The sequence below is a fragment of the Megalops cyprinoides genome, chromosome 20 (genome assembly GCF_013368585.1).
Source record: "Megalops cyprinoides isolate fMegCyp1 chromosome 20, fMegCyp1.pri, whole genome shotgun sequence".
In the NCBI taxonomy this organism is placed as follows: Eukaryota; Metazoa; Chordata; class Actinopteri; order Elopiformes; family Megalopidae; genus Megalops; species Megalops cyprinoides.
In genome coordinates, this window is record NC_050602.1 from 16,450,266 (window position 1) to 16,709,242 (window position 258,977).

General features: G+C 43.4%; 8 protein-coding genes and 1 non-coding gene across 29 annotated transcripts; 4 read left to right on the forward strand and 5 right to left on the reverse strand.

The window, feature by feature from the left end:
* Positions 1-284: 284 nt before the first annotated feature.
* tm4sf4 (transmembrane 4 L six family member 4) lies at positions 285-8,582 on the reverse strand. 2 transcript variants are annotated; one of them, XM_036554531.1, is made up of 5 exons: positions 8,350-8,582; positions 7,638-7,727; positions 6,894-7,030; positions 6,111-6,294; positions 285-835 (listed from the first exon to the last, which is right to left on the reverse strand). In XM_036554531.1, the coding sequence occupies exons 1-5, from the start codon at positions 8,521-8,523 to the stop codon at positions 773-775; spliced, it is 648 nt and encodes a 215-aa protein (XP_036410424.1). In that variant the 5' UTR covers positions 8,524-8,582; the 3' UTR covers positions 285-772. The 2 variants fall into 2 exon arrangements, with proteins under 2 accessions (XP_036410424.1, XP_036410425.1); XM_036554532.1 differs by lacking the exon at positions 285-835 and adding an exon at positions 5,378-5,696.
* A 7,119-nt stretch (positions 8,583-15,701) lies between these two features.
* On the forward strand, positions 15,702-18,659 carry LOC118795750 (transmembrane 4 L6 family member 1-like). The gene is made up of 4 exons (XM_036554459.1): positions 15,702-15,924; positions 16,988-17,071; positions 17,610-17,752; positions 17,914-18,659. The coding sequence occupies exons 1-4, from the start codon at positions 15,748-15,750 to the stop codon at positions 18,110-18,112; spliced, it is 603 nt and encodes a 200-aa protein (XP_036410352.1). The 5' UTR covers positions 15,702-15,747; the 3' UTR covers positions 18,113-18,659.
* Positions 18,660-20,546: 1,887 nt separating this feature from the next.
* LOC118795914 (fetuin-B-like) lies at positions 20,547-24,126 on the reverse strand. The gene is made up of 7 exons (XM_036554702.1): positions 23,867-24,126; positions 22,679-22,792; positions 22,250-22,337; positions 21,961-22,127; positions 21,730-21,843; positions 21,393-21,476; positions 20,547-21,027 (listed from the first exon to the last, which is right to left on the reverse strand). The coding sequence occupies exons 1-7, from the start codon at positions 24,062-24,064 to the stop codon at positions 20,686-20,688; spliced, it is 1,107 nt and encodes a 368-aa protein (XP_036410595.1). The 5' UTR covers positions 24,065-24,126; the 3' UTR covers positions 20,547-20,685.
* A 2,376-nt stretch (positions 24,127-26,502) lies between these two features.
* Positions 26,503-30,629, reverse strand: LOC118795770 (alpha-2-HS-glycoprotein-like). Its single transcript, XM_036554489.1, has 7 exons — positions 30,373-30,629; positions 29,529-29,639; positions 28,781-28,865; positions 28,458-28,618; positions 27,867-27,971; positions 27,492-27,563; positions 26,503-27,230 (listed from the first exon to the last, which is right to left on the reverse strand). Exons 1-7 carry the CDS (start codon positions 30,565-30,567, stop codon positions 26,955-26,957), a joined length of 1,005 nt encoding a protein of 334 aa, XP_036410382.1. The 5' UTR covers positions 30,568-30,629; the 3' UTR covers positions 26,503-26,954.
* A 4,088-nt stretch (positions 30,630-34,717) lies between these two features.
* On the forward strand, positions 34,718-58,783 carry LOC118795945 (anosmin-1-like). 4 transcript variants are annotated; one of them, XM_036554757.1, is made up of 15 exons: positions 34,718-35,003; positions 40,679-40,726; positions 47,517-47,579; positions 48,049-48,256; positions 48,656-48,840; positions 49,683-49,812; positions 51,651-51,853; positions 53,011-53,146; positions 53,732-53,797; positions 54,129-54,284; positions 54,521-54,615; positions 55,598-55,766; positions 57,185-57,408; positions 57,787-57,928; positions 58,622-58,783. In XM_036554757.1, the coding sequence occupies exons 1-14, from the start codon at positions 34,824-34,826 to the stop codon at positions 57,925-57,927; spliced, it is 2,004 nt and encodes a 667-aa protein (XP_036410650.1). In that variant the 5' UTR covers positions 34,718-34,823; the 3' UTR covers position 57,928; positions 58,622-58,783. The 4 variants fall into 4 exon arrangements, with proteins under 4 accessions (XP_036410650.1, XP_036410651.1, XP_036410652.1 ...); XM_036554758.1 differs by lacking the exon at positions 58,622-58,783 and having other exon boundaries at positions 54,132-54,284; positions 57,787-58,613; XM_036554759.1 differs by lacking the exons at positions 53,732-53,797; positions 58,622-58,783 and having other exon boundaries at positions 57,787-58,613.
* On the forward strand, positions 56,417-56,510 carry trnai-uau. The gene is made up of 2 exons: positions 56,417-56,454; positions 56,475-56,510. It is a non-coding gene; the product is annotated as a tRNA-Ile (tRNA).
* Positions 58,784-62,023: 3,240 nt separating the features above from the next.
* On the forward strand, positions 62,024-67,059 carry LOC118795781. Of its 2 annotated transcripts, XR_005005827.1 has the most exons (11): positions 62,024-62,147; positions 62,540-63,779; positions 63,898-64,003; positions 64,181-64,328; positions 64,514-64,561; positions 64,899-64,976; positions 65,240-65,377; positions 65,615-65,698; positions 65,842-65,892; positions 66,156-66,319; positions 66,423-67,059. XR_005005827.1 is itself a non-coding variant. In XM_036554508.1 (10 exons), exons 2-10 carry the CDS (start codon positions 62,555-62,557, stop codon positions 66,264-66,266), a joined length of 1,989 nt encoding a protein of 662 aa, XP_036410401.1. In that variant the 5' UTR covers positions 62,024-62,147; positions 62,540-62,554; the 3' UTR covers positions 66,267-67,059. The 2 variants fall into 2 exon arrangements, 1 of the variants encoding a protein (XP_036410401.1); XM_036554508.1 differs by having other exon boundaries at positions 66,156-67,059.
* A 1,400-nt stretch (positions 67,060-68,459) lies between these two features.
* On the reverse strand, positions 68,460-70,385 carry ncbp2 (nuclear cap binding protein subunit 2). Its single transcript, XM_036554660.1, has 4 exons — positions 70,211-70,385; positions 69,804-69,985; positions 69,314-69,452; positions 68,460-68,875 (listed from the first exon to the last, which is right to left on the reverse strand). Exons 1-4 carry the CDS (start codon positions 70,283-70,285, stop codon positions 68,777-68,779), a joined length of 495 nt encoding a protein of 164 aa, XP_036410553.1. The 5' UTR covers positions 70,286-70,385; the 3' UTR covers positions 68,460-68,776.
* Positions 70,386-74,442: 4,057 nt separating this feature from the next.
* On the reverse strand, positions 74,443-223,810 carry LOC118795688 (discs large homolog 1-like protein). 16 transcript variants are annotated; one of them, XM_036554352.1, is made up of 26 exons: positions 223,059-223,810; positions 222,480-222,611; positions 206,348-206,514; positions 159,727-159,891; positions 154,590-154,697; positions 126,480-126,575; positions 125,919-125,972; positions 117,113-117,163; positions 114,493-114,617; positions 113,897-114,066; positions 112,379-112,515; positions 112,065-112,209; positions 107,076-107,199; positions 102,469-102,625; positions 101,847-101,949; positions 93,636-93,750; positions 86,940-87,116; positions 84,364-84,430; positions 81,918-82,014; positions 79,836-79,877; positions 78,300-78,350; positions 77,931-78,032; positions 77,023-77,195; positions 76,587-76,696; positions 75,806-75,897; positions 74,443-74,888 (listed from the first exon to the last, which is right to left on the reverse strand). In XM_036554352.1, exons 1-26 carry the CDS (start codon positions 223,075-223,077, stop codon positions 74,782-74,784), a joined length of 2,886 nt encoding a protein of 961 aa, XP_036410245.1. In that variant the 5' UTR covers positions 223,078-223,810; the 3' UTR covers positions 74,443-74,781. The 16 variants fall into 16 exon arrangements, with proteins under 16 accessions (XP_036410245.1, XP_036410246.1, XP_036410244.1 ...); XM_036554353.1 differs by lacking the exon at positions 81,918-82,014 and adding an exon at positions 81,509-81,542 and having other exon boundaries at positions 126,480-126,578; XM_036554351.1 differs by having other exon boundaries at positions 126,480-126,578.
* Between the last annotated feature and the right edge of the window lie 35,167 nt (positions 223,811-258,977).

The following is a 258,977-nucleotide window of genomic DNA, read 5'->3' on the forward strand; positions in this document are numbered from 1 at the left end:
GGGACAGTTATGTACTGCCATTGCTTTGGTCAGGGATTCCTGTGAAAATGTCCTGCCCCATCGTGCCTGCTACTCACAGTCCTCCCTCTGTCACCTGCCACCCTTTCTCTATGGTTGCAAAGATTGAGGAAACAGTGGCTAAACCCAAGGACCTCCAAGTGAAGCGTAAGTGCCGTGGTTTGGTTCTATGGGAATGTGCAGTTGTGTAGTTGTCAGAAAATCCAGGCTTTCCTTTCAATGTTATGAGTGTAGGAAGGCGCGTGGGCTTCTTGGGTCTTCTGTTTTAATTTGGAAAACCTTATTTGGCTCTTAAAAAACATTAAAATGGTGCCGAAATGGCATGTAAGCAAGTAAAATGCAACCAGCAGTATAGAGCCACACAAGACAATGTGGAATCACCTAAGTCAATAAGTGTATGAACTGCAATGCAAACACATTACTAGATGAGTTAAGACGATGTGCATACTTCAGTCCTACCAGCAGTTAAGGGCTAGCCATAATCTGTTAAAAGTATAGTTGAGGTTGTAGCCTGATAACTTTGGACTGTAAGGCATGCCATTTCAGTAGAGTAAATTACAGTACGGTTCTATACAACTGCAACAATGCACAGTAAGCCACAAAGCTTTGCCAACTTGGTCTTTATGTAGATGGTAAGGAAAGAGTTCTGATATCTCTAATTATGCAGAATGTACAATTATCACCTTGCTGTTGATGTGCTCATTGTGTGTCTCTCAGTCAAGGGTGAGTGGTATCCATTGCTGTCGGTATCTGCTCAGTGTGGGTACAGCATACTGACCCATCCTGGTGGACTCATCATCACGGCTCCATATGACCCCTGTAGGGAAATCAAGGTATAAACATTTTGCTCTGCCAGTTTATGGTTCTGTGAAATTGCATGATACTATGTATTTATTTTAAATGGACTACATTATGGCATGATGAGAATTGAGCTGTCATTTGGAAAATTTTACTGTATGAATCTTTTATGCAAGTGTCCAATGTCAGGGTATGTCAGAATGTGCAAGTATAAGTTGGATGTCACTGATTGTCTGAGGGAATATTTCATGGTTAAATTATAAAATGTCTTTCAGAATGGGATGCACACCCTCCACCTCATTTCACAAGAGAGGGAAATGGAGCTGTCCTGTCCGCCAGTATCCATTGCTCCAAAACCTGCTGACCCCATTCCTTCAACATACCACACATATACTCCACCTCCTCACCCTTCATATCCAGGTCCTATTCCTCAAACCACTCCCCCTAAAACTCACCCAGAGATACAAGATGACATTTTGCCCCAAAAGCACCCTAAACCTGTTCCCACTCTACCTCCACAGCCTTCTCATCATTTTGTTACACCTCCTGCCCATCATTTCTACCATGTACCGATGTACCCAGAACACCCTGAGCCTGTTACTCTCCCTCCTAAACATATTGCCTATCCTCCACCTCCTCCCCCTGCTACTCCCCCTCCACCTCCAGCTCCTACTCCTCAATCTGTTACACCTCCTGCCTATCATTTCTACCATGTACCGATGTACCCAGAACACCCTGAGCCTGTTACTCTCCCTCCTAAACATATTGCCTATCCTCCACCTCCTCCCCCTGCTACTCCCCCTCCACCTCCAGCTCCTACTCCTCAATCTGTTACACCTCCTGCCTATCATTTCTACCATGTACCGATGTACCCAGAACACCCTGAGCCTGTTACTCTCCCTCCTAAACATATTGCCTATCCTCCACCTCCTCCCCCTGCTACTCCCCCTCCACCTCCAGCTCCTACTCCTCAATCTGTTACACCTCCTACCTACCAGCAGTTCTATTATGTGCCCATCTACCCTCAACACCCTCATCCTGCTCCTGCTACTCACCCTCCAACTTATGCTCCTACTACTCAACCTCCCCCCGCTCCTTACCCACAACACCCTGGTTATGTGTTCTGCCCTCCCTCTCCTGCAAACTGTACCCCTTGCCCACCTGCCAGCTCGCAGTTCTACCCTGCACCACACTACCCACCAGACGCTGCTACTCCGAAGCCTCACCCGGAGACCTACCCTGACCCACAGTATCCTACTGCTGTCACTCGGCCAGCAGCTCCTCCCACTGACCCTCCGGTTCACCCTTACTTCTACCATGTACCCATCTACCCAAACCACCCTGAACCTGTTACTCGCCCTCCTCCCCCTGCTACTCGCCCTCCAACTCCTGCTCCTACTCATTCCGTTACACCTCCTGTCCACCAGGAGTTTTACTATGAGCCTATCTACCCAAAACAGCCTGAACCTGTTACCCATCCCCCTGCTACTCATCCAACTATTCAAACCTTGCCCCCTCCTGCCTACCCATACCACCCTGGTTATGATACCTGTCCTCCCACTGCTGCCAACTGTACCCTTTGCCCATACAACTGCCCTCAGTGCTGCATAATGCATATTTCTTACCACTACCACCACCCCCACAACACCACCACTCATGCTGTTGCCTTGGCTCCAGCTCCATTACCTGTGGCAGGAAGTGACATTTACCTTCCTGGTCTACCTCAAAACCAGCCTTTTACCCACCATGCATCTGTTGCTCCTGCCACCCAAGCACCTCCTCTGCCTGTCTCTCATTATTGGGTTCCAGTTAATTTCCCAAATTCACAAAAACAACCTTCTGACTCTAATCTTCAACCTTCAAACTTCAACCTTCTGCAACCGCCCTCTGAGCCCATCACCAGTGAACATCCCACCTTAAAACCCCCCGACTCTGCAATTAGGTTACATCGACCTCATCAACCACACTCTAACCCTGTTATCCATTACTATAAACCTCCAGAACATCCCTCTGAATCCGCTAGTTACCATCAACCTGCAAATCTACCTTCGCACTCTACCAGCTACCATCAGTCCCTCAAACCACCCTCTCACCCTGTTACTAATGAACTTCCCACTGCAAAGCCCTCTGATTCTAGAGCTAATGTATATCAAACCCACAAACCCCACACTAACCCTGTTATCCATTATCATAAACTTCAAGTACAACCCTCTGAATCTGCTAGCTATCAACCTGCAAATCTACCCTCACACTCTACCAGCTTTTATCAACCCTCAGATTTGCCCTTTGACCCAGATACTAGTGAACATCAAAACCCAAAACCCTCTGACCCTGAGGCCAGTTTACATCACTCCCATAATCCTACTTCCAGCCATCATAAATACCATCAATTCCTAAAATATCCATATAACCCAGGTGCTGGTTTCCCTGAACCTGAACAAACCAGCTTCAATTACCCCCCAAAATTTCTCTCCAGCCCTGTTATAAAGTACCATAAACCCCCAACACAACCTTCTGACCCCATTACTAGCTACTACAAGCCTGCCCAACTGCCCTCTGATACTTCTATTATCAATGAACCTGCACAACAAGCCTCCAATCCTGTGTCTGATCATGGTGAGCATTCCCTTTATGCGGTGTTCCCAACACACAACCAAGATGCCAGCCACAATTACTCTGAACACCCTTACACACCGAACCATCCACACCAAAACCTACCTTCTGATCTTGCAATCAATCAGCATAAATCCTCTGGGCAACCCGTCAATCAACCACTAAAAAAGCCATCAAACTCTAATCAATTACTAAAACGGCTATTTGCCCACCATCCCAAATTTCCCTCTCATAAATTTCCAAAATATCAGAATACGATCGATACCAGCTACCCTCACTCCGAACAGCCCTCTGACCCTGCCACCAGCCAACCCAGAATTTATCCTTCGCCTGAACCCTCAAAGCATTTCACCAAACTGACCAGCCACCCTCGCCATTCAAAGGAACCAGATAACCCAGCTACAAGTCACCATCGATTTCCTCATGGTGAGTTCTGTAGGCTTTGATTCAATGTCTTCAAAAAGTTTAATCAAATGCCTTGTGCATACTAAGTGAATGTCATTTGATGTAATTTTGAGTAGTTGACTTAGTCAATGCTATTTTCTCCACAGGATTTTCCTTGGGTGAGTTCCGTGTTGGCGGTACAGGGGAGATTAAGCGTATCCGGCAGCTGTTGGAGTCTAATGACTTTCTAATAAAAACTTGAAATTTCCTCTGACAACCAGGTGTGGTTTGAGTTATAAAATTGTTCAGCTGAAGTGAATGAAGTTGATCAGAGTTGATCTGGGATGAGGCAAACATCTGATTCTCATTGTTACATTAAGTAAAATGGATTGCTTTGAATGACTGTACAATATGCAAATTGAAATTTACTGAATATAGTTATATGAATAATTGTATGCTAATATTAAATGGTTAGGTTAAATTGATGTTTGTCAATGCTGCTGTTGGGGGCACACTACTAGTTTTCTCTTGTGGGGGCTTTCTTCATAAAAGCCCCCAAATCAGCAATACTTTACATCATGACTATGAGCTTCAGAAACAGAGAATTTGTTCTTAGTATGTGAATCTTGCATTCAGCTTTAGGAAAAAGTTTGGAAAAAATGTTTGCAAGAAGTGGACAAAAATATTGTAATATAATTTTGTGAATTTGGGAAGCAATGCCTAATCACCAGAAATCTTAACTGGAAACCTTTAAAAGAATGGGTTTATTGAAGCACAATTGGTCTTGTCATTTATAATATTATTCAAAGAGGAAAGTTAATGTTGTGCTTGGTAGCCTGTTTGCATTTGATAAAGGGTTTTTTGATTTCTCTTTCTGACAAGTTATGAAGAACTCTTTTCTGCAGTTCTATGCAAATCTTTAATGAACATTAACAGCCCTGTTAGATTCTGCCTTGGACTAAGGGGTAATCAACCATTTTGTCAATGTCTTTTTCTGATTTAAAATTGCAACCAGTTTAGGGGAAAAAAGGTATTGGTCTCGTAATCTGGCCAGATGGTCTGGAATGCAGGACCAATTTTGAGTTTGGTGTACTTTCACAACATTGAGTATTCCTCTAGCCCACTGATTCTCAGTCCCTGCTCTACCTACCTGATTGAACTCAGTGGCACTTTTGATTAGCTGAGCACACCTGATTTAATCAAGAGCATGTTAGTCATTTCAATCAGGTGTGTTTGGAGCAAAGATAGATATGCAGGACAGGGGGGCTCCAGGGGTAGGATTGAGAAACACTGCTCTAGCCTTTTCCCATTTAGTTTTTTACACACCTGTCCCCTGGTTGGCTTGGATCCAAGCTGTCAAAACAAAATTAACATGCCAGCTTCCCAATGAATGACTTTAAAAGACTTGAAAAGGAGACCTGGTAGAATCTTTTAAAACTTAATTTTGTCAAATGTGATAGTGACTACAGATGAACATAATACTGCATTGCACACATGGTAATAGACATTCTTTATTTTTATCCAACAATCCATTTTCTACCAAAGCATGTGCTAACATTGTTTCCAAAGGTGGAATAAAATATTGCAGCTTTCATGCTAAAATACAACAAAAAATTGGCAACATAAAACTTGGGTCACTATAGGAAGTTGCCTCTTGTATGTTAATGTCTTCTACATTTGTTGCAGTGATGCTTTAAAAAAAAGAATAAATACCATAGTGAATATATGAATTTGCAATCCTTTTTCCATCATAAGACAAGAGTCCTTCAGTAAAAAGGTGAAATGTTTAGTTTCTCAAAATTCATACATGTAATGGAAATATGGATAGTGTTGTAGGAGTCGCATCTCTTCTGTCAAGTTTCCAGTTATGCTGAACCATCATCCTAGGGGAAAAGTGTTTTTTCAAAATGGCAGTGTTACAGAAACATGATTTTATGAAAAGCATTTGATCTGGAAAAATGTTTGGTTGAAATAGGGGTGCCATATTCACAAATTGATCCTGTATACAGTGAAGTAGCCTGAACTGAAAATACTTTTAATAAGCTGTACAGGGTAAATACTGTACTGTTTCATGTTTATCAGTTTTAAAAAAAGCCTGAACTTTTTCCAGGTGCACAGCATATGCGCTCTTAGGCTTAATGCAGAAATTTTGGAATTAAAGCATTGGCCAGAAATTGGCTCCCAAAAAATATTTAGTAGCATCCAATAACCTGCAGTTATCACATATTGCCATCGGTCTGTGGTTTATTATGCAATACTCTTCTGTAATGCCCACTCTGCCATTTGAAGGCCCTTACCTTGCAGCAGCCACAGCAGTCCCCACAGATGGCGCCAAAAAGCCCGTTAATGATCTGCAGGGCACAGAGGGTCACCTGAACGAGGCCCATCACCAGGAGCAGGGAGAAGAGGGTGAGGTGCCAGGGGATGATGCCGTCTGGGGACTTGCATTGCTCCCACAGCGTGTGGTTGGACAGATAGTCCCTGCAGGGAAGCACAACCGCGTTAGACCACAATCAGACCAGAACTTTAGTAAAGTAAGAGAGAAACTGCAGTACAATAACAGGACTTGGTCAACATTCATACCAGGCTGTTGACTCAGCTATGACCTCCAGTCATGTTGCTCTTTATGGGGTCTTAATCTGAGTAATTTAAAAGCAGTCTAAATATAGTATGGGCACATACTCTTCATTGTTAAGTAATGGTCAGTGATGGAAGAGTCAGTGACCCTTTTGAGTTCTAAACCAAGATGGTAATCATACAACTGTCCAAAAACTAAAAGTGCATAGAAAGTTTTTCCCCATGTATTGATCTGCATATCCTTGTTGATATGTCTACAGTCCATGTGCAATAGTTAGTGAGAGGTGAAATATTACAAAAGTATTTCATAGCACACAATCTGAAAATATGTGCTGCAATACATATCTACATACCTTTCATACTTCTGGTATGTTTCATACTTTCATTACTTGACTGCTCACAAGTACTTTTTTGATGAGGGCCCTTCGTAAAAATTATATGAGTTAACGATTATATTGAAATATTAAGTCAACTGTCGAGGATGAAAGTGCAGTTGCTCTCACCCATCAGTAAAGGGGTATGTCCAGTTCCCTTGCTCAACAAAGCATATGGGCCCACGGTTGATTGCCACCGCCGACACAATGAAGGAGTAGCCAGCTCCCAGCACTCCCACGCCAGCAAAGATGATAGAGGTGAACATCTGGAAAGAGGAGACACATTTCAGTCACTGTGGAGGATGTCTGATGGAACTACTGCAAGGCAACCTTCACCAACATAGGATGCATGTTAGCTGTTGTGTGCCAAGAAGACAGAAGTCAAAAACTCCTTTCTCCTTGAGATGACTTCTCTGTTTTCAACAATCTTATCAGCCTGTAACTCTGACCCATTTATCAGTTTCATAAGTGTCATATGTGGGGGGCCAGGTATGGCTATATGAAATATGTAAATATGGAACCAGAAAACATAACTCAGGGTTGGGTTATTGTTTTGATGTGGCATCCAGTAATGAATTTCACCATGTTGTCAAAATAGAGTAATTCCACCGTTTCATTTTTTGATTTCTCAGCATCTCAAGGAACGATGTGTTTGATGAGCTACAATATGCACACATTTTTCAGTATTTAAATACATCATATGATTGCATGCATATTGATGCTTGCATGCTGCTGACATCTGTGCATTCTGGTAGTGGTGCAGTCATGTTCTGTAACAACTGTATTATATGTACTTGTCTTGAGGGCTGATCTACTGTTTGTGTGTGTGTGTGTGTGTGTGTGTTTGTGTGTGTGTATGTGTGTGCCTCTCACCGCAAAGCGTCTTCCACAGCTCTCGTTGCCACAGCAACCACAACAGTCATTATTCTTCAGGCCCAGGAACACAAGGGCAGGGAAGATCATCTGGCAAATGGACAGATTTATTCATTTTTAACTAGCAAATAGTTTTCAATAATGTTTTTTGTTTGGTTCTGTCAGGCAGCCTTTTACAATCTTGATTTTCCTTGAAAATATTCAGTATCTAATTTAAACATTTACCAATTAAATAGTGTACCATCAGTTCAGGACTTAATTATGGGGTTCCTTTCAAACCAGAGAGCAGCTATTGACTCAAAAGAATACTTGCAAGAAAGATCTAATTTTCCTTTGATTTTTTCTAGATTTCTTTACTATTGTTCTAAAATGTGGAAAATAGTAAAAATAAAGAGAAACCTACTATGAGTAGGTGTGTTCAAACTTTTGATTGGTACTGTATATGAATGGACATGTCATGTCCTCATCGTTTCTGGTCCTCTTAGTGTCCCAGGTGTAAATCAGTTGCTAAATGAAAGGGAACTCTACAACCAACAGTGCTGTGACCTTCCAGGGGTGCCAGCTACTCTTTAGAAATAAGTACTGCCTCAGTAAAAATAGACAGCTGTTCGATAACATCCTCCGTTTTGTTAAAAGCAAAGCACTCTTGAGGTGGAAGTAGGCAGCATCTGCGTGTTAAAGATGTTTTCATAGCATGGAAAAATCCACTCACCAAAAGCCCCGATCCAAGGATACCCCCGAAGTACCACACCTCATCGGTGATGTGGTCGTTGCTGTCCGCTGGCAGCCCTCCGGGGAAGAAGAGCAGGATGTTGCAAAGGACGCAGACAATAGCCAGGGGGATGAGGGTGATCCCAATGCATTTCGCGAAACCGCCTGAGCACATGGTTCAGACAACGCAGGGCCAGCGAACCAGTCCACAGAATGGCAGGGGCAGTGCTTCCAAATCAGCCTCACGCTATTGATCAGGAACATGTTGTATTTGTAGACCCTGAGCCCAGCATCGTTAATGTTCTACTACATCTGCCAGGCTTCTGATGAGTAATTTTCAGAGATAACCTGAAAGGCGCGAGTTAAAGAAACACTACTGTCTCTGGCCCATATTTCAATAAAGGGGTACATGGACACATAGTATAAGATGAGAATACACAGAGATGATGCACATGTAGTTGGCTCTTGAGGTTAGTTTGTAATGTCAGGCTAATGTTGTACAATGGTGATTGTTTATAGCTTCATGACACAATTAAGAAAAGCAGTCACTTAAAACGTTATCATTTTGCCTTACTTTGGATTAAAAGCCCATTTCTAAATTGAAAGCCCATGACTCATACAGAGTGCTCAACTGATCCAATTTTATTTGCTTTTGCAAAATAAATCCATATACGGAAATGTCGGAGAACTACCCTTCTCCTCTGCACCATCGCGTGTTTGGTTAAATGGCTTGTGTACTTCTTGCATTTGTATTACTGTATTTATATTGCACTTTATCCATCACTGTCAATCCAATGGTACATTGCAGACTTCTAAATAGAACCTGTTTGGTGATCCAAAATACAAAATAATTTACACAATAGTTTCTTCCAGCTTCATTTATTTATCATTTCTTTACAGCATACTTCCTGAAAAACAATGAAATTATTAGGATGTGTGTAATTCATGTTTATATCAGTGAATGAGAAATAGCTTTGAAATCACAATGAAAACAAGGTGGAAGTAGACACAATTTCTATCGCATTACTTTGCGTAAATGTTTGAATAAGTAAATGCATATCTAGCTGTTGGCCAGGATTGAAATGAGCAAACACAGAATCACTCACTGTGTCCTTACTAATGTTGCTGTAATGTATTTTCAGTCATTGTTTTTCAGTAATGGTTTTTAGATTGGGTGCTTTCACATGTATCTATTCTAATGTTAGGTCAAGTGCTGGAAATAAGAGTGTGCACAACACATTGTAATTAATCATTTACTCATGACTGTACATTTACTCATGCCCACAAAAAAAAATGTTGAATGTGATGCATCTGAAGGCATTCGTGTCATGCATTGGGTGTAATGTTTACTTCTGACCTGCCTCGGTGCACTCATTTGTGATGTCATCACACTTGATTGGGACAGCCATTTCTCTCTGTCTCTCTCTCTCTCTCTCTCTCTCTCTCTCTCGCCCTGCCAGGCCTTGACCCCGGGAGTTTCGGACGGATTAAGCCTCTCCCACCTTACTACCACCTCACAGACGAGGCATCACGCTAGCTTCCCTCCGCCTCATCGATTCTGCACCAGCAGCAGCTCCCACACAGCAGTGGACACACTGCTAAGCTGGTTAGGAATTAATAACTGACTGAACAGTTATGAAGCCTCCCCTTGTATGGCATCTGAAACTCCCAAACCCAATTTATGGAAAGAATGCATACCCTTACAGTTTTTTTCTTTTAATTTGAATGGGAGTAAACTAAGAACAGGTGTATGTTTGTGTGTGTGTGTGTGTGTTTATGTGTGTATATGTGTGTTTATGTGTGCGTATGTGTGAACACTGTGAGTACATATTTTGATTGTGTAACTGACATTGAACTTAAATTCACAAAGGCCTAACCCCTATCTTTGTGCCGAAGATAAGTGCTTACAATGTTGGCACACAAATACCTATGGAAAGCCTGCATTTTAAACTTAGTTCTCCATGATACTGTTTTATTTACTGAAGCTGTGGCGGATGAATTGGGTGAAAATTTTCCCTTCATTGGTTTGAGACTAATTGAATTAACAATTATCGTTTACAGATTTGACTGGTTTCAAGATTAGTTTTCTGAATGGGAATGCAAAACAGACAGTTACACATAATAAATATCAAATTGTTTCTTAGATTGTTTTATAGATTCATTCTGATGTTATGTGCAAATTTTGGAAAACCTTTAGCCTTCTGCAAAATCAAAATGCACACTCACAGTTTCATTACTCCCCGTCATGAAGCATGTTACTGTCTACACTGAAGTCGCAGAGGCAAGGTTAGGTTAAGGGTGTGACTGCAGCACCACCAGGAACCTGCAACCACAGTGACACAGAGGTGACGCAGTCGGAGGCTTTTTACTGCAAGCACAAAATTAACATGTACTTCTCTGTCTCCCCACAGGCATGATGCTAAACATGATCATGATCATGGTCATTCAAGATCCAGCCATGGATTACATTACATGACATTACATCTTCTTATCTGTGGTAATGTCATATAGACCTTGTATTTCTTGTTTAGTTGCTTTTATTAGTTATTCTTGATGAATGAATATATGTAAAACCAGTGAGGTGGTGGGAATTGTAATTTGTTATACACAGAGTCTGTCAGCCACCATAGATCTGAAAGGGGTTGAATGATCATTCATTTTTCCCAATTTTTGAGATAATTTCTCAGAACAAAATAAAAAAGTATTTTGACACCTTGTGATTTTGAGAAATCCACATAATGATTTCAAAAGCCTGAAAGGCATGATGCCAATGTAAATATACACACATATTATTTTATATATTTATATTTATATTATATAGTGTGTATTGTATTAGTTGCCCTATAGGCTGTAGTTGTACAAATCTGATAGTACTGTGTCCTCAAACAGACCTTGCCCTCAGTTGAGAACTGTCTCATTGTGGAACTGTACACATCCTGTCCCCGTACTGTCGCTATACCTACTGTATGCACTTTTGTAAGTCGCTTTGGATAAAAGCGTCTGCTAAATAAATAAATGTAAATGTAAATATAGTATATAATTCATATTCATTTTTTTAGGACACAGCCATGCAATGTTGCATGGTGACGTGTGCAGGATTTCCTGAACAATCACATCCCAGGAGTTGAGGAGCCAGCAAATGACTCTGTATACAAAGGCAGGGTTTCCAGCAATGTGGAATCACTGTACTGTACACAGGCACACCTGTCTACAGTATGTAATGACATTAACAGCGTTATCACTGTCCTAATGGGCCTTAAAATAACACTTCAAATAATCTTTTCTTGTGAATGGGTAAGGGATTTCTCAAGATTCCAGATAACTTGGCTTTTGTCCAGATGACTCACCCCAACATCCAAACACTGGTGGAATGCCCCCTCCATTTTCAGATGTTTGGTCCTCCATCTTCTGTTGGAGTTCAAGGTCCTTTTTGAAGCCGCTCACTTGAGCAATACACAGGAGGGGTTCAGGAATGAGAGGCTCATCTCTTATCTAGCGCCTGGGAGGTCTGTGTTTTATCCATGTGGGACTGCAGAAGCAGTATTGCTATGCCAATCGGGGGGATGGGAGACAAGGGACAGGGGACGGGGGAGGGGAGGGGAGGGGCTTACAAGGTTCAAGAGCTCACTGCCAGAGGACCATCTTGCCCATTTCATTGTGCTCCTGTGGATACAGAAACCAGTGAGGAAGTGTCCCTGGAGGAGTGACAGGAACCTGGCAGGACTGGCTGGAGGGTTGTGGTAAAACACATCCCAGCTGGAACGTGTGTCACCGTCCCACCCCTTTCCTCGTCCACTGCATCAAAGCGGAGCAGACCTGTGCTCGGGTTAGATAACAGTGTTTGCCCTCTCTCTCCTGTGTAATCTATCTAGCCACACTACCTGAAAGCCTGCCTTTATAACGGCATCGACAGCAGGACAGATTGCTATGAGAGTCATGAGCAGTAGACTTTGGACTTTTGGGCTGCCGGTTACAGACATAAGCTGGCTGGTGTTGCCTTTTGAGTTTGAACGCAAACGAAAAACCTAGTCCGCCCAATAAACAGACATCTCTGTTCATAATATCCTGAAATAGTGCAATATCAAGACTACTACAGCATTCCAATAACAAGCCTATCTATGAGCACCCGCAGCATTGTATTGTGTGTTGTAATATATTTATCTTTTATGCATATAATTCAATACAACGTTCAATACGTTGTATTGAATTAGCATTTAATACCTTGCTCACTCTTGTTTTCACACTCTAGCCTCACTACAAATCTCAGCAAACAATTCATGACAGCATTTTCATAAATGTTGTCTCATTCAGCAAAAATGGCTGTGGCATGGGAACTGCCTGTCCATGACTCGTTTGTTAGTTTAGACAGTCATTTTTTTTTACAGTTAAAAGAGCTGAATTCTTCATACACAGAAATGCCTGACTTTGACAGGAAAGAGCCGTTATTGATGATCAGAAGGTCAGCTTGCAGTTTTGTGCAATACTTCATAAAGTGTCACTCTTTCACAAAGACACAACCCCTGGGAGAATAGGTTGTCCCATTGTCCCATTGTATACATTGCATGTGGTGCACTGAGCAGTGATTGTCAGAGGTTGCATAGTCTGTACCACATTTGAAGGTTCACAGAAAGGGTACGGCATTGTAAATCTGGTGAGTTATTCTGGTGATATTTTGAAAAAATTGGGAAAAAAATTATTTTATTAATAACCAAATCACTGGCATTCAAACAAACAACTGGAACAAGAGTTGTGATAGTATTTTAAGACAACAGGTGTGTGTTGGTGTTTCTGTAGGGTTAATCCTCTAGAGGGTTTTTTTTTTACCTAAAGTAATAATATAATCCCCTGAACATTATCACCACTATGATATATCTACAGCTGACGGTATCATGATGATAATGTCAGATTTTGCATACTTATGAAGAACTTCTCAGTAATGATTACAAAATAGAATTTGATGATGGGAATCCAGCTGTGCTGAGAACTTATGGATTTAGGCCAGGAAAAAAGATTACTGTTTACAAAATTGCTGGATCATTTCCCCCTTAAATGAAAATCCAAGTACGTGTTCAGCTCCTTTTTCCTGAACATTGATTGTTCTTTTGCCCAGCAAATATACAAGCCAGCCTCACACAGCACAGTAGCCATGGCAACAGCATAGGCACAACCACCACAACATGTTGACAGGGTCACCAGTGTGTCACTTCATTGTACTCTGCCCAAACTGATGTCACAGGGTGGGGCTCAGGGTGAACATTTTGCTATGAAACACAGAAGTACCAGGAGGGCACTTATCTTACCAACAGTGATGAGTAATTTCCTGCACCTAACAGAGAAATGGATTTACATGCCTTGTATTTCATGCTGTAGGTGCTCATGTCCAAAATTCAATGTGTGCAATGTTTTGTATCGAAACAGTGACCAGTTTAATTTCTGTACCTCCCTTTAGAGAAGTAGAATTTTGAACTCCGGTTAAATGTTAAATAAATGTTACATAAGTTCTTGTTTTTTTGTTGACATTTAGGGAAGCAGGAACAATGGGTGTAGTTTAATGTACAGTGTGGTGTAACCTAAGTTTTAACTGGAATCTCCATACTTTCATAAAATAACTGCATGTGCTTTTCTCCTAGAGAAACTTTGGGCTATAATTTGTGCTCTTGTTTAAAATGGCTTAAATCAAAGGGCTCTACCCTGACTCTCTGATAAGGTTTACAGTCACAACTGAGGAATTCTGGTAAACATTTTCAAACAGCGATGGGGAGGGGGAGGGAGGCATTCCCTGCTGTAGGCTTGCGTGCTTGTGTTTCTCTGTTTGGTATCCTCTGTGGTCCTTGCTGAGCATTCTGGGAAAGTCCAGCCCAAGCTTGGTTAACAATAACAAATGCCTTAAAAGTAATCCTTTTTGGAAATGGCTCTGTTTTATGTTCATCTCATCAAGCAGGCCAAACTTCAGCAAGATCCACAGAAAGGGTTTTTGAAGGCTGTGAGAACAGTCACAGCAGGTGCTACAAAGGAAAACTAGGCTCCATAAAACACCAATCAGATGATCAGATGCAGCAACGATTCACTGATCTGAACCGTACAATATATTTTGCAGATGAGAATCTCCCCACTTTTTTACTAGTTCAAGGCTCCAACCATTAAATGAGTCACAAAGCCATTCTTACCCATTACTACTATTAAAATCGTGTATTACCACAAGTGAATGTGAGTATAGTATGCTATTAAAAGAAATGGGATAATTGTTGATCATTGAGTCATTTCCCTTCACCTTAAAGCACCTTAAAAGAGATAAAAGGCACTATATAAATGCAATTATTATTATATCTAATATTAATAAACTAATATACTGCCACTATACTTACATTTCATGACATGAGAATTAAGAACTTTTTTATTCTTCTTGATTGTATTAATATCATTATGAACAACAATAGAAAAAACATTCTTGGCTCTAATCCCAAAATAAGAGGAGCAGTTTGTTTTGCATCAGGGCTTAGTCCGACATGTCTCAATCTGCCCCCGGATCAGCCCCCTTACACACCCAAACTGCCACAGAGGTTGGGGTGACACCGCATACCTTTACACCTCACCACAGGTTATGTCCCAAAGAGATATGTTAAAGCTTTGCAACTGAATCCTTATCTGTCAATACCCATAGCAAATATCATATATGTCATCCTCTGCAAATTGCACTGTAATAATTGTTGGTGGTACTTTGCCTGATAGGCCAGCTATCCCTCGGTTTATAGCTGTTAGGCTTTAGAATATCATTGTTGCATAGGAATTGTGATATGGATGGCACAACACAGACAATGAGATCAAACCATTTTCGTAGCACAAAGATCACTGGTTCTGCCAAGTTGCTATCAATTATTCTGGTGCCCAAGAACACACCCTGTATAGCAACACAGAAACAAAACTATTTGGAATGACACCTACATTTAAAGTTAGTTACATAAAGTGAGGTATTGCGGCTGTACACACAGAGGAGAAGGAGGTTTCCGGTACAGCTGCTTGACAGAAAGGTCAGAGGAATGGATGTCAAACTGTTCCTACAGACAGAATGTACTCTCAGTGTTTACATCTCCAGAAGGCCGCTGACACAGTACAAAAGAGGGACCGAGACTCAGAGATTGCGGGCTCTGTTTGGCTGCCCCGCCCCTGGGACTTGTCATATTTTCTGCTTAATGGCATCCCCTCCCAGAGGGATCGGTCACACTCAAAACTTTTGTCACTTTTTCCAGATGGGGGGGCGCAGGGGGGGAGTGTTCATATTTGCCATACGTCACAAGCCCTTCCTGGAGCTGGGAAGGAGGGGTGGGGGCTGAGTTAAAAAGGAGCAGCCTTCAGTGCCCTCCCTCACTTCTCCTTCCCTGAACTGACTCGGAACCCCATCATGTGCTCCAGGAGCTGCGCCAGGTGTCTTGGAGTCACCCTAATCCCTCTCGCCATCTGCTGCATCGTGGCCAACATCCTGCTCTACTTTCCTGACGGCAAGACCCAGTACGCCCAAGACGACGAACTCACCCAGTATGTGTGGTACTTCACCGGAATCGTAGGAGGGGGAATACTGGTGAGTGACAACCATCCCCTCCGTCTTTTAGCTGGACTCCGTTACTTAAGACACTGGCTGCTATCATGAGACCTTTTTAGCGCCAGTATGTGTTCAGATTTAGTCTGTTTAGGGGTAACACAGTTTTTGGGGCATCTAGCCCTTTTGAGGGAATGCCTCATCTGTTTCCCTTAATTCACACTTTCTTTGAGGCTTTGAGGAACTCTGGGATCTGACATAAATGGTCTTGTCTGACAAGTTTCTTGTTGTACCTTAGTGACACTTATTGTAATGTTAATGTGATTCACTGGCTGAACTTACTCAGATGTGGCAAATTATCAAAACATGTTAAAATAGTACTCCAATTTTTCCAAGAACATGTGAATATAAAATTAACTCTATATTCTTGTCATAGTAACATTGGCCTTAAAAACAGTCTTCTTTTTCAGAAAGATGATTCAAATATTAATCTAATATTTCTTCTAAAAGCCGTGAGAAAGGTAAATTATACACATCTTGAGTCCTGTGGTTTAGTTCATGGGTTAATTCCAAGTATTTGGATGGAGAATTTTGTGGGACTTGTGTTTGACTTGATTTTAGGTATTGAAGTAAATTCAAGAACTCAAGTAAATTGGAATGACAGTTGAAAGTGTGTCTCAATCAGATATTCATATGGATGCATACAGTACCACCTAGTGTTAAAGAGGACAAATAGCAAGACGGACAGAACAGAACAACATTAAGCAGTCTCAAATCGCAATATGGTCTTGTAATTCACATTTGCTAAAACAATTAATTTCACAATTGCTTACCCGAGATACCCTTACAGAGTGAAATTGTTTGTGTCACTTTTTTTCATGCTGAAGAGTCATAGTGATCGCAGTCAGGAGACTCTCTATCAGGACTGGAGAGCACCTATCACAGCTCTCTCTTTTCTCCCCAGTGAAATGTAACATGAGGTCAGGAGTTCAGAAGAAGCTGATTGGATCCTCCAATGTCCTTCTAGCATGCTGACAAAAAGTGGGTCCTCATCGGATACCACGTGACAACCACTGAAGTGCCCACTCTCTTTCTGTTTTTGCAGATATTCCTGCCGGCACTTGTGTTCATGAACATCGGGGACTGCGGCGGGTGCTGTGGCAATGAGGGCTGTGGAAAGAGCTGTGCGGTGAGGCCTGTTGCCGTGGAGTCCGGTCTGGGAATGGGGGGTGGAGAGAGTGGCGACCGGTGGGGGGGGGGGGGGGTTGGGGGAGATTTGTTGGGTAGTAGGCCTAAGAGAAGAAGGAGCGACCTTGGTTACCTATGTTAAATCCTATTTTCTAGAGTTTGTTATTGCTACATACTGTCCAAGGGCCCCAAAATTATAATAGGCTTAGTTTATGAGCATTAGAGCTGATAGACAATATTAGAATATCCTTAAGCTTTCTAACCCATTACATGTGTTAACTTAACACAGATCTTTGCTGAGCTTAAATTTTACCATTTTCTTTTCAATATAGTTGGATATTTCACTGAAGAAATTCAGGTCCAAGCCAAGCAGTGTAGCCAGCGCTCTACACTCACGATCCTTATAGGATAACATAGCTGCTCTAGACATACTATTGCAGATGTTTCAATTTACCCTTGCAAAAGCAACACTATACGTACAGTAATGTTCTTGCTCTGTGGTGGATATCCCCTAACTTTGCTGTTGTCTGTGCTTTTAGATGTTGGGCTCGGTCCTGGCTGCTCTTATTGGCCTGGCCGGTTCTGGATACTGCTTTATTATCTCAGCACTGGCACTGTCACAGGGGCCTCGCTGTTTGACCGTCCTGGGATGGGGTTACCCTTTCGCGGATAGAAATGGAAAGTAAGTTCCCTTTTTGAACAAACTGTAATGAACCCATTCCACAGCCATATGATCAAGACCATCTTTACAGTAGAAGCAGGCCAATGGGCAGCAGTGATATAAAGTGATCTTTTGATGCGCTGTGACAGATCTGGGGGGCTGGGCTGTGTGTGTGTGTGCAGGTACCTTACAGACCGTGACTCCTGGTCCGTGTGCCTGGAGCCGGCCCACGTGGTGGAGTGGAACATTACCCTCTGGTCCATCCTGCTGGCCCTCAGCGGCCTAGAGGTCATCATCTGCGCAATCCAGGTCATCAACGGACTGCTCGGCTGCCTGTGTGGATCGTGCTGCAATTCAGAAGATTACAGCATGAATGCCTGATGTGGCTTGCTCACCATGCTACACTTCCCACAATGCACTGCTCCCAGCTCAGCTCCCTCAAGTGGTGATGGAAGAGTGAGTGTTCATTAACCCCATAGATGGTGAACTGTCAATCACCAACTTCTCTGGACAAAAAGACTTTCTCCACAGCGAAACAGTGATTGTAACAGTAACAGTGTACTTGGTTCAGATCAGAGTCACTGGAGATAAATGATAGCTTCACTCATTCTGGGGTCCTTGAAGCCTCGCTCTTTGGTTACTGCCTTCGAGTCCTGGTTAAAGCAATAATGATATTAGGCACCAGCCTGTGTTGTCCAGAATGTGAAAATCCAAAGCATTTCACATCTGCAAAGGAGATTAGAGAATATTGCTCTGGTAAACTTTCAAGGATTAGGAGTTTCTTTAAACTATTTTTTGTTCTGACACATTTATTATTTTATGTTATAAGTTGTGTCCTTTTGGACAGGAGGTACTGCTACTGATGTGACAGACATCTACACGGCTTATGTCTGTTTTTAGCTTTAAGGAAAACTTTTATGAATTTGAAAATGACACTTTATTTTTTATAATGATTATATAAAATAATTTATAATCATTTTGCATAATGATTATAATAACTGCTTTTAATAAAGAACTCTTTTTTGTTTCTAAACATCTGAGATTAACTCAGCTGCATTGGTTTCCTTTGAGAAATGAGCCTGTTGTGAATGTCAATGACATCCACTGGTGTCAGTTCCTAAGATCTAGCTGAATCTCTCATCAGGATCACATGTCTTAGGAGGCTTACCACAGGGCCACATTTAAAAAATAAAACACAGAAATTGTTATTCCTTCCCTGAAATTATATCAGCATTTTAAAAACATGACTACATTATTTTAACTTTCAACTTTTGTTAAAGTTCAAATTTAAATTTTTATTCTGACATTTTATTCTGTTACAAATATAAAAAAATAATACTGTATTCTTTTGACAGGTCATAACAAAAACATGTATTTTCAAAAAAGTCATGGAAAGCAGATCCTTGGAAATGTGGTTGTTCAGGCAGATCTAACAGTAAGGCGACGTGAAAAAAGGGCTTTACATCCTTGAATTCCTGACACAGGAGGTCAGCATCATGTGCTGTCAAAATGAAGAGGGCGGAGGATATGGGCCTGCTGCTATTGCTGATGGTCCCACTTCAATGAGAAACAGAAGCTTTTATCAGACTGGGATCATCAAAACTTTCTGATGGTCAGGACCTGTTTCCATGACTACCCAGTCAAGCTCTTGAAAAGAAGCCAAATATATAAATTAGCTTTCATACAAAAACACATGCACTATGTGCCAAGGCTGGATATACAGCTGTGGGATGTATCAAAGACTGCAGGCAGTAAATTACTGGGGGTTGGACTGGCTGATCAAAACTCAAGGCAAAAACTTCACAGTGTAGCATTCTAATCAGGAAATATCATATACACACTACACACACATCTCGAGGCTAACCAGCCACTGCATCCACACACACACTCGCACACAGACATGCAGGCACACATGCACAGTCTCTAGTCTAAGCAGCCACTATACAATGCCACAAACTAAGAAAATAACACATGTCAGACTTGGATACCGCACACACTGAACTTCGACCAGCACTATGAGAACACATGCAAATAAAGCCTTTATTTTTTATGCATCCATTTAGCATTCACTACTCCATTCCAAACTGTGTAAGTGGTGATCTAGTATCATTTAGTACTTGTGCCTGCTCTCACTCGCAACAAATGCCTCTGTCTGTCTCCCCTATTCTATGAAATTAGACCTATTTGTCTGTGCACACTATGAAATCAATACACATCAGATGTCATAGTTTTTTCACACCTTTGTCTGTCCCTGGTAACCATCAGTACTGATTATGTTAAAAGAGGAGAGAACAGATAAGGTGATACCACTAGGTGTTCAAGCCAAGGCATTGTGCTGCACAGGTGGCACTTTCCACATGTTGTTTTAGGGTGGTGTGAGATAGTGTGCGCATGTGTTAGCCTTACATCATTGGAAAAATTTGCATAAAGGTGCAAAGGTCCAAGGAAGCCTTCTGTAGACCTTTGTATTCTATATTCTATATCTGTATTCTATGCACACTGTGTCATTATGGACATGAAATGCTGGATATGGTTATGCTGAGCAGCACAACGCATCGTCAATGATGTGGTTTAAGGATATGTCATCAGAACTTCCAAATTTAAAGCCATGCCTTTGTTCAGTGGCATGTGATACAGAAAGTCAGCTTACCATCCAACTAAATTACACTGCTTAGCTCTCTTCCTTCATGCCATCTGGCAGGAAGATGTGTTCTGGGGTGTTTCTGAAACTTAACAAATGCATGATATGTATAGACACAAATTCAGCTCTATTGATGCATGGCTGATTGATTAAACAGATTGAAATGCACACATGTTAGTATGTTAAAGTATTTTTTATTAAACAGAAACAAGCAAGCCCTCACAGACCTTCCAGTCTCCTTCAGCATGTCATTTTTACTCTGTGCAGATGTTTCTGTAGAGGTCAATTAATGCCCCTTCTTTTGCAGTCGTCTTCACCCAACAATATCGATGGTGTGGTGAAAGAGGGGGTCCTCTGAGAAGAGGGCCTTGATGAAGGGGTGCTCACTTTTGGGCTGGGATGGACACTGTGGGGAGATGTCAGTGGGGAATGGCAGGATGACTGGCCCCACCCCCTCGGGGCCCTCTGTGTCGGGGAAGATGGGCAGGGTGACGGGGTGGCCCGGGTTGGGTGCGGCGGACTCGTCCGGGAAAGAGGGGATGGTCATGGGCTCGTCGGGATGGGAGGTCGGGGTTACTGGGCGGGCCACCGCAGGGAGGTACCTAACATCTCCGCGAGGGCGTTTGGAGGGGGGGTTCAGGTCAGGGGCGCAATCCTTGGGAACATTTCCAAGAAATAGTCACAATACAAAGTTTTATTCATGTAGTGAGGTTATTTCTAGAAGAACAGTTTCAGGTTCCGTAACCTAATTCTTGACCATTGTTTAGCTGATAGATTTGTCAGCCCTTGGAATCTTTCCCATAGTATGATATCTTTGGTACAAAATATTTTCAAACATACATACTGTAGCTCACAGAGTACATAGCACTGATTTTCAGAACCAAACATGTCCCGCACCAAGAGTTTCACACCTTAGAGGAGAATAGGTGGCAACACTTTTTGTAACTTTGTAGCCATTGTAACTTTGGTCTTTTTCTCAAAAATATCCCAACATCTGAAGACGTTACACAGGACTCTTACCTCAGGTTCAAAGATTTCACAGTTGGCACTGATATACTCTTTCATTTGGGCCAGAGTGTGGGAGCCCTTGCAGAGGCCTTTGTGCTGAGGATGGAGAGAGTTGAAATAGCAGGATGAACAGGTCTTATGGTGGAGCCTTGGACAAGCAAAGCCTTTAATTGCTGAAAGCCTACAGCCTTAAGACCTAAGCAGCCAGTCTGTTCTTCTCATACAGCCTCCAAAGACACCAGTCACAAGGGCAAGCACTCACATATTGAAGCGTTATCAATTCCGTCACGTTAACATGTGATAGCAACTTCTAGTCTCCATATGCAAATGTCTCATTATCATGACCTACGGCAAACTTGCAGTCCATCAATGCACACTTAGACGCCTCTGCAATGTCTGTGGTGTTGGCACAGACTGTCTCCTGGATGGTGAACTCTGCAAAGTAGAACATGCCAAAGCCACCCTGTGACACATAGAAGAAATTCAATTAAATACAATTCTTTTAAAAAAATCTATCAAATCCAATAAAAAAAAAATGGACCTACTGGCTCCTCTTCTGACAAAATGCTGTCTCATTTACCTGAAAAGATGCTCTCGTAATGTTCAAGAGGGCAAAGTAGTTTGCCTGTCCGCTCTCTGAGTTGTATTTTTCCAGAGACATCTGGACCGCCTGTCGAACTTTCTCGCCATCTACAGGGATCTTGGAGGGGCAGTCAGGGCATAGCCTCACGATTTTGTAGCCTGGAGCTGTTGATAACACGAGGGCAGTTTGAGACATTTGTAAATTACTATTTCAGAAGGCTCTGAGTTTGGGTTCACTATTTTAAACTGCACTATCACAAATCACCCATAGGTGGCAGGGTTAATACCTGGTCTGACACTGCAGCTGTAGGTATACAGACGGACCACTTTCCGGACCTTGTCAACGTAGATGGTGGCCTTGCATTGACCATAGACCTAGACAGAAGGACAACAGAAAAAACACTGCCGAGGAAGAGCAAAGATTGTACCTGCCTTTCCCTTCCTGTTGCAGAACTTCATCATGGATTTATGAATAAATTAACAAAAACTTACCTAATGCATCACTCTGAAAGAAGAAATTGTTACCGAGTGCCTAACAGAGAGCATTACAAAAAAGCCAATACTAAATTATGAATTGGAATGAAAAAGGAGAGGTAATGTCGTCATAAAAATGGTTAGGAACGACGTGCTAGGGATAATAAATACAGAATAAAGACTTTGACAAGTGTACACTGACCGGTTTTCTCTGCGTTACCCTAGAGGCGCATGTCCCATACCGGAGTTTCATGTGTTTGTCTGACTTCACAGCTGCTCCAATTCCTCTTGCTGAGAACATGGCATTTGGTCTCCAGCACATCCAGGGTCAGGTAGTACACCATTTCCGAGGGTCCCTGAAAGAGCAGCAGACACAGTAGTGTGAAGGATGTGTTTGGTCGCTTGCCCTCACCCCCTCCTTCTACTGTCTTCCAGGAATAAGCAGCTCATGCATTGAGTTTCATTTTTTAGCGATTTAGTTCTTTGTGTCGTATGTATTTTGTTCAAGATTTTCTGCATGCCTGTGTGATTACCATTATTATTTATGCAATTACGTATTATGTATTAATTATGTAATCTTTTCTGTTTGTCTGGTGTGGTTTCTCATCTTAATTTATGTCTTATTTTATATTCATTGGCATTATTTTAACATGTCTGTTTTTCGGGTTCTGATAAGCTAAGCAAAATTAAACTTCTAATCACTTTCCATGCCTTTGTGGAGAATGCATGTCTGCATTGTTTGCCATTGGGTGTTCTTGAATGTAATGTTTATAACCAAGTTACCTCAGGTGTTTGAAGCACCTGCTGTTCAGCTGACATCAAGAAGACCCAGACACTAAAATCCAGTGTCCATTTTCATGGGTGTAAAAGTCTGTCAAAGACAGAAGTTACTCTATTGCAGTTATTCAGGAGTTATTCTGTTCTGTTCTACGCTAATGCAAATCTGTTATTGGTGTTCTGTATATGTAGGTAGGTTATATGTTGTCAGCCACATTACACTATTTTTCTGCAGCCATATTTTGATTTTGGCTGAATTGGCTTTTGAAAATATTTATATATCATAGCTTTATGTGTTTTAACAGTATCCATCGATGAGCAGTACACTGAACCTGTCTGGCTGTAAAATGGCATGTACATGGTGATCAGAAGGGTTCTGTCCACTCGTGACCACATCCATGACCTGAGAGCATCAGGTTAATCATCACACAAAAAGTTAATCATTTCAATAAATTAAACAATCCGAGACTCGACTTTGACATATTGCTTTGGACTCTATTTAGCATGTTTTCAGATTATATTTCTGTAAAAATAGAGAGGGGGGGGACAGAAAACATCATTCTCGTGGTTTCGTACAGTTGTCTCAGTGACTTCACACATTGAACCTAAGACAAACAAGGGTCAGATAGCCAACGGCCAACCCAGTGACTCACGTGCTTCATCTGGTTGACGTTGCTGAGGCGGTGGAGACTGAAGATGTAGCCCTCCTCGCGGTTCTGGTTGATTTTGGTCAGAGCCTTCTCAGCGGCCCCCAGGGCGTCAGGGTCTTCACAAGAGCCAGGTTTCACCAAATCGGTGGGCGCCCCGTGGGCACACACAAATACCAATAGCAACAACCAGCACTGCTTCATGGCCAAGCTCCAGTAACTGCTGCCGAGCTTCAGGGCAGCTCACTCTTATATAGCTAAGTTTGCCAAATGCTTCTAGCTTGATACACTGCTGTAGCCTTGATCCCTGTTGCCTGCAGCCAGAGATCGATAAACAAGGTCTCTTTTCCAGCACATTCCCACAATCATAACTCCAGCTCTGTCTCCTTCTGTCTGCAGCCTAGAACCCTCTGATAGCTGCTAAGCAAAACTAGACAACAGGAAACAGGTTGCATGAATATCAGCACAATACCCCACAGTTTTGCTGCTCTGTGCTGTCTTCACACAGATCCACTGCACATTGTCCTCACAGTTGAGTCTGTTTGTTGGGGACATGCGGTAATCAATTGATTTGTTGGTGTTTTGCAGGTGTATTAACTGACAAAGCCACTCCACAGTGCACCACAATTGGCTGTGTGCAGAAAGATATATATGTGTAGAATAATGATATCATACCAGTGTCTCTCTCTGTCAAGTTATTGTTGCAGAGATGTTAGATGTTAGTTGCCCTATACCCTGTAGTTGTATACATTAGCTAGTACTGCATTCTCAAACAGACTTTGCTTTCATCTGAGAACTACTGTCTCATTGTGGAACTGTACACATCCTGTCCCCATACTGTCACCTACTGTATGCACTTTTGTATGGCGCTTTGGATGAAAATAAATAAATGTAAATGTAAATGTTGTGCGAGTATTACATTACATTATTCTCATTTAGCAGATGCTCTTATCCAGAGCGACTTACATAGGTTGCGGTTTTACATCTTATCCATTTATACAGATGGATATTTACTGAGGCAGTTGTGGGTTAAGTCCCTTGTCCAAGGATACAGCAGCAGAGCAGGGAATCGAACCAGCAACTTTTCAGTGACAAGCCCTGCCCCTTTCCACTATGCTACATTATTGCTCTTGTTGCATATTAGCTGGGAAAAAGATCATGAGTGTTCACCCTCTAGCTAAACTGGTGGTAGCCATAGTGACTGTGGCTGTTGAGACGGAGCAGTGCCTCCCTGCCTCTGGTGTCCGGCTCCTGGTGGCCATCACAGGTGAGGAAGAACGGGGAGCAGAACCAGTGTCCGCCTAGTATGCATTCCTGTGCAGGACACCACATGGCCCTGGAGTAAAGTTCACTGTCCTTTCTGGAATATCCATGGAATTATCTCTGATGTGGAGAGCCAGACAGAAAAGCAAACAAAATTCAGCTAGAGAGACTGTAAGCTGCTGCCAACGTAAATAAAAATGCAATGAAACAAAGAGAAGACAGTATCTGAACAACTGTTTTGGTGGGCTTTTATTTTCATTTTTCAGCCTCTTCATTCATCTAATTTTGAAAAAAAACTCATGATGTCCTGCATACATAACCAGCAAAACAATCTCCTTGACATTAAATAAAAAAATGTGCTTGGAATTATTAATGTATGAGTATGTGTTCAGTGAAGATTTTACTGTATGTCTGCCCACTTTGACTTATGTGGGCGGCTGGCTCGGATGGACATTGTCAACAACCTCCAAGAACAAAACAGCCTGTTCATGACTGAAAGCAAAGTAGATAGCAATAATTAAAAACTGGGTCCACATCTGTGTATTTTTAGGTAAATATTGACAGTTTGCGTGAGTGGAAATGATTCTGCAAGCATGAATGATTAACTTGTCCTGGAGGAGGTGCATGGGGTCAACACCTACTTGTTATAAGAAAAATCAGTGTCCTAGTATCAAATTCATACTGTCCTGTACAAAAATATATAGAGTGTATTTTAGAGAATATATGTTTCAGCTAAATAAATATATTTCAAATATGTAAAGGGGCACATTGCACTACATATCTGATTTGTATTGATACATTTTTATAATATTTCCAATCCATTCATGGTCTGAACAATGTATACCTCTTCTAGATCCTAGAAATAACAAAAGCACTACAGAAGGTTGCTTTTGACTTGGGAGAGCAGGCTTTTGTTTTTCTGCATTATAACAACAAGTTGTGTCAAGATGACTCACATCAGTAATCAGTAATGGTAATTAGTTCTGCTATTCTTTGTTTATATGTTATTTTGTATTGTGTCATAATCTCATGGTGTACTTGATTAAGATGCCAAGACTCTACAGCAACATTATGTATAACTAATAAATCTAATTACACTGTCATATATTCAGTGCATACAACCATTGAGTCATGACAAGTGGTGCATTCTTCTCTGAAAGGAGCTACAAGACAGGAGAGGTACAGAAAGTGTAATTCTTTATTGTCTCAAAGTAATTGTCACTATCAGGTGTAAAAGGTGCTCACATCCATACAAACACCCTGCCTGAGTTGGGTTAAAGTCCTTGATAGCACCATAAATCTCATAAGGCAATACTGAGCATGTGTTTGAGTCCCATTCAGTTTTATTTACTTTCCATTTTGTTCTTTACATTCATTTACCTTTGTTCCCCCCCCCCCCCCCCCCCCCAAGAGATCTAATTAACCAATTACAACTTGGGTATTCCTACTAATGACACCCTAAGACATATTTAATTGCCACGTCACTCAAATGGGTTTGAGTACCTTTTTCGTCTAAAATAATAGTGCCAAGGTCACATTCAGCAATTTCAGACTGACTGGTCAGCACTCATCAATCATCTCATGTCTCCTGGTCAGTTTAATCTTACATCCATAGGAGTGATGTGGATTGTCATGTATTCATGTCTGTCTCAAGCGTCTCAGCAGAATAGAATGAAAGTAGCCTTATGAAGGATACAATGCATCTGATGAAAGGAACTTGACATTGTGAGGCTTTTTTCCAGGATAGTGCTCCATCACAAGCACAAATTATCACGCAGGAAATGACCATAACCGGATGGTAAAAAGAAGTCATGGTCAGTGCGGATGTGGCTTAGAAGTGCTTGACCTTTCCTGGGCAGACTGGCAAAGGGGGGAGCTGAGCCGCGACCGGTGGATCTATCTGTGTCTCCGCCGGGACCTGCCTCTTCACTATCGGCGCCGCCATCTCCTGTGACTCGGCAGACTCAGACAACAAGCTGGCAAGCGCCGGGTCATGGATGGCACTCTTTCTGTGGTGGTGCTTGAGGCCATGGATGGTCTGGAATGGCGGGACAACAGGGGGCACCACTGCGTCTGTAGCATTCACCAGGGGGGGCAGCGGGGGAACCTACAACACAACAGACGCGTCTGCAACAACGATCTCCAACTCTTTCTGCTGTTTTCACACAACGTAATCTCAGAGTTAATGTATTGAAAATGTAACCCTGAATAATGAACTAATATTCCATTGGAATTTATACCCGGAATGACCCTTTAGTTTTCTGTTTTTTTATAATGCAATTGTTTCGTCTGTTGTTTTTTTTTTTTTGTTTTGTGTGGCATCTGCAGCCTTTTCACACTCCATGTTTACAAAGAAAAACAGACATACCGCAATATCAAACACAGTGCAGTCCACTGTAGCAGCAGCAGGGACACCTTTCGCAATGCAGAAGCCAGTTCTCTGGAAGGGACGACATTGAACACATCCTTCACATGTGACACTGACAGGTCTCAACTGGGTCGATTGAGTGGATTGATTTTTGAAAGTGCTTGCCGCCCTTCATTCAGATACTACATGCAGAATATGTCACAGGTAAAAACTTAACGACAGCTGGTTAAGGGTTAAGGGATGGTTGAGAGTTAAGGCTGATCTCTTTTGCGTTCACTTCGTTAAGGCTGAAAGCCCCCAGAATGGACTCTCGGCATGTTAATCCTTGCTAGCTTGTATGGACTGGTTCCTTGCATAGGTCTCTGAGATACTCACAGCCAGAGGGTCGGGTAAAGGAATGCAGATGCCATCGTCATCAACCGTGCAGTTAGTCTCTACAATGGCGTATTCCGTTAAAAACTGGGGGCCACCGGATACAATCTGCAAATGTTAAATGAGCCTTTGGAAATGAAAGGACATCTAGCCACAAATCACTTCACACTTGACTTTGAACTCAACTTTGGCTTTTTTTTTGGTACTAACGCAAATAAATCAGCTTTACGGTCACTGAATTCAACAAAAACACTGCGTAGCTATAAAAATAACACATTCTTAAGACCATCATTCGTGTTGAAGGTCAAAGCACATTGGGGTTAGATTGAATCTGAGCCTGTATGATAGTTGACAAATGCATTTCCTTAGGATCTTTCACCACATACACCATACAGTTAGACACTCCTGCTCCTCTTTTTGATTACAAAGAACTTTTGGCCTTCACCTTATTGCAATAAAATAATTTATGCTAGAACATTGCTGTTTCAGGTGTTTTCTGTTTTGTTAATTGTTTGCAGTAAGGTTCAGCCAAAGTGAAAGAGGTTACAGAAAACAGATAAATAAAAGACAAAAAAAAACACATAAATGACCAACCTGTGATGACAGCCTTCCAACGTCCCTCAGTGCAAACTTAGCAGTATTGTTATCAGGTCTGAGGTTGAATTGGGCCAAAGAAGAAGCAACGACCTGCAGAGCATCGGTGTGGTTCAGAGGTTCGAGTAAGGGGCAGCCCACGCACATGTCCTCTGCTGATTCTGAACATAGCCCAGGGAAAAAGGGGACAGCTCTTTAAAAAGCAGGCAAATGATATATTAATTATCTCATCCTCTCCCCGGCTGTTCTCCTGATTATTCGGGATGCGTGCAAAGCTATGAAATCTTCTGATGCTTAGCGTTTGAAACAAGCAAAGCACACACCTGGTTCGGATTTGCACTTGTAGGACAACACGGACAGGACTCCTCCCGCCTTTGATAAAATCACATCACAATCTGCCTCAACTTTCTAAAAGAAAAAAAAAAAAACAGCAAGAAATAAAGCATGACTTATAGCACTGTATCCACTATTTATTTGCTATGCAGATTCCCAATATCTTATCTTTAAATACCTCTTATTTTTAAATGGCTGAACTCTTGCTTTAGTGAATAGGTGCAGTGTCTCATCCAGGATTCAATCCTGCATCCCCATAGTATAGGTCCAGTTTCCTGACCTATATTCCATCCTACTGTCCTAACGTACGACTATATTCCTACCTGCATTTATCCCCCAGATACCAATCAGGCCCCTGTGTTTCCACTCCAATTTTTGTTAACCCATCATGTAAGTCCATTTATACCCTTTCAAACACTGAGATTGTCAAAGAGTGCTCTTCATTAAAACTTCAACATATGTTTTAAAGGTCTGCTCTAAGCCATGGCGTTCAGTTTACCAAACACATGATCCAATCACCACAGCTGCTTTGTTTAGGGAAGGATGATACTGTGCTTAAAATGATGGTAATTTATTAAATTCAAGAATTCCACAACAGCACAACAGACATGATAGCTTAGGAATATAACTTTCTATGTGTATTTTCATAGAAAGCCGGTTGCTGGAATTAGTCTCACCAACTAATTCCAGCAACAGGCCTATGAAAAAGTAGCAGACGCAAATGAAATGTAGCGTCACCGTTTCATGTCTGGGTCTGACTGTGCAGTTGGCTACAGGAGTTGGGTCGAGGATGTGGCACTTGGTCTCGAGCAGTTCCAGGTCCAAAACCATGGTCTCCCCACCATCAGCCTACAGGGTAATAAGGGGTATGAGATTTTAGGAGATGTGATGACAGAACCCGAAACATCTGTTACTCAATTAATTAATTTATTAATTAGTTAATTTGTGATTAGGTTGAATTTTGTTTTTTTTCTTTTTTTTGATGGAATGGCTCCAAAATGTTTATCCCCTGAGTTAAAACACAATATATTCTTCTACCTGTTTTCTGGGTTGAAGAACATCAAAATGTGTCTGTCCTAAATTACCTAGATATCAGGGCTAATCAGAGAAATATATTAAATCTCTTACCAGAAGAGGCTGAAAGGTTATTTTACATAAAAGGAACCATTTTAAAAAATACAAACTGCCACAAGCTATAACACGCTTGCTATTATAATATATAAATTACACCATCGAAATTATAATACTTGCTTCAAACCCTGTATTTAACAATAACATTAAAGGCAAATTATAACATGAAAGGGTTTTTTTGCCCAGCCACCCAGCCCTCAATGAGGAATTACTGAAATTATTAGATATTGATGTAATCATTAGATGTTTATTAGTGACTGTTGTCACTTTCACATACCCATAACCAGATGTATCAACCCTATACAATTACATAGATTATTAAATAACAGACTATGTATTCTTTTCTATATGAAAGAAGATGATACTATCACCAGATGTACATTTATATATAAACAGCAACACTGCAGACACAGCAGACAGCAACACTTGGTCCATCGTGCAGCTAGCTCACCTTCGGATAGATTTTGACATCTTCAATCTGGTTGAGGGCATACTTGTAACCATGGGAGAATTGAGAATTGATGTAGTCCTGGGACACTAAACCAGCCTCTTCCACCTCCAGCGAGTCACAAGGTGGCCTAAGGGGTACCTGCCCCCAGGCCCCCACCAGTAGCCCCAAAACTACCAGAGCACCTATAGGTCTCATATTAATAACAGGAGCTTCCCGGAGGCAGACAGAAGCAATGGAGCACAGAGAGACAGAACACAGACAAGTGGCATTAAGTTGGTCTCCCCCCTGTTATTTATACCATGGGTGTCATTCCCTGCCACACAGCCTCAGTAAACACTTTTGCCTTTGGTAGATTGTGCAAGAGCTCTGGATTATTGCCAAAGTAAATGTCCACAAACAGCCTGAGATGATACTGCTAAACCAGGCTGAGAAGGGGAGGATGTTAGTGTTAGGCTCTGGGACAAAGTAAAAGTGAACCTTGACTCCAAACTGACACTGACAGCCACAAATTAATTTTACATACTTATGGGGACAGGGAATAAGACTTAACAACATGAATAATGTGAATAAATGTGACCATGGTTCATTGTAATAGCTGCAGATGTCTACAATGGTCGACTTCAAGTCATAACATCCAGCTGGGACTCTTCTTACTATGTTGTTCCAACTATTAGCCATACACGACACATTATCTATTCTTTGGGTGGACACCCCTATCCAGTGTGAATTACAAGGTTGCCCTGGGAAGATGCAGATCACAGATATCGCGGGAGCCACAAGAATAAGGCTTGAGTACAGGATTGCGAGATTCGGTTAGGGGTATCTACTGCCAATTCAGGGGGTGAATTCTCAACAACATGTGGAGACCATAACTGAGTCTGAGTGGACACAGCTATTGTAGAACGATATAGTGTCATCAGGTTCGTTCATAGGCCTAAATAGATAACACTATTGAGTCTGGCAAGACTAGTATTTGATGATCTGATGCTGTACTTGGTCCAAATGCAGACACAGGACAGGGTGCTTTGTTGTTTTGTTGCTTCGTGCAAGTTTTTGATTCCTGGTGTCTTTTGAAAACCTGCTTCACAAAGAGAGGGATATTTGCATTACCTGTAGGTGGGATCTTTGTCTTTGCTAGTTCTTGCAATTCAGACTTCACATTAACTGCTTGTTTGGAAAATATTGATTAGAGGTTTCATTTAATGAGCAGCAGCAGGAAGTAATTGAATGGCTGTTTCAGTTCATTTCATGGACAGGACAGCAAAATTTGGATCTGAATGGAGATGGGCGTCCCATGTATTCAAAAGCCCTTATTCCAGTATTTGAAATGACAGGTTACACAAATCGAACACAGGGTAGGACAACGCATGCACCTTAAGTTATATATTGGCCTGTGATAATGCCCCTTGGCTGCTCCAGCTCTTTCCTGGTCTGCTAGCTCAAGAAGTCCAGGATCGGAGTGCTTCTTGGATCATTCCTTCTCATGTATCATCTTTCAGCAAAGCCTCTGAAAACCCTCTCCCAAAGTTGGGAGAATGTGCAGTCTTTGAGGACGGCATATTCTATATGTTGTACCGGTGCAAGGAGAACAGGGCTGCATACTAGGTCTTGGTACTCTCCATAGACAGCATTAGGGAGCATTTTGAGAAGGAGCTCATACCAAGGATGGTGGCAGAAGGACAATGTGGGGTAAAGCACTTCCAACCCCACCAATGGCAACTCTGGTGCTTTCTCAAAAGCAGGTCACCCCATGATTTCTAGCACTCTTATTCTTTATAAAAATATTTTCCTTGACCTTCTCCATGCCTTGTGTGATTTTGAATCATTTTTAAATTATCCGTCTGTTCAAAGAAACTGTTCTTTTTTTTTCTTTCTTTCTCGGACATTTGGACTGTAAACATTTACTCTGGTGGTGCAACTGCCCTCCCCTCTTCCAGAGATGGAAATTCTCATTACAGCTCACACTGTAGTCACTCTGACCTGTTGGAGGGGTCACATGGATGTTTGCCCCATAAACATTTCCTATATCTCTATGCTTTAAAATATGGTTTGTCAAACAGTTGACATATGTGTGACACACTGGGGTCATAACCCCCATGCAGCTTGCATCAGTCCACTGCCAGGAGTTTGTGATGGCTGCTGTATTTGTCTACAGATATTGTCTTTGGGGATTGTTTTTGGGTTTAATCACTCCTGTGCAGTGGGATTTCAGACAGACCTAAGAAAAGATCATTTATAAATATGAGTGTTTATAACTTTTTACAGGGGTTATAAGCAATGCATTAGTTGTGCACTGCAAAAAAATGATCATCTGTCTGACAACTGAACGGTAAAATACCTTCTGAAATTCTGCAATATCCTTGCCTAATTATAGTGACACTCTAAAGGAGAAATATATACTTTAAACCTTGACAAAGTCTTACCTAAACAAATAGTATAGTACAATTAATTTCTCAGTACTTTGCTAAATGAAGAACAGCAGGTTTTGAGAACATGCTTTGACACATGTTACTACTGTAAAAGGAGAACATTGATTTGTGAGTACAGTTTCATAGTTTAATTAATTTTTAATATTTTATTTATTTATCATCCCAGGCAAATTTTCAGTCTGGAGCCCTACATCCACTCTGCATATGGAGGACATTCGGAGTAACAAAGCCTACTGGGTCAGGAATCTGACTAAAACAAAACTTTGACCAACCTGCGGGTTACAAATTAAAATATAACTGGATAGAACCTTTTTCCAGTCGTGTTTTTTTTTACCCTCTGGCATTTGGATTTCTCATTTCTGAGAGGTGAAGGGTTTGGTTTAAACAAGCTTGTATGTGGTAGCTTTTGGAATCGCAGGGAATTAATGTCCCACTCATACGTGGTGTCATACAAACAAACATCAATAGATGTCGCTATTACTTACAATGTTGCTGCAATAATTGGTATTACATTATTACTTTATGTATTGCTATCGATATGCGACAATATTTCTAGTTTTGGACTATTTACATTTAATTATGATTACAAAGCATGTGCAGCTACTATACTGTAAATGGTTCAAGTTAGGCTACATATTTAAATAATAATTTGTCTCCTAACTGCGTCCACACCTACAATACCTACAATATTGCCTAGAGTAAAATAACAGAAATTAAATAAGTAAAATATTTTATAATGTCATTAAAGCCTGATGTACCACTTCTTTCGACAGCCATTGAGGACAGGGCATTGCATTTATTAATTCCTACCATTTTACAAACTTCCAGTTCAGCTGTGAACATTTTATATATTTCTGGTTTAAGTTTTGTCAGGTAATTTTATTTTGCGAAACATTATATTATATTCAGCAAATCCAGAATGTGGTTTGGAATATCATATGCCCTATTTATGAAATAATCGGCGTTACACACGTTACTGAGATAAAAGATGTTTATGATACACGTTGTGTGTGTGTGTGTGTGTGTGTGTGTGTGTGTGTGTGTGTGTACACTGCTTAGGCATTTTTACACTCTCAGTCATAAGGAAACTAAAATATTGTGCGTATGTTGTACCTTTTAGTCTTGTTTCTTAACAGAGGTGTTCTTACATCTACTTCTTTTAATTCTTGATTTCGGGAGATACTATGGACTGGAGGGATGGACTCCTAAACCAAAAGAATGCCAGTTGTTTCAGTGTTTTCTTTATTTTTCCTCCTTCCTTTTTTGTTCTTCTTCCTTTTTATGTTTTTCTTTCTCCCCCGTATTCTTTCCTCGCGGAATATTTCGCATCATTTTCAATTATTGCTTTGTTGTAGTATGTATTTCTTATACAATCCAGGTTTCCAGGGACTAGTTTTGTCGATTACAGGTGATGTGTATCTGTAATGGCTGTGCAACAGATACCACAACTTGAAAGTGTGCTGCAAACTAGTCCATGAGTGAATAAACGACAGCTACTAAATAAGAGAGCATCAAAACATATGTACGTTATTTATGAAAACATAATACCATTCAATCACGACAAAGAACAAGCCCTTTCAAATGTACGCTTTTCTGTAGTAGTTTAACTTTTGCGACATTTTATAAATTAATTCCATGACCAAAACAATGCACTGCCGGCCACTGAAGTGAACGTAAATGTTGCCAACGTAGACTTAAGTACAAACTTCACAAATATAAACCATTTATAATGTGTGCAACTGTGTATAAGATTGAGAGAATTAAGATGTTTAACCGTTAAAGACATCGACCCTATTGCCTCCAGTAATATTTAAAATAGTTGTCTATAAACGTGCGCTTTTTTAGCATTTAATGAAGCATCGCGTATGCAAACAAGAGGGGGAGTGTCCGGGCTCCTTCTGTTGTACACATTGCTACAGCCGCAGAGCGTAGAAACGTGATTTCCAAGTAACGCAGAGGCATTCACAACGAGCAAGCTGAATCAACAGGAACAAAGCACCATTTCAAAGGAACACCGCAAAAATGACCGGCCGCCGTGTGGCCCTTGTGTTTCTGTGGCATTTATTGGGGTGCACCGTCGCGGGGAGAGCTGACGCAGAAGACGCAGCCGAACTTTTGGAAAAAATCAGCAGCGCAAGATGCACTTCGCGCTGCCTGGCGCTTCACATGACGCAGCTCACCGCTTCTTTCAGGCATCTCCAGGTGAAGTAGCGCGGTGTCGTGTCTCATTCATGTTTTTCTTAATGTGTGCACCAACTCTAGAATGGATTTACGGTACAAAAGCTGAAACAAACAAATAAAAAAAACTACATGTGTTTTATATTTAATGCTGTGTGTAGCTAGTTTAAGCGTTTAAAGAATTAACTGGCCTACGTTTGCTTTTTAAAAATGCAAACAAATGCAGATGTCAGCAATGAAATGAGATGTAATGATATTGCAGTCATTTGTCATTTATGCATTCTGAAAGTGATTAGTGTCAACTCTTTTTAGTAAATGGTATATGCTTTTGTCGTGATTTTGCTTTAGTCCTCTGATTAACAGGTTAATGTTATGTGTTCCAGTCGGGTTATAGACACTGACAAAGGTGGTTGTGGTCAAGAATTAGATCAACTTATGTGTGACATGGCTGCAGGTGGTCCTGGTGCTAAACTGAAGCGTGAAACATTTGTCAGTGGATGCAGACAACCAATGGCTATTAACTATACCTGCCACAGGTATTCTTAATTCTAAGTGCTGTGTATGTAATAACTACATCTGAACAACAAACCACCACAACCTCAGCTTTGACCTTTCCCTATCATGAAATTCCAGTCATTTGTATAAGACAAGTAGCATAGATTTCATTACTTTGGATGTTGCAATGTGATTCTTTTCCTTACTGTGGAATGCTGTACCATATTTGTATTCTTCTTATTTATTAATTTATTTGGTATACACCTTTGTTCATAGCAACGTATAAAGAAGTCCATAAAGTAGTGAATAATGACAGACTCAAATGCCACTTGCTCCAGATTAGTGAAATGTGTAGAATGCCAACAACTGCATTCTGTCGAGTTCATTGCTTGTTTTCAGTTCCCATCTCTGGGTGCTGGAGGTCAGTGTGTCGTGCTTGCTGAGTGTGTGGTCGTGCATCCATTCAGAGACAGGGGCCGACAGCAGCCCTTATTCTGAGTGTGTGTGGGCAGCACATTTCTCCTTGATCTAATTTTCTTCCCCGCTTCCTGTTCGTTTCATGGCTGTGATTTACTTCTACGGGTGAAAGCGCTGACCCGCTCGTACGGGAGGGGTCACCGGCTCTCTGATGGCTACAGCTGGAAAATGACCTTTTCCAGGAGCCCACAGTAATGATGCTGTAATGCACAGACTTTGTAAGGTGTGAATACAAAAAAAGAGATCAGTGAAGTGTGCATGAAGTGCATGTTTTTATTTACATGTTCTACAAAAGGAAAATGGACCCTGGAGAAAGTGTCTAGTTGGATGAACACAACATATGCCAGGGAGCCTAAATGGCACATACAAGGTACATTAATAAAGAATTGATCTCCACCTGAACGCTTCCCTGGCATATGAAAGTCATAGAATAAAGGTGGGTACTTCTTGATCTGATGAAGACACACCTTGGATTGAAACATTGTCCTGTGTGCACTGCTAAAATAAATTGCTTTCAGAACCACAGTGTGCATATTAAAGTCTTTCTGGCTTTTGAGATGAATTCACTGGACCTAGAGAACGCAAACCAGACAGCAAGCCAGTCAGCATGTGTGCATTTGCGGAGCAGATACATGTGCACAGATGTATTGCTTTCTTTCAGTTCTTCAAACAAAGGAAAGATTATGTTGTTATTGCATATTCTCATTTGTCTCACAATAACAGCTTGTTTGTCAAAGCAAAGCTCATTGTTTTGGTCGATTGCATTCTAAGCCATCAGTGGATAACTGTCAAATATATGACATCTTTCCTTGGTTAATAGGCATATAAAGCTGTCATTACATTGCTGTCATCAGGAATGAATGTGCTTTGGATTAACTTTGGAAATGTTTTTCTGCTTTGTTTAAGATGCCCTGTAATTCATCAAAACAGCTGTAGTTGTCTGTGTCTGTGCAAAGAAAGGGCTTTTTGCTAAGCCGCAATGCAGTCATTTATGCCCACAATCTGTCATCCCATCTCTGGGAGAGTAATATCCTCACTGACAACTGCTTTGGTTGTATATGTCTGCTACTCTGCTTAAAGTCCCTTTTAAGAGGTCTCAATGGAAAAACATTGCATAGTCCTTCATCCTGAAAAGAATTCTGGGATATGCACATTTCTAGGCTATTAATGAATGTGTGAGGATTAATAACCTGATGGCATATGCAGTGAAGAGCATGAGTCTTGGGGCTATGATAATGTGTGTGTGTGTGTGTGTGTCTGTCTGTGTGTGTCTGTATGTGTGTGTGTGTGTGTGTGTGTGTCTGTGTGTATTTGTGCGTGCAGTGCTTCCCCTAAGTAACGGGCCACCATGCTGGGAAAACCGGCGATCATGCCTAAAGAACTTGAGTTATGTGTGGTCTGGTTCAGGCTTAAATGATGGTCACCGTCAAACTGAAATGTGATTGGATAAAATATGCTAGAGCAGAATGCAACTGGTTATATGGAATGGCTTTTCAGTAGACATGTGAAAAAAAATACAAATAAATTCTAAAACACTTTAACATAAATAAATGTTTACCAATAGCTCAGGCTAGCTTGCATGAAATGATTTCAAACCAAGCTCTGGTATAACAAAAAATGGTAAGAAGTGTATCATTTTGAAAAAAAAAATATATATATAATTGTGTGATTACTGTGCATAGTTTGCCAGTATAGGCCTATACAATATTGTCTGTTTTCAGAGAATAGATTATAGAATCAGCCATTTGCAATGCTCTACAGTCTCGGTTTTCTGTAGTCTTATCACACAGGACGAAAGTTGCTGCCAATTACCTAGGTAACTATATGACCTCAGTATATTTAATTTGATTATATCATCTGCTCTCACACTATCAACATAGCAGTGAACTTGCATCATCTACATGCTTGAGAGCGACACACATTCATGCGTTTCACCAGCCTGGACATGTCATGCCTTTCTTACGTCAGGGAAAACCAAACTCCCCAGAAGAGATTATTCTCCATGTACTGATAATATGGAAGGCTGTGGAAGCACACTGGGTCTACTAGGTAGCTGTAGCACGGTGGTTGCAAAGCTGAGCTTTCATACTGAAGGTTATAGATTTGATTTGTGTCCCGGTCATGAAGGGGATGTAGTATACTGAAATTGTGGAAGTAATTTGGCTGAATAAATGTTGTTGGAGACAAGTACCACCTTTTGCCTTTTTAACAGTCATGAAGTTCCAACAGCACAATGAATCTGGCTCTGTGTTCAAAATCTGTATTTAATTGCCCTGTAATAGTCATGACTACGATCACAACCCTTGATGACTTTAAAGGCTGTTTTCCTGCCACGATAAATGTTGGAGCTGCAGATACAGAGGCAATAAAAGTCCAAATGGGACCACTTTGTTGAAATGCATGTTTACAGGATGCGAATGACCACAAATGACACCAAATGTCCCCGTTATGCACAACCTCAAGCTTTGCCCTAATAACACGCTGTAACGGGAATGACATGGGAAGGCAGTAAAAACCTTAGCATGGCTTTCCAGGGAAGTGACACGTTAAGGTCCTCTCACGCAAGCAGAAAGTAGCTGGGAGGAAATGTCCCCGCGAAGTGTGGCTGAAAAGAGGGACTGCCTGTGTGTGCGCGTTGATGCGACTACACACGGTCCCCTGGTGGGATAGAGAATGAGGTTTGTAAGGTGCCACCATTAAATCTGCAGGTGGTGATGGGCAGGGTCTCGGACTAGAAATAACATTTAAATATGTAAGAATTTTTTAATTTAGTAGAAGAGAGGGACTTTCCCCTGGACTTAGAGGGCCACTTCATCCACAGGTTTCTGTTTGATTTATTGTGGGGAAGACTGTTAGAGGCCAAAACAAACTGCTGCAATCAACTTGTGTTAACTGAACCCTTAAAATGTGGCGGCGCAGTACAGAAATTAAGGATCTGGGGTTATAATCTGGTTATATCTTTGATTTCCAGGTGGGGCACTTTCATCGTACTTTTGAGGTAATTATCTTAATTGCTCCAGTAATGAGTATGTGTCTGTAATTCATATAGATTGAAGTGTAAGTTTCTTTTGTGTTTAAAACAGCACTCTACCTCACTTTAGCTGTGCTTACAGTGAAGGGGAAGGGAGGACTATGTTACGGACTACAAGTCTAGAAACGGCACATGATGAACTGCTCCAATTTCCCCACACCCTTTTCACAGCCTTTAATGTAGCCTCTCCTCTCGCTTCCCCTCACGTCTTTTCAGATGGTATCTCCAGTCAGAATTTCCTGTGTGCACGGTCGGAATAGCCCAAGAGAAGTTCCCATGAAGCAGTCTCAATGCACACACTACTAATGGAAGAAACAAAATACTCCTACCAAAACAAACACCAAAACAAACAATGAGGAGTTTGTGGTGCTGGCTGCAAGGTGTGGCTAAACCGGCACAACAGTACAAGTCAGCAGAACCTGTCTGTGAGGTCAAGGGAGCGTCATCTGTTATTTCAAACCCTGTGCCACGACTACAGTAATTGTTGGTGATCTTTTATCTAAGTCTGTTTGGAGCAACAAAGAAGAGGAGATGTACGTTTCCACTCTTCCTGCAGTAGTGACCAAGTTGATTCAATTGAAAGCCTGCAATAACAGCAAAAAAAAATCCTCTTTGAGAGGATAAAAGTGTGGTCTTTGGTTGCATGTGTCCAACGTTTATTAATCAGCATTTAATGGGCCGTAGAGTGGGTGTGATCCTAGTGTGAGGGGGAACCTCCCTGGGGGTTTATTTTCAAATATGTATTGACTTTTCCAGGAAATTTAAAGTTGAGTTCAAGCTGCAATGGACAAAAAAAAGAGTTAAATGATCATTTCAAGCTAACCCAAGATATTTTTCAGAGAACAGTACGGGGTAGCCATTAAATCCTTTGTGAAAGATTAGGCGTGGTGCACTAAAAGTATAGTACTTCTCCCTATGCAATCTAAGAGTGTACACCAGCTTTAATCAGCCTCGGAATCTAAAGGAAAAGTATTTTCCCCCACGCCATGGATTTAGTTTATTTTTTCCACAAATTACACCAAAGTCTAAGTGCCAGACTTTTTTTCACTAGTGACACTTAAACCTAAGAGCATGCAATGTCGTTTGTCACCCCCTTTTCAGTGACTCACTTGTTTTTTCTTTTCTGATCTATCTTTGATACCTCTGGGAAGTGTGACAGAGCCCATTGTAATGTGCGGAGACGGACTTACTCTCACGAGTTTCATTTTGCTCTGCAGGACCCCAACCAGTAATTAGCGTCGTTAAATTTAATTGAAATAAGCGTGAAGCCGTCAGCAGCAGTGGCATTAGATGAGTGTGTTTGGCTTTTCTTCTGAAAGAAAGGTTTGTTTAGTTTGGAATGCTTAGAGCGGCTTATGGATTTAACACTGATTTTCTTAATTGCTGTTCTCAATTTTATGGAAGCCACGTCTTACTTGTGTGATAGTCCATTTTTATATTGTTTTTATGTTTCATCAGCAGTTTCTTTTAATGTGTCATATGCTTTAAAAAATCACAACAAAATTACATCAAAATGATTTTCCCTTGTGTGCATTCTGCTGATATCATAAGTGTGTTTTAGCTTATTCTATATACTGTTTACTAATCATGTGTGGAATTTCTGTAGTACCACACTACTGGCATAATAAAAATATTTGTACACATAAACTATGTGCTCCACATAGACTCACACTTGTCACCTTGTGCTTTGCTATAGAACGATGGTGTCCTGAGCTGGTGTGAGAATCACAGGCGATGTTCACAGGTAAGTCCCTTCTGCCCCTCCCCCTTCCCCAGGTTTCAACAGAGTGGGCTGTGATCCAGCCCCTACTTTCCTCCTTCTCACCTCACTCTAAAATCAAGACCCTCACAACAGTCAGCGTTAAGAGGTGATGCTTTAAGGCTTAAGCAAAAATCATTTTGATCACAGTTGTTGTACTTAGATCAAGGTTTTAGTTCAGTTTTCCCTCAGTTTTGTCCAAATTGTTACCGTATGCATACAGTTGAAGAAGGTAGGTCATTTTTCTTTATTGAGTGTCAAAGTGAAAAAAACCTCACAATATATAGACCATGTTCTTTTCAAGTGGTAAGATGGAAAAACACAAGGCCAAGTTGCACAATAGACTTTGGGTGGCATGGCTTTAGAATCATGTTTGATCTGTTTGTGTAAGGCAGTGCAGCCCAAATCACGTTACTTGGCTTCATTTTGTTATCAAACATTTTAATGGAGGATGGCAGACATACAGTATTGGCGAAAGTGTTTTTACTGGCTTACAAATAATATCTGCTTTGTACAGGAGTCATTTAGAGTGTGTTTTGTGTACTGAAGGCATTTATGGTGGAGATATGATCTGCGATTTTTTTGTACTGTACATAATGGGTTACAATGATATGCATATAAATTGATTTAGTGTAAAAAGACATTGATGGCAGTATTGTTTCTCAGTGAGGGTGTGAAGTTAGGAAGGCTTTATAGTCTCTGTAAGTGGTGAAACTTTGTGTATCAGGGCAGGCATGCAGTACATTTTTTATAATAAATAAAATGAACTGGCTACCTATTGGTAAATAGATAACTGCTTCATTAAGATATTGTCAGTAAATGCAAAGAGATACTGTGTTGAGATTAAAAAGGTAGAAAATGCAGTCAGAAATATATCATTTAGCATTTAAATAGGTTAATTGAGCACCAACAAACCAGTAACACTTAAATCCCTAGCATGAGGGCAGCTGGATGCTCTGTTGCTCCCCACTCCTCTCTCAAACTCTGACCCTACCCATAATCCTGCCTGTCTGCACTGTGACCCCTTAGCAGGTGAGCTTCAGGACTGGCTGTTGAGCTGAAGGGCTGGGAGCCACAGTGTAAGGTCACTCCTTGTGTGGTCATCTTATTAACCTCACTCTCCAGGCTATCAGGACCCCAAAGCCCTTTTGCTCAAACAGTGTGTCTCTCTGCTGGGATGTGTGAGCTTGCAGAGGCCCTTGCTGATCTAACATTTGTGTCATTTTTTCTATTTTTTCAAGGATTCCAAGAAATACACCAACACCATTCATTTTCATTAATGGGTTATAGTCTTTGCGCGCCTTCGGTGCCAAGTTACGCCAGCCCGACAAATGATGACATAAATAATTTGTATGCCATGAACCAGAGTTGAAGACATCCACATTAACAAGCTGGAACCATGGCAAGGGTGAAAGTCTTAAACAGAGAATGGAAAAAACATGGAAACCCTTTCAATTTCTTCACGGGACAGAATTCCAGAGAACTCATCAGAGCAAAGTTAACATTTTTGAGGGATGTTTATGCTGAAATGGAAACTAAGGCACATTACTTTTAATTGACTATTTTATAAGCAACTTTGTCATAATTTCTATATCCAAGCCTATTCATAGTGGTCCTCTTGCAAAGAAAAAAATTATTATATGAAAAAGATAATTTTTTGCCATTCTGTTGCCTTGTGTCCAACCATGAACATCATCTTTAGAAAGTCTTTTCCATTTTAAGCCTCTTTACACATACATTATCTTTTGTCCAGCTGTGTATTTAAATTAGCACATCCTGTATGTTGACTACACTGCTTTGCAAAGATTTACATGTGGTCTCCCAAGGTCATATTGAAATACTCCTAGAATAAATCACTCTAAACTACCATACATATTTAGAGCATGGCCGGTTGCCTTTAACAGCTTGTTAAATTGTTTGTGGTAAGAGATTCATTTGAACCATATGAAAAGGCAGTAGCTTTGAGCCATGCAGTATAATCCCCATGGAGTAAGGTCTAGGTCAACCTCTTTTTCTGTGCCATACAATGGATTCATATTTATAGCCTTGCTGTAGACCGCATCTTTTTTCCGTTCTTTGATTCTATAAGACAAGTATTTTCCTTTATGTCTCCTTTTTACAAACCGAAAGAGAGATGTATTAAATTTGCGTCGCGTGGAGGCTTTTTAGAAGTCCAGAAATATAGGAATGTGACTTTTCAGACCATCAGCTGAAGCTGTTGACCACCTGTGTCTTAACCACCCGGGTGACTCCTGGACATGTCTGGCGTAGGTGGTGTCACCAACTCCAGCCACAGAAGTTGCCATCTCATCCTGTCTTGAGCCTATGCAACACAGAACATTCCTGCCCCTCAGGACACACTACCTTTTGATAACTTGTGGTGAACTGATTGGATGTACTGAAATAATTACTGTGTGCTTTTTTCTAACCTGTGACATGGGAATGATATACTACATGGAGTTGTATACAGAGAGTTGCTTTCTCACCATGGCGGTTGTATGTTAATGGAATTTCCTAGCTTTATGCACCTCATGAATGAAAGCTGCTGGTTTACATATGGTTTCTTTTATGGGGACGTGGAGAGGTGGGGGAGCTGGTTGAACCCGTGACAATTTCCGTGACAGTTCAGTAAATCGGTCTCCAGCCTGGACTGTCTTTACTTACTTTAGTCTGTGCTAAATAAAATGTTTAAAGCTGTGAAAACCTAGCCATGGACTGGGACAGGTTTTAATCTAAACCAATGGGTAATTTATGTCCTCTGAAATCTAATTTGCCGACATGTGTTCATGTCCAATGTATTGCAAAACCAAAGTTTGTTACTTATTAAAACAAAGTGCACACATCCTGACACTTCCATTCCCAAGCAGAAACAAGCTTGCTTCTGTTGTGCTAATTTGCTGCAGGTGTTGGTGGTGGGCATGGCCAGGTGTTATTTGCCAGAGTTGTAGCACAGTTACCAGGGCTGCTGTCAGCCCTCCCCAGCCAGACACTGGAGCCTGAAGTACTGGGATTGTCTTAGTTTGGATAGCAACTTGGCCCTTAAGACTAGAAAACATAGTACCGAAGGTTAAGAAGAGAGTTCACGTTTTTGTTGGGCCAAATTGCACAGAAGTTTTCACAGCTCCTTGAAAATCGGTTGAGTTGAAACTAAGATATTACAGGATATTATGGATATTACAGCACAGAACGTTGTTTGCACTGAAGGTCATCGCAGACTCTGAGAGCTGCGGAAAACATTAAGCCAATCCTTCAGCAGACACGCAGGTCTTGGGGCTCTTTTTACAGGGGGTCTTGTAACCTCCCACCCTCCAAGCTTATCATATGGGAATAATCTACTTGTACATGGCACTGATTGTTCCTTAGTAAAAGTAGAGGGTAAAAAGGTATGCACTTGCTGTACATTTGCATGGTTAAATTTTGAACCTTCTATTCATTTGCTCCTTAGTATGGATTAAATCCAACTTTTGTGGGATTGATTTATTATTATGCCTATTGTGTGTTACACTGGATGATAAAATATCACCTTAAAGTATATTGTGTTGAAGATACTTGCGTGTAACCTGCTCCGCAGCACTGTGGATGTACAGAACTACAATGAGTGGCTTAGAGTTTCTGTGAGACAAAGATAGAAAAAAACATAATTCATCACAAAAAAATATTTTCCTGACAAGAAAAGCATGACATCAATTTCTCATCAAAAAAGGCATTTGTATAGCTTGCATTTTTATCAGAAACAATATTATTAGATTTTAAATTTGTGTTCATAGAAAAATGTAAGCCAGGTAGGCATATTTTTCTTACAATATCACACATTTCAAAAAAAAAAAAAATCTTCCATGTTCCTTTTTTAATAAAAAGCAATCTTAAAATGAGAAATTAAGAAAGGTTTTCTCTTTTACAGTGCACTGGCTGAGCAGCTCTAGAAAAGACATAAAGAGTCACAGTAAAGTGTGATTGGAGAGCTCCTGCTGGGAGATGACATTAACCGTGACTTCAGAGTGACTAACAGTCTGTGTCAATGCAGATGTGCTCCATGTCCACTTTCTATGCGCTCAGCTTAGAGAAGAACATCTGAACGGAATTAGCCACTGGGAAATCTGTGTGTGGAACAATTTACGGTCCTTTGTAAACGCGATTTGGAGAGCGCATTGCGAAAAGTGTGGTGACCTGAGGGCACGGTCTGCAGCGTTAACATTCATTCTCTCTGACTCGGTGGAGAAGCCAGTCTGTCACCTGCTCACCCTGGTGCGCTGCTGTTAAGCTCTCTCTCATAGGGAAAGCAGAAAGATGGACTGTAACATCTGATGGAAATGGACCTATTTCTCTATTCTTTGCTTATTGGGAGGGAAGTGTTTTTTTTAGTGTTTTCCTTATTTACTTTTCTGTTTCCCTTACTGCCCCCCTTTTTTGATGTTAAGACCAGACTTTATCCCCACCCCTACCCCCCATTGCACCAGGACAATCCGTGAAGCAGTGGGAGTCCTGAGAATGACAGATTTCATGCCTGCCAAAAGATAAAGCTGCAAATCCTAGAATGAGTCCTCTTAAGCCACACTTACCACTGCCCAGGCCATATGTAATCAGTGGTGTAATCCTTACCCATGGCAACCCACAGCAGAATATATGTCTTCAGCCTTTTAGGGCCCATGCTGTGTTTGTGCCGGTTATGGGGCAAGTATGTTAGCTATTTGAAGTCTTTAGTGACAATCTGAGGTCGCTTTATAGCAACCAGGCCATTTTTTGCCTGATAATTCTCATTTTTCAGAGGCAAACAAGGGCCATTGAATTTAATGTGTCAAGTCAGCTTGTTGGAGGAGTGTTGTTAAGCATGTGTAGCCAGTAGCACATCAAACAGGATTGGGTGGGGGGATGTTTTTGAGGAGGTCAAAGGAGGAGTTTACCCACCTCTGCTCACCACTTTACCAAACAGCTGTCCTCAGTTGCAACGGCTAGCATCTCTGGTTGGTCTGAGAAAGATACAGATTCTAGAACAGTCATGACCCAGCCTGACTGGAGTATGAATGAGTGGAAGACAAGAGGAAATTATAATGAAGTTACTTTCATTGTAAACTTCTGTTGAAGTTCAGAAACAGAGCCAGGAATATTCTAGAATCCATATGGTCTCCAGGAAAGTTGTCCTGTGTGTTTGCTGCTGCTCTCCCTAAATGATTACATTTCACTTGCGGTAAGACCGCAAGGCACCTAATAAAGTGCCTGTTATTAGCATGCAAAGCAGTTTTAAGCAAATAGCAATGAAAAGCTGGATGTCATGATATGACAAATATCTGCTGGAAAACTCGCATCGGATCACGTGATTGCGGGAATCTTTCATCTGCAGGGGAAACCTGATGGAGAACATGAGGGAAAGCAGACCTTTAACCTTGATCTAATGTACCTTAAAATACAGGCCTGTATGACATATGTGATAATGGCATCTGCAAACATTTTTATAAGTATGTAATGATCACATGTTGTCATAGTGCACTACAAGGTCCTTGTTCTGGAGATGAAAACGAGCATATGCCTGTTGATAAATGTTTTTCTCGTCCGCTTGCCAGCGATTCGGGATGTATTTTTAGCACTGTGGACCTGGCATTGGGAGGTTCAGCCATGTGAAGGCTGCGTTGGGAATAGATGAGGGTAGATGTCGGAATTTTTGCTCAGATAACGCGCAACAGATGTGTTCTGCAGCCCATTTGAAAGAAATTTAAACCCACAGTTGCGGAGTAAATAAAGTCACACTGGGGGGTGCAGGGGGTTAGGCATGTTCGATAAATTAGGCTGGAGTCTCGTGAGGGGAAGGCAGTGCCACACAGAGAGCAGTGACAGCTCCCCCCCCCCAGATCCCTGGCTGGAAAGTGCCTCAACAAGGATTCCACTGGACCATTCTTCACACCCAGAAACGAAGCCAAGCCATGCTACATTGGCTACCTCCCCTCTCACACTGGTATTCATATAAAAACTTCACACATTATTTTATAATTGTTGAAAGAATATTTCTGAGTTTGGCAATTTGATGACATTTTTGTATACGGTAAATGCAAACCACTGATGAAGAACAACCACCCTGACTGTTTGTGAAGTGTGAACAGTTACTGACTGCATATTGTGCATGACATTTTGGAAATATTAGAGTGGCCCTTGCTATGCCTGCTGCTCTGGCCCAGGCCAAAGTAAATGAGCATCTCTGTGGTTGAAAGAAGGATTCTGTAATGTTGAATTAAGGATCTCAGGAGGCTTCAGCTATAATGCCCATCTGATTAAGTCCAAACAGAAATGGAGAAGCACAGTAACAGCTGAGCAGGCTTTCATCATACTGCTATGATAGATCGCCCTCTTCAAGAGCCTTACTGAATCAAGGTTTCTGAACTCAGCACACACTGAACTCTGAAATGCATTCTCACACTGTGTTTTATGCACCACTGCCACCTGAAAGGCTTACACTAGTTACCCATGTTCCAGGCACTAGCCACACACTCCTAATATTCCCCCATTCCCAAGCCAATTCAGTATAAAATTGAATAAATAGTGTCCAAGTCATAACTCCAGAAAGACCATGACACAGCCACAATCAAAAGAATGTAGAGGCAATATTCTAGTTGCAATAACCACATTATTACAGCAGTCCTTGGTTAGAGACAGAAATGTTTATGCATACTGCTAAGCACATGCTATGCATTATTTTTAACTATGACTTTTTGCCTGCGGTTTTTAGACATTACATGGCCACCTTACATTTTTCCTTGTTTTTTGCTGGTTTTTGTTTTGTTTTCAGTGCCTACAACCTTGCAGGGAATTATGGGAAGCAAAAAGAACCCTGTCTCAAAAGTCCTGTGAGGTCAGTGCCAATGGCATGCTGGATTTGAGTTAACTATGTGTGAATAAAGGTCATAAGTTCCAAAAAAGAGATTGGACAAGGCAGCTGCCCAACGGTAAATGAATATGCTGTGAAAGCAAGGAGAACATGTCTACAAGTGTTTGCCTTTAAGAGAAGCTTAATTTTTAATAAATTTAAATCACCTAAAGAGAATACCCTCAAGACCAGACTTGAGCAATACCCTCAGACTTTGTTATACAACCACAAAGTATTTTTACAGGGCTTCCATCAGGCTGTTACAGTTTAATTTTTTATATATTTTCATAAATTTTTATATATTTTTACAGTCTCATCATGTCATTACATTGCTAGACACCCTGAGGGTTATAACAAAAAAATAGAACAGGTGGAGGATGTTATGTTCCCCCTTTATGCCAGAGGAGGAGGGCTAAGGACTACCTGACCACCCTGTCCTGTCCTCCCCTGACAGAAGCACTATGAGTGCATGACCAGTTTGGAGTTCCTGACTTCAGTGCAGGCCCACAGGCAGGGCGACTGCCCTCCGCCACAGAGGGCCTCAGGCTTCGCTGCCGCCTGTGTAGAAAGCTGTGGCATGGACCGAGACTGCTCTGCCCCCAGGAAATGCTGCTCCAATGACTGTGGACACACCTGCCAGGCCCCCAACAACCTATACAAGGGTGAGTGACCCACTGGCCCTGTGTTCCACATGGCCTCTTACAGTGTTACTGTACAGTTTGTATTATATTTTACACACTTTATTATGGTTTTTATTATATTAATTCCCAGATAATGTGTGAACATAACCCCAGCTATAATGTTAAGACTGCATTGATACACTACATTACTTATTAGCTTAGTAGTTCCTCTGGAGTGTGTTACTGTAGATAGCTAAAAATTTGTTAATTAGTCTTCTGGTCTTCTGATTAGAAGACCAATCTCTTAAGACCCAAGATGCACTGTTGCACCTGTGGTGTTATACATTCAGAATGTATGCACAATGCTGCAAGGTACATATACTGCAGCAGCAGGATCTTGTGAGGTCTTTGTAAAGAAGCTTGTTGTCTCGTGCCCATTAGGTGTCCCTCTGAGACCCCGGAGAGACATGTCCTTTGTGGAGGACACACTGGGTCAGCTGGAGGTGATGTGGACGTCCCGTTTCAATGTGTCCATCGAGCCAGTGCTGTATATCCTACAGAGACGGTGGAACCTTGGTGTTCACCCCAATGAGGAGGAAGCCACACCCTGGGAGACTGTTCTCATGGTAACAGCATGGCCACACTATCCAACATATATTTTTCCAACTGCACTGCAAATCTAATGTAGCAGCTCTTTAAGCATGCTCAGCTAAGGAAAAAACACTGACAAAGACGAGTCATCGTTTGTTGTGTTACTTGTTGCATCTTAGCACTGAGGGATAGCTTCACAGAAGTTATTTGCTTGTTTTTTTTACTATGGGCGTTTTCTGTTATCTCTGCTAATAAAGATGTGGATACAACTTGAAAGACTGGATGAGCCCTACTGCAATGAGGAGATTTGGACTCCCTTAAGAAGACAGTAAATGGGAGGATGTTGTTAAGGAACGGAAAGGAAAGCTTCACATCCGAGGCTGTGTCCCATGGAACGTGTTCGTTCCAGATCACTGCCTTTGCCCTCACAGCCCCAGATCTGGATATAATCATACCCCCCTCCCCTGCGGCTGTAATTACGGCAGTCTGGGACATCATAACGATTATATCTGTTAGGTTGTCATAGCAACTCTGATACTGTTTGGGGGTTCCGTCTCAAATCACAAGGCTCCCATTAAGAGACAAGAGGTCTCACCTTTTTCATATTTTGTGCTATTTGTGATTACTTACAGCAGGAAGATCTACTGCAATCTTATATGGTTCACTTTAAACAGTATATGTTAAGTAACTGTTGAGAAAGTGAATCTGGTTATAAAGGCATGTGAATTATAGCCTGTATTTTGGGGAGATGGAACAGTTTCTCTTCTTGTGTTGTAATTTATCCCTTCTCACTGTGAGGCCTCTCCTCAGTCTGGCCTAGGTGAAGGAGTGTCTCGAAGAGTATTAGACTCAATCCTGCCTCTCTCTGACCCGGCAGACCATGGCCAACCGGGCAGTGCTAAGGGACGTGCGCCCCCACAGATGGTACCAGTTCAGGGTGAGTGCGGTCAACAGCCAGGGCACACGCGGGTTCACCACCCCCAGCAAGCACTTCCTCTCCTCAAGGGGTAAGAGCACTCCCTCACTTCAGCCAATCCCATAATGTCACTGCATCTCTCCTTAGTGCTCAGCTGTTAGTCAGGAGTGAGTGAAATAACCTGGGCCAGCCAACAAGCCAAACATCTTACATTTGTTTTTTATCCATTTGTGACCAAAAATTCACTTGTTCCTCACTTGCTCTTGGGCCATTTTAATGTAACGCTCAGATTTTTAAAATGTTTTTAGAGCTGACACCATTAACATAAAGGAGTTATGTCGTTCATGTATTGTCATTAGTTTATTTTGTCGATGTGTTTGAAGCTCTGCTCAAAAATGCTTGCATGAGTTAATCAAAAAAAAAAAATAGCTACATAATTATAGATTCAGTGTATGTTAATCTATATCTATGTAGCTACCTTCTCATTCAGTTATTCATCAGTTTAGCTCTTTCTTCAATCCATTTAAAAAAAAACCAAATCTGGCGAAGACTCTGCTAGCACACAGTACACACCCTGGTACATATTAAACCCTTATAAATCTGCCTCTATGTCATATTTTTGGCTTTCAATAAACAAAAGTAGATGAGAGACATTTTTTCTGATCTAGAAGCAGTTTTTGTTTTTTCTCCCATCATTCAATCAGTACATTTGTCCACTTCTGAATTTCATTTGTTTTCATTCAAACTGTGCTATTAGAGGATATGGTTCACTTCGGGACCACAAGGAGGCTGGGACTGGGACTGCTGTATCCAAGTACCCAGCATCCACCCATAAAGAAACACAAAACATAATTGCCTACAGACTGCATTAATTTTGAAACTGTGGTTGAGACTTGGCAACGAACATCATATTCAAAAGGACAGTTCCATTTCAGCACAAATTTTCAACAAAATGTTTAACTCAGGTGAAGGTCAAAAGTATAAAAATGTGAGCCGCTTATGGAACACACCATATTGAACCAATACATGTTTCACTTCCTGAGAGGCTGTCATTACACTCCCTCTGTGTTACCCATGACAGAATATCAAAGCTCTGCCCGCTCATGTCTTTTGGAGAAGCTGAATTTACATCACTGCTCCAGCTTGAGCAATGACATATGCTTTCCCAGAAAAAAAGCAGGTGGGGGTTTCCACAGATTAATATCAACTTCCAAAGTCTGAATTCATGAACAACGCTCCTTTGTAAAAGAATAGAGGTCAAGGTAAAAGAGGGAATCCCGTGTGACTATGCCATCTGGTGCTTCGTTCATTATGTGGAGACAGCTGCACCCAGCTGAGATGGATGAGCCCAATATCCGTCACCTTAGCATCCTGCATCTTCCAGCCCGGCATCACTCAGTGCTTTCAGCAGGCAGTGGTGAAACCTCGCCAGAGGAAAGGGGATTACAGGGCAATGAGGAAGCAAAAATAGGCTGCTCCTAGGATATAAGCTCACCCATTCACCAGTCATCTGGCGCTTAAGCCTTCTATTTTGAGGTTAAGAATGTTTCCCTCTATTGTAAAGTACACTCTTTTTTTATAAAATTTAACAAAGAGGATGTGGTGTCCATGTGGAAGTTTATCAAATTCATGAAATGCTTTTATCTCCAAAGTTGAAATAGCTTTTTTTTGCCAGTCCAAGACATCACTGTCAATATCAGAACTGAACACACCATCAGAGCCTTACATTTCCACGAAGAGTCATCCTGTGCTCATCCTCTCTGCTCATCTGTCGTACTTTTACCATGCTTTTTCTCACCTCAAATATCTTAAACACCAGGTGTTTATTTTTAATGTGTGCCTTTTAAGTGAGTATAGCATGAATACAGTAGTATAAACAGGGTAATGGCTAATGCATATGGCAAACTTACCCTCACAAACATTTTCCAGACCCTCTACCTCCAGCGATGCCTTGGAACCTGAGACAGGGGAAGGCGTCTGTACAGGTGGACGGCAGTGTGAACATGCATCTCCTCTGGGACCCCCCTAGAGAGGGAGAGCTGACTGTGCACCACCACAGAGTAACCTGGAGTTCCCACACGCCCCACAGGGTGGGCCTAGACAGGAAGGGTAGTCCCATTGTCACAGGACCGGTACGTACTCTCTGTCCCATTGAACATAAGAACAGTCAATGAAGCGAAATGTGGCATCAGTGTGCTACTTCCAGATGTATTTTTTGAATATTTTATCACAAGAATCTATTTCAATATCAGTTTTAGGAGGCATGTGTAAATACAAAGAAGCTCCTTTTTCTTGACAAAAAAATATCTTCTATTTAGCTACTCATTTAGAGACATTGACAAGAATTACAATTATTTTACTTTTGATTCTGAATGATAATCAGATTCTGAATTAAAATAGTTCTAGACATAGAAAAGCCCTCTGGTATTTCCTAAAGAAAGATAACATTTAGAGACTAGAGGTAAGTGGTGCAAATTTATCTAATGTTGTACCAATTGTACTAGATACTAGATGGAAAATAGCGTTTACACAATCTATTACGGTGAGCTGTGAGGTGTGAGGTGTCAGTGAGGTGAGCTGGCAGGGCTGATTTTCAAGTTGCTGGCACCCCATGGGCAGCAGAGCGTTAAGTGAAAAATCTTAATTTTTTGTGTTTTCTCTGATGGAGATGACAGGTCTCCCACCCTGAGACTGTCAAGAAGTTTTCTATAATAGTCCCATGTGGACTTCAGTTCACCGCAGCACACAGGCTCACATGATGGCAAAGCCACAGCTCACATCGCTTTCCTTTTTTCTGAAGCGAAAGCTGGTTTGTCGTGAGCTTTAAACGAAAGTGTCTGGTAGCTGGAAATAATTACATGTACTCCACAGTTACACCACAAAGTCTTAACACAGTGAGAATTCATCTCGGAACAAATCCATGAAGTGTGTGCTTAGGCTGTCGTGAGGAGTTTGGAAAGACATATTCATTTATGATTGGCATCTTAAAGACATTGGTTTATGTCACTCTGATAATCATGTCAGTCAACTTGTAATATTTATGAGCAAAATTTGTTAACCAATACAATAAAAGAGTGTAAATTTAAGTAGAGGTGTAGTGTAGGGGAGACACTATCTACATTAGCAAGCCATCAGTTAAAATTATGAGATTGGTCATACCATTCAGGACATCATTTCATGCACTGCAGAGAGCCTTTGCGGATATACTTTCTCGCAGTAAATAGAATGTCTTCATCTTGCAAATGTGTATAACAGCTGTGACGTTCGGATCTGTGTTAATGTCCACCAGGCTGTGTGTGAAACAACCCTTGAGCACCTCCAGGCAAACACATCCTACCTGGTCCAGGTCCAGGCCATAGCCTACTGGGGCCAGAAGCGTTTACGAAGTAAAAAAGCCCACCTGTCCATAATCACACCACCCACAGGTATAATTTCCCCTCTCTCATGACCATGACACTTTATATTACCTTACATTAGATTACATTACATTCATTTAGCAGACGTTCTTACCCAGAGTGACTTCCAGTACAATAGAACATAAGTGTATTCATTCAAGTTTTATGAGCAACTGAACAACACTTCAAAATTGACAGCGGACTAGACAGAAATCATACGAAGCTAAGTAATTGTGCGGCAGGGAAGAGAGTGCGAGAGGACACCATTTAATAATTAATAGTTATTGATAATTAATAATAATTAATTGAGGCTTATTGCTTAATGACATTTGTCACTCACTGCATGACATTATAAAAGAAAGCAGTGGTTGATGATTTCAGAATCTGGTAATAATACTTTAGGTAGCAAGACATACTTGTGTTGTATGGTATAAATGCCCTTTATCATAAATTATCTGGGTCAGAGATTAACATGTGTCACCATAGGAGACCCCTTTTCTTTATCCTTTTACCCTTTTAACCATTAGTTTGTAATTTGCCTTCCAGGCTAATGGTTAATGGCTAATGGGGATCTATTTTGTTGCTGTTTCTGTTTTTTGACTGAACATTTTCTAGACGCAGCTAATAGGATCAGGCCAGTAAGGCTGTTCAGCAGTTTACTACCCTCAATGCTACATAGAGGTCAGTTGTAACCAGTTGTGTTTTTCAGTAAACTAACTTGCATATTACTTCCCACAAACTCAACATTTTTCCTTGTGGGCTAGGAAATTGCTTTAATTAACACTTAGTGGTTTTCTCTAGTGGTCTGTAAATATGTGGTCTGACGTACTCCCCACTACAATTTTTAATTAGTGGATCAGACTGAATGACTGAACTGACTCACTGACACATTCCTTATTACAGACAGCCTATGTGGTTTTACCATTAAATGCTGTGATAAAATAAGAAGAGGGACAAATATTCTGTTAAAGTTTTTATACAGTTGGTGACAGGTCTGTGCACTTGCCTCCAGCAGCAGTCATGGCCAGAGTGGGTGGGACCAGAAGAGAGGTATCCAATGAGCTTTCCTCTTCTCACTCCACTCCCATCATTCTCAGGCTGCAGGCCGCTGCCCCTCATATCCACAGACACCAGCTCCAGGTCAAAGTGTTCTGGAAAACACCCCAAGGCAAGTCAGCCCTCTTTCAACAGGTGGTGGGAAAACACACATATTTCTGCCTGGAAGAAAGAACCTCTGTTCTTTCAGAAAGCGTAGTGTGCACAGGATGTCTTCTGAAAGACATGCAAATAAGAAGCACAGTTTAGATCTGTCAGAGGTTACATTTTTATGGATTACCTTTGGCAGAAGCCATAGGTAGCCACATAGCCACAGAGTCCTGTACCATTTTATCTTTATTGTAACAGGAAGTCTTCAAGATTCCACTGCATACCTCCTCAGATGGTATCCAGAGGTATGCACTCACAATCTCACAAAGACTGAGAAAACAGCCACAGTACAGGTGGGTCACTTCCCTTTGGCTGCTAAGGCCTATGCTGTTCCAATGTTAAAAGGTCAGGAACACACAAGCTAATTTATTTTGCTGAATTATAACACATTTGTATGCTAAATGTAAGGTGGTGCAGTATGGTTAGACAGTCAGCGCTGGCATTGTAAAGAAGGCCCCTGTGTTTCCTGACAAATAAAAGGATGGAGTCCACAAGGATAGTTCAATGTTAGTGAGCCTGTGTAGCAGGGTGGGCACCAATTGGAAGCAATGCTGTGATGAACAGTAGGGATGAACGGTTCCTGTTGCTACTTGCTCTCATTACAGACGTTCACTGAAAGTGTTCCAGAGGTTGGATCAAATGGGTTCAGAGCCATCAGGATGCACATGTCACAGCACCTTTCAAAGGCCTCCTCACTTGTAGGGAGGGCATATTTTTAGATTCCGCACTCTTTAAGGTGCATATTAGTGGGAAATGTAACAGGCTCTTAGTTCTGGAACCTAAATGGAGAGATTGGCAGTGATGTGCATTCTAACCACCTATCAGACTTGTGATATCATTCCTCTCCAGTGAGCTGAGCCAGCAGACAAAAGTGCCTTTGTTCCCCTCGGTTTTCATAAAACCCTGAAATGTAGAATTATGACGGGAAGCGGTAGAGCAGCCAAGTGAACCGAGCTTCCAACAACAGTTTATCATAAGCCCGAGCACAGCTGATGATGTGCGAAATATACAACCTGTCAGGCGTGATCTGTGTAATGAAAGCCCACACGTGACACACCGTCTTGAAGAGATGTTTTTCTTTGTATACCTCTGAGGTTTCCCAGCCTGGTTTGGGACTACTTTGAGCTCAGGTTTTCCATTCTCTCTTTGTTTTCGTTTTTGTTTTAATCGACAATGATTCTTTCTCATGTTTTCTCATATGCCTTCCATGTGTCATTGTTCTGTATCCTGAGCTCCAGGACCTTGCTCCTTAACATCTGTCCAAATTCCTGCCAGGGAACCCACTATGTCATCACCGGCCTGCTGTTTGGCTGTAAGTACAGGGTGTCAGTGATGCCCACGTCTGGGCATGGAAAGAGGTCAAAGGCCACAACCTACCTGATTACCCCACAGTGCAGAGCACTGGAAGGCAGGGAAGCGAAGTCCTTGTCCTGCCTCAGGAGTGGTAAGCCAAGCCCCTCTGAAATTAAATGCACCACTAGTAAGCACACCAGTGGACAAAGGGAAGCAGGCTCTCATTGCTGTCAGCTACATTCAAAGCGATAGTGCTTGTGCTCTCGTGCAGTGCATAATGTGTACTCTTTAGAGGCCAATATAAGGTCCAGCTCTAATGAGACAATCTCAGCCAGACAGATGTTTTTTTTTTTGTGCCAGAGTCTACGCTTATGGGAAATCAGAAAAAATGGGAGAGCAGTAGGTGTTGGTAACTATTGTCAAATGGTTTTAGGTGCTCTACTTCAGAAGGTCCATCATAAATAAAAGTGCCTTTCAGCTTTTATTTGTTTTAGGTAATCACATTAAAGAAACCATAATGACAGAATGCAGTAGAGCAACTGTGCACACTAAGAAGTAATTCACTAAATCTGCTTTTGTATGTCATTATATGTTCATTAAATTGTCTGCTGTAAGAGAAGGAATTTTAAGTGCTCTTAGCTACAGATACTGCAGATCCATTTTGTATGTTCTCACACCTGGTTCTGTTTTTTCCAAACTGAGTATGGATTTTCCAGTCAATGTGAATGTTCCAAAACTCAATCCCCCATCAGAATCGGTTAATCAAACTGGTCTGAGAACTCCTCCTTAAGCCTCACAAGGGCTCCAGTGGCGCAATCGGTTAGTGTGCGGTACTTATAAGACAGTACGTAGCAGGGCAATGCTGAGGTTGTGAGTTCAAGCCTCACCTGGAGCATGTGTTTTAGAAGTTGTAGAGGTTTAACACAAATGCTCCAAGTAACAAGCAGGAAAATAACAACATAGATCAAAACGTAAACCTATGTTGTGTTCCAGTTGTGGTGAGGAGCAGATGGCAATGTTAACTAATGTGCCTGAGTGGTGGGGTGACAGTGTAGCATAGTGGTAAGGAGGAGGGCTTGTAAGTGAGAGGTTGCTGGTGTGATTCCTGGCTGAGGTACTGCTGCTGTATGCTTGGGTAAGGTAGTTAACCCTCAATTGACTCAGTAAATATCAATATGAAGTGTAAATATCATAAGAACTCAAACTTTAGTTTCTTTCACAAAAAGTAGTGGGAACAGAAAACAGAGTGAAGTCACAACTATGTTAAAGTAAACCAGAGCTAAGCCCCATTAAGTTTACTGTGATTTAGTGTGTACTATACTGTAGTTCAGGGGGTTGACAACACTGACCCTGGAGTGTCAGAGAGGTTCCATTTGAGTTCTTAAGAGAATTTGATCAATTATTTAAGCTAAAGCTATGAATTGCATGAAATGTGGAGAATCAGGATTATTATATTGCTACATTATATTATATTGTTTATATTATGGGATCACTTCAAGAGGGTTGTGTGCAACAACACCTTTTGACTCCTGAGATCTCATGTCTTGACATCTGTCCTCCCTCTCCTAGAGCGCCACCACATGGCCAAGAAGGAGAACCTGCGGCCAGAGAAGCTGACGGTTGCCTTCCAGATGGTTAACGGCTCCCTGCAGGGGAAGTTTGGTTGGCAGGTGTCCCAGAGGGCCATTGGGCTGGGCTCCATCACTGGGTTCCAGTTCTCTTGGGCTCTGGTCTCCAGTAGCAGCATGGCATCCTCTGACACACTCATCTCCCAGACCCAGATTCTGGCTCCTGTGAGTCCAGCCTCCACCAGCCCCTCCACCGCCCCAAGCCTGGCTTCAAAAACTGCCCTGGCATCCTATGACTGATCTTGGCTTCTGATGCTGTGAAATACCAGCTAAATAAATTAGGTCCTCTTTGAGCCAATTTAATCTTATTTCCTTGTTTATTCACAGAGGATAGTCAACTTGTTACCTTTTATAGAGTGTTGATCAGGCTAGACAAAAATGTGAGCTTTTTGACTGATTTAATTGAAGAAATAAGAAAAGCTGATGGAAGCAGATTTCAAAGTAAAATTGTATTCATTCATATTCATTTCATATTTGAAACTGGGTGCTATTTCCTCATGGCAGGGTGGGTAAGGGAGTACAATGTGTTTGTCTCTGTTTCAGGACCAGTTTTCCATGACAGTGGAACATCTGCAGCCAGACAGTACATACAAGGTGCAGGTCCAGGTGCTGTCTGCAGGTGGCGGCGGTGCTGCTGTGGTGAAGACAGTGCACACACCCCAGCCCAACCACACGCTACTATGAGGTAGAGTGGTGCACACACATACACGCATACTTCGAACCTGAACCCAACAAGCTCAATTGAATGGATGAGGACAATCGAATAGGCCCACTCTCACCATGCAGTTACATCAACATGGTGATGCCAAGTACTCTGTGGTTACTGTGACATAACAGAGTGTTTGTACTGTATGATACAATAAAATGTATATAAAAATGAATGAGTGTATTGAAATGGACCTACTGCACAAAACACACACCACGTCAATTACCCTTACAGTTCTGATTGATAAATCCCTGGAAAATGCAGCCACTGGTCTTATTTTCTCACAGAACAGCCCAAAGTGCCTTTTAACCCGTATCTTCAAAATGGTAGAACATTTGTTAAACACATGGTCTTCACCTTTTATCCTCAATTAAGGCCACATGCAACCAGAGTACTGAACTGGTCATTTTATACTCAACAGCGCCGTGCCTCAGAGAATGAATTTATTCTGAAATAAATGATTGAAATAGCTACATCATGGGAATTCTCTCTCCACCCCACGTTCCTGTTTGAATTAATTGAGTTTGAAGTTTTGGGGCTCTTGGATTGCTTTTCTGAGGAAGTAGTTCACTTCAGCTTCACATTACTGATGATGTGAGATGAAGCCTTAGCCAGTGAAATAAGGCTGATGTATCACTGTGATTTGTAACGCTGTATTTCTATATGTTCCAGCATCTTCCTCCAATGTTTCATCTTGGAACTGAAATTCCCTCAATGAACAGTGGGATCTGTTTACAGAGTAGAGTTACCTTGGTAATTAAGCAATCCTGTTAACATTACCACTAACATCAGCATCAGATTTTTTGGAAAGGAAGCTGGCTCATTGAATCTATGTAAATTCAGTGCGTTTAATATATTTGTTGATTTTTAAAAAATGTATTATGGATTTCTTATGTGAAGAAATCAATTATGTATTTTGTCCTGTTTTTCATGATGTTCTTGTTTATCTTTCAGCTTTGTGGATTGTGTGGATTGTTATTATTTCTTTGTGTTTCAATACATTCAGTATGTTGTCTTCACTGACATTGATATGACTACATAATGCTTTTGATTTTTTAAAATTTTGGTCAGTTACGAGAGATATGCTCAGAAATCAGTTTAACTCAGTCACTTGTTTACCATCGGTATGTTTTATCAGAGTCATAGAATCTTATATTTTGCAAGAATTGCAATGCATGCATTTGTATATCATTTTCAAATTCAAATCCCACATGGAAAATGGAAAACAAATGGGAAAACAGCTTAGGCATGTGATAAGGGCACACAATGCATATGGCAAAATTGTAGGAAAAATCAGCTTATTTTTATTATTGGATGAGCAGCATCAGTATCACGTTGGATGTGAAATAACTGACTTTTATTGGTCTGTTTTAGCTTGATGTGTGTCTTTTTAGGTTTTTTTTTTTTTTTTCGCCTGTTGCTTTCATTCTGAAAATTCATGATGGGGAGCTGAAGATGATTTATTTGTTTCTTCCTTGTTGTATTTGCCATGTCTCACTTTCCCTGTGAGTAAATGCTATTCTGATACATGTTGTTCTCTGTGTCCTGTCATTCCTAAATTGTCACTCAGTGCAGGTTACAATACTAAATACCTAAACTATGGCTTGGCTAGGAAAGCATAAAAATGAAGCTTCTTCATTATGAAGTAATTATGTAAAAATGCCATGTAGGTTTCATAAAAATCTACAGAAATTGTGGGAAGCAGATCAAAATTATGCAAATGAATTTGCTTTTTAACAGAACAGGAATGATATCAGTTTACATTCTCAAAAGGCAATCAACAAGATGTTTGAGAGTTTATTTGAAATACACCTTGTAAATACACTGCACCCAACCCATCTCACTACTGCTTATCAGTTCTCATGAATGGTAGTGATTAAGCAACTACAACCTCCAAGTGGCCACCTAATGTAATTGAATGTGACTGGCCATCCTGAGCGAAAGGTGAAACATAAATCTGTGTCAATTAAATTAAGATCAAAGAAGTGTATTAATGTGGAGGGAGTTCAATATCCCCATCAGACCTTACACTAGAGGGAATTAACCTGTTGTTCCTTCACAGGAAGGGTTTATTCATGGGTTTTATGTCCTATTATACCACACTGGGAAAAATGTCCCCTTTGCACATGAAACATACTAGCTATCATAATTAATCTACCCCATATAAACTTGTAAATGAAAACCTAGGATGTCCTGCACTTCAATAATTATGGAAGAAAGCAGGCAACCACACACTGTTAATTTTGCTGTAATTATTAATGTGATGGTGGCGTAGGGGAACAAAGCGGAGCTGTCCCAGGTTCTGAATTAAGTAGTTTTGTAGTGTGGAATGCATCATCATTTGTAGTTAAAAGAACCATGACATAGAAAATCATACCATGAGCATATGTTTAAAAAACAACCTGCCTGTTACAGTATCAATATGTAATTGTATTATTATCGTATACATAACAGAATTCTATCAAATGTATATACGATCAGAAGGATACAGAAAAGTTCTCTATATGCTACTCATATTCTCTACCTAAAGCTAATGCATTTCTTCCAGTGCTAAGAGCTAATGCATTTCTTCCAGTGCACTTCTTGCCAGAGCCAGTGAGGCGCAAAGGTCAGGTTTTCCCCAGTAAATTATCTAATGGTAATTGCAGTGGGGAGCATGCAGTGGTAAGGAGCAGGTCTTGTAACCAAAAGGTCACTGGTTCCATTCCCAGCTGGGGCACTGATGTTGTACCCTTGAGCAAAGTAGTTAACTGACCACTGTTGCAACAAATATCTAGCTGTATAAATGGAGGAAATTGTAAGCTGCTCTGGATAAGAGTATTTGCTAAATGACAATGGTGTAATTAAACGTATATTTCTTGCCTCTCAGGAGCTCTAAATGGTCTAGCCAATCAAGCTAATCAGACTTTACAGTGCTATGGGAGTGTTACAGCCCAAGTCACTCTTTGTGTTGTTCTTCAGATGGTAGATATGCCAGCTACTGCCACTTAATTCAATACTTTCCACAATTACTGAGTAATCATACAAGTGTATCTCATTGAAAATATTTCTGGTCAGATTTTAATACCCAAACTACTTTATTGAAAAAATGCACACTTTCAGCACAACATTTGGGTAGCTTGAGTGTTTCAAAGCAAAAGGTTCAACAGTGGTTCTCATCCATAACCAGATGGCACATATGCATCCATGCATTATTTTGAACCTGCACCTGTACTTCCTCTACCACAGAAACATTATGCAGTACACTGACCACAGTGTCCACCGCCACAACCCTCAAGCACCTGCTGGACATTGAAACATTGCTCTAGTCCTGCTGGTCACATGTTATGGCTTGGAGAAGGCCAGCAATCATGTCTGAAGGACACTAGATGTGACTAAATGTCAGTAATAGCAAAATAGCAAAATAAAAAAAAAGGGGGGGGGGATATATGGTGGCCACCCATGACACTTCTCCATAAATATTTGAATCTCTAGAGATGTGCCATACTTGCACCTGTAGATCTTGCGGTTTTTCCTGTCCTACACATTACTGAGCTCTGTGTATTACTTTTTGTCTGATCTAAAGGGTTTGTGAGTTTCTGTTGTTTTGGATTCACTATACTCTCCTCAGAGAACTCTCTCTCTGGCTTCATAAAGTATACTGTTTCTAAATGTATTCACAGATACCATGTTTTAACATAATTCAAAAATAAAAAATAACATTTAAAATTGAGTAAATTGAACCCTTTCTCATTAATGCATAATCCATGTTCTCATGTGGAAGAGGTTTTCAAGCATCTGTGAGATAAACCCCTACACATGTAGGAGAACGAGGAGGAAATTCATTTTAAACGTCATGCTGCGTAGATGTGTAATTTTAAAAAAAACTTTCCAATTCCATTTCCCTCGCTGGGTTCTATATCTCCCTCTCTTCTCATCCTCATCTTCTCATTTCACAGAGGAACAATTGTGGAGACGCAAGGATTCAGATCCAACGTAATGGAACGTACCCTGGCTCTTTTTTCAGGATAGGGGCGCTCTACGCTTACGCACGCACTCTCTTTTCTCTCTTTTGGACTAGTAGCCGGTGAATGACGTCTTAAATGCACGACCGGCTGCATGAGGAAATCGAAGGAGATACGTGCGTACAGTCCTGTAGTTGGGAGCAAGATAGCGGCATTATGAAATTACTTTTCTGGCAAATCATGGCGGGATTTTGGTAACGTTTATTGTGTATAACTACATATTCTGTATGGCTGTAGACAGGAGAGGGACATGGCTACGTTAGCATATTTTTTCATACTAGGCTCACTTGTTAGCTAGCTAGACTAGCTAAGTTAGCTACATAATTACAAACTCCGAAAAGTTGTTTTGCTTTCCTTGTAGCGTGGCAGCTAGCTAGTTAGTGGTTTTATTAGATGGCTAGCTCGCTAATGCCCGAGCTGCCGGCCCACCTTGTCTGTCTTCTTATGAGGAATGCTTGCTTCTGTTACATTAGTCACCTTTGTGTCATTTCGAAATTTACAATTTATAGCTAGCTAGGTTGTCATACTTCCACTATTCTGTCAAAAACCAAGTGTGCATAGTGTTGCCTTTATCATTCGCTTTTAGCTCGCTTCCCGGATCATGATGTGGCACAGGAATGTGAAACGTCTAAAACAAACTGCGACTGCGAAGGGAAGTTTTGCCACCCTTCACCGCACCCGGCTCCGGGTGCAGGTGCGTGGGGTGTTGTTCTGGAAACGCCGGTTTCGTCTGCAGATTGCACTCCAAGGCAGCAAGTCCCGAGGCCTACAGACTCGCAGGCACAAGAGGAAATGGACCAAATGTGTGCCGAGAACGTCCGAAGTCAATATAAAGAAAGAGACCAGGCATTCAGCTAGATTCCAGCGTCAGAGGTCTGCTCATGTTACTGTTGAGTTGTATTCTAGGGAGGTAAGACATGACGTAGAGTTGGCTGAGGAAATGTTCCCTGGCTACACACTAAAGACATATAAGCCAGAAGGTAATCCTTCACCAGACACATGTCCGTCCTCTGAGTGTCCACTTCTCTTATCTGAGCGGTCCACAATAGATGCACACATCCTGGAACCACGAAGCACCCACTTTACATTGAATGCCACCAGACAGCTAATGGATGGTGGTCACCTCAGTGGTACTTTACCAGAGGAGGTGGAGCAGAAGACCAAGCAGGTAGCCGAGGGCAGCAGAGTCAAACAGCCGAAGGGGTCAGGGTCAACCGGCATACATAAAAAGAGAGCTCCGCCTGTGCTGATGCGGCACAAGAGGTTGTCGAGGTTCGACTCCCAGTTCTGGTGCAGGGTTAGGCCCTCTTGTTTGGGCAGCTGCAGGAAGGGGAGGAGAGCGAAGAACCTGCCCAGGGTCTCCACTCTCAGGCACAAGCGACGAAAGGCGGAGGCGCTTCACTACCTGTCCAGCCTAAGCACGGAGTCCAGAGACTTACCCAGGGAGCTTAATGGCCACGACCTGCCTAAGGGTAGCACATCGGAAGGGGATGGGGTAGAGCCAACCACCTGCCAAGCGGTGTTGCAAGGTTGGAGTCAGGAAGTTCAGAAGAAGGGGCATGAGCAGGTCAAAGATGCTGAACAGGTGTCACTAACTGCTAATGGCGACCCAGTAGGGGACGCCGATGACATGGAGGTGGAGTCACCTGTTCCCTGCCCCGCCCACTGCACCAGCCCGCTCCGAGACCACCGCTACTGCAAGACTGCCGCCGGAGCCGCTGATGTTGTCACAGAGGGGAGCTCAGAGACTAAGGAGGAGATGTCCGCTGACAGCAAGTCACTGACCAAAGAGGTCACCAACGAGACACTAAAGGAGCTTATTCATGGTACAGTATCAATACATGTTTTCAGTGAGGTGCTCGCCCTTTGGATTATGTTTGAAAATAGTTTCTGAAATGCATTTGTAATGTTTCTGTCTGCCTCACCTCTCCTTCCTCTACACAGAGTATCTGGAGCACTTTTATGGGAGGTATGGCAGCTTTATACCCTTAAGTAAGAGTGACGTACTGAAGCACCTTAACAAGAGGTTGAACACTGACCTCAAAGACAGGCAAGTGGATCACAAGACCAGGTCTTGGAGGCAGGGGAATTTGTATTGGTTACCTGTTAGTCAAAGCAGGCCAGGTTAACTATATAAAGATTTAATGTATCAGCTTCCAGTATATGGCAGTCTTCTATTCACATCGTGTGCTTATGCTTGTTTTTTGTTTTTCCCTTCCTGTTCCAGAAAATCATTCATTTACACAGAAGTGACAAAGTACCAGGCTGGTTTGGCCAGCACTCCAATGCACTATTTTAAAGTGGCCTACAATAAACACACACTGACCCTGGAGGACCTCTCCACACTGGACAATCAGAACTGGCTCAACGACCAGGTGGTCCTTCATGTACCTCTCTGAGAGAACATGTTTTGATCTCAATTTCTTGTTTTTCATGCTGCTTTTAAAACTTGAAGTCCATTTTCACTTGGAGAGAAGACTGTAGAAACAGCGTCAACATACAAAAGATATTAAAAAATATTTCATGATGTCTAATTTACTTCTGTTTTGGAACTTTTTAGGTGATTAATATGTATGGTGAATTAATCATGGAGGCTGCGAACCACAAGGTATGCTTGGCAAATGCAGTCTTGATTTTGATTTTCATTGCATTTCTTGCACGAGTAACAGTCATTGTGAATGCTTAATTTAACATTGTGATGTGTTAGTGTCAGACCTTTCAGGAAATGATATTTTCATCCCCCTTGTGGAGGGGGATGTATGCTAATTTTTGGGAATATGTGGTGATAAAACAGTGCATTATTCTGTGTTCTACCCATTGGTGGTAGCTACCTTGCTGTTTTGTTTATGACACATCCTGGGGTGGACTCCAGAGTTCCCATATACCACAGAAATGCGTACATGTTTGAGAATTGGCAGCTGAGTGTGCCTCTGTTTTTTCTTCAGGTCCATTTCTTCAATAGCTTCTTTCACAGACAGCTGGTAACCAAGGGGTACGAAGGAGTGAAGCGTTGGACTAAAAAGGTAAGGTCATAGTAGGTCGTTTTTCATGTGGAACAGATGGAGACTGTTCTGAATGATGGTGGTCAGGGCTGGTTCATGATATACTACCCAGAAAGGAACTACAGTATTTGCGGAAAGTTGCAAGAATTCACAGGTCATATACAGAGGAGTGAAGTGCTGAAGTGCTGTCAGTCAGACTAAACAAGTGGCAAAATGATGCTAGAGGCAGGCCGGGAAGATTTTAGAGACAGTAGTTGATTTGGTGAAATGATTTTGTTTGGCAGGTGGATCTCTTCTCTAAGAGGCTGCTGCTAATTCCTGTCCACCTTGAGGTCCACTGGTCCCTGATCAGTGTGGACATCTCCAGCAAGACCATCCGCTTCTATGATTCCCAAGGCATGGTGTTCAAGCACGCCATGGAGGTAAACATTAAGGCTGAAGCCCTGCCTCTCCCAAACCACAGGAGCTTGCTACAGCTTTATACAAGTCCGCTAGGAAGGGGACACCACAGTTCATTTCATGATGTAAACCCTATTGCTCTATAATGCAGAAACATTTTCACTTCTATATTAGCCACTGGGTACATGTAAAGGTAGCTGAGTATGTTCACAGCAGCAGGCCCATTGACATAAACAGGTCCTCTCAACCCTCTTCCACAGAACGTGTTCAAGTACATGACGACTGAAGCTAAAGAAAAGAAATGCACTGCATTTCAGAAAGGCTGGAAGACAACAGTAAACAAGGTATAGTAAGATCCCTTCTGATGGGGCGGTTGCCGATCTATGTGAAGTTGCCCCGGATGCCAGGTAACTTACAGGTGAAGAATGTGGGTGCATACAGTTTCTCAGGTATACCTGCCATTTCTCATCCTGTTCCTTTTCCACAGCGGATACCACAGCAGAAAAACGACAATGACTGTGGGGTCTTTGTTTTAGAGGTAGGGTGAAGCTTTGTACCTTTGGGTTGACTTTGCTGAGAATCAGCAGCTACCATTGCGTTGTCAGTTTTATCTATTTGAACCGTCAAAACACTTTGCAATCCACAGTAAATCTCTGATTTGTTTAAGTCATTGAACCACAGATAGCGTGTGGTAGCTGCACCCATTTTCGGGTTTTTTCTTTACTACTAGACATTCTTGCATACATACACGTACATATATCCTCTCGTTTACGTTTGCCCTGTTTCCTCTCCTTGTCTCAGTATTGTAAGTGCCTGGCATCTGGGAAACCATTGCAGTTCTCACAAGCGGATATGCCCAGGATCCGTAAACGGATTTACAAGGAGCTGTGCGATTGTAAGCTGACAGACTGATGCTGATGCTGGATGTTGCCCCTCTCTTCCCACGGCCGCTCTGAGTTGCCTGTGTAAGTGGTTGCTGTAGTTTCTTTTTACCACCTTCTCATTTTAAGAGCAATTGGTTGAAAGGAAGGAATAAGCTGATCCCTGATTGGACGGTGTGTCATCCAGGGTGACCACAGCATCTACACTGAAGAGGGCTGCTTCCGGGACCCTGCATGTTTAGGCCCAGGCATTGCACAGAGAATGCTGTTGATGTCAGAGTGTGTCCTTTACACAAAAGGCAATGGTATTTGGAAGGTTGCTTCTTAATATGTACATTTAGAACTCTTTCTGTTGCTGACTCACTTGCAGTTGATTTGCCAGAGATTTGAATTTGTCACATGATCGATCGCTTTGAAAAGACAGGGTTGGAAGCTGCTTGTGATAATTGTGTACTGTGAACATTGAACATTCTGAGTTATACGCTGCTTGGCTAACCATAGGAAGTAGTAGGCAGACCTTCACAGGAAGAAGGCTCATCACTACTTTATACTGCTTAAAACATTACAGTTCTCCTTTTTATATTATGTGAAGTTTACCTTTAGCATAATGACCGGATAGAGGCAAATACGGCAAGTAGCATCTCACTGAATGTACTTAAGGCTAAGTGATGTGAGCCATTAACGGCAAATCTGTAGGCTTGGCATTTTAGTCAGCAGGAGAAGACTTGCGGACCATATTAGACTGTTATCCTGAGTTAATCGATTTTATGCTTTAGCATTGTTTATCAGTCCATAAAGTGATACATGGCAATTGTTACTAGCTGCACGGCTTGATTTAGCATTCAAGAACGTTTATGGTTTTATGTTCATTGTGTGTTGAATACCATCTTAGAACTCTGGAGCTTTCTCTAGTTGTGTGTTTGCACAAATCTTACTGCAATCTGCTGATCAAATATTTTTTTAAAAATACAATGTAATGGTTTATGTGGTTTGTCAACATGCATTCCATCTGAAAGCATGCACTAATGATTTTTCCTTTTGTCATGTTAATTCAGTTTCAGAATATGCTAGAGTAACAAGAAAGAAAAGACATACTTGATTCTGTCTTAACAAGCATGCCTCCTGTAAAATAAAGAACAGTTGTCTTGTTTGGAGAGGGAGAGAAATGTATTGACTCCACATACATGTTTAATGAAACAATACTATGAGTTTTGAGGAAAAAAGCCTTATGTTGTTCTTTGAACAAATATATATGTATAAACGCAAAATGGAACAAGGTACAGTGAAATCTTTCCAGCATAAAGCTGGAAAGCTGTATTTATTTGTATGTAAGCTGCTAGAACTGTGTAGTGTTGCGTGTGAATACGTGTGGCCAGGTCAAGGGAATGGTATTGGTTGCAGAATGACTGTAACAATAAAATATTTTCTCCTGATTAATGGTGTCATGTCCTTTCATGATCTGATGCATCATCCTCCTATTACAAGTGAGGATGCCATGGAATTAGCTTTAAAGTCATCAGAAAAGTTTGCATTACTGAGAAAACTATGCAGGTACAAGGTTTGGGTATAGGTGCCCAGAATCACTTGAGTAGTCTCATGGTAGTCTCTCCAGAAGACGTGCCCTGTTAGATGTACTTACAATCATGTGTCACCCACCATTGTGGTGTTCTATATTTAAAAAAATCTAACATCCTATTATTCAATTGTTTGGTCTTATATATTATTTTATTTAGAAAGGGCACTGGCTGAGACATATTGCTGTTAGTCTCTGCAGCTGAAAGGTGGAAATCACTAAATAGAGTTAGCCTCATTATGAGATTGTAAATGCTTTTACATGAACAGAAAATACGAGAAACCGCACACCTCCATAAAAACATCTAATCAAGTAGGTACTTCAGCAGAAGCGTAGGTTGACTGCTAGTCAACATACAATGAATGGGAAGTCATAAAATCAAGCAGTGTTCTACAGTGGACATTCCTACTGCAGGTGTGATGACAACAGATTCAGTTCCAAAACTTGAGGATTTAATTCATGGACTCCTGGTAAACATACACCATGTGTCACAAGTGAGGGTAAAACCTCAGACATGCAGCAGAGAGGAGGAAGCAAGTATAGAACCACAATGGGAATATTCTGATTCCATTCAAAATGATGGGGGACACATTTTTGCCAAGATGTAAATATTTGTAAAATAAATATTGGACAATGTTCTTAATAAAAAACTTTATTAAAAATTAAATGTTCTGGCTCCAGGAAAATGCAAAACAATATACAGTGTGGAATCAACAAAACTTCATTTTGGTGAAGGTAATGGGAAACCTAACCTTAAGGCTGAACTAAGCTAATGCGAGATGTATCTGGAAGAATTGGAAGGATGGTCGCAAAAGATGGTAGAAAAGATTTTGCAAAGATCCAATACCTCCACACTCATTACCAACAAAAGTCAAATTTAACACTTCATCAAAGTAACAACAGTGTATAGTAGCAATGCTTTATGGTAGCTCATGTTCACACCATTCTGTTTAGTGACAAATCCTCATCTAAAACTTCTGTCTGCCCTCTGGTGCTCTTTGGAGCTGAGTTAGCTTTCCATAGCCTCCTCGAGCAGGGTCATAATCTTGTCTGTACTCATCTCTGACCTGAAAAAACATAAAACAAACAATGGTCTCATGAGTGTAGTGTCAAACTCTCAAGGTCTGTGCTTGCCTCTACTCATCATTTCTTAAGAGACTCAATTATATTCAGTTTTGGTAATTCTTCATAAAAATAATTAACACCTCTAGGTTCCCTATAAATTCATATATTAATACAGCACGTTTTGAGACACCTATATTGTGTGTATACAGCTCATTAACAACACAGACCAATTAAGGTGTGATGAAAACTCTGAATTGTACAATCTGCATCACAAATTACACGCCCTAGCAAGGTTACATATGACATTGTGTTGCATGTGCACATGTACCATATCTGGTATGATTAGTATACACGTGAATACTGCCTTGATCAATTCTTGAAAAATACTCAGCATACATTAAAGACTCCCGAGGAAGTAAATATTGTTGAAATGAAATTACCTGGCCTCCGGATTTGCCCCGCCCATACTGCCGACCCTCTTTGAAACCAGCATCCCAATCCGTCCTGATAATGCGGTCATCCAGTCTTGTCCCATTGATATACCTCATAGCATTCTCTGCGTCTGCGCGGGTATAGTATCTTGGAGCAGAGTTAAGGCAATTCACGTAAAAAGTGTGACATAATGACATGTATTAAATATTTATGACAACTCCCAGCGACCACGTGAAGCTTGAAAGTCATACAACTATCAATTCATGCATTTGAAAATGAATGAATGAAGTGTTAGATTTCACCCTGAAAACACTTGGGCTAACAAACGATGTAAGTACTATATAAAATTACATTAAAAACACGTTAATGGCATATACCTACTAATACTTTTTCAAATGACCATCTAGCTAACAAAAACATCAAAATCTACTAGTTTATGTCTATGTTTGTGTAGGCAACAACAGTTTAACAGACATCCATCCACACTTTTAAGGATACTCCACAAAACAGAATCCACACGCGGTTTTCTTCACTTTGTCCAAACCTATAACGATTCTTTTCACGTCGCCGCTTTTGGAGAACAACTCGTATACTTGCTCTTCTGTTGTGTAAAAGGAAAGGTTGCCCACGTACAACGTGCTGCTCTGTTTTAACAGTTTTTCCTGCTCATATCGATTGCCCTGGTGGGAAAGGACATGAAAAATCGTTGCCCACATCAATTATATAGGCATCTAATCATTGCCTACTAGTCCATCACTCTACAAGATAGCTATTTATAAATTGCCAGAGGGTTTAGACAATTGCTCGGTTTTACTCGTACGAAATAATCCACTAAAGCTACCTATGCATATTTTCGATACAGCTCGTCTAGTCAAGATAACGAGCAAGCTTTTTAAGTTCCTTACCTTAAAATGCTGGTCTCTGTACTGACTTATATCGACATAAGAATCACTGAAAAGGGCATTCAGCTGAATAGACATATTGCTGACCAAGAATAAAGGTAACAAATAAAGCAAATCAATGTAAGCTGCTGCTGCGCAAACACAGCACAGAACAAACAACAAACGCCAAAAGTGAGGAATAAAGATTCAGCGGAAGTAATTCAGTGAGTTAACGTCACTGTTTCCGGTGTCACCTCCGTCCAGTCGATTAATATGACCGTTGGGAAACAGCAGAGCTGGCAACATTGTCGGATCTTATTTTTTTTTTTTTATCAAGGTCAAGGTATTTGCCATCGAACATCACATTATTGTGTATTGTTTGTGGGTGTTTGATTATACTTTCTTTTGTAAAGATTTGACTTTTCATGAATGAATCGTTCGACTTGAATGTCAGGATAGCGTTATGACCTAGCTAGCTATATAAATCAAGGCCACTTCCTAATAGCCTTCCTTAAGACCGACAACGGCGAGCAGGGTATGTAGTAGGGAATGGTGTTTTTCTGTTGGTGTCGGTAAATATACGTTCGTTAACGGCTAATCTGGTTATTGCTGTTTTCACAGTTTGATGAACCATGGTTTTAAAGCGTCTTCTGTTCACCTTGCTGAACAACGCGCAAGTGATCGAGAAACTTGCCGAGTCTCGCCCAATCAGACGTGCGGCACAGATCACCGCTTTCGCCATAATCAAGGCGCAAATCGCTGGCAGGGATGCGACGACCAAACTGCTTAAATCGGACACAGTTCGACAAATTCGCCAGGAAGCCACTGGAAGAATTCCGAGGGACATTGGGGAAATGGGAAGAAGGGCCGAAAGTATACGACAGACGTTTGTGAAGGAGGTGAAAGAAGGCATGAGAGACGTTTCCAGAGAGATAAAAAACAAGGACAAATAGAAAACTAGCAAGATCGCTAGGTAGCTATGTGACTCATGAAGCCACTGGGACTGAATCTGTTGGCTGTCGTAGGTTGTGTATTTGATAATAAAGGTAACTGTCTTAAGATGGCCAGCCACCATGAGACGATTGAATGCTGTATATTACGGGTGTAACGTCAATAGTAAATCAATTATGGGGCGACAGCAAAATGCTTATTTATTGATTACGCCGATGACGGATATTCTGTCATGTAAAATGAAAATATCTTGGATATATAAGCGCAAATCCCAATATGCTATCCCAATATTGTGTAACTAACAGCAGTTAAGTGAGACAGCAATCTCTATTGGAGACTAAAATACGATGAAAGCTATTTAAATGATCTTAGGTTTGATATTATGACGTTTCAGTCCTCATAGTTGGGGTTGTCTCGCTTGCCAGAACACTTGCTGCTGTGGATACAGTCTGTATATACATGTATTCATGGCATTTGCTCTTGTCCAGGTCGACTTGTAAAAAGTGTCTTGAAGCTCAAACATTAGTGCCATACGTGTAATATAGGTGATTGTGGGAAATATTGGTCAATAAATGCTGGCGTAAGCGCACAAACATATACTACTATCGACACTTTCAACCACCATGAGCTTCTGTTGCCACGAAGTGCTGCCCACCAAGCTTTTTGTCACCAGGTTTATACCTTGCTTATGTGTATACACAAGCTATACCACAAATTTTTATCGGTGTTTGGAGGGCCAAGGTGCTGTTTATTTTTTGTGCCGATAATGGATCGTAACCCCACTATCCTTAGTTGTGGAGACCTCACTCAATCACTTGGGGGCAAGAGTAGAGAGGGGGCGCAGCTTAGATCAGGAACCCTTCCAAAAAAGGACTACATGCATCACAAAATCTTGAGGTCCTTTTTAACAGTCTTTTTATGTAAACAACTGTTTTTAACTCAAAAGTGCAGATGTGTTTCCAAAGACTGGGACACATCTGCACTTGGACTGCAACGATGACCATTCATGAGATGGTGGTCAAAGTTGGACCCTTTGTGACCTTTCACCCCACCTTAATGTTATATGAGCCTACTTAGCAATGTATCATACATAATAACCCTTGATCAGCAAAGTGTTGTTGCTGAAATATGCATGTTTCCAGTGGTGGTGATAATTCAGTCAACAATGGCAGGATTGCAACCATATGGCAACAGTGATAAAAACGTACATGGCCTGATGTTATGAGGGCTTTAATATCAACACTTCCTTCCACAGTTCTTTATAGGCACTTGTTTGCACCATGTTCCATTGCATCTTTACATAGCACTAATAATGCCATAGAATGCATAGAATTCTATCTTGGCCTGGGATTTTCCCTTGTGAACTGTGTGTGATGGTAACCGGTTTTCATAACGGTAAGGCATTTTCTAAATCTCTGCCTCAAGATGAAAAGACCAGTGGAAATAGCTTGAATGAGATGCTGGATGTCACAGTGAGCTCCTAAACCCTTCCCCAAGACAAATCCACCTTCTGTTAGATGTGATGAACAACGTTTTTGTATCATGGGAGGTGTGTTAAACATGTAATATTGTGTACTTATGTTGTTTCTCACAGGACGTCTACTTTGTTGTTGTATGAATACACAGACTTCCTAAAAAAGTGCTCTGAAGTACTTTCAGCTATTAAAAAGTCAGTTTAGGATTAGGGTTAGTTTTAAAACTTCCCACATACATGTCCTTCAGTAATTGGACTATTTATAGATATTGAGCATTGACAGCAGAATTTCCACAAATCACTATTAACACAATATGTATGCACATCCAGTAATGTTTTTATAAACACCTTGACCAGTCCAGCCCAACAATATGACATAAATATGACAGAAAAGTGTTCCCACTGAAAGCTGTGACTTTCTCCATAAGGAAAGTACAGACTGCAGAGTTGTATGAGAAAGTTTTTTTATTAGCTGTTCTCCTCTTTTGACAAATGGAATGAATTAGATCGGTAATTTATTTACATATTTCAGTCCCAAAGTGAATTATAAAGCCGTGATGAGGTGGCGAAGAACAAGTCTTGCAGAAAACAATCATCTCCGAGGAACATGAGAACATTTCGGGGGGATACCGAGCACAGGGCTCCCTCTGGTGGACGGTTTAAAGGCTTGTTTTGAAGAGCGGGTCTCGAGATCTTCTGATCGAATAGAGCAGTCTTCTCCCGCGCGCTAGCAAAGCCTGTACAATCCCACGTTGGAGCTACGTTTCAAGTTATGACATTTTGCAATGCCATGTGAAAACACAAATAATTCAGTTTTCATTTTTTATATAAAGACCTAGGCTTAAAAATCATGCATGTCACATGAAAAGACTCACAGGGAATTCACACAGAAGGGGATATAGAGGAGAACTAGCTGCCATGGTTACTCAATTTGTGACTGCTTTGTACCAAATACTGTTTAACCCTTCCACCAGGCCCCACTAGTCTTCGTCAGGATGATTCATTCCCTATTTCAATTGTATGCATAAAAAGGAAAATAAATGACGAAGGAGGTGGTGGTCAAAGTAAAGGAAAAATATATTCATATTTATAGATCTATATATGTTCATATTTATATATGTTTAACAATGTAAAGAAAATAATTCCAATAGCTGTAGTGCTTAAGTAAAGTTCAATATAGACTTTTTATTATAACAAAATAGGCAGTTTACTGAGGGTTAAATATCCGTTAAAATCTCAGTGAACAATAAATTCTTTAGGTTTCTGCCTTGGCATTTCCCTCCCTCCTTACATATGGGACACCTTGTCAGAAATGACCATTCAGTTTTCATGTGTTTGCTTTTGAAAAACTCTCAGAAGCACCTAAACTTTAATCAAAACTATCAAAGATCATTGTGACAAAAGAAGTTTAATGATAAGACAAGTTATAGTTTAAGAAAAAAAAAACCAACCAAGTCACAACATCCTGACATGTACCGCACACACGCACTTCTCTTTTGTCCCTGTGCAGCTCGAAGTGATGGAACAGAACGGCCATCTACCTTGGAGACTCAATGATGAGGATACAAGTGAAAATAAACGTGAATACAATATGCTGAAAAAACAAGGCTATGATTAATGTGCTACAGGAACAAGACTATGAAAAATAAGGAACAGTAAAAATGAAAGAAAGAAAGCTGAAAAGAAAGTAATGTCCAAAACATGCTGTTAAAGCTATAACGTGCAAAGTTTTGCTTTGTTTTTTTTATGACCCAATGCATGAGACTGCATTTCTTTCCTTTTTTCATGAAAAAAAAAACTAATAATAATCATACATAATGCATCTAAAATATTTTTTTTGCAGAAAGTCACCTCCCTTAAACATTAAGGAATTGTACCGTAAAAACCCTACTTTTTGTTGCTGGTTAGGCATTACCCCTCCCCTTTCTCAGGAAGTAGTGGCAATCCAGAGAGGAGTCCCTAACATCACTCCTGAAGAGATGGCAAGTGTGAAAGATGGGGGAGAGCATGGGGGCCTGGTGGAGGTTGCTAGCCCTGTTATGACATATGGAAGAGGGACAAGTCAATTCAGATCTTCTGGGCAGGGGAGCCAAACGCAGCAGGCCAGGTTGGTTAAAAAAATCAATAAATAAAAGGAAAAAGAAAAAGCAGAACTTCAACCCTCCCCCCTTCACAATTTCTCCTTGGCAGGAACCCATACGTAGGGACCCGACTGCTCCTCGATGATTTGTTTAACCTGGTCATAGATCTCTTCCAAGGTATCACCTTGAACGATAGCTGGAAAACAGAAAAAGAAATACAGAAAAGAAATAATCTAGGTTTCTTTTACATCAGCTCTCTTTACTGGGCTTTTAGCAGCACAGTGCAACATGAGACCAGTTAAAGATACGAAAAAGAGCAGAAGGACGGAGCTACTCTAGTCAAACCATAGAAAAGCATCTGAAGTACTGAATCAGGTCCCTCTTCTGCAGGTGAATCTTTCCACTGACCCTTGCATTATTTCTTGGGTATATACACACACATATATAGGCTCCAGTAGTGAGCTGGGCATTAGTACTACAGTTTAGCCAGCACCAGAGTTCAACTGTGTATAAAACGGAGCCTCTTAGATAAACACATAGAGAATGGAAATTGGTTGAAAGTGCTGAAGGCGCATTAATGCCACTCAGACAAAATCAGTGGCAAAATGTGTGAATATAGAAAAGATGATTGTGTTTTCAGAGCCTGCTTTTAAATATCACTCACCACTTTCAGAATACAGCTCTGCAAACAAGAGCCATTTCCAAGAATGTTACCCCACTGACTGAAGAACATTTTGGTCTTTCTGGAGTGGACCACAAATACTTTCATGGGAGAAAAGCAATGTCCTGCTTTGTTTAGCCTTTTAAACAAATTGTTCCATTTTGTCCTGGCTTTTTTTAATGTCAAAATCTTTCAACTTCCTGATGCCATATTATTTTGCCACACTACTCAGACCTCTAAATGAGAGGCTAAATGATTTAGACAACATTATGAGGTTTGTGTGGACTGAAAGTGGAAATCCTTTCTACTGACAAACATTTTGTTTGTTTATTCTCATGAATGAGTTAAGTCTGTACAGCCTCATGCTGGCTGTTTGAGTCATTTCTGTGTATGTCTGCTCTGTATTGCCATATGCTGCATGGGTCTGTGTACTGAAGGTAGAAGCCACTCACCGGTGAAGTGCTCCGTGAACTCTTGCTCCAGCTTCATGGCTCGGTCAAAGGTCTTCTTACCCTGCTCCTCTGTTAACCGCTTGTTCATCTCCCTGGTGAGAGAGGAGGAGGGGACCCAGATGATGACTCGGCGCCTGTTCTGAATCCCACTCTATACTGCTAAGTAGTACCACTCCGCAATCAGTTTTAAGTAGTGCATTACTTTGTGTGTAGGGTGTTACCTATAGCATGGCCTTAATCACTTCAGCATGAGCTGCTGTTGCTGTGAGATGCTGGTGTTTGTAACATACAGCCTAGTATTCCATACAGTTGATAGATTTGGCCACATTACAAATAAATACATCCAAATTATTCAACCAAACAAATACATTCATTGGTCACTGAAATTTTTGTGGAAAACATTTTGTTCAATGTATACCTCTAAAATTCTGGTTTGCCACTTATTCCCTTGTAATTCCACAATACACTAGTGCAACCTGTTTCCTTATTTTCCTTCCTGATGAGCAAAGTGAACATCACGGCCTGACATTCTCATAGTCTGTTCAAGGGTAAGAGTTGGCTGTGGAAAAATGTTCATGAAGGACCTTTTAAATGACCAGCGAGTGTACTTAGATTTGTTGGAACCTTGGCATAGAGGAAGATGCTGGGAGATACGGTCTTCAGAATTTGACGGGTACTGACCAAATCCGCATTTACAAAAATTGAGGCCAGTGGCACTGTTTTCATGGAAAGGTCTTCCACGAGTTTGAAGTCAATTTAAGACAAAACAGGTTTTACTCACATTATATTTTCCACAGATTTTGGTTTAATGAAAATGGCAATGGGATACAGCTGTGCAATCTGGAGTCTCTTGATGGCGTTGCCGGAAACATCCAGGATGCAGTGTTTGCCCTGAGGAGAGAAGAAAGGGGTTCAGAGAAATCCCTCTGAATTATTGCTGGCATCAACACATTTATAGCCAATCGGAGCTGGCGTCCAATTACATTATTTAGATGCAGTGCCCTGAATAAGAGCCAAGGTATTCTTTAAAATCTTCCAAACTGCATACCACAGTGCATATGTGAAGCAGTCCAACAGTTCTGTGCTTTATGGTGATACACTTTACCGTGGGTACTCAATACAAAAGCAGGTGGATTATAAAGCGGGTAAATATCTTCAAGAGGTTAAAGAGGTTAACTTTTGGGAGTGGATGCTGATGGGACTCGCTAGCCCCTCACCTTCTCTGCCACCTCCCTCACTGACTGGACACTTGTCCCGTACAGGTGGTTGTTGTACTGGCCGGCCTCAATGAACTTGTGATCCTGAATGTCCTTCTCCATCTGCTCCCGTGAGACGACAAAGTGATAATCTCTGGCGTCCACTTCGTAATCCCGCTTTGGTCTGGTCGTGTCTGAAACAGCAGGAGGAACTCTCATGAACAGCGCTGGTACTTAAAGCTTGGAAGCATGAAGTTAAAAGTATGTTTGGCTTGATAGAAACATTTCATTTAAACTCCCCTGGACTAGTGCACCCATTAGTCCTGCAGACTGGTCAGACCCAACACAGTAAAACTACTGACACAAATACATTTTTACTTATCCATTTTTGCATCTGTGTATTTACTGAGGTAATCTGGGTTCACTATTTTGCCTAATGGTGTAACAGCAGTTGCCCACCTCAGGAACTGAACCAGCAACCTTTCTGGACAGTAAGCCCTGCTCTTTACCACTACAACACACTGCTGCAGCTACGTTTAAATTTTAATCCATTTTATCAGTGCATTAGTAATGCTGCTGACCACTTAATCAATAAATCAATCAAATTTTATATAGCACTCTTGAAAAACAACCACAGAAATGTTTCAGACCACATTTCAAATTAACAATTCAAGTGAAAATGGACATAACTCAACAGAATGAGAGATAATGAAGATGAAAGATCTTAATGGAGCACATTAGAGTTATATACAGTAAAGCACCATAATATGAGCCTTCAGAGCATATTTACATGGCTGTCCCTAACAATATCTTTAATGTTAGCAGTGAATTGGCCTTTGATGGCAAGCAGGAAGGCCTCAAATCCACTGCAATTTCACCTGTTCTAGGCAGCAGATCGCCAAGCCACTGAAAAACTATGCCACACTCACGGGGTACGCAGGATCCAAATTTGTCAGGGAACTCTGAGATCAGGTCATCATTTACTCTGTCCTTCATGGGTCCCAGAATGATCACTGGACGGGTGTAGCTCACTGAGGCAGACAAAATTAAATTAAAAAAAAAAAATTCAGCATCACACTTATTTCCCCTGTTCACCAATGATTGGCAAAGACATTTTAGTTCAATACTGTACTGCAAACAGTTTTGAGAAAAATTGCATTTCCATTCATTGGGGTAAAAATTCATAATTTCTGTCTGATTTAACCACAACATCCAAACAGCAAAAAGCAACTATTTGATGAGCAAAAATAATTCTGAATGTTAACAGGGCTCTACTTGAAATGGCTGGAGACACTCACCTTCCTGTTGAGTGACTGGCTCATAGGACAGCACATACTCCTCCTGGCCACCTGTTTAAACACAGAGCACAAGTATTTAGGAGACAAAAGGAAGTATTACTATTCAGGGCCAAGCAGAGGCTTAGTCTGATTGATAGTCTACAGTTTGTGTTCATCTGCCAGCATGTTAGAGCTGAAATGTAATGATAGAATGTTGCTATTATTCCTGTGATAATCTTGCATGTCAGCACTCTGGGCTACGTGTAAAATGCGTGAGTACTGCAAGACACAGTAGGGCCATAAGTTAAAGCTAAAAGAAGTATCATAGTGTAACAGAATCTTCAACCCCAGCAATTATGCATTACTGTATGTTCAATGATCATGAATCTCTGACTAGCCTGAGTGGAGATTTCCTGTGCCTATTAGAACTTAAAACACACTTTTACAGGTCCTATAGAGCTTTCAGCCCAAAAACAATGTTTTGGGGGCAAAATGGTTCACACTCAACATGTAGGCAGCAAAATGAGATACACAATTCTTACCATACCATAATGCAATATTTAAAAAAACACTCATGCACAAGCATACAGGCAGCTTTTTACAGTGCAATTCTGCAAGAGCTCAAGCTTCACATCTGAAAGCTTTTTGCATGCAGGGCGTTCAATTCCCTGCCTCTCTAAAATTGAAGATCCTTTTTTTCTGTGATAAGTGCATGCAGTAAATTATGTTATTCAACCACAATCTTCAGAACTGTGTTTTGCAAATAGCTCAATAAACTGTATAGAAGGTGAAAAAAGCAAAGAGTTACAGCCATAATGATAGCAGGCACGTATAGTGCTTTACTCTCCATTGTTTGTTATCTTCAACATCACAAGCTTTCAGTAAGATTGGTCTGGCTGTGATTTCAGTAGGATAATGGAACAATTTGAAAGCCGAATACTGCAAACATTTAGTAACCAAGGATTACAACTGACTGATAATACCAGTCATTGGTTGGGACTGGGCTTAATCACTTTACATTTCGGGAAAAATTACTTGCTTCCAAAATGCTACAAAGGACTTTTTTGAGTCTTGAGCCCTTATAAAGGTTTATTCAGTTTGATATACAGGAAAATGGGCATTGTCCACTAATGTAGAGTTTACTGCCACTTAACTAAAACACATAGAGGAAGCAGTGCCAACGGCACTTGGGTTAACATTCTTTATATTCTGATCAGTGTTTTGTAGTATTCATGGCAAATTTTCATAAGTTAGCTGGAGCAGCGTGCAGCTGTTTGGCCATGTGTCTGAGAACAAGCCGAGTGCATTAGGGAAGCTCTCACGAGGGACCGCATTCTGAACAAAGGCATAAATACTCGTTCACAGCAAGCATCGGCGAAGCGCAGAGCGACCTAGTTCCGGAAACCAGTGTCATTCCAAACTGATGCAGCCATGTGTGTGCAGGTAATTCTTCAAATGTGTTAGTGGTCGCCATACAGCACGGTAGTAAGGGGAAGCCAGAGACTGAAGCTCGTCAGGTGGAGACGGAGGGGAGGATGAAGGAGAACACAGACTTACGGTAGCTACTTTCACTATCGCTGGCATTAGAGGTTACATGCTCTGAAATCATAACAAAGGGAACATGAGCACCAACACAGACACATCGATACATCACTACACAGGTGGTCATGTCGAAGGAAAAAAAAAGAAAATGTTGTCCACAACAAAGGACTATAAAAACAATGGCCAGGAGATGGCAGTGTTGAGAACCTTTGTGAGTTCAGGGGCTGGGGTGTAGGTATCTGAATCACTTCAGGTTCATCCTGCTCACAGTATATTTACAGCAACTGAGCAAAGACCAGAGGATCACATGGCAACACGTACCAATATACAGTTACAAAAGTGATCTAATATACTCAAAACAATCTGAACACTATTTATCAAAAAGTAAGCTGTTTAAGCTGTTTACATTTATCTATTCACACCAATGTGCTAGACTTATTGTTATTGTGCTTTGTAGTCTAGTCATTGTATCTGTGCTTTGTTTCCAGCACATTCTACTTCCTCCAGCCTTTGCTCTGGCCAGCTGTTAGCATGTAAAGTACTACAGCAGTAGATACAGTTTTGCTTCAGAAGTGAAGAGTTCAGCCTGCAGTTGTCAGAAGATAATGTAACTGTGGCCCAGCAGTGTTCCTGCAGCAACTCACACAGCCATGGTGCATTAAACATTAATCCCCCAGGCTTTGCCCAGATGCTGAGTGGATCTTTCAGGGACACAGCGCACACCATCTTTCTTCCGCAGTGTCAGAGGCTGTGTATTTCCACATGAGCTGCATCATGTCAGACAGCACCGCTTACTGTGTGGACAACACACGCATGTGCACGCACATGTTCACACGCACATTCACACACACAAACACTTACTCAACACGCGCTCACTTAAACACACACACACAGACACAAACACAAACATTTACTCAACACACACACACACACACACACACACACACTTACTCAGTGCACACGCTCACACATACACAAACAACTTTTTGGTTCAGCAATTAAGCCTAAAAACCAAGCCTACGATGTCCATTAAATGTGGTGCCTCTCTCCTGTGCCCACATTCATGTTTGTGAGGCTGGAAATGAAGACATTAAACAGTTTTTGTCACGCGGAGTTGACCTCGCACGCAGGCTGTGGTCTTCCATTCATCCCCACAGCACACAAACCACAGATCTGTTGTGCATACACAAGGAAGACATAAAGCTCCATCAAAAGAAGGCAGCCACTGATTATTCCTCCACCAATTTACTCTATTCTGAGCTTCCTGGGGGAAAAACGTGTCAGAGAATGCAGTTTAGACCTCAGAGACTGTTTGAACCCACTTTCAGAGGTCACTGTTAGCGCTCCTATTGTGGCACAACTGAAGTGTGAAAGACATCAAGGCGATGTTTTCTCTGACCCCCTGGCCCCTCTAGTACTAGCTAATTCATGTGCAGGGCACAGTAAGGAAGACTGAAGTCCAGAGAGCTATGGTGCGGGTACAGTACAGTGCACGCGTGCTGTTCCCCTGTCAGAGTACAGTGAGTGCAGTATGCAGTGCAGATCTTCAGATCTCAGAGAGAAGCTGGGACAGTGACTGGATGGAATCTCGAGGCCTGGTGGAATCCGGAGATGTGAGAGAGAGGGTGGGAATGGAGAGCAGAGGGTGGGAGGTCTGGCGATGATTTGAAGAGGGCTTATCGACTTACTCAGGCCTTTCGATCCCATGTCGTCTGGGATCTCCTGTTGGGGGGAGGGCAGTCGGCAGAGAGCATGCAAGCAGGAGAAATAACCACAAAAGAACAGTCATTACTGGAACACAACGAGGGTGTCCTACCGCCGGACACAACAGCTTGGCCACAACATGTAAGAGACTCCTGAAAACGCCTGGTCCTTGGAACCAAAGAGCTCCCTGTGTTGGGAGAGGGAGACCCCAAAATGTCCTCCAATCCCCCACAGCTGTGGTCAGAACCTAGGAAAGTGACACCTGACCATGGACCAGGCTGGACCTTGCTGCGGGGTCAGCGGTTGTGCCCGGCGGTACCTAGCTGCTCCTGCGGCTGTGGGCTGCCCTGACCTACTGGCGACCGTTCCACGCGACTCTCTGGGTCTACTTACGGTCAACATCGCTCGTTTCCTGCTCGCTCTGGTCCTTGTTCTTGTAGAAAGGGAACTTTCGGGAAAAGAGGTTCTTTTTACGCTTGTCATTGAATGACTGTTGAGGAAGAGAAGGAGGGGGCAAAAGATAAAAGGGGAGGGAGAAGGGGGTCTAATGATGATGTGAACAGAGACCCGCTGATTTCCAGGGGAACTGACTCTGCTGCCATGTCTACTGGGGTGCTCCTCACACGAGGCTTTGGCAGAAGTTGACATTTTTGTATTCTAAACCGTACAGTGAAGTTCAAATTGCGCACACAGTTTAAGGTATCAAAGCAATAAATGCTTCAGAGGTCCTAGAGGAAAATGCTGATATTTTAAGCCTCACGTGTAATTTTTGGATAAACAATTCAGATTGAGGACACAGAAGCCAAATCACGTGATATGGATCTGCTGTTACAGTGAGCTCAGCAGCCTTTAGCAGTGACATACTAAAAGCAGTGGCAGCAGTATTGTGAAATTTGGATAACCCATACTGCAGTTCTTTATTCATACTTTCTAAATCACAATTAAAAGAAAATATAAATAATACTAATTTGAATCCATCGCCTCTTTTGTCAGGAATGGCAACAAAGTCAGTTGGATGGATTAAAATCATGAATAAATAATGCCTTAACAAGGCAGACATTTAATCATAGAAATGACAAAAAATGAAACCCAAAAGCTAAACTGAGGCCATGCAAAGGGGATTGTGGGAAGGGGGCAGGTCATTCAGAGGGAATCCAGGATGGAGGGGTAAAGACACTGGGCTTGTTAGAGGTCAAAGCAATGACACTACATGCCCTTTTAGAAATCACCTTTGTAGCATGCAGAAAGGGTTAAGGAAGGGAAAAAATACAGATACTGCAAACATGCTCAGTTTTATTTCATTTTTGTGGTGTAAGAGCAGCCATTGTTTACTCCTCGTTCTGATCTGAATGTTCATTAAATTGTGCAGAACTGAAATGTAGTGGTTAGCCTACTTTTCACTATGTCTGCGCTGATTTAAAACTGCATATCTGAACAAGCAGGCCAGAGTTTCCTGCCCACAGACATTGTGGCAGAGTACTTTGACTGTAATAACTGTGGACAGCAGTAAGCTGCACTACGAGCACTTAAGCCTGAATTTTCTTGCAGACTGTATTCATTTGCAGGGGGGACAATGTAAGACTACCACATATTTCTGACAAAAAACCTACTTACATATATGTATTATAAACCATTTTCAGTTTTGTATGAGCATGAATTGTGACTGTGGAAACTCCTCAAATGTAGATCTGTAGAACATCTATGAGTTAAAGATTTCACACAGAGGGTCTAAAAGTCATATTGCAATATCATTAGCTTGCTGGTCTTCAAAAACCTGGAAACTTCAAAAACCTCAGAAACTTCCAGATACATGTCCTCCATGTTGGAGGAAAATCAAGGACAGTTCTTTGGTGCAAATAAAATAAAACCTGGATTAACTTTTGGTTGAACATCTGACTCATTTACCAATTGACCCAGTAAAGGCCATTTAATATATATTTCGACTATAATAGAAACAAAATGCCCAACTGAATATTTGCCCTGAGTTTTAATAAAAAAGTATTCCTTATTTTCTTTTTCAAAAACAGCATGAATTTAATCTCTGATTAGGTGTATTAAAGATATACAAGAGTAATAAATGCAAGTTTATTCACCATTATTCATTTTAAATATTCATATTTTGTTTCAAATAAAAATTATTCCAGTGTAGTCATCATGCCAGTAATGAACTGAAAGGAGGATTTAAACTATGTCAATCCCCAGAAACCAGAAGGCTTTGTGACTAAAATGCTGGATGCTGCATGTCGAGAGAAACACTGGGACAGGCTCACAGAGGAAAGCATGCACAGCTGAAACGGGGGGTTGTATGAAAGCGCAAAAGGGGGGGGGGGGGATAGGTGAGCGGAGACAGCATTTCGACATCAATGGCAAGCGTACTGGCCCTTCGTTTTCCACTTAACAGTTCATGCATGTTTTGGTGGCGTGTTAGGACACGCGGTGGACAGCGCTGACACAGCCCAGGCTCGAACGTTACGCTCGTGTGCGGTTAATTGAATCAGGAAACGTTTTGCCGAACAGGAGCAGCTAAAGTCTTCAACACATGCTGTTAACTTGCTTCTCACAGGCAAGTCTCGGTCAGTGTATTATATTAGTACACTTAACGTAGGTTTCTCAGTGCTGCAACAATACATCAAGTATTTTAAAACAGCCCTGAATACAAAAACAACAAAAAAGCACATATTTCACAAATCATATACAGTCCCAATAATGTTTGATAATACGCAGCTCAAGAGCAACATTCACTTACATCATATTGGGCACATTCGCTATGGTTGTCAATGGACTGCAATAAGAACAGCAATGAATTGAAGAGTCAAAAACCAAATACCATGGTACTTACCCCCTTGTCTCTGGATTTGGAGTTGAATTTCACTGTCTTTAACCTGGCTCTCTCTTTCTTCTCCACCCTGCAGGAGAAAGTGGTGGGGGGGTGTTGAGAGGTCATTCGTTCAATCCTTAACATAAGCTTGTCTTAAAAGGATCAGTCTATCTGGGGTAACTTGCTGGATTTTAAAGCTAGTTTCGACTCCCAGGACAGGCAAAGCCACAGACTCTCCACGATTTTTGACAGAATGTGTGGATTAAGAGACGCTATAAAAAAGGTATTAAAAATAGGAAAAGCAGTCACTTCAGAAATGTTTTCATTCAGGATGCAGGAATGGAAAAGCATTTCGCTGCCCGCCTCACAACCGAAAGCGTCAATAATCATCTCACTGAGGAAAAAAATGAAACACTTCTTGACGTTAATTCCATTCCCTTTGAAACTGCTTATGCACAAAAAACATCTTTGAAAAGTAGTCTTCAGCCGAGATGAGTTTGAAGTGTACGCCATAAAACGTTCACGAGACTGGCAATATATGATGAGCAGTGTTGAGAAAAGGTATTATTATGATTAATTATAATAATCGATACATGAATACATCACACGAATACATACTGTTCAAATTAAACTTTTTTTTCTGGGAGGGGGGATTTCCAGCATATCCTAGTTATCCAAAGTGCATTTGAGGTGACTCCAATGGTCAATTTTGCAGGGTTCATTAATCATAATAAAAACACCAAAAACAATACTGCAAAATCATCTTGGCTTCAACTTGACAGTCAGATCCTGTGCTGCTGATGTAAATGGGTGTCACTTTAGTCCTGCTTCAGGGAGGACAGAAATTAATCCTTTCAGCCACCTTGCTGTACCAGCTTGAAAACTGCTATCTCACGACAGAAGGTTTATTTTTCACCCCAAAATATTTATTTTTCATTAGTCTGGCAAGCTATGCTAAGGACTTTTCTGATACCATGAATAGCTCAAGTTTAGTCATCAAATAAAGATAAATGCACAGTTTCTCATCACAGGCAAGAAGGAAATACAGCAGCATGTCCAACAGCAATGCTGCCATGCAACACTAGTATAAAAGACAAACAGATCTTGAATTATGTGCAAGATGCAAAACAAAAACCAGATGCATGCACTAAAGTATGGGTTTTCTTTTAAGACAGACAACTTGCATCAGCTTCCCCCTTTTTCATGCAAATTATACAGTGCAAAGACTCAGGGCTGGTTAACAGTGTAAAAAAGACATCCAGTAGTTTCTGAGGGACCGGCCATTATTGAACCTCTTCAGATGGCGGTGTAATGGAAACCTGGCACTGACAGCCCACGGGGGCTCAGATTCTGATGAACAGCACAGAACGGGGCAACATGAGATGCCCTGCTAAATATTTCAACGCCCTCAGGATGCAAGGCCTCTTCCCGGCATGAACCGAGCCAGTGGGCTTCACGGGGGAGCTGAAGCCAGGGTGACACTGAATGCGCTTCATCCTTTCAGACCCCGCTATCTGCAAAAAGCTCATTTTTTACAACCAGATTCTCCCTTCACCTCCGCTCTCTGCAATGTAAAAACGGCTAGCGTGTGGTTACTTGTAACAACGAAAGTTGTTACATCGTGCGTCACCGTACTTGAGAAAGACCAATATTGATCACACTTTCCAATAACCAGTGAGCGTTTGGTGCCCCATTAACTGTAATGTTTTTTTTTTTTTTACAGTCTTTCATGTTGACTTTCTGTGTGAAAAATAAAAAAACACATGTACAGACTGTGGTGAGCAGATCCTATTCTTACAATGCTACGATATTACTGGCTAAGGCTGCCAGCAGCAGTAATATCCTTAGGCAAATGCTTATAATCTGGAATGTAACGCTTGACACAGAGGACAGATGGGACCTCTGACACAAATGAAGAAGAGATGGAATTAAGAGACACATTCCATCAAGCCCCCAAGGCTGTATGTTTGTGTTCTAGGGGACATTTCAGCTAATATTATCACCACACTCAAAAAACAAGATAAACGTTCTGCAAAACCAGCTCTTTGATGCCACGTCCACGAATATGAATATATGAATAGTGAACAAATGAACTGCGTAAAAGAGCACTGCACCAAACCAAATGAGTAACACCGCATTTTGGAGTTGGGGTGGGGTGGGTGTTAACTGAACCATTATTTCGCTCTCAGGCCAGGCAAGTGGCGGTGTCACAACACTGCCAAGGGGACTGTGATAGCCACTTCTGAAAACCAATCAGCACTTCAAATTTCAATTACATTTTGAGTGAAGGACCTATGGATTAATCAACACACAGTCTGGTCGACTATTTACGATTCAAATGTGGGAAGGACTAACATATCTCATAGTGGTTTCGGATTTTTTTTTCTTTATTTTATCAAAAATGTGATTGGAGGGTAAACAAACAGAGATGTACACTATTTTACACCCATTCCTTCAGCTTTCGCACTGACTTGCATCTGAAAAGGTCAGGGTTCAGAATGGCTGTGGAAGGTACAGCACTGAGGAGAGGGAACCTGGGTATAAGGGTGTGAGGATCCCTCTCTGTGCTTACAGAGGCCAGACTGCCAGAAGCTTACCGCCGCTTGCTGGGAATGACGCCGATCTCCTCCACCTCCCCATCCGCCGTCACCTGCCGCGCCTGCCACCACTCGTCGTCCGAGGCGTTCACAACGTGCAGGATGTCCCCGAATTTGAAGTTGAGGCCTTGACTGGGCAGGCCCGAGTCCTTCGTCTTGTCATAGTCAAAGAGGGCTCTGGGAAAAAACAAAGAGCTCACAGTAAGAGAACCGATCATTACATTACATCTGGTCACTGTACATACATTTATGTTTGCTTCATAGCGGGGATGCTGCTATTTTGCAATATTCCGTCTGGAAATGGACAGCAGCAGTGTTGTAGGGATCACTGTCCATTTCAGTCTCTAGCTGGCAGACTGCGGTAGTTTGCACCTCTCCTCTCTATTTGAATGTAACATTCATCCTGGAATTTGTATGAGACAAGAGTTGGTAAAATATTAAATGAATTTCAAATTACTTTCATTATTGGCTAATACAAAATAAAGACTCGTGTGTGTAAACTGCCCACATAGTTAACATGTTTACACACATTTACAAAAATGCTAGAATTATACTTTAAGCGCAAATACACTTTGCCTATTTTGGAATGGAATTGAGCCAAACTGGGAGGAAATTACAGAACAGAAGATACACACAATTTATCACAGTTGTTATTAAGGAATAAGAGTGCGATGGGGAGCAGTGTTGTTCAATGCAAACACGAGGTCTTCGCCACCCCAGAAACAGAAACACTTAACTGGGGACCGTAGCTGTCTACTTAGCAAACCACCTCATCTGGAAGAATTGTGATAGTTAACAACAGAATGAGTAAAGATAAGAAGCTAAAAAACAAAAACATACACACAAAAGCAAAAAGCACAGCTTAAATATGTATGAAGGTGCTGACGTCAGGACACGCACTCTCCGCAGTCTACATAAAACATGAGATTGCATCCCTCTGAAGCGGCGGCACAACAGAGGCAGCCACAGTCAAAAGGCAAAACAATATTACCCAAACAGGCTTGGACTAAAGCATGTATTTTTTTTCTCTAATGCATAAGTGATGGAAACATTTCTGACACAGGCATGCCCACTGAGACTCTGCACAAGCCTAAATGGGGCACTGATGTGTGCTTTTCATGTGATCAACTGGAGCTGAAGTTAACAAACAACCCCTGCAGTTCTCCACTCCCTTCATAAAAAATACAGTAAAAAAGTCTGCTTGCTAACTACAAAATGCCCAGATGACTCTAAATGCTGATATGACTGTATCACAAAAACCTGCAAATCGCTGAGAAACACATACTGGCTCAAGCCGGACTGTAACAACTCAACTAGCTATATCGCCTTGCTGAAAGGCAAACCTTTCACATCACCTTTTTTCTGCATTCATACAGGAAGCAACCTCCCTTTCCAACCCACTGGCCCTAAAGTCTGAAGTTACAGGACTTGTCTGATTAGAAATGCCACAAGCTCTCTTACATATCACACTTTTGTATCAGCTTCCAATACATTAAGCACAGCTTGCTGAAATACTTTATTGCGTCATGCTGGGAAAATAAACAACTTTCCTCATTCTCACCCAGGATACAATAGTCTAAAAATATTTCACTAAATCCTTTATTTTTGGCCTAGAAACTGTTTTCCATTAAAGCCTGTTTATATGCACCACATATGTGCATGTAGCCTCATATGTGCATGCTTGACATGAAAGCATGACTTCTTTTTAAGCTGATTTTGTGGTGCTGATAAGAAATGCCCTCTTTCAATTTTAATACAGTATATCTGGGTTCAGCACCTCTATCCTCGGGGCTCACTGTATACGCATGTCTACACACACCATGCTGAGAGGGTACGGATGCTGTCAGGCAAGCCAGGGAAAACTTTGAGATGCTGCTAATGTGTGTTTAAAAAAGCCGTTTTATGTCTGAGGACATTTCTGCCGAAATGAATGCTTTGCTGTGATGAAAAAGAAAATTACAGACATCATTCCATTATTTCAAACTGGCACTCGACGTGGGGTTATTAAGGTTCGCGCTGACGTGAATTTTCAGCTTTCAAAAAATTTCAGCTTTCAATTTTTCGCAGCCAGGGGCTTTCAAGCGCCGTGTTGAAAGCATTTAATTGAGAGCCCTTTTTTACCCTCACTGTTGAATATGCAGCTGCCTCCCTAATTAGATGTAAAAATGCGCTGCGCTCGCTCAGAGGAGATGGGTGCAGAGAGCGCCCGACACCGAGCACAACATCTCCACTCCAGAACCACCTCTGGGCTATCTCAAAGCAATCGAGCCCAAAGCCACTCCTGCTGAGTCAAATAAGAGGGTCGTGAGAATCGGAATATTTTAAAGTTCATGTTTATGCAGAAAACTGACACTTGCTGTGATCGCACAGACTTATTATATTTGCACACTTGCCTTCACGTATGGGTGCCATCTGAAACCTGAAAATATACCTATGGGAGGCAGGAGGGAGTGACTTTTTTTTGCCAGCATGTTACAGTGCTCTTCATATTTTTATTAAATAGGAATAAAATTATAGAAGAACGATGCAGATACCGGGTCATTTTTTTCATCTTCAAAAAAATTAGACTGACAGATTTTGTTCTAAAAATGACAAAAGTGTCAAAAATGTGGCCCCTCGTTTTCTAGAATGAAATATATTATTTGGAAACAATATACCTCTGCTCTGTGCAATGATAATATTGAAAAACCAGAAAAAAATTCCCACTATGTACATTTTGTTTTCTATCATGCTTTCATTGCCATTTATTCAGGAGGTGAAACAAAAATGGCGGACACTGTATTTTTCCACTCTGGTTAAACTTGATTCGGTTGACATTAAACTCACTCTTTTTCACTCTTGCTTCTAGTTACAGTGTTAGGATTAGAGCCTTAAGAAGATTGCTTTTCTATACGTTTTTCAGTAAATTCTCAAGTATCCATCACTGCAAAGCCAGGATGGTTTCAGCTACCAGTTTTACTTTAAATCTCTTTAAAAAAAATATCCACCAGCTCTTCAGCTAATCCTGTTAGGCGAGAGTTTGAAATAAAGCGACTGTATGCACATCTTACTATGCTGCGGTATTTTTGGTTAAGCATTCCAGGCAGTCGGCATCAAGTACTACATAAGAGCCAGTGGCATTTACTTTCCCCACAAAATCAACCAACTTTCTTTCCTGCCAGTAGCACCATTGAGTTCCCCTTTTTCATGCCAACATTTTTTTTTTTTAATGAAATTCCCTTTTCAACTGCATCCATAAAACATTACAGTGAATGTTTGTGTATTCTCATGACAGATCAGATGAAGGTAAAACAACAGATACAACAACAAAATACAACCAAACTTTCAAAGCACCACACTGCGTTAAGACAAGAGCAAAACTCAAGTCCTGGTGGGACCAAATCTATCAGCCTTTCCAGCTGTCTTTTAACCTCAAACACTCTCAGCGATGGGAAAACTAAACTGTTTCAGTAAAGTCCATGATTCGCTGAGACAGATGGTTAAATGCCAGCCTGGCACAAAAGCGTGCAGGTAGCGTGGCCATTCGGGGGTCTGGGACTGGGCAGCTAGGCTTTAGGACAAGCCAATTAAAATAAAGCTTCTAGAAACTTAAAAAAAAATGGGGGCTCATGTGACAAACCCTCCAATGATCTCAGACAATCCAGCCCAGCAACATCAAATAAACCCAGTCCAACATGAGCTGAAGACGGCTCGGCGGCAACAACTTTTAAGATTTGTGGAGAGTTGCAGTAAAGGTGGTGAGGACTCTTTGGGCGAAGGCAGAGTGATGAGTCAGCCGGGTAATCTGTGAATGCCGACGAGGCCCACAGACAGCCCACCTTAATAAAGCACTAAGCCCTTCAAGGACATCTGTGTACACAGGAAAGGGCCCTTCGGAAGGAATGTGCCTTTAATACCTGTAAAGGTTAAGATGGCTTAATCCAAGGCCCTGGAATCAGGGTATGAATTTTTCTTTTCTAGCTACGGCTGAAGAGCTTTAGAATTCCCAGTGTGGTGGCAGTGCTTGTATCGGCACTGGCCCTATACAAAAACAGATATGGCTTTTTCCCTTCCTGAGCACCATGGTGAAAGAATAACCCTTATTTGCTGACTGTTTCCCATAACCTGTGGAGTGCTTGGCATAATGGCCACATCTTTATGCATGATACACACTTAGGCGTGTAAAGGCTAAGAAATCCATCATCTCCAACAGTATGCCTCACTCGCCATTAATCCCTTGCTGTGTGTGTGTTTCCTCTGCCATTTGAATTCACACATGGATTTCCAAGATGCTGTCACTTACCAGCAGACTGGAAATACGAGCGAATGAAATCCTGCCTTTAAAAAGAAGGCAATCACAGAAGAGGGGGAGTGGTGAGGATGTGTGCCTGTTATTCACATTCAAGAGGAGAAGATGAAGGTCAGAGCGGAGATTAATGATGACTGAAGATTGCTAAAGGTTTGTGGCTTACAGCCAGATCTCCTGAAATGGACATGAACGGAAACTTACAATTAGCACCCGAAGAGAAACAAAGCTTTACAGGTAGGAAGTCTGAATTATTTTGATGCTCTACTAGCAAACTCAAGATTATACGACTTTGACAGGGAAACGAAATTAATGTACTGTTAAGGAAAGCAGTATAACCTGGGGATCTACTGACAAAGAATATGGACATCTGAGCAAGCCTGGATTGAGGCTCTGTGTAGGGATGCGACTGGCCTCTGTAAACATAACAGTTGGACCCTGTTTCAAAACACAGCTGGAGCTAGATGAAAACAGAAAGGTTAAAGGAATGAGCTACAGATGTATTCTTCCCTCAGATGAATGGAAGAGAAAAAGGTCTGGAATGATTTGGGGAAGAGCAAAAAAATAAATAAAAAAAAATAAAAAAAGTGGACATCTGCTGGGCCCAGCAGAGCACTGCCGGAAGAAGTGATTGAAGGGCAAATGGAGAGGAAAAGAAGGAGGCAGAAAGAGAGCAGGAACAAATCCACCCAGAATAAAGCAGGGCTCATAATGAACACTCCAAGGGAAGAATAAAAGCCTGGAATTACTGAGGATGCCAGGGACATACACCATATGGCAAAACTGACAGGACACAGTTATCCACTACCTCCACACAGAACTTCCACTTAAAGGAACCTCCCACTTCTGCTCCCACTACCTGTTCCTTTCACATGCACAGCTGAAGGCTCAGTGGCCACTGGCAATCAAGTGTGCAAAAACAGCACTGCTGTGTGGCACTAGGCATTTGGCAAGTAATTATGCTGGCGAGCAAGTCGCACTGTGACACCTCATGAATGACACTCTGTGTACCCCTCAGCCACCAGCTCAAAGGCTCAAGGAGGGTGTCCCTGGTCAGGTGATGAGGACTCACTGGTGTGTCAGCGACTGTCTGGTCACTCAGCGTGGAGGAGGGGACGAGTGCGCTGCAGGGCCACTGTGACAACTCCGTTACTGCTACAGTGGCGGGATTATGGACCCTGACAGGTATAGAGAGGAAAGAGGACCCTCTATGATCCACTCCCACTGACACACCGATGCGGGGAAAGTGGGCTCAAAGCCAGAGCATGGTGAATGATGAGAGACGGGTGACTGACACCTTGTTTTTGTGAATCACAGAGAAATGACATGGAGAGAAACAAGACGCAAGGAAACTCATCAAAAGGGAGCAACTGGCAGCGGAGATCCATGAACTGCACACACATGCATCGTGATAAAATCATTTTAGACACAGAAATACCAATAAACCTCTTTGATGCTGTGAGACAAATCTGATCAGAAAAACAGCAATTTTAGCAACGCTGCAAGGCATATGAAAAGGGGATTGGACACGTCACGGAGGGACCAGCGTGTGTATCTCCCGCCCCCCTTGGGTCCAACAGTCTTCCTCCCAGAGCAGAGAATGAGTCAGGAAATCCCTGTCACAGTGTGGAGCCAATGCGATCCAGCCCCAAAGCTCTGAATCACAGTACATGTACATAAAAAGAAAAAACTTATTGCCAAGGCAATGTTTGCTTTGCATTTGTTGTCTGAAAGCAAAAATAAGAGCTGATGTATATGTTACAACAACAGACTATGCTTTAAATTACCCTTGCTTTTTTTTCAAAATCGTTGCTTTGGTTCTGCAGTGGATTAAATGCCTCTCTGTCCCTACAGTGAGCAGCTCCTGCACTTGCAAATCCAACGTCCTCACACAAAAAGACATTTAATACCTGCAGATCAATGCCTCCTTCAGATATCTGGGGAGACAGAGCCAACACAGTGCCAGAAGCTCAAACACAGCCAGCTACTATGCATGGCATTATTTAGATGCTGCACAAAGGCCATGTTTACTGTATTTGCTATGAGTGCGCTACCTTGCCCACAATGGCGGAGACATGCATTGTAAGGCTGGCTGTTTTATTTCAGGTTTAGCTGTCTTAATAACGTGCAGTTAAAGCTACCCATGTTTACAGACATAAAGAGGATCACTTTCTCAGGTTTATATGCATTTCTTTTAGGGGGTGGCCTTACTTCATAAATTTCAAAGAATATTCCTTGATGTACAGGAACATCTTAAGGGTTATGATTGCATGATATGAGGATTCCTTTTGGGGTTTAGACATCTCTGAAGATTAGGGAACAGTTTACAGCACCCGTAAGCACAGGGTTCTCTCTTTTGGATTAGATGTCACTTGACATATGAGGATCTCTGTTTTGGGAGGCAATCTCACCTGACATATAGGGACCTCTTCTGGTTCGTCCGCAGAGAGCCAGACCCAGAGCTGATGCTGCTGTTCATCATTTGCTCCCGCAGGTCATGGATTTTGGCTTCGAATCGGCTGTATTCTGAAAACACAGAGGAAAAAGCAAAACAAATTATTCACTGCTCATCTATACATCCAGAGGACAGATAAAAGGCTGAAAAATACTGCTGAAGCAGCAACCTCAGGTGATGAACAAAACCCCCTCCACCACCCCAGTGTCTTAATGCCAGTGGCTCGAGCTGAGGCACCCACGTGTTAAGATGATGCTGCATCGCTGATAGGGAATCCTGAGCCCCTCCCTGTGTGGAACTACATGCACCTCATGCACACAGTTCTGACTGTGCAGTCAGAATGGACCCCAAACGGCAATAGCAACACACTCTTCACACCGAGAGGACAAAAGAGGTAATCCCGCAACATATCTGCTTCTCTCTCTCAGTTCAAGACAAGCTCACAATACTTCAGGGGGCTTCTTCCATTCACCCCCTTGTTGGAGGCACAGTCTCATTGGAGTAGACGAAAATGGCCATTAAAAGAGATGACCATGAGGAGAAGGAAAAAATGAATAATTAAAACGCTTTGGCCTACTTTGCGGAAATGGCCCACTGTTCTCACACAGCGATGGAGTGTAGGAGCCATGGAAGACCATCATTAGTAACATTGCAACGCTATGTCCTATTGCCTCAAAGACCTCCCTCCAGCCAGTGTCACCATGGCACATTCATTAGAGGAGTCAAGAATCACCTTCCTCTCCCTCTGTTCTGGCATGAAAATGGCTCTTTGTTTTATGAGAAGTAACGTAAATGACCATGATCAAAGCCAAGCGATGCTTTAGGCATCCGCACACCTTCAAGTCCTCAAGAAACTATTATTCCTCCCTTCAGGGAAAAGGGGGATACAGTAGGGAAAGAAAAAGACCTCTCTTAAAATCTGTCTTTCTGAGCAAACTGCTTTACTGTGGCAGTAAAGCCAACTGTTAAACACATCAATAAATTAATGAAAGTATCCAGCTAAACTCTTCATCTTACAGTACCACAAAGCGAACAACTGATCAAAGCCACAACTGAATGAATGAAGACACGTCTGGGAGCTCGAGACAACAGTCAAAGCAAGGAAACACCATTGTAAAGTTACGCAAAACAAATAGTTCTGAAATACTTTGGTACATCAGACACAGTGATAAGCAACAAAGCAGCCCTGACAGAAAAAGACCCAGTGAGATGAAGTAAATTACACATTCCACTCTCTCCACACTTGCCTGATAAAGGCAGAGCGAACACACAGAGAATAAAGGAGTTACGCAGGCATTTCCTCTTGATGACACCCAGCGTACCCCCATGTTAAAAGAGGAACGAACCACACTCCCCTGTGCTACACCTGACGGTTATCGATACTCACAGCGCGTTCCTGCTTGACCGCTCCCTCAGTGATCAGCAGCTGGAAACAAAGCCTTGGCTGTGTCAGGTGTGCCTGCACGCGTGTGTGTGTGTGTGTGTGTGTGTGTGTGTGTGTGTGTGTGTGTGTGTTTGTGCGTGTCTGCGAGCGCCCTACGGTTTGCGTCCTGCCTGCCCGTCGCTCTATGCGTCAGGCTCGCAGGGGCAGTGAATGGGGAAAGGCAAGCCCGCTTATCCTCCCGCAGCGCAAGTGAAGAAGCGCAGCAGATGCGAACGCGCTCCACCACACAGCGCCCACTCTCTCTCTCTGTCTCTCTCTCTCTCTCTGTCTCTCTCTCTCTCTCTTTCCCTCCTCCCCTCCTCTCCTCTCCGCTCAAAGCAACACACTGCAGGGCCATCACAACAGTCTGTCCTTGATGGAGAGCAGGCTTTCACTCATACGCATGTGTAGTGGAATAAAACAAAATTAAAATGCCAATGCCCCCGTGGTCTTGTATCATACATTACATTGGTCTATGTCACTGTCCTTTGATGTCCTGCGATGCTCTCAAGCAACCCACTCTGATCATCAATTTCTGGGTTTGTACTATATTTAAGATACAATTCTAACCTGCTGTAAAGGGTTACCATCTACATATACAAAACAGAGAAAGATCCTAGAGATGAGGGGAGTGAACTAAGGAGATTTCAGACTGAAAGCTTTGTTACTGGAGTCACTCCACTTTTGTCTTTTTGCGCAAGTTCAGAATGGCGTTGAAAATCAGATGTTTGCAAAAGGAGCAGGTGTGGAGCCAGTGCTCTGTAATCACTGCTGTGGGCACAAACAGTCTTTAGGCACAGTGCTGGTGAGATGAAGAGATGAAAAGCCAGCCTCCCAGCACAGCACATAAGCTTTCAAGCTCATCTTTATCTCCAAGTTCCACAGCCAACACAAGCAGGGCCCTTTTTGGACCCGCTTTCTTCCACTTACAACTCATTCACCCTGAGCTCTGTAATTACCCTGAAGGGTTTTCAGGAGTAATTTTCTGTGTCTCTCAAGAGCGTGCTCAGATTAGGATAAAGCAAGATCCTTTCTCTCCTCCTAAAAGCTTGCCACAGGACCAAAGCTATGGTGGACATGGCTGTGGTGGTCTGGGACAGGGGAGACACACGCCCCAACTCTCCCCGCAAGACCCCCCTCACTCCTCCTTGTTTTTCTGTCTTTTTCAAGGCCACTGGAGCGGAGGGCCCACCTGCTGTTCAGACAGGCAACAACTGCGTGCAATTTCTTCGTCTTTGTCCGCAGACTGAAAGTCGGAACATCAGTCAGAGGTAAGGCGGTGAGCCTGTGGGATTAGATTAACGGGTTGATCGTCCTGATGACAAACATGTTTCACTTTTCCCCAACAAGGTTAAGGAGCAGCTCCACCGCAATGCGACAGCATACACCCCAAGGCGCTTTGGAGACACCAGCAATCACCCCCCATTAAAGACTAAAGTATAGCTGCCTGTGATTAACCGCACTGCCTCAGGACACAATAAAGGCGACATTTTCCACACCAAGGACACCCAACACACCCAATGTGAGACCAACAACTGTGACAATGGATATCAAAGGGGAAAATGGCGGTCCTCACCATTTGACAGAGATGCACAAACACGCTCAATAAACACGCCAATAAACAAAACCAAACAATTTTAATAATAGTTCATGAATTACGGATGGTAAACTGCTGTAAAATGCTACTCCCATGTCTGCTTTAAGCCATCAATTTACATTTCCTGAGAACCTTATGTTCAGGAGAAACAGTCACTCATTCTGAAAAATAAACGTGCCCTTTCACAATGTTAGGCGTACAAGCTGCTCAGCTACCTCCCTTTTACCGTTGAATAGAAAACACCAAACGGGTGTGAAATCCACAATCAATTCAATCACGTCATCACATCTGACACATTTCTCCTTGCATACCACGTGGAGGCTGAAATTATCAGTATGATAGCATCATTATCGTACATCTGCCAACAGCGGCCAGATGACACCGAAAACCCATCCCGGAATGGGAAAAGTGCACATCACGAACTACATTATGCCCTGTGTAATGAAACCTATGGTAAGGTCATAGCCATCGCTGGACAGCCCTGGCTTCTGGCAGCTCTGTTTGCATTCAGTCAAGAGTAGATGTGCCTGAGAAAAAGGCTAAGGTGATAATGTGCTAAAGGAGCAGGACCAAAAAAAGCTGCTTTTGAACTGAACATGTGAAAAGCACTGAGGGTGGCCTAATGTCTGACTTCAGAGGGATACACATGCACAAACGCATACCATCAAAAAAAGAAAAAAACACTGCTACCCCCAGACCCACCAATCTTTGAAGAGATGGAAGAACATTTTCAATTACAGTGTTTTCCTCAATAGCACTCAGTAGTTCAACACTTATTTCATTTTAATTGCACCGCCCTGACCCATATTTCTCGTTTCAGGAACCTGAATAATATTCACTAATACCACACGGTCACCCCCTACCAGCTTTAATGGTACCACAGCTGGAGAAATATGTCAGTCGATAAGCCTTTTTGACATTGCTTCCTTGCCAGCTGCGCCTAAGCTTGATGAGGTTAGCATGTTAGCTCGACAGCTTACAACCTTCATTAAGCTTGGCAGATCAAAGCATGCTGGGTATTTTTCTTTTTTTTTGGGTTCAGATGTGAATTTTGAATAGCCAGTCAGCATAGAATGTCATATGATAATTTGAAAAAGCCAACTGCGTTAAGGTTTACGGGTCCCCGTTTTTTTTTTTCCTTTTCATTTTAATGCACATTCATCCTAAATCTTCAACGCCACCTTAATCCCAATATCAAAGTAAGTTAAGTGCCACATAAGCAATGTATGAGTGATCACAGTCCAAATTCCGGACGTTTTCGATTCATTCCACTTTGTTTGATTTATTCCAGACTTTTACATCAACAAATAGAAGAAACACAGTGGCCTGGAGCAGTACATCAACCCTGCTGAACTTTCCCTGGGAGAGTTCCTGAGTACACTGTGTGTCTAAAGAGAACAGCACAGAGGGGGGGGAAAAAATCGGCTTCCTTTTGGTTCTCATAAGTGAGTCAAGCTGCTGTCTGTCCATTTTGGAAGAGGCCCTGAACAGAGCCTTGTGTATCACTGACAGGGAGCAGGGCATAATGAAGCTGCTTATTCCTCTGGCCACATCCCGCATACACCTGCTCCTCGCACTGGACCAGTACAGATGATCTGAGGGAACAAATCTGTCAGCATTGTTTCTCCAGCTCTCTACAAGCCCTCAGTGCGCTAAATTGTGGCTGCTGCCACCAGTGAACGGAGGGCGTGCTGGATTTGCCCCTTATCCTCAGTAAGGTCATACTCCATGCATACAGTCACACCCCATGCATAGAGTAGATATTTTACTCCTCCTCTGATGCCTGTGTCAGACTGCGAGAATGCCTCACTGAGCCTCAGCAGGCTGATTGACATAGCTTTTTTCCATGCAATATTTAATATGTTATCTACTTTTACGGTTGAATATGCACTGATGCCATAAAGGTTTTGTACGTCGATAAAAGGTACAGTCAAAGTGCCCCACCTGGGAATGAAACCCACAACCGCAGGCCCACAGCCACTGCTCCATAACTACAAGTGTCAAGTTAATCAAGAACCAGTCATAGATTAGCTCTTACTGCTCTGAATAAAATAAAATAAAATAACCACTGCCTACTTTTGCCTCAAATTGTCAGCTACTGAGAGAAACAGGGAATTGGCAGATGGAGCCTTACAGAAATAGTGCATGTACTCTAATTTACACATAACGGATGTGTCACTATATGATACAGACTGGCGATTCAAAATAGGCTCAGAATTTGAGTATTGATTGTGAGCCATACATACAGGGAATCCATACACACAAATGGAATCCAGATTGATACATCAGCATGACTACATCCTGGTCCTGACAGTGAAAGCAGGGCTTTGTAGCATCGGTGCATAGTACTACAATCATTCCCAATTTCTACATGTGGGGATTCAAGCACCACAGACCTCTCCAAACATACTGGGTGCCATTTTACTTTCTAATGCCTCTGCTCCTTTGGGGCTCTGGGAGTGCAGGGGACTGTTTACTGATAGTACCCTCCAGAATGAGGCAAAACACAGCCATTTACACAGCTGAGTTTATGCTTGGGCTGTGAATACACTGCCCTCAGAATGTTTAGGCTGTAAACATAAAAAATACATTCCCTTTGTTCTGTGAATACTCATATACTGACTCTTTTTCCCTGAACATGTCTGTCCAATCTGAAGCCAAGCCAAAGCATATGATTGCAAGCTCTGTTGCCTCATATAACAACAGGATCAAAGGAATGACACAGATGGAAGGAGTGAGCCGTGCACATTAAGCTAAGGGCATCTGTCATTGTCTTAATTATTAGTAAGTAAGGATGACCATTCATGCTTGGGTCAAGACCTTGGAGGAAGGCATTAAAGAGTCATACATACCATCCATACAACTCCCCCAAAAGTCACCCCTAATGTTCCTTCACATGATATAATTCTATGGTTTCTCACTGGTCCGAAGATCAATGGCAATAAAATAAATTAGTTGTAGTTTTAGAGCGAAAGATATACGGCTGGAACCATGATTAGTTCGGTCTCTGCAGAATGATATTGACCCATCCTTTCTCAGCTATGATTCCTCTCAGTTTAATGATTCTGGATCGTTTCAGTCAATGTCTCTCCAGAGCCAGACAGCAGAAATTAATAGGGGATTTGGTACAGGCTGCCATTGCAGACATGCACTGCTATAAAAGTCAGAACCAGAAACATATGAGGACTGAAAAGAATTAGAGAAAAGGATTACAGCCTGCAGATCATTAACTTTTTGAAGTGTCCTTTGATGACTGACATGAATAATGTACAGAACACATAAAAAAAAGATGATAAAAATGTTTCATTTGCTGTCAGCTATCAGACCAGAAAAGAGAAAAAAAATTGTGAGTTTTGTCATGCTAGGGTATGGCTAAGCATGAAACACGTAATATAGAAAAGTGTGTGATGCTATCCAGGGCAGATCATGTATCTCATCAGGACCACTGCTGCCCCGCCCTTCCTCGTCCTGCCTCGTCCTGCTCTGCTAAGCATACCCTCCCAGTCCTCTTGGGGTTGAAACACAGCAAGGTGTGGCTGTCCATTCTTGGTCAAGTGTTCCTGTGATCTGTCTCTACAATGATAGCTGGGCTCTGCTGGGCTGTCAGGAAGTACATCCCTATACAGAGACCGGGCCACCAGTGCTGACAGGAAGTACATCCCTACACAGAGACCTGGCCACCAGTGCTGACAGGAAGTACATCCCTACACAGAGACCTGGCCAGCAGTACTAGCAGGAAATACATTCCTACACATAGAGAACTGGAAACTAGAACTGGAGAGAGAGTGACTGACATTAATAATACTTTTAATGACTCTATCAGACCCCCTCTACCTCCCTCATAAAGGTGGCAGGTGTGTCAAGGCACGGCTCACCTCAGAGAGTAATGTGAAAACCAACCGTTCATTGCTGACCTGGGACCAGTCAGCACCAAACAGCAGGCTCGCTGCGTAGTGGAGGTCCAGCTCACTGGCCAAGAGCTGGGTCAAACAGAACTACAGACCAATGAGTGCAGAATGCAGTTGCCAATGTGTAATACAATAATGAAAGGTATGAAAAGTCACCAAACCTCAATTGCCTGGCAGTGCTCACCTTAAAAGCAATCAAGGTTAGCCATGCTGTCTGAGCCTAAACGTGCTTGCCACAAACTGCACATCCAGCCTTATACATCAGGTTTTACTAAATGTGATAAAATGCACTCCCCTTTTTGGCGTTCTTAAAAGCACAGCCTTTTCAATGGTAAAAATCTGAAAAAGCAGGTGTAAAAAACACTATTTCACACTCACTAAGCTTCCCATTCAATGTACTGTACTCCACAGAAATACCAGTGTAAAAGGACAAAAGCATCTCCACATATGCAATACACAGCCAGCCCTGCACAAAGAGTGGATCACCTGTGTAAGGGCCCAGAGGATTCCTCCCATTATAAAGCCTCCACATTTGAAAGAATATGACTGGATTACATCCCAAAAAACAGAGTGGCCATCCCAAATCTGTGCTGTAGCTGCACTACCCTGGCCAAGCGGGGGTCAGAAAACCAGCCATTTCCACAATGCAGAGCTCCGTTCAACCTGTTGCTATGACACCAGAGCCGATGAAGCTGCCTCTCCAGTTGCTGTCACGCAGCAAGTGACCTTCTGTACATGCAAATGCAAAATTGCGGAAGAATAAAACACCGGAATATTGACATATCAGGGGTGGAGGGTGGAGCTTTGCAGGCCACTTAAACTGACAGCTGGCCTTTAAAGAAATCAGGGAAAGCAGCCTAGGAATTGAAAACAGCAATTTTCTTTGCATTTGAAGTGTTTGCATGTTTTTCTTTACTCCATCGCCGGCAGGTGGTGAAGAAAGGAAAGCATGCAAATGGTTTCCACTCTGTCACCCTGTTAGACTGACACTCTGATTGGCTGGCTATAACTGTCACCTATCCTGGCCCATGTCTTGGCCAGGCGTGGCAGTCAAACACAAGCAGTAAATCAGTGATTCAAACCAGTCAGAGGGCTTGACTGCTGAGAGAATGAAAGTTTCATTCTCTGCACCCATAATATGGTTCATGAAGCTTCCCTTATTGGTCAGTAGCCAGTCAGGTGGCCTCAGAGGTCGTTCACCTGACTGGCTTCCCATGCCTTCCCACAATGCCTGCTCACCCTCGGGTCTGTAGTGCGCCACGATGGTGACCGTCTGGCCTGCGTTCTTCAGGGCTGCAGCCGCCTGCTCATGTGTAGCATTGCAGAGATCTACTCCATTCACCTGCAGCCGAACACACAAACACACAAAGTTACACATGCGACCATACGGAACACACACATAAACAGGGGGAACACACACGAGGGCTTGACACGTTGACACACAGGAACCTGAGTTCCTACAACAGGGGTGCAAAGCCACGCTTCCCCTCACTGTGTAAGGCAGTGCAGAACATACCCTACATTTCTTAATCAAGAATTACTCTAAAGACAATGCTGAGCTATCATCAGCCGTGAAGAGTTTCAACAATTTCATTCATGAAACGCACACTCTATGGGACTGCATTTATCCTCACTCTGTAATGGTTGCTGAATAACACTGCTTGAATGTTGACAAGCTTGTATACCCTTCTTGTCATCATATTCAACATATATCCACCTCAACACATCTACAGGCAATGATGAGTATTATCAAAAGTAACTTGTGCAGTTTTCCTGGGTTAGGTGTTGTCAATATTCAGCATAGTAATGAGGGAATGACACTGGTGTGCAGGGTGTGATTGGTGGGCTTAAAGGCTCTTACAGAGACGATGCGGTCTCCTTTCCTCAGCTCCCCGCACAGGTCGGCCGGCCCTCCCGCCAGGATGAAGGAGATAAAGATGCCCTCTCCGTCCTCTCCGCCCACGATGTTGAAGCCCAGCCCCGTGGAGCCTCGGTGCAGGACCACCTTCCTGGGCTCCCTGCAAAGACAGAGGAGTCACGCCTGTGTTACGACCCGCTTATACCACACTGCTGTTACTGGACTGCGGCAACAACGCACCAGTGCCAGACTACTGCTGCTAACGCAAAACTATGGTCCATTTGAGTATGTAAGCTAACTAGACAACACTGGCTGCATATGTGATGATTGCTTTTTGAGCTAATGTTTTTTTCCTTTAGATCAGACACAGTGAGCACTGTTACTGTTTTCTAAAGCAGTGCTCCTTGGTAGGAAAGCTGGTACTTCATCCATGGAAGATATAACCTCCCTCAGATTACCCTCAGACTGCTGGTAGGTGGGTGAATCCCCCCCCCATTTTAACTGTGGTTAACCATTGATTCCTTGTCCTTCTCTGGACTTGGGTGATATACATGTGGATTATACAGTAGAGAAATCCTGCCTGCTTTGTCAAGTATAATGCTGGACCTTAGGGAGACACCCGAGTATCTGAAAGTCATGAGCTGGACTCTCAAGGTAGATGCGTATATGAGTATTTACGAGGGACCACAAAACCCAGCACACCTCAGCCTCTGCTCTCCCCTTATTCTTGGATACATCTCTCCCCCCAGAGGGAAACATGAGAACTGCACTGAAAGACACAGGAAGACGACGGCACACATTTACTTAGGAAAAGAGCCGTTTTATGCATTTACTTTGGTGCAATGTCTTTAAACATAAACTGGCTCATAAAGAGCTTGCTTGCTCTCTGAAATCAAACCAAACGACAGGAAAATAACAGAATCACCAAGCATCCGCACAGTACTCTGACTTAGGATAACATATTTCTACCAGGTCCTGATCTACTGTAAAGAAACACTGAGAGGGTGAGACAGAATTTTAGAAGCACAGGTAGCTGAAGGCGGGCCATCCACACAGAGTAGAAGGGTACCTATACAGATGTAAAAAAGAGTGCAACAGAGAGAAAATACTCCATCAGCTCAAAGGGTGAAAGAAAAGAAGGATCTGCAGCGGCAATCACAGCAGTGGTCTCTAGAGGGCAGTACCGGCCTGATTTTATTCCAAAACGCAATGCACTGCACCTGTGTGGGAGACACAAACCTATGTACCGCGAATCTGTGTGTGGCTGCACCACACCATATAGAGATTTATAGAGATTAATTTGCCTGATATTTTTAGAGATTCCTTTAAACCAGCAGCTGACAGACACCTCGAACAACAGGTGATTCAAATTCCCATCCAGGCAATGGCTTCAGATGATTATACAGACCTTCTAAACCTGACCATACACTACTCAAATACTGCATTTGAACTAGAATCTAAATGGAGCACTATTAAAAAAATTCCACAATTTTACTGATTGTTCCCTTTGAGCCAATAATGAGCAATGCAAACCTGAGTGATGGAGAGGAGACAACAGTCCATAAAATGAATAAATACTACTGGGAAATGTGAAGTCACAGCATGCATTTTCTCATTATTTTAATTACAATAATTTATAATAGCAAAATACTTTTCCCCTCCCACTTAAGCCTTATACTGCAGCTCAATGGATCAAAATAATCTTTACATTATTATATGGATTATGATCTTATACGTAAGTCTGCTGAAATATGTAAGCTACTGAAAACGCATCATGATCAGTATTTAAGTAAAATGCGAGGACACGAATGACGTGAAACGGCTAAATTTGAAGCTTATCAGATATCTAAAAATGGACGCCCAACATTTGGCAATGCCTCTATTTCTAATAAATGAAAAATCCTTTTCATTTTTTTCCCCCCCAAAGGAGTGTGACGTCCTGGACAATTTTTGACGTTTCAATGCAAATCCTTCCATTAATGTGGATTTAAAGCGGTAAAGCACCCGCAGAGATGCGTGCCACCCAGGAGCACATCCTCTCTCCCCAGACAAAAAACGCCCCTACCAGGGCCATTGGCATCTGCCCTAATGTTTGCCACACACGACAGCCGCCTTAAAGAAATTAAAAAATAAACCCATTAAATTCTGCATGCGCTCTGCAACCTCATCCTCCCAAAAATGGGTGACTGGGACTTTGATGGCTGTGTTTTTTGTTTGTTTTTTTTTTTGGCAGAAAAATAGCCACTGGGCTGAGTTCACCTACTTATACGTAGCTTTGACCCAGAACAGATTCAAGACAAATTTAATAAAAAGACAAATAGGACTCCAGCACACGCAGAAACCATTCTCCAAGCCTGAAAAGCTTTTAAGAATGCACTGGAATTAATAATAACCTGTTTTGCATGCTTTAAAGGTCACAGAGGCAGAACTATATCGTCTGTGTACACGGGCTTAATCTCCAAACATCAATCGTGTTGCATGGCTAAAAAGCACTACTGCCCCATTACCCAGAATCAGACTGCATAAAGCATAACTCTTGAGGTCACAGGAGGTAATGTCACACTGGGTATTTTGCACTGTGAGCACGGGCACGGTTCAAAGAATTTCAGGGCAACCCAGGTGCAACGTGAAGCGCCGATCCACACCGTAACCTGCAGTGACCTACCCAAAACGCCCGGCTCATTGATCCGTGCTAAAAGCCAGTTCACAGAACACATCTGTCAGTGTGCAGCGGTGAAGCGCAGGTCAAAGCGCGCCCTCAGTCAGGTGTGAAAAGAACAAGTGAAAATGCTAGCGGGATCGTGCGCTTCAGGCCACTCCTGTGACAGCCAAGCTTGCCGGCTCCTCTGCCTACATGTTCGTAGGATACACAAAAGCTGCCCTCAAGGTCACCAGGTGGGCTGGGTTAGTACAAACTGCACCTGTTGTTCTATCCACCTGTATGAACCTGTAAAGGCACCTGAGCCATTCCATTCTCACAAGGCCTCAAGGGAAAGAAATAGCCAAAATCAGAAAGGCATTTAAGATAGTCTTTTTGCTTTTTTTTGCCTCTCACCCAGCTGTGTAAGATTGGTGTGGAAGGAAGGAAAGAAAGGAAAACGAAATGTAAGAAAGAAAAAATACAATGAAAAAACACCGCCTTTAATGTGTTACTTAAAGGTTAGGGCAAGGCGGAATGCTGTCAGATTGGACCTAGCCATATTTTCTTCCTTATACGTCACTCGTATTATCGCATTCCTAAACCGTACCACACCAAGCTCACGGTCCTGCCAAAACAAGCTGACGGACGTAGTGAGCAAGTGCAGGGAAATGTCTGGAACCCTGGAGCTGCAGCAGACAGAGTGATCTCAAAGGCCTCGGAGAGTGGGGGATGCTTCATGGACTAAAATTATAGAGCCGTTTCCACAGCAGGTTAAGCTCAATAAATCTTTAATAACTTCATCCGACATTCAGTGGCGGCGGGGATGATTCTCCGCAGGGGGGCAGGAGAGGGGCCAGGAGGCGGAGCAGTGACAGGGACTGAAAACACCGCAGCAGAGGAGGCTGAAATTCCACCACCAATGTGTGAGAGCTTCAGCTTACATGAAGTAGTATTAACCAATGAAAATCCAGGAAAGTTGACATTCTTTTACTGGGTTAGAGAGGTTAAGTTACTGTACTGAACAGACCTAGAGCTGGTGCAAAATGCAATGGCCAACGAATGCATCAAATTACAATGAATAAATATATACATCAAATACTGTATAAACATCACATTTTAATGGACCTATACTTGTGCTTCTCTAAATGGCCATCACCATAGAAAAAGTACATTATCTCCTTCATGAGCACAACAGGGCCTTGACTGTTAATGTAGAGTTTTTGTGCTATCCTTTGAAATGACTGAGTAATTACAGCTAATGAAATAAAAACATTCTATTTAAAAATGAACCCCTTTAATTTACTATGAGTGAAACAGTCTTTGGGGAAATCTGAAGATTTTTCTTACTATCAGGCAAACTCATTCTGAAAGCCCTCACAGACAATCTCAAGAGCAGAAATGACAGGTAGTCAAAAACAGGTAAATCAGATAATTAGAAATCGATTACTGCTACAGATATCTAGTATCTGTGGCTAGTTAACAAGTCAATTTTGGCAGGTGCCAAAAGAACTTCAATTTTACCTTTTGAGAACAATTGCTATCTTGTTGATCTACTGTAATGCTATTCAAACATCTCAAGCAAACTAGTTACACATTGCACACAAGAATGGATTCCAAACAATGTTCCAGTGCTCAGTGTGTACGCTCGATTGCTCTATTTTGTTTTATTTTTTTTGTCATCCATGCATCATTTCACGATTGCTATATTTTTTTTAAACTTGCAATTTGGTAAAACTGGCAGGTTTTAAAATGATGCAACATTTTGAAACTGGCAAAGTACCAGCCCTAAAAAACACACATTTTGTGTAGTCATTCAAAGCAGTATAACACAGTACTTAAGATCAAAACCTCTGAAAAAGTGTGTGGTTGGTTTGTACTGTATCTCCAAAGATTATGAACAGTTAAGTGCATAGATGTCAATACAGAGAGGTGGAAACAATCCAAAGTGAAATATGTAGGCGTGTTTTACCTGCTGATCTCCTCTTCTCCCAGCATGGCTTTGGGGGTAGGGGAGAAGCGGCCTGTGGAGGCGGGTGCGAGAGGCTGTCCCAGGTAAGGCGGACTGATATGGTTCTCCATGTGCTGGGAATAGGCTGAAAGAAAAGCAGGAAGGACAAGATTATTAGTATTAGTCCAGGTGTATGAAACACCCTCCATCTCTCATAATGATAACTACTCTCAGCATTGTGATGTACTTATCTGGAAGTTGCTCCGGGTGAAAGCATCTGCTAAATGATGTAATGTAGTGTAATGTAATGTAATGTGACATCTGGTAGTTTTCTTCCTTTAGAGGGCTGTATAAACAGTAATGTAATAAGGCGGCAGGGTAGCATTGTGGTTAAGAGCAGTAATTTGTAACCGAAAGGTTGTTGGTTCAATTCCCCGCTGGGGCACTGCTGTTGTACCCTTGGGAAAGGTATTTAACGCAGAATTGCTTCAGCAAATATTCATCTGTATAAATGGGTTACAAAAATTGTAACCTATGTAAGTCACTCTGGACAAGAACATCTGCTAAATGCCTATCATGTCATCATGTAATCTAAACCAACAAAACACGAGGACAGACAAACCCAGCCTCTTTAATATTCAGCCTGTTTTGCTTGTCTGCAAACATAATTATCATTAGTCACCTGCCATTTTTGATTGATTTCTTCTCTGTGAACTGTTGACCTGCCTCAAAAAGCAATAAACTCAATCAAGGCTACTGAGTAAAATGGATCTGACGCCCTGGGTTTAGTTTTTAAGCTCCCTGGACCTCGCCATCATAGGTTGCAAATTTAACAGAGGGAGCCAAACAGACTCGGGGTCAAATTAAATTGCAACCTGCAGTCAAGGGCGTGCACTGAGTCTCAATGACAATCACGCTATCACTGTGCCCTGTGGAAGAACAGGTATTACAGCAATTTTAATGGCCATTCACTGCGATTAAGGAGAAATCCATGACAGCCTGCTGTAATCAGTAAAACATGAGTGCACTGTGACAGCAATTAAACTGCTGTATTGAGCACAGGTGACAGGTCAAACTGAACCCAGCGTTAAAGGAGGAGTGCTTGACCTCTGAGTCCACAATGCTTTGCACAGCCAACATTACAACATTCAGGTGACTTAAAGCTGTATACTCTATGCTTTAAAAAGCACATATGTACTGGAGCAACATGTATTGAAGCAATCGAGGTCAATAACAGTGCCAAAGGGTGTGATGTTATTGCCAAACCTGAACAATACTGCCACACTGCTGCTCTACATTAGACCACACTACATTGTCAGTCAGAAGTCTGCGGGACAGTGCTTCCCGCTACTATATGTCCGATCGTGACCACCAAACTGTGACATGCCATAGGGCCACTAGATAGCTGTCATCCATTTTTCACCTAGTACAGAAATGTATCCATTGCAAGAGTGACAGTGCGCCGTGATCTGCTTTTCTAAAGCAGATCTGTCCAGCAGCACTCAGCCAGGTGGCCTGCAGATACAGCAAAATGTCCTTGGGCTAAAAATCACTGCTCCGCAACGGTCACTGAAACCTCATTTAAGCCCCATCGTTCCACTGTGAAAATGATGGCGCTCTGACAGATGTTGAAATATACGCTTTATACCATTTATAACTACAACTATAAACCACTGGCTCCCTTGAGCAAAACAATAACACTGTTAATTCATTTTGTCAATGGCGTTGATGAAATACAACTTCTAATTTGATTTATAAAGGTTAGTGACCCACAAATTCATTTAAAGAAAGATATGGCCATTGGATTGGAAAAAATCAAACATTTTAAAATGACATCAGGCACTGTACATTTATTACTATGTCTGATTCATTTCACAAGCTACAGATATCTGATCAAGAAACTAAAGGAAACTAAGGATAGCAAATATATTTTAGCTACAATACAATTTCCTTATCAATACTGAAAAGAGATCACCCCAAGATAAAAAAAAATAAATACTGCTCTTTAAATTGATATGGCTATGTCTTCAGGGATATGTTAAACATATCTATAATTCTATCAGCCATTCAATGGGCCTGGTATGATAGTTAATTGGAGGCCAAACACCATGCTTCTATTTAGAACAGGTAATACAACAGTTTTCCTGGTTCTCACCTTATTAATAACATTACATTCCTTGTCAAATGATAAAGGGCTCTGAATAATGCCTTAATACAATAAGAGACTGAGGAAATGTAAATTACAGGGACAGCAAATATGACCGTTTCAGTTTTTAACCTCTGACAGCAAGCGGTGTTGAACACTTAATGGAATTACTTTTCATTCATTAAGTTCTACCCCACCAGCTTCCAGCCAATGAGAAGCGGCCATCACGCATATTGCCCCCGCCCCCTACTCTGGCGTATTGTTGCCTGGATTAGCTGTTAGGGATTGTGATTGAATTTGCCTTTGTCCTTCACGCCTTTAAACCCAGGCGACGGCATCCTTGTCCCGGATCTGCGATAATATGGGGTATTTAGAGAGCTTTTTGAAATGCCGCCGCTGTGCTAAATCATTGATAACCATCGCTAGGGGACGAGCGATCAATCCCAGCAGAGCGCTCCCTTGGAAACAGCCCCTCCTCTATGCAAACTGCTGCACTCGGCTGCTTGGTGATAAATTAAAGCACAAGCTTTATACCCACTGCATTATATTTATAGGACTCAGAGTGGCTGTTTCATTCTCTGCACCTCCACAACTGTCAGAGGGAGCATTAAGTTTTATTCCAGAGTATGTCTACTGTGGCATGGTGTTAGGGTCAGAGAGGGTTTTATGCAGCTCCACTGCAATTACCCTTTCGTATGCAAGAAAAAAATCTCTGCTTGTGCTTATTAAAGGCAATATCTAATTATATTTTATTTGCGGCCATCATATCGTGAACAGATGAAAGCAGACCCTTACAAGTGATTTGTGAAGAGCACATGGAAGAATGAGTGGAATGCAGCCCCGGTTCTGACTTTGAAACACTGTCATCAGAGCCGGCAGGGGCAAACTGCTTTTTGAAGATTAAAACGAGCACGAGCCGTGAGCGTGAGCCGGCAGGAGTGAAAGAGAACGGGCGGAGGTGCAGGCGCGGGATGGGGAGCGCGGCTGTCATTGGGGCCTGTTGTTTAAGAGCATTAGCGCGCTCCTCCACGGCCAGGCAGCGGCGGGCTTCCCGGGCGGGGGTTAATCCGGATACCCTTGGGCACCCGCCAAAGCGGGGACATCTTACGTAACATCTGGCAGCATCCGTTCGCGCCGGAGAGATGAGCCGATGCATGCCGCGGACGTTTGGCGACCCCGTCCCCTCGCAAACGCGCCCACACCCTTCCTGTCTGGCCCCTGCGCTCTGAAGCAAGACGAGCCGCTGCTGCCATCGTGCCATTCCGGCTCTTTCTTATTTTGCTCCTCTTGTCAAACCCAGCACTGGACTGGGCCCGACATATCAAATGCTGACAGAGGACCTTGGCACATGTTGCCAGAGAGAAGCACAAGCCGTGACTACAATGCTGAAGGACAGCCTAGGACCTCAGCTCTACTTCCCACTAATTAGATGACCTGCAGTGCAGCTTTGTCACTCTGAACACTCTGGTTGGCACATGCTATAGACCTGGGCGTACTGACTATGGACTGTAGAAAGCACGGCTGAATACAGGCCTTATCTTGTGGAGAGGGATGTCACATTAATCAGGTCATTTGCCTGCTAGCGCTATTAGCCTCCTATTGCTTACAGTACCACCGCACATGAACACATGTTCTTAAATTCACCTTTGCATTCACCCCCACAATAACTCCTTTCTGTTCATGGTTCATTTAACAGTGTAAACGCATACTGAGCGTGTCTGCTTCTAATGGCATGATTTTTCTTCTACCCACTGGTGATTTTGTTAATTGGCTTGTTTCTATCTGAACTGTTGGCCAATTTATTCAACTGAATTCCGGGATTATTATTTTTTTAAAAGGTTAATGGTGGATCCACATATATCCTCATTCTAGATTTTTTAGCTACTGTGTTCTAATAACCTATTGCATTAATTTATCAGATACCCTGGGTAAGAGTGCCTGATAAATGACATCATAATGATGAAAAATGATGAATCTTAGGCCATTCTTCACATACAGGAAAGGACTACAGTGTGTATCTCTGTTGGCCAATGTGTACACAAGGAGGCTGAGTCCAGCAGTAAGCTATATACAGAGGAAGGCATCTCACTACTTTCTACAGCAGTCCTACAGCAGCAATGTTAGCCGACTCCTCATGATATAGCAGGACATGCAGTGCGTCTCTCCTGCTGCGTCTTTAATCAGAGCGTTTGCTCAACACTAATGGCTTTATGTGTGAAGGGGGCAGGGGGCAGGCATGAATAATCGATAGAGCCTGAGACCTCTGATCTGGGTGCCATTAGCACTCCTGCTGACATGCCTGCCAGCCACTGCGGCTCAATATGGCACTTCACCGCTGCGGCTTGACATTGGGCTTTCTGCTGGAGCAAGTGACATTGAGCCCACGCACCACCGGACTGACACACTTTCCTCAAAGCCCGTTTCAAATGGAATAGACAATGCCTAGGACTTTTTCCATAGAAAAATACAAGTGTCTTTTTGCCCTCTCACTTCGGGGTATATCACCACTTCCTATTCCCACAGGGTTTGTTTCACGTCAGAACAGGTCAATACAATTTTCTAAAGCTTAGATAAAAACTTGGCATGCTAACTCTTCCTTGTTGAAGTGTGAGTGGCATTCTTAAAGCATTCAGTGCCGCTGTATTCGTTTTCCTGACCAGGGCTGCAGAACAACACATAAACAGCTATATCCATGAATCACCACACTGACCCCAACTGTAATGGCTGGGTTTATTCCGTGACAAGAAGACTACCTGTCTAATTGCTGTTTTAAAATTGCAGTGCATTTTAGATGACCAGGAGAGTTTGTCTACACAGATGTTCAATGACAACGATGCCACAAAGACCACCTGGGGGCCACTCACAGTTAGTGATGTCTGGGGGAGCAAAGCTGTCATTCATGAAGACACTGGTGGGTTTCGCCACTTTCAGGTACACCACGTCGGGAGTGTTCTTCAAGGCCGTCACCGCGTCCTCGTGGCTCACCTCCTCGAGGCAAACGTTGTTCACCTGTAGGGAGTCGTATGTGCGCGATTACCCGCCAGACAGATACAGAGCCGCATTCCCACACAGATTAATACTACTAAAACACACACTATTATTCACAGTAAGATGTTACTGTCGCAAGGGCTGTTAAATTTCATGGTACATAAAAAATGACTTCCAGAACAGTCCTTACAGCCAAAAGTTTGTCTCCTATTTGCAGCTTCCCGTCTTTGTGCGCCGCCCCTCCCTCGATGATTTTGGTGACGTAGATGCTGTTGTCCCCGGGAATGTGCTGATTCCCCACTCCCCCGGCTATGCTGAAACCAAGACCTGGAGAGAGACATAGGAGAGCTCACTCTTACAGACCCCACAATAGTAACCAAGACCTAGGGAGACACACAGGGAAGTTCAGTCTTACAGACCTTACGGTAATAAGGCCACCGACTGTCAACTGCCAGCTCGATGTTGGGAAACACACTTCTCTTGAAACCGATTTCTGATTGCTTCCTCCAAAAATCCATAACTGTGATACAGTTTTATCATTGGTAGTGCACTTTTAAGAAAGCATTGTCCAGCTGTTCTTACAGGTCACAGGTACTCAGCTGCTACTACATTCATTTTAATGACTGAAAATGGAATGAAATGGTCCATTACACTGTATGCAATGCTATAATACAGCCAGTACCAACCTACCAACAGACCAATAAATGGTAATGTCAGTGGAGTAAATTAATCCGAATTAAATAAAGTGGGTGACGTCTCTGTGTTAAATAACATAGAAGGAACTTGTTGATACCTGCGTGTAACCTGGGTAACGCAGCTTTTGTGATGGTGAGATGTGCCCACATCTGTGCACCACACAGGCCTTCCCTTAATGCCTCTCACACACCAACATGACCATTACAGCGCATTGGGTGGTCAATGTTACTGGGTCTCCTGGGAGAGACTGTCATAAACAAGCACTACCTGCCCACTGTAATCTCCACCTCATAATGTATCTATGTTGCTGCTAACAAGCTAACAAGGTATCGTTACAGCGTTGCTGTAACATTGTGCGGGTGTTACAGGAATGTTACAGCATTGTGAGTTATCTGGGTCACGCTTTTAAACCTGATGTTGTGACTGTTTGACTGTGCGGTTGAGAGAGATTAGACAAGGCTCACAGGGAAATGCACTCTTAAAAACAACCAGAGAGAAAATCTCGGAAAAAAAACCTCATTTTAAATCAAACAATCAGAAAGAAAACAGGTCTAAGGCTATTCAACAGCCACACATACTGTGTCAAATGCACATGCAAAGCCCTAAAAACCCTCAGGTGAGTGACTGGGAAAATTCTATTCCCCACCGTATATTGGGGGTCAAGTCTACAGCCATTGCTTCCTTAATCCATTAAAAAGGTGGTTTATCTTAATTGCTTCCTTCTCCATACTGCATTTTGGATTACAAGAATTGACAAAAATGAACACAGCTTTACTGACGTCAAAGTGATTTTTATTTTTTTTTTTATTATTATTTTCTTCAAATATCAGTTTATTTTGCAGAAGTACAGTAGGTAATATAAATCTCTCCTCCCACCAGACCTACTTTCCTAACAAAAAGCCAACATAAACAGAAACACACCATGTACTATGACGTTTAAAATTCATCTTATTTTTGTCATGCAACGTCAAGGCCTGGCTCACAGTGTTTGCTGAGGGTGAGAGTAGCTCACCTTTAGGACCTTTCACCAGCTTGATTTCCATGATCTTTTCTGTCACTGCTTTTCTTCTTCTGACGTACAGTCTGACGATAGAGCCGGCCTCCTTCAGGGCCTCCACGGCTTTACTGTGGGTGACGTCTCTCACGTCAGCGTCATTCACCCTCAGTATACAGTCATTGACTCTGCAGGGAGGGGAGTGGAAGGGGGACGCACAGAGATAGGGGGGGTGTGGTAAGAAAAACTCAATCCCCAAAACTGCACAGACAGGATGGCAAGACATTGACCGTTTATTTTCACTGGGGCACAAAAACGGCTTTGGGAGTTTATTTACAATTGCAACCTGTGATAGGGATCCTGTTCAGTTAAATTAGAAGTAACAGCAGAGCCTCTGCTTAAATCAAAACAAAAAGAAACCCAAATCACCGCTCAGCAGACTTTGGTCTGTGTGTGTTACAGAAGAATGGAAGAGCGGTCAACATGGCCTTGGCTTCTATGCACCAATCCTGTATCGGCTTCTGCATTTTACAAAGACTGCGACGAGCTGGGCTAAAGGGCATCTAAGGTGACCCTCGTTCAGCTGTTGGGGGCGGGGGAAGGGGAGTACTCACCGGAGCCGACCGTCCTGAGCAGCTGCGCCCCCTGGGATGACCTTTGTGATGAAGATGCTGGGGTCCTCGCCGATGTGAGGGTTATCCGTGCCGCCCGCGATGCTGAAGCCCAGGCCCGAATTTCCCTGCACAGCCACAAAGCAGAACATAAGACATATGCCTGTTTCAGACCTGCATTATCACAAACATGAATATATGCCATTAAATAAAGGGACACATACAGCACAAGTCAAAAGTCTGGACACACCTTTTTAAGATAATGGGAGCCATGCATTCAAAGACATTTTGTGCTAAAATGATTGAAATTTGTTTCTTAGGAAAATATACTGAAGATAATTCCATTTATGTTATTTCATAGTTTTGATGTCTTTACTACAACTCTAAAATGTGGAAAACAGTAAAAATAAAGAATAACAGTTGTGTCCAAACCTTTGACTGGTGCTGTAAAGGCAGGAAAAGACTCTGTGATATACTCCCCTGTACAAGCTATGGAGGATTCAGTCGTTTCAATGAGGCTGCATTTAAAAAGCGCTCTAACGCAATTGACTCCGAGATCAAAGAGGGCTTGACCTTTTTGCTTATCCCAAACTCCCAGGATGAGGGGGGCGCCTCTTTAAGTCATCTGGCAGACGGCTCCGCGCCCGACGGCTGCCAGCGTTTTAATCAGAGTATCCTACCCACCGCTCCGAAAAAGCCTCAATCAAACTGCTCAGCCTTCGTTCGCCATAAGCTGCTAAATCAAAGGTTGGATTTGTGCTTGGATTAAGTAAAGTGCGCACAGTCAAGACTCTGCTAATGAACAGCTCTGGATGATCACTAAGAGTCAAGCGCATTTTAGCCGTGTAGCCCCCGCCCCTGCCAAAAACTGGACAAAGAATGGCTGCTTTCTAAACATACGTGTATCCTCAAACGCCGGGGGACACGCCCACTGAGAGAATCCGCTGTGTGGAACACGCTGGAAAAGCAAGCACACACACGGCGCGCTCACAGTTCACGTTAGGCTACGGGAACCGCATTAGAGAGCAGGGGCTCAGCTGAAGCCTGTGGAGCATTGTTTATTAATGTAGAGTCAACAGTGCGCACAGGGGGAATGTGCAGCTGAATTAAGTCACAACAAAGAAGTTGGGGAAAAAAAAAAACACCAAAGGCAATATTCATGATGCAAGATGTGCCTTTGAAACAAGACCTTACTTTCATATTGCTCCTCGATTGCAAAAGAGGAAGAAAGGGGTGATGTATATTCATGGCATTCTTGCAGAGTAACTTGGCAGCCTACCCTATGTTTTGCCCCTGATCACTGTGGAAGTAAACAGAACTAGCAGTCAAATCTGTGGTTCACTGTACACTCATGTAGCACTCATGGTATCAAAAACTGCTAGTTACTGTGGTAATTGCGGCAAACCGGGAGAACAAAAAAAAAAGGATTTGTAAAATTCTGTGCCACAGTAATGCAGTAAAACTGACAGATATTCCACTGCGGTCCCCCACTCTCTTTCAATACATTCAACATTCATCAAACACGACCCAATCCTCCAGGCCTTATTCAGCAGGTATGCTTGGCCCAAAGGAGAGTGCTGGCTGTACTCCAGCCTACATCAGTATCAAAAAAATCTTTACTGAACAGGAGATCCTGGTTTTATTAAGGATGTCATCACTCATGAAATTGTGCTGCCAAGTGTATCGTACAGAGTACTGGCCATCACAGGAGAGAAGATGCTATCAGCAGGATCCAAATGACACAGATTTTACATTGTTCTTTATATGTGTTGTATGTTGTGTGTGACATTATGATAAGCAACGTTTATATGTACCGTAGACACGTAATTTGGATGCGGAGCCAAAATTTCTGATGTTAACTAAATGAAATCGTTAGAGAGATACAAAAACATAACCACTTTCTCCAGAGCAGCTGTTTTGCCAGTGGGGGTATTTCGAGAATGTGCCAAACACACACTGTTTCTTTCCAAACCGAAGGATTACATGCAGTCACAGTTATGCATACCTCACATCTTGTAAAGGAAGATGGGCTACAACCACAACAATATACATGGACGAAGTGTCTGCGAATGTCACTACCTGAGGATGCCGGTGTTCTGCTAGCCTTTCCGAATGATACTTCTGAAGTCTTCTGAAAGGCTCTGCTACATAAGTTCTAAGTTACCTGGAGTGGCTGAACATCAACTAGCTAATCAAAAATGAGCTAAAGAGCGGCATAGCAGGTCAGTTTGGACTTGAGTCTTTTCCACAAAAATATGATTATAAGAGGCTCAGGTTCTCAAAGGTCCGCTGGCATGCTGCTTTTTATCTAAGCTTTGACAAGTTAACTTATGTTCATTTGCGTTTTAAAGAGGAGTGTAGTTCTCAGTTGGTTATACACACCTGAAATATTTCCTGTATATGCCATTAATATTCGATATGATGAACTGATATATTTGACTGGACATATACACATATGGTTCATATGTGTATATGTCCAGTCAAATATACACATATGGTTCATATATGATAAATTCTTGGAACACTATCCCAGATGATCATTTTCCTTTCAGAGAAGTGCCCTTGCCGGGACATAAGTAAAATGCAATACCTGGTGAACAATGAAATGTAATGGTGCTCTTACCCGTTCAAGCGTGATTTCCTCATATTCGTAATCAGCTTCCGTTCCGTTCACCTGAAAAGGTAAGGACATTAACAATCAGTGGACTTCGGCTATGCTCTGCACGCTGCTGTGAAGGTACTCTTAGCTGAGCTGAGGGAGACTGTGGCATCAGGACTGGAGCTGTCCACGTTGAGCTTTCTGTCACACAAGCCCATGCTTAAAGCTCACTACACTGGAGGCAAATTCATTCTGATGGTCTTAAAAGCCTGACCAAGACAACTGTCCTGCAAGTCAGGCCCCTGACAAACCACCAGGAGGCAGCAAGACAAGAGACCCAGGGGTTTAAATCATTCTCTATCACTAAGCAAGGTCAAAGAGATTTTAAGCTTAACTTTTGGTTAAAAAACATAAGGCACAGCTTCAAACTAAATACCATTTACCAATACCAAGATTGAATAACCACTTCAAGCAGGCGTTACATTTTTTCCACTACTTATAGATGTTGAGGGGTTGCTGGGGAAAAATATGCTGTATGAGGGACAGAGAAAATGACATTTGTTTAATTTTTAATTTAAAGTTAAACAAAAAAACACACTGTGGTTAGACTGAATCTGGGCCACAATCGTTTTTTCATTTCAAGATGCTACTTGTAACAGAGACTGAATGCACATTTTGAGAGACTAGAAATTTTCTTTGGTCAAAACCATGCTAACATCACTAAGTTGTCATGTCAACAAGTCCTCACTAGGGATGCCCTATGTCAAGACTGGATGTCGATCTGTGAGTCAAGGCAGTGGCTCAGTGAATTAACCATCAAATTCTACTTAAGTTGAACTGGAATGAATGACACTCATAGCTGTCTTAAATTCCTAAAATCATCGTTCAACCGGTGGCCTTTGAAAAAGATGAAACGCAACATCATTAAGGTGTGTGATGGGGAGTTGGTTCATTAAGGGGATGAAGGACAACAAAGCAGTTTCAGTTCACACAGTGTCTATCTGACATGACAGATGCTGCTCAAAATTGCCATGGAAACACCTCTTCTGAGATCTCCTCTGACAACAACTCTGCATTGACTTCAGTGATAACAGGAAGGAACTCAGCGTGCATAGCATTCAAACTCTTTTACCGGCAGACACCCTTACAGGACGACCTGTTATCCTTTTATATGGCTGGATATTTACAGAGGGTATTGAGGTTAAGCACATTGCTCCAGAGCACAATGGTAGCGCGTCACCGGGGACCTGAAAGCTCTTCCCGGTGTTTTCTGCCCATTGTGTGACAATGCCTTTTTCAGCACTGCAGGCAGGCCACGGATTGTCTGTCAATAAACACCTCTGCCTCCATTGGGCCTCTCAGCACGGTCCCCTCTGCCAAAGATCTTTGCACTCACAGGAGCGCGCGCCACTGGCAGGCCTGACCGCCCCACCCTGCCAAAATCACCTCAGCGAGCATCCCCTCCGTCACACCTTCAGCGCCAGATCAATACGCGATGGCCGGCAAGTTCCCGCCGACAATATTGACGGCTCGGAATCTGTCATTCACACGGAGCCCAGCATGAGAAGGGGGGCCTGCTTCTCAAAACGCTGACAGTCAGAGGAGATGTGTCAGGGCCACTCTGGATATGACACAGGCTGTCATTATGTCACCGCTCACTCCCGAATTCTGTGAGCCAGTTCTTTTTTCTTCACTTTTACTTCTGTCTGCCGTCCCACGATGGAATGAACAGGAAGGGGTGGGGGGAGTTTTCCCTGGAGCCTTCCAGAAGTGGCCGGAGGCAGCGTGTCTCAGATCGACAGCCATACAAACGAAAGGACATAAATCACTCCGCGAAAGGCCTTGTTTCCATTAGAACAAATACAGCTATACCTCAGCCAGGCTGTATATAATCATGTTTCTGTTGACCTTGAGTACATTTAAACATGACCGAAATCATTCCCGCCTCAGTAAAATTGCCTACCTTCGGTAATATTCACTCCAGCCAAAGGATGTTGGCTTGTGAAAGTAATGAAAAATGGAGGAGTACAGGCAAGCAAAATTCACGTTTTTCCCAGAAGGAGGGAATAGTCTTTCCATTTTACAGCGCTTTGTAATCTGTTTTTTTTTTGCTGGGTGTAATATTATAGATTGCAATACAGTAAAAATACATTTCTGAGCACTATTGTTTTGAAAATGTGTACATGACATTGCTGAATGAAACAATATTTTCAATGAAAGGGTCTTTGTGAATTTATGATGTCACTGTATGATACAAAAGGCAAACACAGATGTGTAAATGTGAGCATTTATCAATGTGCTTCTGCAAAAAAAAAAAAAAAATTCACACATCTTAACTTCAGGTACATACACCAGATATAACTTCTTTCATGTAGCAGATGCTTCTAAACAACTCTTGGACCTTGTTTATACTGTCCATCCTGTCAACTAATTAACAGCAAATCCATGTTAGGTTCTGGGTCAACAGGCTGCAGGCTCATTCAGTCTCACTTCATGTTTAATAATGCATTAAACACACTGGCTATGTTACACTGGCTATATTACAATAATAAAACACAACGCAGTTTAGGATGCGTATCGAAAAAACTAGCCATCGCTGCACTAAATCTATTCGATAATGGCCTGGCTACATGACTGCAACTCTAATCATAGCTCTGAGTGGAGCCGGCTGCTTCAGAGGGATGGAAATAAGTTACTTTCTGCCAGCAGTCGCAGACTGTACACATACATCTTTTGATGTGGCAGGTGCTCTCATCAAGACAAAAGCTTGAAAGGTTAGGCAACTTTTGTTTTTTTCTTTCATAGCAAACATAGTGTTCAGCAAAAAACATTCAAAAAACAGCTTCAGAAAACTGTGATACTGTGAGTGTTCATAATGATAATAAAGGATAACAGGAGAACGAAGCAGGCTGCACAATCTGCATTGATAATAAAGCTAATGCACCAAAAATTGAAAATGGGAATTATTCAATGCGAGGTTCCACAACAATGAAGGAGACCAGTAATAAAAACTGCTGTGGTTTAGATCACCTCTCACCAGCACCTGAGATCTTAGACATGACTGAGGTCTAAGAACTGGTACAGCCATGTTCAGACTTCTGGCAGAGAACTCACAGCAAAGGAGCAGAAGGCTTAACTGGTGACATGGCACAGCGACAGAGAGAACTGTGGAAGCAGCAGGTGCCGGAATGAATACGCAAAATCATTAAAAAACCTTGCTTTAACAATCGCTTGCTTGAAACCCGGTTTGGAGAAGAGAGACATGCTCGTCCGCCGCACAGGCTTCCCAGGAGAGGGCCATTATCTCAGTGCGCCAAGGGGATTAGATTCGGCGGTGAAGCTCAGAATGCCGGCAACAGCAGGAAGTCCTTCAAGTTCTCCACTGCCTGCCTGGGCTTCAGAGGAGACCACGGCGCTTACGACCAAAATGGCTTTCTGTTCTTCCACGCCCCAACCCCCAATGCGTCCTCAGATACTCCCTTTCCTTGCGCTGCGTAAAGCACAAGCGTCCCCTGTTCCAGCCTCCTCAGGATTTCCCCAACAGTCACCCTTCCATTCAAAGGGAGGGACTGCAAAAGCCCCCATTCCAACCAGCCTGACTTTTTATTGTTAATACTGAAAAGGCAGCTGCATTGGAAATGTGACTGCTTAAGAGACCGTTTTAGCGCAATTGGATTTAAGGACGGGAATCAATTCGGCATAATGGTATTAACGTGGGGCTAATTAATTGTAGCGATTTTCAAACAGACGTGAGAGAGGGAAAGGGGAGCCGCCGCCGGCGCTGCGGTGCAGCGGAGCCATTATCAGCCCTCCGAATCTCCCCTAATTGCCTCATATCGCCGGCCATTCCATTTGCGTCCGAGGCTCCAGAGAGGGAAATAAAAGAAGACGTCACTCCAATTGTGAGAATGTGCGGACGTGAGACACGGGAAGGGACCGCTCTGCGCCCCCCCCCCGAAAATCAATCCAGATTCATTTGTTATCACACGTCTTCACAACTGCACAAAGCCACAGAACTCCGGCCAGAGTGCATTTTCCAAATGGAATCAATAAATCGGTTAAACCAGGCCCAGTTGCTGGAAGAAAAAAAAAACTGGAAAATTACTCCCAGTCCTTGGGAGATGCTTCTGGAAAAAAGGGGAACAGTGAAAAAAAAAAGCCCCTGCGGAACAAACACAAATGCAGGCTTGTAAACGATTATCTCCGTCAGGACAGGAAGGCTGAGACACAGGGCCCCGTGCAGCTGATGGGAGCAAACTGCAGGGAAACCGAAGGCAGGTGTTCGAGTTCACTTTCCCTCCAAAAAGTAGTGCTCACGTGCACAAACAGCACTGGCCCTGCCTGAGGGAAGACTGTAAATGTGTTTCAGAAATCACCGGATCTTCCCCTTGAAGTAAAGCAGTGTTCTGTAGACTGGAGGGCACTAAGACTTGTGCCACAGTAATATGGAGCCAAGTTTTACAGGCCACAAAAAGATGTTTGTGCCGGCAAGTACATGATTACCATGTGTCTACAGCCTGCTCAGAATGACGGGAGGTACACAGGCCAGTCAGAGAGAGAATCAAATTAACATTAGTGTTGGCATTACCTTGAGCCAAGGCAAAGAAAAGCCAGGATGCTGAGGACAAACCTCTCCAGCTGATTGGTTGAAGTAGGCGCGACTGCAAGCGAACAGTATCGGACTTACAAATGATCGAAGATCTCCAAACAATTGTCATTAGATAATTAGACAGGTCAAAAGAGTATTAGAAATGAGAACTCAATTCACCTCTCAACAATTCCACTTGTTCTCCCTGGTAACAGGCCTGCACACTTGGCGGAGATGTGGTCTCCAGAAAATGGGGGGAAAAATTGAGTTCTTATCATCCTGATCCCCTCTAGTTTCTGGTCAGGCACTCTTAAGTGTGTGGCAGGCAGGCAATGTGGAGCATGACTGCAGTGTAACATGGCACGGTCTGTAGCCTAAGTACTGCACTTCCTGCCGCTCCACACCTCACAGTTAGGCAGACAGATGCTCTTCCACGATCCAAACATCGAAAAGTACAAAAAAAAAACACCTGCCTTTGGTCATTTTCTGTCTGATTCCCCTACCCCCTGCAATTTAAGCTGGATATGGGACTTCTAATGCCCTTAAATACCAAAGGTTTTTTGGTGCTATGAAAAAATAAATAAATAAAAACAAAAACAAAACACCAATCTGGCTGTGACATCAGAGACATAGGGGGGGAGAGGAAGGGGGGCAGACAGTACAGCCCCTGTCAATACCGGCCCAATACTGTTCAATAGGGAGCTTTTAGTAGGCAGTCCACCCAAACTCACAGCCCCAAAGCAAGCTCCTCTGCTGGTCAGAGGTGATGCTGGACAGCATACAGGACATACAATGCTACGAAAAATTCACAGACAAACATGCTCAAAAGGCTCAGACAAATGGCATTTTAACACTGACTGCCCGAAACTAAATGTCTTGTATGTGTTTTTGCTTTTGTCTTATTCCTCTTTAGAGAGGTCCTCAGACTGCATCACATGATTTAAGTCATCAATTCAAGAGTGACCTTTGAACTATTGATGGATGGGAGATGACATCTGAGCCTTCTGCCAGTTCCATTGTCAATTGAATGCCTGCTTCCCTTCTATTCATCCTGTTCTTTCTTATGGATATTGGTTACATGTGTTACAGGTCTTCCCGTTCTGGGTTTGTCAGATACAGACGATGCTCCCTCCTACTTGATTATGTTTAGGCCACCCACCCTGACGCAATTAATTTCACTCAGTGTTGTTGCCTTTTTCCTGCAGTAAGACAATTCTGCAGGGATATTCTTATCCACATAAGGGGATATCAATGCATTACAACCTCTGAGTATAGCTAAGATCTGTATCCACTCCTCAATATGGTCCCATACAGTCTATGCAACTGTAACATATGGTAACATGTGAGGCTGCAGTGTAGCATAGTGGTTAAGGAGCAGGACTCGTAACCGAAAGGTTGCCAGTTCGATCCCTGCTGGGACGCTGCTGCTGTACCCTTGGGCAAGGTACTTAACCCACAATTTCCTCAGTAAATATCCAGCTGTATAAATGGATAACTGTACCTATGTAAGTCGCTTTGGATAAAAGCGTCTGCCAAATGAATAAATGTAAATGTATGCTGTATAGCTCTTTAGGAAGCGTCATTTCACTTGCCTCCATGTGATTTCTCCATTTCCCTCCATTTCCACTAAATGACAACAACACTAGCAAAAGGGACAGTGCGGTGTGTTCTTGGAGCATCAGCTTTTTGAATGCATCTGTGTTCCCTTGCATGCAGTGGATTAACCGCACAGAGACAGAGACACATTACGCTGACAGCAGTTAATATTTCCCATGTTGGCTTTTCAATCCAGATTGGGCAGCCATTCCAACTGCCTCTCAGATTTAATTAAGGTCTATAAGCCACGTGCAGTTTTGGGATAAAGACAATAAAGATGACAGACAGCACCAGGGGGACTGATGCTTCCTACAGTTTCAGTGAAAAAAAACAAAAATAAACCAAATCAAAAAAAAGAGTAATAAAGGTCACGTACCCACAATTCAAAGAGGTCTGGTTTTCACTAACAGGTGACCAGCCCAATCAGAGCTTATTAAACACAACCATCCAGCATCCAGACTGACACAGCATTCAAACCTGTTCCTCTGATATCTCTGTTACACGACTGTCTAGGGTTGGCATCAGTAAAGAGATATCAGAGGAACATGCTCCTCTGATATCTCAGTTATACGACTACCTAGGGTTGGCATCAGTAAACAGAGACTCAAGACCCTTTAGCAGCTGGTCGAGCGCCTTCGTTACCAGGCTCTCTGTGTCACGTGACCAAGAAGGTCCGGACGACAGTGTCTGATGCTGCGTGCCCTTTGGATGGGGCGTGACAGCAGTGGACTCTGCGGGCCTCCTGGCTTAGAGAGGGATAAAGGATTACTAGACACTACTGCCGTGCTGGCGTAGAGAAGGGGGAGGGCATCATGTTGGTACAGTGGACATTTCTGCTTCAGCAGGACAGACAAAGACTCGACTGCAAACGATGACTTGTACATATGTAAAAGCTGGAGACGCTGGAGTTGATGGACAGGGCCCTGCCACTGGGTGGGAATCAACGGTCAGCCAGATGCTACACCTCAAGGCTGCACTGCCAACACAATGCCTGAGAGGATTTAAAAAAAAAAAAAAACACACCCATGCGGATGGCATTCGCAGCGCTGTGTTATGCTAACTCGCTTGAGTTATAGATTTTTTTTTTTTTAAAGTTCTTGAAACACTTGACTAAGAACATGCTGTGTATTGAATTAATTATGTGAAATCCTACGCTTTGATTCCAGGAAGGTTTATAAATATTTCATGACCCGTTTTCCCCATTGGCAGACAGATATCTATTTAAAGTATTAGAATAAGAAAATGCATACAGTGCTCTGCACCTCTGTAATGTAAAAACCACATCAACAACCAAGTCAGAACTGCATTGTGCACTTAGTCATTACAGATGCTCTTCAAAGCCCATGCTGGGTTTGGGCAAAGGGTCGATGAAGGAGCAGCACTGAATTTCAGGGAGAAATAATATGCCACATCTTCTGGATACAGCCCCTGGGAAAAAGGGCTTATAGCATAGTGGGAAAGAGCAGGGCTTGTAACCGAAAGATTGCCGGTTTGATTCCCTGCTGCGACACTGCTGCTGTACCCTTGGGCAAGGTACTTAACCCAGAATTGCCTCAGTAAATATCCAGTTGTATAAATGGGTAACATGTAAAAATGTACCCATTTAAAATTAAAAAAAAAATGTAACCTATGTAAGCTGCTCTGGATAAGAGCGTCTGCTAAATGCCAATTATTTTTAAAAACGTTTAAAAGACTTCGCGGCGCTAAATGAGGGATGAGAAATGACTGCGCCAGCGGAGTTTGACACTTAGGGGAGAGCGGCAGACAGCAGTGCTCTACAGCTCTGACCCTCGCTACCCCCTCTGCGCCCTGCTGCTGCTGCCTCTTTAAGGGCAACAAAATCTCTGACAGAGGGAATCCGGTACGTTGACGGGCACCGAGAGCAGGTTCCTTTCAGCACCGCGGACAGCAGCGCAGCCCCCCTTCCTTTGGTGACTTGCCCTCGCTCCGATGATTAAACGAGCTCGGCCCCCTCGGCGCTCCCTACCATTAACCCCCCGGTCCCGCTCCTGACCACCTCACGCCTTCCCTTCACTCCCTGCAGCTGACTCAGGAGAAACGCAGGGGTACAGAGCCAATAAATCACCCCCAACGTGTAGGAGAACCATCTGCTAAGAAACGCGAACACGGGGCTTGAGGCTCGAGGGTGGCCACAAAAGCAGACCGAGCTTACCGGAAAGCCACAGAGGCAATCAACGAGATACCTTCTGCTACAGACAACCACTTTTTAAAGTATTTTCAATATCGACAAGAGCATGATATAAACTCTAAACTTCTTCCATGGCTGGCTTGTATTCAGTCTCTCTTTGGGCAGGGTGTTTCTTGAAATTACGACTTTAATCTCAATCGGAAAGCCTAGTAAATGTAATGTTCAGAAAGAGATGAAAGCATACAGATTCATTTTACAGTCACTCATGTGACTAAGCTACAGTACTGTTTGTTTTCTTAAACCTCAAAAGGCTTTTTTGCAAAAATCAAAATGATCAGATTCAAAATTCATCAGACAACACAGTGCATTTTTCTTTTGTTCAGACAAGTTTACAAGGATAAAAACTGAAATAATTCATACAAAAAAAAATCACAAACACAACACAGACATGAAATGTAAAGCAATACAAAAACAAATATACAAAATGATGTACTTACATATGGGGGTGCATCCAAGCTATCTGTATTCACCACTACGGGCGGAGGATTTGCCTTAAAAAGACAGAAAAATACACTTTATTTGGTTGTAAAGGTTCCCTGTAGAAATCAGAGAGATACCAAAATGTTCAAGCCTGTTCATATTTTCTGTAGTCCAATAAACAGCCCTTAGATAAACTGACAAATAGTTTTTCATCTCAATTGGTACAAACAGAGAAATGCACTAAATGTATGTAAAATAAGACATCCACTTACACTACGCATGTTTCAAAACAAGAGCTACACTCGCATTCGCAAGAGATTAACAGGGCGGAATGCGTACATACATGGCACTTTATACTGCAGAATATGCAATGCTGAAGCATGAATGCTATTACGTGTCCAAATTAATGAAGTGAATTCCACAGGGCTTGTGCTGCCGGGCTCCCCACTTCCTCCGCCTTGCACGCAGATTTTTAGAGAAGGAAGAAGCCTAGTGTTCTGTCCGTAATCTCTAACCCCATCAAAACAGCAGTGAAATGGGAGGGATGAAAAAAAAAGACCAACAGAAAAAAAAAGGACCTGTGACGTGGGTGCGGAGATGACAGTAGTCTCGGCTGGGACTGGCGAGATAGGGATCACAGGGATTATGGGAGCGGAGGGAGGAATGGCATCTGTCTGCTAAACAATAGCATGGGGGTCAAAGGTCAGGACACACAACACAAACACACCGCAATTACAGAGGACACCCGTGGAGCGTCATCAACAGTCAGAGCACATGGGTAGGGGGTGGGGTGGGTAAGGGGTGGGGTGGGGTGGATGTGTGCAGCCTGTGGATGAGGCACAGAAAACCATGACTGATTGAGTGGAAGGGCTGGCAGATGCTGTGTGTGTGTGTGTATGTGTGTGTGTGTGTGTGTGTGTGTGTGTGTGTGCGCGCGCAAGTATGCATGAGTGTGAGTGTGCACGGTGATTAATAGGCTGAAATGCACTGATGTTGGACCTGCTGTGGACCATGGAGGGCTTGGAAGAAAAGGATCGGTCTGCTCATTCACTGCACCCAAAGCCCCACCCTCTGTCCTCCCTGATCCCAGATCAGCATCCAGCAAGTGACAGCTTTGAATGACTTGCTGCTGAGTATACGTAGAGGGAGCAGGGGATGAGGGCAGGGTTTGAGGTACAGCTGTTACAACACATCTTACATGCTGAAAAAAAGCTGCTGGATGAATTGGTTTCACTGGTGGGAGACAGTCATCCTAGGACTTATTTTTAAGCACGCTAATTCATGTATTTTTCTGTTGCAGAAAAATGTGAATATACCTATTTCTGTTGTTTTAATACTATTTTAAAAGTTCCTCAAACATGCTGATTTCACATTAGTACTTTTTCCACAGGTCTTAGGAAAACCTTGATGTTGACATGTTCTTGTGTTCAACTGCAGTCCCATTCTGTATTGTAAATAACGTTAAAAAGTAAATGTCAAAGAAATGCAGAAAATATTAAAGGGTGACATTCATATCAACATTTAAACTAACCTGAAAACAGATGCAGATTATAAGAATGATAATTTCACACAGTGATATAAAACGGAATGACAGTACTGGATATTGGCTGCTTATGTGGGGTTTAGACGCAGAACACTTCACTGTCTCCGTGCACATGCTCCGAGCTTAATTACATCACGCAGTCAGAAAACAGAAATAATAGTAACAACCAAAGCATGTGTGCATTACGTAACCGGCTAAAACCTTGCATAAATGAAAGCTTGCTCTTCATCTGCGACATTAACCTCTTGCGGCGTGGCTCGGGGCTCGGCGCTGGCAAGCCCGAGCGCTCCCGTTTGGACAGGATGCGAAGCGTGAGCCAAGCGTGACGGAGTAGCAGCGTTTTTGGCAAGAGGGGCCTTGCACAAAACCAAGACAGAACCAATCTAATACCTTTCCACTGGCTTGGTGAGCTGCACGAACATAACGAACACACCGGTAGTCTGTTGAAGGGCTCACAGCAGGGCCTGCTCTCCAAAGAGATACAGCTCCAGAGTGCCTGCTGAATCTGTAGTGAAAGGCACAGTATCTCACCCGGCCAGGCTGATCTACAGTGGGCCAGTGGGGGGAGGGGGGGGAGGGGACCTTGGACTGCGCATCTCATAAGGAGCGCTGGAGCGCGTTTGGATGGAACACGAGAAACGTGTGGCTCGAGGCTGCAGCAGAATGGGGAGAGCGTGGCAGCAAACACGCTCACGAGCAGACGTTAATGGAAGCAACTGCCCCGATCCTCGAACTGGTTTCGGTTCGTTTAGACTTTCTAATCCCGACTCATTTGAAAAGATAGCCTTTTATGCCTTACCTTACAGGATACTTAGACAAAAAACAAATCCCAAAGTAAGCACTTGATCATAACCAACTAAATTACAATCAGCCTTGCAAGGGTGTAGAAGAGATAACATCTGAAGTGCTGACCCACAATCAGTTACAGCATTTTGCACAAAGTGGCTGCGTTAAGGATTAAGACTGATTGGCTCATCTTGGATTAGTTCTTGGGCGCACTATCCACCTGGATTTTTTTTTTTTTGTTTCCTTTTTTTCTTCTTCTTTCTGCATAACTTAAAATCAATTACATGCCCCAATTAGATAACACTGCACTATAAAATACACACATACAATAACTCACAGTAAAGTAGGTAAATCTAAATTATTAATGATACTCCAGAGAACCACCTGAGGTGTCCTCAGTGGAGGTGGCTTGAGGATAGAAAAGGAAAAAAGACACTTTGAAAACAACTTCCAAGTTCTAACCCCCATTAAAATGCCATCATTGCAGCACACACACAAAATGAATGTGCCATACCTGCTAATTACAGAAAAACAGTTGCGCGTACACAAATGAGGTGCACCAGTCTAAAACCAGTATGACATTAACACAGATTGCATCGGCACAAAATGTCAATGCTTTGAAATGGAAATGCGTTTTCTTTGTGCATTCAACACACATGGGAAATTATGCCTGGCGCGAAGGACGACGGCGGGGAGGCACTCAGATGCCTCCTCTGTTCCCGTTCAAACTAAGAGGTGGAGCAGGCCCTCTGCAGGACTGCTCCTAGGTCTTTCGCCCTCACGGGGAAATGGTGGGGAGGGGAGCGTGTGGAGCAGGGTGAACTGGGATTCTCGTAAGGTTCCGGCTGAACGACGATGCTCCTGACAGGCAGGGAGGCGATTTTCCTAATGCCGTCACAGCCTCCAGTCCTTAGTCCAAATACTCCGTGCTGGAGTCCATAGATTTCACAGGGCCATCAGATGGGCTGGGGAGAGCCAACCTGGAGATCTCACTGCTGTGTAAAGCGCTCCAATCAGCCTGGTCCGTCCTCAGTGTGCGCCGCTAATAGAGCGCAGCACTGACACGCACCAACATTACCAAAGCATGGTCCTTTTGTCTCAAATATAACAGCAGTGTAGCATAATGGTTGAGGAGCAGGGCTTGTAACTGAAAGGTTGCTGGTTTGATTCCCCACTGGAGTACTGCTGCTGTACCCTTGGGCAAGGTACTTAAACAACAACTACCTCAGGAAATATCCAGCTGTATAAATGGATAACATGTAAATATCGTAAACTATGTAAGACGTTCTAGACAAGAGCATCTGTGAAATGACTGTAATGTAATATAGTTACTGTAGGATCTGGCGGCTGGAACGATAGTCTGAATGCATTGATCAGGGGCTTCTTACAAAAGACAGCGGACGTGGAGGATTCACCCAGTGACGTCTGTAGTATTGAGAGACACTTATCTAAACACAGCCATGTTGTGGGAACCCATGCGAAGAGCTGTGGACAGGGAGGGCTAAAATTAGATTAGATCAATAGCATTGATCAGAGTCCCGCTTTTGGAGATCTGTTTGAAGCCTTTAACGACAGGATTACTGCCAAACCCACGCAACTTCATTGAAAACAACAGATGTAACACATCACAAAACAAAATCCCGATATAATCTTAATTTAATCAGGGAACACCCCAAAAACATTCCTAAATGTTTAATATTCCTTATGGCTCTATGATTACTGATAAATTGTATTCATTTGCAGCGCAGCGTCTGGCAGAAATTTTCAAAATTCTACATACATAGAACTTGCTACAGAACTACTCTATACATACGCGTCAACAGTGAACACAGAACCGCCTAGCATATTGCAAACCCGAGCTCTGGGACTGTTCTTTAGCAGCGGTGCCACACATCCGCTTCCCAGCGAGCTGGCTAATATTACAAATAGTCGTGTTCATTCTAATCCTAATAAGTCTGTTCGGATGCTCCAGCTAATCATACAAATGCCCTCTTTTCTCCTGATGCTGGAGGATGAAGAGGCAAGATCCTTCCCCTTGGTACATCCAGAATGGACCCCTCCACAGCTCACAAACCTCTACACAGCAATACACAGTAAAAGTAAACCATAAGTAAATACTTAAATCTTTTCCTTTCTTAATATTCACCCAAAATCAACCTGAACTTCAATCTCCAGCACCAAATGCTCAATATTTTTAACTTGCGTCCAAGGCGAGAGAAGAGAGACTGGAAAATCCTGACTGGTAATGACTGGTTATCTTCCGTCCTGGACTTTTCGGCGACGTCTACCATCACCCTGGGGTTGGGGAACGTACCTTCTCGAAAGAGCGTGCAGCCCATGAGCCCTCCGCCCTCCAGCCGCCAGCGCCGCTGGTGGCGCCGACTTTGGCCGTGCTCTTGGTGGGGCTCTTCTTGACGCTGTCGCGGAGGTTGGTGAACTTGCCGCGGGCCTTGGCGGCGGAAGAGGGCAGGGTGCAGGAGACGTAGCAGCGGCGGGGGGCCTGGGGGCCCAGCGGTGGCGGCGCCGGCGGGTGGGGCTGCTCGGGCAGGGGAGGCTGCCGCTGGAGCGGAGGGTGCTGGAGCCTGCCGGGGTTCATCCTGGGGTGATCCCCGCCGCCCCACGCCGCACCTCCCCTGTCGCCGCCCTCCACCGCCCCGCAGCAGTACTCGTGGCCCGGGTGGTACGTGGTCATTCCGGACAGAGGGAGCAGCCAGTCCACGGCCGTTCCTGTTCACGCCCTGTTTTTCGAGGTGGTTTACTGGGTTGCTTTCCCCCGCGACGTGCCGGTTAAGTGATGGAGGAGATAAATCCAATCCTATTCTCTGGCTCCAACCCCCTCCTCCTTTATTGCTCTCTCCCTCTCTCTCTCGGTTTTGCGCGGGTTCTCTCTCTCCCTCTCTTCTCTCTCTCTCTCTCTCTCTCTCTCTCTCATCCCCCCGTGTTCTCTTGCCAATTAATGAGCTCCAATGGGCACTGTACATGACAGCGCAGTCTTTTTTCCAGGCATGAATAATCAATGTGCCGCTCTGATTCGAATATGGGTATGCATGCATTACACGGGGGGGGGGGGTGCTTATTTTTGTTTGAGGCGGATGGGGGGGGGGATTCACGCTACACCCATTCAGATTTATTACCGCGACCACCCCCTCTCGCCCCACCTTTGCCAACGCTGGTGACTAGTCAAGATGAGAGAAGGGAATCCGGATTGGAAGACGCAGGGTTGCAGGGAGCTTGCAGGGTGGGGGTGGTGTGTGTGTGTGGGGGGGGGGTGGGGTGTGTAGTGTCTCCTACAGAGCCCCCCACCTCACATCACTGCTCCCTGGCACAGCACAGATGGAGGAGCTCCTTTCTCCTCTCTACGCGCGCTGGATCATATTCAGAGACCAGTGCATGCTCACGCACAGCATCACACAGCATGGCTGCAGGAACATGACGACATGATCTTTAAGCAACTCCAAATCTTTATTACATCTGCCACTAGGAAAGTGCAGACGCTGTCCTTGTTTTTTATTACATCGTCTGACGTTTTCTGAATTGTTTTCTCCTACCCATCCATCCATAAAAAGAATATATGCAATACATATACAGCCAACTAAGGAGGAAAGCTAAATGCTCTTACTTACGTCAATCAATAAACTGTATAGGTAATGATAAAAATACATTATACTTCTGACTGATGTTTCTGAGAGGACACTGTTATAATAAATGCAAAACAAAAATATGAATATCAGTCTGACTGGCACCAAAAAGGCTGTGCGCGATCCATCTTTCCTGGGTGTATGAATGAGTGGGAGTTCACACTTCTGTCACCAGGATTTAATTACCCTGTTGAGACAAAGCCCCATTAAAAATGCATGGGCTGAGATTTGTATACATTTGCATGTGAACCATAAAGACACACTGCTGTGATAAAACACTGCGACTTGATTCACCACAAACACAAAACAATTGTCAAGAACCAGTAAGAAAACAGACTAAAAATATATGCATTTTCAATGCTGTTACATATTCATTTTTCCATACTTCGGATGATCCAAAGGATACATTTCTGCTGGAAGCGTATACATCAGACAATTCCCGTTTGTGTGTTCAGCGATTTCACGCCAATGCGACTCTTTACTTTCTGGCTTTTTTGTGTGTTTGACTGCATGTTCAAAAATACATGGAAGAAATAATTTCACCTCCAGCACTCTCTCAGAATTAAAAAAAAAATCTTATGTGGGTCTGTGGGGTGTTTAAACCACTATAAGAGATGGCTGTAGCTATGTAGCAATGTACATTACATTGGCTGTTAATTCTGTAAATCATGAATGGAAGTCCAGAGAATAAAACCGGCTAAAAATAACCCACATTGCGTCGACATGACAACTACTGTGATGATTTTCTGAGGGGATTTGTATAGAATGTACTTTTGAACAGCATAAACGGAAATACTGAGACAAACTGTTTTTAAATCTCCACTGATATTCATTTTAATTTATTGAAACAAGTGAATTAACTGAGAAAACCTTCTCTCTTCACGTAATTATAATAACCTAGCAGTGATAGTGTGATGTCAGCCTTCTTTACAGCCTGTTAGTCGTTTATCCAGGTTAACCATCTTGGCTTCCATTTTAGCGTATTATCAATTTATACAGCAGAAGATTCCAGAAACTACAGCATGACGGCAATGCCTGACCTGGGAAGTGAAACAATAACTTTTCTGACTACAAGTCCATCTGCTCCACCACTACACTACCCCTCTGTGTTGTATTTGACCTTCAGCTACATTGGTTACAGGACTAGGCTATTGTAAGGCATACAGGCTGTCACAAGCTTGTTTTTATTCATGACTCATTAAACCTTAATATCAAATGAGTTCCTTAAATGGCTTAATTGTTTCTGTAAATTATGACCATAAATGTTTAATGCTGAGGGCAGGGGGCAAATCTAAAGTAACAGTGATAAACTACATATCAAACACTCGGCACCAGTATTTCCATATTCTTTTCCAATTTACTGACTTAATCTTTCATATTCTCATGATTTCACTGTTGTATTACGAAGGCAGGTTTTACTCCAAAATGACAAATTTACCCATGGCTGGTCATGATGTCAACTCCACAGCATCATCATAGGACATCTGAGATTAATGAGATAAACGGGCATCAGAATTTGATTCTAGAATTAGGGTTTTACTAAATAAGTGAGGCATTCCGCTGCATGATTTAAGGAATTTAACTCTGTAAGGGATTAAGATGAACAGCAGGCTTAAAATTTACAGCACATATTGACACTGCCATCTACAGGCTACATATCTGAATAACCGCTTTTAAGATGAGTACACAGTACCCTGCGCATAAATTAGCTCCTGTCGTTCTTCAATAAGTAAAATATACTGGACATATTTTGTACATATATATTTGGTATCCAAACACAAGGAAGTCCACAATACAACAGGCTGTAGGCACCCTGACACAAACAGTATTTATGAGAAAGGTAATCAGGGGGCAACTGTAAGTAAGCAGCCAACAAAAATATATCAACTGCAATTTCTTAGCACACGATGCCAGTTAAAAATGGTATATTCAAAATGTCAAAAATAAAACTCACACTTACTGTTGATCAAACACAGATCTAATTCTTTAAACCACAAGTAATGTCTGCAGAATTACATCCTCAGTTGTTTAACAAATAAGAGAACTACACCAAAATAGGAGCGTACAAGGTGAAAAAGGCCACTTGCGATGGAGGGCCAATCACAGAACGGGAGGCGCACATGTACGTGCACATGCGGCCCGGGTGTAGGCATTTGCTCAGCATCTCCCGTCGCCACGGCGACGACCCCTGATAAGACTACGGGAGAGGCGCGGTCCACGGCGCGCGCGTGTGGGGAGAGAGCAGCGTGGGCCTCCGCAGTGACTCACACGCAGAAGGCTCGGGCTCCATCCCACACAGCTGACAGCCTCTCTCCAGCAGAGAGAGAGAGAGAGGGAGAGAGAGAGGGAGAGAGAGAGAGAGAGAGAGAGAGAGAGAGAGAGAGAGAGAGAGAGAGAGAGAGAGGGAGAGGGAGAGGGAGAGAGAGAGAGAGAGAGAGAGAGAGAGAGACACTACGGAGCTTTTGCCAAGGAAGGAAATTTTAATCTGCGCCGACCTTGCCAGGGCCAGGAGAGCAATAAATTACAGCACATAAACGGGCCGCTTTTGTCTTCGGCATGGCCGCGTATCAGCAGCTTTGGCAGCGCAAAACCCCACCGGACAGACGCCTGCCTTGCGCGCTCCGCTCCACTGTGGACAATGCGCAATCGAGCACCCTCTGGGCGCCCCCTCTTCCCACAAACGCTAACGCCCGCAGATAAGCGGGGTAAAAAAAAATAAATAAATAAACCAATCAAATGATGTGCCAAGAGCGCCTCGGTTGACTATCGCCACGGTAACGCCATGGTAACTGCTGAAGCTGCAGTGGGAGGTCCCCGAGCCTGAAAGCGCAAGGTTATGCACGATCTCCGGGCAATTAAGGCTTGCGGAGGATCAAGGCTGCAACCGCGGGAATTAGCGAGACAAATTCTCCCTGTTGCGGTACTTTGTCATTGATTGACAAGTCTGCTGCGTAATCCCGGGGACGACTGGCTGAAGATCGACAAATGTATCTCAGCGGCGTAGAAAACACCAGAAACTAGAGAGCAGAAAACATCCGGAGTGGCGGGTCTGTCATTTGCAAGCAGATAACATCACAGATGCTCCATTTACGGAACAGCTGGGCATGCTTGAGATTGGAAATTCCGTCTCTCACTGTTGAATCTTAAAGCGTTAAAGATTTTCTGTCTAATAATTAATATTCAGGGGGCACAACCAAATTATGAAGCCACTGCTTGCAACCCAGAGTGTGCTATTATCAGTCCTAGACAAGGAAGGAAGAAGGAAGAGAAAAAAAACTGAGCTCACGGTTTCCTGTTTAATGGTCTCTGCTAATGTCTTCTAGCTCTACCCAGGCATGCACGGTATGAGCTTTTCCTAATCCCAGCCATGGATGGAAATGAAAACAACCTTTCCAACAACAGAGCAGGGCTTTCTTTCCCCAAAGTAAAGGCCACCGTGAAGGGGGAGTTTTCTCTCCCTGGCCCTCATGACTGTGAGTGACAGAAGAGCAGTGGCATCTCTGTCACCTCAGTGACTCCAATGCCTCCTGCGAGTACACCTGCTGTTCCCAGATCAGGCCGTCCTGACTCCACGCCGCACTCTTTCTGTGCCAATCACTGTCAATCACGGTGCCTCTCCAGACTGTTGCCATAAGGACACAGGATTTGATGCCATTACAAAATGAATGGCTGCTTTTACTTGATTATATGGCCAGGCATATTCTATGTTCTCTATGTGTTTCACATGCACACAAGCTTGAATGTATTCCCATTTACGATGAATGTTCAAACAACCAAGACTTCTCTGCAGAATTGTTTCTCTTTAACAATATAAATCACCTTTTCTGCCTATTCCCTGGGTCCAATGCTTGTTTAAGGGACACAGGGGAATAAGGATGAAGTTATAATTAAGAAAGTGAAGATAAATTCCAAAGAAATCCCTTCTCTCAAAGTCTAGGGAAAAAAAGTCATAATGTGGCAATAAAAATCTGACTGGGAGAGAAAAGCTCCCGAGACAAAGCATACTGTATGAGCTGAAGCCCAGAGGGGACAGCCTTGCTTCATTGTACAAACTTGACCCATTTCCATCCTAAGTGACATTCCAAAGAGTCCCCATGAAAGGGGCTATGGTGAAGGCGCCAATGGCTGTAGCCAGAGTCCTTTTCGTCCACTGCTCAAGCATTTCCACTACAGCGAGGTGCTGAGGGTACTCCACTCCTGAAGAGGACACCTGGCACGAACACACTGCAACAATACAATCTTCAAGCAAAAACAAGAGCTTACAACAGACGAGTTCACACTGCTATGGCCTCCTCAAGAGCATCTACAGCACCACTCTGAAAATGTGCAGTATTCATTTGCTCACTGCAATACATCTGCGCATTCGTGCACGTTCATATAATCACCTAGAGCTACAAACGGTCTGTATTGTTCCCTTATCCCCTGCCTGGCTTCAGAGTGATAGTATAATATAACTGATGATGTAATAATATTGTTATATGACATGAGCTGTACTGAAACCTCATGTACTGCCCGATTGGTCTCACAGTAATAACAACATTCCTATGCATTATACATATTACAGATATTTTATATATATTCCTTTTTACCCTGTGCTTTGATCTGTGAACATGTAGCAGGAGAGCTGCAGGCAATGTATCTGCACCCCCCTAAAAAAAAAACAACGGCTTACAATTTTGCACGCAGTGTTGGCATGTACTAATGTGAAGATAGCACCGTCTAGCTTTATGCTCCTTGTTTTGGCAAACTAACTCTGCCATATGGATAGAAAGTGTACAGTCTCTAACATTACTCCACATTATCCAGACAGAACCTCCGTCCTCAGTCTCTCTAAAGCAGGAGGTATGGTCTACCTGTAATACCTTTAATCTTTCTTAGTTTGTTATTATATCAATCCATCTTCATTCCGTCTTCACTTCAGCATGCTCCTTTACTATTAAACTTTGTTGATAAGAAGCAGTTCTTAGTTTGCATTTGCAAATGAGTTTCCTTCAAAGGGCTCCCAGGCTCATAAATTATTTCAGACTCAAACTACAAGCGAGCAATACGTTCTTTTTAGCGTTGCATCCAAAGTATCTGCAAGCTGTCGATGTTAAAAGCAACAAAAATGTTGTTTGGTTTCGCTTTTTTTTTTTAGATTACACAAGGCACAGCACACACAATGTTTTTGTCATTGCCGGTTCTGCAAAATCCAAGACCTGAACACATGCGCAGAGGGTCTTCAGCTATGTGTAGGATATGGGACCTAAGTTCCATCCATGGGACAAAAGGCTTTAAATTAATCATCCACTGACATTCCCCATCATAGACCTTTTAATCTTCTGGAGACATTCTGACATGATGCTTTGCATTTGGTTACCTGTTCCCATACATGCAATGTGTTACACTGCAGCATTCAGAAATAGTGAATATCTGATGTGGACATGGCTGAGTCGGTCTGCCCATGGTTGCCTGCAGGCTGTATTCTCAATAAATCACTTACCAATCAATATATTCATATTGCCCCAGTGCCAACAAACAGTGTCATGTATCAGAACATAAACCGTATTTCACTCCCCTTCAAAAACATTCACAGAAATCTTTAGCCATTTCCCTGTGCACAGAATTTGCCTTCAGCATACCAGTGCAACACCCACTACATCCAGGTAGTACAGCCTCACCACTGCAGCATAGGATCACTGTTACATAAAGACATAGCTGAATATCAGTTTGGAAGGCAGTCGACTCTGGCTGGTCTGGTTTAATTTATCGTGACTGGATGCTTTGTGGCAGGATGCTATGTTCTTTATGGGCTTGGATTTCTCTCTAGTGTTCAGACAGAGTGGCCCATTAGCTCCTGTTACCAGCATAAACAAGTTAGCCATTTCTCAGGAATGGCCCAAGAAGCCTTCCTTTCCATTTTTCCTTAACACTGCCGTCTCTGCATTAAATAAATTACAGTATTAACCCCTCTTTGTTCATGGTTTTAGGATTTGCAGGTCTGAGTATTCGATCCCAGTTACTAGACTCCTATTGCATCCAAAAACCACGAAAGCTCCTCATGCCCTACGCTACTCTGACTACCCACAAGCAGATAATTCAGTGCTTCACGATTTCATGAGTTGTTTCATGTTACTGTGTAACAGGTAAAGGAAAAGTCAGAAGTACTCATTTCACAGTACATTTTACAGAGTTTTGTTTTTGCAGCAATTACTACAATTTATCACCTGTGAATATCGTGGGAGTAATGTATTTCAGAAATTTGATTTGTTTGACTTCTTGTGGAAACACTGAAAATTAATGCTTGAACCAGCAGATACGCCCATATGTAACAAATCCAGATCTGTAAATGAGATGAATTCACTCCAGAATTTAGGAATTGCTGCTTCTTAGACCTGCAGACCCTGATTCTTCTGTTGGTCTACACCTTTGCCTTAGCAATAACATAAACATAAATAACATAAAATGACATTGCTTTTCCTTTGTGTGAACCATGTGTGCGTGTTACACTTGTTAGAGAGACATATAACAGCTCAGCAGGTGATTTTGAGAATATGGGATGGACTGCATTCATTTAAAAAGAGTAACCTTGCGCTCTCTTCTGTGTTGATGCTGGCTGGGTGAGTGAGGGACAACACGTGACCCTGTTGCTGAAACACTGGTTGTTTCCGCCCTTTCAGGATATGACAGCAATGTGCTTACTGTCTGATGTAGACTCTGAGGGTCAAGCCCCCTGAATCCAATGGACACACCGGCTAATGCCTGGTCTGCTGAAAAGCAAGGCTGTACAATGCCCCAGAGGGCCATAATCCCTGGGCATGCCTCTAATTACTCCTCTCCACTAGATCCTCAACCGCCTTATCTATCTTGGAAAGATTGCGTGTGAAGGGCCATTTTTCATTCAGTAAGTGCTTTTCACAACACTGAGTGGGGAAAAACAACTTACAAAATCCATTATGAACACTTGCCGTAACTCAAAGCATAACAGACTTCTGAACAGTTAATGGTGCCCAGCCTTAATAAGGAACACTGAAATTCATTAAAAAAGACACATTTTTGAGTTATGCTTACATAAGATGGCGTTATGAACCAAGAGCAAATTTCAACAGATGCAGTTTAGAGTTGACTTTTATTTAGAGTTATTCAGACATGATAACATTAAATCATGCCTTCAAATATTGTCAAATTTGTATCAATTATACATAATATGCATTCCCACGGAAAGCTGTTCTTACATTCAAACATATAGATCTATTTTTGGAGTATATTCAGTGTGATCCTTGCTGTTAGGTGTCAGTTATTGGAGTTTGTAGCTACACACTGAAATTCTCCACCGTAAAAGGAAAATAATCCTAAAAAAATCTATGAAATTTAAAGGTAGCTGTAAAAGACAGCACAAAAACAGCATGTTCCTCTGCAGTGACATAACAGACAATATGCATGAAATTCTATTTTGGACATTTTATTAATCAAAAATCTGCCAATTCAGCTTGAAGGCAGAGCACAGGGTTAAGCATAAGATTATTGACTGTAATGTTCATAGTGCTTTTTTTTTTCCATCATTAGGTATAAGAAATACGCAAGCTCTTCAACTTTCACAGGCCTGAATAAGTCCACAATCATAAAATGCACATGCTGTAAATGTAAATGGATCCACAAGAGTCAAAAGGAGAGCAGGGTCAAAGAAGGGTCTTTGACAAGAAAATGCTATGATGTAGGCTGAACAGGCTTGTACCAATTTTGAAATATAGTTTTTTTTTTCTTTGCATGACAAACTTATAACTCATATTTGAACAAAAGAAGATAATGACTGTATTGGCTACGCAGATCAAGAAATCACAGTGAAAGTGAGGCATATTGTTGAGCAAATACACAAGACCGTATCAAAGCCCCTCACTGAAGATTAAAATGTAATATTCATCAGGCCTGTCCTGAGGCAATTACAAACTGATTAGAAGGAAAGATGTGGGCGGCAGCCTGGGGCACTGACCAGCTATATCATCTGCACAACTTCCTGTTCCCTCATCCATCTTCTATCAATATGTAATGATGTAAACTTGGCAGCACAAGGGAAACCTGATCCCTCCACTACTGCAGATGGTATTTGGCCAAAGCACAAGTGAATACTATGCCTGGAGGCTTACAAAAGACAGTATACCTTACAGAAACGCCTTAGCAAGTTTGTAAACTCTCAGCTATCCAAGTATATGGTCAGGAGATATGAGTGAATGATCCACTTGCTCCTGTTGGGTTTTTAAAGGAGTCAGTGAATTCCAAAGCAGGACATGGAATTTAACCTGTTAAAAACAGAGGTGTTGAGCTTGGAGATGGTATCTCAGTGGGCTGGCTTTGGCCCTTTTTTCTTAGCACACTGAACAGAGGCTGACTGTGCATCGCACAGCTTTTATTCAAAAGCAAAGTTCTACAACACCCACACTGTAACTCAGCGCTTTTCTTATGCTTCAATATTTCAGAGACAACTAACCAGGCATAGGCACGGGCACAATCTTACAGGTTAAGATTTTAATTCAAAGGGTGCAGCTTGGCTTGGTTTAGAGCAAATTAACAGAGCATTAGAACAGCAGAGTCATGTATCCAGGCCTCACTTAGATAACTACTTGCAGTGTGGCCGGATTACACAAGATTAAAAAAAACATTCAGACTATGCTAATGTATCCTCAATCAGCTTCAGTGCAGAAAATTACATACATAAATCAACCATGATCTTTAACTTGCTTTCATCATGTCATTATAATTGTGGTCAATAATCCATAAAATAAGGGCTGCAGCATAGTCTTGCACCTACTGCACAGAATGAATGGAACTGGACTTTTGCTTTTGCAGAATACTGTTTGCACTGATATTTGCTTGACTCTACTGTAATCATCTCACTGTGTAAAGCCGTTAAACCTCTAGAATGAGTCATTCCTCTCACCCTTTACCTCGCAGAAAAAAAAACTCCACGCTGCAGTTAACAGCAGTCGCTTCCAAGACTGGGTGTCAAAGTGAAAGCATGCAATCAAAACATGACAAACCCCTCCAAGAACCACCTCTGATAAATGAAAATGCTTTTTATAGAAAAAAAAAAAACCTTGAATACTTCCTAATTACTCTTAGAAATGACTTGACTGAAAAACTTACAACCACGAGTAGAAACCGGCCCTTGTATTTAAAAAAAAAAAAAAAAAACCTCCCAAAATGGAAGCTGGAACATGTCCCTCCTTGCATGGGGAGGGACTCCCACTGGTGGCTGGAGACAGGTGTTAGCAGGTGGGTGAAGGCTGTTACCTGGCTGGCCCCAGCCGTGATGCAGTCGGTGAAGGCGTTGCGGCGGGTGAAGAAGTCGAGCAGCTGCTGCCAGCGGGAGGGCGCCTCCTCCGTGGAACTGCGCTTGGCCCAGTGCTTCAGCTTCGGCCCCGCCGACGCCGAGCCCTGACCGGAGCCCGCATTGCCGCGGTTGCTCCTGGGGTACAGAGTGTTGTTGCCGAAGATGTAATTCATCCCTGGGCGGCGGGCGTGCACAAGTGCCGCCGAGTTCTCTCTTCTCGGGCTGCAGCTCGTGCTACGGCGGAGCTGCTGGGCGGCGGAGGTGATTGGGAAGCGAGAGGAAAGCGGTCTCTCTGATCAGGTTACAGCATCCTCCCGCTAATTTCGCCACTCCAGAAAACACCCCCCCTCCCCCAAGATGAATTCCTAAACTTGATGGTAAAAATCCGGCAAGCTACCAGCGCAAGTTCAGTCCCTCTTCCTCAAAGAGAGGGATATGGTATCAGAGCTCTCATGTTCAACTGCTCTTCTAAGAGCAGAATATATGACAGAGCGAGGTGTCCTCAGTACCTCTACGCAACTTTCCCCTCTCTCGCTAAGGATCTTCAAACCCCGTCGGAATCAAACGCTGCTTCTTGTGACCGCAAGTAGAAGGGATAACAACAAGAACTCCAGAGAGCTGGAGAGGCAGGAAGTGATCTTAAATTATCAGCTAGGATGCTGCAGCCATTGGACTGGCGAGATCTCCAGGGTTTGCTAATCTAATGGGCTGGGAAAACTAAGAATGCAAATTACCGGGCTTCAATCACTGCCCCTCCTCAAAAAGCGGAAGGAAGATTGCCACACACATTAAATATAAATGGTCCGTTCAAACAGGGGAGGCACTCCATAGAGACTTACGGGTGCCGTCTTGTTTTACCTCCACCACAATCCTCCTCTTGCAGTCAAAAAAAAAGTGTTACATCTTACTGCAAGTCATCTGGTCAGTGCAGACCACAAGAAAGCTTTTGCACAGCCATCGATTTTCGTCCTGCACCCATCCAGTTCAGGTGGAAAGAAAGAAAGAAAAAAAAAAACCTAGCCTGGGTTTAAATGATATTACAGACACTGCTTAGGCCCTGTATCCCTCTCAAAATGACACAACTACAGCACTTAATCCCAGTGAAAGGCCTCATAAAACAGATTTCCTGGAAGCCGGCAACAAAAGAACAGTAAAACAAGCTTCTCGCGTTCAGATGAAAAGGACAAATCCTGGCAGAGCAGTTTAATCCAGGTAAAAGACAGTCCCCATTTTGCCTGAGTATTCCTCCAGCTATGCATTAGCTTTACAGATACTGCAGCGTTCTCATCTCCCACACACAGCCAATGCAGAATGGAAAACAACAGGCTGTGCCGTTTGGGTTTTAAAAAAAAAAAAAGAAAGAGAGAGAGAGAGAGAGAGAGAAACATAAAAATATCTGCACACATGCCTGTGTAAAAAATCGTTACGTATGCCTTTTGGTTTCCATGGTGCGGCTGATCTTTTAGAGTCAACACACAGCGAAGATACACCCTCCCTGATGAATACTACCCACAGGTGTGCCACAGGTGTCAAATGAGTTAGCAGATATTGTCACAGCCTATGCCTCCATCTCCCCCGGGACCAAATCCATGGCAACTGCTCTCACATCAAATACAGCGAGCAGGAGTCCCTACGAAGCTCCTGTCCTGCCTCTCTTTCCACAGTCTAAATATACTCAGTGGGCTTGCATAAAAATAGGATTGACTGCCTCAACTACCATCCCTCTGCTTTATTCTCATCTTCTGCCACCTGCAACACAGGGAGAACCCCGAGGTCAGCTCTGATGAAATGAAAATTACAGCTGAGTTTTAGATACAGTAATCATAACCACTTTAATGGTTCTGCTAGCAATTTTATGAAGCAGAGATTTTTTTTTTTTTTTTTTTAAAGAAGGCAATTTTCTATGATCATAATATTCACAGCCATTCAATTTATAAAAAACAATCTCTCTGTGGATTTGAACTCAACATCAACATCGTTATTATGGCGCAGCTAGTTTATGCTGAACCGTTTCAGTCGAGCACCACGTTAACCCACACATGACTCTCAATTCAATTGAGCAAAACACAACCTGCACAGGGACTAGCAATCCGTCTGGGGGGAGCGATCTGAATGAACGGATGCTCTTAATGTCTCCCAATAGGTCTCCTGTCACCCTGGATTTGCCAAGGAGCAAAAGAAAATGTGCAGACCCTTGTGACCTGTTCCAGGCGCAGCTGATCTGCTCTGAGCTTTAATTGAGCTTTCTTGTCTCAAACCCAGAATAAAAAAAACAATCACCAACACCATCACTTGTAAGTCTGGACATTCCGGGTCTACAAACACACACCAATACACAAAAGACAGGCTCGGCTCAACTTCTGAATACGAATTCCGCCTTCAAATTAATATCTGACCTTAAAACATTGCAGGGAATCAATAATGCATTCCCAATTAACTAAAATCATAGTAGTATGCATGTTTAATGAGAGCACTGCAGTGGTCCTGACTGTCTCACATACTGATTTAAGGTCCCTTACCAGCGGTGGGCCACACTACCTGTCTTGCAGCTCCTTGACAATTAAAACATTATAGTAGAGTGTTGGTGCGCAAGATGCCTCTGGCAGTAAAGGGGAGGTAATTGGCTACAGAAGAAGGGCTCTTTCTCACTCATCCGCTTGCAGGTAGCTACAGCAGACGTCTTGCTTTGAATCGTATCCTAAAAGTATGGTAGCTATGGATATTTGACATTTTACGGGCTTAGTCGGTCACATTTTTTGACACACTAAAATTTGTTTCCGTGCAACACGTAAAACATGAATTTTGCATGTCTCTATGGTGCACTTACACCATAAGGAAACTGCAGGACTGGTAGCCACTGTTGCTAAATGCTTAATCCATAATACTGGAAAATAAACACATTTTAAAAACATTCAGATTACATCAGCAGAGATGCGGCTATCCTCCAATTGTTGTTTGCTTCACTGCAGTGCACTGTGGGACATCTCAAATGGAAAACAGCCATTGGCTGCATTTGAAGGAGACATGTGAGATGAGATGTGGCTTCAAACCGCATTCACAAGCACAGAGGGTGTGTGAAGAGGCCAGTATTGTAGTACAACTGAGGACTTCAAACTGGGTGGAAAAGGGGAAAAGGCACACAGACTTTACTTAAAAATACTCCCTCAGATATTTTAAGTATTTATTCACCAGCCGTGTACGGGCCTTTGATTTGGTGTGTGCTCGGGGTTCCCTGGGGTTCATCCTTAAATAAATATTTGCTTCTCCAAAAATTCTGTATACCAGTTGTAACTAATTAAGAAACACAAGTTGTTTTTTCTCTTTTTAAAACATGATATTATGAGTAATATCAAACACTGACTTGTGTTCCTACCCTGATAGTACAGCTTTCAGTCCTGTGAAATCTGTAAGGTTACAAGGGACCGGTCTTGGGCGTTGGCCTGGAGTGGTGCAATGCAAAAGCGATGGGGTTTTAGGCCAGATCCATTTAGCTGAGACACATTTCCCAGGCTCCAGTGCAGCTAATGTGTTGAGATGTCCATAAAGCGGAGGGTTTTACAGCTCCATGCTGCTTTAAAGCCACACAGGACACCACCACACCATCACCCCACATGCACTCTCCAACAGCACTGTCTCCTAAATGGAGGACATTATTCACAAGTGACAAACTCGTCCCATAATTCACTGAAGACAATTCCCCTCAGTACATACAGAAGGCAACTATCAGAGTTCAAAAGTACACGTTTAATATTGACACTCTGCATTATTCATTGGACAGAGACTGTTTAAGCGGTTCCTGTCTTCTGAATATTTGCCCTCTGACATCAGGGGGTTAACTTTAATGCCAGTAAAAATTAAGCAGCCATGTAAACTAGGACCTACAAACTGACTGAACGGTAAGTTTCAATGGTTGCAAACCTGCTGTATCCTGTAATACCACTAGTTGCATTGTTCAAAAGGACCATCGTACAGGTAATCATGTATGCATTGCCTAAAATAAAAATACTTGCTATAAACTCATTAATTTTTTATTTTTAAGTCCTTTCAAAGGCTATCACAGCTGCTGCATGTGAAATTAAAAAGGAAGAATTTCACAACTGCAACTATCAAATGTTTAGTTCTTTAAGGGACGTGACACAATTCCCATACTGACTAGATTTACATAGCTATAGGCTAAAAAGGGCTTATCTATCAATGGCAGGGTTGCACTGTACGTAGGGCCTTGTCTAACAGGTCAAGAAAACCCATTCCAACATTGCAGGCCTTGATTAATGGCAATATGATTTATTGAGGGGATTATCAATGGAGCACCAATAAACATATTTCACAATTTCATTATAAACACTGCAAAACACTACCAGATGCAGTTTTTCTGCATGAACACAAGTGGCAGTTTACAAAAGGAGGGAACACAGCTAAGGACATACAGAATCCATGTTTTTTTAAAAGCATAATGGTTTAACTGCTACAGCAATGCACAGTGCTTAATCCACTTTCTAAAGAGCAATTCCTGACATCGAACCTTGCACAGAAGATGTACAGCTTCCGATATAGGAGCCTAGCGGGCCTGATTTAATTAGCTATCTGCCGACGGACACGTAGTATTCCTCTCGACGACAGCCACACGTTATGCAAAATAATAAGGGCTTTCAAGGCTCTCCTGCTGAGAGAGGCCGGGCAAACAGGCTCCTTCAGCGCCAGACATGGAGGAATTCTGCATTCAGACGCACACTGCCTGCGTCTGTCATCAGGTAAGAAGGGAACGTACTACATAACGCCTTCCTTTTCCTGAAAGCCTGTCTTTCTGTGCATCATCACTGCTGCTCATTGCCTTCACATATTTCTTCAGTCCCGTCCGCGTCACTGTTCCCTCGTTTGGGAGGTTCCTGGGTGTGAATCGATACCTAAAAGCCAGCGCAAAGCCGTTTCCGAGCATCTCTGCCTCTATCTTAAGCTTCGGGCCCGAAGGCAAAACAGCCAGCCGGGGTGAAAACAGGAGGAGAGACGAGCCCTCGCCTTAAAGACAAAATGTCGACTGCTGCTTATTAACAGGCAGCTTTGAACGTGTCCGTTTTTTTTTTTTCCCTCCTCCTCGCTTATGCAAGAGCGGCAGGTTCTCCCATCATCGACTGCACCCATAAATCATTCATCTTATTTAGTCACAAACAACCAAACAGACCAACGGCGGGATCTGTCTATTAGGTGGCTCAAAAAGCAGTACATGTAATGAATGTGACAAGACCTACAGGTCACATGTAGAATGCGCCATTATAAAGAGTCAAGTGCTGGTGGATTCAAGGGCGAGGATTCGACAATGAATTTGCTCTGTGGCGAGTTGGTATGGAAAGTGATTGCGGTTGATTTCAGCATGACACAAGTCATTTGGCTTTAAAATTACACATAAATGAACAGAAAGCTCAGGTGAGCAGTGCTGTATTTTTCTGCTCAATGAGTAGCCTTTGATTAGTCCATAAGTACCATGTGACATGCCTGGGCCAACTGTAGACCAGTGTGCTCTGTGTAAAGTCAAAGTCTGCTCATATATGCACCTGATGAATTTCAAAAGATACTGTTTTAAGACTGACTGTCACTTGAAGTAGAAATATCTTATTTACAGTGACAGGACTGTATTACTTTGAAATTTTAGCATTTTTTCCAGTCTGATGGTCATTTACAGTTTTACAGGCTATTCTGTAGCCATGTTGCTTTTAGTTCTGTGTTATGCATTAATCTTGCTATGATAACCTTCAATGAGGTTATTAAAGTGCCAGTCAAATTAATAGTAATAAAAACTGATGTTGTTATCATCATTCAGAGTTCCAATAGACATTTCTGCAGGTTCTTTCTAAGGGGTTTTTCATTCCTGAAACATTACCCTTCAAATGCTGCTTGACATAATGACATATGAAGAGAACAATTAGCATAAACTGACAAATGACATAGGCCTATGTTGGGTAGATTACGTTTCAGAAATATTGCCAGCCCGTGTTAAATCCTACGTTAAATAAGTGGGTGGCAACAGAGAGAGCACAAGTAGAGCATTCCTGTCATGTTGGGTTTCTGCCTTCTGTTCTCCCCTCTTCCAATCAGAGCTCCAGCCAGAGGCCACACCCCTCAAAATTAGCCAACAAACAACCAGTCCTGTCTACACATGTCTATACCACATTTACATTTATTCATTTGGCAGACACTTTTATCCAAAGCGACTTACAAGTGAGGCAGAGTACACCGCAAGCAAAAAGCCATATAAGGAGTCAACAATATTAGAAGCCAACATTATAAGCCAATATAAAACCAATGGCATGATAGCATGGACAATGTATTGCTAAGCAATGGCCCAAAATTCATTTTAAGGAACGCAAAGCAAGACTTTTATCGCAACAGATGAAAGCAGGCAGCAAAGTCGACCGATGTAACTGTGCTTGAATGGTAATTGTACTGGGATGCAGGGGACCCTTGTGTAACACAGAACAAATAATACAGCACTGTAACTCTCACTGGTCCTACGCTTGATTGAGGCCACAAAGTATAAGCCTTAGTTCATTAATAGCACATTCGTATGTGGTACACACATAATATATGTCTCTGCGAACATTCATGAACATACTTCAAATGTCTAAACATCTTTACCCCCAACAAAAACACTTTCAGTCTTGGGTCTGCTCATATCAGCCTGCATGCTATGAAGCCACGTTTCTTCCATAACGGTGCATGACTGCTTATATATTACAACACGTAATCATACCCAAAAATAAAATGCACTCCCAAAAGAGAAGCATTCACTGCACTGTTGTTCTGCATACCTTTATAATTTCTCCACTTTTTGTTTCTCACCAATATCTGTGACTCCTCATTTCATCAAATAAACACTTTCATCCAAGTTGAGCTAATGTTCTCTTCAAAAACAGCATCAAATGTATCAAATTAGCCATTTTTGTGTGTTTACCAGTAATTTAACAGCATAAAAGACATTTTAGTAATAAAGATTACAGCAATGTAGCAAAGCGAGCTAACGCTGCAATTACTCATAACGAACCACGCAAGAACGCAAATTAGCACTTCACAAAACTCACAACCCGCTCTTTTTAGTACTGACAACAAACCAAACACCACACTATGGCATCCAGCCCAGAGCTACACAAATTGGTTCTAAAGGTATTGATAAAACCCTGATCGCCCAGCCGATCGGCTTGCAGCTGTTCCAGCAGGAACCCCACTGGGCCTGCAAAGAGGTAGAGCAGAGGGAGACCCTCGGCAGCTGCGTCACACACGGTGCTCCCTGAGGACCGCTGCAGTGGGGCTGGAGAGCACGCTCCAGCGGAAACAGCGCCCCCTGGCTGAGAGAAGAGCAAAGCGCACCTGCACGCCATCAGGCCGGCGCTGCTCTCGTTACGGCTTGCACCCGTGGATGCGAAGCTGGGGGTCACCCATTTGCCCGAATGTCATGCCACCCCAGCTAGTGCAGACACCCCTATTCCCGGATTTAAAAAGCTCACTTTCCTCTTTGGTTTCTGCACTGCCGTGAAGGGGTGCAACGCGAAGACAGCCTTCTCCTGGAAGAATGTTCAAGAAGGAGAACTGAACGTGGATGTGGAAAGAATGACTGTTTTAATGAAGGCTTTGGAAATCGCGGCGCTGCTTCAGCCAGTTTAGAGGGTGACCACCCCGCGCAGAGGGCGCCATTGTGAACACCAGGGCCACGTCTCTGGCTCGACAGTACAGCCGGTTCACATGCAAATATCGCTCCCGCTCGTACCCACACACACCCACACCCACACACACTCCCACACACAAACAAACACGTACACACCCACATCCACCCGTACATAAACAAACACATACACACACAGTCACCCCCACACACAGGCTCCCCTCCCCCCAAAGCCCGAACACCTACCAACAGGTGCAGATGCAGCCTCTTGGTCCTCCGGATGGTCCTCATTATGCGGCGGCCCACCTTTTTGGCGTACCACGCGGAGGCAAGCATTGTGTACCGCACGCTTCCCAGGCACCGAGATGTGGGCAACCGGGGGGCTAGCAGGTATGACGGACGCTCCTGTCGGAACGGGGGGCTTTGACGCAGGAGGAAAACTTTTACTCCCTCGCTTCTGCCGATCACAGCCCCAACGCGGAGCCGTGGGGGTGGGGGTCGAGGGGGGGGGGGGGGGCACCCAGGTAGCGCGGACGAAAAGGTAACAGCTCCTGCGGACGTGGAGCGCCTGGCTGTCTGTTTCACATACACCCGCCCGAGAACGGCAGACGCGTCTTCCTGAGAGTCTGCTTTTATTTTCCCTCCCTTTTTTCTCCCCCTCTCTCCCTCACCCTCTCTCCTTCTCTCTCCCTCTCTCCCTCACTCGCCTCCCCCCCACCCCCACCCCCTCCTCTCAGTCAGGCGAGTGCGGAGCCACAGCCCTGGCTGATGCGGCTGCAGATGTGAATCATTCCGCCGCAGCCCTCGCTGGGACGAGCAGCAGGGGCAGACGAGCGGCGGGCGTAGCAGGGGGGCTGGGCGGCCGGCGGGTTGCAGGTGCCTGCGCCTTCCTCACCGTTTAGGAAGGTGAGGGGAGGAGAAGTTCTCCGTACCGCAGGGCGAATAGGCGATGGCGGCGGCGGGGAGAGAGGGGCTGAGAGAGGGGCTGGGAGGGTTGCAGTGTGGGGCAAAGCCAGCCCAGGGCTCTTCCTCTCCATTCAGTCTTTCCTCTTTAAATACTTTAGCGCGGTTAGCATCTTTCCTTTCTGCTTTGAAATCCCATCCGTGAGCTCTGTGAGTATATGAATTTTTTTTTTAATCAGTCTTGGTATTCATCTCCTGTGCTGATGGAGGGGTGTGTGACAGAGCGAGAGAGACAGAGACAGAGAGAGAGAGAGAGAGAGAGAGAGAAGGAGAGAGAGGGAGAGAGACAGAGACAGAAAGAGATAAAAATGAACACTGCACAAGCTGCCCTCCGCTATTCCTCTTCCTCTGTTTTATTTGCATTTCATTACTTCTCCCTTTCTCCTCGTTTCAGCGGCTGCCCGAATCGGCACACGCCATGCCTTTGTGCTTCACCAGCCTATGGATGACCACAGTCTCTGCAGTGCTTTGCAGACTGTTCCGTCTACAGCGAATGTTAACAGCCAATCTTGCACACACTCGCGCTCAACTTTCAATGGAAGGGAGAAATTGACTGACACCACCGGTTTGAACCAGAACCGCCCTTCCCTCTCTTTTACCATAAAACTACATGTCTACTATTACAAGGACGAACGACAGTTTATTTTCCCTTACAACCACAATCTCACTACATTCACTGTGCACCTTAACAGACCTCAAAGACAATACTAACACAGCAGACTGATGATTTAACCAGCAGTGCAAAGGTGGTTTGGTCTGTCACAACTCAAGCGACACAGAGACACGAATGACCAGCCACGCTACACTCGATCTTCTTGTGGTATCTAGTGACAGATCTGCACTGTCATTGCTTTCGCTGAAAGAGAAGACAGCACTATCTCTGTACCAATTCTTCAAAGAGCACAGGCAAACATCTTTTCACCAGAGAATTAGCCATCTCAGTCACCTTTTGACAATGACATAATGACTAATGGCAATGGCAATAAACATACAGGTTAAGTTTTGAGTTCGCATTGAAAATCGGCTCGGAGGCAGCTGCAGTGCCCACATGTGTGTGTTGTTGTGTCAGAGCACCGACTGCAGCTTGTGCTGGAATTCCAGGGAGAGTGTTTGTTCCACGATAACACAGGCACCCCACACAACCTGCCAATCACACACACACACTCGGAGAGCTGTGTATACAGGTAAACATACTGCGCTAAAAGCACTCCCTGCCATTTACTCCATCTCATGAAAGGTGATGGAACTTTAAAGGACTGGACTGAACATGAGCAGATACACATGCTTCTACTGAGTCAAATCAAAGGTACCGGGCAGGAGGGGCAGCCATACCGCCCTGATGTAGGGGAACTTTAAATAGCTAAAGATGAGCACCTGAACTGCCTCTCTCCTTCCTCCTCTCGTCATGCCTTGTAGTAATGCAGGAGATTATCAACACCTTGCATGAGCTTTCAGGTAATGCGTGCGCTGTTTCTGCTTTGAATTATTGAAGACCTTTAAAACTATGCGCTATCGGATTGGAAGTGACATTTATTGAACATTTTACCTGCCTTTATTATACTGTGTATTATATCATACACCGCAAATCAAATGGGATTATGGGACCACCATAAATCAGTATATATTGCCATGCTACATTACAGGTGTGAATTATCATAGTTGTTAACATACTTAACATAGTTGCTAGTCATTTTTTAATTACTACATTCTTCTAATGAGAACACCTTTTGACCATTCCCACAACTGTGAACTGAATATAGTACCATATTCCCTCTCAAAATGGCAACGTAGGTGCTGAGCACTGAACCACAGGTACTCAAGGCTGGGAACAGAACCGATGTCAGAAACGAATCCTCATTACCTGGTACAGCTGGACAACAATACTGCACTTCAGCTCCGTTACCTCAAACAGGTTACAACTGGGCTTGCGGTGTAGTAACATTAGAAAATCGTGTTCGTAAACAAAAGGCTGTGAATTAGCATTCCAGGAGCTGCACTGCTGGTGTGGGCTTGAGCGCCGTGCATAAACCACACACCCTCCTTTGATGCACCCCCAGCTGATGCAAGCTACAAGGCTTTGCTTTGGTCGAGCTTGCACAGGCCTCCTGCAGGTTTGTGAAAGCAGAACCCATTTTTATAAACCAAGTCTCCAATAATGATATGCTATCCTATGAAAATTTTAAATCAAGAAACTGGCTTTTTCCAAATGTCACAGGTTGACAGCATGTCCCATAAGTATCCACCAGTTTCCTGAATTTGGGAGGATAATATGGGAATTCTTCCCCATTATACTTTGCGTGCTGCATGATTTCAAATTACTTAACTCAATCAGACTGCGTTCATTTTTATGTCCTGTAAACTACAAGCTGAATTTGTCACAGATCACACTTCGCAGGCTGTTTGTGTCATGAGGAGCATGTGACCATGAATCTCAATGAACAAGACAGAAACGCTTTCCCTCTTTCCACAAAGGTAATAGGTATATTACTTTAATAATTAACATCATCATGATGGCATCAGCAAAAGGAAGATTAACTTTAAAGAACTTTAAAGCATCATGCCATAGGCAAGGCATACAGATAGGAAACGTACCATAGGAAAGGCATACTAATTTCACCATAGAGACAAAACTGGTCATGTCCTGTTTTTCCTCCCTCAGAAAAGCTGTCGTGTTGACCGTCACAGCCAACCCGGTGGGCAAGTGGCCGCTATCCAATGCTAAAGTTATTGCTAACTCACGATTTTGATGACAATGCCACAAACACATGACAACCTTTAATTCAGCCATTGCTCCCCCACTATTTACATTCCGTTTTTTAAGACTGACTTTGAATTACAGATGTTATACACATGATCACTTTCAAGCCATTGACTGCACGTACTGACTAAGCACAGTTCTGCCAGTCGTGCATTATTATTATATTGCAGATGTGTTAGTAAGGTAAGCATTATTTGTCCACCCATTTGTACAGGAACGCACAGACTTTATTGTGGTTTGGTCGTCTACTTTCACAGTAGTTGAGCAGTTTGTTTTTCTTTTTTTTGAGGTCCCCCAAAGTGTAGTTTTCCTTTATTCAATATACCTATGTGCACTATTACGTAAATTAAGATTCTAAAAATGACGATCTTGAAAGACTGAACCACCACCATCACTTAGCATCACTTAACACATAGAAGGAATGTGATGAGAACATTCAGTCAGCTAAGAAGCTCCAAGAGCTGTGGACACATTGTTTTCAGATGCATCTCTATGTATGAAGGCTACCGCATTGCTCCCTGGGAAAGCTTAATAACCCTTCACTGCAATGATATTCAGTCTCCCATGTTTGCAGTCTGTAAGTGAAACACAGTGGTCCAGCATATTACCCCTCTCCGGAAGGGGAGTTTTCAGGTCTGAACTTCCATTACAGATTTGTTACATCACCCAATCCGCTGCACTGTCTAGAAGCATTTCCACTGAAAGGGGTCTTATCAGTATAGTGAGTTACAATAAATGAGAGAACTGATGCTATGTTCTGAACAGCACAGGAACCGAATAAAGTGTGTTTCTCATTTGAGTTTGCAGCATTCAGAACCCACTTAAACATAGTCAATATTAAATAAAAATGCGGTAACACTTTATTCATACACCACAATATGCACAATGGTTGTGAAATAGGAAGCCTAAAGCTATCCTCTACTGACCTTTGCGATTGTTAAGAGCAGGAGCCTTTGTGTTTTGTTAGGTAGCATGTCGGGGCAATTAGGCCATAGTTACGTAACCCCAATTAGCTGAGATAGGCTAGCTGTGCTTTTGATGTGACAGAATGAGAACCTGGCAGAAATCTACTGAGTGACCACAACCACATGAGAAAAATCCTAGATGTAGATGAAAATCACACCTACAAATATTTTCATGTATGCACCACACTGATCAGGGCAACAGACTGTAATAGGTACTGCTAAATTCGCAAGAGAAGCCATGTTTCTTACCATTTGACATCAAATTTGAACAGGGAGGAAAAGAAGTCAAACAATGCTAAACGCTTCAACACATTTCGGTAACACATGAGGTATGCTAAAACACTCATCTTCGGCACTCAAAACAGTTTTGTAACGTGGCTCTCAAAATACCTGTAAATACACACCATACTGTATATCTCACATGTGTGGTTTCAGGTGAAACCTTCAGTGTTTGCATTAAGCCGAGTTTCTGAATCGCAGGGCCTTTGGCAGCCCAAACAGACAATGTGTGTGACTGTAAGATTCCAGAGTACTTGGAAAGCCACGGTTCATCCATGCACCCTGAAGGCGAGGGCACTGCCGTGCATGCCCGCATGCTTATGCAGTGATGTTCAAATCGCCTCAGACAGAGAGAGGGTATGCCACATTTGAACATTCGGCACATTCGTCAAATTAAAAAAGCTGAATGAGACACATTAACTACCAGCACATTCAATAAAAGCTCGCTTCCAAGCCAAACCATAGACCAGATTCCACATAAACACAAATCTCTTAATTTCTTAACATAACAGCTAAAATATAAAAGGAGTAAAAAAAAAAAATGTATCAGCCACAAGTAGCCTGCAAGCTTTCATGCACTTTGGCAACACTGCCATCTAGTGCTTGCATGGCATACTACGATGCACAGAAATGGAAAAATCCGACAGCTTCCCCAAAAATGATAGGCGGCGCTTCATCCAAGTCAGATGACAAATCATTTTGAGAGAGTCCGAAGACCAAGGGAGCTGCGGCTGACGGGAGGTCTGTAGCACATGGAGGCAAATTCAACCACCACATGGGACAACGACAGGCATTTACCTGCAACAGCGTATCGCTTTGAGGGTACAACGTGGAGAACGCGGGGGCGGGGACCTCCTCATGTCCTAAAGGGCCCGGCCCATCGAAGATGCATTCCAGGGACTCTACCTACAGAGGGGCAATCAACTAAACCTGTCACAGCAGAACCATGGAGCTGAACGCTCAGAGTGGAGTCAGAAACACACACAGGGAGAGAGAGAGAGAGGGAGAGGGAGAGAGGGAGAGATATAGATCAAGGTGGAGAAAGAGAGAGAGAGCAAGAGACAGTAAGCAATAAAGTGTGGCAAAGAGAGAGTAAAGAGGGGGGAAGAAAGAGAAAAGGGAAGCAGACAGAAATATGAGCACAAAAATCAAAAGTGAGACCCTCTTGTTGACTGGACAGACGCAGACGAAGAAACTGAGATGCTCATAATGAACACACGTCAAACATTACTGACAGAAAGCACAAAGGAGCTGTAAGGGCCTGATAAGGGCAAATATTACTGCAGCTTGAAGAGACAGACATCCACTGTGTCCTAAAATCGGATGATAGGTGTCAGGCAGCATGATCCTTTCGAAAAGCCTGGGAATATACTGTAACATATAAGTTAGCTCCAACAAAACTAAATGTTCCTAAATGTACAACCTGGCTTTAACTGAATTTACCCTAAATGTAGAGGTTGGGTCTAAGTTGACATTAAATTTACAAACTGGCTCTAACTGAATTGACCCTAAATGTCTAAGCAGCCTCTTAATAAATTGATGGCAAATGCACATATTGGGTCTAACTGAAATGACTCTAAATGTATAAGCTGCCTCTTACAAAATCAATGCCAAATGTATTAACGGACTACCCTGACCATAAATGTAAATATGGACCCTTAAATTGGCCCTAAATGTGGAAAAACACAGTCTAAACATGCAAATTAGGATGCTTTCACAGTGCGAGACGAAGCTCTAATAAGCAAGCTGGAGTGGTTCGTGTGGTAAACCCTTGTGAGGCATTGAGGCCCAGCAGTGACATACTAAACTACTGATAACAGATCCCCATTAGACCTGGACAAGCTGGGGCCACGGCTGCGCTGCAGCGATCGTCAATCAGAATGAGATTTATTTCACCATTAATGTCCATTTTAACAGCCATACCGATCGCTCGTTGTTGCTTTTACACACAGACACTTGTATAACGCCATTTACTACCCCAATATGGCCGAGTACACGGTGGAAATTGATTGGGTGGCACTTTACAGGTTTCAAGCACAGTGGTCCACTAGGCTCCAGAGAATGGGGGGGCTTCAAGATGCCAGCTCAACCCGCAATGGCAATCAAGGCCGGCGCGGCTAACACAGTCTCAGGAGCCCTGGAGCAAAGCAAGCTGAAACCGAGTGTCATTATATCGACATCAGACCTTCAACAGGAAAAGAATTCAGAACCTGGCTTATTAAAAGTTGGATATCCTGCAGATGGCAGCACTGTGATACTCCTTGTGTGCTTCAGAAGAGGGTGCACCTGTGCAGGGTTAGAGCTCAGAGCCAGCACTCTCCAGATGTACTTGCTCAGTAAGACTCAGCAGGACATCATACTTTACTCAGTTACTCAGCTTTCGGGACACACTGAAATCTTGCTTCGAGTCATAATTTTGCACTACCCCTGAATTTTCACGAAGGAGATACATTGCAGGAAACGGGGATATAAATCACATAGCTAAGATTCAGCCTGTTAAAATATGATGCTGTAAACTTGAAATTATTAACCTGGGTCCAAGAAAATGCAGCAATGTGTGATTTTCTATTTTAAAGGTTATGCTGACGGTGCATATATTCACCCCTTCCTATTATCAGTTTGAAAATATATAAGGCCTTTAAAATCTCCACCACTTTAGTATTTTTGATTAGAAAAAAGTTAAGAGTTGGTGAAATTCTGAACACATTTCATTTTGAAGGAAAGGATTTCAGTATCAATTTGTAAAGAGACTCCATATATCATAAGGGTTGGGCACGCTGATTCAAGATCTGAGCCAACTAAATCAGACAGTAAAGCAGACAGAGAGGCTTTAAGTGGGTGACTATAGTGATGAATGTTTTAATTTTGCCAAGTACAGTACATAGAAGAAAAATGTTATGCTCTGCCAGCAGAATACACATGCAGTGACATGCTTTTGGCCACTGGATGGGGATAGAGATCTACCATCAATGGCTATCTCCCTGATCAGTTGTTGGACCTGTTCTGCTTATTTCAGAAAACACATAAAACCTTGTATTTGTTCAAGCAGTTTTGCTATTATCTGACAGTGAAGTGAATTAAAATGAGATGCTGATGGATCGATTCAATAAATAAGAACCTCCAAGAACAAGGGAACATTTGCACTGAGCCACTGCCAAGTGTCAGGCTTTCATTGGTTTCTAGCACTACAGTTTCTTGGATAAATGGAGCTTACAGTGGCGCAGATCAATGTTTATGGAGGAGCGAGAGGCTTCTAATGTTCTCTGGCTCCTTGCAATAAGGCAGCGGCGATGCCGAGATGCAACCGGCCGACCCCCTGACTGCAGGCCTTCAGCCAGAGGGGGGGGACATGAGCCCTAATGCGCATCGGCTGATTTAGGGAGACTGTGTGCAACAGCCTGCAGCACCGGCCTGGGTGAGCCCTAACTCTCCTAACTGAAGGTTATCCGTATTGACAGGTGCAATTTGTCAGGCGCTGTTCTTTCGCCAGGCGGTGAGCTCGACAGGCACTCACTGGAGGAGCGAGAAGGCGTAAATTTCGGGTGGGTCGAGGGGGGCTGAGCGGGAGCTCTGCGGGTGCTAGCAGAGCGGACCGCTGTGATCGCCTGCCTCGGCTCGGGGGGGCAGAAACACAGAGGCTGCTGTCGCCCCTCGCCTCACAACACGCACACCAAAGATTTATGTCACCGTTCACACCTGACAGACCAGAAGGCTGAACGCCTCCTGCTATCTGTCTTTCTGAGAGGGCCTTCCCTCCTGAAGAGGTGGCTTATCCTCAGGTGGACACAGGCTAATGCCCCTTCAGAACAACACAGCTCCAGGAGCCACCCCTGACCCAGTGACCTTTCTCTGCCTCTCAGGCACAACCATGCTGTCAGCAACACATCTAATCCTCCATGAAAACAAACAGAACCTTTCCACAGGCCAAGTCGGTGCGCTGAGCGCTCTCTGGGTACCTCTCCTGACTGAGACTGACATATGAAATATACAGTACCAGTCAAAAGTTTGGACACACCTACTCACAGAAGCAGATGACAACGAGCGTGATGCTTCCAAAGCCAGCCGGCTCAAGTGAGGGGCAGTCTTTCACAGGGGAGTGGAAGGAGGAGTGCAAATGAATGCAGATCACGTCGGGGATGGAGAGCTGCAGTTATTAGTCACTGTGCAGACCTGTGAAGGAGCCAACAGGCTGCAGCAGGGAAGACCAGGGACCTGCCCTTGGTTTGGGAGGGAACCAAGCAGCAGCGGGAGAATCGCCGCTCTGAGGACCGGAAGCATTTGCTGCTGCCTCAGGTCTCAAGCTCTGCGCATCAGCAATGGCAGTCTGAATGTAAAGCTGTCAAATATCAGCACTGTTCCTGGAAATCAATCTCGGGACTTATTCTGAAGGCACAGAGTGTGCGTATATGGTTTTGTCAGCTGTATCAGCTGAGCGCTGAGCTGGCAAAATAGGCACCAGGCACAATCACGCTGCCGACATCACAGAAGAGCCCGGAGAAGCCGGGTAGAGACTGTCAGAGGCAAACCCCTTCTGAAAAGACGGTCTCTCACTAGCACATACAGATGGGACTGGGCGAACACAACCTATTTGCGTGGTGAAGGTCAATGACTGTGGGTCGGGGAAGGAAGACTAGGTGGGATTTAGTGAGACAACCTAGCTCCAGGTTAGTGAAGCACACAACCTTCAGCACAGCTCTGCTGAATGCTAATGCACCCCGCACTCAAGATAAACAGCACTAATACTTTTTCACCACCTGTCAGATATCAAATCATTTTAAGCAAGCTAACTAGCTACTTAAGTTGACCACACCCCAAAGGATGTTTACAGCTAGCTACCTAACTAGAATTTTAGCAGTAGCAGCTTGTGAGCTTTAAACAAAGGAGGCAGACATGTTACCTTTAAACTATTTCTCTCAATCCATTTTCATTTGTTTTGCTTGCTTATCAATCACGGTAATTATTTGAATAATCCATACCCATCATCAGGTAATTCACATTCTCGAAACTACAGTGAGCTATCTCATGTGGTTGTGTAACAATTAGTAAAATCAGTCCTTACAAAGTCAGTACAAAGCCAACAGTTTTGATTTAGAGGCAAAAACGCACACTGTAGTTTTGCAGGTGAAGTGCAGCAAAGCCTATCAAAGGAACACTAGATTAAGACGGTCGCGCTCAGGAGAGAAGCAGCACGACAAGCAAGCCCGTTTGCACAGCCTGCGCCTCCTCCTACACAATCATGCCGTACAGGTGCTGTATGTAATATATGTAATGCACACTGGAATTAGAAGTCGCAAATTGATATCAGAGAAGTGTTCCTCGCTTGCTGGTGAGGAGAGGGGAGTGCTTGCTCTTCCTCTGTGTTAGATAATAGATCTCAGACGCAGGCGTAATCACAGCTGCCTTTTCATTTATTCCAGCACGTTTTCCATTAAAGCACTGCATGAGGTCTCTGTCGCACATGGACTGTGTGTATGCACGTGAGATTGTGTGTGTGTGTGTGTGTGTGTGTGTGTGCGTGTGAAATGCAGTTGTCTGTGTATGTGTGTGTGTGTGTGTGCATGAGTGAGAGATGCAGTGTGTGTATGTGTATGTGTATGTGTGTGTGTCTGTGTGTGATATATGTGTATATGTGTGAAATGCAGTTGTCTGTGTGTGTGTACATGCATGTGTGAGAGATGCAGTGTGTGTGTGTGTGTGTGTGTGTGTGTGTGTGTGTGTGTGTGTGTGTGTGTGTGAGAGAGAGAGAGAGAGAGAGAGAGACAGAGGCAGAGAAAGAGAGATGCAGTATGTGTGTGTTTGAATTGCTGTGTGTGTGTGTGTGTGTGTGTGTGTGTGTGTGTATGTGTGTTGGTACTGCTCAGCATCTCCTCTCTGACACACACGAGTGATGGAATGCAGTTGGGATATGGGACAGAGCGACAGCGGCAGGCCTTACCTTCATGGGGGAGATATGTGAGTGGGAGACGAAGCCGTGTACATTCTCGATCTGCGACAGGTTCTTCTCCGACACCTGCACCAGCTCCGGCCCTTGGACCTCGTTGGTGAGCTGTGGGGAGCTGTGCTCTTGGGGCGACGTGTCCTCATCTTGGTGCCTGTATTTCTGCGAAAGGAGAGGAGGGAGGGAGTTAGCGAAGAACAAACGCCAGCAACCCGCAACACTGCGAGATCTGACACCCTGCGTGAAGCCCTGACAAGAGCACAAAATCACTGCGCTGTTTGTTCTATGATTAGACACTGTGATGCACACAGCATGCAAACATGAATTACAGAATGGTATTTATAAATGGCCCCAGATGACTTACAACAGCCGTTTTTCGATCATCACAACACATAACGCTTCACTAAAACTAGGCATTAAAGGAGTCAGGACAGTGGACCAGTACCACACGTGTGGTGTTGTTCAGAAAGTGGTAAGTCATTCATATTGAGCATGCAGCTTGGAGGGGGGGGGGGGGTGTGAGTTTGATTCATGGAGGAGATTCCAGGTGACGGATGAGCCTAATTCCGCTTCTCGTTAGCTGGCCAGCCTTTTAATTACCTGCATTACCCCATGAAAATGGAAAACATCTCTCCAGACATAAGCCAACATGTAAAAGAGGTTCAATCTTCTTCTGTACAGCCGTTGCTCCTTGTTACAAAGTAATTAATCACCAGGGCTGTAAATTTACCGGCTAAGAAGAGGGCTGTTATTCATGAAGTTAGAAAAGCAAAGATAAAACCCATTCCTTTCAAAATACAATTTCCTGACACTAGACTGTCCTCATTAGAGAGGCGTAGGCCAAACAGATCAGCCGCCAACCATTGCCGCATTGCTACCTATAGTTACGGCTTTTGGTAAAGCCCAGTCTGGTACACCCCATCACTAAAATCAGTTCAGACCACGACCACCAGAGCACAACAGCACAAGTTAAATCACATAGCTTAAATCACACGTTTAAATTCCAAATACCTACCTCACTCACCACTACAGTCACAGCGCAGAGTGTTTTTGTGGAGAGGGTTGGGTGAAGACTGGATATACTGTAGGGAGTGTCGTTCTCCCTCATCATGTGGGAGCTTTGCCTGATATGTAGTAAACTTAGAGGGACTTTGGAGAAAACCTGCTGACCTCACCGCCACTCCGACAGCAAACACACGACTGGCTCCCTGTGCTGTCAGGCTGCCTGGATGAGTGACTGTCAGCTCTTCTCGCCCCAAGCCACCAAGCGCCCAGCTAAAAACCTTCAGCCAATCATGGGGAGACCTGGCAAGCAATCATATTCAGCTCGGTACTGTAAGCTACCAAATCTACCAAGTCAGCCTTCATTTGTTCAATTAGTGCTACTGATTGGTCACGTATCTAGCAGCATCTTAGCTATATGGCACCAAAGGTGACCCGAACAATAACGGTAATGATTTTGTAACTTGTGATAAATTAGCCCAAAACATGATATTCAAAATGCTTTTCTTCAAGAATCTGAAACAGAATTAGATGCACATTTGCCTTGCTGTGGAATCAGTTTTAGACAAGTAAAACATTTTTACAACAGCTGATAAGATACTTAAATTTTGGGATTTGTTTGACAAGGATTAAAGAGTGGAGTTTAGACCAAGAATTGGCAAGTGCCCATTTAATACGCCCAGCAGACCCCCCACAGCTGTCCCATAAACGAACAGCATGAGGGAGGGCTTTGATATTGGTCTCCGAGGCTGACAGCAGCCCTCCACCTGCAGCTCTGAAAGGCTACGAGGCCAGAGAAATTATCATCTACTCTCACACCTCCAAATGAATTGCCGTGCGAGCGGAGCAGAATAAAATCCCACCGCCTCGGCCCGCAGCGCCGGTGAGACTGATGACACCTCCCTCTCAGCAGCTGTACGCCGCCGCTTGCATAACGAGAGGCGAGCGTTCCCCACAGACCCGCAAGACGCAGGTTTCCACAGCAACACGTTCTTCCGCCAGCTGGGAATCTCTCTCCAGAGGTCCCAGCCACGATTCTCCTCATTATGCTTTTATGCCTTTATTCTCCAGGTTATATTTCTCTTATCTGCCGAGAACATTTTCCCTTCATTTCGGCGGCCCCTGAACTCATTACATTGTGCACCACATAGGAGGGGAAAAAAAGGTGGCGTTTCCTCAGATTTGTTACTCAAAGTTAAAGACAGAGTGCGAAGCGGTTAGGGCTCGCGGATTGGGTTTTTTTTTTGCTTCGTAGATTTCCTAATCCAGGCCCCTGAACTGAACGGCTGTATAACGTCTTGCATACACTGTAATTTATACAGCTTGCTTTTTGCAGGAGCAGCTGAGGTAAAGCACATCGCTCAGGGGTACAACAGCAGCATTCTGCCTGAGACTGGAGCCCACAGACCTGGACGTGAGACACGGCGAGGCAGTCAGAGAGAAAGCCATGTCTGCACAAAGTGTCTGACCCCCTTTTCCCAATACTCCCTCTTCTGCTATTATTAAGAATTATATCGCTCATTCAGCCTCACTTATTCTCTTCACGCAGCTCCAGAGAGCGCAGCTACTGTATCCGTGAACCAGACAGAACAAAGGCTGTAAGATGAAATACCAAATTGCTCCTAATGTTTAGAGTGCAGACATTTTGGCAGCAGTGCGGCATAGTTGTTAATGAAAATAGGTCTGTAAATAAAAGGTAGCAGGTTTCATGGCGATGCCCTCGTACCTGACACTTATGCACCGTTGCTTTGATAAACACCCAGCTGTAAAAATGGACAGTATGCAATACATGGAGGTAAAGGTTGCCCTGGATAAGGAACTAAGCTGTATAAATAAATTACAATAATTACATACATTTTTTTCCAAAACAGAAGGGTCATTACCAACTGTAACTAAGCCATCACCATTTAGTTGCCCTACAAAATGAAGTCGTTACTGTACATAATTCCCTCAGAAGTGATTTACTGGGCACTTCCTGATTACTCTGAAGGTAGCACCTGCTTCAGCACAGGCAGCCCCCATAGCAGACTAACACTCGGTTTCAACAGAGAAATCTGGCAACCTGCAGATTTCCGCACACAGAGAATTTGCCAGGGGAGCATCTCCAAGCAACCGCCAGTGCACTCTGCCAACTCAGGTAACCTGTTCACATTTCAGACAGAGATTTCTGTTACGACAGGAAGAGACTTCTTTTTGTTTTTGCTTCCACCACTCATGGGTGCCCTGTGGTCCCTTGGATGCATTTCAATAGCATTGCTACCTTTTAGTCTCTACTATGGATATTTTACCCTGTTCTAACCCACTTCTAGAATAGAGAACTGTGGATGGCACACCCAGCATTCATCTTAAATTGGATTGTTGGTAAAATCTCAGAGAGTCACTGATTTTGGTCTATCATACACAGAACGGGACCAAGACAGGAGGCGCAATGTTAATTAATGAGTCGATTAAACCACTTTCGGTCGCAACAGACCGCAGGCATCTGCTCACCCAAATACAGTGCAAGCAGACAGACGCGGGCTCCAAAATTCCTGCTTGTGCTGCACATGCTCAGTACGATCTGTGTGCAGTCTCAAAGGTTTTTTTGTTCCGTCCCCCAAAAATCGTTACAACTCCAAAAAGTACACTTCCAGGGACTGGCAAAAAAAAAGTCGGGGGGGGAGAGAGAAAAACTAAAATCATACAACATCATTAAAGTGACACAAAAGAAGCCGAATACAATGTGAAGGACACCACAGAGAGAGAGCGCGGAGCAGTGTATGGAAAAGAAAAGCCGCTTTAATTGCTAAATCGCCCAAGTGATTAATTCCCCAGTTGTGCCGTGAATTAATATGCGTAACTGATCGGCATTTACAGATCTTACCAAAACACCAGTAATGAGGAGAGAGGAGAGCTGATTGCCCTTTTGAAGATAGCATGGACTTGGGCGCATTTTCTATTATTCAGCCAAAGCCCTAAATAAACTGCCACCACCACAGATAAGAAAATAACAGCAGTGACACATTAAAGTGAGTAGCCGGTGACTAATGGAATACCAATGATGTCCGTTGCTACACAACAAAGAGGGAGATGGCATCTCCAATTTGGCCGGCAATGATTTCCTTAAAAGGCATCTAGCCTGAGCCTGACTAATGGACCATGTAGGGAGAATATAAGGAAAGACGGGGTGGAGGGAGTGGGGGGAGTGGGTGACGGTGGCATGAGAGCTCCAACCCTGGCCGTAGGGTGTTGTTGCTCTCCACCAACACACCAGCAAAACACCAGGGGAGAGGAGGGGGGTTAGGAGCACAGAGAGGGTCTGTGCTCTGTCACTTTTGTATTGTGGTCCATTTTCACAGCATGGCCTACTCTCATAGCATGGCCTATGGCGGGAGTCCACATTCCGCCTGGCCTGTAAGTTTCTGTTGAACCACCTGCCTGCGGAGTGGTTCCAGGACAACCTGGGTGGCCCTCGCACGCTCCGTCTCGCTCTCTCTCCCTCCCTCCCTCCCTCCCTGCCCCCCAACTGGACCTCACAAATCGGATAAGCCCTGGCCGCGGCGACTCATTCACAATAAGCGCAGAAGTTGATTGAACGAACCACAAAACGCTTTACATAATGCATTCAGTGTAATTAATGAACGAAGCAGGAGAGACCGGGGCTGTCGCCACCGAGGCTGAGAGAAGGGGCAGGGTTACGCAGGACATTAACACCGCTCAAATTCTAATGAATAAATCTGAGCATTGTGTAAAACCTTGTAATGCTTCTTCCCATGAACAAATCCATCTCCATGTCCTCTTACTGTTGAGTCTCTCTGTGGTGGCCGATGCATCATGCTCCAAAACCATTTCCTTGACCCCAGTAGTTTGTTATTTTCACAAAGTTGCAGATGATTTCATAGATCATACTTTGCCACTGAAAAAGCATATAAAATGTTATGAAATCATTGTCAAGCTGTAATTCAACCTCTGAATCGATAAATACGTGGAGATGCAAGAACAACAGCGAGACTCATTGCATATGCATTTGCTTCATACCCTGTCCCCTCAGGCAAGACAAAATGGCTGTAAATTCACAGGATGAGAAATTGGCTTACAATACGAACATCTTCAAGGGTCTTAAACAGAAGCCCAAGCAGCTGATGAAGCCAGAATTGTAATGGTCCGTATTTGTATCATCATTAATACTAGTCAAGTACAATGAAATATCCTGTTCTATACTAGACAACATTCATTTGCATAGAGGGATTTCAAACACAAAAATAGGAGGCCAGGAAAGGCCAGACAGCCTGAATTTAAACCGAACGCCTGCAAACACACCACTTGTTTCTGACCCAGTGAGTTGCACAGACTGGCCTGAATCATCCACTTACCCTCGACTGTATATGTAATGTTATGATAATGAAGGGTTTGAACAAGCAGAGAGAGCTGAGTATGTCCCATCATGCACCTCTCCCAACATTCCCACACCCTGCTCCAGTCATTTACACTGATTCCAGATCACCCATGGTGGGCCTTAAGGAACAACCTCAGACTCTCATCTCAGGACAGGTGGAGAGGGGTCCAACAGCACTGTATCTTGGGGCAAATTACTTGTCACCGTCTCAGTCGCTGATCAAGCTGTGACCCATTTCAAGGAGAGTTGCCTTAAACCCATCCCTTTTTCTGTTTAAATGGACTATTATGTTTTAGCAGTATTCTATAAGCCTACTAATTTCACTAATTTTAACATACTCAATTTCACAGCCACAGGTTTAAAAAAAGAGTAACCTTATTCTGACGGCCAATTTCGACTCCTCCACAGCAGCGCATATTAATGATATACACACACTAATTCCTCAATCACCTAAAAAGGCTCATTGCGTGTCATTTCTTACTTAACCTAATTAACTTAATGAGTTAACACCCAAGCCACAGTAAAAGGAGGGGCTGTTGTTTGCGGAAGTCTTTCACAGCGGGAACACGCTTCCTGCACAGCAACAAAACAACCACCACGCTTGTTAAGAAGCAGAACCAGCACCACACAAGCGGCAGTGAGGCACATTAATTCTGCCGCTTGTGTTTTCTGCGCTGCCAGTCAAAGGATGACTAGCGGGACAAACAGCGCAAGAGGAAATGAAATCCGTGCGCGGCCAATCCAAGCCGAGATTAACGCGCAATTACCAGATACACAGGGACTTGCGTCTGCAATACACTGCGCGGAGGCACCTCCTCCGATTGATAAGGTTCCTATTAGCCGTCCTGCTAATGAGGATAGGGGGATTGCACAAGGTTTCGGTTTAACGCACGCTGAAGTGAGCGAATTTAATTGCCAGTTCCTTAGTATGCCTGGGCACTTTTTTTTTTTTTTTTTGGGTTTGTGAGGCTGGAGAAGGAGTCCTTAAAAAAAAAGCCAGCAACTGTCTGCTTAACCGCTCAGCTGTCTTACAAGAATGGAGCCGTGTGCTTGACTGTAGCTCAGAAAGCCGCTGTGTTGTCAGCGCCTGTTTACATGTGCCTAACATGTTCAGCACATCATGGGGTGACGGCTCCAGCTGTGGCAATGACAGCGAATCACAGTGCAGCGTGGTTAAAAGGACAAACGGTTCCCGGGATGGGGATTAGAGGAGCTAGGCCTAATCAAGTTAGTCACACATTAAGTCTAACATAGAAATGAAGTCAGTTAATTAATATCCCCCTAAATAAAGGAGATGTCTGGGTTAAACATCTGATTTGCATACGTTGCATAGGTCTAACGTTGCTGTGCATGCTCATGGACTTCTGCTGCAAAAGCGTTTTGGTCATATCTGCTCTCTGTCTGAAGCATACAAACTGGAAAAATGGATGCAAGCTGTGAGTGTGAATTCTGGCAGGGCACATGGCCGGTGCTTTAATCTGTGAACAAGCAGCCCTGACACCCGTCATCCTCTCTGTCACGGAAGCGCAATGCGTTAACGCTCGCTCTCTTCACGCACACGGAGAGGCCCCGCGGGCTCCGGCTCTCGCTGCGGCCGCCTCCATGGCGCGCTCGGATGCACGCCTCCTTCCGCGGTCTGGATGCATGTTTGTTTTAGTTTTGGCCCATTAACTCACGCTCGTTCCCACCAACTGCGGAGATCACGTGACCCCGCCCCCCGCCCCCCGCCCCCATTCGTATTCAGCGGCAGGCGGCGAACTGCGGCATGAAATGCGAGCGGGGCGGCATGCGGCCATCGGATCCCATGCATGCGGAGGCATGCGCCGGCAGCAGCGTGAGCATTAATCCTGCAGCACTGATGGAGTCACCTCCACAGACTACGCTGCATGCAGATAGGACAAACACATAGCCTACAGTATACTACAGACAGGACAAACACATAGCTTACAGTATACTACAGACAGGACAAACACATAGACTACAGTACACTACAGACAGGAAGAACACATAGACTACAGTATACTACAGACAGGAAGAACACATAGACTACAGTATACTACAGACAAGAAAAACACACAGTATGCAGTACATTACAGACAGGACAAACAGACAGGAGAGACATAGACGCAGGCTACAAGTACACACAAACAGGACAAGGAAACCAGGGGCAGGACTGCAAGCAAGAGCAGAGATGGATTCATTCTCACTGTGAAAAGCAATACAAATGTAGAAGCCAATCATCACAGAGGAAACATAATAGTCGATAATGTGAGTCTAACGATCAACTCAATGTTGCATGCTGCATAGAACCCCACCGGGCCGTAATGTGCTCGGAAATTAGGGTTTGCCATTGCCTTTTAAGGGTGACAGCCTGGTAGGAATACTGCACTGCAGCCCTACTGAAACAAACTCTTCCAGCCCAATAGCTTGTCGATTGAGTGGGCTTCGATGGAGGGTTTCAACAATAGGTCACCAGGTCAAAACAGCTCTCCAAGTACTGGATTACATTCTTAATCCTCCCCACTGGCCTGTCTTTCCAACATTATATCGGCTTTAAAGAGACAAGAACTGATTTAACTGCATACTGCTTTTACACCATTGACATCAACGCCCTGTGAGAAAACACCTTGCTAAACGCAAAGTGCACATTTGACAACGAACCATTTGACGGTGGTTGCACCAAAGAAAAATTTATCACTCAACACACCTGTCATTGACACCTGTCAATCAGCTCGCTTTGAGCACACAATGGCTGGAGACACAAGCGGAGAGCCACCTGTTATGATGTATCATAAGCCTTGCTAACTGGCTACTTAGCATTCATTTTCAGGCAATTCGCTACTGCCGCCTACACGCCACTCTTTGTCACAGTATTCATGGAAAGTGGGGGTGCTTTTATCAAACAGAAGGGGGGAGGGGTGTTTGTACCTTCACTGGGAGTTTTTCTTGGATTTTGCCTCCTATTTTAATCATGCTTTTTACCTCTTTGCCGAAAGCGCAGAGGCGGTCGCATGGCTCTCGTGTCGGACGTTAGGGGGTGAGGGAAGGGGGGGCAGGCACAAGGGGAGGGAGAGAGAGAGAGAGAGAGCACCTCAGGCCAAACGCAGCTGTGATTGTTTACCAATATCTTATCACTGGAGCTGCATCTAGAAAAAACTGAGTGATCCCATTCGAGGCCATTTTTTTTTTACTATCTTTGTGGTGCCACCACCTTTATTACTCTGAATGAGTGATGCTGTTTCCATCAATACAGTTATTATCCCAGGTGTGAGGGGTTCCTTACAGGCGTGTCTGGCTTAGATTTTGCTCTTTGATAAAAGTCCCGTTCTGATTCACCCAAGGGGTAAAAGATTAATCCCACAATTCTAAGATGCTTTTTCCCCACTTTTCACCTCGCAATCGGTTCAGAATCAGCGAACCTCTCTGGCCAGTATGTCCCCTTGAGATCACACCTCCGCATCTTGGCAATATCCAGTCAGAGCCTGATGGGAGATCAATGATTCAGCCCATGGCACCCTTTAGCCGACAGACTGCTGGAGTTCCAAGCACATGGTGCCAGACCAATGACTCTCTCTCTTCTCTACAGAACCACCAGGGGGGCGGGGGTGTTTGGTGTCAAATGAAGACTTTCTGCAGGCGCTTGCTAGTGACACGGCTTTGACGCCCTACTGCGATTACTATGGTAAATCCACTAAGACCCGTCATTATTGGCAGGGAAGATTAACTCAGACAGATGGAGCAGTAAGGGGACAAGAATGACCGTTTCCTACTTGGCTGGGCTGTGGGGGGCTTGGGGGGGCATCTCAGACACACGGCAGACCCTACTGATGCGACATATATTATATATTATTGTCATTTCAGCAAACAATCTTATAAAGAAACAACTTACATAGGTTTTAGTTTTTACATTGTTATCCATTTACATTTACATAGCTGGATATTTACCAAGGCAATTCTGGGTTAGGTACCTTCCCCAAGGGTGCAGCAGCAGCACCCCAGTGCGGAATCGAACCAGAAAACTTTTGGTCACAAGCCCTGCTTCATGCCACTATGCCGCATTACCACCCCTGCGGAGGCTCGGGGGGCATGGGGGGTGCAGGCCTGTGGAACAGGACGCACTCTGGCTTGCAGTGTGGTGGTACTACGTGCCGTGTTGATCAACAGCTCCGGCAAAGGCTTTACTCAGTTGGATTCTGCGTTGATTGAGTGTCGCTGTCTTAACTAACTACCAAGCGGAATCCGTCTGAGAAAATGAGCTGTTAGGCAACATTTTAAACCAACAATGGCAATTTAACAAGACGTTTATTCACTGCGGAGGAAAGCTAATTAGGCCTAGCTCCCACTTTGCAACCATCTTGTCTGGTGTGAGTCAGTCGTAGGTGTTCAACAGGTTGCTTAGGTCACACACTGTCTAAAAAACACACAGGGCACCTACAGTAGGGAGATTCTCTGTATAAGCTATGAGTAGGCGGTAATGGTAGTAACCACACACTCTAATAACTTAAGATTCACTTGATGCTTCCCAGTAAAATCAATGAGAACTTGCAAATGAACGCTGGAGTAAGAGTGTAAATGCGTACCGAGCCCAGAAGGCGGATTTGAAAAATCTTACATCCAGCCAAGTGTTTTTCATGGGTTTAATTTTCTCATAGACACATCCTAAGTGCCTTCTTCGGCAAAGCGCAGGCTTTCGGAGTGCATGTAAGCTGTTTGGGAAGTGGCCCAAACAGCATGAGAAACACAGTCTCGCACAGTGATGCATAGGCTGACATGTTTCCTTGGAGACACACACCTGCCTGTGTACGAGCGGGGAAGCCGCTGAAACACAGTGTACCTTGGACTAAGCTAAATGAGTTTGCCCCAGGCGGAGCTAGCATCCGCCGCCGCTGCTACTGCCGGCCTCTTTAAACTGCAGCTGTTTACCGCATCCCTGACAACCCCCCACCAACGCCTCTCATTGGGAAATTGATTAGTTGGCAAATTCTAGGGGGGGGGTGGGGGCGATATTTCGAGTGATATATATTTCTAAGCCTCGACAAGGCCGTATTGGACGCATAAAGGAGCCTTGTGTTGTAAGGAGATTTCCCTCTCTAATGGAGGGCTTGGAAAAGAAACCTTGGGTGATGCTATGGAGAGGAGCCCTCAGAATGTGACCTCGGTTTCACATCAGACGGCCATTCTTTGGTCATGCCGTTATTAAATGAATGTATCATATTTGCTTCGTAGTGATCGTCGACTTATGCCCCGCAGCAGCTAAAAATAGAGGTCGTTGCCCTTCATTATGTCTGGGAAGATGCTGTGTTATTTACAAAAATGATAAAATAAAAAAAGAGGGATTATGAACGCCTGATTTTCACCATTTGGCAGGATGTCAGTCCGCAGTATTACTCATTACACAATACATCATCGCAGCACGGCACCAAGATGTAGCAGGCTTTGCCACAATAAGTAATTTATTATCAATTATTTTAAACTGCTTAGCTTTCAAAAAAGGTGCTCATGTCATTGTAAAAGCTATATAAATAACGACTATCGTGATGTATGTCTCTGTTTACTGTTAACCGTAATGCTTTCTTTACAATAATGATTTGACAGTCTCTGAAATTAGCAAAAAATGTTTAGTAAATGCTTTAATTTGTCACTTAAATCTGAGTAAAAAGGACAAAGTGCTTTAAAGCCTAAGTATGTCTACAAATCATTCCAGATAAGGACGATGGGTCTAACGTGAGCACCGGAGGCTAGAACCAGCCGGCTAATTAGAAACTAATAACGTCTGCTGAGCAGAAGTCCTTAATCAGCAAATTACACGGCTTCCTCTTGCTTTAACATGCTATCCATATGTAAAGGTGGATATTTGCTGAGGCAATTCAAGGTTCTGGGGCTACGCTTAAGGCTACAACAGCATTAGCCACTGAAGACCCAAACCTGAAGCCTTTGACTAAAGGGCCTACCTCCCCAATTACACCTCCCCACTGCTGCCCAATGCAGAGAGCCAGCAGAAGCCTGGCACAGCGACCAGTCTGCAGATGCCCTCTTCTCCCAGCACCCCCCCCCCCATTCACACACCCACTGTGCATTTCTCACAAGGAATAATCCAGCTATTCCTGCAAAACATCAGGCACTGATATAGAACAGAACCCCCCCATCTCTCACCTACACACACACACACACATACACACGCACATACACATGCACGCACGCGCGCACTTCCACCCAGCTACTGAAGAAATCACTGTGGAGATCTGAATAAGCCTAACAAAGCTTCCACACATGGAAGTGTTTCTCAGTAATAAAACTGGCTTTCACATCAGTAGCTGCCACACTCTCTTCCACAGAGGAGAGACACGGGGTAGCACACAACCAAGAGGTTCCATTTCTGTGGCTCTGGCCATATTATTTGGAATGACTGCAGTACTAAATATCAGAGGTCCACACCCCGGCTTCAGAAAGTAAAAGTCCTGCCACGTATTTGTTCCACCCATGCACTACACCAGCTGAATTTAATTAGCACAACTCTTCAGCCAGGTAGAGGAGCTAATTAGTGAAATCACTTTGTTTAGTGAATTGGCTAGAACAAATACATGGTAGGACTTTTACTTTCTGAAGCCGGGGTGTCCACCTCTGCTAAAAATATACTCTGGAAGTTGCGTTTTGAAAGAAAAGCTACCCTAATAAAAATCTTATCTGAAGCTAGCGTACCCCTTCACCAAGTTCTTTCCTTTTCTCTCTCTCTCCCTCTCACCCTCTCTCTCTCTCACACACACACACACACACACACACACACACACACACACACACACACACACACACACACACAGTCTGAGCTGCTATAGATGACTGAAGCAGCGCTTCATACAGATTAACACTCACTGTTCCCACATGATTAATTACTGCACCCAGAGACACAATCAGTGGTGCACTCGGTGTGGAGAAATCCTTTAAATCCTACTAAATGAAATACACAGTGGACACTGAATCTGTACCACACAAAACCGTACTGTCAAATCTGTACTTTCCTCTGCCCCTCCCATAATTTGTGTTGATATACTAGATTGACAATGCCGAACAACAGTGATACAATTATTCTCCCTGTAACCCAAGTTACAACTTTACAATCTGACACTTTATCGGTCAATACTAATTCAAACTGAATCTGTGCACATCCTATGCTGAAAGCAAGTAGGCGAGATGCTGTGAACCCTGTAACCCCACAATTAACCAGCTACAGGATTTAGAACCGGGTCCCATCAAGTTTGCATTCTGATTATCCTGGTTCTTCTCAGCTAAAGCCACCACACTCTGCTCCAGTAGCCTGAAGTGCATTCTCATCATTTTTCAAAAAACAAAAAGCAAAAAGAAAAAAAAAAAAACGTAATAACCCACCTAAAGCTGAATTTTTTTTGTTCTTGCTTGATCCTGTAAATTAAATCTGCGAAAACTGTGGGTTCACATGTTCAAGTCATCTTCTAAAGCCCTTGAAAGGGATGAAAAAAATTCATACCAGTGTAATGTAAAAAAAGGGGTTAACAATATATATGTGTTTTTCCAGAGGACATACCTCCTATCAGAGCTTATTAAACCATGGCAGGAGGCTATTTTATTCTTACGGGATTGGCTTCTGTTTACTAGGTGTGCAGATAAAAATTTCTGAGAAATATTAAATCAAAATGCCACCGGAATACAAGAACAAGGTCAGCAAATAGTTAAGACCACACACACTACCCATCTCTCTAACACATTAGATTTTTCGAGCGATTGTTTAACGATACGAAACATGACCAGGGTTTGAGCTCTTTTTCAGAGCTCTTGCTCTTCATTTATCACGCACGTTCCACATAACACAGAAACTTGCCTTTCTTTTCGGCACCGCTCACAGCGACGCGTTACGCAACGAAATTAAGGCTCCAAATTTGAATCAATCATCACATTCATGATGCTGCCAAACTTTGAGGACAAAACGCATTATCTAGAACTGCATACTTTTACTTATAAATCTTGAACCTTAACCAGCAGCTGCGGGAAACAGATATTGGGAAGTACTGGTTATATATTATAACTATTACAGTATTAGATATATTTTGAAAGCATGCTTTAATGTGGTAATAATGAAGACGGCCAGCACAGGAATGCAGTGGCAGCTGAAATGTACACTATGGATGCCTGATTCACTACAGACATTCAGACTACAGAACCCGAGGCAGAGCTGCAACAAAGCAATCAGCTGCGACTCAACTGTCAATACATCAGGAAATCAGCACTGCATCCGAGAAGAAAGGTTTCTGTTGACCGAATCAGCAGCGGTTCTCAGAGGCTCGTTAATTAGGGACCATGGTGTTTTAAACACAGCACACAAGCAAGAGGAAGCCTTCTGGGTTGATCATACACTACTTGTACTGTATGTGACAGAGGTCTTTTGTGAACAAATGCCCTCACTGGTTGAATTTCTGAGCCGATAATTTAGCTACCCTTGGCAAGGAAAAAAAAAGTTCAGAGACGTCGGTGTAGACCTCTCCAGTTCCCTGGAACAAACGATAAACACGGTTCCCTGCATCTGTGGTTTCACTTCAGCAGATTTCCGAGGCGGAAGGGGGGGGGGGAAAAAATAAAGGCATCCTCACCCACCTTGCAGCCGAACATAAGCGAGATGGTGCTGTTGGTGCATGCTACTTTGCAGTGGCACAACATTGGAGAGAAGCAATCCAGGTTCTTGATGCTGGGAGACATGGTCTCCGCGCCGGGGCACCTCAGCCGATCAGCGAGCGAGTCTCCCGGGGAGCGCTTCTGCCTGCTTCTGCTGCGTGCACGCAGCATCCACCCGCATTCCCTGGCTCAGACCGTCGCGGCGGGAGCAGCGGAGAGCGTGCTGCCTGCATCCAGCGCGCCGTTTCCCCAACACCTCCCCCCCCCACCACACCGCCCCCCTCCACCACCGCGCGCTTCGGGTCGGAGAAGAGCGCCTCAGCCTCCCCCTCTTGCTCTCCTCCTCTCCTCTCGTCTCGAGCGGCAGCGATCAGCGGCGATCAGCCCGAGACGCGTTCGCGAGGGAGCCTGTGAGCAGCCATGCCGCTGGGCGCCGGGGGGAGGCGGTCGCGTGGCTCTCGTGTCAGAGGTTAGGGGGTGAGGGAAGGGGGGGGTGAGGGAGGAGGGGGGCGGGCACGGAGGGGGAGAGAGAGAGAGAGAGAGAGAGTGAGAGAGAGCACCTCTGGCCAAAGTGGGGGAGCCCGGTGCGGTCACTGCTTCGCGGCCGTCTGCGGAGGAGGTGCTGCCATAACGTCTGCCGAGAGGGAGACTCCGGCACGGATGCTACGCACACAAGACTGCGATTGGGGGGGAGAGGGGAGGAGGAGGAGGGGGGGTGAGGGGGAGGGGCGAGCTGCAGCGTGGGGCTTATCGCACAGACCGCTGGAGACAAACTGAGCACGCTCCCTGAGAGAGAACTCTGCATCGACAGACAGCAAGATGAAAGCAGCTCTGGGCAAGCAGCCTGGGAGGAATACGGAGACACGGAAATAACGGAGTACCTTTTACATCAACTTTCCTGTGTGTTTACAGCGGGGGAGAGAGGGAGAGAGGGAGGGACGGAGGGACGGAGAGAGGGAGAGAGAGGGGAGGGGAAATGGGAGAGTGGGAGTGCACTGACTGTCCAATCAAACAGTCTGACATGCGGCTGTGACCTTTGGCGTCTTGTGCTCAAAAACACATCGTGTTGGGGATGACCAAATGGCCACAGAGAGTGAGTGGGAAAGGATTTGAGGACAGGCCATCCAGCTGTTCTTTAGCCTGCTCATGATGAGTGAGTGTGTGTGTGTGTGTGTGTGTGTGTGTGTGTGTGTGTACACAAAGCTCTTTAACTCCGTCACACCGCTGACCACAGAGGTCCAGCACACAGCGGTAACACTACAGACTGACCGCAGTGCACCGTGGGCCGGAGGGCTCCTTCCAGCCATGCAGAACAGCCAGCAGACTGGCAGAGCTCGAAGTCGGATGAAGGGTGGGAGTGTGTGTGTGTGTGTGTGTGTGTGTGTGTGTGTGTGTGTGTGGGGGGGGGGGGGTTGTTCCGCATGACTTTGCTTCAGGAAATTCCGCTTTAATTCAACACGGTTTTGCTCAACAGGAATATTTAATTGCGAACGGTTTAGCACTTAGTCGCTTATGGTGATGATAATGCTAATGCGCCCTAATCTAGGGCGTCAGTTTCTGCTCTGAAGCTGTGAAGATTTATTAGAAAAAAGCTTGCCTTCCTCTGTACTCCTCTGTGCTAACATTTATGATAATTTTAGTACAAATAACTTTGATTTGCTAACTGCGCCCATAATTGAAACCCTGAGATCCTTTTAAAGGTACAGAGGCTAAGTGCACTTTTCTGAAAATTCTACATTCTGTCCTGATGACATTTGAAGAGCTTTCAATTAATCTCCTGTGGGTTTTTTTGGGGGGGAAAAAATCCCCAAATTGCCTGATTAACCCGACTGAATAATCCTCAGGATGGGGCCAGCCAATCAGGATGGAAATACGCGTGTGAAAGTGTGCAGATTTTCCAGCTCTTCTTCTGTCTCTCCCTCTCTCTCCCTCCCTCTGTCTCTCTCAGGGTTTCTCCCGCCCTCCCTCCCTGCCACTATAAATCATCAGGGCACAGGCAGAGTGGTTACATCATCGTGCGCTCTGCTCCACTGGGGTGGGGGTGGTGGGGGTTGTGACGGGGGGGGGCACGCTTTCCCCAAGGGGACGGCAGACAGGGCAATACTACACCCTCCGGGGGGACTCTTGCCGCACAGCACAAGCGGTCCCACCGGGCCAGCGACAACGGCGGCTCGCACCCGAGACGGCTTCAGCGTGGCTCCGTCACCAACCCCCTCCCCAAAAACACAGGCCTGACCCGATGTACCCTCCGGCAGTCCCCAGCCTGCGTTTATCACTAACGTGCGCAGTCAGCACGGGGGGAACCACTGGCTCAGGGTGGAGAGCCGTGACAGAGCAAGAAAAACTGCTCTCCAGCGTGCAGTCATTAGGCCCTGTAATTAATGAGCCGTCTGAGCTGGCATTCTTTGTGTTATCACCAGTACCAGTATGCACCTGATTTGTGTGTGTTGGTGTGGTCTCAGGAGAAGCTGGCATTGAAGGGTATATACCCCTGCTTTTTTCGTGTGAAAATCTGCCCTGCTTCACTCTGTTTAGCTCATTCCTCCTTTATTCTTTTTTCAGAGAACCGCAAAGTGATTCATGTTGCTACCATTGCATTTCAAAACATATCTGGGATTTACACATATGGGATTTCAAGGCTTTAATATATTTTCATTTCTTTCATTTGCCATTGGCGACTCCACTACAATCTCTCAGTATAACACAACACATTAAGCAGACATTAGAAATTTATACTTCAGCCAGACCACAGAAATTTTATTTTACTGAGGACAACTACAAGTACATTTACCACGCGGTTCATTTCCGAAGCAGTGTTGCAGGATGAATTTTAAACACCTGGACGGTCCAGAGAGCAAAGCCTTTCCATCAGTAATGGCTGACTGCCTTGCCTCTTTAAAACCCAGACCCTTAAGCACATTTCCCAGCCGTCACCACGCGGCAACAGCGTGGCCCCGCCTCCCGCCTCTCGGAGCAGCCAGTCACGGCTCCGCTGGCCCCGGCCGAGAGCGCTGACCCCGCCGCCCGCCTCCCTCCCTCCCTCCCTCCTGTCACCGAGCGGAGAGGAGAGAAGCAGCGAAGCAAGAGACAGAGAGAGAGAGAGAGGGGCTGCTGGATGCAGCCTGGCTCGGGCATTTTAATGTGGTTACCGCTGTCGTTGTCGAGGAAACGCACTCAACGGGTGCCTCCGGGTTGCAGGATCCCAAAAGGAGGGAAAAATGACCAATAAGAGTGTGTGAAAAGACAGTCTTCTTCTTCTGACAGCAGTCTTCAGACTCTGAGTAAAAGGTAATAAGACAAGGGTAAACACCTCCCCCCATCCCCCCGACCCTACTCTAATTAATCAGACCGCTCGCTGCACAGGAAATTACCCCGCAATGGAGATGGGACAGGCCATCTGGGGCTTTTGGGAAACACCAGAGAAAGCCAAGACACAGCTGTTTAAGATGACGGCCCCGTGTGCCTGGGAGAAATGGGGCGTGTCAAAGCCTCACGTTTAACTCCATTAAAAAAGTGTGACAATCCTGGGCAGGCCACCTCCTCAGCACAGTCAGAGTCCCTCTGACAGGTTAAAACTACACAGTGCTTTGAAAGACTGCTGTAAATGACGCCCGGCTGATTCCCGTCACTGTTTCTCTTTTCTTCTCAACACTGAAGGGCATATCCAGTAAGCAATTTTGCAAATCACTGATCTGTCGATTCTGTCTGCCTACATAAAACTCCCTGACGCAGAGGGTGAATGAGTAATTCACCCAGGAAGCTCAGGCACTCCCCCCAAAATCCTCATTGCCCTCAGTGGAGAGGAAATGGGAAGAACATACTGACTTTCACTTAATTTCATTCGAGTGAATCGAACACCGGCTCAGTTCAGGGACGCACCGCGCTGTCCTGCTACTAAAATAAAGGGGGGGGGGGGGGCTTCTCTGAGTATCTAATTTCTGCAAGTGTCGGTTCTTTCATTTTTCACTATTCCCTCATTTTTCACATTGCACAAGCAATGAAAAGAACAACAGCAGTTAAAATCTGTCAATGTTACAGAAACACTGCAAAGCCAGATGACTACACAGCACTCCGAATGAGGGGAAGAAATGCCGTGTCCACCCTTCAGAAGCAACATAAAAGCAATGCACCAAAACCATACACAGTGAATCTGCTGCTATTAGCTGTTCGTAAAAGTGACAAGCCATCCCTTGAAGGCCGGTTCTGAGCATTCAGCATTTTCCACTGAAACAAAAAAGTCGGGTTCTGCCGTATAGCTGCCGATAGGAGTGTCCGATAACGCGTGTCCCGGCGCGCTTCATCTCCGGTGGGGGGGGGGGGGGCGGGGGCATCTCCACCCCAGAGTGCTGAGACACACTGATGCAGGGGGGAGATGCGTCCCGCGGGCTCCAGCTACAGCCAGTCGCTCTCCTTCATCTACGCTCGGCACCATCCCATCCGCCTCTCCGCTGCCTACAAACAGATCAAATCTGCTGCCTCTGGATTAAAGCGCCTCTTCTGAAGTCTTAACTTTTTCGGAAAAAAACAGAAAGGACGGAAGTAGGAAAGCGAGGGGGGAAAAAAAGCCTAAAAATCATCAAGGATACATAAAGCCAGGGCGCTGGGATCATCCTCCAAAACTTACACCATGTTCTGTCCTAAATGCAGCCACCCTTGTGTATCCTACACTATATGGACAAAAGTATTCAGACGCCTGACCATTACATTGTAATGACATTGTATTCAAATACATATACTTTAATATGGAGTTGGTCCCCCTTTTGCAGTTATAACAGCTTCCACTCTTCTTGGAAGGCTTTCCACAAGATTCTGGAGTGTTTCTGTGGGAATTTGTGCCCATTCATTCTGTAGAGCATTTATGAGGTCAGGCAATGATGTTGGACGAGAAGGCCTGGCTCGCAATCTCCGTTCCAGTTCATCCCAAAGGTGTTCGATGGGGTTGAGGTCAGGGCTCCCGTGCGGGCCAGTCAAGTTCTTCCACACCGAACTCATCAAACCATGTCTTTATAGTCCTTGCTTTGTGCACTGGGGCACAGTCATGTTGGAATAGAAAAGGGCCTTCCCCAAACTGTTTTGCCAAAAAGTTGGAAGCATAGCATTGTCCAAAATGTCTTGGTATGCTGAAGAATTAAGACTGCCCTTCACTGGAGATAAGGGCCTAGCCCAAACCCTAAAAAACCGATGTGGCCGAATACATTTGTCTATATAGTGTATGTTTTAATGGGTGACCCCTTCTTGAAAGCCCTGCATGCCATCCTATATGAAGATCTCATCCAAGGGTGTAAATGATCGGAAACTGCTGCCTGTGATCGATGTGCCACATTTTCAGTGGGGTATTTTTAGTACTGCCTCACGTATTGGCTTAAAATGATCATTCAAATCAATCATCTAAAACCGGCTTGTATACATGCAGCATGGCTGAGAAATAAATTGCTTCTGCAGGCCATCCACAATTAACCTCTTCTGTTCCAGCACACAAGAATGTAAATTAGTCTTGTCAGTTAAGGTGGCCTGAAAGACAAGGCAGACTTCACCACTTCCTCCTGTGAGTCTGTATGATTTATATGGTGGAAAACACCGCATGAACAAACAGTTCTCCTTCCTTAAGCAGAGTTTATTTAAATAAAACCTTCATGACAGATTACTGGAAGTGATCAATCCATCAGGAAGCCAGACAGCTTGCCAATACATTTAAAAGGGAGCTGGTGTCATTAAAGACTTCCACCGAAAATAGGGAAAATTCTTTATAACGTGGGGCTGCAGAAGATTTCCTTCCTTTTCAAAGTGAGACTTTTCTTTCATGATCCTGGTGTCTCTGCAAGGTTTTAGCTTCCTCTGCTAATGCAAGAACAACTAAACCAGCACAAGCTAAGCCTTTGGTCTGTGAGAAAGCGATGGCAACCTGCCCAAAGAGACCTATGTGACTCACTGGGGCCCTCTGGAGAGGCCTGCAGCACCAATACCAGTGCCCCACAGAGCGGAAAAAAATAAAAAAATAAATACATAAAATCCACAGTGCTTTTGAGGTGACGTCCAGAAACTGTTGAGTCACTTGATATCAGCATTACAGGCCTTACTAATGTTCCAAAGGGTCCTTCTCAGTTCATTATGAGCAATTACAGTCACGCAACACGCAGGCCCCCCCCCCCCGAATCCGCATAACGCTCCCGTGCGCAGCGAGGCGCCTGTGCCCTGTCAGGGCCGGCAGGCTTCTGAGACAGCCCGCACAAAGCTGCGTTTCCCTTACCGTCATGGGGCGACATCCAAGCCTCACCTTATCTGTGAGAAATACAATCAAAAGGCACACTTATCAGTACAGCGAGGGGGGGTCAGGTAGTCTCATTATCTGGGCCTGTGCCGCTGAGAGGCACAGCTCAGCGTGTGTCGATCCCCCCCCCGCCCCGTTGTTCAGCCTTTATTAAATTCCTCGGTGCTGTATGGTCCGGGCGGACCGTGATTGCGTGTGGGACTGCGGCGGTGGAGGTAGAAGGAATTAGCAGGTCCCGGTGACCGCTGGGATCTGCGGCTCACCGCCGCGTTCCATCAAGGTCGGGCAGCGGCAAGGGCGCGGAGCTGATCCCAGACCATCCGTTCCTGCACCACAAACCGCGGGAAATACAGCCGCGCTGACAAGCTACGCTCTGCGCCACAGGATCTTCGATTTTGGATCTTGCAATGCGCCTCTACAGCAAAGCTTCCTGCCTGATGTGCATCGCTGCTTTAGGGCGCTCTCTGGCTCCTGCACAGTGAGGACCGCCACGGCCATTTACAGGAGGCTCTGGCCAACAAATGCTTACTCATGTTGCACCGCAGACTGTCCTCCACTCCAGTGCGCGCGGCAGCAGAATGTGACAGGTCTGTGAGCAAAGCTTCGCTCCTCAAAACTCACTCCCGAAAGCAGTTCTGGAAGGCCCCAAGCTAGGTGGCCGAGTGCTGTCCAGGGGCTTTCGTGAACATAACGCTGCATTCTATTACGTTGTAGCTGTAGTACCAAAAGCTGGCAAGGCAGCTATTGTGTTAGGTTAGGTTTGTTTACATTTAGCAAAATTGAACACTGACATGTTAGTTAGTTATGTCTTTTACAAACAAATCAGATTTTCGCTGACATATTTCACCTGCTGTATAGTTTGAGGACAACCCTGCATGCTGCATATTCAAGGTGGTTAGAAGGGAATTCAAGTGAAATATATATTATATGAATGTGCAATTTTCATGCATAACTCCGGCTATCGAAACAGCCCTAAGGACCACGCCCAGCCTCTGTCCCTTGTGTGAGGGGTCCAACTGAAATGCAAGAGGTGGTCTGTGGAGAGCTGTTCCAGCGAGCCCCCTACTCTTGCCATCATTACTGCTGCCTCAGTCAGGGGCTGGTCTGAAGTTTAGATTTGGGTGGAAATGCTAAAAAGAAAATCTCACACTGATAACTGCTGGATTGGAACACCCCTTCATGACAGAGGCCTATCATTTGTGATTCACAAAAGCACTGACAGCATGAATGTTTGAGGGATAAAGGCCCTTGATTTGCTATGCCTTTCTGCATGTCCAAGTAAGCACTTACCCTGGAGTTCATTCTCAAGCAGGCTAATTATTGAATTTTTTTTCCAGTGAACTTTCTACAAACTTTCAGCAACTGTGAGAATCAGCAAAAGGGCTGGATAAAAAAATATTTTGCACTGCGTTCTGGTCCTTTTTTTTTTGGATGGCAGTACAAACACAGATGTCTAAAACTGCAGGACCCAGATGAAAAAGGAGTGAGCACAGCTGAGGGGATGTGTGCAGGAACCAAAGACCAGACACGCATGGAGCATCAGAAAGACCTCCAACCACCAAGATGAAACAGAGCAGTGCTGGGCCCTTTCCTTAACCTTCCTCCATTATAATCCCACTGGCAGTTGCATCTGACCTCCCTCTCAGCAACCCTTAACGAACAGAAATCCCGCAGCATCGCTGGAATCAGCAAACCAAATGCAAAACAAACTCAGTGGTCAAGTTTGAGCGTAACCTTTCAGTAGGTCTGCCCTTATCCCATGAAGCCAGTCAAGCTCCTTCTCAAAGTGTCTCGATCGGAGGTGGTGAAAGGGGGAGGGGCCTCCTATTAGAGGGTGCTTGACTGCCTCACTGCAGTGGGGTCCTCCACATACATGACCTAGCAGGGGCTAGTGTGATTAGCACAGATGCTACACACCCAGCTTTCAGCGATCCCTGCCCGGAGTCGCACGGAGGACGGCGTGATTTAGAGCTGACACAGGATGAGAAGAGGGGGGCAGTGCTCACTCTGGGAGGTGCCTGACTGGTTGGGACAGGGAGGTTACTCATCGCCAGTGACCAGAACTGCTGCAGGTGGCCCACACCCCCTTTTATATGCCTTAGGGGAGAGGGTTGGGGATGGGGGAGTCCAAATAACAACAGATACAGTGGTAAATTTTAATGCTAGCTCGCCCCTTTTGCCTAATTCCCCTCACCCAACTAACATACAGTACCAGCTTGGACACACATTTCATTTTTTATTTTTACTACATTTTAGAACAGCAGGCATCAAAACTATGCAAATAGTTCACAATTTACATTTGTCTTAGAAACTTGAGTCTTGAGATCAAAATGCAGGTTTCCCACGTGTTAATCAGGTGTGTCCACACTTTTGACTGGTACCGTACATACTGCACCGCACGAGAGTGAGAAAGAAAAGAGCAGAAACCGATCACGTCTGAAACAGATACCGCCTTGAACGCGGATTCACCACATTATATCACCCACATCAGTGTCATGATCGTTCCTTTTGATTTCTTGCGGTCGCTGTTTTTCACAGGGAGTACTGTGCCTGTGCCATTTTGCAATCATCACATTATAATGTTATAACGGTTCAAGTATGCGTTTTGTAAACCAAGTGTGGTTTTTGACAAAGAAAAAGTTAGCGAGGCAGAGGAAAAATTTTGCAAACATCCGATGGCCTGAGCTCTCGACCTCAAGGGTGAGACCATCTGCCTGCCAAGGTGGAACACATGGCGGCAGCAGTGAAGGATCTGATCGGCAGATGGAAAAAGGCCTGCGATTACGTAAAGGGTCAGAGCAGCAGTGGATGGGGTTACTGCTATCAACTATCTGAGACACATGAGAGCATGCAATGTCTCCTTCAGCCGCCGACCAAACTAAAGACCGTAAACATCGACTTGATACTTCTGGCAAGGCAGCGCCTGAACTCTCAGTTTTAATAAACACGGTGAGCAGTTTATTACTGGGAACAGAAAAAGTGGCTTCTGAGAATAATGTCTGAGCTCATAGTGTAGATGTAGGACTGTCAGTGTTAAAGCTGCCTCTCAAATCCAGCATTTCAAGCAATGTCACTGCATTACAAATTCTCCAAGCAGAAAATAATAAGACCAGCTGACTGGTTGATATTAAGACCTTCTGTTGTCCCCCTGATATTTTTCAAAAAGGTGTTCCCCCAGGAGGTAGCCATAGCGACATACGGGCTTGGCAGAAACTTACATCCTTCAAACAAGCAGTGCTCAAGGTCACATAGTGCATTAGCCAAGATGCAAACAGCCCTAATGAATCCATGAAGCGGGTGCATCCATTACTACACTGCCCAGCACACTGCGCTCACCTCTCTGGCGATTAGCACAGAGTGGAGTGATCCTTTTCATCTACTCCCCTGAGGGGCACAGACAACCCCCCAGCCCCCCCCCCCCCCCACACACACACACACACACACAACGGACCCCCCCGCCTTCCCAAAAGCACTCTCACTCCAACATCCACCAGTGCTCCGCCCTCAACTTGACAGGGAACCAATGTGCGAGCTTCAAACGCTGTCAGTCATTTTCAGATTTCATACAATGAGGTTAGCCGCTGAGCACACAGGCGTAAAATTCAAAACAATGTGTGATGGAGCCGTCCTGCAAAAAGCGCTGGTGGAGCAGGTTTAAAACTCGGGCAGGGAGGCTGGGGCACGATGCGGAATAATCTTCCCCCAGTCTTCAAACCGTGCCGTTAATCCCCGAAGAGGAAAAGTGATTCATCTCATGTGCCCCCGCCCCCCCTCACCACCCTTTGTCATTCTTCACTCTGGAGCATGCTGGGAAGGGCACCTGAGCGCGCTGTTGAATTAGCTCTACTGCGCTGCTTAGGACACGTGACGGAGCCCCCGGGTGAGATTCTGTGAAAGGCACCCCTGAGACACTGCCGGTCGTGCGTGTCGCCGTGGCTACCCGCTCTGAGTGACAGCGGAGGGAATCTCCCGCGATTCCGCTCGAGGCGCCGGCAGTTGGGCCGAGGAGGTCTCCGGAGGCCGACCTCCAGAGTGACAGATAGCATGCGGGGGCTGCGCAAAGCTGCGCAGATCACCCCTGCTGCAGCTGGGCCAAACCCCCAGGCCCACACACGGATACGTTTCACCCACATTAACACAAACAGCAGCGAGGTGCAAATCTGAGACAGCTCGTTTCAAATTCCACATAATAAAAATGAAACAACAGACAATACCCACATGATACAGGTCTTATGGAGATTTTAATGAAAAAGGAACAAACAGTCATGACCTGAGCTTGACCTACAACCCTCTGCTGGATTCCATGCAAGTGAGGATCCAGTCACGTGCTGTCTTGTGTCCTTGTGAGGGCTGCACGCAATGTGCCACTCCATACGCTGTGGAGGATTTCCGTGTGGCTGGCTCTTCCACACGGATGGCTCGGACCTACCCTCGCTCCAGTAACCATGGGATCAAATCCTTCCGGTCACCAAGGACCCGGGCGCAGCGACGCGCCGCGCACAGGCGGTTACCGCGGCCACGCCGGGCCCTACAGCTGCAGCCCCCGTGCCGACAGTAAGCCAATAAGGAGAGCAGACGCTCGGCTTCAGCGCATCGCAGGGAATGTGGCCGCGTTTGAAGTGTGCCCCCGCAGGGCAGGGACGCCACCCTGTGGACGAAACGGGATCTGCATCACGCAGCACAGAGTACAATCTGATCATTCAGGACGCAGAGAGAATATGGCATTTCGGTTTCAAGCTCAGTGGGGAGGCATCCAGACAATGAAGAAGGATGAAGGCTCGAACAATCACATTAGGAAGGCTAAACTGTCTCTACTGCCTAACTCTGCCCATCTCTACTGAATGCTAATTCAGCCATAATTCAGACACACAGTGAGAAAACTCCCTGAACAAAAACAAAATTTATGAGCTTAAACATTTTTACAAGAAGCATGGAAAATAAAAGGGCTGTTTCAGACTCAGTTTATTTCAACTAGCAGAAACCTTTAGAACAAGCTGCCAGATATCGATTCATGTTTCTGTAAGTCCTTCAAGCTCACCTGTGCAGGAAATGAACCCTATAACAAGAGGCTGATAACTCCCCCCATCAGGGAAAGCTGTGCTGCAGCACACTCCCTCTCTCCCTCAACAACACTGATCTCTGATCAGTGTTCGGCTAGTGAGCAGTTCACCTGACAGGCCGTGCAATGATCAGAGATAAGTGTTGCTGGAAGAGTTTGGTGCGAGGAAGCAGTCTGAAATGAAACCCTGGGCTCAGACAATGTGCCTGGGACAGGGGCCATTTATCACAGCACTAGAGCTCCTATCTGCTGCCTCTGCTCCGCAGTCAATTTAAATGCACGCATCATACAGTACATCAACACTACAATAGAGGGCAGTATTCAATAGCTATAACTACATCAAATGAGAATGACAAATTATGAAGGTGCATACGCTAGCATAAAAATGTAAAAAAAAGGTTAAAAAAAAATGAACACACACAATCACTGACACGAGACAAGGCTTGGGGGTGCTAATATGCAGAGGACAGGGTCACTCAAGAACACGTTGCCTCTCAGGTAAGCAATCTGTTCAGGAATAAGTCAGTTTCATGACTGCACTTTGTTTAGGTTGTACCAATGAAACAGCAGCAAAAGCTGTGAGTAAATGCTGGACCAGTTTCACACTGCTGTGCCCTGGATTTGCATGGTAATTTGGTCTTTTTTGCATACAACCTGGCTGAGACACCGCAGGAACAGAGCAGTTACCGTGTAAATAAGGAAATACTCATAGCCTACTAACCCACTGGAGACGACTCACAGGAAAACAGTCAAATGAGAAAACCTGTTTTATCGGAAACTGCTCTAAGCACTCCTGTGAGGCATGGAGCAAGCTGGCCTCGGAGACCGTTTCTGCTGTGGACCTTTGACATAGTTATGCTCTGCTGAAGAGAGAAAATAAAGATTAGAGAAGAGCCTTTGGTTCTGCTGTCCACTATGTATGTAATAAGTTGTTTTTCTGTAGATAGCATTCTGTAGATAGACCCACTGGTCTGAACTGCACCAAGAGGTTGATGTCACTAAATTGAACTAAAAAGCCGCATTTACCTCATGCATACCACAGGGCACTCTGAGCATTTCTGTGTTGGCTCTTCGATCACCTGCTTTAAGCAAACATTGAAATCACTTTCTGAACAACACCAAACTGACCAGTAGAAGCACTGTCAGTACTAGCGGTGACACTGTTGAATTCAGGCCTTCGGGAAGCATCACATCCAACGTCCCACAACAAAACGTTTCACTTTCTAGTGTGGGTGGGGCATGTATGACTGAGTATGCAGAGTGGAAGCTTCTTAATTAGTGTAGATTCAGGCATTTTGGTACACAATGACCTACCCTTCACAATATTTAACATGAAACTGCAGACAGAACATTAGGCCTCCATAAAGTCTTGTTCGAAGCACACTCCCCCAGAAAGCAGCAGCTTAAGAAGTGAAACGGTGTATCCCTCTGTATCAGCATCAGCCAGGCTCTGCACGCTGGAGAGACCTTTCGGGGAGGATGACCGAGACTCTCCCCAATTCCATTCCACTCGCGCCCTGCGAGATTATAAAGCACATTAAAATAGCCTGCTATGTAAACCATGAGCAGCACACGCGCAGATGTTATAAAGATAGGTCCAGGCCTCACTTTGGCAGAGCGGATTGGACACTTGTTGACAGCCAGTCTGCAGCCTCGCGCCACGGCGCTCCTCTCTCACCCACAAACAAGAGGCGGGCCAAGGAGGAGAGCTTCAGGGGTGCCGACAAATAGCAACAGCTCTGAGCCAGGCGGTCACTTCAGAGGGAACCGGGGGACACAGAAACAAACAAGAAGCTCTCCCCTGAGGGCCTGTTTAAGACCCGCTGGACAACACTTAACCTTCTGCTGAATTCTCAGGGGGGAGGGGGGCGGATCGCTGCATCACGTTGCAGTGATGGTCAGGATCGATGCTGTTGCTGTCCGTCACCGGACCGGGAAAACGGCTGGCAGAGATGGGCACTGAAGCTCTAGACACTGCCTACTTTGGAAGCATAAAAAAACAACAAATATAAATACGACTTTTGAGTTTTAACTGTCATCTTTCCAACTGAGTTGCCCTTGAAAGGGAGGGGAAGGGGGTGACAAAAATATCGCTGTGGGTTCCTCTGGCCCAGATCTCTCTCTGCAACCCCCTTCTCTGGAGGAAGTGGCAGTCTCTGGATAAGCAGACAGGGAGGGCAGCGTGTATCTGTTTTCAGCCTGACCTGTCTGAGCGCAGAGATCTCTCAGCTTCACTCCCACGCTGCTGCCTCTGTTATAACGCCAGGTCCCCATTAACAAGGCAGAAGTGCCTCTGGTTACACTGTGCCGAACGCGAGCCCAGGGCAGCATCAGCCAGCACCTTGCCATGTCAGCAAAGTCTCTGAACGCAATGAGCTACAGTGTGCCATGCTCATTTCCATTTTAAAATAACTGACCCCCCACACACACACACACACACACAATATAAAAGGGCACTGCTTTGAAAGCACCAACTTCACGCTTGCAGCAACATCAAGCATGCGTACAGAGCACTCCAGTGTGAACCAGGCTTGGAACCCCAGGGCTTAATTTCCAGCTCAGATGGCTTCCGTTTTTGGTTCTGGCTTGTGCCCGCACCAGAGGACAGTCTCATTATTCAAACAGAATAGGTCAGCTACATGCTGCTACCTGCTGGCTCAAGTACAGGCTGACGAATGCTGTCAGCTGGAGTTACATGTACAACTTCTCATTCAGTCCTCATCAAGGTGGATTCCAGTCCAAAGCCTGTGATTTACAGGACCCTGTCCATTCCATTCTCTCTCCTCTTTAACAAGTAACTCCCCATCCCCAACTCCCCAAGTCCCCACTGGACTCTGCGGTCAACTCAATGGCATGTCAATACCAGAGCGGTCTCTCTGCAATACCATTTTTAATGTGATGTTCTGACTCCAACAGACTCCCAGTGGATTTTGGGGACCACAGAAATAAATGAGACAAAGGCCGTGAGTGCACTGATCTGAGCCGAGCCTGTGAGGGAGGGGGGCGCGGCAGACTCCGCAGGGGGACACGGCGAAGGCGTGCAGGGCCGCTGCAGGTCCCAGAGCATGCCAGCGTGTGCCCCTGTAATAAGAGATTGAAGCTGCGCCGATGCCAAGATCTGCCTGGGTTATGAAACCCCAGCCGGGGGGGGGGGGGCGGCCTGTGACTCCGCAGCCACCACGAGCCCGCCCGCTGCCAATCAGAGGGACTGCTAAGGGCTCGACTCGCCGATCCCGAATCCGCTTCCTGTCCAAAGGGACTCCGGGTCCCAGAAGGTGAGAAACTTCTCTGAATGTGGAAAACCTCTGTAATTACTGCATGATTAGTCGGAGTAATTACTACTCGCTCACTGCTCTGTACTTCTCACAGTGTCAGCATTGCAGCTTGTTTGAAGTCTGCCCCTAAAGTCCACAGCATGCGCGGCCTCCATCAGAACACCCAGCCCCCTCAGGACTCCGCGAGAAAAGTGCTGTCTTAGTGAGCGTGTGCTGGAAGCTAACTCCGAACGCAGTAAAACGCTGAAATAATGAAAACGCGTTGATTCGGGATAGATTTCTCTACCCAGGCAGGTGGCCATTTCGGGCATCAGAGCCCACACAAAGCATTCTCGTTTTGTCAGAACCATCTGAAGCATCAACAATCCTCGGAGCGCACTTTGACAGGTTTTGCTTTGGAGCTCGGGCGCGGAACACACATCATGCCAACAGACTGAAAGGGAAGAACTGAAATATCAGGTTGGGATCCTTCACGTGGAATACAAAACAATTTTTCCACCAATCACGCGCCTCGCTTTTGGGCGGTTGGTTGGGGTGGAGGAATCTGATTTCCGACGGGGTGCATTCGAGTGGATGGCGGGATCGGCGTGCCTTCCACAGGCGAGACACCGGCAATCCATCACAGCGGTGCAGCCGCGCGCAAACAACAGCGCCAACAGCCCGCTCGCTCTCAGCGACATTTCCCTGAGGTCCCATACAACTGCCACGCCACTGAGAAGGGGAAATCAATAAAGTGAAAGTCATTATCTTCTTAATCCTGCTTCTTTTATTGCCAAACAAATTAATTGGATTCGCGTCTCTTAAAAATGGTGCTCGGTTGCTGGCCTGTTGGTACGCTGCCTGGGATTCCATTAAAGTCTCGTTTTACACGAGCGCTACATGGTGCCCCAGAGAGCAGCGCCTTCGCAGGCCTCCCTTGTGTGAGAGAGGCGAGCTCAGCGGTGATAACATGGGCCCCCGCGCCCTTCGGCTCCCCCGGCGGATGCTAAGCTCGCAACAGCCATCTCTAGAGCTGCTGCTATGTAAACAGGGGCACGTAGCAGAACGTAGCGCCCCCTACTGGCCCCTGTACACTGCCCACGTCTGGGGCTCATGTCCAAATGCGACACACCTGGTGATCTGGATCTTTTCGTTTCCCAAAGGGGACGGAGCTGAATTTGAATGGCTGTGTCCCTTAAGAGGGAGAGGGTGTGAGAGCTTGTGGCGCGAGAATGTCACCTGGCCATAAAAAAGTGCACAGGTTTGGTTCCAAGCAAGTGCTGCTGATTTAGACAGAGTGCGGGCAGCAGCGTGGCCCAGTGGTAAGGAGCAGGGCTTGTAACTGAAAGGTTGCTTGTTAAATCCCCTGTTGGGGCACTGCTGCTATACCCTTGTGCAAGGCACTTACCCACAATTGCCTCAGTAAATGCCCAGCTGTACAAATGGATCAAAAATGGATATTGTAAATCGCTGTTGATAAGACTGTCTGCTAAACGACAATAACATAATGTAATGTAATGTAATGAGGCTACCGCAACTAATCCCGCCAATTATGGGGCCCGGCAGAGGAGTATAAGAAGTCCCAGACAGAGGGGGGAGATGCATTCCCGCCCTGGACTCACTTGTAGGACCAATCAGAACTACTCCATTACGCGGTAAGATTAGGAGCTGCTCAAATACTCTCTAAATTCTAAAACATCCCTAACCATAGCAGACAGTGACCCCATCAGCCATCATTCACTAAAAAATAAGTAGGCTACTAATATGACAAACTGTCCAGGGGAACACCGATTAAGGGCATTCCAGTGGATGTTCCTGCCTAAAAAGAACCCGTTCAATGTGATCCTTAGGTGTATGACAACAGTAGTAAATATAAGCACATCTGTAGGTGAGGTAGACATGCTGGAAGTCAGAAATTACTGGGCTAATGGTAGATTAGCTCTTTCATGCAATGAAACGATAAGAAAACTGTCATTTCCCCCCCCCCCCCCACAGATCCACAAATGTAGCACTAAAAGACAATTCAGCTGCTAAAACTTTGAAAACAAAGAATTGAAAGGCAGGCCCGTCTTAAAGACTGAGAGTCAAAAGACTATTTAAACATAAACCATTAACCTTCATAAAGGTGAAAAGGTGTGAAAAATTCTACCCTCCCCACAGAGTTGAACAAGAAATGAACTACTGCACAAGCACAAACAGCAAGAGCATTAAAATAATCATGCAGTCTCCTCACAACTACTTGCACATCCCATATGACGTAATGCAGGGAGCTTTCAAAAAGGACAACTGTTTGCAAGGACAGTCTGTATTTTCAATTTGCCTAGCAGTTGAAGAGGTAGATGAAGCCGAATTGGATGAAGTTACAGATTTGATAGCTGACATTGAGGGAGTAAGCAGTGCGGCTGACACTCAGCTGGGGGACAGGGTGGTACACTGAGTGCCAGGTAAAGCAGGAGTATATAAAAGCTCACATCAAGTACAAAATGACTACGCCAAATAATCCCCGTTAGCAAACCCCCATGATGCCTCAGGCTGCCACTACCTGGCGTTTTGGTCATTTTTGAAGCTCCTGTGTTACAAGAGTTACATAACTGTAAGCTGACCTCCAGCTGCAGTCCTATCCATTTAAAAGTTCTTTTTTTTTTCCTCCTCAAGACCAGTTTGACAATACTGGGATGTTTCAAATCCAGGGACAAGTGTTCCATTTCTAAAGCACGGATTAACAGGCCCGGTCCTAAGTGGTCTAAAGGGGGGGGCACATGTTGGGATTAGTTTGCGATTCTCTCCTGGGAACACATCTCCTTTGATCGCCAAGGATTTCCATACGCAATAAGGCAATCTGGCCAGTGAAAAGACTGAGGGGGTGTGGCGGGTCTTGCACAGCATGCTGGGATTTTGAACTACAGGGTACTTTCACAGAGTCTCCGCTGGAAATCTCAGAGTGCATTAATCTGTATGAAAAAGCACAGTGCTTGAGCAGATATGCGGGCTCTGTATTAAATATGCAGGAGCCTGGGCCCTCTTTAGTTTCATTTTTATTCATGACAAAGCATGAAACATAAAAGCAGGCATGAAAACACTAACTCCATACACAAACCCATAATCCATTTCTTCTGAAGACTAAGCCTCCTCGTAAACAGTCAAATTAAAAATGCGGGGCCCAAGAAACGGCATGACTAATGTTATCTAAACGTTCTCCTGGGTGTGTTTGTTTTTGCGGATGCAGGCACCACTGGGCTCTCGCGTTTCGGCACTCTTGCGATCTGCATCGCTGATGTCCATCTCCACCAGCCCAGTCTCCACTCCCAGTGCATGGCGGCAGGTCCTCAACCTACAGAAAGGAATGTGAGCTGCTTCTACATTTTTCTTCTTTTTTCCCCCGTGCCACACACTTCGTGGTTGCAGTGTATAGCCAAATGCTGCGTATCTAAAGAAAAAGGTACCCTTGGATCATGTGTGACAGTGCAACTTAAGGACAAGCCACTGCGCAGGAGGCTTGAACAGCCCCATCCATCTCGCTCACCTTCTTGGTCTCATTCCGGGGAGCGCGCCAAGACGGAAAACGCTCACGATGAGGGCAAGCCTCTCATGCGTTACGCAAGGCTAATCCGCTAATCATGACTTTGTCAGGGGCTATGCCCTACTTTCCCGCCAAAACTCACGTAAATCTAAATAATATACGAGCCATTACTACATTAACAGAATAATTTAAGTGTGTTCCAATGGCAGGGCTGCATCAAGGTAGCTTACATTGCGCTTGGGAGTTATTTCAGTTCAACAGGCCTTAGGATGTCGCACGCTTTTGATAAATGTTGTGCATTAACTTCACAAAAGGCCATCAGAAAATGGAATATTATTAAAACTGCTTACACTTCAAACATTACAGTACATGCGCACATGGTCATCCCACCAGGGCAGAACATTGTGTGCATGTGTGTGTGTGTGTGAGTGTGTGTGTAAACATATGGTCAATTTACTACGACACAGGGAGGCATGGTTACCATAACAGATGTCCACTAGATAAAGGCTATACAGGAAGGAAACCTTTCTTTAAAGAGGCCGTGTTTCACAGGCAGAACATGAAGGACGCATTTTATTTGGGCTGAAGCACTTTTGCGAACAGGTCCCCGTAAATTAACTCTGCAACGCCTGCTAATTCCCAGGCACTATGGTACATTAACCCACTGTACTTACAATTCCATCACTTACGTTTAAACACAGTAATTACAATGGAAAGGTTACGCAACAGCTCTTCAGCCGCACTTTCAATTATCCCTGTGGCCGCAGGCGCTTCGACAGAAGAATTTTACTGGAAGAGCCCCCGCCCCCCCCGCCAACGTAAGTAGCACTTGTGCTCTCATTGAAAGGTTACCCTGTGTACTTACACCGCGTGGCGATGGGCAAGAGAATTTATCCCACGCTTGCACTCTAAAAAAAACAAATGGCACATTAACAGCAAAATGATAAACTGCTAGCAGATAAAATCTGCCAAAGAAATGCCTGTGAAAGTTTAGGTCAGGACAACAGTCAAGAATGAATGCTTCTGAATGCTTACAAATGATAAAATGCTACTGCTATTTAATTACTGCTATAATTGACTGCAAGTGCCCATAAAGTAACATACAGTCCAATTAAAATAATAAACTGTCTCTAGTATGGTGATACTTAGGATGGCATCACTGATCTCTCTAGGCTTCACTAGAACACCCGGATGCAACACCGCTACCAGGGTGTCCTTGCTACCGTGTAAGGTCCGAGGCTTCAGCGAGGAGAAAGAGGCCAGTTCTACCGCTGCTGGTCTCTGGAATCACATGAACTTCTGCACATCTGAGGACATGTGTGAATTCCAGAAGTTGCTGGTTAACAGCAGGCTAATTCGCTTCAGGGTTTGATTCAATCACCCCCACTTGGGAGAAGTCACAGGACCCCACTGCACGTGCTTTTTAAACAGGCTTGGAGAAGAAGCTCTAAAATGTTCAACAGGACGCTGCACCCATGAGCTCTTCATGAAACTGTAGACAACCATCATTTGCATTTTACGACTGTTTAAAAAACAAATACTTTGACTGAAAAACAATCTTCTCCGCGTGGTAGAATTTGTACAGACAAGCATTACAACTCCTCCTCAGTTTCACCACCATTAGCCAATCACTTTGCTTGGCAGATGCCTCACCCAGGCTGACGTGCATGACTTTCAGTTAACACACTACACACGTACTGAAGCAGTCCAGGTAAAGAATGATGCGGGAGGACACAACTGTACTGTCCCAGGTGGGATCTGAACCCACCTGGGACAGTACAGCCCAGGGAGTGGGACTAACAGCTCATTGGCACTTTTACCATTGCCCTCCTTGGACTACATTCACTATTCACAGAAAAAAGCACACCGTGTAGAGATGTCTAACCAACAGGGGAGCATAAACTTATTCAGTTGTTTACGGAGGCTCTATGCAAGAACATATATTCTGTTTGGAAAGTTTTGAGCATTTGAGGACTGAGGTAGAACAGAGGCTGTCTATTCACCATTGTGCACAGCCGTACGCCATCCGGACCGGCACAGTGGGCTGAGCTGACAGCTTCACTCCAGCACGCAGTGCAGAGTGGAAATTTCCCCCCCATTCCCCATGAGTCAGCCACACTGCCTTCATCAGACCATGCTTACAAAGACGGGGAGCGGAGTGCTCCGGATGGTGCGCGTATTACATCAGATCTTTGTCAGAAGTAATTACTGCCAAAGGTGGCATGCTCCTCGTACTCCACAGCCGCATGCGGCAGAGAGATACCTCTCTCTCTCTCCCTCTCTCTCTCTCCGTACTGCACAGCGGGGTGAACCTGTGCAGGTGGCCCGCTGACATGTGCGGGCGTGCGGGTGACACGAAAGGAGCAAAGGTGCGGGTCAGGGGAGGGGGGTTGCGTCAGCAGCACTGCGGCCACAGCTGGGCCGAGACACTGAAGCTTATCAGGGGAACATCTGCAGCTTCCGGAACAGTAAGACGCCCTCAGGCAGAAATAACGCCGCCCCTCCACCCTGGAAGGATGGGCTTCAGCTGGCAACATGGACAAGATTTAGTGTGTGTATGTGTGTGTGTTTTTGTGTATGTAGACTTTTACACACACTAAAACTTGTTCACTATACCAGCTGAAGCCCATGCTTCCACACACACACCCATAAAATCACACAGTGTGTGACACAATACCTGTTAGTTAACACATTATCAGAATATTTATAAAGTAATGTGGCACTGTGACTTGCATTGCATCGAAATTGTGCCGGTACTAATTATTACCATTAACTGTGAACAGTCATGAACACACCTGTGTACAACATTAACATCAAGACCTACTGCTGACGCTCTTATCCGTAGCAGCTTACAAAGGTTACGATTTTATCCATTTATACAGCTATATGGCTGTACATTATATTCATATATTGACTGCACAGAATGTTGGAAAACCAGAGATAATCTTTACTACTGTGTTTGCTAAGTGCAATGACTGAGACAGAGGTGCAGGATGGTTATGGCACTGTACTGCAGTATTCGTGGGACAGAATCCTGGGTGGGACACTGCTGTTGCATCCCTTGCTCAGTTTCTTCCACCTCCACTAAAAGCTTTGCTTTGTAAATGGATTTCCGAATCCGAGACGATTTCGGTCACTTTGGCCAAAGAAATAACGCGGCATAAAACAAGCTGACGTTTCTTCACTCCGATCAGCTCAGTAGATTGAATGCACAAAAAGGCATAATGCACCATAATGTGAGAGGCAGAACAAAACACGATACCTTTAACATGACCATACAAAAAAAAAGGCATGGTGAACAACACAGTATGCACTGGCACCGTCTCCAAATTTCTGAAGCAAGATCTGACAAAAGGGAGGAGATTCTTCACCATATACATATTCAGTTCCTGTGTGCGGCACTAGAGTTTGTTGAACTGGGCAAGGTGACGGGCAACGCCGTGGCAGCTCAGAAAGTGCCCGAGGACCACAGTCTAATGACTCCTTATTCTCAAAGCCTGTCGCTGACAGACTGGAGAGTCGCCATCAACCTTGCAGCCTGTTCATTAAACTAATTAACACGATTAACATAATACATCCTCCTCCACGAGGCAGTTTATATTACATGGAAATAATTAAAGTAATAGGCTTGCATCAAACCAAACCCCTGCCATTTTAAAACATGCAGTAGAAGCACCTACATTTTGAGAAGGCAGAAGTTATACTTCTGATCATGATCCCCAGGGAGTATATTTTAAAGGGCTTTTGCTTGACATTTTCCTCCTTACCCAGTACCTACAATCTAGCCTGTCATGGGCGGCAGTGTCGCATAGTGGTTAGGAGCTGGGCTTGTAACCAAAAGGCTGCTGGTTCGATTCTCCGCTACAACACTGCTACAGTACCCTTGGCAAGGTACCCAACCCAGAACTGCTTCAGTAAATATCCAGCTGTATAAATGGACAACATGAAAAACTGTAACCTATGTAAGTCACTCTGGATAAGAGTGTCTGCTAAATGCCAATAATGTAATGTAATTTAATGCTTCACTATGCAAACAAGACAAGAATCAGTCAAGCAGCAGTCAGGAGAAACTGATTACATCAGAACAACTTCTGTTAGCAGAAACTAATGTCAGAGGTAACAATGAGGTGGATGCCCTCTGGGTGCAGAACACAAACTAAAGTGATAATAACTACACTGATAATGTAAAACCCCAAATCCCCATCTGCTGATTTGAACACACATTCCACAGGACCTTGAATTTAAACCCACAGGAAGCAGGTCCAGCTGTGAGGTAAATGGAATGCAAGGGACTGAATGATGAGGTTTGATGCTTATAGTGTTTATGAGGCCGAACATTAAACCAAAACGACTATTGGGCACGCACACGGCTGGGGGGGGGGGGGGGGGGGGTCAAGGCAGACAGGGTCAGTGGTCCCCGGGGGTAAAAAGGTGAGGACGGCACAACACTATGTTTAAATCACCCAAAAATGCTTTTAGATGTGTCATGAGACCAGCAAAATCACATTAGTGACACTGACTTTCGTGCATCTCCTCCTGATAAAATTGTCCCCCATGGTAACACAAGCAATGGAAGCAACAGCGTGACTCACAATTCCAGGAGACATGAGTGACTCAGGCCAGCTTCCCGCTTTTCATTACAACTGTTACAGTAATCAAATAAAATGATAACACGTGGGGGGAAAAAAGTGCTACAATAAACATGTGCTATAATGCAAGGTCTACCATTACATTATTGTCATTAAGCAGACACTCTTATCCAAAGCGACTCACATAGGTTACAGTTTTTTTTTGACATGATATCCATTTATACAGCCGGATATTGACTGAGGCAATTGCGGGTTAAGTACCTTGCCTTAGGGTACAACGGCAGTGACCTCTTGGGGAACTGAACCAGCAATCTTTTGGGTACAAGCCCTACTCCTTACCCGCTATGCTACACTGCCACCCAATGTCCTAAAGGGTTAAAACTAACAACCATTTCTAGCGGGGCAGAATGTTTCAGGCCACTGGCAAGCATGCTGAGAGGACACGTCTGAATCCTGGAGAGTTACCCAATAGTCGGCCTTCTGAAGTATTCATCACTGCCCAGGGAGTGGCATCGCCTTTGAAGGGGGCCCGCCACCAACCCAATTTCAACCTCACTAGCACAGAACAAGCTGCTTTGATCAGTTGTTGAACCGGTGCATCATGTAATATGGGTACTGGATCTACAGAATGAGGTCTTTCTCCATGTAAGGTACACACACTCCAATTTGGAACCAAATAAACACTGTCTTACAGTTGAGTAAGCAAAAGCAAACTGGTGGATCTGATGCGGTTTGAAATTTTACCATCCCCAGAAAGGCCTGCAAAACAAACGCAAATAATACACTCAAAAGAGCGAATTCAACAATGTGAAAATTGGGTGGCTCTATTTCCCCAATTAATCTATCACAAAAACTGGAGCAGAATTCAAAAGTGTACTATGGAGTTCTCTCTCTCTGCAGGCAACAAATGCTGAAGTAGGAGACTTCATTAATACGGCACTTCAAAACGACAGTAAATGTCACATGAAGTATTGACTTATTTTAGTAATCGTAGCAGTTTAGCGACACCTGGTTGAAACAGCAAGGCCAAGGCGCAAATGTCAAGTGCGCATTCACCATCTTTGGAAGTGGCCTTTTTTTAGATTGGCACACATACTCTGGCGTTTTTCATATATAAAAGAAAACTAAGGCATTCAGATACTGCTCTTTTTTTTTTTTTTTGACATAGCCCAGCACCAATCTCATTTACGAGCACGGTCATCATCACGACTTCCTAAAGGGATCTGTACAGAAGCACCTGCATTATAGGATTTATGCCCTGGCTTAATTGGACTCTTGTAACTCCAAAAAACAAATACTCAAGCAGTGCCAATTCTATAGCGTCGCTCTGATTTAAACTGTTGTCCCTCTCACTGAAATCACTAGTACAGACGCTCAGCTCCGTTAACGAATTACCCCATTCTAAGATATCGTTTTGTAACTCTATTAATCTAAGCATCAAATACGGTGAAAACGCTAACTTGAAATATGAGACTCATTTTCAAGTAGAAAACATACATATATATTGCTGAGTTGCAATGGAAAAGTATCAATGTACTTCATCCAGAGGTGGTGCCACGCTTTGCGGTTTGCTAGAGGTATGTTTTATGCTTACCTTTGTGGTAACAATGCATAGACAGTCCATCCTTCTGAGCAGGGCTGCAGCCTCGTGCTTCTCAGCATTTCATTTCGCACCTTTTCTGCTGCGCTCGGAACGGATAAAAGGTGTCCACCAACAATTAAATACAGTGGCGAACAAACATTTCACACGGTGGAGGTCACAAAAGACCCTTCCGATGAGATGAGATCGAGAGGTGTAAAAGTCTGCATCCCTCACTTCTTCCGTTAGTTAGCAGTATCCGCGAACTCCAGTCAATGCGCAGGGAAACGATGCGGTTTTCTCCTTCGAGTGTTTCCGCGCAGGCAGAGTTAAAACGCGCTCGGGAGCCAGTCAATCCAGACCCTGCCAGCTCGCATTCAGTGACATGTGCAGTTGTGCTTAGAATCTTTCATTAACCCTCTACACACAGGTTCGCTGCAGCACGTTTCCTTTGATGATTCAGTTGGCTCAGGAGACTGACTAGCTGAAATCCTGAAACGCTGTTGCCCCGTCCCACCCACCGTTTGAAAGCGCTCAACAAATGATCCTTCAGATCTACACCTGAAACAACGGTGCATGGGTTGAACAATTGTGCTGTTCAGCATCTGTTGCCAAGATCAACACTGTAAGTGACTTTCTTGGTCAGAAATAAACGGAATATTCCATCCTTTTTATTTGCAAGAGGGGAGATGAACATGAATCTCTCTGGCACGAATCCCACGCAAGTGAAAACTCGCAGCATCTCACGACGCAGGAAAAAAAAAAAACTTTTCGAATAATCACACACCTAACACGCTACAATCCTTGCGCTCGAATTATTAAAACGCACCCAACAGATCAGAACACCGCCACAGCGACCGGTTCTAGTGTTCTTGTTAACTGGAACTCAAATTGTTCCCTTGCACTGCGCCCCGTTAAATGTCATATGAGTAATTCCTTATAAAGACAGAGGGAACAGATTAAGCTGAAGTGGCAACATTTCACTGATCCGTGACTTAATTATGAGCAGACAAGCGCCATCAGCTATCATCATATGACACGAGAATCAGGAGCGCAGCAGTGCAGGGCTCTGTGAAATTGCAAGCGCGAGGACAGTCTGTTTATTTGGGTCTTAAAAAACGATTTTTTGCACCCTATAAATGAGATACAATATAACGAAAACCAAATCTCTCCCCGGGATGTATGACAGAAAAAGAAAAGACAGCACCTTAATCAAATATGAATAAATGCGACAGGGAATAATCTATTTTTAAAACAGTCGCGAGAGTGAGGCGTGTGCGGACATTTAAAGCCATAGATGCAAAAACTGCCTCCAAGACAAGCCATTAGGTCACCCTTAAACCAGTGAGCAATAACGTGATGGCATCGACACTAAAAAAGAAATCACTTTTCTTCTAAAACGCACGCACAATTTAGACTCCTACACCTCTTGCAAGTTGTGATAACTCCGTGTAACAGTTGAAACAGGCAATTTCAGCAGCAAACGAATCCAAGAGGGCAATATCTTATTACTTAACTCAATATGAATAATTCATTTTCTAATTATAGCAAAAAAAAAGAAAGTGCCATTTTGGACAGGTAAACGTAACAATATGGGAACAAATGCAGTGTTATTAGGCAGCACAACTGTGTTTAATAATTTATTTATGATCCATAATGTTATAAATATAGCACAGAAATTTAAGAACTTACGACTGCCATATGGACCACATATCATTCATATGCTACTATTATGAAATGATAAAATTCCTTCTATTGTGTGATTCACTGTAACTTATTTACGAGCATCGTTACAAGATGACAATTGGGACAAGAGCCAGCTACACTTGGAGATGGTACAGCTGCGCCAATACAGCTGTACAATACATTTTTCCCCACAATACATACTTTTTGGAAACTGCGTGAAGAATAAATTTATATTTTCAAATATCTCTAAAACATTAGCCTGGTCAGACCATACCTGATTTTAACCTGGTAGAAGTGTATGTGTGCCTTCCCATTCTGCCTGCAAATGTCTCAGCTTTTTTTTTAATACACACAGCTGCATTTATGACTTGTAGAAAACTGTAAATCATTGTGGTTCCTAATGTCACTGTGCCCATTTTTGGCCTCTATTCTATCAACACAAAGAATATAACAGCAAAACAAGTCAGTTGTTCAAATTCTATGTTCATACCTATATTGTACTATATTGTACAGATATTTATGAGCCAACCTTTCAAACCTGGATTATAATACATTAATGTTGCCATTTCAATCAATGCATTTTGCTGCAATTACCAATTCTTCCATTCTTCTCTGACATCTTCGCTAATGGAAACTAATATTTGCTGACATACAAATTCTTCTATTGCATGCAAACTTTTACGGTCACAAGCTTAGCACTATTTTTGATGAGAAAAGTTTTGAGACAAACACATAATGGATCTCCATCCTTCTGTGTTGTATAAGCCTGCTAGGAAGTGGGGATTGTCATTTCTTCCACTTTGCTAGGGCCACGGAGAGCCATTCCTTTATTCCATCAAGGCCAAACACAACCAAACCATAATGAGCCAGATAAATGCAATCACATATAGGCAAGCATGCCCTGCTAACTGCAGTGTGCTGCTGCAATCCCCAAACAGAAGCACTCTGAAGAAAAGAGCTGACAGCCAAATGGAAGAAAGATGAAGAACCGGATAAAAAAAACTCTCTCATTTAGAATTCATATATTCACTATGTATTTTTCATTACTCAACACAAAACCAGAAGTTAGTTTAGTTCCTTTTATCAGGTTTAAAACAGAATGGAGCCATGTGAATGATGAATATTGCTCATATGTGCAGGAATAAAATATACCAGGTGAGAATGCTTTTGCCTAAAACTGGTTTACAGTGGTAACCACAGACATAGCCACCATGAGAAAGGCTACAAACAGACATGAGTTGGAGGTTACATTATTTAGCACATTTCATTCTATGCACTTCTTTCCATATTAGAATTTTTAAAAATTTTAAATTCCCCAAAATGAACTGCAGACACAGCAGCGTGGCAGATAAAAAAACAGAACTAAGCACCACAAGACTTGTTTCCTTCTGTGGTCTGGTAGAATACGCCTGTCTTAGAAAGAAAGTGCAAATGCGAAGTCAAATGTCACTTCCATCCAGTAGAGTGACTCAAACGCCTGGGCGATCTTTGTAAAGTGTGTCTGAGATAATAGGTTCATGAATAACTATTTCTTTATCTTCCCATGCTTGTCCCTTCTTAATTAGCATTTTTTTCATTCAAAGTGCATGAGTCAGAAAAAAGAAATGTACAATACTGAAATGAGGTATCCATACAGAAATACAAACCAATAAAAATGCAAATTGCAGAGGGGGAAAAAAAAGTCTAACGCTTGTAAGGTGTTATGTCAGGAGCGAGGGACAGACGTTCTGTTGAATAACCACTGTCTCATTTTAACCACAACATGAAGGACAGTGCCTCTGTGTGTCACTGTACAGGATATTCATTATCTCAAACTGATCATCACATCCTGGGGTCTATGACAACTACTACTTTTATTTTCACTGTGAGTAAAAGCATAATCCTTCCTGCGTGAACATAAAATATGGGGAATTAAACAGACTTGCCATTCACCATGTATACTACGCCCTAAGCATCAGCAGATGTATTACTATTTTCCCCCAGAGAAATAGAAATAAGATGCCCTTTGATGAGAGTGTTGGAAATTTACCATTTAAGTTACTGTGGGTTTTATCAGAGAAATGAATCAGCGTTGTGACCTGTCTGTACTGTGTTTGTGGATCTCTAAAACATGATGTTCCACTGCTGTGGGTGAAAGAACAGTTTCAAAACACCAAGAGACAAAGGGCTTTTTTTTCTTTGACCGTGAGACTACCCCAACTGTGCTAACTTTCCCACTCTGCTAATCAGGCGTAACCCAAAATAAAGACAAAAAAAACCCCAAATCACATCTGCGTGACTCTCTGTGACTGAACGGTGACGTGCAGGAAGAGACAAAGTAGGCCTGAAAGAGCTACAGCCTCCGTAAACACCACACAGAACCAGAACACACTGCTCACCATTCAGATAAATATTTTATGTGTCCAAGGTTCTGTGACTAATTCTCTGCTTCTGAGGGAGCGTCTCTCATTCCTGCTGCCTCTGTGTGTCTTCCAGAACAGATCGGAACGAACGCTTCAGCAGAGACGAACCTTGTAACGGGTACTTCCAAAGCAGCAGAGCACTAAAAAAAATTTTCTAGGATTCACCAGCTTCAAGCTGCACATCCATACCATCCTCAAACAGACAGCACAGCTCCCTTTGGAGACGCTGCATCTTTCTGATCAGCCAGAATCTGGCTAGGAGGAAACCCATCACGTCTGAGCAGTCCATTAGCAGTATGCTAAGCAGCAGCACATCGGGCCCTTTGAGAGCCTCAGGTCTGGCATGGTATCATGCTGCTGTCAGTGCCGCCGACAGCAGCAGCTGTGCTGTACATTTTAAGCCAGAGTCACTGAGGACATTAAGAACCAGGCCTGCATGTGCCGCTGCTCTCCAGCACGTACCACCACCAGCACTCCACACAGTACCATCCCTCCACTACATCCACCACCCCTTCAGGTCAGAGAAGCACAACTCCAGCCTTTGTTTGTGACTCCACTCCACTATCATACAGCTGGGACAAGCAGGAGGCTTTCATGTAGGACAATCAATAACAGTTATTGAACGTGGCTTTATAGCAGCCTGTATGCAACTGGCCTGCTCCGTGACCGTAGGATCCTCGTGCTAAAAATGCTGGTTGACGATCACGCCGTTCGAGCCGGGACGTCTGACCCTGCACTGACCAGGACAGACGGGAGCTGTGCAACGCTGAGCAGAACCGCGCTGGCCGCGGATGAATGGACCCACTGATGACATGTGATCCAGCCAACAAGCTGAAGCCACCGGAGGCGGGGGTGCCTCCCGCCCGGCACGGTGCACCACACCATGAGGCTGAGGGGGATGAGATCGCCAGGCATGCGGCGATGGGAGATGCCCCGCCCCGCTGAGCGCGGTACTTACTTGTGCGGCCTCGGAAGACAAAGACTTTCCTAGCACATGTAGTATTTCGTTTAGGAGGGGAGATTCCTACAGAAGCAGTGTTATACACAGGGAAGAGGAGAAGAGGAGGAAGGGGAAAAAAAGACATTCAATTGTTGAACGGTTAACAAAACTTATTTACCACATATCTGCTCTCATTCACTCCTGCCCACTCAGAAATGTGCAAACTTTCTGACATGTAATTAAAGATTAAAAAGTTATAATCATATAAACAGGACTTTCTGAAAAGCTGTAGTTCATTAAGGATAATGTCAGATTTAAATACTATACATGTAAAAACGGAAGCTTTTTTCAGCTAAGAGAATAAATAAAGACAGCATACGAAAGCCATAAAGTAATGGTAAATGCCCATTTTTAAAATAAACTGCTTAAGTGAATCACTTACTGACTCATAAAGGAATAATACTGATGGTGACTTCAAGGTGACGATGTTGCTTTAATGAGTATTTATGTACAGCATGTGATGCCCAGACGTTTGATCTGCTCATTCACATGCAAAAGAGAATGCCGAAAATATGTCACACAGCCAGCGCTGAAGAACAAACAGAAAATTTCAAGCTTGGTAGGGAAGGACATCACAGCTTTAAGAGGACCCGTGGAAACTATGTAACAACACATAGCTGAGAGGACAGCGTGAATGTCGCATGCATGGTCCTCAGTCTAAAAATTCCTGCCTTTTCCCTTTCGAAGGAATGGGTGTGCATGTAATCGCAGGCAAACAAATGAGTCCTTCTGAACCCCTGCTCTCAAGAGGTGCTCTGCTTCCCACGCCTTGCTGTGATGGTGTGTGGGGGATTGATTTGGTGCTGTGCCGCTGACACATGTGTGGATCTGTGAGTGACAGCGTGGCCCTGCATCTATCTGACCTGTCACCCCTAAGGCTTTTTATTCAATCAGGCTCACAGAAAAAGGGGCATTAACGTCTGCGGCTCTCACTGTCCGTCACACGAAGCCCCCCTATCTCTGTGGCACTCATTTCCCTCTCTCTCTGCCTATGGCAGGTCTTCATCTCCCCAACCATGAGGCCCTGAGACTCCCCGTCCAACTACAAAATAAAGCATGGTCAGAACATCGACAAGAATAAGTTTCTCCTAAATATCCCAAACTGTATACAGTAAGCAGATACAATTCATTCAGAATGACTAAATTATACAAATAACATACAACAAAATGATATTATACCAGTATGCCCTGCTTATGCCGGCTCCTGAAACCCATTTGTAGTGCAGTGATTGGTCTGTGCCAGGCCTCTATAGGGAACACTACAGAGAGGCATCTAGATACTTGTTTCATCTCCAAATAGCCCCACTTTGGACGGTCCTCCAAATCACCCATGCACAACACCAAATTAAGACGTCAAGCGATTTTACCTCCAAACTGTCCCAAGAAATTGGACCCTAGATTTGGGGAGAAATGAAAACCAGTGCAGCATGATAGCTGTTGGTTTGGTTGTGTGTGTTTATGATGATCAGAAGGGCCATCAGAGCTGCTGCTCCACCACTAATTAAATGAGGTAATTAACCACTTGCCCATATACTACACACCTGTTTTGAGAAAGCCTGAGGATTTAACTGCCAAGATAATGAGTAAAATCATATGCTCCGGTAATCTCAATGTTTGTAAATTACTCTTTGCTCTTCATGAGGTCTACTGCTACACGCAAGATGTTGAGGGCATCTTCCGTGCCAGAATCGATTTTTCCTGAAGCCGTTAAGAGTATTGTTTCTGCTACAACACCAAACTACAACAGCACTGCTGCGAAATTACATTCCGTCAGCACTATGTTTAAGCCTGCCGACAACCGGGCGGCGTAATTCAATTTTCCCATTTACAGGAGAATTGCATTTCAATAAATATCTCCCCCGACGTGGCAACAATGCGAGTCAGCATTTTTGGTTTTTAGAATCAGGGAGGGATGGGGGAAGAAGTGATCTGTTTCCATCACATTTCACCACATAACTCATCTTATTTTCTGTAAGTAAAAAACAAGGCAGTGCAATTCTCCGTTGTCACGTACAGCACACCCACCCCACAAGCCGGGAATGGGGATGGACAGAGAGCTTATCCCTCTGTGCAACCCCTCCAATAAATCAAACCACTAATCTGCTCCATCTCTTCAATGGTGAGCACTTTCGTACAGATTACCGTGAGAGAGACAGAATGTTTTCTCAATGGAACACACAGGCAGAGATGATGTAATGGACTTAAGAGGCCGAGTGAGTGAGAGGCATTTGGGGAAAATGTTATTGACTTTCTTACTACTTGGGTAATTTTGTTACATTCATTTGCTTTATGGCGTTCTCAACCCACCATATCCAATGATTATCACATGTAAGCCTCCTGTGTTTTTCTAAAATGCAAACACACTTCATTTCAGTTTCAAACTAATGCATCTCGTGACACTGTCTTCTCCCCTCTGGCCCACATGGTCATGTGACCCAGAGCTCCAACTGATGATGCATAGAGAATACAGAAGAATGCGAAATGTTCCACATTCCATCTGAGATTTGAGAATATTTGAAATCAGAGACATACACCTACAATATATTTGCTTTCATGCTTCCAAACATATCCCTCTTCTGCAGGAACATCTTTTTATTCATTCTTTGTGCAATGAGTTTAAAAGCCACAGTCACAACACAGTTGTCACCATGTTGTGGAAGATTCAAAACAAAACAGATATTGAGGAAAAAAGAGACACATTCTTCCAACAGAAAGAAAAAAAAAAAAAACAAAACACAGACGTTACCTTCTCATTCTCTCAGCAGCTCTACAATTTATCCATTCATATCCCAGCAATAACAAAGCAGAAATTTCAACACAAGAGTTGCTTGCACTTCTACACTGATGGTTTGCAAAGGCAGAACAAAAAACTATACCACCCAATCTCACTAGTCTTTGACAAACTAAACTTCAGTTTCTAAAAAAAATGTAGTTGTTCAAGACAGGCCTCATTCATGAAGGTTTTTTCCCCACTATGGGTCATTTCCAATTTGAGAATGTAAAGAGTTAATCGCTGTCTGAAATAGCAGAAAGAAATCAACATGGCTAAAGAGAAAGTCAACCAAAGCTCTGAAAGAGCAGATTTGTGCTGCTGTTTACCAGCAGTGTAAAGGTGGCAACAGCTGGTCATGTCAGGGTCGGTATTTCTGGGACCACCAGCAAACAACACATCATTAAAAAAAGAGACGTTTCCAGGAACTACTGACCCATTCCAGCAAAGCAAGACCATCTCAGTATGCCTTACCTCTATGCTGGTGCTAAGGCTGCTGGGCAGGGTTTGTGAAGTCACAGTTGTGCTTGGAAGGCTGGATAAGTCCCACAGGTTGACTGGGGGCGTGGGTTCGGCTGGCTTCGGAGACTCCGTACATTTCTGATTGTCCAATAAGGTCACTTCGTAAAATTCCTGGATATCTGCGGGAGAGATGGAGAAGTTCTTGCCTTGATCTGCACTGCGACATCACAGGCCTGAATAAGTAAAAAATTACCCTTGGCTATTGAAGCGTATTGGGCTAAACACCGAACAGCCTACTTTTACATACAGTATGACAAACACTTAAGGGATGTTTTGCTTTTCTTTTACATTATATCTTTCAGACACATTCACATAGTTCACATGTGCGTACATGGCTGGCTTCACACATTTTTAAAGTGTTGAGCTACGAAGAACTGAGATGTGTTCTCTGTCTTGATTCAGGGCCGTTGTGGAAGGTCTCTGAAGGTCATTCACAGCCTTCAGAGGTTCATCAGGTTACAATCACGCAAGTGTCAGGTGTTTACCCTCATCCAAACAGGCAATGCTGAGCCACACATGGAACCACGCTTACATGAAATGATCCCAACACGTAAAAGTAAAGCATTTGGTAAATAAAACCCTTGATATGATCAGCAGGCCCCCTCTCTTGCCAATTTAAGAGCAATGCTGCACCCCACTATGGTATACTACAGCAGTGCGACCCAGTATAACCCTGAGCCACCACGTCAGAACAGACCTCTACTCTGCGATCTCTCTGCCATCTGACATTCAGCATCTCAATTTTCCTGAATTCTGTTCTTCAAATTGCAAATTTCAGTGCTGTTAAAGGTTGACTTTACACTCAGTAATTTATTTCAAAATATATACATTCACAATACAGACGTGTTTACTGGGACAATCTTTAAACCCATTTTTTTTTAGGTTTTCAATTTTCATCATAAATCTGCCAGTACAAAGTAAAAAGCTATGCACTCACTATCTAGTGTCCCCTGTGAAGTATTCTCTAAACAAGAGCAAGCAATCACTAGATTGTCTAACATATATATATATATATATATATAACCAAGAGTACTTAGAAAATCAAAGCTGATGAGGGTTCTTTCTCCTACACAGCGGATTCACTGTGCTTTGATCCCTTGCAGCAGACGAAAGCAACAGAGAATGAATTCTTCCCTGCGTGACACAGGCTGCGGCACAGGTCTGAAAATAGCTCTTGGATCACATGGAGGCGTGAGTGTAATTAGAATAAATATTTTTATAACACGCATTGGGCGGGGGGATTCCCTCGGCTCAGGTTTCTCTGCGTGGCTGAAGCCGCCATCCTCACATCTCCTAATATGGTCGTCTACCTGACAGAACTCATGTTCAGGTCCATTCCAAACTGAATCTATACGGGGGACGCAGGGGGATTATTAGGGGATTATTCGGATCCAACCAGCACTTGTGAGGCCAAGTCGACAACCAAAAACAAATCACTCGATGATTTCCTCAAGCTGACATCAACATGGTGAGGGAGAAAAACAGTAGTAGCACAAAGCACTTAAACAAGGAAGGAATACAAATCATTTATATGAGCAGTTCGGAGGAATTGTGTACAGAGCCACCTAACTAAATTGACTGGAAATAAAGAGTATGAATAAAAAATAGCAGTAAAATATAAACAAACATGAACCAGATGATCACAAATAACTACATAAGATCACTTGCATTTTGGTAAACCACACTTCAAACAGCCAAATTCACACTTGTCATAAAATATGCAATGCAAATGATGGCCCAGTCAACAGAAAACTCTCAGCCCCCGCAGGAATGATTCGGCTAAGCACTAAATAGGCCTTTAATCAATTTGGCAAAGCAACGCATACTGGTCTGGCCCTAATCTCAAACCGTTACGTCAGGAAGCTCATTCAACAGCTCCTGTAATACACGGCTGAAGTACTCGGCCACAGACATCGTGTCCTGTAAAAAAGCCAGGAAAACTGAAGGGGGCAGAGTGGTCTCAGCCTATTCTGTAATCAAACGGCAAAGAACTGAGTGTTGTGTTTTCGTAAGCCTCGCTGCGCTAGTTCAAAAGGACTTAAACCACGGGAGACGATTACACTGGCAGAAGCTGGGAGGGTGGATTTAACTACAGTCTTCTGATACCTCGTGTGACCTGCAGAGATGCAAAGAAGGCCCGATACATCAAAGTGGCCGTTTAAAACCTAAAAGAGAAGTGACTCTTCACTGACACTTTATTTTGGAGATGCAATTCAAAGTATCTTTCCCAAAAAAAAAAAAAAGAAATCATACTTGAAGTGAGCCATTATTATGACAGATTAAGGTCTCCAGGAATTATCTGATACTTTTTCAGTCGGGTTCTGGGTACATCTAAAAAAAAAAAAATTCCATCTTCATATAATCCTTTTCCTTGAGTCATCTCTATTGATAATATCAACCCCTTTCTTGATTTAGCACATTTTTTTATTGTATAAAACTGTACCTTATCTGCAAGAAAACATAATAACTGAGTGAACCACCCTCGGATTTTAATCTTGTCTCAAATGCAAATCTGCATGGTATGGGGTCGTGGCTGAGGCAAACAGTGTATAGTAAGTAGAACAAACCTCGTACAAAGAGTCCTTTAAATGATGTTAGCAAAGACTGCTTTGCACCCTCTGAGACACCTACCTCTCTGTATAGTTGTTTCTTAGCAAGGTGGAATGGACTAGAAGAATTCTAGAGGGAAATTATCTTGTCAGCAGCAACACGCACAAATACCAAGGTATCATAAAACAAATACACCAAACTCTTATGTACAGGCAAATACACACACATTCATATAAATATAAAACTGTTTTTCAATTTTTCATTAATAGGCTAAAAGATGAATGTAGCCAGCTGGATTTGCAGGACAGGAAGGTCAGGGGGTCAAGGTCCCCAGAAAAAATATTCTGGAATTGCCCAAGTTGGTGGCTTCTGGTGAATTCGAGTCCACTCAGTTTCCCATAAAAGCACACGTTATTTCCCCAGTGTAGTTTATGGGTTGTTCCGCCTGTCTTTGTTACATCCACAGTCAACAGTGATACAGAGGTGTAAGTTACAATGAAAATGCCCGGTACAACAACTCCATTGTGTTTTTATTACAGAATATGAACATGTAATTTCATCACTGCCACCGTTTTGCACTCATGCTTTAAAAGATTATTATGGTTGATTCAAATTCTTTTATTCATGGCACACTGGAAAAAAAAAATCGTTGAGATGTTCATCTTCCTTGTATTTACAATGGCTAATGTGGAAGTCAGAGGTCACTTCCATAGATTTTGCAGTACCGAACAGCTAGGTATTACTTAGCTTGTTAATTTAGCCAGCTTTCTTCCTTCATCTCTGCTCAAGTTTAAAATTTATATTTATTCTCACTGTAGACACAAGCACTTTCTTAATAACTGAATGTCTGCTCAATGCCTAAAAATGTACTCACATTGATGTTTCTGCGCGCTTAACTTTTAACATGTCTTGGTACAATAAAACTACAGATAACCACAGTGACCTATCAAATAAACTGACCAACCGGTCTGTTATTAATAAAAGATGTTAACTGTCTGCTGTCCACCAGCTTCTGCTAGCTAGCTTCTGCTTTCCTCTTAAATGGCATGATGTCGTGGGACAGAGTTGGACTTGCTGGGTGAAGTCAGAGGAAAGTCTGCGTGGTTCACAACAAACTTGGTGTCACACTGAAATGTAATGTGCCACAATGCTGTCATGGAAAGATCACTGTCCAGTAAAACTGATTCATTCCAGTAATCCAAGCAAGCAATGTAACTGCTGAGTGATGCTGTGCACAACATATTCTGTACCTTACTCTAATCTCTATGCTTGATAGCAAATTCATGTTCCGGGATCAGAATGTATGAATTATTCAGGACAGGTCGATTCAAGTTGCAACAGAAACCGGTTATTTCTTGTTTTGTCAATGAGTTCTTTATGAAAGATGTTGACAATTGCTCAAAGTAGCCGACTGCATTTGAAATAAGCTTGTAGTAAGATGTCTGGCTGGCAGCTGAGGCCAAACCTCTGATAAACGTATAAAAACACATACATATAAAATTGCAACACTACAATACATTTATCATTGTTCATTTCTGTTACCATAATACCGAACTGATAATAAATGTCACTAATGAAAATTAGAACTACTCAACACAGACCAGAAATCCAAACTGCAATGAGTATACACATGGTTATACTTCTACTGAAATACCACTACTACATTTTCTTTATCCTTGAGAACAGTAACTTTCATTCCCATTCAAAAGATGACAACTGTGGATGCTGACAGCAGGATTCTACTGCCAGGAATGCTTTCCACTCAATGAGCCTCAAGGATTACTGAAGGGTCAACTGGGTCTCCAGTTTAAATGCATTCAAATGCAAATTACAAATGAACATTACATGTTCACTTCTTTGTTTTTTCTTCAAAGAATAAGGGTAAAGAAAATGCGTCATGTGTGACAGAGAGCGGTTCCTCTGCAATCTTCACGCGTCTGGCCCTTTTAAAGTAACAAGGATATTTTAGTATGGAATCTAATACAAGGAGTTCATCAAAACCTGGGGTCTGAAATCATGGTGCAATTTATAAGGATTTATGTTTTATCCAGTTTAGAAGTAGCTAAATTATTAATAGATTATTTAAATATTTATACTTTCAGAGACTATTTTGCTAGTGCCTTTCATCAGATGCACAGTGAAATCTCTTGCTAAATGTCAAATTAACAGCAAACTTGTTTTTTAACTAAGGCAGATACTGAAATCCTTATGGACCAAACTGAGATTGCACCACACAACAGAAACGTAAAAAAAATGATGCCCTTAGAAACGATTTAGTAGAAGACTTGATACCACTCTTAATAAGCAAGTTCTCCAAGAGAAAATGATGAAAACTGTTAAAAACATTAAAAAACTCAACAAGGAACTTCTGTCCAGGTATTGTTTTACTTTAGGAAAGTTTCAGAGCACTGCATCCATGAGCTGGGCCAAAAGATTCTTCCTCTACACCATCTCAAGAATGTACTTCTTTGGAAAAACTTTCTCCACTCAGCCCCCACTCCGGGCCCTGGTGCTCTCCCTCCTGGACTCCTGCAACTCTCTCCTCACTGGTCTCCCTGCCTGTGCTGCTACATCTCTGCAGTTCTTCCAGAATAATATTGGTCAGATGGACTAGGATCTCCTGAAATACTCAGAAATATTGAGAAGATGACAAAGTCAGAAAATGACAGAATGTTTCATGGCCCTAAGACCAAAATCAAATTACCATGCGATTTAGATTAATGGCACTCAAACCAAGAATTTACAATTAATACTGAAAGAGCTTGGGGTCTGATATGTCAATAAAGCTGTCAATAATGCAAAAATGATGATGGAGGCAGGCTAAACATTTACCACTTCATACTCATAAAACAACATGCAAATAATAATTATGCACATGTATATAAACAATTCAGACACATTTTATAAAATGTGCACGGCTATTATTCATCACTTTCAGAATAAAGCAATATCATTCCCTTTGATTTATCATGTGTGGTTATTTTTTTTTAGAAAAGTGCTAAGTGCTTGTTAAACAATTAAAATAAAAAACAAAAAAATAAAATAAATAAATAAAATTCAGGTCCATAATAGATAACAATGAGGAAAGCCAACTAACAGGAACAACATATAGGCATACAGACATACAGTAAATATATGCCAAAACAAGACAAAACGTGTGATTAGGCTACATTTTCGTATGTTACCAGTGCTGTGGATGTCATTACTCTGCAGTTCTAACTTCTAAGTAGTCAAAATCTGTGATGTACATTAATAGTGGTTTTTCTTCAATGATCAAAGGGTCAGCGGGAGCTGAGAGATGAATTGCCCTGCTCCGCTGGGCTCCTCCTCACTCACAAGGCCATCCACAATGCTGTGCCTCCATTCCTCTCGGCACCGTTATCGCTGCGCCCCACGTGTCCTTCAGAGTCCGGGGACTCCGGCTGCCCGAGCGTTCCCTCCTCACTACAGCTCTCCACAGGTGGCAGGGCGTTTGCACAATACGCCTGCACCCGAGCTATGAAACAGCCTCGCCCCGGTCCAGTTTTCAGTTTAAACCGGAAACGTCACCTGTTTAAAACTTACAGTTCCCTATAAGTTTGCTTTCCCTTTACTTCTAGGCCATCTAAACGCTTCCTTTACCCTCTAATATAAGGTAATACCATGTATCTTTTGCCATTCTTTATGTAATTTATGTTCCTTGTGTTTGGAAAATTAAAAAGGGCTTTGCAGTGTCTGTACATTATTTGCTCTAAATACTTTAAATATTGCTGGTTTTTGTTGTTTGTCAGCTGTAGCAGCAGAATTCATGTATCTGTTCCCTTTTAATAAATCTACCAAATTAAAGTATACCAAGTGTATCTGTTTAAAAATAAATGTTTTATTACTTACATAGCAATTTTTACAAGTATATGCATTTGAGTATAGTTCTTAACAGGAGTCCTTTGAGCCTTGTGTCTGTACGTGTGCAGCAATCTAATCACAACTACATCGCCAATATGACAGCAGCTAAGCAGTCCCTCCTCACAGCGCCTTAATCCAATGAGGGCAGATATTCAAATCAGGCAGGGTCTTAACCCGCCCACCTCTGAGGTGCTCTGCTCAAAGGCGGATGATGAAAGCATCTCCAGCAGCAGCCGTGTACCTCTTAAGCGAAAATGAAAAGGTGACATAATGCATTTATCACTGGCCCTTTGAACAACAAAGGCTGAGAAATCTAATTTCCACTATTAAACAGAGCTCCCGTTTCAAAGCAACACTTTGATATGCGCTGCCGCAAAACAAATTGATTCTTAGGGACCTGAGTTTCAAGCCGGAAGGCTCCCGTTTTTGGTTCCCATAGCGGGGACACTGAGCAGTTTTTGTCTCATCCAGACTTCTGTTTTCCGACTTGACGATGGTTTCAGTTTACACTCATGAACACGACGTATAACAAATAAAAGTGTTGCACTCTTGAAATAAAATGTACTATTTATTTCCTGTCATGTGTTATAAAGTGCTTACAGACAGTGCTCTGCTACTTTTGGGCCACGGTGCTGAGCTTTGCAGATATGAATCAATGGTGTTCAAGAGGGTGGCATGAGCGGCAGTGTAGCATAGTGGTAATGAGCAGAGTTCATAATCAAAAGGTTACTGGTTCAACTCCCAGCTGGGGCACTGCTGCTGTCCGTTGGACAAGGTACTTAACTCAGAATTGCCTTAGTAAATATTCAGCTGTTTAAAAGGATAACATGTAATAATGTTACTTAACCTATGTAGGTCACTCTGGATAAGAGTGTCTGCTAAATGACATAATTATATGTAATGTAATGCATAAACACAGGATCATCGTGAAAAAGGCCATGCTGAATGGCGAAAAAGACAGACTCTGATGAAACAATCGACATGATGCCATTCTCAGCCCAGCGTAACCCTCCATCTGGCAAAATAAGCCGCGGTGAGGGACTGCACCACCCTCTCTGCGTGCTGCCGACAGCACACATGCAAGATGGAGCTGCTGCAGCTAGGCTCCTGTAGAGCCAAGGGGAACGAGGCCTCCGTGAGTCAGTGCGGGACTTAATGAGAGCAAACGCACTGCAGAAAAACACCCTCACATTCGGTGCCTTTTATCTGATGTGGGTGTGACCTCATTTAGGGAGCAGGTGTTTCAGCAGCCACCTTAGGTCCACAAAACAAAAAAACGAAGGATTTCCTCCGGAGTGAACGAGTAAGTGCTCGCCAGTTTCCAATGTGTTATTTTTTTCTGCTGTATACACAGTATCTTGGGTAAATCCTCAACGACTTGCAAATGACAGTATTGTGTAGTCTCCAGGAAAAGCTTCAGTCAGGCTTTGGGAGACATCTTCCAAGTGAGTGCTGGACAGAGCAGCATCTCGTGATACGAGGTGGACACTGTAATAAGATGATGCTCTTACAGCACACGGTGACGATGGGGGTGGATTACAATGTTCTTCTAAGGTCACACTGCAGCATCTAAGGGAATTACACTGTAGAAGGCAGGGGTGGAAATCGGTCTCACCTCAAATGCCAAGCAAACGGGGCCCGACTGCTGACATGACTTAATCAGGAGAACCTTGCTCACGTTTACACCTAGGCCTCAGGTCTCAAGAGGTCATGTGTGACCTCACCACAAGCATCAACTTTAGCCTCATCTGGTATCAGAAGCTGGACAAGAGGGCCCTACCGCACAGTGCAGGGTTTTGCTTGCATTTCTGAACACCAAGTAGCTCACTTAGATTATTTTCATATCGCCTAGTTGCCATCTAGATATCGTAATTCCATGATTATTTTAAATTGGGTCTCATGCAAAAGACACGAAATTAAGTTTTTTTCCCCCTCTTCAGCATCACCATTTGAGCAACATTTAAGATTGAAATATATGTGTATACAGTACAGTGTTTTACTGATTTGAGTAACCTGTTAAAAACTATGATCTCATTGAACTGACCCTGATTTTCGGCACTTTCATAAAAACAAAGTTTAATGAAGAGAGCAGACCATGAAGCCCATCATTTTGCCTATCCAGCACTGTTGTAAAACCTCAGGAGCTAGGCAGCTAACATCAGGTCATTTCCAAAGATTATGGAGAGTAAGAAAAAACACTGAAATACATTTTTAATTTCAGGATGCACAGCACATATTTTTGAAGTCTACTTTAAGAATCTACTCCACACATTAAATGTAATACGAACAAAAAAAGCTTTAACATTCGAAAAAAGCAAACATCTCAAAGCAGTATTTTTGCCCATTTCCTCCAAAGTGCACTTGCAAGTAAGTGATTAACCTACATTTCCACTTCATTAGGAGCGCTGGATACCACCGACAGAGTGATCAGCGTGCCCGTTCAAGATTAAACTGACAATGTCACCGCTGGGCGTCATTAACGAGGAGCTTATTGGCCTCTCTCAACTGGGAAAAGACCAAAATTCAGAGACTTGATTCCCAAGCTATGAGACATAATCCTCGCCGCCCACAGTGTCATAGTTGCTGATCATTTCTGCTTCCCAGCTGGGTAGCAACTTCACACCCCATAGCCAGAGTCATCATGAAATCCACATGTTCCCAACTCCCTGCACTGCTAACTAACATGCAACACTCTGGTTTTTCAACCCTGCTGTTTATAAACTCTCACACAATATCTTCAGTCTATAATCCAAAAGAGAACACTGGAGCCAATATTGCTTCAATCATCAGAACCTGACCTTTTATGTTCTAAACTCCCTTGTCAGCAGTGTGGGCTGCAATGTAGTGTAGCGGAAAGGAGCAGGGCTCATAACTGAAAGGTTCCCTGTTTGATTCCCCGCTGGGGTACAACTGTTGTACCCTTGGGTAAGGCACTTATCCCGGAATTGCCTCAGAAAATATTCAGCAGTATAAATGGTCAACTTGTAAAAACTGTAATCTATGTAAGTCACACTGGGTAAGAGTGTCTGCCAAGCAACGAAAATACAAACATAACGTGTCACACAAGGCAAAAATGCTAATACAACACTCAAGATTCAGTGTTTTAAAGCACCAAAACAGTGTTGATGGCTCTTGTGCTATCCGATTCTTTCATTACAACCTGAGTTTAGCAGGGGTGTTTAGCTGGGGTAATATTAGCAGTACCGTAAGTGCTATGAGAGCCCATTACTTTAATCCACCCATCTAAGCATACAATCACAATGCATAATGAACATCAATCGAGCTGCACATATACTGTCATAACATGATTTTGTGAGCGCATGTGTTCTGTGAACGACATTAATTAATGGTGTAAATCATGCGAATAATGGTCAACCGTGCTCACACGTTATTAAACGGGCACGCTTAAGATCATCCCGTCCTCTATATAGTGCCTGAGAGCTATTTTCATCTCCTGTCGTCTAAGATTACCTATATATAGCCTGAGCCGTTATTAAGAAAGAAGTAGAGCAAAGATCCGGCTACCGCATTAGCCTGAGGATACATCCTACTTTACATGAAAACAAATGAGCGAGCCCAAAGAGCGAGATAGAGGCAGACAAATTTGGTAGACTCATCACCATTAACACTGAAAAGCACATTAAGCTTGACGTTCCAAATATAAATGATAAACTGTTAGGTGGACAATTTAGTACTAACAACGGGGACTTCAGGCAGAGCAGAAAGACTGAGTCAAAAAGCCAATCCAGTTTCCTAAGGAATCACTGTTTTTGTGGTTTGTTTATAGCCAGGTCACTCACACTGTAGGCTAAATTTCAGCTCATTATGGGATCATGTAAAAATGACCACAAAGCTTGCTTTGAGCTTAGGTTTCCTTCATTCTGGCGTCTACTAGTCCCCCCTCCAAATATGGCTGGGGTACTGCCTTGCCACATATGACAGTAAGGACAGCCAATCATGTTAGCGCTACTAACCTAGAAAACCTTTTCAATTACACACACAACTGTTTGCCATTATGAGGATAGAAAATAAGGCTGGAGTTCAATTTATAGAAAAAAAAATTCATTATGTTCCTTAATACCGAAAAACTTGGCTGTGCTTGACTGCTGACGAAGCACAATGAGTAAGTGTAACGAAGCTTTGTGTCATATCTGACAGCTTCACAGGGAAATCTGTGGCTATCAACAGTGCCAGCCCTTTCACTGGCTTCAGATCAGACAGACATCTCATTTCTATCAAGCTATTTCAGCCGCTCCAGAACATATGCGATGAGTCAAAGTGAAGTTCTAAATTTAAAAGGTGGGCTGCCGCTTGCTTTACAGCCAAGCTAGTGTCGATCCCCCTCCCATACGTAAGGAATTCTGATGGCCATTTTCAGCTGGCACACTTGGCAGGACGGTGCATAAATGTCCTGGTTACATATGCACTGCAGGAAACCCTATGCACGACCTGTTGCAATGTTGTGTTCTTGCGTAACCTTTAAGGCAGTTATTCGAGTTCTGCATTATTACCATATGCATATGCCTGTCTTCCCTTTTTAATGATGGGTGTTAGACCGAACATAAATATTCAAGGTCTCACAGAAGACGCATTGATTCAGGGATTGTGTATATACGCAGTATGATTGATGCATATACAATATTGCAGGTTCTTCTTTGCTTCTAGCAATGTTCTCCCCTGATATAACATCAATATGCATAACCTTGATTGCTTGCCCCACATTTACACACTAAAGAGTTGTCAGATTCAAGAAAAATGGAATCAACAGCATATTTTGAGACTGTGCCTTTTGAAAAGGCAGAGTTGCACAACCACAGAAATCCAATCAAAAGCACTAGACAATTAGAAAAGTCTCAACCAACTACAAGCATTAAAGTAGCTCTCTGGCACAACCATTTGTCTCCCCTCAGCTAGCAAAGTGCTTTGATTTTCATGGAAAAATGAGTAGCAACTGTCTGGTCTTAACCTAATATTCTGCATGTCCTTTAAACACCAGTAATTATGCACACCGCTTCTCCACTTATTAATTCATCTGACTTTACAGTGAGCGAGACAGAGGGGGGAAAAAGTACATTCAATCACCAGTGAAAATTCTAACTTCAGCCAATTCTGATGAAATGCTAGCATTTCTTCATCCAAACAGAATTCATTTGCTGCTTTTTGTAATAAGCTCAAAGCCTCCCAACTGTATTCAGCACTAAACATAAAGCTTTAATCAGGCAAGCAGTGCTTGCAATGCACTTCACAGATTAGTGAGGAAAAAGTGACAGAAATGCTACACTGTTATTTAGAACCAGATGGTTTTGTTCTCTGAGTAAAAGAGCCTTTGCAGGCAGATACACTGTTCCAAATAAAAAGACGGGTAGATCTGGACACTCTTCAAAGTCTTCAATACAAAACATTGCCACTAAGAAAAGAATAACTAACACAAAGACAGAAGATCACATTTTTTATTAAGTACACCGTCAACATTCATTAGCATTTAAGTTAAGGCCATTTAAACTGGTGCCAAATGAAGAAATATTTATTTTTGCCTGTAGGATCAACCATCAAGCAAAGCTCAGAATATGCAGGCAGCTATGCAATTCCATCTTCACATTCAAGTTGGCACGTTCTCTCCTTTACAGCATTTATGTGAAGCCTTCAGCAAGCTTAATAAACACAAATCACTCCGTGCCATAACTTCAGAAGGCATTAGATGTGGGGGAATACTGGAAGGACAAAGCAAAGGGGGGCTGTAAACCACACTAGCTTCCCCAGATGGATCTCCGACGCTGGCCAGGGAAGAGCCAGGCGCAGAATCTCATTCAGAGCTGAAACTGGTGCGCCTGCTGCTCCGTGCTGCTCTCTGCTCCTCCCTGCCACGGAGTGAAAAAGCAGCAACTTTACCACAGAGGGGATTAGGACCGAGGTAATCATGTCAATAGACGGATTACACTCTGTTCGCCCGTTACAGCGCACATATCGTGGAGAGGCAGGGACTGGGAAACTGTCGCACAAATCCATTTTTCATTAGCGCAGTCAGGGGGAAAGAAGGGCGAGTGTGGGATGAAGTGCGTGCATGCATATGAGAGTGGGCGTTTACGCATATGATGCATGGGCCTGTCAAAAGGCACGCAAGGTCATGCCTTCTCATGTGGACTTATTCAAGCTTGGCCATGAAGCAAAGAGAGATGTCACCTGATTGCATTAGGATAAAACAGGGAAGATGATGAGTTCTTGAGAACTGCTTACATTTACTTAAATTACAGGAAGCTATTTGGAGGTCACGTGTGAATTCAACCTGTTTGACAAAAGCAGATGGAAAATCCGGTGTTTCAGCTTCCTGGTAAAGAGTACTGGGTAGGGTCATATATTGGTTCAGTTTATGACTCAGGATTCTGTGAAGTACTTGTTAAAAGCATCTGTGTGACCATGGCACCATCCAGTTGCAAGTACTTGTTAACTTCACACAAAGACGCAAGAGGACTTTACATATGGGGCCATCTACCACTTCACATTTAAATACATCATCAATTGGTAGGACTGACTTAAAATTTATGTTATTTAATTTTTGAATGAGAACATTAAATATGCGTGGACAAGCAGGCTACATGTGCTTGTTGTTAGCTGCTAGCAAGGGGCCAGATGCTATTTTTTAACCCGCTAGTTTGTAGCTGCAGCTGTTGCTAGCCATTTACCCAAGGGATAATGACAGTGTGGAAAAGGGGTTGACATGGAACATCATTCCGGAGCCAACAGAACCTAAAGATAATTCAATGGAATGGAAACAGAATATATTTTTCATACAGACCAATGTCCAGTGGGTCCATGGAGCTGCAGTTAAACATGGCAACCAGAAATAAGGCAATATTATGTGACATATTAAATTACTGTGAATCTTAATTTTAAATAAAAATCTTTTGATCAATGTGTACCTTAGACTACAATTGCATATACTGACTGATGGATAGAGACGTCTTTTTTGTTTTATGTAAAAAAAAAAAAAAGGATGGAGAGCAAAGATCGGTTTCAGATGCTGCATTGATCCAGACAATTAAACAAAAGTGGTGCCAGCGGCTCAGATTTCGGTTAGTGGCTTTGCTTGCAGCCTGTCAAAACACTGCGGGCAAGTTCCGCTGCAGGAGAGTCACTGCTGGGTGGCACGGCACACATCCAGATTGTAAACTAGAAGCAAATATACTCAAAATTATACCTCCTGCGTAATGCCAAAGGCCTGCTACATCCATCAGTATTTGGTAGTTAAAAGGGAGCTCCCGCAGTAGTACCTCTTTTCTGTTTTTTTTTTTTTAATCAAAAAAGCACAACATCATAATTAACAAAATTGAAAACCTGAGGATCTGAGCTAAACACCACAGCATATATCACCTGGCCAAAGCCATCAACATCCGATTTCATCAGAAGTGCAGCGCTCTCTACCTGCCCAGTATTCAAACTCTAATCCTACCCCCACACATTTGGAAAGTGACAGGAAAACCCATTTCACTTAAAATGATGCATCTAATCTAATCTTGCCTAATTTCATCACACTCCACAGCAGTTTATGTACAACATCAGAGTGATCACAAGCCAGGCTACATTACCTCTATCCACGTTTATCAATTTAAGAGTTATTTGGTCATAGCTCTGCTTGTAGCCTAGTTCTAAGTGGCATGCTCCATCTCTGACAGCAAAAAGTAACCATGACAGCACATGAACAGTCTAACAGGGGATTATTTACACTTCCTGTTTCAAGGAGCTAATCCTTTTTACTTGTACAACTGATTGATTTTTTTTTCACCAATAACATAAAAGGACAATAAAGCATGAAATAAACCAGACACTGAACAGACAGTATTTAAAAAAAAATCTACTGAAATGAATTACGTCAACTTCCCTCACAATCCCTCTAAAGTGCTCAGCAAATTCCCTGACATCTGGATGGTGTGGTACTAAAACCAACACTTTAGGGAGCACTTACGTGTACACAGTCATTTGCATTTTAGGAGGGGAAAGCCAAGCATACAGTACAAAACGGTAGCAGTCTTCGATAGTTAACTTCCCCTTATTAGAAGACTGTACAGTTTGCCTGAATGGCGCCTTAAAGCACCCACACTTTATTTCCACTATATTCCAAAATTTGCAGCTGTTAAATTTAGTTCACTTGGAACGCATTACTGGACGAAGGACTTTCATGAATTCATGACCTTTCATGAATTCATACTAATAAGACAAGTTTTGCTTTTAAGAAGCACAGCCAAAATGTAGCTAAACCCTAAGGGAAACTGAAACAAGTTCTTCAACATTCCTGCCATTCGGTTCTCTCATTTCATGCACGTCAGCTTGCCTCCCGTTTTGTAGCAGAGAACACTTGCGCGCATCCCGAATGGAACAGGTGGTTTTTGAGCATGTAGCTAGCGCTCACACTCTTGGTCTGGTACAAGAGGGCACTCTCATACTCCTGAAGTGACTGGGTACTTCAGCAAAGGACATTTCATTTCCAAAAACTGCCACAAGCTCCCCAGCTGACCCACAGAAACCAAGTAAGGGCACACAGAGGTTGCAAAGCCCTCGCTTTTCGAAATAGATATCTAACTATGGACAGCAATGACACACTTTGAAATGTTGCCCAGACCTCAAAAAGCAACCTTTGTTGAGATCATGCACACCACAAAGGGGAAAAGAACAATTCCCCAGTGAAATACTGAGCATGTAAAAATGAGTATTCGGGTAAGACCTCTCAATGAGAATGGCTGCTTTTCTGAAAATAGCAGCTATGGTCTTCAAATGCAAAGTAAGGGAATCAAAGTCACACTGGGGAGTTTAAAACTTCCTGTGAGGGCCAGCGACTTTTACCCCACACAGGAATGATTTCTGCCAAAGAACCCACCACCACCTTCATTATCTGCTTCATGGATGGAGACACACATCAAGAACACAAAGAATTAGCCTAAATGCTGTGTCAGGAACAAAACATTTGGCTAAAAAAAGGGCAAGACATGCATTGCAGTTAATTAGCTCACCCAGTTCTTATTGACAAAGTTGAATGGCCCCCTAGCTGATTATTCAAGTTTCACACACATACAACAAGTACAGCCTCCATTATCACAAGAGGTACAGTGGAACTTTCTCAGAGGTCAAAGTGGTTTCACAGCAACTTCAAGAATGTGCAAAAGGAGAGTAGTGTTAACTAGGTATTAGGTCACAACCCAGCTGAAAGAGTCCATACTGGTGGGTGGGGACCTCATAAGAAAACCAGTCTTTTTTGTGGATGAAGGTTGCATGAAACTTTGCATGATGCAACAGATGACTGGAAACTTTTTAAAAATAAAACAGTTAGTTGGGACAAACCAGCTATTGAAATGACAACAGTTCAAATTTCCATACAGTTAAAGCCCACATAATCATAATTTCAGACTGCGGGCCTTAATGAGATCATTTGACTGTGAAACTCTACAAACTGGACTAAATGCTTGTAAAACGTATCATAAAGCCAGCTGAATTACATAGCTACATGCCTGATGACCAGAAGGTGGGGTCAAGACAATGTCTACTCTATAAGTGCCAGCTGTTCAATATACGCATCTGTTTGCAATTTAAAAACATTTAGATATGCAGCCAACATGTCAAACCATAATAAAACAGAGGGGTACATTAGGAATTAAAAGTGTACCTATGAGTGCCTGGAAGAGGTTGCTCTGAAAGATGTCGATGACCCTCTCAATCGAGTGTCTGAGTTGCCGGTCCTCCGTTTGGTTGAGTTTCGTCCGATATTCCTCCAGGAGGATCAGTGCCCGCTGAGCATCTATGAGACAGTGACCGCCGTTTATTCCAAATCCATTTCACAGCACATGTTCAACATACCCGAATCTTTTTACCCCCCGAGAATCTGACATAACGTGGCTGGTTATCTGACACGCTGCTTTGCACGTTCGTTGACTTGGGTCCTGTGTCAGTAAAGTATTTTCAAACATCACAACCTCATGCAAGTGTTCAAACTCCAGAATGATAGCTAGCCGTCTCCGTGTTAACATTGCGTCCCATCTGCTGTCAGTCATTCATTGACCGGTATACTGCCCAATCACTGCACACCCTAGTTAACGTTAGCTTGCTAGGTGAGAAAGCAGTTACTAGCCAGCAAGACTAACTATCCACTATACCTAATTAGCTAGCCACATACCATAGTCACTAGCCCTCCACGTGAAACCATCTGCCAACCATAACGTTAAACTGAGCAAAAAAGGCCACCCACCTTTCTTCCGTACTGGCATGTTTAGGCTAGCGCTCCAGGTGTAGCTAGCTAGCTAGCTGACAAGCAAGCCAACAGTCAGAGTCTGTCGCTACCCAATTAGCCAGCTAGCCAAAGCTCAATCACACTTCCCCTTGATTTTCAGACGTCCTAAATGGCAGTTTCCGACGTTTCTGCAAGGAACTCGAAAATTACTCCCCCGATCGCTCATACACCGTCCGATACTTTGATGTGAAACGAACACCAATGTGAATCTCGGCGCCCAGAGCCGTAGTACACACCACCTCCCCTTCCACCAACCTGCCAACTAGTATTTGCACTTCATAGACCTGACAGCAGCGAACAGGAGACGCCGCCACACCAGACACATGCAAGATTCGGTCTTTGCGATCTAGCGAGCTCCCAGGCTGTCTGGGGCTTTAGATCCCATACAAACTATTGCAAACCAGTACTCAACTAGCAAAAAGCAGGGCTGAGTTGTGCACTGCTAGCTAGCTAGCTACTTATGCCAGCACATCAGTCGGGAAACTGCCGTTAACGGTAGCGGTGCAAGTGGAAAAGACCTCCAAAATAACAAATCCCGTTTGAGGCTGATTATGCAAAGTTCAACCAGCGGATTCGCGTCGTATTCCGTTGTTTCCGACAACTGTTTCTCTTTCACTTCCTTTCTCCGATTGTTGATAGTTTTTCTTTAAGTCAAACTTCTCGCGCACTCGCCCCCTCTTTTTTTCTTCCCATGTATCAGAAATTCCAAACTTTCCACCAAAATGGCGTCCTGGAGCTGGAAAGAACGTCACGTGATCGCGGTCCCTACCCCTACACATCCAATCACGAGTGAGACGCCTCTGAGCTACCTTTGATCAAGGGAGGAGAAAGGTGAGACTTGGGAGTTTCTTAAAGGAGCGAAGTGACGACAGAGCGCAGGACTCCACCTGCGTCTCCCGGTGGAGGTAAATCCTCAAACTTGTCAAACATCCCAAGTACACACTGTTCTTAAATGCATACTGGGGGGCATATGCTATAATAATCGTATATGTTTGTAAAAATCAACTTTGTATATCGTATTTCAGACTGCCAAACATGTCAAGACATGCATTTCTCAGCGCAAACGGAGAAGCGATCTGATCATCTCGGATAACAGAGGAGATTTTTCGCTGTTGTAATCGTGGTCTTTTGCAAGATTGAAGAAATGCTGGATGGGCGACGCTGGTGAAGATTATTTGAATGTCTGAAACAGATTAATGATAATCTTTCACCCGATTACAGAGCGATGTTGAAAATTCAGTCTGTTTAGGCCAGCAGCATGTCAGCGTGGCAAAGAACAGTAGTGACAGTCTTATCCAATTTCTAATATTTTCTAGAGCTTTTACTGATGTATTTGACCTTCTACTGTTGCGCTTCAGGATAAGTACGCATCTCAAGGCTACAAGAGCAGTGGCCACTTGCATTTCAAAGTAACAGTCATAAACAAATTTACGTAACCACTACAGGACACCATCCAAAATGACGTACATGTCATATAAATTTGTGCCGAGTTTGTTCTTCAGTCTAGGGATAGGCTTAGATCGAAACAATCATAAAAACAATTTCAGTTGTGGTTTAGGATGATCTACCTCTGTCTCACTCTTGTACAGCTCTGGACAGTCAAATGTCTCATTTAGTTGTCCAGAGTGAAACTCAGTGCCCCTGTACATGATAAATAAACCACTCTCACCAGAGGTTATTTCTCTGTTACAGTGAATTACCCTTATTTGCCATTTCCCAACCTTCCATATTAGCAGGAGTGTAGTGTTTAAGCCACACAAAGAAGAATTATACCTGGGCTATTTGCCAATGTAATCATAATGATATTCTTAAAAGGGGTCATTCTAGGTAGCTGTGGGTTTGTGGTTTTGAAACACATCCTGGAAATGTTCAGAAGTGCATTTTAACATTATGGCTGTACCAGGACCGGAGGTGTACAGTACAATATGTCATTAATTGCCCTTTCCTACTGTAATTACCCAAAGTGCAAATGTGTATTTCCCACAGAACAAACAATACACTGTTGTAATTGTAAAATATCATGCTTTGGTCATGAAAGGTTAATCAAAAAGGACTATTCTCTTAAATAAAGACTCATATATGATATGCTGTTTCAATTACAGTTATACTTCATTTTGAGATGCATATTTTCAATGGTATGCTGAAGTTTAACTTGAACAAAAATTGATTGAGCAATCTCATTATTTAATTTAAAATTAAGATACAGGACAAATAGCTCCACCATAAACCACTAAAACAAAATTCAGGTACATACATAATCATTATGTAATTCTGCTTGCTTGCTTGCTTGAGATCATTCAAGGACAAATCTGACAAAGCACAGATTTTTGTTTTTCTTTCATTCACATTGTGATGCTGCAAGGGAAAAAGTAATAGCTATGTAGTGATATTGTTATTCAATAGAATTTTCCCCCACAGCAATATGCGAGACAATGTTATTGGCCCTGAAGCATGGGCAACAGAAAGACAGGACAAGACAAGAAAGGAGTTTTACCTTTCCTTTAAAAAGACTTACACTTGCCAAAGTTAGAATATGAAAACCACAACACAAGAAATATACTTCAATTATACATAAAAATATTCTCCATACATTTAAAATATTTTTCATAAATACTACTGTATATTTGACAGTATTTTTCCCATTTTTTAAACAAATGCAAAAAGTCCATATGAAAGTGGCAATATATATTTTGTACATACATTTTGCAGCATATTGTGATATATGTTAAGTCCATATTACTTATATGGACAAAACATATATTGTATTATTTTACAAATGGGGGCGTGCCTAAGCATTTGTAATTGGTAGAATACAACAATTGCTAGAATACAAGGCTGTTCAAGCTGATATTAAAAGCCACATACAGTGTTTCACATTCTGTATGCCAGTAAGATGCAAGTTTAAAAGGACATACCAGTTGTCATATAGTGAATGATAAAATGCCTGCTCAGTATGTGAAGTACAGTATGTCTCACCTGAATCCATCTAATTAAAAAAAAAAAACACATAACCTCAGTTTAGCCACAGCACCAGTATCACTAAATGCAAATCGGATGAGATGGGTCTTTCTGTTTATACTGACTCATTTTAATACTTTGAAACCCATTATGGCACTCTGTGAACCCTTCAAAGCAAAGGTACACACGTTCGTCTGTGGTCTGTGAAGGATGAGGCTGCTAGTCTCAAGTGGCGACCATCTGTCTCTGTCTGTCCAATGGGAGTTCCACTGGGGAGTCTGGAGGCGTGGTCTCCACTTCCATGTTTTTCCGTGACCAGTAGCATGGAGGATTGCCTGGAGCAGCAGGTAACGTACATACCTTGCCATGTTTGCTGCGGGAACCTGTGACTCATAGCATAAATGCTTTGGTTTTTAATCCAATCCGAAATTTTTTGAGTCACATTGCAAATGAATTTCTGTCCATAATGAGTCCAGACAGAACAAGAGCCAATACACATACGATTCCAATGAAGCTATTTTTTATGACTACATTGTAGAGCCTTGTAGAGTCTACATTCTTTAAGATTATTACAAATTAGACCAAACATATCACCAAAGGCATTATTTTACCTTGAAAATTAGTTCAATGACACTATTTATGTCAGGCAATATGCAGCGTTTTGTGAAATCAAGGAAGGAGGTCAGGATGGCAAGAAAAGAAAGGAAAGGGGTTCAATAAAGCAATGCTTTCAAACATCAGTAAGATATTTTTTCAATTTCCATACAAGAGGACATGTGGTCTGATAAGTATATGATGTACATTTAATGACTGTATATTTTTAACATAACAATGTAGTGCAGTATCATGACAACTGCATTTATATTGCAGAGGATTATTTTTCACATCAAAGGGTCTCCTTTAAAGCAACTCCTTTTGTTTCCTTAGGTAGGAGAAAGTTTATCTCTGCCTTCAAGACCTTTGCTATGTCATGCATTTCCTCTTGACTGTTGCAGTGTTTACTTTTATTAATGTCCCCGTGTAAAGACAGATCTTTATCATTTGAGATAAAAAAGCAATTCTATCAGAAAGCTTTTTTTCCTATAACAAAATCAGACTCATATCAGTTCATACAACATTAATAGCTCCTCTTCAGTGCTAACATTCACAAGCAGAAATGACTAAAGCCGTGGCCCAGATTAGAAAGCAGCTCCAGTGAAGATGTTATTTTAAGACGGTCATGTTTTATGAATGACCATCTTGCCCTCTGAATGGCTGAATTTCTATTTCACCGTAAAAAAGAAAATGTAAGACCAGTCTCTCCGGCATCTGAACTCACACATGCCATTACTCTGGCCACTTTCCCCAGGAACAAAGGAATCACTGGAGGATAAACAGACAGATGAGGCTCAATTGGAATCCATACAAACCACAAGATGCATTTCAATTTCTTAGCACAGAGGCAAAAGTTGTGTTAAAATATATGTGTTTATCTAATATTGTGGTAGCTGTTTTAAAGCATGAAGGGCAATTCATGCTTTAAACAAGATGCTTACACTTGGGACTATGTGGCTGTTAAACCCTTTGTCTTTCTTGCCTTTGATTCTGGCTGAAGCAATTGTTCAATTTGACATGCATCTGGGATTAAAACTTTCTGGTGCACTGAAAGATGAAGTGGAAAAAAAGCTTAAATCATTGCAGCATCTGAGCATTTTCAGTATACATTCTCAAACATGTATTCCATCTATACAAAAAGTTAAAAAGAGTTGTTATATAACTTATATCAGCACTTTAGACTGAGGATAATGAATAAGACTAGTGCACAATATAATTCATATTGTTATTTGACTTATGTGAAACTAGGACATTTATCTGGTATTTTTTACAAAAACCCAATACAGATTTTAAATAAACTAAAGTAATTCACAGTACACAGCATCGACACAATGTGGATATTTAAGGTGGTAGTGTGCTACAGCAGTTATGGAGCTGGACTTATAACTGAGAGGATGCTGATTTGATTCCCAGCTGGGGCACTGCCATGTTACCTTTTAGCAAGGAATTACTTCAGAAAATATTGTGCTGTATAAATGGAAAATGTGTTAAGTGTGAGCTATAAAGTTTGCTGCAGATAACACTGGCTGCTATGCAAATAAACCATATAAAACGTACTGAAGCAATTTTATCTGAGTATCTTACTCACTTGAACCTGTAAAAATTCCTTTCCTGTCATTCTGCCACCCTTCAGTCAATGAAGCCAATTGCATTTTCAATGTGTCAGCTTTTTTAGGTCAAGAGAGCATTTCTTCTTTCACAACCTCTAGGGGCATGTTTTCCCAAACCCCAAGGGCATCTCAGTAATGATATATTGAAAGAGCTGTTAAGTACTACAGGTTGGAACATTTGCAGGGTTAGCAACAAGTGTGAAAAATGAGGAAACATACAATTTGTGAATGTACTGCTGCAGACCTCAGGAGCATATTACAGCTGATGTAGAACAGAGTTCAGTCATTCAATCAGTCATCTTACTCGGGTCATGAGCTCCATCATGAATGAGATTCCCTGGAAACTGCATTGGGTCCCATTGCCAGTGTGAAACCAGCTCTTCAGGATAATCAGCCTTTGTCATCCGAGGTGGGAAAATGAAGTACAGAGCAAATAAGCTGTCAGATGCTGGAGTACCAAGCGATGACAACAGTTTAGTGATATGACCACTGAAACACTTTACTCATTTGTCAACATCTAGTCATTGCCATAGATGCCAAAAGTGAATTGAAACCTTTGCCCTGGGTCATGACAATGGCTGTATGGAGCAGCCTCTAGGGTATAACCTGTAATCCACAGGGTACAATTACACAGTGAATATGTTAAGAGGCTTTCCTGGTGTGTAGCCAGAAATTGATCCCCACCAGTGATCATTCCTCCAGTCACCTAACAGTCTATGGATTTCTGTAGCAGATGGATGGATATAGTCATTTATAAGCTTTTACATTCACTTTCACAAGCCTTCTATAAAAATACATACGTAGTTTCTGGGAGTTTCGTTCAATCTCCCTTTCCTTGGGTCAGGGAACAATTTTCCGGTTGTAAGTGATAAAAGAAGCCAAAATGGTTTTCCCTTCCTCGTAACTCAAACTCCTATATTCTTACTCTGCATATTGGTGGTGTAGTACATGACAACTAACCTTTAGTGCTTGTAATAATAATTCACCAACAGACTTTAGTGCAATACCACATACAGTGCACACAGTGTATATCATTGATTCAGTTAGGTTTAGACCTCATTCACCCATGTCCTCAACTAAAACATCACTGATGTCTTTCCTCCAAAAAACTATCAGCACTTTACCTTTCAACTTGAGCATAAATACACATCACATGTCTGGGTTTTATTCTCTACAAGAAGCACTGCTGGTGTCTTTCAAATGTCTTAATGAGAACAGAAAAATATCAGTTGAATAATCTGCTGTAGATGGCAGCTAGAACAAATTCCTTATCTCAGTTTCAAACACTTTATATTATGTTGTCAATATAGATTTAGTTAAGTTTTACAGCACCTCATAACCTCTCCAACAGTTGGTCTAAGTCAGTGGGCCCCACATCAGGTTGTCATCAGAAAAGGTTTCAGTTTTCTGACTGACTCTACTCAGGGAGTGTGCTGGGTGCCCCAGCATTCTCTGACGTGAGGAGGGGAAACAGAAGGGGATGGGGTTTATCCTGGATGCTTTTAATGAGGGATATCCCCTCTCTGAGCTCTCAGCTCAGTCCAACTTGATTAATAGTACTGTATACCTCAAACAGAGACATCTGTCAATTTACCCATAGTTACTGCTTTCCCTTTGAGTTCCAGATCTTAGAATTATTAAGGTCTACCATTTGATGAGTACTGTTATTCTGAGGGGCTAATTTATGTTCTGGTTATGGTTTTTTAGGCCTTCAGACAACTTCGTCTGTACTCAGTTGTACTGAAACGTGCTGAGTATAATTGGTGTAGTTATGTGGCATCCCTAAATGACATTTGTTTTCCACCACACAAAACCAGACAAGAGCCTAACTGTAGCCATGGGGATATTTTCTGGATTTTAGATTTGGCTTTGAAACGAAATGAGTCATTACCCTGAATGTCAACATTGTTTTTTTTTTTTTTTTTAAATAAGCATTCCCTGTCCCAGCTGTTTTGGATGTAGTTAACGTGGTGAGAAAGGGAGGCTCAAACGGGCTCTTTTTTAGCTCCACTCATTTGTTGTGTGGGAAACTAAAATAGATCTACACAGCAGCTCTTTACCATTCAAGACTGTAATCCAAGCAGACAACTGCAACAACATCTATCTAGTCTACAAAACAGCATTAGAGATGACGAACCCTGTTTACTGAGCTTTTTGTGTGCCTTAAACCCACAGCTGAGCACACTGAGGTATCTATTAACCTTATGTTAAATGCAGTTCAGATGAGGAATGTGCTTCCTTCTCTTGCGGTGCAGACTCCATGTGCAGCGTCATACATATGCACCCATAGGACAATCACTTTATGTTTATTATGTTTATACAAATTAATCGCAGAGTCACAAAGAATACTGGAGGAGTATGCGTCTGCCAACTGAATAAATGTAAATGTAAAATGTAAAATGTAAATAAGAAAGTCACTCAGGTGGTGGGATATCTTTAGTTTGTTAGATTAGGAAAATTGAATCAGCTGTTTCTTACAGCCCTGTTGCCACTCCTTCCCCCACAGCGAAATGTAATTCTTAAAACTGCATAAACAGCTATGCAGCTGAAAACTTCTCCTTTATTTGCACAGCCTCTCCCTGGCATTGTGTAATGACTGTGCCTCATGGAGACTTTTATGAATCATAAGCAAATCTCTGATGCCTTAAGTTGTCTGTCAGCTGCCAAGGTTTAAATCAACAATGGCTTTAAGGAGCACTGAAGATGGAAAGAAGCAGAACTGTGTCTTTTCTGTCTGGGGAAAAAAAAAATCAACACAATGCAGTTTTACTCACTTGCTTGGGCTAAGAGAATAAGACTGAAGTAAGTTCTGAGATATCTGAAACTGATCTCTGTTTTCTCCTGATGTTGTCTAAAACTGCCCTGTGGTTTCAGTAACAAGTTCAGTATGTGGATCCTGACCTCATAAATAGGGAAAAGTCAGTGTCTAAGGCAGTGGACAGTTTCTGGTGTTTGGTCCCATTGCCCCTGATACAAACACATTTGTTGCTGAAGCACACACATTTGATTGTTGGAATAATTCCTTGTTTGGAGAGACTGAACGTGAGACTACTCCCATCAGTCTGCGCCTTGTTAACCAGGTTGTCCTTTTTGCTTTTTTCTTGATATTAAATCCCCCCACCAGCCAGGCGGGCTGTACTGGAGCTCACATGTAATAAATGCTCACCCCTCTTTCCCACAAACAGAACCAAATGTCTGAACACATTAATCTGCTCTCCCACTATGTGAGGTCTGGGCAGGTCTCTGTGTTTGGTAATTTGCCAGCTCAATAAACAGCTGTGTCTGCCAAATTCATCTCAACAGGCACGGTTCTTATAAAGATTTAAAGAGACATTCATGTTTTATGACTACTCACTGCACCTTTGTCTCAGACTGAGAGATCACACAGTGTTATAGACTATTCTTGCTGATTTTTACTGGCAATCATGACCCCTACTGTTTACTGAAAATGAATGACATCACCAAAACCTAACTGGTCATTCAGCAAAGATGTGTACATATTCCTTCACTGGAAGGAATATTTCCTAAAGAGGAGTGGTATCATCAAAGCTTAACTGGTCATTGAGCAAAGACAAGTCAATATTCAGAGAGCAAAAAATCAGAGGCAAAATGAATGCTCCTTTCTATACAACGTTGACATTCCTACTCTGTGAAATGAATGCTACATTTAATTCCAATGGTGTGTGGGATTGTGGGTAGACATAATGGCATTATGCAGGCTTCTGTTCAACAGTGAGCGAGCTGTTCAGAATTCATCCCATGAAGAATTTCTGACATCATTTACCAGTGTGAATGTTAATTCATCTGGTCCCAGCATATCAGGGACATAATTATCATCTCTCCTTCTTTGATTATGAAATTATTTGAATTAATTCCAGGGAATCACCCTTGCCAAATCACCCAGATAATCCAAGATAATAGATTCAAATAGCTGTTGACTCCGAGGGATTACTTTAAATTATAGTCATTAAAACAAAAGAGCATTTACTAATGTGTGAAATTTGAAGATTAGTTTTAATGTGTGCTACCAGATTGCAGTTGTATTTTCTAAATTTCAATCAGTGGATATGTGTGGTACATAGGGGAAGAAATCCATTCTATTGAGTTTTCTAATATGAAAACGTATAGTTTCTGATTAATTTTCTAAGATACAATACCTATGTGTATAAGAGATAAATGAGTCGGTGTCTGTGATATGGGACATTGATTTTCATACTATTAGCATGACAATGCACTTGCTTCCATGTGTCCTGCGTGTATAGACAATTGGAAATGCAATTACTCTGTCCTGTTGTAAGGAGTGGTGAAGAGAGACACCAGAATTCTGTCCACTTAGAGAGAGCATATCACATAAAAAAAACAAATCATTTAAATCTCTGTGGATTAGAAAAGACACCAACGAGCATGTGAAAGGCAAAGCTATTAAGTCAAACCTTAAAGTAATCAGATCCATATCTGTCTCATCACATCAGATTTCACTTCTTAAATGTGTCAATGACAAAAGAACTTCATATATTCCATGATTTACCCATACAGTCCCTCCTCTCCCCATCTCCAAACCGTTCCTACCAGAGCACTGGCAGCCAGTGGCATTACGAGTGTGGATTAATCTGCATGTGTACAGCAAACAGATTGTGTGGAGGAAGCGCAGTGTGGTGGATTCTCTGGACCACCCGTCTGGGATTGACTGGGGTTAGCAGGAAGCAGCAGGGTCGCGTAAGCCAGAGAGTCTCTAGCATGGAGGAGCGTCTCCCATTGGTCCACTCCTGACCGGTTACACACCATCTGGAGTCAACGTTCCCTGGAGCTCTCATGCACGCTTTGCCCAAGATACAGCCAGAGGGCTCAGGCAGGGCTTCCTAACTGTGTGTTGTGTATGTGTGCACATGAGTGCATCCATGTATCTGAGTGTGTGTGTGTGTGTCTGTGTGCGCATGAGTGCGTTCATGTCTGTGTGCATGTGTATGTGTGCACATGAGTGTGTTCATGCCTGTGTGTGTGTGCGTGTGTGTGACTGTGTGCATATGGCTGGAGAGTAAAATCCACATTTCAAAGGTAGTTTACAAAGGACAAACAAAAGGAAAGGTGAATGGAAATAACAGGAGAGAAACCCATCTAAGTGCATTTCCTCACACTACAGAGAGGACGCGAGTTAGCCATGACACATGAAGTAGGTCAGACAACGCTCATCCCGCCCGCGCGACACCAGAAGTTTCATTAATAAAATGCAATCCGCATGGACAGACCCGTCTGTGGCTGGCTGCTGCCATATGTTCCTGACATTGTCTCTCAAGAGGCTAGCTAGGCGGTGGGGAGCTGGTTTAGTCAGCCTGTAGACAGCGCGCACTTCCTGGCTGAATCAGAACACTGTGAGGACGATGAATTGGCCTAGTGTTCCCCAGCCATGTTCTTGGACGCTACTTTAACTTCCAAAGGTCATTATTTGCTTTGGTTTATTTGAGCTGTTCACTCAATGCTGATCTGTCCCATGTCATTTCACAGCAATCTACTGTTCTTCTTCTGTGAAAGAAATTAGTAGCTGGCAGAGTGGTTGTGCTAACAGAAAGTTACAAAAAAGTGAAAAAGGGGCAGCAGTGTGGTGTAGTGGTAAGGCGCAGGGTTTGTAACTGAAAAGTTGCAGGTTTGATTCCCCCCTCGGGCACTGCTGCCGTACCCTTGGGCAAGGTACTTAACCCAGAATTGCCTCAGTAAACATCCAGCTGTATAAATGGGTATCATGTAAAGTTTTTATCTATGTAAGACACTGTGGATAATATTGTCTGTTAAATGACAGTAATGTAAAACTACTTATTTGACTTAGTTCACTCCTTACTCAACTTACTTTCAGATGAGCAGTACACATTGGTATTCAGATTAATTAGATGTTCCAGCTGTTCCTGCTGTTTCAGGGCTGGAAGTATTCATATGCCAGCTAATTAAGCCTCATTGGACCTGTTGATGCGAAATAACATGTAAAAATCTATATTTTCAGTTTGTATGTGCTCATACAGTGTTGTTTTTCCTTACATGCACAAAATTTAAACAGCATCAATCATGTCATCCCAGCCCTTTAGCACATACATGAGCATTCTTCCTTCACCCGGACAATTGGCCAGCTGAATTAGTCAATGTTTAATACCCTCTTGTTATGATGCAGGTACATCCCTGAAACACAAGACTAAACAAAAATATTACACATGACAAGCCAATTTGTATTTGAACCAAGTTTACCTTTGGAAAACTGACAAATGCAGCTGTTAGAAGCCAGTCCCTTGCTGTGCAATGGCACGTACTTAGAGATGCTCTCCTTGCTCCTTTTAGTTACAGACTCAACCCATGACAGCTGTCATATCGCTGTTGCAAACATCAAGGGCAGATGACTGCGGTGCAGTGTCACTGTCTTCTTCAAAAACACGGACCTTTTAACTTCTCAGCAGAGCAAACTTACTTCTCAGTACAAGTGCATTTCTGTGCAAGGAGCTATCTTGGCATGAGCCAGTGATCACCTTTGATCAAATCGGTGTACAACATCACTGAGACGACAACGTTTCGTGTCCATCAAATTGCAACTAGCGTCAATGCTAAAAAGTCAAGGCGTGGGCAAACACAATCAGATTATATTTAAGCCTGATGTGTAAAAAAAACTGCACCTCAGTTTGCTTCTGCGTGGACTTCGTGGACTGCGTGGACTTCATCCATCAGGACGGCCGGATTACTGTACCCCGACAAGACAAATGTGTTAAGTGTTTGGGAAAGTGGGAGCCAACATGATTTCTTTTCAGCGGGCGCAGCAGCAATTAATCACGGACGGTTAATGACCTTTGTAAATGTCGGCCAAATCCCACCCTATTATCTCATCGCTCACCGCCGCTGGCCGCCACAAAGGAGTTGCATTCATTACGGCTCCACATTAGCTGCCACTCAGCTGTCTGCGTTCATTCTAATGTACAAAAACAAACAAACAAGCAAACAATGAACTGCAATAATTGTGCTGTATGAAAATGGCGGTGATGTGTGGTTCAGTGATGGAAATGACTGGAACTGTGAAGTGTTACTGGTTGCTCATACAGAAGCAATCGTTATCAAATGGACCTTCCCCTAAAAAAAAAGTGATTATGTTTTTATGAATATGTTCTAGGGAACCTCAGTCTGTTCTCTCAAAATCTTCACTACTTTACTTTACTATTGTTATATCTTAGAGCTTTAAACCATTTTTTTTAAATCCTCCTGAAAAAGTCTGTAAGTATTTGAAAATGAACTGCAGGTGAAGTTTTAATCTGATGCCTCCAGCACAAATCCAAAGAGATCATATTATACCTTTTTGGTATGTCCAACCAGAAGCTTCCCCTGGGACCTTCTTTACTGTAGGTTGTACTCATAGAAAAAACACTGTGGTGGCTTTTACATCTTGTGTATCTTTCACATGTCAAAGAGATCATATTTTCTATTTTGATCACAGTAAATGTTGCTGCTGTATCCACTCTGTTTATTAAGACTTTGTTATTTATTCAACATCGTCATTTCACTTACAATAATAACTGATATGAGCTTTTACTTTTAGTCTCTAAAATGAAAACCAAAAAGGATTTGCTTTCGCTTGTACTTCTGAGAAATTCCATGATATCCTGAAATCCATTCAGCTGAGCTCATGATTGAGAGATAGCATTTGTTTTGCTTGTAAAATAAACAGATGAAATCAAGTTCCTTGGGAGGTCAGGAGATGTACTGTACTTTTGTATGCTATGATTTGTAGCCATAAAGTGGCTGGGATTCTGGTGAAATGTGTCTTGGGTCATTCTATGAAAATGTTTCAGAAAGTAGGGGGCCGCACACATGGTGCGTAGGCACTGTATCAACCCTTCTGATTTATAATATTTCAGTTTCTTGAAATGCCCGTAAAATCCAACCAAGATCTGGAATTATAAAACTAGACAGTATATGGTCACATGAAGTCAGTCTGAGTGAAAACAGCATGAGGTTTAGCTACCATCTTAAATACAAATACAAAAAAAATCCAAAACCAAAAAACCAATCCATCAGTCATGAATGTCAGGAGAAGCATTTTTTATGGGGATCTCAAGCAGATCTCTGAGGTCATGAACGAATGAAGTCTCTGCTGACAGATCTGAATACCATGTGGAGCGCCTTGACCCTGTCACTTGTCCGCATAGGATTACACTTGCCTTCACCTCTGACCAATTTCACATTTGTGATGAACTGCCTGTTTTTGGATTGTGAACTTTGTGGTCCATGCTGACGGCTGACACACACTCAGGATCTTGTGTTTTAAAGACTTTTACCCCAGCCGTTATAATTTTGCATTTTGGTTTACCTTCCACATCTTTGTGCAGGTCACCAGAACAATAAACCCCAAACCCTCAGGATGAAAAAGGCCCTTGTCCTCCGCTTTGAGTAGCGCTGGTTAAAGAGAGACCCCCTGCTGCAGCAGAGAGAAAGCGCTGGTGTCTGGAGTGAATGACTGCAGAAAAAAGAGCGCAGGACTCAAACTTCCACTGGAGCCTGCTTGGCAGTCAGGCAACGGTAGCCCCGTATCGGCCCACACAAAGGAGCTCTCTATCCATCCCAGACGCCTCTGGGGACGGCCAGCAATTCAGAGTGAAGGACGCATTGGACGTGGCTGAAAGATGGCTCATTGTACCACAGCCACCGCTCCCCCCCCCCCCACCCCACCATAAATACGCAGTCCCTCCGCGGGCCTCTGGCTCAGAGCTGTAGAAATGATCTCTTTCTTTGGTTTACTCCGGGAGTAAGAAATGCTGGGAGTACAACTCTTAACGATGCCTGTTAGATAAACTTTGCCCTGACGTTTATCTCCCAGGCAGAGAGCTAAACCCTCGCAGCTATGACAATGTATTAGGTTGGACTTTCTCTGCGGCAACCTGTCCAACATCTATTTGGCAGGCTCTCCCCCCTCTCCCTCTCTGGAGTCGGAAGCGGATTGAATTATCAGGCTTTGAAAAATGACTTTGCCTTCTGTCTCTGACAGGTGTAACACCTGCTTCGCCGATAACAGGAGCCTGTGAGACTGAGTGGCAAAAAATGATTTCATAAGTCATTTCCCGAAACAGGAGACGCTCCTGAGTTATCTGTGAATACGCCTCACAGAAGGAGGGCCATATGGCAGGTGGGCAATTAGGTGAATGTTCACCAACAGAACAGGTACACTTGAGGCAGCCCTCTGCTGGGCGGTCTGCGAGAGAGAGTTTGTAACTGAGGGAGTCTGCCTGAAGCTAACATGCTCAAATCCATTTTGACATGCAGTGAGCGCAGCCTCTCTGTAACGAGAGAAATTGGGCTGGCAATGACAGGACAGGAGAACTCTGCAGGGGGAGACTGAATTCATCTCTCGCAAGGGAGACAGGACAGACCTCAGTGTCTCTCCTCTGCCCTGTGGATAGAGCTGTAAAACAAATGTAACTGCATGACAGTGTAATTGAACACAGTTTAATATTTGTCTAGGTAGTCATGGGAGAGTGAGGATTTCTGTGGTTGGCAATCGCTAAATCATATGAACCAATCAGAGAACTTACTGCATAGTGGAACAAGAACAGTTCACATTAGCGAGGCACTAATAGTGGATGATAAGTCCGTCAACTTTGGTGCTCATGAAACCTCATTCTTACTATCCCTACATTTTGAGTGTCATAAGTGGCATAGAAGTTAACCCAGTAGAGAGGGACTTGGACCTGAGTCCTGGCTGAACCCTCTATTTAAGGAGCAAAGGACCTTAGTTCGACTGCTTTAGTATAAATCAATCTGTGTAAATGGAAAACACTGTGAAATGTGTAAAAATGCACATTGACTCAATAAATATATTAACTTCACATTTTTGTGAAGGTTTGTGCAACTAATTGTTTAAACTTTATTGATTTTTTTTCATTTCCTTTTTCGGTTACTCACTTAAGCTACAACGATTTTCCATACTCCCATTTCCAGTTGGCAGAGAGTGGTAGTTTGCTGTTAAACGTGACCGCTCCCAGTCGTGCAGAACACACCCAACGGCAGCCTGATGTGGGTCAGAGAGGCCCTTCCCATGAATCACTAGATCTGATCTCAGATCAGAGACAGCACCACGATAACCCCTGCATGTCTCTCTGTGTGGGTGGGGCGGGGGGGCTGGGTGTCAGGCAGGAATAAAGCCACAGCGCTCTTCTGTTTTCTATTTGCGTTCGCATCATGCCATCGATTTGGGCCTTGCCTCATTTGACCCCGGGTGCTGAGCAAACGCGGGGCGGAGTCCCGGAGCTGGCCGCGCCGCTGCATAATTACAGTCAGCAGCGGGCGAGCGCGCCAGAGCGCGGGCCACCTCTGTACCAGGAATGACATGAATGAGGAGACAGCCGGCGCGAGGGCGGCCTGCTAGAAAGGGCCCAGGTCGCACCACAACGGCACGGTTGTTCGCGAGACAAAGACACACGTCTGCGTTATTAGCTCATACCCCAGGTTGCAAAGAACGGTGCAGCCACTAATTGCACGACTCTTTCCTGGATGTCTTGGCCACTGCCTTCTCCTGCTGCTTTTAATGGGCCAGAAGTAACCGCAGGTAGAAAATAACCACCTGAATCTGCTTACACCCCACGGAGGAGTGGAATAATAGCTAAAGAACAGCCCAAAAAATTTCAGCTAACACTCTCAAACAAGTGGCCTTAAATGACTGGAAGCAATTAAAGGAAGAATTATCTCCTGGTTTGAATTAGGCAAGGAAATGCTTTTCCAGGGCTGTAATGTGAGAAAGTAATATACATACATAGAGCATTTAAATATCTATATTTATTGCATGGATCCAGTCGTAACCAAAGTGATTTCATTTAGCATCAATATGATGATTGATATACTATATCTGAATTGATCTTTGTTGTGGCATTGATATGGAACAATAGCTTCAACACTGACACAGTGGTGTGACAAGTTGATACACAAACATCTGGCTGCTCTGAAAAAGGACTTAGTGAAACCCCCTGTATCTGTACTGCCATCTGGTGGAATACAAGAGACAATGCAACAATGGTCCTTGGTGCAAAAAGTGGAGTACAGTACCAGGAAATATTTTCAAATAGACCAGAATCTTAGATAAATATTGTTAAATAAATAAATGAACAATGATCCAATAATGCTACTAGGTTTTCTGCTTTTGGAAAAATGCTGATCAACCAAGGATATCCCATTACAACAGCAAATTTTGTGAAACCTAAATTAAAGAAGCAACTGAGCTACATAATAAACTGCTAAATGACAAAGAGTAGACAAGGAGAAGGCTTGCAATGGAATTTTAACATGCGGTTTATTAGTGTGGACAAGGAAACTCGAATGAGACATTCATCAAAGCACCTGCTCCAGCTAAACTCGTCCTCACTGCATTGGAAACACGGCAGTGAGCCAGAGTCTTCACAAAACATCACCCCCCCCCCCACCCCGGCAGCTTGCTGAGACAAAACAGCACCCTCTGGATTTGTGCACTGGAGCGTTCAGTTTCCTGCGCGACACGTCCATCTTAATTTACCAGAGTCTTATTCACCTGAAAGTCTGCCTTCATCTTCTGTTTGCCATCCAAGATTCCACGTGTACAAAGGAGAGAGCAGCGAGAGAGAGCAAAGAGAGCAACTGTAACAGCAGAGGCTTTGAGGATTATAACCTCTCCTGTTGAGCTGGCAGGATGTGGAGCTGGATGGGGGTGGGGGTTGTAACATTAGTGCACTGTCCCTTTTTGAAGCCCATGTGGCCTCGCAGCCAGTTGGTGAGGTCACTATCACTGATCTGACCCTTCCTGGTGGATCTGCCAGGACACAGCCCCTCAAAGGAGGCCTGAGAAAGTCTGCATGACACAAGGTCAAACAGGAGGATCTCTTTCAGGAAGATCACTGCATCACACGTGACAAGCTAGATTTTTCAGCTGCTTTCATAGATGTTTATTATACTTTTCAACATTTAAAATAATGGCATGCAATTTAGACTGAGAGCAGTTTAAAACGCAAGGTTATCAAGTTAGTGACAATTTGGCTTGTTTTGGAAAGCTGTTACGTTAATAACGTGAAACCTTATTTTACAAATAAAGCAAAAAAGAGGCATCATTCTAAGTTCAGAATTGTATACATAGATTCATGCAACATCCTTCTACAGAAGTTATCACCAAGAGCTTTGAATGTGTTCCAGACTGCTAGACACAGATGAAAACACTACTCAAGGGGGCCACCTGCAGTCCTGTCAGGAAATAACAGGCATTTCTTTATGATCTTATGATGAAGGTCTGCAGCACAGGAAACATATTCTAAGCCTGTGAAAGATCCACAGTGCAGTGTGTTGTGGGCAAGTTAAGGGTGTATCACTTCACAGTTTCAAGAAGTTCCTGTCTGTCAGTCCTCAGTGTAACCCGAGGGAGGCGTCTATAAATGGTTCTCTTCCTTTGTCATTTCCTCTTCCTGAAATAGTAAATTACAGAGGATGCAATTGTTGTCTCTCATCTAAAACAGTTTACTGCTGGTCTGTCTCCATGTTGTGCTTATGCAGGGGGAGCTAAAAAAAGTCTCTGAATAAATGAGTCAATGGAGCCACTGCAAAGAAAACAGCTGCCACTTATATTATTTCAGAAAGCCTTGGAAAAACAAAATGAATTGATAATTGAATGGGGAAATTCCCAAATGAGATCTAATTGCTCATCCCACTGATCTGTGGACAGTGTGGTGCTGGGCTCTCCAGCCATCCTGTTAATGTTATGCTGACCCTGGTATCACATGGTCACACTGCCCCTCTGGCAGGGCTCAGCCATCTGCTTCGGGCACATGCAAATGCACACTCACTCACACACACACACACACACACACACACACACACACACACACACACACACACGCATGCATTCGTGACCATATGCATGCATGCATGCACTCACAAAGAAACACACACACACATGCACACAGTTAATGGGCAGCACCATAACGGCACTGTCTACTTCTCACATTATTTCACTCTTTCTTTGGCTCTACATTCCTTCTTTCTGGTCTTTCCTCCTTTCTCTACTTCCTCTTCTTTTTATTCTCCTCTCCAAGCTTTTCTCTCCCTCCCGCAAGCACCAAGCGTCTGCCCTCTTTGGATGAGTAATGTGACTATCCACAGAGGCCAAATCATCACTTAATTTCTGGACCTTGATCAAATGCTACTGTATTAAAGAGTGTTTTTGGACCATCATAACCAGGCAGAGCTGCACTTCTACAGTATTCTCTCCTGCCACATGCTGAGACACTAGCTGAGTTTGTTTCCCCAACAGTCTTTCAACTTGCAAAGACGGTGCACCAGACTGCCTGGTGTTATTGCAGAAGCATTTCAGAACTATTACGTCAGCACTGGCAATAGAGGCCCATGTCTGCTTTGCGCTCCAAGGTCCCTCCTACTCTAACACCTACAGGGACTGTCCATCACAATACAGTGCAACATGCCTTCTGCCTACTCATACCCGTTTGGACCACAGTGAAGTCCACCAGGGCATAGTGCTTCTACCATGCTGTATTGCGTCACACAGAGGTCGATGGGGTCCATGTTCTACATGTTCTCCAAAGCTGCAGGTTCAGCCAAAACCACCATGAGCTAACATGTACGAGTGAGCTCAAAAAATGAATGAATCTGTTCTTTGTACAAACTCTGCCATGCTTTCAAGGGTGCCATAGACTCTTTATATTCTTAATCATTCCTTGCTTTCCTACACATTTCATAATTCAGGGACGACCACACTATTCCACAAAGAACAAAGAAACTATTTTCAATTTCAAGAGGGGATGAACTTGAATGGACATGCATTTGTTTAACAAAGCACAAACATGAAGAAAGCACTTTCAATGGGAATCAGCAATCAGAATCAAAAAGAAACAAATACACTATTGCTCTCAAGACATAGGTATTGATATGGGTATTGGTTACTGAACAATTGAACAATTGAGGGCATGACAAATTCCCTTTGCATTATTAGTGAATAAATGATGGTTATTAATACCTTATAAATTTTTTTGCACGCTTTCTACCTGCATCTCTTGACCCATCTGGGAACTAAGGCACATTCCACCTCAGTGGCTGATCTTAGCGCCTAGTCAGCCTGAACACCCATCGCTCAGAATGACAAGGTATGGCAGAGTGACTGACATTCAATAGCCCATCCTCTCCACATCACACAAGGTCAGAGGTCACCTGGGCTGTCGGCCCGGCATCCTCCTCAGGGTGAACACATCTGTCTGTGCAGTAACAGTGATGGAGCTCTTTCATCATTTAGACAGTGGGAGAGATTGCTGTGTGCTGGAACCAGTGATCTGAGGGAGTGGAAACTGGCTGAGGACTCTCTCTGATCAGGGCCACAGACTGCTTCATCAACCCTGGGCATCTTTTCTCCTTGCAACCTTTTCTGGCCAGTTGCTATACCACCCTATATCCATCTGTTGAGATATGGTTGAAAGTTTTTACAGATTTGGTTAACCAGCAGAAAGACCAAGACAAATTCAATACCTCAGTGCAGTGATGGGTACTCTGAGTGTCTTTTGATTTTAAATCAAGGTCCTGGCTCATTTTGGACATTAAAGATCTCATGGCACTTATAGCTGAGAGTAACAGCTTCCAGGTGTCCTGGCAAAATTCCCAATCCAGTTCTGCAGTCTCTCTAATCACCCCCTGTTTAATTGGCTAAATAAGTCTCTCTTTCTCCAACTGATATTTGCACGGTGACATATGAATGTAAGTCTTTTGTCCAAGTACATTTCAGGTTAGACTAACATTATAACAGCCTAGATGTCATGCACACTGATTTAATTCAAAGCTTATTGTTTCAGACCAATACAAAAAAGCTGAAATACTTCTGTATGCTCAGCGTGGACAGAGGCCTGTACAGGAGAAAACTCTGCAGATGGCATGTTAGATGTCTTGGCTGTGGTCCTGAAGCCTGCAGTAATCGTGTTCAGGGTTGGGAATGCATTATTGAAGAGGCACAGTAAGATTTGAGGCATTTGCCGATTTGCCTGCAACACCCTGTCTTGAAATATTCATCAGGATTGGCTGGCTGTCATCCCTACACTCAGGCTCAAAGTATCTGGCCGGCACTGGTCTCCTCAGGGCTGCCTGGCTCACCTGTGAAGCCCTGAGTTCACCTCATGCAGGGGTCACGCTTCAGCAGGCGCCCCTGGGGGCTGCACTAAGATATTACAGAGTACACAGCTTTCATTCTGTTCCACATGGGATTACACAATTCACACAGATGGACCCAGGTGTCATATTTTTTAAGAAAATATATAAGGCTACAGGTATAAATACCCTCTAATGTCTGATTATTGACCTGTGGAGGATTGGAATTTGTTGGAATTGATTTTGTGCTAAACAGCTGGATGTAACAACCAACAATAAATGCTTCCTGCTTCAGCCCTGCACGACAGCAATACATATCACACTCCAAGCACACTCTGGGCAGTTGTCCATTGAGAAGCAGTCCAGTAAGCCAATTAGATTCGGGCCCAGAATAGGACCTGGAGGTGACACGTAAACACAAGAAAGCTCCGATCCTGATCCCACCACACCGACCATCTGAGACAAACTCTAGATCTGCCTTCCAGGAGCCTGTTAGAGAGATTAGATGGTCCCTTCCTGCAGCCCAGACTAATACCAAAATACAACAAATGCAAATTATAGTCCTGGCACTAGCACTGAGGGTAAACACTCTGGACGAATGGAATCCTTCCACAGTAATACTGTTGTTCGGGGCATTACATTAAACAAACCTTGACTGATTTATATATTCAATTTTCTGAGCCATCAGCTTGGACAGCACCATCTTTACTGTCTGCCCTTTCCTCGTCCCCTGCCCGAGAGGCAGTCTGAGAGATCCCCCCCGGGGGCTGGTTTATTCACCGTAACTTTACGGCGTGTCCGCGACGACGGCGCACGCTTACAGATAAATCACCCATGCGCAGTTAAGCCGTCTCATATAACAATGCCAACCGCGGCGCGGCCCAGAGGAGGCGCTCCTGAAGGACACTTCAAACGCCTCTCCCCTCCTTCAGGGAGGCTGCCATCGCAGGTAGAAGGCAGCGGTAACTGTCAATTAACAGTGACCGATAATATGGCACTGTACAGGTTCATCGCATACCATGACATTAACGATGTCATATCTTCACAGCATATTGCCTGCTTATTGAATACTGATTTGACTGTAATGAGAGGACCATAATCCAACCTTGCTGAATCCCACCAGAAGACACTCCTTGTGGACACTTCAATAAATAATTACATACATATTATATGCCATCTGTTTTTACCCCAATAAACATGCTTACCCACAATTAAATGAATTTTACAGTGATGCTTTTGTCAGGCTTATGTATCTAAATGTTTGATGGGTCTACACAGCAGACATGTTCTCATGTGTACAGAGACACTTGTCGCATGAACTCAATATCGAAAATACAAAAAATACATCTACATACATATACCTGTTAAAGATTCTGAAAAATGAATTACATAGATCAAAGCGTATTAGGATAGCTAGGTATGTCTACAGGCTGTGCACACATAAAGAGTATTACAGGGGCAACAGTGATCCAGAGAAGAGGAAAGATGGAGCCCGAATGTATCACTCAGACACAGAGGGAAGGAAGCTTGGCAGGTCAGTATTAAAAGACTCCACTCTTGCAATTCCCCCACAGAGACGCCCGCTGACATCCCTCTGATAGCTGGCCCCCAACCCTTTCAGAACCTGTCTGGCTGATTGCCTTAGCAGTACAACATTCACCTGAAATGAGATTCCAAGCTCCAGTACTGTGTGTGTGTGTGTGTGTGTGTGTGTGTGTGTGTGTGCGCGCATGTATGGATTTGCGTATTTGAGTATATGTGTGCATTTAATGTGTGACCACATGTATGTATGCGTATATGTATGTACATGCGGGTGTTTGTGTGTCTACGTGTCTTGTTATGTGTGTGTGTATGTGTGTGTATGCTCTGGGGGACTGGTGGCTGATGGTAACACGGGTTTGAGGGCTATGATAACATCGCCCCTTCTTTCACACACACATTCCCAGCTCAGCGACATGAATGCCCAGCACATCCATCACACAGAACGCAGTCACTGGCATCTCATGTGCTGTGCAGCAGCAGAGGCCAAGCTCCGAGCCACAGGGTGATGAATTACCAGCCACACTCTATATCTGTCGGAATAATCAGATAAAACAGCGCCATGGTGCCCAACGTGGAAACAGCCAAGGGAAACCTGTAACATTAAAGAAATGGCACACATTTCTTATTCTTGCAAGTACAAATGAGCTAAGAACTCCAGTGGGTTAATGTGCAACATGACGGTAGCTTCAGTAATTCTGTCCACAGAAAAACCTGGACAGACCCAAAGGGCTCTGTAATAAAAATCTGTCTACTGTCTCTCCTAAGTCAGGACAGCATTTCTACACCACTGGGACACATGGCTTTTTTGGAGACATTCATACAGGTAAAAGTAATGGATCCTTTGATTTTAATGACATCCATTCATTTGATATGAATGCGGAAATAGAATATTATATAACCAGTAAACTGTGTTATGATATATTGGTTTTTTAATTGCATTCGGTACCATTAATTGCAAGCATGTGACAATGCTGCCATCCTGTGGTCACACATGTGAAATAAAATCAATGAAGCAAACCATTTTCTCTGAACTGTCAGGCTTACGTTTATTCATTGCAGGGGCGAGAATTGCATATGCCTTACAACACGAGCACTGTATTCAATAACTGTCATATATATCTAGTCATAGTTCTTATTGACAAAATGTAGTATTTTTGCAATATGCCAGACAGTGGAAGCAGGTAGGATGTTCTATTGCTGATCTTTGACTCTCAACTATTTGCCGATGAGATTGCACTAAACTGGTTTGCTCTATCTTGCCCCCTTGGGTTATCGAGGTATGTGCATGCATGCGTAAATAAATGCTTGCAAAGTTTTTGCAAATGAACGTTGGCATCCTTTGGGGATGTACGCCACACCCATGATGAGAGCAATCCTAATCATAGCTAACCATCACTCAACACCCACACATACACAAGATCATGTCGTAAAACTGCTACTAAGACAATACGAAATATAAGGGAAGTATAAAAGAATTATTTCAACTAGTTTATAAAAGCAGTCCATCAACTTCTCACTGTGTTTTGGCCGGACCCAAAATGTTACTTAGCTGCTCAGTAATATTTAGCAAGCATGGCTGCCCCACGAGAGACACCCAAAAGGATAATAAAAACGCTCTCGAAAGGCGCAGAACTGAAATGTTTATATTAAGTTGGGAGGCCCCGTTTCCTTATTGGACCCAAGGGGCTCTCCTGAATCAGAAAACACACAGAACGTAATAGTTAGCTTTTCTCTGCCAGTGAATCAGGTCAGGAGTTGCTTTTACAATACACGGAGGCAGGAAACTTGTTCTTACCCTTTGATTTTCTCTTTACGGCAGTATAAACACTAACAGAATCGAAGCTGTGTTTTTCCTCGCTCAGTGTTCTCACAATTCAGTGACAGAGAACTACCACACGAGGGAGCCAAATCCATTATCATTTTTTTCTTAACACGAACAGAGATCATATTTTCCAGCAAACACATTCGGAATGTTTTCAGTCTGAAGTAGTTGTTACATGACAATCAACCTGCTTAACATCATAAATTATACATTATAAATAAAAATCATAAATTATAAATAAGAATGTGATTGAGTGACTAACGCTGAATATGTGCTTGGACTTGACAGCGGGAGGAGAAAAGCTCTAAGTTTGAAATCATAATATATTGTACGTTAGGTTTTTTTTTTTTTTTTTTTTTTTTTTTTACGTGTATGCAAAACACGATTTGCATAAATTCTTTACAGGAAGTGCCACAAATTGCGGTCTTTTAAAATAGTGGCACTTGGTTCCATCTGGCATTATAATCACATAACTGAGCCTTTGAGTGGGTTAACACTTGAATAACCTGTTGAACTATGTGTCAGTCAGCTTCTGTCTTAAATACAGAATCTTCTGTCTTTAATCTCTAAACCATGGACAATGGATGTCGAAAGTGCATTTGCACCACGGCGAACAGCTGAACGGTTTCCACTAAAATCTGTTTTTAGATGAATGTGGCTGAATATGGGCGGCAGTGTAGCATAGTGGTTAAGGAGCAGGACTCGTACCCGAAAGGTTGCCGGTTCAATCCCCGCTGGGACACTGCTGCTGTACCCTTGGGCAAGGTTCTTAACCCACAGTTGCCTCAGTAAATATCCAGCTGTATAAATGGATAACATTGTAAAGAACTGTAACCTATGTAAGTCGCTTTAAAGCGTCTGCTAAATGAATAAATGTAAATGAATGTTGTGAACAAATTCTAAAGGGAGGAAAAAAGCTTCTTGAGTAAAGGCTAGCAAAAGTTTGGACACTTTTTGATGGCACAGGCAATTGAGGCAGCTGCAACATTGCAACATACAAAGTTTTATTCTTTCACCACAGGAGGGTCTTATAAAGCCCGATAATGCTATTGTCTTGTGTGATATTTACTGGGGCAATGAAAGCAACTACGTAGCTACAACAGTCACAATGCCTCAAATGAATGCCATAAACCACCTGAGATGTATCAAACTCAGCTCTCTGTGAGGTGCAGAGTCAACTCCTGCTCATTAAAGTTAATTAGATGTTCTCAATTAAGTTAATTGTTCTGTGTTTCCTAAAATAATACCCTTGACATTTAGTTAATATTGCAGGTCATTTTCAAAAGGATGGCCATTATCTCACATAGAAGGTGCTATTTAGGAGCAGCAACTACTCCACTGTACTTGTCACCAGGTAAAAACCAGGTTCTGTGATTACTCTCAGGGAGCCACTGAGACAGACAGTCATCCAGTTGATCAGTAAGAAACTACCACTACTGCATCAGTACCTTCCTGATCCATTACACACACTTACATATGTTACAATTTTCACAGCTGGATATTTACTGAGGCAATTGTGGGTTAAGTACCTTGCCCAAACGTACAGCAGCAGTGATCCAGGGAATAACTGAACCGGCAACCTTTTGGTTACAAGCCCTGCTCCTTAGCCCTATGCTACAATGCTGCCCCAGACTGCTAAGATGCAGTCTTAACAATCACAATACTCTTTATTCTTAACTGGAAGTGATGTGGAAGTTGGTGATGGTGGTCTGTGTGAGGGGCAGTGCTGTGTCACATATTAACTGATACAACGACAGGGGTGCTCATGGCCTCCACACTTTCCCTCAGTGCAGGTGTGAGAGGCCAGACAATGCAAGCATTGTCACCAGAGTGGCGCTGACTGACACTGGGAGGTTATTGCTTTGTGCCTGCTCTCCACCTCTGTATCAGCAAATGCAGTTATGAAAAGCACTTCTAACGACCTGAGATGAGACGAGACCACATTTTCTGTGCGGTTTATCACAGCACCGCTAACATCACTCCACTGAGCGTGCAAGCGCTGACAGGAAGTGGCTATCTGAATGAACGGCTGGTACATGCTGTATTTTCAGAACCGCAATGAGATGCCTCTAAAATGAGTATCATGCATCTTAATTTAAAAATGAGGAAGTATAATGTCAGAAATGCCACCCTGTTATTCTGAGCCTCACAGTCAAATAGACACGTATTTATTTATTTTTAATTTTGGATTACCTAATCGGATAAAATTTGGAGACCTCCTTGTGCACCTGAAACTTAAATGTCTATTAGCCTTAGAACCTTGTTATCTTTATGGACATTTTTTTTTTATTGTGAGCTTCAAGAATTCAACCACCCTGTAAACTGAGTCCTTATTGTGCTGTGATTGTGTATGTGAAAGATGCATGGTTCTTGTACAGAACACATTCTTATGCATAGACTGCAGTCTGTAAGAGATTAAACTGGAGTTTATGAGTGGTAGTCAGAAGACCGATGCCTGCAAGTCTACACCAAAGTGTGTACTTAAGAGTAAAAAAACTACAAGGCACTGGCATCAGACTGTGAAATTAGGCCCCTTGATTTAATGACATCCATTCGGCTTGAAAGCCGGTTTGGTCTTCCAGAAAGTCTTGCACAGTGGATCTGTTGGGGCACCACTGGTTTATGCCTTTAAATGTGTTTTCCATTCACTTGGGAGGGGATATCTCATAAACTAAGGCAGAAACCAACTGGCAACCACAAACAGAGAAGTAAAGAAGCGTGTGTGTGCGTGCGTACAGAGTTGTGCGTGTGTGTATGTGTGCATGTGTGGCTGTGAATGCACGTGTTTGTGTGTATGTGCGTGCGTGTGCATGTGCGTCTGTGTGTATCTGTGTGTGCGTCTGTGTGTATATCTGTTTGTGGGTGTGTGCATTTATGTGCGTGCGCGCGTTTGTGTCTGTGTCTGTCTGTGTATGCATGCATGTGAGCTCCAGATTTTACACCAAGTCTGTGTAACTCCTGCAAAGTACGTACATTTGTCTGACCCCGACTGTGAGCTCATATGATGTAATGCTTTGTGAAGTTTGACTTTTCCCACTAACAATAATCCATGATAACAGTCAAAATGCCTTTTCATTGCAGCAGACCGTTTAACATGTCTTTTATTTGGGAAAGAACACTCATATAGATTCATAAATCCGTTTTGCAGCGTCGGAGAGCACTGTGCAGGGTGGCATTGCCAAATCCTGGCTTTACGAGTGGTCTTGCAACATTCAAAGCATTTCCTCCTGGCCTGGCTTTGTGGCTTAGTGTGGCCCAGTCCAGCCCCTGAGGGGAGCAGTGCCCAGTCTGTCTGTATCTGGTACATGCTGATGATCAGACCCTGATCACCTCTGCCAGACCCCGCCCAAACAGCGTCCACAGCACCTCCTGCTCCTGTTATCCTACTGTCACCCACAGAAAGGAAACCATTCTGCCGATGCAAATCTGAAGTTTTGCATGAGATAAAATTGCTTGATGTTAGTCTATTTCACTCCTATCGCTGTCCATATGAGCACCTGGGTTACACTTTACGGGAAAGGCACTTCAAGTGCCATCGGTAACACATAAAAGCTACATGACATCATTCATATGTGTTCAGAAATATCCGTATGTGGTGATGAAAGATGATCCATATGGACTTTGGGTTCTGACTGGTACTGGATTTGCCCTTTGATTAAACTATTACTGTGAGATTTCACAAGCAGGCACAATAGTGAATGCTTGAAATTATATTATGATACCAGCTACTTAGCTCATTTGATGGTTATGAATGTCATGACATACTCTCAAAATGAAATATTGAAATAACCATAGATAATATGAAGTAACATTTGATACCATGTAGGAACCAATGATATCATGGATGTGATGTGACACCTTAGTGTGGCCTTGGGTTTTGTAACACTTCCATTTCCTTGCAACTGTACCCTATAAAACTCACAACTGAGTCAAGCTTATTTTGGCACATGGTTTCTTGTGAAACCCCAGTTTTGTTGGATTTATCATGATTTTTTCCCATTGAGAGTGACCATAATGAAACCCTGGTTTTGTTCTCTGGGTTTTTTTTACCCATTGAGAGTGACCGTAAAGAAACCCCCAGTGTAACAAACAGACACACTCACCTTCACCTCACAGCCTCTGTGTCAACATGCTTCGAGTCAGAGCCGCATTACCTCACTCTTCCACATGCGCCTACCAAATTCCTCAAGGCCGTTTTGAAGACCCATCGCATGGAGAGGGAGGGTTCCCCCATAGCTATAAGTCTCTGCTTCTCTGAATCTCTGCTTATAGAACTCAAATTTCTTTGCAGTCGGGTGAGCAGAAGAAAAGGGACAAAGGAAGACCTTAAGGAAATTAATGCACTCTGCTGTGTACCCTTGACAATGGAAAGAGACGTCACATCAAAGTGCATTCAGTAAATGAATGTGTAAAATCTGTTGAAGGAAAATACAAGATGTAGGATAAGCCACCCTGGAGAAGGGCATCTGCTAATCAGATGTGTGATGCAATCGCAGTCGGCAATCAGATGAAAGCCAGCAGACATCTCAGCAGCTACATTAGCTGACAATTACTGCAGAGTGGGATGGGCCTATAAGGAAAAACAGCACTGTATGCACTGAAGCATGCTAAGCTGTGCATAGGCTGGTCATCACTTCATCACCAGATACTAGCCTCATTTCACTTTCTTATTCGCAGCAGAGGTGTTCATAGTCAATAGGATTATTCCTGAAATGCTTAGTTAATGTCTCATTCTTAATGTTACATATCAAATACAGTCTGGATAGAATAAGACACCTAATTTCATGTGCGCACAGTATGCCAAGAGAAATGAGCCATGCAGCCGATCTGAATGGCTGGTGCTTAACCCAGGCAGGAAGTTTTGCGCCAGAGCCTCCCCACAGAATTAGATCTCATTAAAGATTGTGGAAGGGGGGAATATAAATGCCAGTAAAGCTGGTTGTTACATTCCCCACTGCTCTGAGAGTAATACCTTCTTATTATCCTTGCATAGAGGGCATTTCACAGCAGGAGGATCACAGGTACGTGTGTGTGTGTGTGTGCTTATGTGTGTGTATGTTTATATATATGTACGACTGTATGCACGCAGAATACCAGTCAGGGAATCAGAGATTCAGTCGCTGATTCCTCTACCTGACTTGGAAGTAAATGCCTGAGTCCAAAACCTCTTTGAGCTTCTGCTATCTCATCCCTGAAGGTTATCAAGGCAACAGCTTCAGACACAGGCAAAGGCTCGCAGTCACCTTGCACCACCAGAGCTTCAAATCCTGCAACCTGCCCTCCTCACCAGAACTGAACGTCAGGTCTGTTTTTCTTAAGTCAGCCAAATCTAATCAAGGCATTAGACGGTGTGTGTAGCACATCAGCAGATATACTATGGTGTTCCCATTTTCTTGCAATCTAAAAACAAAGAAAGAAGAGTGTAGTGATCGCAGGATGCTAAATATCACCACATATCGATCAGGTTCCTATAATCACAACCACAACTGACTAAATAGTCCATCAAACATATGCTCTTCCTCCTCCTATATAATTATCTAATACTAATGCCTCTATTAGTAAGATATACATTATTTACTACATGCAGATATTAATTTTGATAATTGCATGCACTATGCCAGTGCCCTAGCTGCTGACCTGAGGACTGTGGACTAAATAAAAAATCAAGGACAAGTCATGAAGACATGAGCACCGCATGCTAAAAAGTGCATACATGCTGCTTTAAGCACAGTAATCCAGCCAAACGCTTTAGCGGAGTGTCCTGTAGGTGCCCATTAAGGATAAACCTCCCTGAATAGGTGGAGTGAGATCACGCACAATCCACCAAAAACTGCCTGAACAAAGACGTACCAGTGCTCTCTGTGCCTGATTGTGAGAGGGAGGCATGGGTTTTGGAGCTGGCAAGCGGTTAAATGAAAGGGTGACAAGGACCTCAGCCCGGAGAGCAGGGCCGGTTGTGTAATGTCTGGAAAGGTCACGCCCAGAATTGCATAACGATTAATACCAGAATGGATTGCTGCAGCAGTGATGCGCTCCTCGGTGATGTCACAGTGCGGCGTGTAATCCAGGAGGCAGCGGAAGCAGCGGGCTTGATTAGCAATAGCCTCAGACCATTTTGGATCGCTGGGCAGTCCCGGCGTTGCAGGCATCTACATAGAGCACAGTCACACATTCACAAACCACCCCCTGCTACATTGTGCATCTGCAAACACTAGACAACGGCAAACTGCTTTGACTGCTGTTGGAGCCCATTCAAAACACACACAAGTTCACACTCATATACACACACACACGCACGCACGCACACACATACGCACAGTGAAGTGCTGGAACCACTTCATGGTATGGATGTTGTTAATTTATGTCACGATTGTTGTTTTATATGCGCTGTGCATACAGACACGTAGCTGGATTAATGTTTTATGAGGGACAGATGTCTCATACCTTACATACATGTTGCACAAGAGCCTGCAAGCTGAAATACACTGAAGCACTGTATATAGAAATCATGCTTTTTTGTTGCTGTTGTGAAACACAGAAAGGCACACTAGTTTACTAATTTGCATCTTACACATTGTGTTTATTAGCAAAAAATCTACTACTACTACTAGTACCACTACGACCAACCTACTATCACTATTTTTGATGATGTAGACAAATGCTGCCTTGAACATGCAGTCATTTACTTATCGGCAATCAGTGGTGCTTGTCATACCGCTTGGCTGGAGAGCACAGCAGACTACACATCCAGCAGACAAAGTCCCTGATGCCTCCTGGGCTGCGTGCGGCGTTGCTAGGCAAGGCGGCCGTCGCCGGGGGGAAGCAGCATTGTCTTTTAGGAGGCAGTGGGCTGTCATTGAGGGGTCTGTGGTATGCTGCTGGGGGGCCTCTGTGTTGTAGCGGCACCTGCCCCTCCCACAGGACTCATTGGTGAATCCTGTTAACCCCAGAGGGGATTGGGGGGCGGGGATGGGGGGGGGGGGTTATGGGGAGGCCTGTGTCTGTATACAATAGGTGAATCGCCACCTGCGAGTGTAGTGTTTCAGGATGTAGCTGCAGGAAGTCTGCTACACAAAGGACATTGTATCAGAGTTAAGTAGGCAATGACAATAATGATCGCAAAATAACCAGCCTTTGTGGAGGGACGAGAGCGGGAGCAAGATAACTTTAGCGAGGGAAAAAAAGGATTGCTCTGGCTATTCGATGAGTCAGTCCTACAATGTGCATCTGAAGACAGCAAGTCTTATAACAGTGTTCTGTTTTACATAGTGTTCTGTTTTGTTGAAAGTGGACACAGTTGGTGCTTGATTGTTGTAAAGGAATGAAGACACACAAACTTGTCATATGATGTTAAACAGTTTTGTGACCCAGTACAGGCAAAAATATCCCAGAAACCAGGGAAGGGATTTGTGAAAATACATGCCCTCAAGGGCTGCTGATTTCAGCCACAAGAACTACAATTAACATCCCTCCTCTTTCCCTTCCCGGCCCCTGCATGTGCAGACAGGCCTGTCATTATGTCCATGCCATGCATTGCGGACACACTGAGCGATTGTTCTTCTCATGAACTGTATCATGACTGTAGGCATTAGGACTGACTCGAAGGCAGCTGTTCGGTACAGTATCACATGTACATCTAACTCAAACAAAAGGGATAGTCGGTGACCTATTGGACTACTGAAACAATAAAGATGTAGAAGCAGATTAATGAGCGCATATGGGGTATTTCCACAGATCTAAGAGATGAAGAAATTCCTTAAAACTGTCTGTTTATGTTAGGATACCAATTGGTGAATCTACAATACTACAATTGAAAATGTCCAATTCTGATGCAGATGCAATACTACCCGTCTCTGCCACTAGGTGGGGTAAGAGGTTAAGAAAACAAGCTTGGCCACATTCCCCAACCCTGGGAGGTTTGTTGAAGCTGGCAGGGCATAAAAACTGGGGACCACATACAGCAGCTCTGCATTCTGCTGTACTGCCAGCAGACAGACAGTAAAGCAGAGGAGGTAGGGCTTCAGACAGATAGGTAAAGAGAGATCAACATCTCTTAGCAAAGGAATTGCTGGTCCTATATCACCGTTTTATACATCTGAACCCAGGTAAGAGGAAAGCCGTGTTTGTATGTTTTTTATTTCTTTTTCTACATAACATTTTGTTTTCATGGCTGGTGCCTTCTTGGTTTTGCGGGCTACAAAACTGCACAGTAATACCTGCGTGGAGCACCGTTAGTCTGTTCCTAGAGATTTAGGTATCTTTTCCTGGATATAAACCATAGGCATGGATTACGGACTGAGAAAATGATGGAACCAATAATGGGCAAAACAGAGCCAGAAGAGATGAACTTTACTCAGGGTGAAAAAAAGAGATGGCCTGTGGAGGAACACAGGAATGTTGGGCTTTGCAAAGGAAACTCTCCCAACGTCCAGTTTTTGCGTTGAGCTCGTCTGTCTTTCGGAAACTTGTCGATGGCCAACTAAGACAGGTAAACATTCAGCGTGGACAAAGATCTGGCTCGAAACAGAGACGTCCGCTTGTGGTTGTTACAGACATAGATACACGTGGAAGGCTGGACCAGGCAGAGGACAGGGAAAAGTCGAGAGGTCAGCTCAGCTAGTCTGCGGGGAAGCACTGTGGTCTGCTCTTTCGGCTACACCAGCTGGATAATACCTGGCACTGTCATCGGGCCTGTGGCTGCTGTGCAATTACTACTGTGCCCAGCCCCCCCCCCCCCCCCCCCCCCCCCAGCGCCGAGCACGCAATCAGAGCGCGTGGGGGTCGTTCCTGTCATTTTCTCCCCGGTTGTTTGCCGTCTCACCTCGCTTCCTTGCTGAGCGCTCGTGGTGCGTAATGGCAGTGGTGGCTGGGTGAGAAGTCCAGCCCAGTCTCTCCATTGGCCCCACAGACAGTGTGGAAGCGCTCTCTGGGGGCGCAAGCTAACACGCTACAGCTAACCTGCGCAAGGCACCAGCACATTCTAACAGATACTCTGGGGGAGCTTCCTGAATTTGGACGACACTGAATTTGGCCCACATCACAGGCTCAGGGGCCCGGTCACTGGCAGCGCAGTGGGAGGTACTGAGGCAAGCAGGGCGGGGTCATAGCATGACAGGCGGGAGTGTGCCAAAGCAGGGAGAGGAGAGTGGATTAAAAGAGGGGAGAGGGAGCAGGTTAAACTGGTACTTTCTACCCATCCCATGTGGCCCTCCAGTACAGAGACAAAACGATCATTCCAACAATAGCTGTTCAAACAAGGCTTGTTTTAATTATTACTTTGAAAATAAGAGCAATGGAGAAAAGACTTCTAATAGATTTCAAACAGAAGGACACGCTTCCCTTTGACTTAATATGCCACAACATTATATGGTAGCGTTGTGTTGCAGGAATACAAGACCTAGTCTGGTGCCAACCTCTATTGGTCAATATCTCATTCAGTCTACATCAAGGGCAAATGCCACTGATCTGGGGATACATTCAGTGTCATCCAAAGCATGCATCCCTAGCAAAGACCTCCTTAGCATCTATAAATGTATGCCAGTGCTGGTGCAGACTTACTGATATGCAAAATCTGAAGAATGGCATTAATTTCCCATACTCCACAATGCCATTGTAAGGAACACTACAAGTTTCAACTGCAGTTAATTCTTGACTGGATGTTATTCAATATGCTTCCACTGTGATTCCCTGCTTTTAAGGTCAACACTTCTAGGGTTCTTCTCTGTAAAATTTTAAGTGATGCACCTCACGGTTGTCCCTTGACACATACATCTAATTGGAGCTTCAAATGAATTACAATATTATATTGAAAGAGATGCCTCAGGGAAAGTGAGAAGGAAACGCCAACTACATGGCCTTTGCAAGAGTAATTCATAACTGCTTGGTACATTCAACCATGTGCTTGCCTTGAGTTTAATTTTCTTATGGAATCAACCTGGGGTAATTTAAAATGAATTTTCCTCAAGTGTTCCATCTTGACCCGGGTGTCGCTATTAGACGGAACATCCCCTTCATGTGCTGTGCCTCGTCCCTCGTCCTACACGCACACATTCAGAACGCTCATTAATTATCCTGCCATAACACAAAGGATGCCCAACTCAGGGTGATACCCTCAGACCGGACCCCTCTGGTTACGTCCCCCACCCCAGCCCCGCCCGCGATGCCCAAAGCTCCAACAGCGGCGAGAGGCTCCTGAGCATTGTGTGGAACAGTGCACGGCCGTCAGCGCGGTCCCCGCGCTATCTGAGACACCAGCTGGAGAAATGAAAGAGGCAGAGACAGCTGCTTTCACAGGGGCCCGGTGACAGCTTGGAGAAGCGTTGCCATCTTTGAGGTGAGAAGAGAAAAAAAAAAAGGATCTGTGACAAAATTTTCACTTTCTAACAGCAGCGGAGAAAATCCCATGAGCGAGAACTTCCAAATCGAACTTGTTAAGTCAGATTTGAGGCTCAGCTGAGAAGACACACCTTTCAGATTCTTAAAGCAGCAGCGCAGGTATTTGCAAAGTGCAAACAGGCAGCCTTTGGCCAATGCGTCCATGATGCAGTTAAAAGAAAAACTTGCCAGTTTGTGTTTGCAGAAACTGAACTGAGTGGAGATTAATTTAGAGGTTTACAAGAGCACGCATGGCGTCCAGCTGAAATCCTTTCAGATTTTACAGCAGAGTCCCTCTTTCAGTGGGAACGCAGTCAATAACTCCAGCTACTTAAATACCCTGTGGTTAGCCCCTATCTTCATCTGAGCCATTAACTTAACACTGACACAATGCACTGGTATATCAGGGTAACAAAAAAATCACAGCCTTCTAACACACATGAATGACCTATCACACTCAGCCAGAATCTTTCTTATCGATTTCCTCACAACAATTCTACTGCTTCAATTGTGCAGCTCTGCATGAAAAATCAATTGTGGCCCTTCCACAACGGCGCAGGCAGTGAAACGGTCTGGAATACAGCTGCAATATTGAATGTTTTGCAGAGCCGCGTTCCGGCGATTCAGCGCTCGCGCTGTGTGCGACTCTCAATGTCAGCTGGGGTAAAGCAGAACCCGTTAGCGCTGCAGCGACATGCCCTCAGCTGTCTGCATAATCAACGCCACGCTGAGTTCATGGCGGGACAGAGCATAGTTCAGTCGCGCCTCTTAATGAGAGCGATCATTCGCCGCTCGCTTCTCACAGAGCCATCTGCGGCCGCAAATCAGGATTAAGGAAGCACTTTACAATTACAACTCTCGGACCTTCGGGAAACAAAACGCCCTCCTCCGCTGGCCGTGTCAGCGCGGGGCCTATGCGGAACGATTATGGGCCGAGCCAATCCCGTTTCCGCTAATGAAAATCCAATTTGTCCCATAGCTCAGGGCGTGTCTGCCCAGTATAAGCTGGACTAAACCAGGAGTTACACATGTCCAGTAGATGTAGAATTAGACATGAGAGTGTAAACACACAGATTGAACTGGCTTTCAGTTATGGAATAGGAAAGTAGGGAAACAGAACTGGATATTTATTTTTCCTGATTTGCATACATGACACCTGTATCACTTACTTATCTTACATCTGACATATTATCCATTTATCCTACTGGGTATTAGAAACAAGCGAGGTTGCAAGAGAAATGGTCTATCCAAGGATGCAACCATTGGCTTACAAGGACAGCCCCGTAACTCTCTTTTTGTGTGCTGGTGGAACTGAGGGAAGAGAGAAGTTCCTGCATACTAGTTTGGATCCTTTCATAGTAGTGCCACCATGGTGCCCTGGAGGCAGGAAGTTAGCCTGTTCATAAATTATCTTTGTATTACTTCCTCTCAGCCTCAGCACAAATATTCACAGGGCCAACACTAGTATTGTTTGCATAGAGGAGCCTGTTCATCGTTAAATGTTGCTTCTTTTTAGTTGTATATGTAGGCTGTTTATACACAAAACAGGTGTTGTTGTAGCTTATGTGCTTACTGTAGCTTAGCACTGAGGTTATTTTATGTAGTTTAAGTCTTTAAAAACAGAGGCTTTACATAACATCAACTTCCTGTCATCCTTCAACCACACAGAGAACAGATGCAACTGAACTCAGCGCAATTCTTAACAATAAGGTCAATAAAAAACTAGTCAACTTTTTGTCTGACTTGCTCTCTTCAAGAGAGGAGAAGAGGTTAGAGAGGGTATACACTTAGATCAAAGACATGTGGTGGTTCCAAATAAAAAAAAAAACTGCGGTAAAAACACATGATACATTTTATGCCAAA

Excerpts from the sequence above, each read along its gene's own strand:
- tm4sf4 (XM_036554531.1), bottom strand. The coding sequence starts at position 8,523 with ATGTGCTCAGGCGGTTTCGCGAAATGCATTGGGATCACCCTCATCCCC. Across the intron at positions 6,295-6,893 it reads ACATACCCCTTTACTGATGG|GGACTATCTGTCCAACCACA; the intron begins GTGAGAGCAACT and ends GCTTCCCTGCAG. Across the intron at positions 836-6,110 it reads ACTGCTGTGGCTGCTGCAAG|GGGTCATATGGAGCCGTGAT; the intron begins GTAAGGGCCTTC and ends ATTTCCCTACAG.
- LOC118795750 (XM_036554459.1), top strand. The coding sequence starts at position 15,748 with ATGTGCTCCAGGAGCTGCGCCAGGTGTCTTGGAGTCACCCTAATCCCT. Across the intron at positions 17,072-17,609 it reads GCTGTGGAAAGAGCTGTGCG|ATGTTGGGCTCGGTCCTGGC; the intron begins GTGAGGCCTGTT and ends CTGTGCTTTTAG. Across the intron at positions 17,753-17,913 it reads TTCGCGGATAGAAATGGAAA|GTACCTTACAGACCGTGACT; the intron begins GTAAGTTCCCTT and ends GTGTGTGTGCAG.
- LOC118795914 (XM_036554702.1), bottom strand. The coding sequence starts at position 24,064 with ATGAAGCAGTGCTGGTTGTTGCTATTGGTATTTGTGTGTGCCCACGGG. Across the intron at positions 22,128-22,249 it reads CAGCTGCAGTGTCAGACCAG|CTCCAGGCTACAAAATCGTG; the intron begins GTATTAACCCTG and ends TGTTATCAACAG. Across the intron at positions 21,844-21,960 it reads TTACGAGAGCATCTTTTCAG|GGTGGCTTTGGCATGTTCTA; the intron begins GTAAATGAGACA and ends TATGTGTCACAG.
- LOC118795770 (XM_036554489.1), bottom strand. The coding sequence starts at position 30,567 with ATGAGACCTATAGGTGCTCTGGTAGTTTTGGGGCTACTGGTGGGGGCC. Across the intron at positions 28,619-28,780 it reads CAAGTGCAAATCCGAACCAG|AATCAGCAGAGGACATGTGC; the intron begins GTGTGTGCTTTG and ends GGCTATGTTCAG. Across the intron at positions 27,231-27,491 it reads GCACTGTGTTTGATATTGCG|GTTCCCCCGCTGCCCCCCCT; the intron begins GTATGTCTGTTT and ends GTTGTGTTGTAG.
- LOC118795945 (XM_036554757.1), top strand. The coding sequence starts at position 34,824 with ATGACCGGCCGCCGTGTGGCCCTTGTGTTTCTGTGGCATTTATTGGGG. Across the intron at positions 54,285-54,520 it reads GTTCTGGAAAACACCCCAAG|GAAGTCTTCAAGATTCCACT; the intron begins GCAAGTCAGCCC and ends TTATTGTAACAG. Across the intron at positions 55,767-57,184 it reads CTTGTCCTGCCTCAGGAGTG|AGCGCCACCACATGGCCAAG; the intron begins GTAAGCCAAGCC and ends TCCCTCTCCTAG.
- LOC118795781 (XM_036554508.1), top strand. The coding sequence starts at position 62,555 with ATGATGTGGCACAGGAATGTGAAACGTCTAAAACAAACTGCGACTGCG. Across the intron at positions 64,329-64,513 it reads AGAACTGGCTCAACGACCAG|GTGATTAATATGTATGGTGA; the intron begins GTGGTCCTTCAT and ends GGAACTTTTTAG. Across the intron at positions 64,977-65,239 it reads TGAAGCGTTGGACTAAAAAG|GTGGATCTCTTCTCTAAGAG; the intron begins GTAAGGTCATAG and ends TTTGTTTGGCAG.
- ncbp2 (XM_036554660.1), bottom strand. The coding sequence starts at position 70,285 with ATGTCTATTCAGCTGAATGCCCTTTTCAGTGATTCTTATGTCGATATA. Across the intron at positions 69,453-69,803 it reads TGTGGATTCTGTTTTGTGGA|ATACTATACCCGCGCAGACG; the intron begins GTATCCTTAAAA and ends CTCTGCTCCAAG. Across the intron at positions 68,876-69,313 it reads GGGGCAAATCCGGAGGCCAG|GTCAGAGATGAGTACAGACA; the intron begins GTAATTTCATTT and ends ATGTTTTTTCAG.
- LOC118795688 (XM_036554351.1), bottom strand. Across the intron at positions 125,973-126,479 it reads TCTCCGCACCCACGTCACAG|GCAAATCCTCCGCCCGTAGT; the intron begins GTCCTTTTTTTT and ends TGTCTTTTTAAG. Across the intron at positions 107,200-112,064 it reads TCCCCCAGACATCACTAACT|CCTATTCCCAGCACATGGAG; the intron begins GTGAGTGGCCCC and ends CTTTTCTTTCAG.